The sequence below is a fragment of the Rhinolophus ferrumequinum genome, chromosome 5 (assembly GCF_004115265.2).
Source record: "Rhinolophus ferrumequinum isolate MPI-CBG mRhiFer1 chromosome 5, mRhiFer1_v1.p, whole genome shotgun sequence".
NCBI lineage: Eukaryota > Metazoa > Chordata > Mammalia > Chiroptera > Rhinolophidae > Rhinolophus > Rhinolophus ferrumequinum.
In genome coordinates this window covers 28,431,534-28,704,313 of record NC_046288.1, presented here as the reverse complement: position 1 = coordinate 28,704,313, position 272,780 = coordinate 28,431,534, and the positions used below count along the sequence as shown (strand labels likewise).

Sequence of the window (272,780 nt, the reverse complement as noted above, 5' to 3'; positions counted from 1 at the left end):
GGCAAGTTAGGCTGTCATCAGCAGCTGGGAAAACAGCTGTGGTGATATACTCAAGGTATGTGGAACATTATTAAATAGATTATAAAGCCTTGCCTTGAACCCTTTAACTATGAAATGCAGGTTCCTCCGTAAGGGGGACTGAATCGTTTCTAGATTCTACAATGGTTTGGTCACCATAGTGCCTAGTGGTTTAAAATAGATTTGGGCCCCATAAATGCTTAATCAGCGTTGCCACTGATGACCAGCCTACCACAGCATTATGAATGTGGGTAGCCATTTATTTTACATAAGACATGTTCATCTTTCTACTCATTACACCCATCAAATCCACAAGCTTTTCAAAGAATCTGAACAAAACTTAAATTATGTGTAGCTATTAACCCACCTTGGGCTAATAGACTTAAAGGAGATGCCAATATGAAATGTGTTCTATTGGGTTTATTCACTATCATTTTGACATTTTGGTAAATCACCATTTTTAAAAACAAGAAAATATTAAAATCTTGAAACGATCATAGGAACAACAGAGGTCACTAGAATAATTTGAGAAGTCTTAAAGGCTCAAAAGATGCTGGAAAGGAGGCAAAAGGGGGACTTAATATAATGAAAGTAATGGGTTTATGACATAACAGCCCTGTGTTCCAGATCTTCATATGTTATTGACTTACTATGTAATTCTTTAAGGATCTTCTCTAAAAGAAAAAGTTGAATTACCACCTTAGGAAATTATGTTTGGGAAGAGTAAGTCAATTAACCTGTTACAGCAGCAGTTTCACGCTCTTTACAGTGAGGGCCTTGGATTATTACATGATCTCTAAGATATCTTCCAGTTCTAAAATTTTGTCAAGCCCGGGGCATTCTTGAGTGACAGGCAGACAGTTCCCATCAGCTCCCTGATTTGGAAGGCTGGCGTATGTAGCCTTGCTTTTGTTCTAACCCAATTTAGATGAATCCTATGATACTAAATCAGGATGACTGGCAGAGGAGAGAATCTGCAAAAATACCCGATGAGTTCTTTATCATACCACTAGGAGAGCTGCCTAAAATTAAAGGTTCATAAAAAGTAAATATATTGGTCCTAAAAATGACAGAGGTGTCATGTTAAAAATACAGAATTCCAGAAGTTAGTCATTTAAATCAAACAATCACTGTCACTTAAAATTATTCAGCACTTCAAAAACACTGTGAAATCTAGAATAAGAGTGAGAGTATATTAAAATAGATATTTCTAATTCCAATTTCCCCTTTACCTATTACATTTCATACACCTCCATTCCTAAAACTTCAATTTCAAGAAGTTATTCTCTCCTGATCAAAATCTTATTTTGTTTATAAATCTTTGTTTATGAAGCAAGAGTCTTAAAATTTGTATTCTATCCACTAATTTTTCAAAGTATTAGAATTATAACATGAATAGAATAGAATGTGAGTGGGTATATGCTCTCAAATATCTTTAAGTATTCCTTTGAGTTACTTTTTTCTTGTCATAACAAATAAGTATGTTTATGTAAATATAAACAAACAAGATAATTATAAATTGCGGTAAGATAGGAAATAAACAGGATAATGTGATAGAGAATAATGGTTGTCATTCAGGGACTCACGCGGGGTCTCTGGTCCTGCTCCCCACATAAGAATGCAGTATATGGTGAGGCCAAAAAGGAACACCCATGGAGCCATAGGGGAGTCATACCACTATATTCTTGCGGGTGGCTGGGTTAGAGACACAGGAGGTAGGAGCCACACTATCCACAACCCGCCATCCACTTGTCTCTGCTAAACAATCTCACTTGGTAGCAATCCGCTTTTCTGCAATCCACAATCCACACTCCACCGCTTGCTAGCTCAGCCACCATCTTTTTGCTAGCCCCCATTTTCTGCTAGCGTAGCTATGGCAGTTATATTAGTGGCCAATGGCTCACTGGTTACAGCTGACGGCCAACTAGCCATAGCTGATGGCCATCCAATCACAGTTGATGACCATTTACTACCCGAGCCAGCACCTTTCCACGTGAGGCTGAGAGCCTGGAAATTGCACTCCTGGCTCTGTCCCCACACCTCTCTAAGGTGGTGATATTTTTGCGGAGACCTGAAGGAAGACAAGGAGCCAGCCTTGCAGAGTGCTAAGAGATGAGCATTTTCTGGTAGAGAGAATAGCAAGTATGAATGTTCTAAGATAAGAAAGAGCTTAAAGTGCTTTTAGAACTGACAGGTGATGACCTGGGCAGGGTGAGCAAGAAGAGTGGTATCAGATGAGGTTGGACATATAGACAGGGCAGGCTGGGGTCACAGGCCTAGGCAAGACATTTGGATTTTATTCTAAAAATATTGAAAAGTCAGCAGAGAAGTAAAATAATAAAAGCATGAAATAAAATAATCTGAGTAACATTTTTATTTTTTTAATTTGGAAAATTTCAAACATGCACAAAGGGGAAGAAATTAGTATAATGAATCCATCACACAGCTTCAACAATTATCAGCTCATAATCCCAGATAAACATTTTAGAAAGATCACTCTCCCTTCTTGTGGAGAATGGACCAGAGGGGCCGACATGTGAGAAGGTAAGCCAGAAGACTACTGTAATAGTCCAGTTCTTTCTCAACAGTTGTGATTTGGTGTAGGGTAGTGTCATTAATGATAGAAAAAAATCTCAAGGTAAAACCAACAGCACTTTGTGATTAATTGATTGTGGGGGTTGGGGACAGAAAGGAGTCAAAGATTACTCCTGTTTTTCTTATTTCTTTTTTTTACTTTAGCAACTGGTGGATGGATGGTGCTGCCATTTAATGAAATAGGGAAGATATGAGTCACAATTTTGGAGTAAAACTAAAAGTTCCATTTTAGATATGTTAGCTTTGAGATGTTTTTTAGACATCAAAGTAGTGATGTCAGGTAGAATTTTGACTACTGTGCAAAGCCTGGGGAGAGATCTGAACAACATGTATGAGCGCAAGAGTCCTCAGTAAGTAAATAGTATTTGAAGCCATAAAATAGGCTTCCAAATAGGAATTTTCATGCCAGATAAGAAGACTTAACAATGTGTTACCTTTAAGCATCTGTGTTTCTTCTTTCTTTACCTCTCTTCCAGATATCTCAGGTTTCTGATCACCATTTACCTCCTTTCCCTCAGGTGTATTTATATTCTCCTTTTCCCTCAAGGTGAGGGTTTCTACAATCTCAAAGAAAATGATTCATCTTACCTTTTTATCAAACAAATTAATCACTTCCAATGTTTTAATTAATATGTTCCCCTACCAGATAAAATAACACTCGTTAAAGCCAAGTTTCAAAATAGTAAATAAGGGAAATTTTCTCCTTATAGAAGGATTCTGGTTTTAAAAAATGAATCAGGAGTATTGAATTATTATTAGAATATCACCATTTTTGCAAACCCTAATAGATTAATGGGTCTGGGCATTGATTACCAGTGGCTGCTAATATCACAACAGAGACAATCACACTTAATGTGTGCTCTGATGGAAGAACATATCATCACCTGTGAAGAAGTCTTGCCAACAAAATAGAACCTGAATCTGATCAAGCCTCTAGATCAAATTTACCAAATTATGGGAAATACAGGGAATAGAAGAATACGGTAAAGAACATGTTAAATGACACCACAGGGATGCAATCAGCAAAATCCAAACTGGGGGGAAATTATGCAGGACCCAATTTCTTCAACAAATGAATTTCAAGGGAAAAATAGAACTGAAGGAAAAACCAGAGGTTGAAAGAAACATAAGAGACATTGTGGGGACAGAACCAGGAGTGCAGTTTCCAGGCTCTCGCCCTCACGTGGGTGTTCACTCAGGTAGTAAATGGCCATCAACTGTGATTGGATGGCCATCAGCTGTGGCTATTTGGCCGTCAGCTGTAACCAGTGAGCCATTGGACACTAATATAACTGCCGTGGCTACGCTAGCAGGAAATGGGGGGCAAGAAGATGGTGGCTGAGCTGGCAAGCGCAGATTGCAGTTAGCACGGTGGAGTGTGGGTCGTGGATTGCAGAGAAGTGGATGGCAGGTTGTGGATCATGTGGCTCCTGCCTTCTGTGTCTCCAACCCAGCCGCCAGTGAGGCTATAGTGGGATGACTCCCCTATCTATGGCTCTGTGGTGTTCTTTTTGGTCTGACTGTGTCCTGCGTTCTTAGGTGGAGAGCAGGAGCAGAGACCCCGCAGGCCGCCCCGCAGACACATGGCGCAGCGAACAGGGTCTCCCGCATGACAGACATTATTAACCAATTGTAAAGTGTGGACACATCTGCATCCTGACTCAAACAAGCTATCTGAGAAAGAATAATAAATGTTCATGTCATTTACAGACAACTGAAAAATCTGAACACTGGATATGTGATGATACTACAGACTGATTATTAATTGTGGTGATGATATTGCGGATATGTTTTTTTTAAGCCCTTTTACTTATAAATATGAAATAAATATTTAGAAATATTTACAGATAAAATAATATGCCAGGGATTTACTTCAAATTAATGTAGAAGGGGAGTGTTGGAGTACAGATAAAATGAGATTGGCCATGAGCTGATAACTGTTGAAGCCAGGTGATAAATACATGAGGATCATTATACTGTGTTATCTACTTTTGTTTAGTTTTGAAATTTTCCATAATAATAAGGAAAACAAACAAATAGCAGGTCTCCTTTTGAAAAGGCCTAGAAGTGTCATTAAGGATGGGGATTTAAAATGAGCTGATACAGACCCTTCCCCTCATATTCGCCAGCTTTTCCTACCTATATGTAAAGATGTTCTTGTACCTATAAAACTGAAAGCAAATGCTATTAATGCCAGAGAGAAGAAAGGCCGAATTTAAACCCCATGACTAAATCTGGGCTTTAGTATTTCTTGAGTAGCTGTTCTCTTCTGATTCTGAAATATGATCTGACTCTGAAAGGATAGATACCTGAACAATAATAAATACTAGAAAAAGGTAGACCTGGGCAACAAATCCTTAGTAACCTGACAAAATGCAGGGTGTTTTAGTTAAATATAATGTTGATTAATAAATCTAATAAATATTAGATTATATTGATCTAATATTTAGAGCAATGTAATTATTCCATTAAATTAGTTTATTATATAAAATTGTTTTTATAGCTACCATTTATTGAATGTTTTTTTTTTTTAAGATTTTATTGGGGAAGGGGAACAGGACTTTTATTGGGGAACAGTGTGTACTTCCAGGACTTTTTCCAAGTCAAGTTGTTGTCCTTTCAATCTTAGTTGTGGAGGGCGCACCTCAGTGCCAGGTCCAGTTGCTGTAGCTAGTTGCAGGGGGCGCAGCCCACCATCCCTTGCGGGAGTCGAACCGGCAACCTTGTGGTTGAGAGCCCACTGGCCCATGTGGGAATCGAACCGGCAGCCTTCGGAGTTAGGAGCATGGAGCTCTAACCGCCTGAGCCACCGGGCCGGCCCCTATTGAATGTTTCTGATGGGCCAGTCACTCTGCTAAGCTTTTCATATATTTTATCTCTATTTCATTTGTCCCTTACGCTGCCCCATGAGGTTGATATTAGGTGTTATTTTTCCCCTTTTATAGGTAAGGAAACGAATGCTGGAAGGTTATGTATGTAATTTGCTCAAGGTCACATAGCTAGTCAATACAATCTGAATTCAGTAAAGTCCATGTCCCTTCCCCCTTTCCCAGGATGACCTAAATTAGAATGAATATATTCTAAATAAATTGTGGCATGCAACACAATCCCACTGAATATCGCTAGCAATTCAGCCTGACCCACATCAATGCTATTTAGATTTTAATTCTGTATCTTGCTTCATTAAAGACAAACCAATGTATGGTTATAAATGCTTCTTAAGGCCACATTATTTTGACATAATAGAGAAGAATGGAAGTATAAAAGTTTCGTTCATGAAGCTTGATGTCTCCCAATGCATTTATCACTAAGCATATAAAATGCATTTATCACAAAGCCATAAAGCATCAAAACACAAAGCTTCTTATTTAATGTGTTACAAGGGAAGAAGGACTCTCACGCTGATCCCAAACTAATCCGATACCCTTCCCTTAAAGCCGTCCTTTCTTTTGAAGGTGAGGTTTGTGCAAAGAATGATTTAAGGGAATGATGCGGTGCAAATCACTCATTGACCCATTCAATGAGTATTATCTACTGTGAGACTCTGTGAGCAAAAAACAATATAATCGCTGCTATCATGAATCCTGTAGGTCACTGGTAAATATAGGCAATCAAACAAATAAAAGCAAAATTAGAAATTGTATCGGTGTCAGGAAGGAAAGGCCATGTTGTGTGTCAGTGTATAGTACAGGGACCTCACCTATTTTCGTGGTCCTAGAATTGGATCCTGTGTATTCAGACATGAAGAGTATTTACTCCTGGCATTTAAATTCCTGTTATATTCATAAACAGCATAATTTGACAAAACTTCTACTCCTCTACTCATCACTGCTAACCCACTTTTGGTATTTTGAAGCATCATGATATATAGATACTGATTTTTGTTGTTGAGAAACCAGTTTTTTAGAACTTTTCAGAAGATGCTACTTGCAGTATAATTTTGAGGCTCTCAGTCTGTAAGAGAAAAATCATAAAATATTTCTTGCATGAACCCTGCACTTGCTCAGTAAGAGTTGAATTTCTTGATCTATTGAGTTTACCACTATCTGTAATGAACTATTTTTCCCACTAAACTTAAACCATGTAGGCACTTTTCCAGTCAGCTGCATAGGAAAAAGGATGAGGCAGGGTCCTTTTTGAGTCTATTCAAAGCTGCTTTTCTCAAATTGATAGGACATTGCCAAGGTCAGGAAGCCTAAAATTAACTCCACCAGCTGTGTTTTGGTTTGCTTCATATAGCACATGGGCTCAAGGGGTTTAATCTGCTAGGCTTGCTTGCTGCTTCAATCTGCTGTGCTCTTAAAAGTTTGTTTGCCTGGAGTGTATGTTGTGCACAAGATGTGGTAACTAAGCAGCATGAAAGCATATGGGGACTACACAAATACGTCTCTCCATTAATCTCAAAAAAGCCTAGCAACAATGTAGAGGGTGGGGGTGAGGGAGGACATACTCACTACTGAGTATGTCAGATGAGCGGCTTAACTTTTAACCTTGCTGAAGTTTCCCAGAGAACAGGCTGTTGATGTGCTGTCAAAGACCAAGAAATGAGAATATAGTTTTAAGGAGTCTATGTTTTTCAGCCCACCCATCTCCACGAGGTCTTTTAGCATGAAGGACCATATATAGACAGCCAGTATCCCAACTGGCTACAACTTAAAAATAGCCCAAGAATCGGCAGCTGTTATTTTCACCCACACAAACTCACAGTTGGCTTAATTAAATAGCGCTTGTTTTCAAGAGCTGCAGACCTTGGGTTGTGCCCTAGGTACTTATGCTGCTTCTCTCATCTCTCTTCCCTTCCTCGGAGTAACTTAAAGCAGAATGGATGAATGAAAGGGACCAGGTATGAGCACTTCAGAGTATGCATCAATGTAAACAATGAAATGCGGAAGTCAGATCTTCCAATATGGTCTTGAATCCCTGCCTATATGACCGTGGGACGCCAGGGACCCGAGACAGTCCCTAGTCTTGGCCGTTTATTCTCTCTTGCTCGTGCCCATTACCACACCCTCTTCTTGGCATCTCTCTCTTATTTTCCATAGTTGCCATAGTCACAACCATAGCAACCTGAGCAGGCCACAACCCTCTTATAGCTGGAGACATGAGATACGGCTTTACATGATATAATTCCTCGGTCCTTCACCAACAGGAATCTGGTCCCAGATAGTCAAACCATTTGTTTTTCCTCAAGAGAAATATTCCAACCCTCCAAAAAATATCACTGTCCTTCAGGCCTATATGGCATCAAGGCAACCGGCCAACATCTACAGAAAATACCAAGGTAATCGATCCTACCTTGAAATTTGACCAAGTACTTCCAAATCCCTTATTTATAGGCTGTACTCTGTTTCCACTCCAATCATTCCATTTGAGTACAAGATAAAGGGATTTAGTGAAATAAAACCATAGTGGGCAGGAAGATTTCCTATCCAAAATAGAGCTTTTAAAGGGAGTGATCTTGTAATGCAATCCTCAGAAGGGACTATCTGAGAACCTTCTGGAGCCCTGCAGGATAAAGGACCACTTGCAAGATTCAGTCAGTTATCAGTAACATTTATTAAAGATCCACCATAAACCAGTTACCATGCTAAGAGTGAGGTATCAAAGGAAATATACAACATCACAACCGTCAAGGAGCTCATTTCTAGTGACAGAGACTGACATATAAACAGACACAGCACAAAATGATTCCTCTTATAATAGGATCATATGCAAAGGGCTATAGGAGCTCAGCTGGTGGAAAGAGTGTCACTTAATTTGAGGACAAAGATAAGGGTCAAAGAGTTTTCCAAAAAAAAAAAGTGAGTCTAAAGGGGTTTTAGACTTCCTCCAAATGAGGAAGTGATGATAGAGGAACAAAAGGCGGAGAGAAGGCATTGCAGAAAGATGATGAAACGTGTAAAGCCCAGAGGCATGAAAAAAATACATGTATAGACAACCATTTATACCTTAATATGAGCTCTCATTCATTCATTCATTCATTCAACAAATATGTGTTAATCACTCACGATATGCTAGTTACTTATAAGCGCTGGGAATATAATAAGGTTCAAAACAAAGCCCCTGACCTCAAGAAGTTTTACATTCTAGTAGAGAAGATTAAGTCAATGTATTAATTCTCTAGTTGTATTTTAATTATCCCTAATTATGGCAGGAAGTCTCAAGCCTTATTAAAGAAGTATTTTAAAAGAATAAAAATATCAGGAATCAAGTAGGGAAGAAATTGGGGAATCACAGCATAAAGATAAATGGTCTTCTGACCACCAGGCAGACAATAGTTCCAATGCTCATTGGAACTCTGCTTCAGTTGATATCACAGAATCACAAATCCAATCCTATAGGAGGTTCTGTGACTAAAGTATAGCCTTTATCCATAAACTCAATGACTTCATGGCCCAACAGCAGGTCTAAAACTGGAGCAGGTATATGTGTGTGTAAAGAAATTAAGATGGACCCACAACTCTGTTCCTGGGAACAAAGCCTCCCCTTTCTTTCCTGCTTTTTCCCTCCCTCTGGCAACCTCCAGGGACCTGCTTCATCTATCAGTGTCACCATCACAGGGCTGTTAAGCTTGCAATTTCCATAAATCTTCCCTGGATCATCAACAGAGCTCATGGGGGAATGAGGATGGGGGAAGTGGCAGAGCAGCACTGCTCAGAAGGCCAGCTCCTCCCAGGAGGCCTCAGTGCTTACTCTGGACTGGACTGAAAGCAGCTCTTTGTTCCCTGTGATACTCTGGAGCCAACTGTGGCTGCCTGTCCTGCCATGGTTCTTAGAGTGCTTGTATAATAATGAAAGCATAAGAGAATCTAAGCCAGTGCTGGAAAGAGACCACAGAATCTTCAGGACATGAGGGGAACTAATATTTATTTTCTGCTGTGTAATTTTCTGCCAGTAATCTTGCAAGACTCTTTATATCTCATATAATTCTCACCACAACCCCATGAGGCAGATGCTATCCCAGTTCTATGGATGAGGATATTAAATCACGTGTAATATGACACCAGTAGTAAGCAGTGGATCCAGAATTTGAACCCAGGTCTATCTAATTCATGTACAATCAAAACATCTCCGGGCTGTGTATTATGGAAGAGTTGGGATTCTATGTGCTACACAAACAGAGCATCATATAATATTGAATCACATAGTAGGAAAGTGATTCCCTTTTAAATTCACTTTCATTACTTCTGATTATATCAAGGAGAAAGTCTTGATTTGATTCTAGTATGTCTTTAACACCTCTAACGTTTAGTGTCCCTTTTTAAGAGAGAATACAGGCTTTAGACTCAAGAGACTTCAGCAGGCAACAATATTGAGCTTGAACTTAATAACAATAACCTTTTGCTCTTATTGATTTTATTTATATGTTCTTTTACTACGTAAGGCATGTGATACTGGTTTGCATTTATAATAGTGATATAAAGTAGAGCCTATTGGTTAAGCTCAGGATCCCTAGCATCGTACTATCGAGGTTCAGCAACTTACTAGCGGTATGACCTTGGGTGAATTAACATGCAGTTCCCTCACTTGTAAAATAGGTTTAATGGTAGCATCTACCACACAAGAATGACGTGTGGATTCAGTAAGCTATTGCCTGTCAAACACTTAAAACAATATTTAAAATATACTGCTGCTCAATAAATGTTAGTTATTTGAAATTTAAAAGAAAATGAGTTGATTTAACTCATGGTTTCTCATTTTTGGCACTGCTGACATTGTGGGCCAGATAATACTTTGTTGTGGGAGGTTGTGCTATGTATGTAAGATGTTTACCAGTATCCCTGCCCTCTATCCACTAGATGCCAGTAGCACCCAGTTATGACAAACAAAAATGTCTCCAGACATTGTCAAATGTCCTTCCAGGGGAAAACCACCCCAGTTGAGAGTCACTGATTTAAAGGCAAACATTAGGTAGAAAACATACTTAGATATGACAAACATCTAAGCATGTTCTGGGGAAAAACTGAAGTTTGGGAAACACTGCTCTAAGAACAGTGCTATTTCAAATGCTCTAAAATAGTGCTCCTTGAAATTTAATTCTAAAAGTCAGAAATTACTATTTTTATTTGCAGGTTTACGACTGTGCTCTAAGTTTTCTATCAAAGCTACAAGTATTCAAACAACTTAGAAGGGGCTGAGTTAGTAAGTACATGAAATTCATCTTTTTCTTTGACCTTTTTTTCTCCTCCTGCCTTCTCTTCCAATCAGCTCGCTATTTGACACCCTCCTCTGCACATACACCCATAAAATGACTGGGCAACATTCTTTGTCCAGACTTCTCAGATCCCTCCCTCCCCAATCAGGGGTGCTCCTCTCGCCACCTAAGGCCCTATTCCGTGCCTTTTGAATGCATGTAAAAATGTAATTGATGCTATTATCAGTTAGTATGTTTTCAGTTACAGACTGCAGAAAACCACACTCTTCACTGGTTGAAACAATGAGAAAATTGAATGGTTCACAGAAAGGAAGTTCAGAGATTGGGAAGGTCTCAGGTTGGTGTTAATTCAGTGTCTCCAGCTCTACTTCTTTACAGTTCCCTAGACTCTGCCTGTCTGTGTGCCAGCTTCATCCTCCGCTTGGTGAATTGGCTACAGCAGTTTGGGATCATCACATTCACACCCAACCATGTTCAGAGGACACTGAAAGAAATTTGTCTCTGTAAGCTATCTAGTGCATTTAACAAAAGTTCAGCCACAGATTATTCAACCTTGTAAGTTATTTGCTTTAATGATTAGATGTCTGAAAAACTATCTCTGAAGTTCATTAGTTTACTGGGTTGTTGATAGATTAAATAAGGTAATACTAGTGACAGCACTTTGTAAACTGATATGTAATTGTAAGATTTCTTGGGAGGCTCTTTTTTTTATAGAGTAATATATCTACTCAACTAGATCATTCATAGTAGAGATTATTATACAAACACTCATAGAACAACAATGAGGAATGAATGTCAAAGAAACCCCAAAGCTGGTGCCTTAATAGGGCCAAATAGGTCTCATGGAGACCTGGTGAGTGATTCTATACTCAGGACAGCTCTGGAATACCCAGCAGCAGAATTTATGGAGCTTAGTATGCTCTGCATTGATATGGCCTGATAATATTAATAAATATTTCTCCTTTCTTCTGTCCTGCCCCCAACTGGCAGATAATTTCTGCATTTGTAATTCAAATTGCCAGCATGGCGAGGCTGGATGACTTAGCCAATAACTCATCAATTTTTGGACTAAACTTTTTACCCATGCCACACCAGAGGCCATTGGCCAGCTTGTGGAAAGAATGCTCTTAGTCTCCATGATTAATAATATCTTTCAAAACCTAAATGAATGCCATTTCACACTACAAATGTGTTCTTGCACAAATCAAGAAACTGATATGAAAACATCAGTGCTCCGTAATTAAACCATAAATTCAATAAATTCTCTACCCAATATAAATATCCATAACATGGAAATTTCAAAAAAAGATAGGCTTTTCAGAAAAGTTGAAATGTACAACTTTAGCCAGGAAAATTCTAAAAAATAAGGGTAATGAGGAGGAATAGCCTATCAGATATTAAAACATTATAGTTACAATGTTTAAAAGCTTGAAAAGAAAGCTCGATCAGTGGAAGAGAATGGAAAAAAACAGATATAGACAAAAACATAAAGAAAGTTAATGCAAGAAAAATAGATTATTCAGCAAATGGTGATGGGACAATTGTATAGCTATCTGAAAAATATTGAATCTTTAGCTTAATTTCTTATAGCAAATTAAATGACAAATGGATCAAAGATCTAAACATGAAAATTGAATTTAAAAAAACATTGAAAAATTGTTTATAAAATCATCAGGGAGAAAGCCTTTTCAAACTTGACATAACTCCAGAATCCAAACCACACAAATATTCACAGCAGATACTGATAAATTTGATAAATGAAAATACTGCCAATAATGAAAAATATGACTAACAAAATATAATAATTAACAAATTAAAGGAAATATTTAGAACATATTACAGATAGAGTTTTTATTTCTTTGCTTTGTAAACAGTTCTTGTAATTCAGAAAGACCACAGCACATATTTTTAAAATAGGGAAAAATGTACATAAACAGAATATTCTGCAGCTGTTAAATAAATGAGGCAGGTCTGTATGAAATTATTTTAAATAATCTTTTGATTATTAGAGGAAAAAAGCAAAGATACCAAAAAATAATATAGGGTATCATTTGTTAAAAAAAATAAGTGGAGGGGAAGGGGATGACTAAGTTATTAATTTTCTATTATTGCTATAACAAATTACCACAAATTTAGTAAGTTAAAAACACACAAATTTATTATCTTACAGTTATGGAGGTCAGAAGTCCTCCATAATGGGTGTCATTTAATTGGGCTGCATTTCTTTTTGAATCTGTAGGGGAATGCATTTCCTGGCCTTTTCCAGCTTGTACAGGTTGCTCAAAATCCTTGGCTCATGGCCCTGTATCACTCCAACCTTTGCTTCTATTATTCTATCTCATTCTCTGCCTCTTCAACCTCTCTATTCTACCTTTTAAGGACCCTTGTGATTACACTGGCCCGCCCAGATTATCCAGCATAATCTCTTTATTTCAAAATCCTTTATTTAATAATAGCTGCAAAATCCTTTTCGCCATATAAAGTGACAACATTGTGTCAAAGAAAAATCAGAGCTGTGTTAAAAGTATAATCAGATTTTACTCATGACTATTGCAATAGAGGGGGAAAAAAGACCTCAGTATAAAACTGGGCTCAATTCAGAATACAAATGGACAAGTGGGGTTTTATAGCCAAGGAGCAGGGTGGGGAACAGCAGATGGAAAATTACTAAAAAGAAAGAAACATTAAGTGTAAAAGGGTATTTCTGGCTAAACTGACTTGACAAGATTCTTGCTAAAGGCAGGCCAGGCTGATCAGATATCACCTGGACAATAGTGGGTGACAAGGAATTTGATCAGGTATCAAGAGTGATTACGTATCAAGGGTGGGGTTTCTGGCTATACCAACTTGGCAGGATTCTTGCTAACCTGGGCAATGCAAAGACAAACATGGAAGCCCAATAGTTGAGACCTAGTTGAGAAGATGGCTCAGAGGAGCCTGATTAAAATTTGGTCAAGGAGAGAGTCCAGGGATTCCAGGGATTAGATGTGGATATGTGTAGGGAGCCATTATTCTGCCTCCCACTACAGGCAGATTGATCAGCCAAAGAGAAATCAACTAAAAACTATTATAAGCAATAAAAGAATTTGTTACAGTGGTTAAGTATAAAACTAATATATAAAAGGCAATATCCCATCCATCTAGTAACCCAAGTGATAAAATACATAGAGACATGTATGTTCCTGATTATGTAGGAAAATAGCAAAAATGTCATTGGGGAGAGAAAATAGCAACCTGGGGATCAGAAGTAAGAAGGAGTATTATTTTTCAATGTGTCCCCTTTTGCATCATTGAAATCATTTTATAACCATCTTTTGTTGAACATGTGAATCTGATCTTGTCACTGCCTATTTAAAATCCTGTATTGTTTTTTTTTGGTTGTGTTGTTGTTGCTGCTTACAAAAACTGTTTTTTGTTGTTGTTGGTTTTTTTTTCCTGTTAACCACCTCCCTTTTCCTGTTTTGGGAGGATCTGCTATTGTGTATGGATTTGGTAGGACTCCGTGCCCCATCTTTTACCATGGAAACTGAAGGGACAAGAAATTAGATCCTCCTGCCTAGGGCACTGACTCCAGGTGGTTACACTGAAGCCAGGGATGCTTGATCTATTCATGGGGAACCTACAGAAGCATCCCACAGGGGTTGAGATGGCCTCCCAGCTAGTCTGTTCTAATTAAAAAACAGCTATTGTACTTTGTGTGTTTTTTGACCTGAAGGAGCTCCTTGGTTTTTTCTGTTTTCCAAATCTTGTCTTCAGCCTCCTGCTGATTTGGTGAGTCCCACAAACTTTGTAATAATTTTTGTTTCTTGCAACAGAAAATCCTGACTCCAAATATCAAACACCTTAGAAAGTCATACAAGGCCCCACCTTTTTTTTTGTAGGCTTCTCTCTCATTCACTTTGTCCCTAGTACATACTTGGATTTTTCAGTTTCCCAAACATTCCATGCCTTTTTGCCGGTCCATACCCATCTAGAATGCTTTTTTTTCCCATATAGAGAGGCAATACCTTCTGAGCTTTTAATTCCCACTTAATTCAACTATAGTTTTTTTGATTCATTCCTCACAGTACTTTCTTTCCTACTTTCACAGTCTACTATAGTATTTATGTTTGAAGTATTTGAACTCTACTGTATCAGACTGAGAAGTCTTAGGGAGGATCAGACCAACGGGGCCTGGTCTAGCAGACAGCATATCAAGGCTCCTTAATAAGTATTAGTTGATTAAATGAATGAAATTAGTTAAATGCATTTTTGCAGATGTAAGATTATTATGACCACCACCCTTTTTTGTCCATTTCACTATAGCTCTCTGGGGTTACAAAAGGGAATAGTTTGATTTGTTCCTTAAAAAATATATTTAATGGGCCAGCCCAGTGGCTCAGGTGGTTAGAGCTCCATGCTCCTAACTCCAAAGGCTGCCGGTTCGATTCCCACATGGGCCAGTGGGCTCTCAACCACAAGGTTGCCAGTTCAACTCCTTGAGTCCCTCAAGGGATGGTGGGCAGCGCCCCCTGAAACTAAGGTTGAACACGGCACCTTGAGCTGAGCTGCCTCCCAGATCACTCAGTTGGTTGGAGCACGGGCTCTCAACCACAAGGTTGCCAGTTCAATTCCTCGAGTCCCTCAAGGGATGGTGGGCTCCGCCCCCTGCAACTAAGATTGAACAAGGCACCTTGAGCTGAGCTGCTGCTGAGCTCCCTGATGGCTCAGTTGGTTGGAATGTGTCCTCTCAACCACAAGGTTGCCGGTTCGACTCCTCCAAGGGATGGTGGGCTGTGCCCCCTGCAACTAGAAAACGGCAACTGGACCTGGAGCTGAGCTGCGCCCAACACAACTAAGACTGAAAGGACAACAACTTGATTTGGAAAAAAGGCCTGGAAGTACACATTGTTCCCCAATAAAGTCCTGTTCCCCTTCCCCAATAAAACCTTTAAAAAAAATTTATATATATATATATATATGTATATATATATATATATATATATATATATATATATACTTATTTATTTATTTAATATTTGGCAGCTTAAAAGTAGCTTCCACATATGTTTCCTTAGTTGATTTTTGTTACGATTAAGCTAGGGTAATGAGTTTCAGAGAAATTGAGTAACTTTCCTAAGATTACATGATTTATAAATGGTAACAATAAAAGAAAAACTAACATTTATTTAACATTTACTATGTCTAAGCACTGTTTTTTATTCGTTTGTTTTACTTTCTGTATCTAATTTGATCCTTTCCACTATTATTTCCATTGTCAGTGGGGAAACTGAGATCACCAGTTAGTAAGTGGTAAAGCTGATATTTGGACTAGATTTATTGAAATAGAATCACTGTCCCAATGAAAGAATAAATCCTTCAAAACAGCAATTATCATGTTACATTGGTAATATTATTATAACTGCCTGCTGGCTCCTAATATCCACGCTTTATGGCTTCTTGCAGCTTTTTTTGGTGCTATTTTCTTGTTAGTGTGCAGTGCCATCTTGCTGCTAACTCACTAGTCTTATCTATGTTGGATACCGGGTAAGTAGCTTTTTGGTATTATGACTGAAATAAGGAGGAAATAAATGCATATCCAATAGATTCTGTAACATCTTTTATGAGAAAATCTTTTTCCCCGTTTACTTCTTGATTCTCCGTCATATTCTGTTTAATAAGAGTCCCAGAAAAGTGCTTCTTCTCAAATCTTTACATGAGTTAACTCATGCAATTGACCTGAAAACAAGGTTCTCTGAGTAGTCAATGAGGCATTGGAGTGGGAATAACCTGGAAGCTATAATCTGTTTTTCAGCACTGGAGCTCATCCACCTGAAGGAGAGAGACGCTGGCCCCCTCAGAGAACCTACCACAGCATGTCTATACTATAAACTGCTTCAGTAGCGTTAAATGGCTGAAATGATGAATGGCTATACCTTGCTAAAGGAGCGGAGCTCACAGCTTCTGGAACACTTGTGTATAATTGCCCTTTAGAAGGGTTTCTTCTTTCATTAATGTGTATTTCTTTTTTTCAGTACAACTTTTATTTTTATCATTTATTCCTGAACATGTATCATAAAAAGGGCCAGAGAGCTTGAATTTGCCTACATCTTTGGCAGTACAGAAAAGCCCAATTTATCATGTGCACTAATCAAAAGAGCATAGTAATTACCCGTGTGTGGGTATTCATGTAGTTTCTTTCAGAAGAGTGTTTAAGAATCTGATTTCCCTTGTTCAGTTCATTCCAAGCACACTTACTGAGCATTTAACCATGTGCCCGATACTCTCTGTAGGTACTAGATATACAGTAGTGAACAAAATGAATATGGTTCCTATCCCCACTGACATCATGTCACTTGGTGTGCAGCCTCTTTATATAATCAGCTTTAATTTTTTAAATTTATAATCCAAGATCAACATAAAATATGGCCTGTAGAATTTGTATAGCAATGTGAGACTTCCCAAATATACTCCCACAAAAAAATATGAGGCCAAATATAATCACTGGATTTTGGTGCTGAAATAAATTTTAAAATAGGCATATATTTTATTCTGCTGTTCCTTAAATTTCATAAAGTCTTAAATTAGTTTGCTTTTACAAAATCACATATTGTATTGATGGATTACATCAACATCACTGCAACTCAAACTCTACTTTTTATTCAGGGCTAAGCAAATGAAACTAAATTTTAAAATAGAAAATTTCACATTTCTAAAAATACTCATAGCAGTCAGATGACAAAGAAGAACCAGAAGAATGCAAGGTCACGCATTGGCATTGAGTAGACATACATATTTTTCTATTATTTGGTCAGATGATAGTGACTTTTGTTTTTATTGCCAAAGACTGCTTATAGAGCAGTGGTAAAGGAATAGCCTCAGAGCTAGAGCAGGCATTTTCTCCTGGTTCAGTTCTGTTTTTGCCACATGGTCTTAGGGAAGCCAGTGCTGACTTCTCTGGCTACTACAGTTTCTATTTTGAAAGAAATGATAGAAGCACGGGGTTAGTCCACGTTATAAGACTTAACAGGATGTTGTTGGTAGATAAATTTGAGGGAGGCCTGAAGTTCCTTGGACATATTTATTAAGCTACTTATATATCTCTAGGGATACAAACATGATAAGGCACAATCTCTGTCCTTGAGGATCTTAGCTATTATGGGTTGTCTTATATTAAAAAAAGGTGCTTATATTTAAAAAAAGCAAAATTCCTAATCATTTGGTTTCAGTCTGAACATATTATAGATATATTAGTTAATTATGGGATACTCTAAGCTTGTTATAACAAAGAGAGCTAAAATACAATGGCTAAAGAAAAGAGTTATTTATATCTCTTTCACCTAATAATACAGAGGTAGGTAGTTCTGAGTTGGTCAAGAGGCTCTAACATCTTTAACATGTGGCTTTTGTCTCTGGGTCTAAGCTGGCTGCTCTTGTTCCTGTCATCACTTTTGTATCCTAACCAGAAAGACAAGTTGAAAGAATGCTGATTTCTTTAAGGACCATCTGTAAAGATCTGGTAATGGCAGAAAACCACTTCAGCTCACATTCCATTGGCCAGAACTAGCTATAATTGTCTAGCTGGTGGCCTAGTGAAAATTCCAGTGTTGTTATTAAAGAACCGTTACCAGTTTCTGCTCTGAAAATTTAGGTGTGGTCAAAAGAGTTGATCAGAGTTATCTTGTAGTAGCTCTAGGAAAGACATTCCTCAGGAACTAAGCCTCCAGACTTTGAGAAAACACAGTTCAGAAAAGGATGAAAATCACCTTGAAGCTGAAATCTTGGGTGACGCCATCTCATAAAATGTGATGTTTGATAAGTGATACGCATTTGGATATTGCTAATTTTTTTAATTTTGGAAAGATACTCTTACGACTAATAAAATTATCTAGAAATTTGCTTTAAAATGATCTGGGCATGTGTGGTGAGGGAAGAAGTCGACATGTAAAAAATGAAATAAGATTGATTATGAGATGTTAATTGTTGAATTTTTTGCATATGTTTTAACTTTTCCACATTATAAAGTTTTAAAAGTCAATAAATAATCATTGCTAATATCTATATAGGGAGTTGCAGATTTTCATACCCTTTTCACAGGTATCATTCCCTTAGAATTAAGTTTCACAACAATTGTTGTGATCATTATTCTCAATTGACCTTGAAAAATGGAAAATATGGATGAGCTAAATACTACAGAAGTATTTATGAATTCAAAATGTTTGTTAAAACAGAAAGTTTAAAAGTGCTTGGAAAACATTTTAAGTTTTACTATTTTCTTTACCCTCCTTCTTAAATCCTTTTTAAGAATAAAATGATGTCATACAATACCAGAGCCATTTATGTTCTGAGACGAGAATAAAGAACATAACCCTGTGTGTTAGGATGCAGTGTAGTGTGAAGCTTTGGAGTTAGAAATCTGGCTTAAGTCCTTGCTCTACTCTGCCAGCTGTTGGACTTGGGCCATGTCACTGAATTTCACTGCATCTCGGTTTTCCAATTTAACAAATGGGATTAATATTTAACTGGTAGGATTGTTACAATAAACAGTAACTACCTTTATAATTATAAATAGATAGAAGTGCTTGCTTTTTCTTTACAGCTGAGGTTCCTAACATAGTGCTTTAAAGAAAAATACTCTCCCATTTTCCTATTTTCCTTCCCGTTTTGATAGAATACTGAAAGTGTCCGAGTCTAAAAAGATGCCTATACTAATATTAAGAAGAAAAAACAATTCCATCTGTAAAGCATTATCTCTTGGCCAGTAAACTAAGGATTATTGAGAGCAACCTAACTTCACTTCCAAGGCAAGCTATTTAAGTCTTAGAAAAACAGTGTCTTATTACTGAATCCAAGAGAGAGTGCTCATAGTTATATTTTCATGTCTTTGTATAAATAAAAGACATATAATAGTGTTTACTTGGGGAAAAGAATAATGAAGTGAAAAATGCATTCTAATAAGAAAAAAATGCCCATTTTCATGCTCTATAAGCTCCAGGAAGACTGCTGAGGTCCTTGTTCCTTTGAACCCTGAACTGGTTATCATTTTTCATTCCGATAAAAATATAAATGCAGCAACTAAGCACTAATCAGACATGATTTGGGCAGTAATGAACCTTTACCTCCGCCCACTGGCATACATTAGTTTCCCCAAAGGAAACAAAAGACCTCTTCATTTTATATGATCTAAATTCATTTTCTGCTGAACCATTTGTAAAGGATACAATAATTTGACATTAGTAAAATTATAATCTTGCCAACTAGCAGTAGATTTATATAACCAATGAAAGGTGAGAAGATGAGTGTGGTGTATTTACCATAGTTCCAGTCTCAAAGATTTGTTTACAGTTTTGATCGTAATAGTGTCCTAGAGAAGGAAGTGTGGTCCTATGGAAAACTAAATGAATATTACTTAATTAACTTACCTCCCTACTGATTTATTATGTAGCCTTGGATGTCACTTAAGTTATCTAGGCTGTAGATAATATTACATGTATACAGATATATACATATATAGATACATATATGTGCATATATATACATATATATGCAAATAATAAACCCTTCTTGGTTTTTAAAAAATATTAAATTTGTGATTTGTAATACATGACTGAAAAGCTGGAAAATTATAAAAATTAGCATTAATTTATATTTATTTTTCATCAGTTATTGGGCCTCCTATTTTTTAAATTAAAATTTGACCCTGATTAATATCACTAGCTTAGTCTCACAAAGCCATAGAGAAAGAAACATCTTGTAATTTTTTTACTCTTACTTCACTTTTTTTCAAGTCAGAAGTATTTGAAAGTGAATTAAACTATAACATTCTACTTCTAAGTACTTCAGTATATATCTCTAAAAAATATTTCCTGTATAATATGATCACATCTAAAAATTAATAATTCCTAAAATCCAGCCTATTTACAAATTTTTCCAATTACCTCCCAAAGTGTTTTTAAAGCTGTTATGTCTAAATCAGGGCCACACACTGCATCTGGTTATGTCCCTTATGCGTCTTTGCCTTAGTAAGAAAGCAGAGCCTGAAGCAAAATGCTACTCCTTTATAAGAGAGTGCCATCCTAGGGCAGCAGAAGTGAGGGAAAAGGGAAATGAGGCAGGGAAACTGCAAGGACGAATTTGAGAGTTCCTTACCAAACTGAACTCCACTTTTATCAAGGATGACTGCTTGCTTATTCCTCCGGGACCATCTCCTCGGAGGTTGGATGAACAATTGTATTTCAGGAAAGTCTGTGGAGGAACAAGGAGGATTTATCTGCCAGTTCTTGTCTCCTATTGACCAAAGATTTGCCCCAGGGAGTAATACCTCCCTTTATTTCTGGGTTACAAATGCATGGGCACCCAGCAGGCCGAAGCATGTCATACCTCATCATCAGAGAAACACTGGGCAGGAGGCAAGGGTTGAGAAGCACCAGCAAAGGCCAAGTGGTGGGACCCATGCGAGGTGGTTCTGATGTAGGTGCTCACACAGAGCTCTCTATAGCTCTCTACACGTTGTTTTGGGCCAAAGGCCACTTTTAAAGAGCTCAGAAGTGGTGTTTGACACACACTTTAAATCTGCAACTGTCCCCCGCCGCCTTTTTTCCCATTACACTGACTTGCTCAAGTGATCAACTGTCCTATAGAATGCTCCACATTCTGAATTTGTCTGGCGGCTTTCTCATAAAGTTATTTAACTCTACCCTTGTATTTCCTGTATACTGGAAGTTCAATTTAAAGGCTTACATAGATTCCAGTTAAACGTTTTTCACTGGAATATAAGTGATGTATTTTTCATCTTGTATCACATTAGCAAACACATTATTTCGCATTGTCCCACTAATAGTGATGCTAAAATTGACCACTATTTTAAGAATTAACCATCTTAATAGTGAACATACAATTGTTTTAATAAATATGAAAATACACATTTTAAGTAAAATGCAGAGAGGAATTGCAGCTATAGAAATGTATAGTTTACATGGAAAAGCTAGACTCACTAACCTTATAGAATTTGAGTGATGCTATAGAATCATTGTCTAGTTTGGACCTGGTGGATATGACATGACAATAATGTCATTCATGGTAATTTTCTGGGATTCACTATTATGGTAGAAAAGGCCAACTGGAAGCCACTAGAACTACCTTTACCTATGAATATAGTAAATTAAAATGCACACTGCATTTCTGGAGAGAGAGCAGCAATTAGCGCCATCATCAAGGACATGAAAGATGCAAAAATGGTGATTCCTACCACATCCCCATTCAAATTGCACAATTTGGACTGTAGAAGACGGATTTGGAGAATAACAGTGGATTGTTATTAACTTAATCGAATAGTGATTCCAATTTTAGCCATTGTTCCAGGTATGATTTTGTTGCTAGGGCAAACAAAAACTGAACCCCCTATATAGAACCACTCCCTGAGGGGCATCTGTCTCCTACCTGGGGGTCAGGTTTATTATGTTGAACCACTTACTTCAATGGTGGGGGGGAGCAGTACTTTGTTCTCACTGAAATAGACACTCTCTGCCTGTATTTTCTTTCTCTGCACATAACGTTTACGTCAAAACCACCATCCATGGATTTACAGAATGGCTTATCCACTGTGACAGTAATCCACATAGCATCACTGCTGCTGAAGGAAGTCTTTGAATAGACATGAATAAGGCAGTGGGACTATGTTCACAGAATGGACCAGTCTGACCATCTTCATCCTAAAGCCACTGGCTTGAAAGAATGTTGGACTGGCCATTTGAAGAATCATTTATGGCACCAGCTAAGTGGGATATGGCATACCTTATATAGCTGAAGCAGTGTCCTCCAGGATATGGTATATACTCTGAATCAGAAAATAGTCTAGATGGTGCTCTTCCTCCCATAGCCAGGATTCATGGGTCTGGGAAGTAAAAGGGTGAAATGGGAGTGGCTCCTTTCATTATTATCCCTAGTGATCCACTAGCAAACTTTCACTACATGTGTCCAGGAGTAATTAGTCTTTGTAAAAATTATTAAAATTTCTGAATTAATATATTGAGTTTACTAGAATTATTTAGAAAACAAAACAATATAAGACATTCTGCTTCATAGCTGGATTTTTTTCAAAAATTAGAATACTCTTATAAACATTGGGAAAGTTTTTTCAAACTTTAAGCCTTGTCTTCATCTAAAAAATTGGTATCCCAGCACCTATCCTACCTATATTACAGAATTGTTAGAAATATAAAGTATGCAAATGAGTTTTGTAAACTGCAAATTGCTCAAGAGTGCTACAACTATAATGTGAGAACATTTTTGTCACTGCACCATTATAACAATGCATTTTTACCCCCTTATCCATTTTGTTAAGAAAATTCAGAGCCAAAACTTGCCACTTACTTTAGAAACCTATTAATATTATGAGGCCCAATGACCTAATGTTTGTTACAAATTCATAAAACTCTCATCCTGAGAGACATAAATATTGCAACTGCCAAAAGAAGTTTTAAAGCAAAGTGTTATGTATCGTCCTGTACTCATCAGGCTCATTGAAAGCCTACTGTTGTTGAAGTAGTCTTAGACACTAAAAAAGTCAGTGGCACATTTCACCAGGCACCTAATATGCCATTAACTCCCCCATAACCTTCACCTTAGAGAATTTAGAACAAGAGCGGTGTATGAACAAAGCAAGATGGCCCTAGGCAGAATAAGGACATTGACTGTGTGTGTTCTTGTGAGATGGGGGTCATGGGTTGTTTTCCTGATGTGGCTTCACCGCTAACAGTTCCTAAAGTTAGCGGCATTATCACAATTGCCCAGGAATCTAACCCAGATCTATTGAGGCAAAAATTATACAAGGAGGAGTTCTAGAAACAGCTTTTTGAACAAATTCCAGGTACTTTTTATGCAATAAACCTTTCTGTTTGTGAACCACTGAAAACCTCTGGCTCATCTTTCTTTAGTGTTGCTTTTTCTCTTCACTTTTAGTGCGCTTTCCTTTGCTACTGGTTCTGTACTTCCCAGGGACCCCAATGTCAGGAGGAAATATATCTGGTATGTCATTAACACCCTAGTGTGACTTAATGTGTCATTTCTTTAGAAATGCTAATGGTAGTATTTGAGACTCTATGATAGCTTGGGGTGAGGGTGGTTGGGGGAGGAGAAGCTTTGCTTCTTGACCCCCTAATGACATTACTCAGGGAATAGCTTTCTTTTATTACCTTGCCATAAAGTCAGACCTACATGTAAATTATGCATCACTATACAGAGATGAATTTCAGGAAGACAGTGTGAGTGAAGTCAATGGAAAATCTAGATAGCACCTGGAATCTTGACTTGCAAGTCCCCACAAAGCTTCCTGGTTTTTGTTTTGTTTTGTTTTTTTTTTAAATTAGAGGAAACGTTTTAGATCATTCTTAGGGAATAGTGGATTGTTCTCACTGGAGTTATTTAACGTGGACTAAATCCTCACTTCGCAGGTATGTTGTAAAGGGAATTCAAACATTGGATTAGAATCTCTCAATAACCTTAAAAGTTTTTTCTATCCCAAAGACTTTATGATCCTTTGACACAGCAAAACAAAATATTTTTTTGGTTTGATATTTCCACAAATGGTGACAAGTAAGATCAAAACCTTTACTTTTGATACATGTCTGTTAGCTCCTTCAGTTTGACATTTACCTGGCAGACCCTGCCCAGGGCAGTCATAAGGCTTACAGAGGAAAATTTCAGTATCCTAAGAAATCCATAGGCAGTCCAAATAGTTCTTGAAATTGCTCTCATGGTCTAGGCACTCCCCTTTTCTCCTATGAATTATTGCATTAGCCTCCTAACTACCTCTGGATAACAGGTCTCTTATCCTCCTACAATTCCTCCTCCAAACTATTGCCAGAGTCAAATTTCTAAATGTAAATCTGCTTAACATCCCTTTGCTACTTCAATGGGCACCCAATTATCTTCCAGATAAAGTTCAAGTTCCCTACGATGCATGTATAAAGCTTTCTAATGATCTGACATCTATTAATGTTCTCAAAATTCCCATTGTTAGTATTCCTGCCACAAACCATCTGTAATTTCTTCAATTCTCTAAGTCCTCTTATACCTCTGGAGTTTTCTAAAAACTGTTCCCTTTGCTTAGGACAGCATTTCCTTCTTCATTTTACTAATCTTTACTGATTCCTTCAAGATCCAACTTTGATGTCAACTCTCTTGAAACCGTCTTTGATCCATAAGAGTGTGAGAGTGTCCCTCTTTGGAAGTCCAGTGGTATCCTGATATGCGTCCTTACAGCAGTGTGTTGTGTTGCAATTGGTGATTTTCTTATCTGTTTTCATTACTAGACTCTGAGAACCTTGAAAGTGGGGACTACTTTTTATTATATATTCCTCAGTATCTAATTCAAAGAATGCATTTATACATATTTCTGAAAGTAGTGACTCTCTGAATAGCTACTCCTAACTCTGTGATCTTGCTAAAAGCATTAGGTCAGATTCACGGTCAGCCTTCAAGAAAATTGTTACCATCAAAAAATGTAATGAGGAAAGAAACAAAACTGTGGGGAAATATCTCAAAGGGCCAGCCCATATTTGGAGAGGGGACACTATGAAGATACAGTCCAGCAAACACATTCTGAATGGAGAAGAGACCTAGAAGCTCCATGATGTTGTATCCATGTTGTAAGAGGTGGCATGGAATGAGAGTGGAGTTGAGGGTGGGGGTGGAAATGCAATTACTTTCTTGAGTTTTTCTAGGGAAAGTTCTAGTGATAGCTTAGATGCCAACTATGCTGTGTTCTTACTTGAAGAAAAAAAACTTAGAAAGCAGACCCCCCCAGATTACTGTTAACCTTTTATCCCTTGAAATCTTGAGGATTAATTTGTGATTACAGTAGTAAGTGGAATCATTTTGTGTAAATGAAGAACAAGTATATAATCATAATGGAATTATATACTAGTTGAATCATTTCCGATGCCACCCTACAAACTATATTGTATTTGCTTTAAGGGACCTCAGTATAAATTAGGTTTCATATGTGTACTTTTAGCAGCCACTAGTGTTATAAGTGGAGCCTACAAATTAAGTCAAATTAAAAATACATATGAAGATTACAAAATACAGGTTTCTATATTTACTAGAAAAATGTCCTATCTAATGTCCAATTTACCATTGGTTTTTTCATTTTTGTTACTTCTAGGCCAAATAGAAGTGTTATTTATAAAACCAGCATTATATCCCTAAACCCACATACATACATATAAAAATAGTCTACTGATTTTAATTCAATAAACATTAAACACTGATTATGAGCAAAAAACAGTGTAGGTCTATATATCTACGTGTGAGATATACGTATACTCATATATACACACACTCATATATATGTATCATATAAAGATTTTATTATGATATAGAGCCTTGTTTTAAAATGTAGTGGCGGAAACAGGCTAAATATAGTACATCATAGGTACTTCCAAGATCTTTTTACAGTGATGATCCTCATTCCTCTGCTGTCCTTCAGACTGGTGGGGTATATATATATATCTGCCCCATACCCTAGGATATGCTTGAACAGTCTTCTTAGAACTTAACTTTCAGTGTGGTATCTTCTAATTCCATAGAATTTGTTTCCAAGGAAAATTTATTTTCCTTAAATTATTAACAAATAAATATTGATGTTGTTATATGTCCATTATATTTCAATTAAAAAATACTGAGGTGTAATCAGAGGGAAGAATTAAAATACAACAATAACCATTTCCTTTAAACATATCTAAGAAAATAATAAGTTAGCACTGACTAGGTTCTTTCTGTGCTCGATACCTCACAAATCTATGTGATAGTTAATATCACTTCTATTTTTGTAATTTAGGAAAACATAGCTCAAAGAGATTAAGTCAAGTCACACAGACAGTGACGTAGCCAGGATTTTATCAGTATCTGACTCTGAAGTCTTATGTTTTTTCTAATTATATTGTTAACTAGGGAAAAAAATTATTCTTCCAAGTATCACAGCAGACTTACCTTTTCCTTTCATGCCTTTTTCACTCCAGTATCCTTTGTTTCTTGTGACACAGGATCTCATTTATCTATTATGCTTCATTTTCCTTTTGCTCTCAATTTAGGAACACACTGGCTTCAGAACATCCTTTCATAGCAGGTGGAAAACTTGTCAAAATCCAAAGTACAGCGGAATTACCAAATTTAAAAATGAAGCACGGCAGAGACTATCTCTGGAAGGATACACAAGAAACTGGTAAAGGGATCTTTCTTTGAGAACTGGATGACTTGAGGACTGTGGTTAAAGGCAAAGGTTACTCTGTGTGTCGTGTATGTGGGTGTACATGTGTGTATATAATCTCGGATGGCTTGGCTTTTTTTAAAAAACACTATATTCATGTATCTTAAAGAGATGATTATGAATAATGATGCTTATTAAAGACTTCTTGGTTATTTTGTATCTTGTGTGTGTCAGTTGATACTCAGAGCCTTGGTCTCTCTGGTTACTCTCTTTCCCAGACACCTATTTTAATTTTAATAAGCTAATTTTAACAAGTGAAGAAGCTGTACTATTTAGACATGTGTTGGTCTCACGTGTCGATCATAAATAGGTTCATTTTATTCCTTCACAGAAGGGTTTTCCAAATGCAATCTATGGGAGAGATATAAAAAAAAATTGGTTAGCATGAACTTGTTAACATGAACGGCCAACTGACAAAGCTAACCTAAGAAACACATCACTGCAGCAAACAAATCTTTGAGCTTGTGGCTCCAGTGGATGAGTTTTTCTTGTCAGATAAGTGAAGTAGTGATGATAGTGGTGATAAAATGCACCTCTTTGTCTTCCTTTGGGAGTAACTAACTGGTAGCTCCAATTGTTGAAGTTCTTTTGTACCTACTCAATGTAATAAACTTCTTCCTTTAATCTTGGATGATGAATAGCACCTCAATCACAGGTTACACAAATGGGCACCATTTCTTTATGGTACTTGACTTCAATTCCTTTTCCTTTTGCCACTCTAGGCTTATTGACATCCATGGTTCATGATTTTTTGTTTCTTTCAAATGCAAAGAAGGCTTGGGGTAGGACTCTTTGAGATGAACTCAACCTCATTGCATATCAGAAGTATGTTCACCTCTAAGTATTGAGAGGCACAGACAATAAAATGAGTTCCTTAATTTATTTATTAGTAATCAGATCATTCCCGTCCAGCTCCTCACCTCGCTCATAATAATGTGCTCTTTGGAGCTAAGAGGGCTTCTTTTGAACATTCTTTCCTAGTGAAAGGGAGGTGATCATTTTCCTCCTTCCTTTTTTTAAACCTCCCCCCAAATTGGGAGTTTTTTTTCTACCAATTTTTGACTTGCTCTACCACAGAAATTCTTCTTAGAGTAGCGCTGACACCCTGGCAGTGCTACTCTGTATATAGTACTGTAATAAATGCTAAATAAAAAGGAACATGCCTGAAGAACAATATGCTTTATGATTAAGTTATTACAGAAAAGGTGGAGGAGCTCTTTCCTATTTACAGCTAATCTCTGTACCGGAGCTTTGATGCCTATCCTTTCACCATTCTAGGAACCACACTTCAATTCTGCCCATTTTCTCCTGGTTACTCAATTAAATCCTTATGAACTGAATCTTTTCCTAGTGTCATTTCAACATGTTCTAATATCATCCAATTTAATCCAAACGAAGCAAGACAAAACCCATTTTTTGACTTACACTTCCTTTACTGCCTTATCCCTTTTACATCTATAAAATCAAACGTATTTTGCACTTGCACATCAATTTCCTCACCTCTGCTTTATCTAGCCTCTGTAAGTACTACTACCCCAAACAAGTGTGGGTAAGGTTACCGAAGCCTTCCCACATCACTAAATCCAATACATTTTTTCCTGTTCTCATCTCACTTGATGAGTTAAGTACTGATCCTAATCGGGACTTGACACTGTTAAATACTTCCTTCCAGAAACACTGTTGCCATTCCTCAATTTGTTCTTAACTGTCTTGCTGCTCCTTCTTTCTGTCCTAGCAAGTTCATTTTCCTCTGTAGGTCATTCAATGTTGTCAACTTCAAATCTTGTTTCTACATGTTTTTTTCTTCTCACTCTAAACTTGGTCCAGTCTCATCCTAACTAGCAGCTTCATTTATACTGACAACACCAAAATGAGTATTTCTCTGGCTTAACACAAAATGGGGTTTATTTGCTTCATATATTTGTATATATATAAACTTCCCCAGGTTTTAAGAGTCATCCCCATCGCCCCCTCCAAACCCCAAGTAACAATAACAGAAAACACTATCCCTCTCTCAAACCTAGCTTCAAATCCTGTTGATTCTACTGTCTAAAAAAAAAAAAAAAAAAATTCTCAAATCTTCCCTTTTCTTCATCTCCATTGTCACAACCCTAGTCAAAAAGTCTCTTAAATTTTTTTGTCCAACAGAGGCTTTTTACTTCCATAATACAAGTTTATCATGAAAAAGTGCTAGTTAGCTAGCTGGCTTTAAAATAATCTTAACACAAATTTTAAAACCTGGTGTTCCATAAGTTATTAGTTTTAATTTACAAAAGTTGTTATTCTCTCTACATATAATCTAGACACATATAAATCTAAATATCACTTTGATATTTAGTCTGTAAGCCTATTATTATATATCCTTGAATGCACAGGGCATACATAGCACAGTGCCTGGAACACAAAAAGCACTTGATATGTATGTTAGATGAATGAATAGTTGTTCAATTAGTTTTTTTTCTCCCTTATATCCTCCCAATTTCCTCTAAGTAAAAATGAAAGCTTTCCATTTTCAAACTTTGTATGGTGACAGATAGTTACTAAACTTTATCATGGTGATAACATCATAGGTATATAAATGTTGAATCACTGTAGTACACCTGAAACTAATATAAAATTGTCAACTATAATTTTAAAACTTTCCATTTTAATACTTAGGTGTTACTCCTGATAATCTGCAAGGTTTCACTCTATGTATTTAGGTTTCTAACTCATTCAAAAATTACACATTATGAATGGTGACTTCAGCTATTAACAAAATAAAGGCAAGAGTAAATATGGGCAGAATCCCTAACAGGTCCACAAATTGTCATTTATAGTGATAATCTGTTAGGAATGGCTAACGCATTTTCCTTCTTGAAAGAGAGAATTAAGGAAAAAAAGAACCAAACCGCTACAATTCCTAAATCTTGCAGATGAGGATGTCCCCTTCTCTTTGATACTCTATGTCCACAGAGCCAAGCCAATTAGATTTTTTCCTGTTTTTTTTCCTTCGATGGGGTAAGGGTTTTTGTTTTTGGAAATATTGAGCTTTCCTTTCCCTAAAAGTAGGCCAGAGTAGGCAAACAACTCAAACTTTAAACGCAATTATCTTGAATACTTCAAAACAGTTAATCTGAAGGTCATTTGAAGTCCTTACCAGTTTAAACTGAGTATTGAAACGGTGATTGACATGATCTTTAGGGTTTGCTTTAAAATATTCCAGGTTTGCTTTGTAATAGTCCAGCAAAGAAAAGAATGTTTGGGCTGTGGTGGTGGTGGGGTCGATGAAACAAGATTTTTAAAAATGCTGATATTTTCTGAAATTCTGTAACTTCATTTTACTTTTTTTGAGACTTTCCACAATAAATTTTTTTTAAATGTAGTTTTTTTCTATTTTTTATTCTCAGAACTCCGTTTTGCCTATGAACGAGACGGGTCCTGCCACAGAAGGAGGAAAACTGCACAACCTGTTCTTTTGCAAATCTCTGCCTGTCCACTTGTTAATACACTGATTCATTAAGGGAGGCTTTATGTATGTTATATACATGTATAAGCAGCATATAAGTATCCGTTTTATTTTAAAAGAAATTGGCCTTCCGTTCATATCTCAAATTTGGGGGTTACTAAACCTCCTTTGATATTACCCCAACCTCTTTTTATAAGCAGAGTACCAGGATTCCTTCCAGTAACAGCCCTTTTGCAACTCAGGTCACGGGTATCGGAAGGGCGTCGGAGGACCCGCCTTCCAGGCCTGGGCTGTTTCCGAAGCAGGAAGGCCCTCGCCTCGTACCCTCTAAGACTCAGTTTCCACCGAGTGAAAGAGCCCGGCGGTAGCGCCAGGGCCCCACGGCCCTTCCCCTGGGCCTCGGGCAGCCCCGCCTCGAGGGCGGAGACCGGGCGGAGCAGCGCGCTCTCCGCCTCCTCGGGACTCGCCGCTGCCCCGGGTGCCGGCGCGCATGTGCCTGGCGCCCCCACCCCGGCCCTGGATTCCACTTCCCCTCCGCTCGCGCTGCAGCCGCAGCCACCTACGGGCCCCACGCCGCCTCCGGAGTCCATGGCCGGGACGCGCTGGGTGCTCGGGGCGCTGCTCCGAGGCTGCGGCTGTAACTGTAGCAGCTGCCGGCGCACCGGCGCTGCCTGCCTGCCCTTCTACTCGGCTGCCGGCTCCTTCCCTTCAGGCGTCTCGGGCCGTCGCCGCCTGCTGCTGCTGCTCGGGGCCGCAGCGGCCGCCGCTTCTCAGACGCGGGGCCTCCACACCGGGCCTGTGCCCGCCGGGAGGCTGGCGGGGCCTCTCCCCGCGGCCGCCTCCGCCGCCGCCGCGGCCGCTGCCTCTTACCCGGCCCTGCGCGCCCCGCTGCTGCCGCAGTCGCTGGCGGCGGCCGCGGGCCCGACGCGGGGATACAGCCAGGTACGTGGGCGCCGTAAGAGACCGCGCGCGGGACCCTTCCCCGGCCGCGCGCACGTGTCTCCGCGCCCCTCCGTGTGCGCCTCGCGTGCGCGCCGGAGGAGCCGCGGCACGCGCCGCACCCCGCAGCACATCCGCCCCCACCCCCGCCCGCCTAGTCCTCCTATTGGGCCCCGGAACAAGGGACGGTCTTCCAGGCCTCGGGTTTTCTCCTTGTTTTGTTCTCCTTGAGTCTCTGGTCGGTTGGGCAGTGTAAGTGTGGCTGGGGATGAGTGTTGAGGCCTTGTTTCCTGCCGGCCCATGGTAGGTTTTGTGAGGCTTGTTGACGCCCCCCGCTCCGCGTCCCTGTCGTTCTCCGTCCGCTGATTGTGAAGTTGGGAGGCCACACTCCGGGGAGGGTTGGGAGTTTCCGTGCAGCCACCGCACTAGGCCTGGGAGGCCCTCGGCGCGCCTTGCGGCCCGCTGGTGACAAGGTTCACGCGCACAGTTGCGTGATCTGGGTTCGTGGGGAAGGCGGCTCGTCCCCAGCGCTCCCTGCTCTTCGTGTCCCTGGGGAAAGGCTAGCTGCTCCAGTTTACTGAAGGTCACCTCTGCACCTCCACTTTCTCTGACAGAAGGTCTTTTAGGACCATGGGTCACCGCCGACGGGGAGGACAGTTTGGAGACTGATATTTGGGGAAGGGGTGGCAGGGAGGGGACGTCTAGCGTTGAGGCCACGATTTGAGGATCCAGGAGTGAGTCTAGTGTTTTTTGTTTGTTTGTTTGTTTTGGGGTTTTTTTTTGGTTTGTTTTTACGTACAGCGTCTGCTTTAAGAACTCAGATTGCAAATATTTTATGCCTTGTAGGAAGCTCTTTTTCCGCTTGTTACGTGGCATCTGGGGAATGTCACCGCACTTTTTGACTACCCAGCTCCTGATGTCTTGGGTCATATTTATCTTAATTTGTGCTTCTCCTTGAACTTAGGGAAACTGGGAGGCTAATCAGCATGGCTGCTGTCTGCCGCAAATCAAATCAATTGATTTGAATTCCTGCCCAATACTTTTCCTGCCCTTTTCTGTAAAAGCTTGTGATGCTTATGGAATTCTGGGATATTGGGGAATGTTGCCGTTATTAAAAAACATAAACTATCTCTCATAAGTCTTTGTGAACTGGCTACTCTCTTTACTTGATTATTTTTTTCTGTGAAATTGACTATAATATCTGTTGAGCCTCTACTGGTGTTTCACACTGTGCTTCCATTTATCGTTGACTTCTTAAAATTATATGTAAGTCTTCATGAAAATGTTGGGAACATACGAAGGAGCGAAGAATCTCTCTCTTTAGCTCAGTAGAGTGCAAGCTTGAGTTGTCTTCCCATGTTAATTGTAGTGATTATTGCATTCTTATTAAATATGTATTAGACGTCTGCTAGAGGTTTACATTTGTCAGAGTCCATACATGTAGACATAAGTCTTCATGTAAACCATGGATGGTACAAAGGAATCGTTTTCCTTAGCCCAGTAGCATGCAAGTCTTAAAACCTGAGTTGTCTTCCCTGTTACGCTTCTGGTGCTTGTTGGAATCTTATTAAAAATATCAGTTTTTGCTTAGTTTTGTAAAATAGACTTCTTCAGGTGTGTCTCAGGCTTCTGTTACCCCACACTACGGCTATTGCCTTTTATGGTCTTTCCCTTACTCAGTTGGTCTGACATATCAGTTGACAGATTAATTTTTCCAAGCATCCTGCTGTTTGTCACTCCTAAATGTCTGAATGTCTTTCATTAGTGCCCCTTTGCCTACTAGGTTAAGGAGTCACATTGAGCTTAACACTCAGGTCCCTTTCCTATATAGTTCCAAATTCCTTTTGTCAGCTCATCTTCCGTGGCTCCTCATTGTACCCTACAGTTTAGCCAAATGGGATTATTGCTGTTTTGCAAATGGGCATTTGTTTATACTGCTTCCTCCCATTTCCTCACAAACTGGAATTCCCTTTCCTTTATACTTGTTTCCCGGAAAATCAGACCTATCCCGACCACCAGCTCTAATGCATCTTTTGGAGCAAAAATTAATATAAGACCCAGTCTTATTTTACTATAAGTATTTACTAATACTGTATGTTAGCTGTAGTTTAATAAAAATCTAAATAAATACATTTTTAAAATGGCATTGGGGGCGAATCTAACTCATCTGTTTTGGCTTACATTATACATCCTAAAGCAATAAGTGGGTATATCCTAATGGTTTGGCAGGACATAAATTTTACTCAGGACTTGTTTTGAAATTCATCAGTTCCAAATTACACCTAATGATAGTGGTTTGGTTAAGCAGAACAAGAGAGTTCCCTTCAATTTGACAAACACACGACTGCCTCCTACTCACTGTGCCCCATATTAGGCCCTCATCGCAAAAAGTTTACCATCTAGACTAAGATAAGCATACAAGACAAGATGCTTTAAGTGTTAAGATTTAAGATTATTATAAGAATTCAAAACAGAGCACTAACAGAAGAAAAATCAAGACCTGATATGAGAATGGGCTTGAAAGGAGGATAGACTTCTGACAGCGATGTCCCGTGTTTCCCTGAAAATAAGACTTAGCCAGACCATCAGCTCTAAAGCGTCTTTTGGAGCAAAAATTAATATAAGACCTGGTATTATATATTATATTATGTTGTATTATATTGTATTATATTATATTATATTATACCTGGTGTTATATAAGACCCAGTCTTATAGTAAAATAAAACCGGGTCTTATATTAATTTTTGCTCCAAAAGCCGCATTAGAGCTGATTGTCCGGCTAGGTCTTATTTTTGAGGAAACATGGTAATTATTGCGATATTGTTGTTTGTATTCCTTATGCTATACCCTACATCCATCCCCATGACTACTTTGTAATTACCAATTTGTACTTCTTAATCCCTTCCCCTTTTTCACTCACCACCAACCCTCTTCCTATCTGGCAACCATCAAAGTGTTCTCTGTATCTATGAGTTTGTTTCTCTTTGTTAGTTTGTTTATTTTGTTCTTTGGATTCCACATATAAGTGAAATCACATTGCATCTGTCTTTCTCTGCCTGACATACTTTACTCATCACAATACCCTTCAGGTCCATCCATGCCACCACAGATGGCAAGAACCCATTCCCTTCCATGGTTGAGCAATGTTCCATTGTATGTATGTACCACCTACTCATTATCCAGTCTTCCATTGTCGGACACTCGGGGTACCTCCACATCTTGGCCATTGTAAACAGTGCTGCAGTGAACATATGGATGCACATGTCCCCTCAAAGTAGCGTTTTGGGTTTCTTGGATAAATACCCAAAAGTACAATTACTGGGTCCTTCTTAGTCTTTTGTTTTAAAGTCTATTTTGTCTGGGATAAGTATTGCTAACCCAGATTTTTTCTTTTCATTTCCATTTTCATGAAATATATTTTTCCCCATCCCTTTACTTTCCGTCTGTGTGTGCCTTTCAATTTGAAGGGAGTCTCTTATAGGTAGCATATATAAGGGTCTTGTTTTCTTACCTATTCTGCTCCATTAAAAAATGTGGTGGCTGAATGGATAGGATGAGTTAGATTTGTGAAGCTTACTTCTTGTGTCTGAAATAGTAATTGTCCCTTAAGAATAATATCCAGAGCATTCATTTGTAGAAATAAACATTTTCTAAGTACATTGGCAAAGAAATATTTTTACATTTCTTCATTTCTCTCTGAAGGAGTCCAAAACTACCTACCTGGAAGACCTTCCACCTCTCCCTGAATATGAATTGGCTCCATCCAAGTTAGGAGAGGAAGTGGATGATGTTTATCTCATTCGAGCTCAAGGATTACCATGGTCGTGCACTGTAGAAGATGTGCTTAGCTTTTTCTCAGGTATATTTTATGTATGTTTTAAATATGTAATTTTGTGTGAGGGAAAGATAGTCCCACAGAATCCAAGTTAAGCTATGCTATAGACATCTTATTTGATGGTTGGGAATTCTCTCATTCTGGCTGGTTACAGATGACACCATGTGTACCATTTGTAATACATACCAGGTTTAAAGACTGAATGGAACAAAAAATTTAATGTTAAAACTCATGGTATGAAATCAGTTTTCTCTGAAGGTTTAATAAGTACATATCAAAAAAATCAAACCTACTAGTAGAAATACATTAGTGGTAATTTATATAAGAGTAGTTCTTTATGTAATACATTTACAATACAAGATTGCTTAGTATCAAGTGACATAATTCCATTTGTAACATTTGGAACATTTACATATTTGTGGTTAGTTTTTTAGTTTCTGTATCTGACTGATTTTTAATTTTGCTTTTAAGAGCAAACTTTTTAAAAGGCTTTTAGAGCATGGCATCTTAAATGTAACAATGATGTAACAACATATTAAGTACCTTAATATGCGTAGCACTTGTGTGGGTCAAGCATTTTATAAAACCATTTACATCTTCCATTTGCTCACATTATAAGAAGTATGCAGTTTGGGGATGTCTTTCCTTGGTAATGAAAAGGGGGGAAAGTTAAATTATGGTAGCAAAATCGCAGGAGACATTTTTAGAGATTTTTTTTTTTGTTTTGTTACTGAAACAAAAGAAGACACTCTGTATAAACATAACTATATTTTAATTCCTTAAGTGATTTGAAACTGATTGTAGAAGCATTGCGAAGGACATAATACATTTTTCGTTGAGCATATCCTGAATAGCCATTTAATGATCAGGGGATCATAAACTTTTTTTTTTAATTTTAATTTTTTTTATTTTTTTATTTTTCATTGGGGAACAGTGTGTACTTCCAGGTCTTTTTTCCAAGTCAAGTTGTTGTCTTTTCAGTCTTAGTTGTGGAGGGCGCAGCTCAGCTTCAGGTCCAGTTGCCGTTGCTAGAAACTTTTGTGTTAAGGTTTACTTATCCTGTTCCCCGAATATAAGACCTAGCCGGAGAATCAGCTCTAATGTGTCTTTTGGAGCAATAATTAATATAAGACCCAGTCCTATATTACATTACATTACATTATATAAGACCCAGTCTTATATTACAGTAAAATAATACCGAGTCTTTATATTAATTTTTGCTTCAAAAGACGCATTAGAGCTGATTGTCCAGCTAGGTCTTACTTTTGGGGAAACACAGTACCTTTTTCATGTGGAACATTTTAGAAACTACCACCTCATGGTATTTGGATGGCTTCAATGATGGGGGTTTGTGTGAGGAACCTGACAGGTATTTTGGTTCCTGCTTTGTTGTGGGAAAATTGCGTTCTAGTAACTTGCATAGTTGAGCTAAGAGTTTGATTTCTGGTTTTAATTGATTTTATTCACATGCTTTTAGACTGCAGAATCCGCAATGGTGAGAATGGAATACACTTCCTCTTAAATAGAGATGGGAAACGAAGAGGTGATGCCTTAATTGAAATGGAATCAGAGCAGGATGTGCAGAAAGCCTTAGAAAAGCACCGCATGTACATGGGGCAGCGGTATGTGGAAGGTACGTGAAGTCACGTTGTGGCTCTTCAGGATTGTTACACTAAACTTTATTCTTTCCAAGGCAGTTTCATTTGATCCTTAACAGTAATGAAGGAGTTAGATATTATGAATACACCCTTTTTACAGGGTGCAAAAATGGAGCACAGAGATAATCTCAGTTTTTTACCTACAAAGTGAGGATGTTGACCAAGTTTACCTCACAAGTTGTAATGTTTAAATGAGTGACACCTGGCACATAATAAATATTCAGTAAATGTCATTTGTTATTTTCTCCAGGGAAGTACATAAAGATTAAAAAATACTGGTTTTTAAACTCTTGGATAACCCACAAAGTGTGATTTCTTAAAAAAAAAAAAAAAAAGGCTTCTTCCTTAGTTATGTAAATTTTGCATATCTTTTTGTGCTTTTTCTTTGTAGTATATGAGATAAACAATGAAGATGTGGATGCCTTAATGAAAAGCTTGCAGGTCAAATCTTCACCTGCGGTAAATGATGGTGTGGTCCGTTTGAGAGGACTTCCTTACAGTTGCAACGAGAAAGACATTATAGACTTCTTTGCAGGTGCTTTTTGGTTTTATGTTTGAGGCCTCAAATCTTTTTTATCCCCATACTTTCCTTCTATATCTTATGTAAACCTTTCTTAGGTAACTATACGCAGTTATTTTAGGTTCTTTAGGGGAGAACTCTTTATTTCCAATATTTATAGATTATATAAGTATTTTGACCTATTACACTGATCTTTGGGGGATGTCAGATTTCAAGTGAGTTTATTTTACTATTAAGGAAAATATCTTATAAGAGTGGCCATATCTAAGACAATAGCAATTTCTATGATGTAAAAACATTATCATCTAATTCTTAGTTATCAAATATGCACCATTAGTAGTGATGTTTGTCTAAATCTCTGTTTCCCCTACTATATAACTAATGGCGAAAAAAAAAAAGACAGAGAATGGTACTTTAGTTGGACTGTTTATACCGTAAACATTCTGGAAATACAGATGTGTAGGTGTTGTTTGCTTTTGGCTATATAATAATTTTCCTCCCATTAGGCATGTATCTAGCTTTGGGATTGACAAAACATCCCAAATTTTACTAATAAAGTAAAAAAATTAGTACATGAATGAATGTGTTAATTTTAAGGATATAGAAGCTCATGCTGGCAGCACTAATTTGTAATAATTTTTTGTGTCCCAGGACTGAATATAGTAGACATTACTTTTGTAATGGACTACAGAGGGAGACGGAAAACAGGGGAAGCTTATGTGCAGTTTGAAGAACCAGAAATGGCCAACCAAGCCCTATTGAAACACAGGGAAGAAATTGGTAACCGGTGAGTAAAGTAGATACTAATGATGTAGGAGTATCATACTTTGGGTCATATTGATGAATGCTACTGAACTAAACATAGAAAAATAGAATGGTATGATGAGCTGTCAAATGCCTAGCGCTTAGATTAACGAATTATTCACATGTGTTACATTTGCTGGATGTGTTATTTCAGTATGCATTTTTTAAGAAAACATTTTCTTATATGATTCCAGTATTATCACATTGATCAAAATTAGCAGTAATTTATTATCTAATGCCATAATTTTCATAATCACATTTTCTTAATTATACCAAAAATGTCTTTTTACAGTTGAGGTTTTTTTGCCCCATAATCTGGACATTGTCCCCACATTGCATTTTATTGTTATGTTTGCTGTTCTTTTAAAGTAGAACAAATCCCCTTCTTTATTTTTTTATTTCCTCCCCCTTTTTAAATGCATTTAACTTTTGAAGAAATTGGGTCAGTTGTCCTGTACAATGTCTCACGTTCTATATTTATCTTATTGCTTCCTCAGAGTGTCATTTAACTAGTTCCTTTGTATCCTCTATTATTTCCTGAAAACTGGAAGTGAGAGCTAATGTCTTGAATTGGTTCAGGTTAACGTTTTGATATGGATGGTCTATAGCAGGGGTGTCCAAACTGCGGCCCGCGGGCCAACTGCGGCTCGCAATCCATTGTTAATTGGCCCGCAGCAAATTCCAAAAATATATTTAGTTTACTTAAATAAACCAGGTGAGGCAATACGTACTTCACCTCGAGTGAGTGGCCCGGCTGTTTGTGTATTTTACTGCATAGGGCCCTTGGTGAAAAACGTTGAAAAAATTTTGGACACCCCTGCTCTATAGGAACGGTGTATATTGCATATTGCATCACGCTAGGATGTATGCAGTGTAATAGGTGGCTTCTTTTGTCTTTTAACTTAATTTTGGAGGAGTATTCAAAAGTGTCAAAGCTTTGCTGCTTTCTGGCCTTTTTACTTCTTTGAAGCTTAAAAAACCAAAAAGCCATTTAAAGCCATTGTTTCAAGATCTACTTATAGAGTTGGTTCAAAGGTCTTTATTAAATTTCTTTTTAAATGAAAAATGTATATGCAGAGCTCCCCTGCCCATTTTTTTCAGCACTCTTCATATTTTTTTGTATCTTCAAATGCATCAAAGTTATGATTTTATGTGGAAATGTTAAGTGTACAAAACTCTTCAATAAATTAAGAAGTGGTGCCCATCTAATCTTTATAGGTTTTTAAATACAAATGGTTTTTTCTTTTTTTTTAATTGGGGGATATTGGGGAACAGCGTGTTTTTCCAGGACCCATCAGTCACTATCCTTCAATCTAGTTGGAGGGTGCAGCTCAGCTCCAAGTCTAGTCGCTGTTTTCAATCTTAGTTGCCGGGGGCACAGCCCACCATCCCATGTGGGAATTGAACCAGCAACCTTGTTGTTAAGAGCTTGCGCTCTAACCAACTGAGCTATTCGGCCGCTCAGTGGCAGCTTGTTGTCTTCAATCTAGTTGTGGAGGGCGCAGCTCACTGGCCCTTGTGGGAATTGAACCGGGCGACCTTGTTAAGAGCTCGCTCTCTAACCAGCTGAGCTCTGGCTGCCCCTACATACAAATGATTTTTATAATTCAGTCTTAACCTGATTTGGAAAAGTAGTGTTGAGAAAAAGAAAACCGGATCCAGAAGCTTGGATTTAATGGTCTCACTGCCAAGCAGATTGCAAGTCAGAATTGACATTTAGTTCATGATTTCACATTAAACTATTTAGTGGAATTGTGGAGGAAGCTAGCTCCTCATATACTGTGACTTCTAGTATCTTACACAGATATGATTGATGTTCACAGAATTGAATTATGAGGCTTCAAGAGATTATTAACCCACTGTGAAAAACAAAACCCTTCTTACCAGATTAATTCTTTCCATCCACACAATTAACCTTAGTATAGTTGTCCTCGTAAAGCAAAACAGGGTAGAAAATATTGTTAAAATGCATACGGCAAACGTTATCTTGGCTGGGGAAGATTAAATCAGTGATCTGTTGAGAGTTCTTTTTCATGAGCTAATATCTATATCCATTCTATTCCCCCTCTCACCCCACCTGTCATCCTTGGACACTTGTGTTTCATAAGCTGTTGGAAATATTATATGTGCATGTTTTGTTTTAAATGAGTTCAAAGTAAAGTAACTTTACGCCATTTGTGCCTGTTCACTTTTGCTTTGACATAGATATATAGAGATATTTCCCAGCAGAAGGAATGAAGTTCGAACACATGTTGGTTCTCATAAGGGAAAGAAAATGGCATCTTCTCCTACTGCTAAGTATATAACTGAGCCGGAAATGGTCTTTGAAGAACACGAAGTAAATGAGGATATTCGACCAATGACCTCTTTTGAAAGTGAGAAGGAAATAGGTAAGGACCTACCTCTTGTTGAGACTAATTGGGTCTATCTTATGTGTTTTGGTATTTGTTAAAATATTTTTTAATGACCATGTTGTATGATTATAGGACAAGGGAAGTGAGTTAAAGATTTAATACGAGTACGTATTTGAGTATAGTATGTGCTTTGAATATATGCAGAAGGGTGTAATTATTTCATGAGGTTTTTAAATTTAATTATTTTTGTAGATTCTGTATCAGAAAAGCTGGGTGGCACAAATAACAAAAGGAAGTAAACTGTCAACGTTTAAACTAAGGTGGGAAAAGATGTGGGGGGAGAGCAGAAATGTTGACTAAAGTAAGGAGTTTTGTTTGCTTCTGTAATTACTGCTTTGATACCTAACCCCAAAGCAACGTTTGGAATCTTTGAAGTTTGATAAATCCTTTTTAAACTGGTGCCCTGGGATTATCCTCTCTTTCTTTCTTTCCCTCTTTCTCTCTTTCTCTCTCTCTCTCTCTCTCTCGCTCTCTCGCTCTCTCGCTCTCTCGCTCTCGCTCTCTCGCTCTCTCGCTTTCTCTCCCTTCCTTCCTTGCTTTCTTCCTTCCTTCCTCCCTTCACTCCTCCCTTCCTTCCTTCCTTCCTTCCTTCCTGCCTTCCTTTCCCTATAATCCTGAAAGTTACTTTTGCCTTTATTTTTTCATTAGCAATTATTTTTCCTTCTCTCTGTTGTTACAGAAAGATGTTCCTTTGTAATCTGGTAATGGGTTGAGGCCCTAAATTCTTATGGGTGTTCAGGTGATATTTGTAAAGTAACAGAAATTTCACATCATTTTGGCTTTTCAAATGAAAGTCCTGCTTCCTAACTGGTTCAAAAGGAATTGAAGATTTTGCAATAGGGTCAAAATTACCTAATTGTAATCTGTTAATATCTCTTGAAGCTTTTATGTTCTTGACTGTACTTTTTGTTCCATTTCTCAGAATTGCCTAAGGAGATGGCAGAAAAACTTCCAGAGGCTGTTGATTATGGAACTACATCTTCAGTACATTTTGTTCACATGAGAGGATTACCTTTCCAAGCCAATGCCCAAGACATCATAAACGTGAGTGGCAGGAAGATACCCAGTCTCAGTAGGTTTTAGCAAAAGTTCTAAGATTGAACTTCTGTTAATTTCTGCAGTATCTTTGGACAATAAGAAGGTATCTCCATAGTTGTGGAGGCTTGTTTTATTTTCTTTACCTGAGAAATAGGGGATTTATTACATTTTAAGCTCAAATGTAAAGTGGATAAGAGGATTTTATATATGCGGAATATGATGTAGGTTTAGTATTCAAAGTAAGAAATTTTGGGTTTTTTTGGAGATTTGTTGGTTCAACCCATTCAGTGTTGTTTAGGAACAGACCCAGAGGAATTTTTCATACGTTAGTTATGTGCTAGAGAAGATCTAGTACTCTTAAATGTCTGGAGCTTTCATCAGACCAATTCTTGCATCCGAATTCCTTTATTTTTGAGAAAAGGAATTTTTAAACTATTTTTATTTTATAATAGATACTGTATGAAATGAAGAGATAACAAAGCCCTTACTGACTTCATGAACTTCGGGGCATAGACTTAAAGTGGATCCAAACCTAGAGTCTTCACTTAGTAGTGGGGCCTCAGAGTTGTTTTCATTATTTCAAAAAGCCTAATAGGTATGCGATCTTTATGTAAGTGAAGGTTGCACAGTCACATTAAAGCCTTCCATTCCATTACTTTGGTTTGGAATGATAACCCTCAGTGTGGTTCCTCTATTTATGTGGTGCTGATAAGAAACCGATTGTCAGGCTACACGTCTGATTAAAAAATGGTAAAAATGAATTATTAAGAAATGATGTATATTTGATGGTCAGTCCTTAGAAACAGGGAAGGATGTGTATGGGAGGAATAATCAAAGTGGTCTTTGTTGGTATAAAAAAAGTTCAGAACTATTTGTATAGTATTAAGTTGTCTGTGAACAGATATTTGAAATGAACCTGGAGTTCTAAGAGGATCAGAAAAGTCAGAAGAGATGGTAGGTATGTAATTACTTTGTTACTTAAAAGAGGTTTCCTAAAAACACATTTTTCCAGTGTATGAATCAAAACCTGTAAAAAACATGCAGAGCCACGAGCCTTGTTGAATTTGGGCCTAGTGCCATTATGTCCCTTTTTTGCTTTCTTGGTGCATTGTATAGTTTTTTGCTCCACTGAAGCCTGTTAGAATCACTATGGAGTACAGCTCCAGCGGGAAGGCCACGGGGGAAGCTGACGTGCACTTCGATACCCACGAGGATGCTGTGGCGGCCATGCTCAAGGATCGCTCCCACGTTCGTAAGTGTCGCCGGGGGTGCTCATTGCGTTTCTGGTGGCCGTCTGTGCTTACAGATGCCTTTTTCTGCTTTGGATTTGCCTAGAAACTAGGAGAAAAATGTCTGCAATGTTAATCTCTATGTCTTTTCAACGTTTTTAAATGAGTCTTTTTCTGTTTGTTTGATTTTTTCAGAACATAGGTATATTGAATTGTTCCTGAATTCATGTCCAAAGGGAAAATAAGACTTCCAGGGACTCCAGATAATAAGGTAAACTTAAGAGATGAAATTATTTTCAATTGGTAAATTAATCATCGGTTTATTAATTTGTAATATGGTGGAGATCGTACTCTTTTTAATAAAGATGAAACTATTTTGGAGTGAGTGAATCAACTGAATATATTTTTATTACATCAAGTCCTCGTATGAGAAGAAATAGTTAATTTCCAGTTGTGTTTGTTTTTATCCTGTAATTAAAGCATCAATATAAGGAGTGAAATTCACCTTGGAAATAGAATTCATAATAGTATAGTGGCTTTGAGTATTTTTCCTATATGTAGTCTTTTTGCATCTTTCCCAACACTTGTCATTCTATGTGCCGAAAAATAATTTTTTACCATTTGTAGCTATAAATCATAATACACTGGAAATGTGCCTCGCATTAGCTTTTCTTCCTATAAAGTTTAAATACATCTCCTGAGCTCTAAGCTATTTTTAAGATGTCTAAAATGATAAATTTGAAACCAGGGCATATCATGGTTGGTACACTTAACATACCACTGTTTCTTTTCCTAAAATGGTATTATGAAAGTGGTTGTCCTCAGAAATACATGATTTCATAGTGTTAAACTTATCTGCAACAAATCTATCTACTATGTCTTGATGTTCTTTCCCTTAACTCAGTGTTATGTGGTGTCTTTATTTTTCCCCATAAAATCTTTCAATGTATTTTATTATAATCATTTTTCTCCATATAATGGTGCATTCCTTTGAGACACTTCACTGTAATGATTTTTTGAAAACACCTGGGGCATTTCTTTACAATAGTTGTCATGGGCTATTTTTAGATATAAGTCCCACAATCTCGTGATGTTAAATAGGTATTTATATTAGATAAAATCTATGTAAATTATATTCTGTGCTCAACTTTGATAATCTATTTTCATGCCAGGTTGCAAATACTAATGCCTAATTAATTTTCTTCACCTGAACTTAATTTGTCAAGTAAGTTGCATGGAATCAGAAAGATTTATTGAATTTGTAATTTTAAATGGTATGGGAACATGTGCAACACTTTTTCATTATTAGTAAATGTGCAACATTTTTTTTATTTTCAGGATGAAGCAAGAAGCATTTCATTTGCACATCTTTCTTGGACATGGGATATAAAGTTCCAGTTTTTAGCAGCAACTGCTAGAGAAAGAATTTTGGGATTTGGGGTTAATTGCTTGTAAGAAAAATTCCGTAGTGGACTGTTTAGAAAAAAAAAAGGAAAGATTCAGTTGGGGATTAAATAAACCACAAAATTAAAATTATTGTTTAAACTATCCCAGATCTAACTTAAAAATCTGGTCTTTATTTTATATGATTAAACATTTTTTTTTTCATAGAGGACATGTTACCCAGTGTAAAGACTGCATATTTTTATTCAGCACTGTCCTTTAAAGTCTTTTTCTCATTTTAAAAATGATGTTTGAGAGCTCTGATATAAAACTTTCTATAGAATAAAATATTGATTTATTTTAACCAAATACTCACCAAAGGAAAGGTTTCTGACCTTTGAACCATTATGGTTTTACAGAGTAGTTGTAATTTTAGGTGTATTTGATGACTTAGGGGTAGGAATTAAAAAAAAAGATTCAAAACAAAAAATAACCACAAGTTAGTGAGTGTAAATAACTACTTGGCAGTTTCATATTTTTAGAAATGTTTTGCCTTTCTAGGCCTTGTACTGAAGGCATTTAACATGAATGCCTGTATACTTAAGGAGGGAATTCTAGCCTCAACTTAAAAGTTGTCTTAACACCTCCCACCCCCTTGTTTTGGTTTTGGGTAAACTAAGGGTTTTAGTCTCAATCTTCTGAAGTGACATGTCAAAAAAGTCCCGACTGGTAAGGACATTAATGGCTTCACTTGAATTTAAACCAGCTCTAGATAGGAAAAAAAACTCAGTCTCATTTGCTTTTTCAGTGGGGTAGCACATCCCATATTTTAGTACAAGTAGGGGTGCCTTGCTTAAATAAAAATAGCATATAATGTATAATTGTGTGAAGGATTTATGGATAAAGCTGTATTTCTGTCACATTATGGCAGTATCTTCTGCTTTAATAGTAAACAACTTGTTATTTAAATATTGGATCAAGATGGCTGGCTTCAAAATGTAGTCATTAATAAACTAATTTTATGTGCACCTTGTAGGAGAATCAACGTCCTGTATACTTTCTTTGCCTTGTTCCTGTTCTCAGGGTGACGACTGCTATGTAGATAGTTACCAGGAGATGCAATCCTATTTCTTAAAATTGAATTAGCCCAGATTTCTGAGAGGTGATACCTGGAAGAGAGATTATGTCTTCTCTCACTCAGTACATAACCATCTTTGATTACCAGCTAAGATACAAAATCACTGTACTGTATATAGTCAATAAATGAAGGCTTGTTTCAGGCTGAAGATTACCTAAGAGTATTTATTTGAGTGTGTGAATCAATTGAATATATTTTTATTACATCAAGTTCTTGTATATTATAAGAAGAAATAATTAATTTTCAGTTGTGTTTGTTTTTATCCTTTAAGAACATGACTTCCATCAATCACCTTAACAGCTTCAGTATTACTACTTAGGTGGAAATGTGTTTTCATTTACGTGTACTCGTGAGCTATGAGAACTGGTGTCTGTAGCTGTGTGATCTATTGATTGGAATGTGAACTTTTCTCTCCCTTTAGCAGTAGGTATCTAATTTGCTGTGGAAAAAATCTGTAGGGTCGATTGGGATTGGTGAGGAATTCATTTGCAGTTACTTTATTTTAAAGCTAATGAGTTTAATTTGCACATCTCTGGGAAAGGAATGTGAGCAAAAGCATTAAAATTTATGTGGTAGGTAAGCTTGAAGGGGTTTATCATCTCCACACTGGTGGCTGAGTTCTTAGTAACAAAAGGTGGCCATTTTAGGGAAGTCATTTTATGAATTCATATACTTTCCTATACTCCCTTTAGTAATTTAGGCTAGTAAATGAATGATTGCTGACAAAGCAAATATAAAAAGCACATAATAGAATAAAAGTAATCTTTTATTTCTATCCAATCAAAAACACTTCTCACAGAATTTGACAAAACTGGGTTGTATATCATTATCTGCTATTCAAAAAAGTAACGACTGAATTTCCCTTCTATTTGTGTCTTTATAATCTTTGTGTAAAGCTATCAAAAATAGTGAGATTAGATATGGCCAGGTTACCCATATCCTGCTTTAGCTAGCTACTTCTGAAGGAATTGCAAAGGAGAACTCTGATACGTAATATGTAGATACCAAGGAGGAAATTGCTTAAGACTGTGATCTTATCTGATATACTCACTGATATCAGAGAATGACGCAGGACCAGAATATTTGTGCCTCTATTCCTGGGTGATGAGCTCTTCCAGGTGGGCAGGGAGACAGAGTCTGCTGTGGAGTGGAAGGCTCTAAATCCTTCTCACTACGTCCGCCGTATAGGGAGGAAGAGGCAGGAGAAAGCCACTTCCATCTCCATAATGTTCGGAGGCAATGGCCCTGCTTCTTATTAGTGCACAGGCCCTAAACAGTCCCTTAGCAGATTGTCATTTGGAGGTTTTTTTCTGGGTTACAGTCTATTCATTTTATAATTTAAAACATTCCATTGTTTTGAGAGTTTTCCCTAAATTATGTGAAAGGGTTCACATTCAATTGGTAGGACCTGTATTGTAGAGAATGGTATTACCTTAGCAGTAGAGTAGAAGCAGGCCTAAATTCCAGGGGCTTTGAAAACAAATTGTCTTTAATATACTAAGAATAGCTTTACCCCCTGAATTCAGCACATTAGAAAATAACCTGAAATTTATAGAAAGGGAATAAAGCTGCCATGAATATTCACGTATAGGTTTTTGTGTGTACATATATTTCAACTCCTGTGGGTAAATACCAAGGCATGCAATTCCTGAATCATCTGATAAGAGAAAGTTTTGTTAGAAACTGCCAAACTATCTCCAAGGTGGCTGTACCATTTTGCATCCCCACCAGCAATGAGTGAGGCTTCCTCCTGTAACAAGTCATGCTTGTCACCGTTGGGTAGTGTGTTTTGAATTTTCGCTCTCCTACTAAGTGTATAGTGGTGTTCCGTTGTTTTAATTTATAATTCCATAGTGGCATATGATGTGGGGTATCTTTTTATATCTTTATTTGAATCTATTGTTTCTGGTGAGGTGTCTGTTAGATCTTTTGCCTAGTTTTTTAGTTTGGTGGTTTTCGTACTGAATTTTAAGAAGGGGATATAAGAAGGTTTAGTTTGGTTCTTAAGCCTTGAATGTAAAATAGAGGGGTAATTTTAAAATTGTTCCTATTTCACTTTTTGAAGGAAATAAAATTCTAGAGATACAAAGGGGTATACAGTGAACAGCCTTCCTCCCATCCTGTACGTCAGCTACTTAGCTTCGCTTCTCAGGTAACCCGGTCACCAGTTTCTGATGTAAATGTTCAGCGACGTTAACTATAGATAAGCAAATATAATAAACATTTATTTTTAAAATATAAATTACAGCATACTATACATACTATTCTGTACCTTTTTTTCCATTCTTACATCTTAAAGATCATTTGATCTCATTTTTTAAATGATTGTACAGCCCAGATGTATGCAGTTGAACCTGGCCCTCATTAATGAACGTGTAAATTGTTGCCAATCTTTTGCAATTATAGTGCTGAAATGAATTACTGTGTGTAGATTTATGTCACTTTGTACATACATAAATTTCTCTGTAAGATAAATGGTCAGAGTATGTGCACTTGTAATTTATATCTAAAATTAAATTTATATCTATATATTTTTTCTTAGTTTGCACCAGCAATGCAAGTGCCCATTTCCTCATACCCTCACTAACCACTGTATTAGCAATCTATTGTTTGCCAGTCTGACAGGTTAAAAAACACATGCAATGGTATTCTCTTATGAGGTAGCATTTCTTCACGTTCAGAGCTTTTGGATTTTCTTTACTGTGAATTCTTCATATCCTCTCCCATTTTTCTTTTCTCTTATAATCCCCATCTACTTATTAATTTTAAAGCAAATTTAAGACAGCATCATTTATCTGTATGTATTTTAGTATATATCTTTTTAAAAAGGATTTTTAAAAATGCCATCATTCCTAAAAATACTAATTTCTTACAACCAAATATCTGAAATGTCATTTTTTTAAAAAGTGTGTTTGAATCAGGATCTACACAGGCGTCCACACATTGCAATTGGTGACTGTTTCTTTTTTTCCTGCAATACTTTTAATATAAAATTTCAAGCATACAGAAAAGCTCAATTATAAACATGCTTATACCTGCCACCTCGATTCTACAAGTAACATTTTGCCATATTTTCTTTATCATTATCTGTGTGTCCACCAGTCTGTCTTTTTTTTTTTAATGCGTCTGTACTTAACTCAAGCTTTCTGGCATACGTGATTAACGAGTTTTTCCTTATAAAATTGACAGTGAACAGTCGTTAGCAAGTTATGAAATGTTTCCATCACTTTAGAAAGTTTGTTTTACCCAGTCGTTTCCTGTACTTCTTCCTGTTAGGATTTTGTTTGCACCATAGATTAGTTTGGCCTATTCTAGAACTTCATATAAATGGAATCACACATTATGTATTCTTATAAATTTCTTTCACTCAGCATGTTTTGACATTCATCCATGTATTTCAGATCTTTGTTCCTTTTTATTGCTGAGTAGTATTCCATTGTATGAATATGCCACCGTTTTTTAACCTTTCACTTGTTAGGTGAAAAACTGATGACAATGGGCTGTTTCCAGTTTTTGGCTATTATAAATAAAGTTGCTATGAACCTCTTGTGCAAGCCTTGTTGTGGACCTATGTTTTAATTTCTTTTGGGTAAGTACTTAGCAGAATATCCTGAGTTATAAGATTGATATATTTTAAATTGTGCTACAGATTGATGTACCTTTTTCCAAAGTGGCCATCCTGTTTCACACATCCACAAACGATACAAGAGTTCCAGTAGGTGTGTGTCCTCACCATTTGGTGGTGTCATCCTGTAATTCTAGCCATTATGTGTGTAGTGGTATCCCACTGGTTTTAATTTGCTTTCCAAGACAATCAATGATGCTGAGCATTTTTTCATAAGCTTTGTAGCCATTTAAATAGCTTCTCTAATGAAGTTGAAATGTCTATTTCCTGTTTTAATCTATATGTTCCTCTTCCATTTCTTTTTCCTTTGTTGAAATAAGATTAACCTGCAGAGGTTTCCATAATCTGAATTTTTCTGATTGCCTTTCTGTGATGTTTATTGACTACTTTTCTCTTGTGTTTGGTCTTTTCCTTAACTAATTAGCAGGAGCCCTTTATTCTTGGAATGAGCTAGCTTTAAATACCTTCCTTCCCCAATTTGTCTCTGCTTATGGCAGAAATTATGTGGTGGAATTCTTAAATCTCCCCTTTTATGGCTTCTAGGTTTTGTGTAAGCATTAGAACATTCCAGTGAAATGATTTTGAAAGCACCTGGTGATAAGGTATGGAGGTGTATAACCACGGTAGGCTAGAATATAGATGGACTCAGTGGAACTCACAGCGATCACCAAGGCACAAGAATAAGCTTTTCAAATGATCCCGACTAAATTTGAAGTTCACAGGTGAAACATCACAGGTATATTCAAGGAGTCCCAAAACATACCTCGTTCTAACTGAAAAAGGCTCTCAACCTTCCTGCCACTTTGACAATGCCATTTGGGAATAAAGACCAAGAACAAAAAAGAAACTTGAGTTACTCAAAATTTCTGATAGAGTGACTATAATTCCATCCATTGCTTGTCCTCTCAAAGCAAATGGAATACAAGTGTTAATACGAGGCTAAATTTTAACCTCTTAATTTACAAGAATAAATTATTTGTGATAAACCTTGTGAGTATGAGTGATACAATTGTGCCAGAAAGCAGCACCCCAAAATGGTAAGGCACTACTGCTGCCTGGAGACTCATAGCTTTTCTACCTTCCTGCCCACTAGAGGCCAGAGTTCTCTACCTTTGCCAAGCTTAGTTATTAACTGCTAGGATGTGACATCCTCAGCAATGCGTACAACCAGTCACTGGTTCTGTTCTTAACTAATTGTACATTTTAAGATAATACACTTTGAATAAAATTTGTCTAACTCTAGGTATAGAAATTGTGCTTGTGAGATACTTGATTTCTGATTTGGTAGGCTGACATGCTTACAAAAATCTCTTATACCAAAGTAATCAAATTGTTAATAAAACCAACTGTTCTCAAGAATGTAGGGAACAAAACAGAAGACTTCAGTAACTACAATCCCCAACCCAACAAATGTCTAAGAATCACTAAGATATGACTTGGGAGAACATGTAGGAGGATGTATTAGGTTGTTATTGGAAAGACGTTTTACTATAAATCAAAACGTGGCCACTTCTGAAATACAATTCTGTAAAAAGGAGTGACATTTTCTGTTGAGCAAAACTGAAAAGAGGCTATAATGCAGTGGTCCTGAGAGCTACCTCAAAATCACTAGGCCATACCTGGAGTCATTTCACAGAATAGTTCAATTCCCTTTAAGAATTTCATCATATGTTTTTATAACGACTATAAATAATGTACCAAGGACCTTATGCTGAGCTATAAATCTGATTTAAAATTCACATGCGAAGGAAAATCATCAAATTTTATTTGGAAATAAACTACATTTAGGGAGTTCAGTCAAGTTCTGTTAGGTTAGAGCTATAGTTTTTTTTTTTTTTTAGAGCTATAGTTTTGAATATGAAAACAAATTTGTTTTCAAATAAATTTTAAACTTTGTTTCAGAATTGGTTTAGATATACAAAAATGTTGCAAGAATAAGAATTCCTGTATACACACCTCTCCTAGTTTCCCTGTTGTTGACATATTGTTACAGTATATTTGTCACAACTAACATTGGTACATTACCAGTAACTAAATTCAACACTTCTTTCATATTTTATTAGCGTTTCCCTAATTTCCTTTTTGTTCCAGGATCCCACTTGACATTTGGTCATCATACCTCCTTAACCTTAGGCTTTTGATGACCTTGACAAATGTTAAGGATCAGGTGTTTTGTAAAATGTCCTTCAACTTGGGTTTTCTGAGGTTTTTCTCATGATTAGACTGGGTTTGTCTAATGACATGCAAAGGTGTCATTCTCACTACATCTTATCAAGGATTCATATTATCAACATGACTTAATCACTGATTATGTGAATTTTGATCACCTGGCCAAGACAACGTTTGCTAGGTTACTATACAGTCCTTTTTTCTCTTCCCGTATTCTTTTTCTTGAGGCAAGCTACTAAGCACAGCCCACATTCAAGATGTGGGGAGTTAAGCTCCATCTCCTTGGGGGAATAGCAGTTACATAAATTATTTGGAATTTTTCTGCACTTCCCCATTTATTTAATCCTCTGTATCAATATGGACTCGTGGATATTTATTTAATACTTTGGATTAAAATCCTATACATTATTTTGTTGCTCACATTGTTTCAGCTTTGGTCCTTGGGGGCTTTCAGTTGGTTCCTATGCCCTTTTGCTATTCAGCCTCGTCCTTTGGCTTTTATAGCACTTTCTTTCTGGCATTACAAGATGCCCCAGACCTAGTCAGCCATTTCTCCAACAAGCGCTGGTTCCTTTTATTGGAGAATGTTACTAGAAACCAAGCTTTGGTTTCTGATGAAAACTTGGTCATTGGGTGTGCCCATTGCTACTGGGGCGTCGGCTTCTGAATCCCCTTAGCACACAAAGCATTATATCTATGTACCAACCCACATATGCATATGTACCTAGTTATTTTCTGTATCCTCCAAAGCATGATTTAAAATATTGTGGTAAAATATACACGGCAAACTTTACCGTTTTTAAGTGTACATTTCTGTGTATAAGTACACTGATACTATGCAAACATTACCACCATCCATCAGCAGAACTTTTCCATTTTCCCACTCCCCAGCAACCACCATTCTACTTTGTCTCTGAATTTGATTGCCTTAGGAACCTCATACAAGTGGAATCATATATTTATTCTTCTGATTGGCTATTTCACTTATAAAAGTTTCATCGGTGTTGTAGTTTGTGTCAGAATTGCCTTCTAAGGCCAAATACTTCATTGTATTAATATTGATCTACCATAGTTGGCTTATCCATTCATTGGTTGATGGACACGGGTTGCTTCACCTCTAATTATTGTGAATAACATGGATGTATAAAATATCTTTGGAGTTCCTGCTTTTATTTCTTTTGGGTGTACACCCAGAAGTGGAATTGCTGTATTATATGGTAATTTGATGTTGAATTTCTTTAGGAACTACCATACTGTTTTCCACAGTGGGTGTGCTATTTTACATTAACACCAGCAGTGCACAGGGGTTCCAATTTTTCCACAAGTTTTTTTTTTTTTTTAAAGATTGAAAACCAAGGAATAAAACTTTTAAGTTATTCACACAAAAGAATTGTCCATGTATACACAAGTTTTTAATTTTGATGAAGTCCAGCTGATCTTTCTTGTTGCCTTTTGCATTTGGTGTCTTATCCAAGAAACCACTGCCAAATTCAATGCCATAAACCTTTGTTTTCTTCTAAGAGTTTTATAGTTCTTACGTTCAGATCTTTGATCCATTTGGAGTTAATTTTTGTATATGGTATAAAGGTCCAATTTTTTTTTTTTTTAGATGTGGATATCCAATATTCCCTGCCTTACTTGTTGAAAAGACTGTCCTTTCCCTATTGAGTGGTCTTAGCACCCTTGCCAAAAATCATTTGACCATATATGTGAGGGTTTATTTCTGGGCTCTCTGTTCTATTCCATTGGTCTCTATGTCTGTCTTTATGCCAGTACCATACAGTTTTGATAACTGTAGCTTTGTAGAAAGTTTTCAAATCAGGAAATGGGAGAACTCCAACTTTGCTCTTCTTTTTCAAAATTGTTTTGGCTATTTGGGTGCCCCTTCAGATTCCACATGAATATTAGGAAGGATGCTTCTATTTCTGCAAAAAATATTGGGACTTTTGCTAGAGATTACATTGAATCTATATAGCTTTGCGTAGTACCGACAGCTTGATACCAAGTATTCCAATTCGTGAACATGAGGTGTCTTTCCATTTATTGGTATCTTTAATATTTTTCAGTGTTTTGTAGTTTCCAGTGTACAAGTGTTCTGTCTTTTTGGTTAAGTTTATTCCTAAATACGATATTCTTGTTGATGCTATTGTAAATGGTGGAAAGCACAATTTTTAAGGAAGATAGGCCTAATATTAAGTCAACGTAGTCATAACTTGGTCACCTTGTTTTCCTGGACAGCTCTACTAACAAAAGATTTTTGGAGCTTTGTTTTAAAAAGAAAAGGCTAAATACGAGGTTGGACTAAGTTCGCGAACTCATCCTAGAAAAAGAGGTATATACTTCATTGCTGAATATCACTACAGTCACTTTCGAAGTACTCCCCTTGGGAAGCTATGCACTGATGCCAGCGCCTAGTCTACCCTTCAAAGCAATTTTGGAACTCTTTTTCTGGGATGGCCATCAGAGCTGTCATTGTATTACCCTTGATGTCCCGAATGTCATCAAAATATCTTCCTTTCAATATTTCCTTTATCTTTGGGTAAAGAAAGAAGTCATTGGGGCCAGATCAGGTGGGTAGGAAGGGTGTCCCAATACAGTTGTTTGTTTACTGGCTAAAAACTCCCTCACAGACAGTGCCGTGTAGCTGGTGCATTGTCGTGACACAAGAGCTATGAATTGTTGGCGAAAAGTTCAGGTTGTCTAACTTTTTCATGCAGCCTTTTCAGCATTTCCAAATAGTAAACTTGGTTAACTGTCCAGTTGGTACAAATTCATAATGAACAATCCCTCTGATATCAAAAGGCTAGCAACATTGTTGCAACAAATTCGTGAACTTAATTGTCAAACTTTGTAGCTTATGTGCAATTCAAACTAAAATCTCAAATGGCTAATTACTTATTCCACCTTATAATCCATGAACAGCACTGCCTCTTTTCTACTTAATTCAAAACTAATTATGAAATAATTTTTGCTCATTTAGGATAATTCCTAAATTCCCCAGATTATCTGTAGCACGTAAAACGCTGCTAGCACACGTAAGTAGCTAAAAATAAGAAAAATGAAAAATCACAGAAAATAAACATTTAAAGGGAAAAAAATGACAACAAACTAAGCTAGAATTATTATATTTTATTTTTCATTAGTACTCTCAAAACTTTACCAAGTAACAGGCCAGACTTCTGAAATAACTTTTTCCTGGGCTGTAATCCTTTTCAGGACACAGAAATTATTAAATACCAAGGTTCCAGGATGTTTCCAGCCCAGAATTCTAAACCACTCACAGAATCATATCTTCTTAGGTCTTAACTGGAATCAAACAATCTAGGCACACGTAACATCCTAACAGCATATACCATTTCTTTCCTTTCCATGCTGAATGCACTTGCCTCTTTTCCACCAAAGGGTTGTTACTAAAAGATATTTGAGTATCATAATTCCCAAGAAACTGTCTACCAGTTCTAATTCTTGGCTCAGAATAAGGGATCCCTTATGCAAGAAAGAATTTAATAAATATTCTGAGCTAACTGTTCCCAGACATGGACAAATTAAATTTTACTTTACATTGGACTTAGCTTTGCTTTCAATACTTCCTATTCTCAAAAGTCAAACCCCATCTTTAAATCTCCTAACAATTTCCATTATGACTTGGAGAGGAGGGAGGGACTGGGGAAGAGTTTCCTTGTTTCGTAGTAGGAGACTCTGAAAAGGGCAGATATTTACTTTTGAAGTCATTAAGTGGAAAAACAGGAAATGTTCTTCCTCCTTGTTCTGATGATGAACACACTTGTAAGTCAGGACCAGAATTTTCTGGTCCTGAAACTATAATATATTATAATATTGTTTTAAGTACATTCAGAATTTATATTACTCTTTAATTTCTTTTCCCTGAGTTTGGGTTCACAGTTCGGTAGAGATACTTTAAAGAAGAGGTAGTTTAGTGGGATGAAGAGGAAACAATGTTTATGTCTAGCAGCACCGGGAAAATATGTAACATCCGTCATTTTGATCTCAGTTAATATTTATCATTCCCCCTTGAATCTGCAAATTTAATAGAGGAAGATGATCATTTTCCTTTTTATTCTTATCTATGGATCCTCTCTCCTATTATATCTACCCCAGTATTATCATCACTATTCATAAAAATGAGTAGCCCTTCCAAAGACATGCTATAAAGAAACCCTTCAAAATGGGGTTGTTTAGATTTAGAAGAGAGAGGCTCAACCGAGTAATTTTTATTCAGAGTTCATTAGGGAAAACGAGCAAATTTCCAGCATCCCCAACCTGCCTTTTCTCCCTGGACTTGGTTTATTTAAATCATTCCTATCAACTCTTGAGTTGAGGCTAAGGTCTGGGCTCCAGAGGAGCCTGGCACCTAACACAGGGAGAGACATTCTGGTCCATTCTGGCCTCCAGTCTTACGATGGGCTGCTGGAATACTGTTTCATCAGATGCTTGTGACAGGGATTGCAAACTCGCACAGGCTTGATACTCGAAGGAAGAGGCAGTTCGTTTGTTGAACAGGCGCTACAGAAGGTTCCTTTGCAGTTCTTACACACATTCTACAAGGAGAAAAGGAGGTTAGGTGGGGAATTGAAGAGCAAGGCATATGCGTGCATGTGATGTAAAAGGCCAAACACGGGAAACGCTCAAAACTAATCGAGTATCCACTGAATGGTTGTTATGTGCCAGAAAGTACCTGACCAAACACGATCTTTGTCTACTAAGCAGCTTACAGTCTACTTCTAAATGAAGAGAAGCAGTGCCACAGAGTAAGAACAGATAATACACAAATGCTTAGAAAACATACTTTCATTCACTATATTCACTTAGGTGGGCTAATTCTAAAATGAGTTTACAAGTACGTAAGCAATGACCCAGCAATGACTGGGCAGCCAGCTGAAGATTTAAACATTTGTTGAGCATGAACAGAAGTATAATCCCTGATACACCGATGATGCTCTACAAGCACGTCCTTTGGGACACCAGTGCAGCAGCAGCATAGCTTCCTGCATCCTCTGTGCAGGGAAATTAGTGTTTTAATTAAGCATTTTGAGTCTCCAGAGGCCAAGCAGTAGGACGGCACGTGGGTCATTACGGCAGCGTCACTGTAAGGCTGTGGTAGGGTGGTGCACACACAGCTGCAAGAGTCCCCACATTAAGGCTGTGAAGCACGTCCCCTATGAATAATGCCACTTTCTCCCAAACTATTCATCTTTCTGAGGGTGCAGTGGAGCTACAGGGTCACTTATATTTGAAAGGCAGGGAAGAATTTTCCTGACATACTAAGGCACTTTGCATGAACCCACCTCACCAAACCTATCTTATCTGTTCTAAGCAGCAGGGAGTACCGGAAGGAGGGTAGACTTTGGAGCCAAAGTCAAGTTGCATCTGGGCTTTGCCACTTATGACCTGAGTAATTCTAGGAAGTGTACTTCACATCTCTGAGCCCAGGGCTCTCATCTGACGGCACAGAGGACACAAGCTTCACAAGAACAGGGATTTGGTCTTCACTTTCATTCACTTTTTCTCCAGCTAATGGAATAGCACATTCCATAAAGTAGACACTCAATAAATATTTATTTATAAACTTACATTTGTTTTAAATTATGTTAGCTGTTTGTATTTATTTCCACAGGGATTTACCGACATGACTTACAAAAAACAAAACAAAACAGGTATACAATAAATGCTTGCTCCTTTTGCTTTTCTCCCCACTCTGCATTCTACACAGCAAAGTCCCTATTATTGGAAGGGGTTTGTTTCTCATCATCGTTACCTGTGTTAGGCTGCCATCTTCCTGGCATAGCTGACACATCTGTGGCTTTTCAGAAAGCAGCTGCTGATCCTAAACCACATAGCGAGCCGGTTAGTTTCCCTTAGCCCCAGAAATATTAATACTTTCAGAATATGCATTTTTTTAGTTACAAAAATTATATAACCACACTACATATTATCTGGAAACTAAAGAAACAAATTATACATAGTCACACCATCTCAATACAACTCAGATAATACTATCATTAGCCTCGGAGCTCTTTTAATTTTCATAATAAAGTAACACATGATTTTATTTATAAAAAGAAAACTCAAGTATAAATGTATAAAGTAATTTTTTTTTTTTAAAGCCCCATCCCTCTTGTCTTACTCTACCAGGGAGAAGGGAAAGCAGTAGGCTTAACTGTATATCCTAATAGATAAATGACAGGGTCTCACATAGTAGCATTAATCATCTTTTTCATGGGGTTGTCATGTACTATTTATCTGCAAAGTATTTTATAACCATTGACGTTTGCCTATTTCTAAGTGACCAAGAAATATTTTTTTCTTTCCATTTTATAGGTCTCACAGTATGTGAAAGAGAATCTCAAATAAGTGAGAACTGTTGTTTACTTAGTAAATTTTTCAAAGCTGTGCTACTCTCTGTGGGAGTTTTAGGCAAATTAATGTTTGTTCAGGACACTGTTAAAAGAACAGGCCAGAGGCTTGTGTGCATTCACCTCCCTCCCATGCTGTCTTGTTTATAGCCAGGCATGGTACAGCCAACTTCATAATCTATACAAGATGCTTTAGAACAGGACATTCAATTACCTGTTCATCCATAAGGTGAGACTGCAGCCTAGAATGGAAAATTAAAAACAGCAACTTACTATATTTCCATTTTTATCATTTCAAAACCACACAAAAAAAGGAATACCATGGTTCCCTTGTTTTGGGGACCAACATAACCACTAATCTTGACCTCCAAGGTGAGGAAAGTTGGTTGTTAAATCTATTACTAGAATCTGATCCTTGATCTACATTAGGGTTCCTGTTTAAAAATTGATTTGGGGTTATATTTTATATTTCCTTTTTACTACCAAGAAAACAGCATTTATTTCTCCCACCCTTTCTCCAATGGCCAATGCCATATGCCATGTTTTAATAGCTTTCTTCCCCTGTCTGATATTATATAGAAATCTATTCATTATGTCATGTATTAAGTCCCCTCCCCCAAATAGTTAAAAACATGAAATTTAGCAAATTAGTCAGGGAAAGGGTAATGAATAAGATTGTCAGATGAGTACCATTCAGGTTGAAATATTTCTTCATGAGACCCAGCTGAGCTAAACCCTGATTTTCCCAATTTGAAATAGAACTTAAGAGGAAAGCAAAGTCCGCTTTCAGCTCTAGGGAAAATGTACCAGAGATGTACAGTGGTTCCAATTCTCTTTTGAGTGGCAGAGTGACCACCAGCGGGACCAGGTTTACAGCTGTTCCTTGGACCACAATCTCAGGAAGCCTGGGTATGTCTTAGGACTGCAGTTCTGGCAACCACAAGCCCTGGAAGCATATATCTATGTAGTGCAGAGACAAGGGACTTAAAAAGAGAAGACAGGATAAGTAGAGGCAACAGGGTGTGCCAGCTAGCCTCTCTGTGCTCTCAAGTTCCCTCATCTGTAAAGTAGGAAGAGATGATTACATTTTTGTAAAGAAAATTAAATTAGTAAGGAGACAATAAATTTTCAAGCTGCAGAGCACAATACAGATATAAAGTAAGTACTATCATATATTCCCAGGGCCTAAATCACAACCTGGCATGTAAGACGCTCCTGATGGTAAATGACTTGATTAGTTTGGAACAAGGCTGACTCTGAAAGGCACTTTTCAGTCCTGGTTCATTCCATGGCCTTTCTAGGCAGTTCCCTCCCGTGGCCCATGTTGATCTGATGTGTTCGATGGACTGTAGTTTAAGGTTGGTCCTGGATCAGGCCATGCTCTTTGGGAGTAAATTGAAAGGCTTTGGAATCATCCTGGCCTTGGAGGTGAGGAAGGCCTGTGTAGGCTACGTATCTGCATCACCAGCCTGCTGCTGCACTGTGGGATTTATATTTTCCAGCAGCTCCTTTGCTCCAGATGACACACAACCTCATTCTTAAGGCGCCAAAGCCTGGACATGGACAGATGCCAGAAATACACACTGCATCGTTCTCTCAAACCCTCTCTGTGGTATCTTGCCTTGTTACTAACCTTTTCTTTTTTTGGTTGTTATAATAGACTTCTATTTTTAGAGCAGTTTTAGTTTCACAGCAAAACTGAGCAGGAAATACAGGGATTTCCCATATATTCCATCCCCTGTCCCCTAGTATCAACATTTGGCACCAGAATGGTGCATGTGCTACAGGAGATTAACCTACACTGACACATCGTAATTACCCGAAGCCCATACAGTTCACCTTGGAGTTCACTCTTGGTTGGTACGTTCTACGGGTTTGGACAAATGTGTAATGACATGTATCTATTACTATATTACCATACAGAGGATTTTCACTGTGCTAAAAAATCCTCTGTGCTCCACCTATTCATTCATCCATACCCCACCCCGACAACCACTGTCACCATGGTTTTGACTTTTCCAGAATATCGAATAGTTGGACCTCCTTCATTTTTTTAGTGGCACTATGTAATATTTTGTTATATTTCTACCTGCTAACATAATCGATGAAAGTCAATTTGCTGGAAACAATCCTCTGCCCTTCACAGTGAGCAAATCAGATGAAGAATTAAGAAAAAGGAATCAAGTCAAACTGTTTGAGACCCTTAAGAGAAAGGACGTAAGGGAAATTAGAAGATTTATTTGCAACATAGCTGCCTTTCACTTAGCATGCAGGTAGAAACAAGTCATACTCAAGTACATTTAAGAATGTAAGAAATGCTATGACTTGTGCTTTCTTTTCTTGTGATACCAATACAGCCAAGAACAGAAATAATCTTTTAAGTGATAATTTGAGTTTGGGCATTAACCAGGGAAGAGTCAGAGAACAGCTTGATCACCGTTTTTTGTTTTTTTCTTTCTGAATTGGACTATATGGGTTTGGTTTAATGTTACAATATTTACTTGGTTTATTTTTTACACTTTTCTCCTTCAAAATGTCTTTCTGGAATATTAATATCACAAGTCAGTGTCCAGTCTTGTGTCATTGCCAATGTGTATCAAAAGCTCCCTGTTTCCCATCACCCCAAAATAACTTCATATTTTAGTTAATAATTTACTAACAAACACCTGTTGCTTTCTTCCAGGGACTTTTTTAGTTTAACATTTTCCTCTTGAGTTTTGTGCTTCCCATCCTGCAAAAAGAAAGAAAATGGCCCAATTTATTAATTATTCAGAATGGTAAACAATGATGATGTTGCAGACATATTTTCCCCCTATATTGTGTTAACTTGGGTATAAACCTAAGCAGTTTTTTTATTAGGGAAGGAATCTCACTCTCAAGATAGTTTTCCTTATTCTCTGCTCCAAGTAGTTTCTTAACAAATTATTCTGATAGAGTTTGCAACAAATGGTTTTCACAGTAGATATTTTCATTAATTCTTGAGATTCAAATGAAATTCAGAATGTATCCTATTTACTTGCAAAGTGGGCTCAAGGTATCAGTTACTTCTTAGAAGAAAAATAAACACACACACACACACACACACACACACACACACACACACGTATTATACCACCAGCCCCCCGCCTGCTGAGCTCTGGAAAACTGGTCAAATCAAGGATGGCCATATCCAGCAGACTTTGTAATCCCCTGGAAACTCAATCAAGTAAATGCCTCAATGCCATGACAACTTCTACAGCCTGTACAACTCGAGGAGTTTTCTACTCTTAATGACCAATGTAAAGGCCCAAACTGCATTTTTACCAATGCCCTTCAGCCCTGTCTGGGCAGCTTCTAGGGACAAATTCTTTCTGTGGCACACACACACTGCTGCCTGCTTTGAACTGCTGGCTATCAGCCTCCTAAAGGAGAATGCATGTTCTTAGACTACTCAAATATCAAGGGAGGGAGGTCAATGCAATATTGACCCTGCTGGAAACCCTATTGCAGAGCAATTCAAGATGGAGAAATGTAAGGCCTCAATGGAAAAACAAGATAAGGTAGGCCAAAATTTCAGTAAATCTCTATAAGCCCTTATAAGTACATTCTATGTTTGCTAAACTAAAATAATAAAGATAGCATGCTACACAGAGTGTTACTTTGCCCACTACATCAGTAGTAATGAGTACTATATAATAAATTTCCATTTACCATTCTTTTCTATTCTCCGGTAAATTAGCAGCTCATTCTCTAGAAATTTTAAGTAACAAGCTTAAATTTAACCTGCTTTGTTTTATATATACATACAAAGAAGGTAATTTTTTCCTTGTGATTGTCTTTGACAGAAAAGTATTTCATGCTTTTCTGATTTTATTATTGGAAGAGACTGGGGCTTCTGTTTTCTAGGTCCCAGATAGGATCTTATCCAATTTTAGTTCCCTCACTATCAGTCTACATTACTTTCCCTTCCCCAAGCCTAGTTCCTTCTTTTACTAATTTTTTCAAGAGAGGTACCTTGAGTATGCTCAAACGAAATCCTCATGATTTTGAAAAAAGTGTACAGAAGCAAATCCACATTTACGACAATTCTGTTAAAGGAGAGTTCAGGGTTGAGGTGGGATTACTACACCATATCATTAAAAATGTTAGCCAGCAGAAGTCCAAGAGACACATATTTTTGTTAAGAAACCAAAATAATCTTACTGAGCACATTAAAAGCGATAAGAGGGCCACTGGAAATTGTGGTTATTATGCCCCCTTTCCAAAGGATATCAAGTTAGACACAGCATCCCAGTGGTACACTAAGAATCAGGCTTTCGTGTGGTCACACCAGCTCTGGCTGCCAGCCACACACTCTAGGCCGTAGCAATGGCATGTGCTCCATGAGAGGAAACTGTTCAGCCCAGTAAGGTAGCCTCTAAATGTTAAGTAAAATGAACAGGGGACTAACAATTACCATTTGGGGTTCCGGCTTCTGGGAACCCTTTCCGAGGATGCTCCTGTTGTTTTGTAATCTTCTTTCTCTTTCCCGTTTTAGTTCTAACTCAATCTGGTTCCTGGGATAGGTGGGAGACGAAAAGGAAACATTTGCATTGTGTACTTATATTCTCTAAGGAGTACCAAGCCCTTTCCTTAAAGTTCAATAATTAAATTTTAATACTTGATTAATAAAAATTTAATCTACACACACACACACACACACATACACACACACACACACAAACACACACAAACCAGGTTTTAAAGTACTAAAATATAATAAAACCAGTGACACTAAAATACATACAACGTGTTTAAAATACATACAACATCTTAATCTTTCTTAGGTTAAGAATGTACTTTAGGATCTTCCAGTCTCTGAGGGTCACCATTCTGAATATCAATATGTAATATTAACTTAATAATATAGTCAATAATATTGTAATAACTATATATGATGTCAGATGGGTACTAGATTTATCAGGGTGATCACTTTGTAAGTTATTTAAATGTCTGTCACTGTGCTGTACACCTGAAACTAACATAATATTGTATGTCAACTGTAATTGAAAAAATGAAAAATTATTAAAAAAAGTAAAAATAAAAAAATATTAACTCAATGAAAAGTTGTGGACAACTGAATGACAAGTAGTGGATTTACTATAACTGAAAGACAGTATTTACAAAATTTTAGCAAGATATAGTATGAAAGCACTGACATTGTGTTCTCATTTCATATTAATCAGCTGGTCTCGCTCTACAGTTATGTATTCAATCCCCAGCTATACCCTCAACCACTCCACTAGTGTCCTTAGTAGCTATGTATGTGCTTTTATATCCAACAACAAAGTTATATTTGTCTGAAGTCAGTGGTTTTAGCACAGAATCGTCTCATTTGAGAGATAAGACAGAAGAGGAATTAAGGGCTTGAAGTCAGTGAGAGGTTTTTAAATTAATGTTTCTGCTACTTATTGGCTTAGTTGTGTGAATTTGGACAAATTTAACCCCTCTCAGTTTAAATTTCATCTGAAAATGGGAGTGATAAGATCACCTGCTAATAGGATTGTTGGGAAGAAGTTAGAAGAGAATGCATGTGAAGTACTTAGTAAAGTATTTGGCACACAGCAAGAATTCAGGCAATACTATTATTAGCGTTCTATTGGCTGTTAATTCTCTCACTCCTTCCTATTCATCTGGGGACTTGGGTTCTAACTTCATAATTCTTTGATTGCAAAGGATGCTGACAAGACTTTGGGAACGCTAATGTATGTGAAAATTTCTGAATTCTAATTCTAGAGAAAGGACACTGACAGATAGGAGATGGCTGGATCATGGGGTCCCGTCTTCTCTCTGTTTAACCTTAGAATTACCCATGACCACCCTGTTAGCTCAAGCCGCCCTCTCTTCACCGCTGCCGGGTGAGCTCCTCCACTTCCAGCTGCAGAGTGTTGATCTTGTCTCCAAAGTCCTGCTTGAAGAGCCGGTTGTCCAACTCAGCAGACTGGCGGCCTCGCTCAGCCTGGCGCAATCTGGATGTGAGCCATATGAACTTGTGATAAAAAACAAAAGCCATGGTGGGGAGGAAGACCAAGTCCACAACACAAAATAAAACAACCCAACGAAGAAGGCATGGAGAGACACAGAGAGGAAAAATAACTTTTCAGGACAAAGGGAAGAAATTATGGGGGAAAAAGATGGAGAAGAAACAAATTCTAAACAAAAGCAAGATGAAGGTGAACCAGGCAGAGGAAAAGTGATTTTCCATTTTTTTTTTTATTCTAGTACTACAGTTTACAGCCATTAGATGATAAACAACAAAACATCACTTTTTAGAAAATCCATATCCAAAGCCAATCTCAAGCACACAGTAATTAAAGTTAAATCCCCTTTTTTTGTTTTTATTTCCTAATTTGTTTGATACTTTATATTTCTGTTTTATACACATAACTGGAACTTGCAAGTGGGCGACTACCTTCTTACATGTGGAATTAGAACATTTTCCTGGTCCTTCCCCTAAACCACAGTTTGTATTAAATCACTGGACATTATACATTAACCCTTACCCAGGTTATTATATAAGGAGAAACCTCTGTCAGAGTTTGGCCATCTTTTTCCTTTCTATTCCTACCAAGTGGTGTCAGACTAAGTGGGCAAACAATTCAGCACCAAGCCTGTATAAGATTCCTGACCATATTTTCTGGAAGATTCTGATGAATGTCTTCTTCCATATATCCTATAACTTTGTACCTATAAAGAAGTATGTTCTAACAGGTGAACTATCTGGGGCTCTATGTAACAGAATTTGGAAACATGCTATGTGTCCTTTTTAAAATGTTTTATTTTGCTGTTTGAGCACTCCTTCTAAATGCTCATAGAAAGGCAACTCCTCACAAAAGGTTGATGAAGATAGCACAGGTGCAAAATGATAAGGACTAAAATAAGTTGCGAGCACAGGATCTTCCATGAGTTGGTCATGTGCTCTTTGACTTGACTTTGGTTCAAGTCTGCAAAGACCTGTAAAAGCATACATGAAGTCTATCTTACTGTCTTAGTTTTTGTTTTTCCAAGAAGGTAGAGGATTTCAAGAGCTGGAAGCAAAGGGGTTATCTTTGTTCCCATAGAAACAGCTGAAATGCTGTAAATCATACCAGAATGAGAAAGAAAGAGAAAAATTTGCCACAATCTTTCGAAGGAATGAAGGCTTATATAAAACCTATACCTCCAAATTAAAAGTCATTAAAAAACATCCAAGTAGTATACGATTATTTACAATGTAAAGCCTAGAAAGGGTTAGATCTGTGGTTACTTAGAGAAAAAAGCCCTGGTAATTATTGTTTGCGAATATCTACTGGGAATCTTTATTTTTAGACTAAATAATAATAAAGACTATAAGTTTATCATTTATCTATTTCCTACTCTGAAATGGTTTTCTAATAATTAGATTGTTAGTTTCCTAGAAACTTTAGCAAACCCCTATCTGAACAAAAAGTAACAGAAAAACTCTTAAGCAAATGTTTCCAGCAAGGAATGACAGGCGGGAAACAATCACTCATGTCTATACCTGGTCATATTTACTTCAAAAGGAAGAGTGGATAAATTTTTAAAATGTGTAACACATATTTTTTATAGGAGAGGAGTATTTTCATTAAAATTGTTCTCTCTGAACTACCTAAATAGGAAGTGGAATTGCAGGAAAATGGCAGAGGTAGAAGATGACAAATATTAGGAGGGTTTTCCCAAGCTTCCACATTATTATGTTATTATAAGTTACCTAATCACTAACTTTATCTCTATGTACTTTAAAGAAATGTAAGGATGCTGTTTTCCCGCCCCCAAAGTCACTAAGGCAAAAAAGTTGCAAGCAGTCTTGGTTACTGAGAATAGAAGTGTAGTGAAATACTAAGTACTTATTATCCTGTCTTGGGGATTAAACCTATATAACAAAAGTGAAAAAGGGTCATGGACTAAGAAACACAGAACTACTTGAGAAGAGGCCGAGTCCATACGGTAGTCCCCTCTAGTTCATTACATCCCTACGGCAGAACAGGCTCGCTGAGAGAGACAATGCACCGAGAATCCGATCTTGTCAGGAGCTGGGTTGTAAAGGCATCGATATCATGCACAAAGCTTCAATTCCCTAGGCTTTTTTAAATGGAGTATTTATTTATTGGTCAACTCAGAAGTAATTTCGCAAAGTTTATTTGACGTTTAATTAAGAATTTGTACTAAATTTTCTAACTCTGGGGAGAAAATAAAAAAGAAGAAAAAACACAGCCTACATATTAAACTGTTTTTTTAAAAGTCCAATAAATTCAAAGTCATTTTTTGGTGACATTTTATATAAATCAGAGCCTAAATGTAATAACTTTCAGATTTCTAACTTTTACAATTAAATTGTGGTATCAAACTTGCGAGGTGACCAACTGCAAAATGCCTAATGATGTTTTGGGATCAATTTATTTGCTGCACTATTTAAGGTCTTTGCCTGTTTCACCAAATCCTTTTCACTAAATTAATAACAATAAAAATGGAGTGAAAGGGAAATGAGAAAATGGATAAACAGGAGAGAGAAAAATAGCAAGACAATAAGTCAGCTTAATCCTTGAAGAGATGAAGTCATTATTTTAGTTCTGTCTGCATTAAATGCCAAGTCAAAAATCCACTGAAAAATAATTTGATACATTTCAAAAACACAACTTATGAACCCTAAAACTGATTTGTTGAATCATAAACACATATCTGCTTATAAATAAGCACTAGGATAACTTCCTGGATAGATCAATACCTTTATATTTTTAAATCAGCCAAACAAGAAGTTTCAAATTTATTTATTAATTTGCAAATAATTGTTGAGTTAACATTAATACGCAGGAGCCTCCTAAATAAGTCATCCATTCATCCATTCATTTATGCATCTACTAAATGAATGCCTTGCACAGTCACGGCACTGTGAGCTAACCACAAGGAGCTCACACGGTCATCAGAAGGCAAGATACATACCCGTATATGAAGGCCTATAAGGTAAGGCAGAAAGTGAGAAGTGCTCTAAGCAGTATGGATGGGTATAGATATGAGGCCATGGGAATTCCAACAAGGGCAGGCTGGCACATTATTTTTAGCTGGGAAGAAATTTCAGAGGAAGTGTGGGTAGGTTGCATTTGAGCTTGAATGTGAAAAATGTACCTGAAGAACAAGGGAGTGGGAAGAGGAACAGCATTTCTAACTGGTGGAACTATTAGAAAAGAAATAGAAGGGAAAAATAGGAAGCATGCCCAGGGACCACGAAGTATAGTTTTCCTCAAGTGTAAAAAGGGTGCTCAGTGGGTGTTAAACGTGGCAACACAGGCAAGCAACACTAAGTGGGTGCTGGGGCTCATTCGCACTTGAGGCAGCTGAGTCACCAGGAAGAAATGGTGGTTTCAGACCAAAAGAGAATCATAAGAGTAGCCTAGGATATACTTTGTGAATTGTAGATACTGGTGGGAAGTAGCCGGTCAGAGGATGAAAACACAAGACTGGTCTCCAGACAGAGGACAGAGTTGGAGACAGACAAATTTAAGAGTCATGAGCAGGAGGTGACAGTGGAAGCTATAGAACTGTTAAGGAGAAAGTAGAGATTAAAGGAAGATGGGATAGAGAAGAGAAAGGGCTTAGTCATTAGAAGGGCCCTTAACACCCCTACGTCACCTCACACTTCGTGAGGAACAATAAAATAACAGAATCACAAACATATTTAAAAGTTCTTTCATACTGGTTAAGTACCCCTCCCTAACACATGACACTTGAAATGGGATGAAGTGAGAGAGTTAGAGTTGTGCTGCTCAAAATAGTCAAGGAAAGCTGCTGTTTCTTAAAAGCATTTTCATTAACATCTTAGAAGACACAAACTTTTACCAGCTTTCTCCCTACCCACATGCCTGAGGTCAGGATGGGAGAGTTTCATGTACTTTCTGTTTCCCAAATGCACATAGCGCCTGCTCTGCACATCCAGCACTGAAGCACCCAAGTGTTTCACTAAAGAAATGGCACTTTACCTTTGTTCGAGTTGTTTAATGGTAGCAGCCATCTGATTAGTCTTCTCTTCCAAGCGACTGTTTAGTTCACTTTTCTGTTTTATTCCTAAGTCTGAACTCTGTTATGAAAAAGAATTATGGATGATGTATATATAACATAAAATCTTGAAATAAATGACACATGCCTTTTGAATCTAATGGTAAGTGGGAAACAGAGAAATAGAAATGCTCATATATTTGTACATCAGTTAATTCTCAAGTGGAAAAAAAACCAAAAAGGAATGTTTAAAGTTAGTATTGTTATAGGTGGCTTTGTCACAAAGATCAACATCAAAGTTCATCCATGTATCATATTCCAGTATAAAAGCTAATAGGAGCCACAGCTAGTTCAGCTGGCAGGTTAGGCTGGAGAGTAGAAATTAACTTATAGGATAGAAGGGACCGCCTTTTCCCATTACAATCTGAAAAATGGCCACGACTTTCCAGAACAGCAACACAGGACCCTGTGATTCCTAAAGTGGCTTATTGGCGGCAAGCCTCCAAATGAGGTTGACTCTTTCCTCTTGTATTTAAAGTGTGACTCTAGAGAAAAGAGGGGCAGAGGGAAGCCCTGCGGTTTTAGAGCCGCGAGCCTCTTCCTCCTGTTTCCTACCTGCAGCTTAAAGGCAAGTTCATGCTTGAGAGCCCTGAGGTCATCCAGCTGCTGCCGCAGACACACCAGGGCGTCCTGCTTCTCACAGACATCCTTCTCCAGCATCTTCATAGCCATCTCCATCTCCTGTCTCATGCTGATCTGGATCTCCAGTTCTTTTTCAACATCCTGCCCCCAAAGGTAAATAAAATTGCTTACTCGCTTGTTCCTCACCTAAGCACAAACTATAAAATTCCACAGGAAAAGTTAGACCAAAATCTCAGGTCTGAATATTCTGACAAAATATCTATAAGCTATCATTCAATGCAGAAGCATTAACAAGAATAATAATTAAAATAATTATAATAACATTTACTCAATAATTTAAAAATCTGAAAATTTTCGTAGGCCAAAGATAGTGCTATTTAATATGTCTAAAATATGCACACACATAAGGCACTTCATTAGATATTGTGACAGACAGTTGATGTCATGTCCTATTATAGAAATATATATGTAAAGTGTTACAGGAGCCAATACAAAATGAAGCAGTTGAAATTCTCTTCAATTTGAATATTGTTGACATATTTGGGAGCCCAAGTAACCTAAAAGATACTTTGGGTCTCCAGGGTAATGTCTCAATTACTGAGAATGGTCAACATGGCTAACTGAATTTTTATGTTCATTTCACATGAAACCCCTTTTTGTTTCAACTATTATTACTGCAACATTATTTGGATGATGAAAGATACAAAGACCTGAGGTTCTGCTGCATTCAGGCTACGTCCAAGGCACACCTAGGACCTTCCTACTTTCTTGGTTTCTTTCCTTTTTAAATAAACATTTATCTTATTGTGATACAAAGATGTGGAAAATTTTGTGTAAGATTTTTATCACGTGTCACTTAACTGAGGCACTCCTCTGAATATAGTTAGCATGATGGAAAATGAGTCAGACTGCTTCTTAAAACACTAACATGTATTATTTGTAGGACCTTCTTAATGGAAACTATTTTGAGATGCAACTCACAAACACAGGAAGAAAATGATAATTATTTCAAGGATGTTAAAATGATATTGTTTTCTCAGAAAACCTGAAATTCTGTTCTATACACTATTGGTTTGTGATAATTTTTAGTACAAATCAGGTGTACTAATTTTGACGTGTTCCTGCACTATCAGACTGTAAGCAAAGTTTACCAGTCGTAATTGTGTCTCCTCCTTTAAATGCTTTCTTGCTTCATTTAGTGCTTGCCCTTCTGAAGTTCTGTCTTGCTTAGGACCCTTGAAAAGATAAATAAAATAGTACATACTTAAAGACGACAAGAATCTATACAGTTACCTGACACCAGCACTCCTATTTATTAAGGAAAAATGATCATACCTAACCAGGTATAAAAATGAATGAACACAACAAAGAAATTAAAGAGGTTTAGCAAATTAAAAATTCTTAAGCTGAAGTTTTGGAAATTTCCAGCCATTTTGTTTAAGGTCCTAAGATAGCTGACCAAACCAAATGGTAGAAGTCTTAAAAATCAGCTTCTAAAAACAAAATAGCATTCGCTGTCAATTATGATTTGGGCCAAAGACTCAAATGAGATCTACTTCAGAGATCTTACATCTGGTGTCTACAATTATTCACAGAGATCACTGCTAAAAATAAGGTCATCAGAAAATTGTTGGTCACAGTTGTTTTTACAAAGTCCTTGCATTAAAGTCAAACATGTCACTCATACAAAACTACTTTAGTCTTCACTCAGAGCCTTACTTAGTCTTCAGGGACAATTTTTAATAACCAGATATTTGGATTCTTAAGTCACACAGTAGGTTAGAAGCATGAGGATAAAAGGGAATGGGGAAACCTTTCTAGAGATAGCAATACTGACAGCAGTAAGAGTAAAAAATGCCAGTGAAATCATAAAAGGCAAAAACAAAAACAAAAAAACCCCAAAAGGCCCCAAAAAACAAAAAAACACCAAAAAACCCAAAAAAACCCAAACCCACAGCCATCTGGGAGTATTTAAGTATAGATGCTAGAAGCTCTATCAATTTCAATAGCCCCATAAAGTAGCACCATTATAATTTAGTACAGAATTGCCAATGTTGATAATTATGATCTTTAGTCATCATAAAGGGCTAAATGTGTTAAATTATATCCTCTACTTAAGAAGGCTTAGAATTGTGTAATACATAAAAGGTTTGTAAAACATCTGTTTAGAAATATATAAAAAGTTTGGGACTTTAAGGGATTAAGTTATCTAGAAAACTACTTGTAGAGTAACTGTTTCCCAATGGTAGCAGAGAAACACTTCTTATAAAACAGTGACATGATCTAAAATAATGGTATATGTAATATAACAAATATAACACTTAAATACAATACAAATCATTAGTACATAAAAACAAGAAACTGAAGTAGACCTTTTCTTGACATCTCTGAACACATGTAGATGGCACTGAAGCCAAGAAGCACCTGTAGAGGGGGCACCACACTCCCATAACCTTCACTGTGCGCTCAGTTTTGCATGGGTTCTCAGTAAAAACAGTAAGTGACACATGCGAACACTTGCTGCTTCCACATAGTCCTCTAGAGGCTCCCCTCACTGCTACACAATGACATACTCTCTAGGAGTGTTTTATAAATCCCATAAGATTTACCTTCCGATTGGATTCCAACATGTAGGAGCTTTCCTCTTTAACTCGTTCCATTTCTTCTTGCAAGGTAATAATCCTGTTGTTTGCGACTGCAAGCTATTGATAAAATTAGAAAAATAATCTTTGCTCTTGCTTTTACTAACACAGGGTAAGATAATTCATGATCTGCTAGGACATAATTTTCAAGATTAGATATTTTTAAAAGGAAAGAAAGGTATCTATAACCTCCTAAAAATGTCCTTATAGGGAACTTAGAAGAAATATTTTGAAAATAGGTTAAATAAAAATTATCTCCTTTTGCTGCTTTTTATATAAACTTTTTTCAGTACCAAAATGTTAAGATCATTTACCTCAAGGGTGTCGTCGTGGATAACTTTTATAATTATATTTAGTTACAGTACCTATTTCTAAAATGTTTAAGAGGTCACCTCAGGCCTTGGGACCCACCTTACGAACCCTTCATAAGACTTTATATAGGTGATTTTTAAAAGAGTAAAGAAATGAACTCTTCTAAGTTCTCACTCTAACAGGTGCCCACATTAAGCACTGAAGAGTTTCATTTCAGCACCTAAAAAGGTATTAAATATTATTAGCAGAATATTGCTAAGGGAGAATGCCTATATACCCATTCCACAGGAGGGAAAAGTAACGTGGAAACACCTTTTCCTGCTCTGTACCTACTGACCTCTATTCCCCACAAAGCATGTGAAGGTGCCTGAAAGAGTTTGGGAAAGGAACTGAGTGGGTTCCACTCAGCAGGGCTAGAATTCCTTGCTAGTATCTCTACACTATCATTGGGTGTAGGTTCTGTTTGGTTCCTGTTCTAATGTGGAGGTAGGCTCAAGCATGCTTTCTGGAGGCAGTCTGGAAGCCCATTTCTCTCTCTGCTCCATGGGTCTAATAATGTGTAAAGAAGTAACTCTGGGCAAGTGGGTCTGCTCTCGCGATCCAGGTGCATCTGCAGACAGCTTTTTCCGAGATCTCAGCATCAGGGAAAGTGTTAGGAAACAATGACTGCAGATCCAAGTAGGCTTCTAAATCAGCTTTACCAAAAATAAAGTGGATATTTATATATCTTCATCTGCTTAATTCTTCTCTTTTATATTGCTTCAGAAATCAGGAGGAGAAAAGGTCTGTTTTGTTTTTTCTTTTTAAACTGGTCCTCTTAAATCCATAATAGATGGAAATAAGAAAAGGCAGGCCTCAATTAGCCTTAGCTGCTCTGTATAAAGCCTACACACAATGCTTACTTATTTCTAAAAGTTCAATGTTTCAAGAAAATAGGTCTTACTGGTAAAATAAATAAGTCAATGAATGAATAAATAGCATTAGTGAAATAATCTAGGTCAGGAGGACAAGTCTTGTGACGGAGGAAATACATTAACAACTATGTTTATTGAGTGCCTGTGATGTGTTAGGCACTGGTCTAGGCCATTATGTATTGAACATTTAATTTGCACAAAACTCTTATTGTTTTATCATCCCCATTTTACACATAAGTAAACCAAGGAATAGAGGCTTAAATAATTGGCCCAGGATTAGAAAGCTAGCAAGAAAGCCAGAGCTAGGACATGAACTCAAGTAGTCTAGCTCTAGAGAACATGCTTAATTGCTATGTCACACTGCCTCAGTATAATAGCAGCAGAATCACAGAACGTATTCTGTGCAGAATATTTCAAAAGCCTGTGGGATCAAAAAGGGTCATATCCACAAAGTTTTAATATAATTTAAGAATCTACATCCAAAAATGAAGCCCACAGAGCTGAGTAACAAGGAAGGAATTTTAAAGTTATAATAATGAAAATGTTTATTCTGAAGAAGAAATGATTAAATAGTATTGCCTGTCTAGTGCTTTACATGGTTTTATTTAAACCAAGTTTATCCCACCATATGTAACAAAATAGTTACAAAGAAAAGATAAAGTCTTTGCCACCTGGAAAATTTTATTTAAGGTTTTTTATAGAAACATCTAATGCCATTGAAGAAAAAAATATATATGTAACTTAGCCTTTAATAGATTAGGAAAAATATATTAATCAGAAGTGAAACACGAAGTTCTTTTTCTCTTCTTATTTTAGGGACTTTTCTAAGAGTTTTCACATAAATATTCTTATCTAATCTTCAGAGTTAATTGTGAGGCTGAAAGAGGAAGTATAAATACTCATTTGCCAGCAAGGGAACTGGGCCTTTGGAGGTCAAGTGACTTACTTGCTCAGCAGCACATGACACATAAGCTGGCATGTCATGTACACAGCGATTACTGGTCTTCTGACAAATGTGCTTTATCTTATCTACCCACCACCCCAAGGAGAACATAAGGCCCCTGAAGGTGGGGAACTTCCCGATCTGGCACACATAAATCAATTTCTGGCACATACAAATCTTTGTCTAGCTCTAGCATATAAGTAGTACCTAAAATGTTTGTTGAATGAATAAGTGATGAATATCATGCTACATGCTAAACATTAACTCTAGGCTAGCCCAGATAAAACATTCACACAAGAGAAAGCAAGATATTTGATCAGCATGGGTTCTAGGCCTTCATAATCCATCTGGATAAACCATGAGATTAGACAGCTGGCCATTCTTCGTTAGAACAAGGAGTTACACCCTATAGTAAGTATTACCTGAAAAGTCAAGTCCTGTATTTCCAAGCTGACAGCGAAATTATTTTCCACTAATACCCATTACTAAATTCTTTAAGTCAATCAAAGAATTTCCAGAACACTTACTTCCTCAGTCAGTTTAGTGTTGGATTTTTCTAACGCATCCACTTTTGCCTGAAGGTTGTTTACAGTAGCACTATCAAGAGAAGAAAAAACATAATGGTCTCTTTTGAGAAACAGAACAATATCCTGTACTTTCCTTTTAAACACCCATCACACTAACCATTCACTACAATGTCCACAATTTTTGATAGACTTGCAAGCTCTAAGACAGCTTACAAGATGCTGTGTGTCTTAACTGTACATCATTGGCACTGAAGTATGTATTTAATAAGCATTTGTTGAGTGAAATAAAAAAGCAAATATACAGTAAAGTTTAAGATTTATCTATATAATAATAACAGGCTACATGAATTAAGGGCTTGCCATACGCTAAGCACTCTTCTAAATGATTTTACTTGGCATTATTTCATTTACTCCTTTCAACAACCTATGCATTAAGGATCCTTATTTACAGATAAAGAAACTGAGAGGAGCACTTTAGATCTTTTACCCTGACCTATTTCGTCACTTTGGCTCAAACAAACTCTTATAAACATTCTCAAAAAAGAATGACACTGAGGCATTAAAAGAGTAAATAATAGTGTCATGTTTATGTTCCATTGTCAATGGTAACCATATCTTTGCTTGACTAACATCTCCATAGTTCACTGCAGTCATTATTAGTTCTTAGTCCCAAGAGAAAATGTATTTAAATTGTTCTTGAATTTTCTAGTTGGAATTAAGACTACATTTTAAATTGATATTGGTATAATCACCTTATAGGTCTTATTTAAATTAAAATGATTATCTCCCATAAGAGAATTATAAACAAGATAATAATGGATATATTATTTCTTTTGAATTATTTGACAGTCTTTAGAACATCAATGTACTTGAGAATACCAATAAATTTTGGATCGCTCTCCTCAGGAGAGGAGATTGTTTAATATTCTGGACAGTTCTACAAAATACTTGGTAAATTAATAGTAGTGGTAGTGAGGAATGGGTAAATTAGTACTATCAATCCAATGTATAAATGAGAAACGCAAGGGACCAACGAGACATGATTAATCTAAAGGTACTAAGGCTGTAATGCTTTACCCAAGATTAGTCCTGAATATGTGGCTGGATCTACTGAACCAAGAGGGCCACTAATTTCATCTATATACAGCAGATCCTTGAATAACATCGCTTTGTTCAACATCATTTCATTATAATGTTCATGAGATGCCACAGGAACTTAACTCTAACTCTTGTTTACATCAATTCGTGTATGCTAAAATTGGTTCATTATATGTCGTTTCACTTAAAGTCAAAGAACCTATTTAGGTGGTTATGTGAGGACTTACTATATGTCACATATTTAAGAATTCTTAACTGAATGTATTTTTTTAATCACTAGAGGTATAATTACATACTAATCTTATACTGCTTTTCACTAAAGGTCACCAAAACAGTTAAATGCCATTTTAGCATTGCCTAATTTGTTGCCTGGTAAGCAGGAATTCTACATAATTTGTTGAGTATTGTCTGAATTTATCTTCATTGCTCATCAGTTTACCCTTGCCTTCCCCTGCAACAAAATCACCAGTAAAGTAATGTTTATTCATTCTTTACTTCAGATGTCTGTTGAGTTCTTCCACATAGTTCTTCTGGTCCAGAATTGCAGTAATCTGGCCATCTCTGGGGGTGGGGGGTGAGGAGACAAAAAGGAAATAAAATAAGTAACATTATAAATATCAAGATTTCCCACCCACTAATCTTTTCATAACATAGAAAAAAAGTTGTGGCACAGATACAGTGAATCAGAAGACAGACCTGATGCATAACCCCCTTAACATATCAGCAAGAAATACTTGGAAGCTTAAAAATGAAAACAAAAACAAACCAAAAAAACAACTCATATTAAAAAAGCCCTTCTTATAGCTTACACACCTCATTAACTTAGGTTATAGGTATAACATTATAATTTAACAGAGGCATTTAAAGATTAAACATTTTCTTCTCACAATTGATAGATTTTGTAGTTATGCTAGTATTATTTGTAATGACTATTTCCCATTTGTCATAGGTATTAAATTAAGTTTGTTCTGGTGTAATAATAGTTCAAAGGCTATATATTTGCCTTTGCATGTCATTTGGATTTCAGAATGGTCCAAGACATCACAAAGAGAATGGTATAAGACTTCACAAAGATCAAGTGTTTATTGTACTCCAATGCTTAGTGCAGTGCTATTCACAATAGCCAAAATAAGGAAACAACCAAAATAGTATTACTCTGCCATAAAAAAGAATGAATTCTTACCATTTGCGACAACATGAATAGACCTAGAGGATATTATGCTAAGTGAAATAAATCAGACTGAGAAGGACAATGTGATCTCACTTATATGTGGAATCTAAAGAACAGAATAAACGAATAAACAAAACAGAAACAGACTCATCGATACAGAGAACAAACTGATGGTTGCTAGATGGGAGCAGGGTTGGGGGGATGGGTGAGAAAGGGGAACGGATTACGAAGTACAAATTGGTAGTTGCAAAATAGTCACCGGGATGTGAAATACAGCATGGAGAATATAGTCAATAATGTAAAAACTGTATGTGTCAGATGGGAACTATTGAGGGGATCACTTCATACATTATGTAAATGCCTAACCACCTAACCACTGCACTGTACACCTGAAACTACTGTATTTTGCCGTGTATAACGTGCACCCATGTTTTTGGCCCAAACTTTTCAGGGAAATGGAATTAATACTACCCATGTATAGTGCGCATCCTTGTTTTTCCCCTCACAAATTTGGGCAAAAAAGTGCACATTATGCATGGCAAAATACAGTAACATAAAATAATATTGAATGTCAACTATAATTTAAAATATATATATATACCGGACGTGCCAAAAAAAATGTACACATTTTAAGAGATGTTATCTATGTATTACTTTCTGAAGTTGAATTGAATTATGATAGCATTATGTAGTATGATGTTCGCTCAAAAGATGGCATTAATCAAACGAATGCTAGTGTCATTCATTGTATTACAATTTTAATACAGCTTTTTCTTTTCTTAAAATGTGTATACATTTTTTTGGCACCCTCTGTATATATAGTCATGGGATGTAAAGTACAACATAGGGAATATAGTCAATGGTATTGCAATAGCTATGCACAATGTCAGATGGGTACTAGACATGTTGGGGTTATCACTTTGTGAGGGGTACAAATAATCTAATCATTATGTTGTTTTTACACCTGACACTTAAAAAAAATCAAGTGTGTATTATTTCATGAGAAAAAGTGTGGAAAAGGGAAGTTCAGTTCTAGAACCATCTACGAAGACAAAAGTTAAACAGACTTTTCAATTAAAGACAAATCAAGACCACAACACAGCTACTTAAAGAACAAGCAATATAATCTTAGCTCAAAGTCCAAGATTAAAAACTTCAGAATAATTATGCTTTCAGCTGCTAAATTTATAAAGGGTATAAGGTGTGTTTTTGATGTCTAATTTCTAAGTACTATATAAATACTTTAAAAACTTTTGATTTTGAAATAATTTTAAATTTAAGAGTTCTAAAAGTAGTAGTGCAGAGTTCCATATACTTCCCTTAATATCAACATTTTACATAACGCCATGATGCAAATTCCCTCAAACCAAGAATGAAATTGTTCTCGTCAAGAAGACCATGTTTTCAAACACTACCTAAAGAGATGGAGCATTGGGTCCCTGTTATAAAAATTTTAATTTTGTTTGCCCCCGAACCACATGAGCAGGAAATCACTTTAACTAAAACCCCGTTTAGGCTTTAGCTGACACAACAGTCAGACAGTTTTGGTAAGGCTCTATTACAGCTGTATTATCAAAAATTCTTTCAGCAAGTCTGTTAAAAAGCAGTACTGTTGTAAACTTTAAACACTATCAAGAAAAATTAAAGGAAAACTAATTTTCTTTGTACATACCCTTCACTACCTTTACTGCTGTTCCCATCCTTCAGATACATTGAAAAGTCTATAACTCCAACCTACAGAGAGAATTTTCAGAATTTATTGTAAAATTAGATACTTTTTCCAAGGCATAACGTAATGTCTCTTGCTAGGCATTCAAAATAGTTAATATAGTCATGACAATCACTAGAAATTTTTGATGAAATTTAAATGTTTTAATTTATTATAACCAAGAATTGACAAGGGTTGTGAGTAAATAATCAAGATTAAGTCAATAGGACTAGAAGACTAGATAAGATTAAGAAAATCAACAGAATACTTAGTATAAATTTAAGGTTTAAAGTTTCTCTTGTGATTATATTAAGTATTCTGCTACTAAACCCCTATTCACTTTTGGAAATAACTCCTTAAAAATTATAATTACAAAAACAATGTACATGCCCTTATAGAAGTTTCAGAAACTACAGGTAAACAGAAGGAATTAGTACAGAACACCTAGCATCGCAACCACTCGAAGATGACCACTTAACACTTTGCTATCTATTCTTCTAAACTTTTTTTGATGCATGTCAAAATTTTTCAAGATTGCTGTTTTATCACTCAGCTTATTTCTTTTTTATAAAATCTATATCCAAATATCATATTCTCTTTTCTATGTTCTCAGACTAAAACGTAACAGAAATTCATCATAGTATTTCATACAGAATGGGTGAGAAATAGTTACACTAAAAGCAGCAGCTTGACTAAGCAACAACAAAAAAAAATGTGCCAGGTCCTGTTCTAAGCACATTATATGTACTAACTCCTTTATTCCTCACAATAACCCTGTGAAATAGATACAGACAGTCTTTCTTATTCTCCTATTACAGATAAGGAAGCTGAAGCATCAAGAAACTAAGTAACTACAAAATACATTCAGCTAGAAAGTAAAGAAGCCAGAATGACCTAAACAGTTGTGTTTTAGAGCCCTCACTCTTAACTACCATAATACACTGGCTTTTAGTATTCAGCCTGTGTATTTATTTTAGCCTGTGTAAAATATTTTTAACAGGGATCACAGTCAAGATAAGAATTTGAAAAACACTTATAATGCTTAAATGAGTCATAAAACAACTAATTTTTTAATATTCACATCAAAATTAAAGAAAATTCTATTTATCATTCACAGAATTTCCCCTAATTTGGTTGGTATAATGTATCAATCCAACTTCTGAGATAATAGAACTCAGAGTGATACACTTGGGAACTGAGTATCTTTCTCATACCTGAGAGTCCAAATCTTCGCCTTTCATACAGAAATTGGCATCAATGACATTCAGACCCACCAAAAGACCAGAGATTATGGCTCCTTCTTCTTCCATCATGAGGGCATTTGGTTCATAGAATTCGCTGTAAGAGAAATCCATGGAATGAGCTATTATAATAAACCCCAAGAATCAATGATGTAATCATGACAAGGAGAAAAACACTTGCCTCATGGTTGAATAGTCATCTACGATAATAGAGAAAAAGTTAAAAAAAAAAAAAAAGAATGGCTTGGATACTTTATTTAGATGATAGGCACACATGAAAAAACTCTAGATAATAAACAGTCTAGCTGAAAGAAAAATGATCAGAATGGTATTTTCACTGAAATGAGTATTCATGCTTTTCCTACATATTTGTATTTGTGAACAGTTCTTCATTTTAATGTAGATCAGTTTATCCATTTTTTTTCCTTTATAGGCAGAACTTTTTGTATCCTGTTTAAGAAATTTTTGTCTAAATTATGTTTTCTTCTAAGTTTATTGTTTTCCCTTTCCCATTTGTACATATATGATCCATCTGGAAAAAAATTTTGTGTGTTATATTTGAATTTAATGTTACATGTCAACTTCCTGTTTTAATGAATCTGGTTACATGCTAAGGTGTCAAAAGCCTTTCCTGTTTTCTGGAGGAGCTAAGTTTTGAACTACCCTGTAAAGGACTAGATAGATATGTGCCACAGTGATAGACTAGACACATGTAATATAAAAACACCTGTTCTTGAGTGTGTGTGTGTGTGTGTGAGTTGTGGGAGAAGGTTTCAGTTGCACTATGTGACATTATTATGAATAAACTGTTTCTGATCTACAAAAATGGTTAATTTATATGATTTGACCTCATATGATGTAGAACAGAGCAAGTAAAGAACAAAGTTCAACAAGAAGATGTTCGTACCTGAGAAGTTCCTTCTTATTGATCAAAGCTTTCATATATTCGGAAAGTTTCTTTTGCATTAATGCCAATCGAAGCCAGGCTCTTCCTCTGCCAACTGGTGTCCTACAAAAAACACAAGAAACCAAACAACTAATAGTAGCAGAGGGACAGATGCGCTTCCTCTTGCTGATGATCCCCCAGCAGAATCTGCACACTGAGGTGCTCCTCCTAACCTCTCCAACCACACACCCATGTGAGGAATTTTGTGTGGGTCAGAGGGACTCGGAGGATGTGTTTGGGACAAATGCTCTGGCCAAAAATTAATTATGAAATGAGACTACAATATGAATGCAAGACTTCTGGGAGGCTCAACTGAAAATGTTCCACCAATTAGTATCAGTAAATCCTCATCAATTTAGTGTGGATCATGTAAGTACCCAAATAATGACAATGTGGACATAGGCCAGTGGGACCTTTATCTGATTAAAATTAAACCAATCTAATTTGGGAAGGTGATTACTACTCTTTTTCAAGTTCTAAGGCAGGTGTGGGTGTCAGTTCCTGAGGTTCACTTGACAACTGTTCTTGGTTCTCAAACTCCATCGAACTCATTCTTTTTCTTAAATCAAGTCCAGCATGCCATTTCCCTTGATCTAACTTCTTGAAATTTACTGATTTCCATAAGTGATTTAAAAAAAATAAGGAAATGCTTGAAATTTCAACATAAAGACAACCTCTCTGAGATTAATAACTATACTTCATGAGCATATTTCTCTTAATACTATGTGTGCATCACCAGTCCTCTCAGAACAGTGCTTATCCGTAACAGTATGCGTTTTGCATTGCTATGAAATCAATTATTACGGTCATCATTGTCTTAGTCTCCTTTCTTCAGGGAGGTAGTTAATAAGAATGTTTTTCCTGACAAACAGAATTCAACTTTAAACTTACTTAAGTCCTGGAAGATCTTTAACACTTGCTGTTATCTCTGCAGCTTCTGGAACAAGTTTTTCCACCAGTTCTAGAGGCCCCCAGAAGGATTTATTTTGTCCAAGAAAAGTTTTCTTAGCTAAGGAGATAAACACAAAGCAGTATTTTCATATCTGTACAACATGAACATACCCCCCCACCCCGCCCCTAGAAAAAACAAACAAATAAAAAAACCCACCCCCATCTATTCAATGCTCTTTTCAGGGAACTAATCCAAGATTAGTAGACATTTCTAAAACTATTCACGCTTTCACAATACATAACATTTTATGAAAATTAAAAATCCCCTACTTCTCAAGACTCAGTCCTTCCTCCTTCATGAAGAATCTATGGACTAGCCCAGTAAGATAACAAAACATTCTAACAATATAGTACTTAAAGCTGTGTAGTATTAGTGAAGGAAACAGTCCAATGGAAGAGAATATGTAATCCAGAAACTGGATATCAAATACTAGAAGAGGGACAAGGAAAAGAAGCAAAGGAGAACAAGACCAGGTCCGGCTCTCAAAAGTTATGGTTAAGTGGGAAGAGCACGGAAGCAGGAGTCAGGAGATCTGAGTTCTAGCACTAACTCTGCCCCAACTCACTGTGTGATCATGGGCAAGTCACGCCCCATTCCAGGCTTATTTCCAACCTGTCAAACAGAACTGCCATATTGGACTAGATACTTGTAATGGCCCGTCCAGCTCTAGCACTTAATGATCTGTGTTTAAGCCCTATAAGTCCTTTAAGTCAACCACAACCTGCACCCATACAGATTACATTCCGATGGACTAATATTCATTCTAGCCTCTTATTCTTTGGCTTTGCCAAGAATGTTTCTCTTCTTGAGCATATATTGTTAGGAAACAGCTGAACACACATTTGCAGTGAGGCAATGGCCTACCTTTCAAGCCATGTTTCAGGCAGTGCTCCATCACCACGAAGAACTGCTGGAGAGGTGCGTAGTCAGAGTCCAGAGTTCTCCCCAGGTTCAGAGCGGATTCAATTAAGCCCTTGATACTCAGCTTGGCCATGTTCATCAGGTTCATGCGTTCGTTAGCCATGAGATAGTTAGGATCTGCAGCCAAAGGGGAAGAGGATGATGCCTGGTTACTGGAAATAGTGCATTTTAAAACTCAATATAATTTCGCTGTGTTGACATTTGTATCGATGGTGCAAAAGCAACGGTGGGTAAGACTGCTGGTGTGTTGGCAAGAATCAAGGCAGTGGCACCAAACTACACCAGTACTTGTAATCTTCTCCGCCATGTACTTGTTGTCAGGAAAAAAAGATGTCAGTTTCTCTTAGGAATATCGTTGATGAAACAGGAAAAATTATGTATTTTATTAAATTTTAAGCTTTGAGTACAGTCTTTTAATATTTTTACCACCGCCTGTGCCACCGCTCTAACCTGGACGCCCATAATAGCTCGCTATTGTACAACCTCCACACCAGTCTGCTCCCACCCTGGCCCTGTCCCCCTCATCCTCTTACACAGTTTGTGAAGTGCTCTAAAAAATAAATCCAATGTTGAAAAACAGGATAAAGTACTTAAACTTTGTTCCAAATATACTATTTGCATTATTAGTATTAGCATTAATAGTAATTAACATTATTATTTAAACTAAGCACTATGAATGAAAAATAATTAACATTACTAGTATAATGCAGTATTAGAACTTAATCAAGTCTCCAATTTTTTTTTCAACTCCCCACTTTTTTAAGGCTTAGCATAGACTGTGTGGCTGTCATCAACCAGACAGAGAAACTATTTGAGGAAAGGGACTAAGTACCATATTTTATCTGGCAGAATTCAGAACAATCTAGACACCCACTGCCTTCATTTACTGGTAGTACCTGTGTCAGGTATTGTGGGCTGCTTCTTACAATTATAATCTCAATCTTACAACAGATTATGAGACAGTTACCAATACGTACTGTCAATTTGCAAGGAAGGAAAATGAGACTGAGAGGGTAAAGTAGCTGGCCCCTGGGCCTAGCCAGTGATAGATGACAGAGCCAGAATCTAGGTCCTGTATCTCCAACTCCAAACCCTGTGGTCCTGAGCACTATAATCCACTTACAGATGAATCAACGATTCCAAATAATGTTTATCCTTCCCTCCTGCTGACCATTCTTTTACACGATTATCTTGTTTAATTCTTGTGACTCTATCATTTAAGTATTGTCCCTTCTTTTTGGGCAGTAAAACAGGCCCATAACAGTAAGTGGCCCAAGGCCAAACAGTTCATAAGTGGCAGAATTTGGACCCAGATCTGACATGAAAGTTAATGTCTTTCCACTATATGAACATCTTCCCAAACATCAAATAGGTCAAATTTCTATAAAAACTGAAAAAGGCCTGGAGACCTATGAAATATTTCACCTCCTCTTAGGAAGACTGAAAAGTACTAATAAAACTACGTTCCGTAATACAAACAAGCCGTAACACAAACCAGGTATTATTTTATTCAAATTGCCCAAGTGATTTTCTTCATACAATGTTTTCATTTATATCTGCTTTCGCATTTAAATGAGAATTAAATACTCAAATTCTAAGCTAATCTTCTCCATTAAGTTTAAGGACTTGTAAATTTACAGTTTCCAGTATACAAATCTTTGTTTATGTAGTATTCACTGAGGTAATATTTTCAGAGAATACTTTACTCTGAAAGTCAATATTGGTCTATATCACCATTAATTTTTTCTTGCATACCAGCCAATGTTTTAGACCCATGCCTCAAATGTGGCTCTCTTTCTTCAGGTAGGTCAACCTGTTAAGACTAGAATAAGCTCACAGGGGACAGAGAACTACAAAAAAACACAACTAAACGAAAAACCACCAAAACCCAAAAACTACCCCTGAAAACCGCTGTGAAGAACAACTTCATCAGATACCCATTTCCAACTTTGTTACTAGCATTTATGGTAGTTTCTGACCTCCCATAATCACTGGGAGAAAGGAGCAGGGCAGTGGTGTGTGGGTATGCATGAATATTTGTGGACAGCTATTGGATTCTCCATTTAATGCCTCCCAACAGATGGCAAGAAAATGTGGTTGAAGTTGGATAACTGGCTGCCCTAAGGAACCATTCCCTCTGCCTCAAGCCTGATTAATTCAGGGAGCTACAATAATAACAAAATTCAACAATGCTGCTAGTCAAACCATGTAACCTGATTCCAACCTAGTGAGAACCAGTAGTGTCGGGAGAGCTGGATTTGGAGTATGTACGAAATACCACCACACTTTAAGACATTTTTCCAAAAGTGGTAATGGATTTTTATCAGCTCTTCTATATCGCCTCTCATCTTGTTCTTCTTATAATCAGTAGTAGAAACACTCAAGACTTCTGGTTGGGGTCTGGGGTGCATCAACTATAGAAAGATGGAATTGGTGCCTAGGGAAATTGAATTCCTAATACCTTGGACTCCATTAGTATTGTGCTATAACCTATTTGAACTAACCTGTATCAAACACATTTTTTAGAAACTATTCCTCTGAACCTTGGCACTACTGACATTTCAGGCCATATCATTTTTTGTGGGGAGCTGTTTTGTGACTTAGGTTTAGCAGGAACCCAGGCCTTTACCCACTAGATGTCAGGAGCGCCCTCCAATAATGACAACGAAAAATGTTTCCAGATCTCACCAAATGTCCCCTGGAAGACAAAATCAGCCTCCCTCCCCATTGAGAACTACTACTCTAAACGATTTTTAAAAAAATTAGTTTCTGGTGTACAAGACAATGTAATAGTCAGACATTTATACCCCTCACAAAGTGATAACCCCTCTCCCCCAATCTACTACCCCTCAGACATGGTATATAGCTGTTAAAATTCCACTGACTCTATTCCCTATGCTGTACTCCACATCCTGTATAAACGAATTTTTAAAAATCAAACAAAAATCAGGGTAATTTGACAATTAGACAAAAAAGCTCAAAAGAATTTACTGTTCATTATCAACTGCTTAATTAAGCATAAGTTAAAAATGATTATTTAATGCATATTATCAACATTTTTGTGTTGAATGATATACAAGAGCATCACAAATAATTTTACTTACATTTTCTGGTTAGTACTAAATCAAACTACTGAAAATAACTAGTATTGCAAATGATTAGTACTAAACAATTAATTATATCTTTTTTCTATTTTGTAATACTGGCTACTAGTTATGAATACTAAAATCATTAACTTAATTTGTCACAGAATAAGAAATTCTGTATTCAATCAATTTGTATTCAACCTGTATTCAATTATAAAATGACTTTGTGGAACTAATACATGCTGTTAAAAAGGGCTGCAATGACCACATGAGAGCACAGAGGGACCTGAGGGACTGGTAAAGCTCTGTGTTTGGATGAGGTTATTAGTTACGTAAAATTGTTTAGTGTGTGAAAATTCATTGAGCTTAAAACTTATGTGATCTTTTCTGTGTATTTTATACTTTTAACTATAAAAGCTAAATAAAATTTTGTTATATAGTATAGGCCAGAAAATGATTTTTAAAACTGCAGGGGTTTAACAATGTTGTTAGTCATATTTCATCTATGAGAAAAATCATTACAATTAAAATTTGTCACAATGCTAATATTAACTATTATTCCCACACTGAACTTTTGTTCATTCGTTCTTGTTTTTTTTTTTTTTTTTTTCAATTAATACTAAACATCTACTAGGTGTTAAATACTGTATTTAATGTTGGGAATCCAGACACAAAAGACCTAGTCCCTAACATTAAAGTGCTTACAATTTATCAAACTTGGGTTATATAGAAGTCTGGAAAACAAAACAGGTCAGCTTTCAGAGAACACTCGGAATTTCAGGATATTTATCATCTTTGACAAAGATCAGTTTTATTCCAGGACAAATAAATTGAAATGTTTTTGTATTAAATCAAATTTAATATCAATCCTATGGAATTGAATGTAAATTCAATATATGTTTTTAAGGCTAAGACAGTAGACATGATACTAATGTAGGATATCAGGCAGGTTGTTCGTTCAATAAAATCTCCTCTGCCATTGATGTACTTCTTTGGAAAAGTTTGAGAAGCCCTGAAAATATATAGCAACAAGAACGCTAACAAAAGTATAAACAGGAGACTACTTACGGGAATATGCATAGAAGAAAGCTACCCGACCTTGCCCCCAATTATTTCCTTTAAATTTAAGGGGCAGGTATGTGTATATAAGAGCTCTCAAGAGGATAAGGTTTTTTTTTTTTTAACTTATAAAACATGTTATTCACTAGTAGCGTTTTAAGGAAATTAAGAAATATCCATTAACATGGCTATTACTTAACATTGTACTGAGGGTGGCAGACCAATACAATTAGAGAAGATAAAGAAATTGGAGATATATAAACTGTAAAGAGTAGATCAACTATTACTGTTCTCACACAGGCTGATTTTACACCTAGAAAGTCAGATAAAATAAACTGAAATCTATATAAAAATATAATAATTCATAGAGGTAGCAGAGTACAAAATTAATACGAGTATACAGAAATCACTATATTTCGGTAACAGAGGATGAGACTTTTGAGTTTAATTTTAAAGGACAAAAAAAAAATTAGTCAGGCAAAGAAGGAATAGGAGTAGAGCTGTGCAGGGAGTAGGATGGAAGTCAGAGCTAGAGTAAAAGGCACAGAAGTATGAAATAACACGGCATACTAAGAAAATAAAAACAAAAAATGCCAGAAGTTTATGATACATGTGAGTAAAGGTGGGAGATGAGATAAGGGAAACAGATAAGGGAGAGATTGCTAAGGACCTAGTTTAAGGATTTTGCCTTAACATCAGTCAAGACTTAATGTGAGGTGTGATATCACAGACTTGAATTTTAGAGAAGTATTCTAATAGCCTTATGGAAGATGGATTGGAAGGGTGCAAGATCAAAGCCTAGGAGCAAGCAATGGTGTACCACAATAATTGAGGAGAGAAATAATAAGGGATGGAACCAGAGTATCAGGTGCTCTGTGGAGACGAGGCAGTTAGCTTTGAGGGAGGACCCAGGGTTAGAATGTCAGGATTTCAGGACTTCACCACCACGTGGATGTGAGGGAAGGAGAAAGAATGGAGAATAACTTCTGCATTTCTAGATGAATGGTGGTGCAAATCACCTTGGTGGGTAAGATAGCAGGGGCAGTGGACTAAAGAAACAATTTTCGGGGAAACAGGGTAGAGTGAAAAACAAGTGAAAAACGACTAGACATGGGGGCTGAGCTGCGCCCTCCACAACTAGATTGAAAACAATGACTTGACTTGGAGCTGATTGGTCCTGGAAAAGCACACTGTTCCCCAATATTCCCCAATAAAAATAAAAAAAAAAAGAGTTCAGAGAGCTTCTGGGTTGGTGAACACATGGAGGTGCTGGGAGGGTGACGCTCCCTGAGGGCATAGTGCCCCTTCCCACATACTTTGCCATCTGGCTGTAACTGAGTTGTACTCTTTTGTAATACACCGATAATCTAGTAAGTAAACTCTCTTCCTGAGTTCTGTGACCTACCTATACTAGCAAATTATCAAACCTGAGGAGGGGGTCATAGAAACCTCTGATTTATATACCTGGTGGGTCAGAAGCACAGGTGAAAACCTGGACTTGCAAAGGGCATCTGAAGTGAGGGATGAACTGTAGGATTGAGCCCTTACCCTGCGGAGTGTGCATTAACCCAGCTAGACAGTGTCAGAATTGAATAGGTGTTGAAGAATTGGTTGGTGAGGGAAAACAGCCACACATTTAGTGTCAGAAGTATTGTGAGTAGTAGAGGAAAAAACAGTGTTTTTCTTTTAGGAATCCACTTCTATACTCTTTAAAAGATGTCCATTTATAATCCAAGTTTGTCCAAGAGTTCCCTATGAAATCACACTGATTTCCTCTTCATTGGGCTCCCATATCATAATATCAATTTTAGTTTTGGAAAGTTTCCCAAACTTCTTCAGGTATCTTCACCTGAAGAATTCCACACCACAGAAGAATACCTGTAAGATGTCTGGGAACATTTAGAACTTCTTTGTTTTGATGCAACATAAGACATTTAGATGGTAAGTACAAATGCAAGAGTTCCTTGGTTTGCTCAATTTACTCTATGGAATAATTTAAATGTGAGGGGGCAACACTGTGACCTAGAACTCTGATCTAGAATAGTTAGATCTTTCTGTCTCTCTCACATTCCCTGAGTGATACTGGGGAAATTTTTAATTTCTTTATATATCTTACCTGTAAAATGTTGAGAGAGACAACAGTCCTTGGACCTCCTGCACTATTATATGTGTTCACTGGATTGCATCAACACTGCAAGATCCTTACTATTTTACCCAGGCCATTTCTCAAGGCTGTTTATGCAGCTGATAATCATGAGAGATGAGACTTTCCTACTGCTTCCTATAAAAGCATGGATTCCCCAAACTCAGTGTTTCTCAGATGTAGTACAAACTACCCACCAGATAGTTTGAGGAGAATCTTGCTGAGCCATACAATGCCTCCCTGATGGGACTCCGGAGAAGAGGAATTACAACAAACGTGTGGATGCTCAGGCTGCCTGCAGAGTCATGAGTAATAAAGTCCTCTGTCTGTGACCTAGGAGTCCTGTGTCTTTTGCCAGTATCCAAGAAACAGTAACAGGCTAATGTTTTAGCTTGCAAAAGCATAATAAATTTCAGCATACTGAAGAAGTTGAGGCAGACTCCAAATGTGAAATTACAGAAAACATGGAAGAAAGTATTCCAAAAGACGGAAATGGGTGTGTACAGTGCGGTGAAGGACATAGGAATGGAATGGGGAGTTCTTCCTAGGGAGAACTGGAAAACACAGGGGGGGTTAGAGGCAGATGACAGAGGTCTCTAAAACTAGACTGTGTATTCATGAAATAGGCAAGGGGAACTAGGTTTTGAGCAGGGAATTCATAGTATGATGAAAACTTTGTATGGGTATGATTAGTTTGAGAGGATTATGGAAATTTGGGGAACGAGGGTCAAAATGTCCTGCCTTGAAAAATTGTACCTTAAGGAAACAGAGGAGTCGAGAACAACCCAGGAAAACGTGGCAGCGGGCCGGGCGGCCCGAGGGGCGGGGCGGGCCTCTGTGTCGTGGGGCGCGCGGGTCCCGTCGGCGGCGGTGGTGCGGAGCGGCGGACAGTGGTGCGGGCGGGCGGCACCATGTCCCCGGGCAGCGGGATGAAGAGCGAGTACATGAAGCGCTACCGGGAGCCGCGCTGGGACGAGTACGCGCCGTGCTACCGCGAGCTGCTGCTCTACCGCCGGGGCCGCCGGCTGCTGGAGCAGGCGCACGCGGCCTGGCTCTGGGACGACCGCGGCGCGGCCGGAGCGCCGGTGGGGCCGGCACGGCGGGCGCGCGGGGCCCCGGAGGAGCCGGCCGGGGACGCGGAGGCCGGCAACGCGGGGGCCACGGCTCTGCCAGCAATGCCAGTGAAAGACATAAAAGAACCACCTGAACAACAGGTTAGAACAAATGAGACCGACCTATTGCCCAGCTGCGCACCCCGATGGCAGCAAGGTGCCTTGTTTGCGAGAGGAGCTGGGAAAGCGGTCAGAAATCCTCCAAGACCTTCAAGTCAAACAAAAGAGAAGCATCCCTTTGCCCTGTATGGCGGGGGAGAAAAGCACACAGACACTGGAAGCCAAAGGACTCACAACGTCCGTGCGTCAGCCCCAGCGTGTGCGATTCATGAGTCAGCACTACGAGCCAAGACCAGGAGACAGACGGAAAAGAGGACAGTGGCTGCTCAGCGGCAGCGGACTCACTCGGTAGAGGTGAGAAAAGGCAGAAGGACCAAGCCTTCGTCCTCGGAGAGCCCGTGGGTGTCGGAGTACAGGAGACGCTACTCGGCTCGGGCTTAGAGGAAGAAGTAGTTGCGTGGACAGGCTCCTTTAAGAAGCGTAAACGCAAGAGCAAACAAACAAAAATGCAAAGAAACTTGGACACAGGTCTAAGAAACCAACTGACTATGCAAGGTTTTTCTTACGGAATTTGCAAAAGATTGTTCTATTTGAATGAATCCTGTTCACCTTCCTCAGCAGTAAGGTGACTGACAGTTGAAGCCATAGACACTTGGTTATTTATGAAGATAATTCCCTAAATCTTTGATATTCTTACAAGGGTTTTGTTTTAAAGCACCTTAATTAATCCTTTAAGATATCAACACCAAATGCCTTTAAATGGCTATAGATGCTTCACGCTCAGTATTGTTTTCATAAGTTCAGGCAGATCCTATTTGACCCATAACTTTTCAGATACCTTAGCTGGTCAGATCGTTCCACAACTTGAGGCACGGACTCATTTCCTTCCGTAGAGTTTTGTGAAAGAATCTCAAGTCCCAGTGAGTTTCTGTATTGACACTGAGTCCATGTACCGTGAAAGCAGAGCTTGGGTAGTTTCCGAAAAATTCAACTTATTTGTATTTCAGTTCAGCACGACTTCATGTATACTTCACATTTGAGAATCAGCTGGGCTGGGTGAGGGTCATCTTTTCTCTTTAACTTATTAGCTAGTAAACTGTTACTATTTAACAGTTTAATAGTTCAGATGCTCCTATAGGAGTGCCCGACCCAGTGTGTCTGCAGGGGTCCTGAAACTTCTTTGGAGTCAGACTCACTTTTTTCTTGTGAGTTTTATAACCCATAATAAGGAATCAGTCTCTTGCTGCAGGCTCACATCCACTGTGGACTTTTGCCTTTTCTAGTAAGCTGGCAGTGACATTTAGAACTTATCTGAAATTTCACTTAATAAAACTGAGATTCTCTTGCTCATGGGGGATGAGGGGCAAAACTTAGAATGCCCATTAGAGATGCCGCGTTCACTTTTCCTCTACAGGACTCACGGGTAACAAAGCCTTGGTGATGCAGTTAGACATTTGGATGAAATACCTTAGTCCTAGACTCCCAGCTGGTAGATCTCACTTAGAAGGTAATGTGTACACATGTCAGTATGTAAATGACATGCTCCTTTTCTTTGGTACATTTGCTTTGGGGACAGGACAATGTGTTCTGAGAAACACTGGTTCCATCCAGTGGAGACAGGAGTCGACAAGAAGCAGGAGTGCTGAATTCTTCACAGGAGAGAAGAGGGGTGCTTGGCCGACTTAGCACCTCAGATGTGGGAATGAAAATGCCGTGTTTGGTGGCGGGTCGAGCATGCCTTGGCATTTTTACTCTGGGTTTTTGAAGTATAATGGTCACTTTTTATAACACAAATGTTTTATTCCACATAGTGTCCTCTTACAACTGTATTAAGCTTTCAAAACTCATATTGAAGAATCGTAACTTTTTAAAAAAGCCATTTTAAGTATTTTGCATCATTTTGAGGTGAGCTGTTTTTCAAAAAGAGCTCTCCTCCTCACTGAGGTGTATATTTAACAAGTTCTATTTGCTGTCTAAAACAACTGTGGTAGTGACTGATGACTCTTGCTGTTATTATTAAAGTCCTTAAGCATTGCAAGTAACTTTCATGTTGAAAAGTTTGAAACTGGTTGAGAATCCAGTGATACTTAAAATATAGAATAAAATAATTGCTACACAAGACTCTTTAAAATTTTGGATTTAAGCTCTTAATTAAAACAATTTGCCATGAAAAAAAAAATAACCCAGGGTTTTTGCCCTAGGAGACTGGAAATAGAAATGAAAATACTGAGTAAACTATTATGGAGCTAAGGAGTAAAATCAGCTTGGTTTTGGATACAGTAAAGGATATTTACATGGAAACATTGTCAGCATAATTTTCATCGCATAGTTGTAAATAAAATTAGTTTGGTGTTGGATAATCACTAGTATAAGAATAGTAACAGTACGTATTAGAAAAGATGCTTTCACCAGAGGAGATGGTTTAAAGGGAAATAGGGGGATGCAGGGTTACTGACCCAGCCTTTAAAGGGTGCCAACAATTATAGGCTGGAAACAGAACTCAAAAGAGTCATTTCAGGAAGCATTCTTTTGCTAATATCTTAGTAGCTTATGTCTTTGAAATGGATACAAAGCAGAGAGGCAGTCCAGGATACTGGAGTGTCCTGAACTAAATAAAGGTCATACCCCTTAGTGCAGTATAAAATTGATTTAGTATGTTCCACAAAGTAAGGTCATGTATTGTTTCCTGACACTTTTGTTCTAGATATACAAATATAAATGATGTGTGTGCTGAGTTTTGATGAAAATATGTTTTTACAGTGGATCCTGAATCAAAATTGTTTGAAAAAGCATAAGCTCTGTAGCAAGCCTGCTGGAGTTTAAACTCAACTAAAACCCTTCCCAAGCTGTGTGACTCGGAATATTTCTCTCTCTCCTTCTCTCTCTCTCTCTCTCTCTCTCTCTCTCTCTCTCATTACAGTTTTACATGCAGCTATAAGAAATAATACAGAGATACTGTGTACCCATAACCTATTTCCCCCAAAGGTAACACCTTGCAATACTAGAAAACATTATCAAAACCAGGATACAGACGTTGAATTACAGTCAGGACAGAATGTTTCTATCAACACAAGGATAGCTCATATCACCCTTTTGTAGCCAAATCTACTTCCCTCCTGCTCCCTACCCTCTCCTAACCCTTGGCAACTGCTAATTTAGCCTTCATTTCTATAGTTTTTGTCATTTCAAGAATGTTATATAAATGGAATCATACAGTATGCAACTTTTTAATTGGCTTTTTTTCACTCAGCATAATTCTTTAGAGATTCTTTTAGGTTGTTGTGTGCATCAGAAGTTTGTTCCATTTTATAGCTAAGTAGTATTCTATTGGGAAAGTTTCTCACTCTGTAGGCCTCACTTTCCTCATCTATAAAATGATAATAGGGTTTTGAAGATTAAACAAGTTCATATATGTTAAATATTTAGAAATGCTTGGGCATACTCAGCACAAAAAAATTGTTAGCTATTAAAAGTATTATGGTCTTTCATAAATATAAGTACTACAATTTTATTTAATTTAAAATAAACCTCTATTGAATCACTATATGACAGAGTACTAGATGCTACGAAAATCTATTAAATATGTTCCTTCCAGTTTTCAAGATGGTGGACATCAAATCTTAACCCAAAAGAAAACAGTTCAAGGAACCAGTAAGCAATCTTAATCAGGTAATATTTCACACATCTGTATTATTTCTCTAATTCAAGTAATGTCCCAAACATTTCAATACTCACAGAGATAAGTAGTCATCTGGGCAACTGCAAATTCACAGACTCTGTTTAAAAGGCTTGTAATGAGCACAGAAAGGAGTTCAATATTTATTGAGAAACGAAAGACAGTAAACTATGTCCATTTTACTATTTCATTTAATTTTCATAATTTTCTACTGAGTTTCAAAGTTGTAGACACAAATTAATAGCATATAATAAGATGCAAGATAATTAATCAATATTGTAAGCATGATACTATTCCACCCCAAGAAGACACTTCACATTATACTAGACAGGAGTTGCAAACACACTGAATGTAAAACCAACCATCACTATAAAAAATCAGTTCACCAGAAAAACCTTCAATCTTGCCAAAATTAAAACAAAAACAAAACCCAAAAAGCTATCAGATCAAATCTGAAACCTAGAGTTTGTTATTGTAAAATTCCAGCAAAAACAAAATGAAAAAGGAGGCTGACTCTCACAGTAGACTTGATTCTTTAGTACTTTGTATTAAAAAAAATGGAATTTTGCCAGGGTTGAGTCAAAGAAGACCTTAAGAAGGGCATAGATTTTTTGGCTTTTATGTAGCATTTTTAAAGCACCTAATCTATTAAAGGAAGCTTAAACCTGTATTGTGCCTGGTAAATCATAATAGCAGCTAACATAATAGGAAACACTATTCATTGACTGAATCAACATCATCCTCTTTTTTTTTCTATGAACTGCCAATCAACCGGATAATACTGATTTGTTTTTTCATTGAATGATACATAACTAACTGTATTAAAAGCAGAATCAAAGATGTAATAAAAAATAGTTTCTATAGGACATGAGATGAAATGCAGGATAATTTACTGATTCAAAGCAAAGTGCAGAAGAAGAAACTATTTGGCATTGCTGGAGAGGGAAAACTGCCTTAGTTTTGTCTGTGTGACCATCCCCGGCCTGATTTGGATACCAAGAAGTTTCAGACAATCTCTGCTCTCCAGGATTTAACACTGTAACGAGGATGATAAACGCACAAGAATTAGAGAACAAGAGTTTTAAGCTCCAAGTTCTTCAGGACTTGAGTGAATGGAGAAATAAATATGGGCCAAAGCTGTCGAGGTGCATGCACCTCCTGGAGCTCTCAGCCACACCGAAGGGTGAGGCGGGTGGCCCACGGGCAGGGAGAAGGAGAGTAAATGCACTGAGCGGGATGTCACAGGTACAAGGCAGGAGAGGCTGCAGCAGTGTAAAGGCCAGTGTGTGCAGAGCAGTGTGTGCGTGTGCGCGCGAGGAGAGTGTGTGCTAAAGCTGGGGGACCTTTAGTTGCCCAGGCAAAGAGAGAATAATGTAAGATGATATAGCAAAGTAGAGCCAAACTTGAATTTTTTTCTATTTTTATTATAAAGCATGTAAACCTTGAGCTCCCTAAAGTTAGGTGCCAACTACTGAACAATTGGGAACCTTCATACATTAAAACATATGTGCTACTTTTCAAAGTAATTCCACCAGAAAGGAATGCGGACCAAGCTCAAAGTGCTTCATGTCACGGAAAGCTACAAGTCAGAGGAGCATTCCAGACCAAATACTTCGATTACTGGGATATGTTTCTTTTGACTACTGTGGGATTCACACACACCCCCCCCCCACACACACAAATATATATATATATATACACACACACACATATATAAAATGTATATAGTATACATAGTATATATATAATTAAATATGTATATACTTTCATGAATGATTAAAAAAAATTTACATCTTCCCCACATACAAATGAAGAAACAGCCATAGAAAAACGTGATAGAATCCTGAAATAAAGTCCCTTTTGAACATGTCGTTTAACAAATATCCTAAAGGAACAGTATAAACATATATTAATGCCATTTTACTTGAAACCACAAGGATAAAGATTTTAAATGCAAGACTGTGAAAACCCTAATCCTGTATGGAAAATCTGGCAAATAATCTTACTGCTCCAGTTATTGCCATGGGAAATAAAACCTAAAGCTGACATTCCCTATTATGGAAAACAATCAAAAGGTGGTTAGAAAATTTTTTGAAAAAAAGAAAGAAAGAAAAAAGCTGAAAGATGTTGGTGTGGCACGCACCTTCTGTATCATCGCGCATTTGCTCCACCAAATCTGTCAAATCCTCCCAAGAGTCTTTGCAAACGGCAAAAAGAAAGGAAAAGAAAGATAAAGTGTCATGCAAGCCAAGAAAGAAAAGTGCTATTAAAAACAAGGTTTCAAAAGGGATAATTGGAAGGGAGATTTCTAGAACTCTTTCCACTTAACTCAGAGATTAACAGTGAAAAGGGCTGGGAACACACTCGGGAGGAATATGACACTAACTAAGCAGAGGTATCAACTATATTAAATATATTTCAAAGCTAAGATTAAAATTCAAAGTTTCTAATAAAAGGAAACAAAGATTCATATCCCATAAAAAAAGTAACGCAGATTTTTTTTTCCCCACTGAAAATCAAGATTAGGTTCTTTGTATTCTAAGTGTACACAATGTTGACCTCATTCAACATTAAATCACTTCAGTGAAGCTAAAAAACATGTTGAACATTTTTTAGAACCAGGGTTAAATTCCTAATTTCCATCACCATCCCAAGGAAGTCATTTTATAAACAGAGGTAGGAGACCGTAGCAGTTGAGAGAACAGACTCAAGAGCTAGAGGCCTGGGCCCACATCCCAGTTCCATCCCTTACTGGCTGTATGACTTTGGTCCAGGTACGGTACTTCATCCCTTTTTCCTCAGCCAGTTTCCACATCTATAAAACGGAGAACAGTATCTATCTCACAGTACTGTTGTGAGGAGTAAAAGAGTAAAACATAGGTCCTAAATCCTTTATCTGAATATTTTCTGACTAAATGTATTTTGAAATTCAGAATATGTATTTGATTTTACCAAAGTAAAATGGTACATCGCGAGGCCTACAAACATGCAGAACTAGCAGGGTCTGGGGACAGCACTTCACAATCAAACACATTAATACTTTTGCATGAAATAAATATTCAAATTAAATAGGATGAATAAAGATTACATAGAGCCTCAAGTAAATTCAGGTCATGTTTTAGCACCAAATGAGTCCAGGCAAATTTAAGAAAAATGCTTTTGGTTTTCAGAGTTTTGGATTTTGCAATTGTGGATCTGTATGTGTAAAGCACTTAGAAAGTGTCTCTTAAAGAGAAAGCACAATATAAATGTTAGCTACTATTATTTTATAGTAAATTAGTGTCAAAATATATTATATAGATATATTTGCAAAAATAATTTCAGGCATATCCCTATGACAATGTTATAGATTCATATTTCTATGTAGGATTATAAATTCACAAGAATGTACTCTTTTAACTGTTACATCAGTTTGCCCTACAGACTTGCTATGTGACCTTGTGAACATCAGTAAGGTAAATATTCTTATTTTATTCTTTACTTTCTTGAACTACAAACCATACTTGTCACCTAATAAAACAAAAGTCTACCTTATTACAGCAAAATAAAAAGATCCTCCAAGATTAGTGCAAAGAGCTGTAGAAAGTGAACTTCTAGGTAGAAATGGGTGGTCAGTACAAGGATCTATCTCTCCAACTCTTCCCTCAGCATGACCCATCTAGAGCACTTTTCTGTTCCAACCAGATATTCTGTTTTGGCTTTTTAAACACAATTTAAAGTTATGAGAGTCAGAGCAATGGAATCAATTTAAAAGAGCCCTCCTCCCCTGAAAGGTCAAAGATGTGTTTTGTCCTTTTGAAGTTGTTCTCCACTTTACCTTGGCATGGTCAGGATTTTATTGTTTTCAGGAATGGATACAATGCTGTTCTCTACAACCCCGAAGAAGGATTTATAAAATATTTTTTAAAAAGTGTACCCTCTGGAATATCTTCAAATTATTAAAACAACAACAGAAGCATCTAATACATGAATCAAAGAGGTGGATGGTAGCATGGACAACTTTGTTTCTTTCCCAGAACATTTAATTTCTCAAGAGATAATATTTCATTGCCTTGAGCATGTTTTGTCTTGTCTAAAAAACTATATTAACTTTAATTTGTATCATTAAAACACATATTCACAAATTGCACAGAGGAGTAATCTAAAGGCTGGCTAATTGATACTGAAGATAGGTCTGGATTAAAATGTTGCTACAGATAATGCATAATCTACAGTTGTACTGATCAGAATTGTGCCAGATGTGTACTGTAAATGTTAAAGCAAAAAGTAAGGGGGAGCTTCCAGTTACTGTGGCTAAACAGCCTCAGTTCCCACTCACCACACTGAGTCACAAGGAAAGGAACGCATGGTTCAGAAATGCCAAGGGGACTATCACTGTGAGTGGTGTCATGAGCCTGGTAACAAAACATCAGGACCACCACTCCACTCCAAACGCCTCGATTAAATGGTTAAAAATGCTGCGCCTAACAGACTCTACAATCTTATTTTTAAGATGCATATGAACAAAAGCATTTTTTAAAGTCAAGAGATAATAGACAAGGCTGGAACTGTATAAGGGCCCTGAATTAGATGCATAGTTTATTTGAGGTTTACTCTACTGTTTTCTTGGCTATTATTCTGTTTCAGGTCTAAGAATGAATAAATCAATAGACTAATTTATGTAGCTCTGGAAATATTCAATTAAGTTGTCCTGCAAAATATTCGACCATACAGTAAGCCCATAGTGACTCAATGACGGCAGCAGTGTGGTCTGGTAGAAGGGGCGCTGGCTCTGACACTGAGACAGACCTGGGGTGGAGCCGCTGCTCTAGTTACTTCTTCTTAATTTGGATGAGGGAACTGGCTGAAACTCCTTCCCTCCTTAGAAGCAGCACTTGAATAGGCTCAAAGTGCCTCTCCATTGCTCCATTGTTTATGTAAACATGTTTGTGAGATCTCGCTTCTTCTTGATATATTCTTTCTGCAGGAGTATTATTACTATAGACAACAGAGTTACAGTCAAGTTTACAGACAAATGTAACCAAGTTACATATCTCCTTGAGGCTGTCTTTTATTTAGAGTGCTACTTTTTAAAAGTTTATTTGTTCTTGGGGAAAATCCTTCCTGAAGCCCCAATTACTGATCACAAATAACTTTTAAAGGATTGTTGTAAAAATAAAAGCTAACAAATTTAAAGTACTTAGCATATCACAGATCTTCAATGTCTACTTTACCTTTACAAGAAACCAAGGTGTGCCCCTGTATTCTGATTTGGCTACAAACTGGATTCCTCTATTTGCCATAATTATTCAAAGAAAACAGAGGGGATAGTATTAAAAAACTAAATATTGAACACGGGAAAAAAGTCAAATATAAGTAGACCAAATGACATATTTAACAGCTGAGGTGCTGTTAAACTAACAATAATATAATTAGCTTGGTAACATAATGATAAAAATTAACAAAGGAACTGTCAAGCCAATTTCAAAAAATGATTAAGAGGTCCTGTTCCAATAAACCAGTAATTTAGTCCAAGGTCTATCTTCTCCCCACAGTACAGTAACAACAAAAAACATCAGCACAGAAACTAAAATGGTCCTGGAAAAAGTAACATTATTGTGATTTATAATAAAAAATACATATTTGGTCTTCATCCCCAGTCCCTAACAAAGGGCTCCTGAAATCCTTATAAATTCTTAACTTTCAATTGGCATTTGAAGAGTGTGTGTGGGGGGTGGGGGGGGTAGGGTAGGGTGGGGGGTGGGGGTGCAAGAGCACTCTCATGGGACTGAGGCCTTAACCTGTGGGATCAGATGCTATCTCCAGATATACAGAGTCATAAATTTAATATTTACTGAGCATGTATGTTGAGCAAAGGAATTTAGTAAGGCAGTTTGTACAGTAGTTTGTACAGACGTTCCAAAGATGAAATATCCATAGACATTGCCCTTAAGGAGAACTAAGCAGCTATAGCACAAGGTCAAAAGGGATTGGTATTAGAAAGATGAGAGAAGATAAAACAGATTCCTAAGTCAGGTGAGCAGATAAAGTAGATTCCTAAGTCAGGTGAGCAGCTAGGTGACACTGGAAGGCTAGGGAGGCCAGGGCCTGATGGTGAGGGGATGAGGAAAAGGGCCCCCATTGGTAGGCCCTTTGCCCTCTTGCCTGAATGGCTGCAATGGCAGAGAACGTCTCTGATACACCTCAACCGGGAAGCTGCTGCCCACAAGACTAGACTTTGTGGGATTCTCAGATGAAACATAGTACTTCTCATACACACTCTATTTTACCTCTTTAGGAGAAAGAAAAAAGAAATCCCAGTAGCCTTTTCATTCCAGAAAGCAAACTCTAGTGCTCTTAGAAAAGCATGAAATTTCTCATTGCACATTAACAGTAAAACTCACCCTCTTCTGCTTACGACATTGCCATTAGCTTAAAGAAAAAACCAAACAAACAAAACCCAGTATCATGCATTTTACGGTTGCTGAATCAACTTTTCTAAAAAACCGTAACTGTCTCCTTTGGAATGTTCATATTTTAATAGTGTGAGAAACCACAACCAAGTACAGCAGCAATAGACAAAAATGAGTTGCAAAGAAGTAGCCAATATTGAAGTTCATGATGCCATGCTATTACATATATATATTTTTAAACGTTCACAGCAGCTGGGAAATGTGCATTAAAAAATTAAAATATATTACTGCTTCACCCAGAAATTCCACTTCTGAAAATGAAAACTGGTAAAGTGTTCAAGTTAAAAATAATAATGTACCAAAACTATCTGTGGTACATCTGTAGGAAGTCAAAAAAATTATGGCAAATTTAAGCAACTGAAGACATTAAGTGAGGTAATACAGATTTCTATTTACTGATGTGGAAAGATACTGCAGAGAAAAAAAGGTAGTTCACACAACACAGATATGGTATGATTTTACATGTATAAAATTGTGTGACCTTGTAGGTGAACTCTGTGTGTATATATTAAAAAAAGAAAATCTGGTGAGTAATCTCATCAGTGGTTATTGATAGGTTTTATAATTTTAGATGAATTATACTATTTCTTATTTTCTACTTTTCTGTTCTGTAACACTAAAGTTTCCACACACACACACACACATACACACACACATACAACTATATTCACCACACTGACATGTACATTTTATCATTTTATTATGGGAATATTTAATTACGATGAAAAATCAATAATTATTTAGGGGCCATTTCACTGTTCCTCCATACTTATGCTTCCGAGCTCATCAAATCCTTCTGTGTGTTCTTCATAAAAGTTCAAATACCAAAAACTGCAAGGGAACACATTTTAGTATTTATACCCCTGTACTCAAAAGTAGTTCACAGCAGTCAGTCAACTGGTGAGGGGTTGGAGGAACCACTATGGAAAATTGTGCCCCATTACACTCTCTACCACCACCTCCCAAAAAGGGACACCACCAAAAAGAAAAAAAATGAAACAAAACAATACAGAACTACAACTGAAGAGCAGAGAATGTGTGGGTTCTCTCAAATGACAGCACTTGCTCTCTTTCCAGCCAGGTCTCAGAGGCACCTGGTTTTGGAATCAACAACTTGAATTCCAATCTGAGTTCTATCACTGAGTACTAGTTATCTAATTCTGACAAGCGTTTACCTCAGGAAAATGATAAATATGTCAGGGATTAGTTTAGGACAAATGACCTTTTGGTGTTGGAAGCTGATAATCCAAAGAGTAAACATGAACTCTATTAGGAAAGGCACAAATAAAAGATTACAATAAAAGCTCTGTTCTAAGAAAGATCCCGAAAGGGCTCACTAATAGAGAGGAAAGACAACAAGGCACGTGATTCATGACAGTGCACTAAAGTGGACAGCAGTGCAAGAGTATTAAGGGATTGGGAATAAAGTGAAAGCAGACCTGAAATGGGAAGGAGAAAGCTGATTTTAGGGAAAGCATGATATAGTCAGCCCAGAGGCATCATGTAGCTCTCAGGAGGCTTGAATACAGACTGAGGTGCAAATGACACTCTGCTGATATCCCTTCCCAGTTTAGGATTTTACAAAAATCCCAGACTGGGTAAAACTTGCCTTGAAAGGGTGTCTAGTTGGGCTATTCCCAGAGCAGAGCAACAAGTTGGGATGAACCATGTCCAAAGAACTTTGCCCTGTAGGTGTCTGAGACGGTATAAAAAGCTACCACCTTCTCGCTTTGAGAAGTTCAAAGACCGCCTCGTGCACGTAATGTAATCACCCAGAGAACCTGATAATGTATAAATATGAGGTTAACCGGGCGGAACAACAAATGTTCCAGTAATCTCACCAAGGGCAGATGACAAAAGGAGGCGTACCATACAGAAGCAAAGAACAATAACATGATTCTGTGTGGGGGGGGAAGATTCCCAACGACTCAGGTGTTATTTTCTGAACACTTAGGGAGGGAATAAGTCAAACGCTGTACAGAACGCACTAAGGTCAGGCACTGTGGGTCGCAGCATTTAGAAAGCTCTGAAAACAAAGCATGGCAGTAAGAAAACACAGGCCTGTGACCTGGAAAAATCTAAAATGTCTACTACGAATAGACAAAAATGATACTGGAAACTGAATCCAAAGCAGTGGCTCCACTTCTAAGCGACTGCTCTTGTTCATCGCTGTGTGAAACTCTGTCACAGACGGTACTTAATAAATGTGACTCAGATGGACGGATGATTGCATACCTGTAGTCTACATAAAGCTTTTTTCTTTAAAAAGATAGCATTTTTCCTGATTACACATTAATATGCTCTTGTAGGATATTTGAAAAACATAAAGAACTTTGAAGAATATTATAAAAATCACCTGTAGTTCCACTGTCCAGAAATAATCACTTTTTACATTTTTGGTACATTCCCTTTTATTTATGTGTATGTGTACCTACATTTATAACAAGTTGTGATCAGTGTGTGTACTACTTTTTATATTCTAAACAATTTGTGATTCTAAACAAATTGTGATCATAGTGTACATAACTATTATTTTCTAAATAATACCCTATGCTATTAAATATTCTTCTACAACACCATTTTTAGTGTTCATTGTCTAGATGTTCTAGAATTTATTGAACAATTTTCCTGTTAGGTTATTAAAGGTGCTTTTAAGGTTTTTCTACAATAAATCGCAATACCATGATAAATATACATATGCAAACTTTTTGTCTATCTCTCTGATTATTTTCTTAGGATCGATGTCTGGTATAATCACTGGGAATTAATTTTTAAGGTTCTCGATACACACTAATAAAGTGATTTTCAAAAAGGCTGTACCAATGTAATACTCTGCTAGCAGAGCCCCTTCCTGAGTCTTCTCATACTTTTCATCAGCACTAAATATTACTCACCGATATTTTAAACAACAATAAATTATTTTGTAACTTATGTAAACTTCTATTTTCTAAATAAGATACAGTGAGTCTGGAATATGAGATAAATGATTTAAAAGGAAAGAAAAATTTAAAAACCTAGAAACTATAAATTGTGTGCAATGGAGGGAAGATATTCCAATAATCTTTTCTTTTAAAATGCATTATTTTCTAGGGTTGTGGGGCATTAATGAGTTCACTTAAAGTGTGCTGGATATCTATCATGAACAGTACACAGTACTGTGAGGCATTCTGAAGGACGCAAAAGAGGAATCACATGGATTAAAATACGTAAATAAGTCACTGGAGAGTGATTCCAAGTGCATTCAATCAAGTGACGCAGACAGTACCCAATGATTCAGAAGATGAGGGTGTTGGATTGTTAGAGAAGGCCTTGGGGATGAAGGGAGTCACGGGTCCTTTCCCTTTCCTAATTTAATGTCAGCATGAATAATCTCAAGAGGGAGTAGTGTAACAAGAATAATTAGGGTTTTGGCGAAGTACAGAATCAACAGCCTAGCTGGAATAGGTAAGTACTGAAAAGGAGTTTGAAAAAACATTGGATAAGTAAGATCACTCAAAGAAGGGCACAGGAATGCTTGGCTAAAGAGTAAGGAGACAATGTAGTTACTACTGCAAACAATCCATAATTACGAACACTACTGCTATGACAATAGCTTTTCACATCATTTTGTACATCTGCTTGAGAAATACTTTAAATTTAATACATAAAGGTGCTGCCTGCCAGCCAGGTCAGTTTCAGCCATGTGCCATGTTTGCTGTTTGGCAGTATCTGCAAAACTATGTAAATATTTGTCCCAAATGGCTTGCTTTTGGCCTCATTTGGATGCTCACTGGACTTAAGCTGGCCAATGCTGTGTTCAATTGTGTACAGAACTGCTGGAAATATGTCACCAGAAACTGGGAAGAAGACATCCCTTATTACATAAAGGTCTGTTGTTGGACTTATGCTCACTGAATTCTGGTACAGGAGTGCTGTATCACAGTTAATTGTGGCTGCCCGTGTTTGTATCCTGGCTCTACTACTTATTATACTCGTATCCTCGAATGTCAATTTGAGCATTCATTACATGCTTATAGCTTTCTTAGTAGAAGAAATACATGTTCGTCATCAAAAAGATAAGGGAAGGTTCACACATAAATAAGTGAAAATAGGAAGCCTAGTCACAAATTTGTATGTTACTGATATTCAATATTAAGTAATCGTTTTATTTTTCTATTAATTGGGAGAAATGATTCTGGTTAAGTCTTATTATATGATTTACTACACCCTTATTTTATTAAAGTATAGAAATAAATGCACACACATAATGAATTTATTCACTGTTAAAATACTTCAGATTTTAATGTTAAAAAATTAACACTGTGTACAACCAGAAAAGAAAAACAATGTATTTTATCACTATCCCTACCATTTTGTCCAGAGTAGGGCATGTGGCTTTATTAATATTTCTGATCAAAGAGGTGAAACAGATTGCATTTCTGATCAAATTTAATGGAAAGGAAATTTGGAAAGGGGATGAAAATATATACTGGAAATCTTCCTGTTCTGGCTTTTGGGTCTCTGAAAGCGCTGTCTCCCCACCTCACCTCACTGCATCCCACTGCCTCCAGTTAATGCCCAGATAAGTCCTGCACACCTTTTAGTTCTGACCCCAAACATTACTTCAACTGGAAATCTTCCCTGGAACTCCCTAAGATTAGATTTTTGGCTCTATACCATTGTATGGCAACAATTGCCATTGTACTTGTTTGAAGTCCCTTACCCCCCTCCCTACTGCTAATGCGGCCGGAAAGCACGGAGGACTGGGTTTGCTCACTGTGCTGAACCTTGGGACCTAGTGCAGTGTGGGGCATCAATTGTAAGTGGGACACTTAAATGTATGTTGAATGAAGGGCCAAGGGTCTGATCTTACGATAAAAACTGCATATTTCTTAAGAATTACTTTTTTTTTTTCCTTTGGGGGTTCTAATGAACACTAAGGATTCTCCCCCAGAAAAAAATCCACAGATATAAGATTTTATATATAATTTTTAGGATCGTGGATCCCAGGATTAGAAGCCCTGTACTAGACTGGAGTGAATTCATGCTATAAAGTTTCTTGGTAAACAGCCATTTGGCTTCTCCTGCCAAAATGCCTATTGGGACGTGCACTTTTTTCATTAAAACATGGAGTCCCCAGGCAGGATGGGGTACACTAGCATGCAGGAATATTAATGAATAGAAGTACCTTAGTAAATGTCATTGGAGTTATCTCAGCACCAGACACTTCCCACAGCTACTGAATAACAAACACTTTCCATTTCATCTTCAGGGGATTTTCCCCTGCTTATATCATATCAGTAGAGTATTCCCTATTGACTGGAAAAACCTGATCCCAAATCTGCACCCATACTGTCTTTTGGGAAATGTGATCACTCTAAATGCTGTGTGGCTTTGAACTCCATGTCCCAGTTACTAAGAAACAGAGTAGTCCTTTGGCAACTAAGTGGTTCACATTTGTTTTACAGCAGCCTCTGACATCTTTGTTTCATCTCCTTATCTTGACAGTGAACTCACTAAAGGCCTGTCTGTTTTAGTCCCTAGAACTGGACTTTGCATCAAGGGATGCCCAATAAATATTTCTGACCGACAGACAGACTTAAAACACATTCCGTGCATGTAGTGCAGTACTATTTCTATACACACAGATGTTTCATATAAGCTATCACTTTATACATTACAGTATGAATGTCAGATATCCTAAATGAAAACTAAAGCAAAATGCTACTGCCAGGGAAAAACTGTAGCTATGCAATAACAGCATGTATGAAGTCTGCCATCACAGAGTTCTGTACAGTAACCCTAAAATCAAAGACTGGAGAAAGGTTCTCTTCTTAATGTGTCTGTCCAATGTATCATTTCTTCAGTCTGTCTCTTATTATCTGTATTTGAGAAGGAAGTTTTCTAAGTTAAAAAAGTAATTTCAAAGCTTATAGTTGTCTTTGTAACCAAATGGTATATTTTATTAAACTGAACACCTTGCATCACTTCTCAATATCAGATTCCCCATCTTTAAAAGAAAGTTAATAGGAAAACAAGTATTTCTTGATACCTGAGTTTTATTTAATGCTAAAACATGAATTTAAGCAACTCATATTCACTTTTAGTGTATCTGGTAAACAATGAGTTTAGACTATTTCAGAAGGTTAGATATAAAAACAGAAATATATATTAAAATGGTAATATGTTTAAGAATGTGGCTTAAACTGTTATAGTTTGAATAACTACTACACAAATAACTAATGTTTATAAAGTGCTTTACATTAATTATCTCATTTAATCCCCCTAACTTACAATCAGGTAGGTAGCCCTCCTAAATACTTGCTATGCCTGAGCTCGGCCAGCTCACTATGCCCTGTTTGAAATGCCCTCCCTGCCACATCTGCTTGGCGATCACTTAGTTACTGCACAGGGTCCAGCCCATCTCACTTACTGGATAAAGCCTTTCCTGAACCTTCTCCTTTTCTGTGGAGTCAATTCTAGGCTTCTGTCTTTGGGGAAAATCTATTTACAGTCAAAGATTTGTAGATTAGCTTTTGTTTTTTTTAAAAAGTATATTTAATTAAAAAAAAAAAGAAAGAGAGATCACCAACTTGACCACCCATGGGCATAAAAATAATGAAGCGAAAGTTTTTATTTATTCCCATGTGTTTAAAGGTTAAGTTAGGCAGAAACTTTAGGTCCAGGCCTATACTGTGGGCTGCACAGTGAGGCAGGAACTCTTGTCATCAGAAAACAAAAACTGGAAACCATAAAACTTCTCTTGCTGAGGCTACACCGTCTATATTATCGTCTTAAGAGGGTCCATTACGCTTTTTGCCCACTTTCTGTTGTGGGAGTCAGGGGGCCCCAGTGGAGGATTTGTGTGGTCAGACGGCTTTCCCTCTACTGCTCAGCCAGGAGTGTTCTGTGAATACTCCTGCGGGTCCAGGCACCAGGGCTCCATTTTGTCAACAAGGTGAGATGTGCATTATCAACTGTCCTGGCTCGCCACCACTTAAATGCTGATAGCGAAATTAAACCTAATAGTTGTCACTGGTATTAATATGAAAGCAAACATTTCTTGCGTCCAAATGACTGTGTATACATCCAGAGTTAGCCAGTGGAGCAAGGAGATAAGAAGCCCGTAAAGCGCCACCTAGTTTCCTAGATCACTATCCTACCGATGCCTGTCCTGGGCCTACGCTTTCTTCTATCATTTCCATTTCTAACCATGTGAAATTCTTGCTTCTCTTGCAAAGTTTAAGGCAAAATTCCAAAATTCACTGTCAGCATTTCTCTGTTTTTCCTCCACATCCTCTATAGTTACTTATAAGGTGTTGGGAACTTCCTATTTGTCTATTTTCCTTAATCAGAGGGTATGTCACTTATACTTTAGGTTGCAGCCCTCATACATTTTTCTGTCACAATTTCTCCATGAACTCAAACAGCACTGCTACAAATGCTTACATGAATCAAACAGCTCACTTTTGCTCACTCATAGGAATCTTGATCAAAAAACAAATCTATATACAAAGTACTAAAATTATTCGAAACTCTTTTTGAGGCACTGATACACTGGCTTTTTTTACACTGGATTTTATAATTAAGGGAATATTTCATATTGCATGACTTTCAAAATGGATGGGAATAATTTTTTAAATAAAATATGTACACTGAGGCATTTGCTAAAAGACTTCTAGGTAGCCTTCTACAAATGTATTTTTCATCCCTAGCGGCTGTTTTAAACAGTACAGTCATTGTATGGAACTCCAGCTGATGTCTTCCAAACCTTGTGCACATTCTGAAACTCACAGCCAAAGGAAGTGTCCAACTGAAAAAGCAATTGTTCAAAGATACAGAGGGTCTTAAAAACTACTTAAACATTGCCCCTAAAGGCACACCCCAAATGACTACTTTGTGTTCTGTGATGCTAACCCTCTCCAACAATTTCTCAAGGCTAAGTCTAACTGGGAAAATCCTTATCAGACACAGTGGGTGAAATCTGAGTCATGGTAAGATTGCAGGGCAAGGTTAAGGGCAAGGAATCACTTTTCCTAACACAATCTGCTATGTGCAATTCACCTTCTGCCCTCTGTCCTGTAGATATGCCTAAACATCAGAAAGATGTTTATGAAGAATTTCTCTTCATATGTGAGCATTTGTCTTCATTTTAACAGTACAAAATAAACACTAGCTAAGAGGCTACTACCATATAAAAAAACAAAACAGTTTGAGGCTATAACTAAAATTCATTCTCTTTCTTATGGTAGTAAGTTAAAAGAATTAAGGGGGAGAGGCTTCAGACCTTTCACAATTGAGAAAAGGTTCTGGAAGAAAGTCACAAGCAAAGAGACTACAAAGACCTCAGAGCTACTGACTAGAAATTTCACATGGGTCATCATAGTTACCACAAATAACTTACAAAAAGCAATAGCCAATAGATTCCATGAGTAGAGATTACCTTATTGATCATGTTTAACTTTTTCACACATTATGCTTTTTTAAAGAGTCTATATTCATTAAATAAGCACTGAATGTAAAAACTGCTTTCTCACCTAACCTAATAATCCATATTATTAAAAAACAATAATGTTTGGCCAAATATTTTTCTAGATAGCATACACAGCCTGGTTAACATTACATACAGATGATACGATACTCCTCCAACATTTTAACTGTATCATGTATAATCCTACAATAATAGTCACGCTGTCTTAACTCACTCTATTAAGAATCAGTGTGATTTCTGTAATAGTTTAGTATATAATTAAAATTAATAGCCTTTTCATTATCGATTAGGGTCAGATGTGATAAGTGACCTCAAATGTTCTCTTTAGAGGCTTAAAGACAAAGAACTCTAAACAAGACCAGCACCTTTTGAAAGGATACCTCAGGGGAGAGGGAAAAATATTTTTTCCCAGTAGAGAAGAGGAGCTGGGCGGTAGACAGATGAAAGGTTTTCAGGGTTGTTAACAGTTTAGAGTTTAGAGTATGGGTTCTTCCTACCCCTCCCTGACCCTCCCAGCCCATTGTAACAATGAGGATGCTGGTGAGATACTAGTGGACGAGGTCTGACCATACCTTCCTGGGTAGGCTCTGGGTCAGGCGTGAGTGAGATGTCATCCAGCTCTCGCAGGCAGAGCCATTCTCCATCCATAGACACCCGGAATTTGCAAAGGTAGATGGTCTCCATGGCAGCCTGTGTGATCTTGTCAGTGGTGGGGGTTGGCATATCGGTTGGAGGCGTCAGGGCAGACATGATGACTCAGCTGGGACCACAACACACACACACACACACACACACACACACACACACAAATAAATAAAAAACCTCCTCACCAAAAAAACCCCAAATCCAAAGCTCTGGAACAAAGCTCTCAAGAAAAGGGGTGGGGGAGGTTAAAAAAAGCACACACAAGGAAAAATACCTTATGGTTTAAGAACCAACTGTTCAAGATAAACAGTATTATGCTATCTTTTCTCATAGACAGTTCCTACCACATAGCAAAATAAGATGATGCTTGTCTTCTCCCAGCTTCTGTCCTATCTTCCCTGCCCTACCCCGTTCTTTTTCAGTTGAGCTATACGGCTTTAAATCCTGCACAGTCGATGCCACCTTAGCGGGCTTTAAAAACTGGCCTCCGCATGAATAAGTAAAAAAATCTTCCTTCTTGGTGGAGAAAAAAAAACCCAAAAGAAAAAAAATGAATGAAAAATAAACCGGTATTTTCAATTTAGCTTTAAAAAAAATCCTGAACTGCAGAAATCACTTCCAGGATCTGCTCAGATGAGCCGGGATGCTGAGTTCTAATAGGATTGGTTGTGCGCAGTAAGCAGGGTGTTGACCAAAATGGCTGACTAATGAACTGAACTGAAAATTCAGGCTCATGTGACCAGCTGCTCCGAACGTAGGGCAGCAATTCCCAGGATGCTTTATAGATGCTGCTGATGCAGGGGAAGCAATTAGGCTGCTCGCTCTCATCCTGCACAACCCACTTCCAGACTGTGCTAGTCAAACTGTGATCAGACATAACACAACGCACAGATCCTCATCAATTCCCCTCACTTTGGGTAAAAGGGCTGGATAACGGGAGGACAATTAACACTGGGTAATACTCCATAGCAAAGATGGTAAAAGAGGCAGTTAGATTAATTCAACAAGCACATAATTCACCTCTATCTTTTATCCTTACATGCCAATTAATATTCTTTACTAAAAGTGGTGATTTAAGAAAAGCTAAAGCAGATTTTTCAATTTAAATGTCATATTCTCAGACATGTATAATTTCCTTCTCAAAGGTACAAAGACCTAAATTTTTTAGACTGGACAGAAATGCAAGGAAAAAAAACTTGAAGTTAAAAAAGTAAAAACAGACACACAGAGCAATGGAACAGAATTGAGAGCCCAGAAATAAACCCACATTTGTTTGGGCAAATAATTTTCAACAAAGGAGCCATAAACATACAATGGAGAAAAGAAAGCCTGTTCAATAAATGGTGCTGGGAAAACTGGAAAGCCACATGCAAAAGTATGAAATGAGACTGCTATTTATCACCATACACAAAAATTAACTCAAAATGGATCAAGCACCTAAATGTAAGACCTAAAACAATAAACTATATAGAAGAAAACATAGGTACCAAACTTACGAACTTTGTCTTAGAGAGGATTTTATGACTTTGACCTCAAAGGCAAGGAAAGTAAAAGCAAAAATAAATGAATGGCATTGTATCAATCCAGAAAGCTTCTGCACAGCAAAAGAAACCATCAACAAAAAAAAAAGGCAACCACTCGAATGGGAGAATATATTTGCAAACACCACCTTCAATAGGGGCTAATATCCAAAATATACAAAGAACTCATACAGGTCAACAACAAAGAAACAAACAATTCAATTAAAAAATGGGCAGAGGACCTGAACAGATACTTCTCCCAAGAAGACACACAAATGGCCAACAGATATATGAAAAATTGCTCAACATCACTAGCTAATAAGGAAATGCAAATCAAAACCACAACGAGATACCACCTCACACCTGTTAGAGTGGCTATTATCAACAAGACAAGTAATAATATGTATTGGAGAGGTTGTGGAGAAAAAGGAACTCTCATTACACTGCTGGTGGAAGTGTAAATTGGTACAGCCACTATGGGAAACAATATGGAGCTTCCTTGAAAAATTAAGACTAGAGTTACCATATGACCCAGCAATTTTCCTTCTGGGTGTCTACCTGCAAAACTTGAAAACATTTATTCATAAAGGTATATGTACCCCTATGTTCATTGCAGCATTATTCATGATAGCCAAGACATGGAAACAACCAAAGTGTACTTCAATCGATGATTGGATAAAGAAGATGTGGCACATATATATATGTGGTATACATATACTCAGCCATAAGAAAAGATGAAATACTGCCATTTGTGACAGCATGGATGGATCTTGAGAATATCATGCTAAGCGAAGTAAGTCAGACAGAAAAAGTCGAGAACTATATGACTTTACTCGTGTGTGGAATATAAAACTGAAAGCAACAAACAAACAAAACTCACAGACACAGACAACAGTTTAGTGTTTACCAGAAGAGAAGGGGTAAGGGAGGAAGATCGGAGAGAGTAAAGGGGGTCAAAAATATGGTGATGTAAGGAGATCTGACTTCGAGTGGTGAACACACAATGCAATATACAGATGATGTATTTACAAGTACATACTTGAAACAAATATAATTTTATCAACCAATGTTACCCCAATAAATTTAATATTTTTTAAAAAAGTAAATTCCTTTCTAATTAATAGCAACTCCACTCTTTTCGATGTTGCTGTATTTACCAAGTTTTTGCATTCAATATGTATTATGTTTCTAATCAGAAGATAAAACTGTTATATTTTAAAAACTCTCCCATGCTGGAACATCCTGAAGGGCACATTATCATATTCTCTTCAACCAACCCTCCAACTCACCCACCCATCCACCTACATCTACATTATCCAGTGAGGCATTTATACCTTGGTAGCAGAAAGTTAGGTACTTGCTTTCTGAGCTACATAAATAACAAGGAGATAGGGATAATAAAGATTTCTTTGAAAATGTTTTGGACTATTGAAAACAAGTGTTCTATTTAAGCGTTTGGTTTTAAGGAGGAACATAAACTTCAAGAAATACATCCCAAGATGATTTATTTTGTTTTAGGGGTTTCTTATCAGAGGGATACCTAGATTTACTAATTACTGAAAACTAAAAAAAATTATCCCTGAGTTTATTAAAATTTCATAAATGCTTAATCCTAATTTGAGACTGAGCTCAAAGAACCAGATTCTGTAGGTAAATAAGGCATTTTTCATATTGTTAGAGGAAGGCAAACTAGCACAATGTAACAATGCATATAAGTATGTGCATATTTAAAATTAGGAAAAAGATCAGGAAGTTACTAAGGAAAATAAAACAGTCCAGGTTTCTTCAGTTCTATTTAACTATGTTCCAACATTATCTTACATCTGGACCCAGAGTTATTTGTTAGTCATTCATTCATTCATTCATTCATCCATTCAGTAAATGTTCAGAGAGTACTCCACGTGCCAGGCAGCAATCCACGCACTGGGCATGCAGCAGTTAGACAGGATCACTTTTTCCAGGAAGCGGGGTTGGCATATCCAAATACTGAATACAAGCCTTCATTAAACACTTTCACGTTTAACTACAGCTTGATTCCTTTCTAGCTAGACATATTTCCGTCTTATACATTAAAGTTTAAAGGGGATAGCTTACAGTTTCATTTTAAGCCAGGAAATACTTCAAAACATAGTAAGTAGTCATTAAAACTTTTAAGTTAAACTTACATCGAATAGCTCCTGGAACTACAAAGCCACACAGTCCTGGCTCTCTGTACATCTGTGTCTAGGTCACTGACACATTCTTAAAAAATAGAATAGCGAATATATGAACAAACCTGAATGCTCTGGGATTACCTGGGGTCCACCAATACGCCAATTCAGCCTGTCACACAAACCATGACAAACAATGTTTCCACCAACCAACCAATAAGCATTTACTAACCCTGAACAGGAGGTTCGGGTTGATTACAACATACCAGCACAAGAATGTCTAGGTTAATAAGCAGAGAAACTCGGTTAACCTTCCTTCCAGAGGTCCTCTCTCCAGTTAGAGGACACAGGGAGGGCAGCCCAAAGCAACTAAAACTTTTGCCAAGAAGAGAAAAACCTTCCTGCACTGGTTACCCTTGAGTTTCCCAGGTATACCAGTTTGAGGAGGTATTAGCATCCATTTCAGAAATAAGATCTGTGGGTAGGCAGGAAAACCTGTACTTCCATTACCTAGTTATACCTGTTTACAAGTAAACACCCTTGACTCTTCAGCACGAACAGTTACTCATTGCTCACAATCAATAAATTTACTATGAAAACAAGCAATACTTGCAGAAGACTAATAAAATAATTCTAAATATTGCTTAGTGCTGTTTTTACATGTGGGTTTTTACTAAGTAAACATATTAGCTTAGAATATAAAGGTAATATTATACTAAGTCATCAGTAAGACATACAAACCTTGAACTTTTTTGCTCAAATTCTCATTTTTTCTCATAAACATATAAAATGTACTGAACTATTTTTTCATTTGAACCCACTTGTGAATAAAGGTATATATTTGTAAGATAGTGGTGAGAAGGGCTGGGGTACACTCTGTGACCCTAAAACAGAATTAGTAGGCTTATGTGAAGTTCAAATCCAAGATGATGATCTAACTAATACTGTGTTCTAGCTGCTTACACCTCCGAATTTTCCACATTATGATTGATTCAAAGCAAATGAGATTTACGTTTCAAAGTTAGAAGTTACACTCCTTGTAAAGAATATGTACTCAGTTACTATTATAAGACAGACTGATTTGTTATGCCCAATGTTCCTATTACACAATGAGGAAAAATTATTACTTAAGGTAGCTATTATTTATTGAATTTCTATTTTCTGTTATATGCTTTATAAATACCATAGCAAATCCTCACAAGAATCCTGCATAGTAGATACTTAATATCCCCTCTTCACATACACGCAAACCAAAGGTAAACCAAGTGACTGGCTGAAGACCACCTAATTAGCAAGTGGCAGATCGCGATTCCAAGCTGTTTATGTCTAGATGTCCCAAAGTCCATGTTTTCTTCTATGCATTGCAACATCAATACTCCATACCAATGATTACGTTTTCCTCAGGGAAAATAAAAAGAAACAAACAAAAAAACACAGGAAAGGTCCTCATGAAATTTCCTAAATATGAATTTCAAAAAATTTAGGATTTGAAGAAAGCTTTCACACTTTATACCTTAATGCTTCACAAACCATGTATTCCACTTAGTCACCCTTACACATTTAGATAAGGTTTTTAAAAAGTAAGTGGGCATCTTCTGAGAAACAGAACCCAGCATGGATCTTTCCTGCTGTGCAACCACTTCTGAATTTGGTATAAATTGTTACCTTAATTTAAAAATATTACAAATATACAGATGACTAAACAATAGATTTAGCTTTAATTTTTTTTTTAACTTTATAGAAAGGGTTTCATGCTGTTTATAACCTTCTAAACTTTCCACTCAATATTGTGTTTTCTAAGATTCATCCACATTGTAGTGTGTAGCTATATTGGCTGCTATTATTATAAGGTAATATTCCATTGCATGTATAAACAATATTCTGATCCATTTTCATGGTGGTGAGCATTTGGGTTATTTCTAATTTTTTCATTTTAAATGATATTATTTAGATACTTTTCAGAAGTAATTTCTTGCAGGGATGCCTAACAAGTTTGAGGGTATTTCTTTTATAGTTAGATGTCTCCTATTTTGCACATAATGATGCTTCTTAAAGTCTGTCAACTTGTGCAACTAAATCAGTTTGTAAGTTTCACAAGTTCTGTTTCCCAAGGCTTCCTGGATCATGGTTTTAAAATTTAAAAAGAAAAAAAAAACACCTCATCTTCGCCCCCCCCACTTCCACCTCTGCTTCAGTAGTTGCTGTTACCACAAAAGGGTCTCCTTGATAAATTATTGTCATGATAACATTGGTGGACAGCCCAGATGTTTTGCTAAATTAGAAGATTATTCAATGGAACGATTATGATTTTTTTCACATATTCCAGTCTTCCCTCCCTTTCACTTCCCTACTTACCGGATCTATTATGCTTACCCCTGATGCTGATATTTCTTTAATTTTAGGTTTATATATTCGGCAGACTCAGTACTACTTTGTATAGCAGTCGAGGTCTGACAATTAAATTTGCAATCTTATTGCAGCGATGTTGCTAAGCTTTTTTGATATCAGAGGGATTATTCATTACGAATTTGTACCAGCTGGACAAATAGTTAACCAAGTTTACTATTTAAAAGTGCTGAAAAGGCTGCATGAAAAAGTTAGATGAAAACGACCTGAACTTTTCCCCAACAATTCATGGCTCTTGCATTATGACAATGCACCAGCTCACATGGCACTGTCTGTGAGGGAGTTTTTAGCCAGTAAACAAATAACTGGTGCATTGGAACACTCTCCCTACTCACCTGATCTGGGACCCAATGACTGCTTTCTTTACCCAAAGAGAAAGGAAATATTGAAATGAAGACATTTTGATGACATTCAGGACATCAAGGGTACTATGATGACAGCTCTGATGACCATTCCAGAACGAGTTCCAAAATTGCTTTGAAGGGTGGACTAGGTGGTGGCATCAGTGCATAGCTTCCCAAGGGGAGTACTTCAAAGGTGACTGTACTGATATTCAGTAATGACGTATGTAGCACTTTTTCTAGATGAAGTCGTGTACTTAATGTCAGACCTCGTACTATAAAATGATTATACCTAAGGACCTGAGTTGTTATTTTGTTAGAAACAAACATCACCAAGAGTATTACATAATGCATAATCTTTTTTACTTGTTAAAATTAACCAGAATAAGACTAGAAATAACTCCTACCTTAATAACTAAAACTGATTTCATGGCTAAATGGCAGTAGGCGATGATTTACAGATGTTAAGCTACCAAAGACTTATTAATGACCTTGGGAAATTTATCCCCTCGTCCAGTTTACTCACTATAAAATGAAACTAAATAAATTGCTTCACAAAGGTCATAAGCTCCATGAGAAGAACTTGGCCTGCTTTGCACACGATTATATATCTGCTTAACACAATATCTACCAAATACTAGACTCTCAATAGATACTTGTTGGTATACTCTTAGATGTTACTCTAAAGTACTCCATATTTTTGCATTGGTATATTTCTGCCTTCCTGTTTCACTTTAACCACAAAACCCCCAAGTTCTATAAAACTAAGTTACATTTTTATGCCCCAACAAACAGGCTTTATTCATTTGTGCTTAACAGAATCATTTATCTAACAGGTAGAGGATATCTACTATGTGCTAGATACTAGGGGTTTGAAGAAAGAACAAGGCAATAGACTAGAAAAAGACAATTACAGATGTTTTAGAAATTCCTAAGTCCTTGTCACACAGATGGCTATTCAGTGTCATTTACATATGTATTTTCTCTATCAAATTGGTGACTTGTGAATCATTCATTCATAACAAATGTGGCTTTACTGAGAGGACAAGGAACTAGAAGGGCTTGCTGCTGCCTGTGAAGGATTAATTTATAGTTAAGGACATGATTCCAGTTATGGGAGACAGTGAAGAAGGCTGAGAGAGCATGTGGACTCTGCAGTCAGACGCCCACAGTGAATCCTAGACCACCACAAGAAGCTCAGTAACCTTGGCAAATTGCTTGTTTCCATGCCTGTTTCTTCACTGACAAAATGGGGATAACACTATTAGCTACTTCCGAGTTAAATGAAGCAATGCAAGTAAAATGCTTAGCACGGTGCTTGGCACAAAGTAAGTAGTCAGTAAATGTGAGCATTGTCATATTTATAAGTGCTTCTGCCTTTGAGAGTTCTGTAAAGAAAAACCGAAAAGCAAAACCTTTATCATCACATGAAACAAAAGTCAGTAACGATGAATGCCATGGGACTGCGGCAGAGGAAAGTAAAAAGGAGATCCAAGCAAAGGGTATGTATGCTGGCGTATCTCTCGGCCTTGAGGAAAGAAGAGTTGAGGTCAGAATTTTACCAGCAATCACATCAGGAGACCAGAGTTCCTAAGTTCATAAAAAGGCAAGGGAAGTAGACAGATGTCTGTGGAGAGTCCCTAAACAGATGCTAAAGTTAGATGAACCACATTCTAAAAGCCAACATGCTGAAACAACTTCTGCTTTCTACGCTTCCTGCTATCACAGCCTGCCATTTCTCCTCTCCCATGATTATGAGCTTTCATTCAAACTTTTCCTCCTCCGCCCACCCCTCCACGCCACTCTCTCTGACATGCTGAGTGTCATGTCCATTTGGTATGGAGTAACTATAGAACCAGACAATCACTAAGATGGGCTCTGTGAAAAGGAATATCATGTTGGCCAGCAGCTCTCAACTCTTGATATGTTTCAGGAAGACTGTGAACTTTTCATAATTATTCAAATATAGCTACAGTACAGGCCATGGCCATATTGATAGCTACCCTCAAATACCACTGCTTTGTAACTAAAAGCAGTTCCTTTCACATAATTTCAAGCCGATTCTTTAATGCATATGCTGCACTACTAACTTCCCAAAATAAAGCTTTAAATTTCAAAGTTCACATTTGAACCACTTTGCACCATAGTAAGAAGTTTTGATGTTAATAACGTTTAGGTAGAAATATAAGCATTGTGACGTCCTGCAAAATTCATTAAAATGAGATTCTAGTTTTATTTATGATGGCTACAGATTACCTATAGTGCAATGATAAAGAGGAAGCCTATTTTTTAGGCAACTCTTTTAATTATTTAAGGAATTTTCAAAAACACTGGCCAACAAGGAAATAGCATTATTTCATTCAGTTAATTCTGCCACACTCTCATCATCCACCTAGACTTTTTACTACCTATAACCTACACTAGAAAAATATGTTCTCTTAGCTTCTTCATAAAATTCTACCTCTTTAACACACAGATTTCTGTTAAAAGTCAAACAAAAAGGGAAAAGATGCAAGACAGAATAGTCAGGTGAGTATGTTTTGAGGTAAATACCAGTCTTTCAGTCTGAAAAGCTGTTTTTGCCATCTTTCTTGTGCTCTCTCTCCCACACAGCAACTTTACTGCCCTCTTGACCCAAACTGGTTTCTTTAAGGCCTTTGTTTAGGAAGCACATACTTAGAACATGAGCTTTGGAGTCAGACTATTCAGGAATATGAATTCATTATCTGTCCTTCAGTTTTAAAAAATTGCAATATACACAAATATTGAATCATAATATTTACGTTGTACACCTGAAATTAATATAATGTTATATGTCAATTATACTGCAATAAAAACAACAAACAAAACAAAAAGAGACACCTCTGGGGATAGGGCCAGACATCGGTTAACAAGACCTTCAGGCGATTTTGATGTATGCTCAATTTGAGATAAGACCTTTCCTAAAACCATAGGACCTGTATGTCCAGAATATAATCTTCCAAATCCAAGGTTATCCTATCAGATTGTTTTGAATTATATAATAATTTAGATAAGTCACTCTAGAGACACTAAATAGTCTTATGAAAAACATATGTTGCATCCATCTACTTAGATGAAGTCTATATGGGCTCTTCCTCCTCCCCATTTTTTATTTTCAGCTTTCATTATTAAGTGAGTACTTTTATGTATTGGCTCTTCAATCTATTGGAAATTTTAAGAAATACCTCTTATAAATATCACAAAAAAATTTGTAAGTAATGATATATGTGAAATTTTTAGCTCTCTGCCTGGCACATAAAAATATCTTATAATGGTAGTCACTAAATACTATTATTATCTTACTAGTCACATTCTTTATTCATAACTGTTTGGGTTATATAACTACAGCAAAACTTTTATTACCTAAAGAAGAGCTTTATAGGATCCTCTAGCATACAGAATGAAGCGAAGATCAGAAATAAGAAAACTCATGTCTATAAAAAATGAGATTATGGGGGTGGCTGGTTAGCTCAGTTGGTTAGAACGTGGTACTCTTAACAACAAGGTTGGTGGTTCGATCCCACAAGGGCCACTGTGAGCTGTACCCTCCACAACTAGACTGAAACAACTACTTGACTTGAAGATGATGGGTCCTGGTAGAACATACTTAAAATAAATAAAAGTTAAAAGAAAAAAAAGATGAGATTATGGTTATCAAGACGGGAGCAGCCAAACCTAAGTCAAAGACAAAGATCACATCTAACATTCTGAAATTGTTGCTTTGTCACTCAGAAGTGTATCTGACTTTCTGATAAAGACCAGGCTAGACGGGTAGGTAAATACAAAAGAAAGGAGGCAGAAGAGAAAGGAGAAATTGGCTGGAAAGACAAACTGTGATAGTTTAGGCAGAGTGGTGATAAAAGCCAAATCATCTGGCAAGCAGCAAACAGGCTGATAAGTCATAAGGCAGAAAATGGGGGTATGACCCAGCTCCCTGTACCTCAGAAGCTCAGGATGTCCCAGGTCATTTCAGATGAGTGTGGAAAGAACCCACCTGCATTTTGATACTCTTAAGGGCTACACTCCTATACTCTGGTAGTCACTAATCTACAATTACACACTGTCTGAAGATGCTAAGTTTCTGAGGAGTTTTTCTGTTTTTATGGACCCTTTTATCTGCCATTTGACAAAACAGCATTTAATGGATCAGAAAGTAGCTCTTTGCATTCTCAACACAGTTGGAAAAGAGCTGGAAGGCTAACAGATTTGTGAATCACAATATTGTAAATGCGGCACTTCTCTACATGAATTATATTAAAAAGTTGTCTTTTTCCCAAAGGGAAAAAGGCCCTATTAAATAACCATCAACATGTCTGTGAACGTATGCAAAAGTTCTGAAGGAAAACTCACTGAACTCAAAGGTGGTGTTTTTTGCTAATAAATGGTGGTGGTGATGGGGGAGTTGGGGGCCCACAGAGAGGAAAATTCACTTTGTACTCAATGTACTTGTGTATTATAAAATATCTAAAAATGAGAATAGATCCATGTGTTACTTGCAATTTTTATAAATCAATGAACAAAATAGCATGGTAGAAACGTTTATAAGATTTAAAAGTTAGAAGCACAAAACTTTATGAGGTTACCAGCCCTCAAAAGCTTCAGAAAGGAACATTACCCAGTAGGGCACATCAGAAACCTTTCTTTTATATTGCATTGAAGCACGTTATATGGACATTATATCCTGCAGGACTTTACACTGACACAGCACACATTACAAACCCTGAAAAAGTTTAGGCTACCTTTTCAGCACACATTTTGCTCTCTTCATCAGTGTCATTTAAACCAAAGCTTCTGAACTCAAATGTAAAGATTAACTAAAAATCTGAGTACAGAGTCTGAAATAAAAAAGATAATACTGCCTTAATATACCATCTCTCAAAGTTATCATATATTATGCACTTTTGGCAAATACATTAGTGAGAGTTAAAAATGAGGTATTGATGAAGTAAATATTCATCAGGTGGAGAGGCTGAGTACATTTACTGTCCTGTAATTGAAATGAGAGGTCTTTTAGAAACTGTTTAGTCTCAAATAGACAGTCAGGACACCCAGGGTTCTGATATCCAGGTACGTCACATTACACTGACTCTGCAGGGCAGCAACAAGAAAGCATTTTTATTAATAAACAGAGCATTCCTTTTTCCAAGCATGCACGGGTTATAAAGTACATATTTAAAAAGCAGGTAAAAATAAAAACTCACAGTCTAAAACAAGAACTATTTTAAGTCCACTTTATATCTGAAGAAAATATGTACCAGTGATCTTTTACTAATATGAAATGTTCTCAGTAACTGGTCTTAAAAACAGTGGAGTGGGACACATGCATTTTCTCAGTAATATTTCTGAGCTCTTACACACCAATAAACTATTTCAGAAATTAACCCATCAGGAACTATTAGAACTCTGCGCTAACAAATTATGTTATATACATTTGCTACTGTTGTAGAGACTAAGATTTCACACTTATGAAATTTTAGCTTTAAGTCTTCCATTCCTGATCTCGATCATGCCTAGGCTCTAGTTTTCTAACGTTACTTTAAAAAAGTGTCACCCCTTACTAAAAGGAAGTAATCAAATATAATTAACTGAAATTCAGATTAATCCCCACAACAGATACTGGCCAACAGCTGAACATTTTTCCTACATCAAACCTTGTACCACAACCGTTACAGTTATGAAGAATTGATAGAACTGTCTTCATTCTATGGTGATGTGGTTAATAAACAGATTACACAGAAATAAAAAAGATGCTGTGCTTAAAGTAGAAAGCAGATTCCTTAGAAAATAAAAAAAACAGTATTGAGAATATTTTTATCTTTACTTACTCTGCTTATAAAAGGACTAATTTCTGTCCTGATTTGATACTCCCACCTGGAGATTCGGGCTGACCACTGCAACACCCAAATTACAGTTTTACTTAGACTCTTAGTCAATGGTCAGTGTTGGCCCTCCTTCTAGATAAGTAATTATTACAAGTAATAAACAGTAAGAAATAAAGTAATAAAGGTGACACTGGACTACACGTCCCTGAATGCAATGGACCCTAATCTAGCAGGAACCATCCACCACAGTTTTGGATGTCTGGGGTTTGCTTAAAAAGCATGAGATTGGTAGCCAAGGAATCTGGGTCAACTTCATTTCTTCTCTTACTCTGTTACTTTGGACAAATCACTTAATCATACTGATCTTCAGCTCCTCATCTGAAAAAGTAGCATTGTATTTATGGCTCACAGAGACGGGAGGATTAACTATGATAATCACAGTAGATGCACATAGGAAATATTCAACTAAACATTAATCTTTTCCTGGCGGATGGATCACAGAGCAGAAAAGGCAAAGTCAGAGTTTCTTGGCAGTGCAGAGCTGTTAAAATCTTTGGGGGTGAAAAGAGAGAGGGAGGGAGAGAAAGGAAGAGAGAGAGGTTCCCTCATCACCCTAGGCAAGTTTCTCTCCATTTACAGAACTCATACAGCAAAGTGTTTGGCATTTATATCATGCCTTGTATCTTCAGTCACATTTTCATAGTGTAAGATCTTTTTAAACCAGATTTAACATCCCTCTAACAGTCTTTTATACACAGTGTCTACTCTATCGGGCCCGGCTCATTACATGGATCAATAAACATTTGGTGACTGATAGAGCACACAGTGGGGTCAGCTACATTCACAGGGCTCCAGTGACACTGGTTTCAAAAGGTGAAGGCCTCTTCCTGCCAAACGATATAATCCTGGGTGGTGCCCTTCAAAGCCACCCATTCCCTTCTTGTCATCTCGCGCACCGTTCCTGATTTCTCTTCCCATTCCGGGGGACGGATTTGTAATATTTATGGGTATGGAGTGAACGCTCCTAAAAAATTCAGTGGTACAACTGAGGCCGCCCTGGCGGCGGCGGCGCAGCAGCCACACCTACTTGGCTGCCGCGGCGCCCGGAGCCGGGAGAAGGCGGGCCAGCGGGTCTGCCGGGTCTCTGGGAGCCGCCCCCTCCTCGACTACTCCGGGAAAGGCTTCCCCCAGCCGGGGACCGGGTCTGGGACCCGGCGAGCACGTGAGCGCCCGGCCCAGAGAGGAGAAGAGGCCAGGCCGGGCGGAAGCCCGCGGCCTGGGGAGACTCGGAGGTAAATAATCCGGCGCCCGAACCGTCGCCGCCCCCTGCGCCCCGCGGGCCCGGGCCGGCCCTTCCCCCCGGGGTTCCCCCTTCCCTGCCGCCACTCACGGTGCTTGCCGCCGCCGCCGCTCGGGTAGCTCAGCAGCAGGAAGGGCAGCGGGGAGCCCGGCGACGGCGGGGTCCTCCAGGCGCGCTGTTGCTGCTGCGGCGGCGGGCGCGCTGCGAAACCCACGCCTCCATCACCCGGGTAGAGCAGGAAGAAGGGGGCGGCCACCGGCGAGTCTGGCTCCGACTGCCCGCCGGGAGAGGCCAGAGGCAGCTCGGCCTCACTCTCTCGGTCCGCGACCCCGGCCGGAGCGCGGCGCGGCTCATCCAGCCGATGCTCTCCGCCACTCGCCGGCTCCTCGTGGCAACTTTCGGTGACGGAGGTGGGCGGCGGCGAAGTCTCAGCCATGCTGGCTTCTTTATATACCGCCGCCTCCGACTGGCACCCAGGTCCGGGCGGGGGAGCAGAGGGTCACTGCGGGGAGCCGCTGCCCCGTCCGATCCGCGCCGCCGCCGCCACCTTTCTCCTTGGCCACGGGCGGGCGTCTGGGCTCCGCCGCTCAGTCTACAGCCCGCCCCGCCGGCGTCCGAGCCAGCTGGGGGCCGGCCCCGCCCGACGGCTCGGCCTCCTTACCGGCAGCCTCCTCCCGTCTGCCCCTCCCGCCCCGGCCTCCAGCTAGCGGCGCGGCTCCCCCAGGGGGCGGTGTCCTCCTCTTCCCGTCGTTCGTTTCCCTCCCGAGGCGCCGGTCTCCCTGCGGACCCCGGGAGGAGACGGCGCCCTGTGCCTGGTCCTTACCCGCCCCGGACCTGACCCTCTTCAGCGGTCAGGTGTGTTCGCCCCCCTGATACTTGAAAGGTGGGAGACCTGGCGAAATATCTAGCGGCGTTTTGTGTGTAACCGCCTAACTTTATCGATAGCACGGAGGCACAAAGATCTGCGTTGAATAAGAGGCAAAAGCTATTTTAAAAAGGACCCCGCTCCCCCCCTCCCCTCCGGTATTAACTGTACCATTTGCCTTTCACACACTAGAACTTTAACCGTTGATTCACGGTTTTGATTCAGGAGCTTTTTTACGTGAAATACTAGAGGTGGGTCACTTCCTCCCTCCACCTCTTTTGTTCCCTGTCATGTGCACTGTATAGAAATCTGGTGTTCCGGGTTCGAATGAATGCATTTTAAACCAAATAGTTTAGAATTCATGTGACAAGCGTCTATTACGGGTCGACAGTTTTCACTTTCATACTGCCTGTGTCTCGCTAGTAATTGGCCGCTGCTGCTCTATTTTGAATATTTGAATCAATGATTACTGATCCAGTAATTCCCGTAAGCAAACATTTCTTTCTCTATTAAAAACAGTTTCTTGTTGCTATCTTTATTCTTTATGCTGCTTCCATGAACGTGCCACCGTATTTCCTGATTAGCTTTGTGTTCCGGTTGCAAAATGCTGGCATAGAATCCATGTTAACTCATAATTTAAAATCACTGTTGTGTAACACTTTGCCCACCTGCTTTTTCCTCCTTCTCTGGTCTGTTGGTTTCCCTCTGTAGAGGAAGTTATACTTCTCTGAAAGGAAAAGTAAACCTTTTTATTATTGATATTATTCTCCGAAAATCACTCTTGAAATTACCACAAGAAATTGCCATGAGACTTCTAATATTCCACCAAATCTTTTAAACAAGAAGCATTTAAAAGGGAGATGTTTACAAGAAGCTAACTTCAAGCAATCAAAACATTTCTTAATAGCTTTTCACTTTCTGGCATTTCCCTAACCTGTAGATCCTAGGCTACTGCCTACTTCAGTAAGTTATTTGTCCTCTGAACCTGGATTCCTATTCTGTAAAAGTGATTTTATTAGTTATTCATAGAGATGTTGTGAGGGTTAAATAAAAAATATAAATAAAGCCTTTAAAACAGGGTCTGGCATAGGGTAAAATAATTATTAGCTATATTTTACCATTTTGACAGAACAGCATATAACTTATGATAATAAAAACAAAATTGGGGGGAGCCTTTTCATCATATCTTTAGAATTTTGGAAGTCTGATGGGCCTTTTCATTTCAGTTTTGGTGAGAGTGAGTATAAGAAAACATATTTGCCTTTTAGTATTTGCAAACTGTATAATACCTTGAAAAGAAAAAACTATAAGATTCCAGATGACATATATATATATTCTGTAGAGAACTGTTGACATTTTATTTTAGCCCCCAGATAAGTTACGTACAGGTAAAGACAGATTTCAGTTATTGGAACCTGACACAAAATCCACAGTTTGTTCTAAAAGCTTGTTATCTGCATCAGTTTTCTCACTTTAAATTTTTTTTCACTTTTCAGTTACAGTTGAGATTCAATATATTAGTTTTAGGTGTACAACATAGTCGTTAGACATTTATATAACTTAGGAGGTGATCCCCTTTAAGTCTAGTACCCACCTGACACCATGAATACTAATTACAATATTAGATTATATTCCCTATGCTGTACTTTACATTCCCGTGACTTTTGTAACTGCCCATTTGTACTTAATCCCTTTACCTTTTCCCCCAGCACACTCCCAACCCTGTATTATATGGTTTTAACACACATCCTTAACTGGATCTTTTGCCTAGTTTTTCTTGGCGGAAGTTTCAAAGTATCATTATATTTTTGTCAGGTTCCTACACGGAGATATTTTGCAATGTTCCAGTAAAGAATTTGACAAGCATATACACTTACGGCATTGTAGGGTAGAAGGAAAAAAAGCAGAGTCCTCACAAATCACTCTTTAGAAAGGCTAATAAGCAGCCAAGGGAGTCACCAAGTTAACGCATGAAACACTATCTACTCTGTAAATTGCTAGTGTTCTCCTTTCTAGTTAGCCAGGATATCTATAGGTATTAGGAATACTGACATGCTTGGAATCTTACAGTGTATTGGTTTTTTATGTCTTTGTACTTTTGAAAAACAGTTCTATTTGTGCTTTGTCATTAATTAAGTGGCAGTGTAATGAATGTAGAAAATCAGCTGAAATATGAGTCCTTTAAATTGTACAGGCAAGGCTATTATGAGCAGTTTCTTTAAAAGTGGATGGTACTCCAAGTTCCTAGTTTCTTATGCTTTTGGCTGTTGGATCAATATAATCACAGCTCTGCATAAGCTCTAGTGACATAAAGGGCTGATTCAGCTGCTGCACACATCTAGGGAAGCCAAGATTATGAAAACAAGCCTAAACATGTTGCTCCTTGAAAATGCACAGGGTATCATCTTACACTCTTTTAAAGTGACAAAATCCAAGCACTGTAAGAATCAAGCTCTATTAATTTTCTTGTAAAATAAAGCAAGAGGTACTTTTCAACTTTACCTGCATTTACTTATCCATGTTTGGTTTTTAGAAACTGATCTTAAGGATGGACACTTAAAATATATTACAAAACTTTTTAAAGATCAAAGTCAGGATATACTTTTAACATAAGCTTCTTAGAGCTGTGATCAGAGAAAAGATACCGCTTTGGGAGGGTTGATACTTTTTTCAGTATAGTATATGGGTTTTATGATTCTGTAATAATGGATTTATTAAGCATTTGTTTTTCATAGTGCAGTATTTGGGAAAAGTCTTACTTGAAAACCAGGCAATTAATTCATGTTAAACTTCTGATTTTAATAAATGCAGGAATTTACTTATACTAATTAGTTAACATAAAGCCTCCATGTGAAAGCTCTCCTATAAGTCCGCTGTTCTTTACTTTTGAATTACTACATTTTGATGTCTGTTATTGACTTAGATTTTCAAAATTACAAAAATACTTATACAATATATACCTCCTTTCCGTGTTTATTGTATGTATAATACGCTAAGAAAAAATAGCACTATTTTTAACGTAATGCTCTTCAGAGTACAATGCACCTTTAAGAAAGGTATTTATTTTAAGCAATGTATTCAGTCCAGGTCAAACAATGGCAGTTTTCTTTGGGTGGTGGAAATATGGATGTATTTTTCCATTTTTCCACTTTTGTGTATTTGCAAGTAATTTATAGTGAATATGTTAACTTTATAGTAGAAAACAAATCATTTTGAGAGACTATTTTGATATTCTTTTTAATGAAGATCTGCTAACAGCAAATTTGTTTTCACTTTGTATAACGGTGGAGAAGTAGAATTCCTATCCTAGAAGAGCTTATTAAAAGTCTTTTAGACTTTTAATATTTGTGTTGCTGAAATTATTTGGTGGTTTGCTTTTGCCGACCTTCTATGATAACAGTTTGTTCTAAATCCCAGGCATTTTTTCAGATGCTCTTCTAAATGTCTCACAAATTCATCCCTTAATTTGTTCTGCTTTAACTGAAATCTTCATCTTTTCTTGCCTGTATTACTGCAAAGGACTCCTAGCTGGGTTTCCTGCCTGTTTTTCATCTATTCCAACTTCATTGCTCTACAGAAGCTAAAGTAATTTGCTTTTCTAAAAGATGCTCTTATTATGTCACACTGATTCTTAAACACTTTGATTACCTTCTCCATATCTGGGATATAATCTAAGCTCCTTAAGGTCTTTAATGATCTAACCCCTCCCCACAATTCCTTTCCAGTATCATCTTCTACCTTCCTCACACTCTTGTCCCCTTTGGGTAACTTGAAGGTTTGGCCTTATTCATATTGCCACACCTATTCTTCTCCCAAGATTCCACTCAAACAGATCTCTGCCCTCCTTCTGTGGAGAGGTACATGCCTCTTTTGAGATCCTATTGCATCCTAACTAAACAGTAATGGCGCTTACTGTAATGTGTCTATTTCTTCTACCAAAGTGTCTACTCCCCGAGTTGACATCTTTGAGTTTTTACAATGCATAACTGCTTTATTCTAGTAGTTCTCAACCATCCCATTTTTATTAAAAACTCCTTTTTTCTTTCTAAAATCCTATCAAAAGTCCTTATTTCTGTGGCCATCAGGGACCCTGGATAGATTCAGTGATTCAGAAAAATTGGATTATGAAATTTAAGAAATAAACTTATTTACTTGGCTTAATTTTCCTTTTTTTGTATGTTCAAACATGATATAGTTAGAAATGCATGTCTAAAAGAGCTCACTTAATATTAAAAAATTCTAGGTGCTAATAAAATTCTCTTCAGTCACCTACTTACTTTTGAGTAATCAATCCCCTCTCCCACCCACGGTAAGATCATCATTACCTAGTATACATATTAACAAAGCAATGCTTAAGTTGGGTAAAAGGAACAGTCAGTCCCCTAGAGTAAGGTTTCCTGAAGTCCAAGGACTCTTCTTGGTTTCAGAGTCTAGGAACCCACTGATGTGGTATGTAAAATGGAGCGATTAGGCCTGTTCTTTTTTTGGCGGAGGTGGGAAGGTCCATTGCTTTCAACTATTCTGATGGGGCTACCCTCAAGGTTTTGTAGTTCCATGGTGATACCACATCATATTTCATTCTTGTAATTAATTTCATTCATATGTCTTTTATTAGCTAAGAGAAACCTAAAATTCAATGTGCCCAGAGCAGTGTTTCCAAAGTATGTTCTATAGACCATCTAATGGTATCATCTGAGGCACCTGTTAAAAATACACATCCCTGGGTCAAAATCAGGCCAGTTAAATCAGAAACTGTAGAGGGCACAAGTAACTGATCCTTAGATGTTCTGGTTTAAGAACCATTATGAAAAAGCCAAGGAGAAAATGAACTCTTTCAAATGTTTAGTTTTTTTAAAAAATGGATTAGTAGTAACTAATACTAAGCACTACCTGCCAGGTGCTGTTCTAAATGTGTATTATATGGCTTAACTATTTAAATGGCTATAACAGTCATGCGTTATTCAATGTGAGGAAATTGAACATAGAAAAAAGTTAAGTAGACACAACATAAGTGGTGAAGTGGATTTAAACTCAGTCTGGCTCCAGAGTTTAAGTTCCTAATTACTATCCTATATTGTTTCTTTTAAGGCAGAACAATTTTACTAGTTTATTCTAGGTTTTTTTTTGCAGTTTAAAAAATGTTGATTCTTAATATTTACTGTAATTTAAAGGTTCACTTTGCAGCAAATGTGAAAAAAAATCGTTTTCAAAAACGAATAGCTGAATCAAGAAAACATCTGAAATACATGGCTTAAGTCAAGTATATTAAAATACAAACTTTGATATGAGAAAATACACTAAGCAAAAACACGTTAACATTTGTTGATTTGGGTGGTGTTAAATTTTCTGTACTGTTTCAACTTTCAATAGCAAATTAAAAGAATCAGTATCTAAAACAATTTTTAAAATCTGATTTATTACCTGAAGCAATACGCATTTTGAATGATTTGGAACTCTTCTTGAATCGTACATGATTTTTTTTTTTTTTTTGGTATCACCTACTATTCAGACAGTGGTACATGTTCATCATTGTGATCCCTGAGATCTAAATTATACTGATTTTCACCTTTCATGAATTATTTTGGTAATGTGAACTTTAAAGTAATATAAAGTCATATTACTTTATTAAAATGCTTTTACTTCATACAACCAGCAAGGAAAAATAAGCAACTCCAGCCATTCCTCAGATAAATCAAATATTTTTTGTCAGGTATGTGAAGTTATTGAAGTTACCTAAGCTAATTTTTATCTTTTAAAATCACAAAAATTATTTTCCAGTTTGCCAGAAGCTTTGACCATTAAGGTAGTTGTAGAAGTTGATAAGCAATTAAATTTCTACACAAAAATTAAATGAATGTTTATTTTATTTAACTCCTTCATAGATAAGAATATAGGTAAGAAACTGTGGCTTAGAGAAATTGACTAGCCCAAAGTCAGTCAGCTGGTTAGTGACAGAGTAAGTCACTGGTTCACTAGTTTGCTATTTTTTATGTTTTCAATAGCTGCCTGTAGCTTAACATGCTAACAAAACTAACAGGTTGTTGCTTTGTATTGATCCCTGATAGCCAGTATAATCTATTGGAACTCTGGTCCATGAGACTCTCTGGAGTTCAAAAAGTGAGTCTCTATGAAAAATGATCACCTTGAGTAGTTAACAATTTATTATTCATGTGCTAGGATAGTATTCAGCACATCTCGGTGCTCTTTAAATGTTTAAGAAATATAAAATTTGGATTACAATGTAAATATTAAATCCAACGATTTGTTACTTCTTTTGCTACTAATTTACACCAGATAATGCCACTTTTTACATTTATAAAATAGGATAGCGCCATATATATCCTGGCTATTCCAGAAGGAATTAATATTTAGTGTTGTGAGTTCTCTGAAGGAATGTTTGATATATCCATAGGAATATATAAGACTTCATTTTTTTCCACTTTCCTAAAAGGTTTTTCTTCCTTTAAAACATTTTTTTCCTCACCACTTTATATACAGATGTCAGGGATTTGACATAGAACACAAATACTTTCAACTTCTATTCATTTCCTTGCTTTTTGTCCTGTCCCAGATTTTCTATCTCTTCATGGTCTTACCCAATGCTCTCCTCCTTCCAAACTTAGGATATTAATTTCTCATGCATTTTTACATATATGACTACACTTTATTTTCTATGTTTCTGTAATGAATAGGAATCCCTATACCATTAGCTACAATTTATTGAGCATCTATATGCCAAATGTCAATTCTCAAAACCTTGTAGAAAGTCAATACTTTTTAGGTGATTACTGTATAACAGGCATTGTTCTAAGTGCTTTACATATATTAATTGACTTAATTCTCATAATTCTATGAAGTAGGTACTACTACTATCTCTAGTTTTGATGAAAAGACTAAGGAACAGAGAGATAAAGTAACTTGCCCAAAGTTAGGTAATAAGTGATGGAGCTGGGTTAGGAACCTGGTTAGTCTCCAGTCTGCCCTTGAATTAGAAAACCTGTTTTCCACCTGTGTTTCTCCTTTACACTTACACTACTACTACAACTCACAATACTTTCTGATACCAGATGTGTTTGGGGTTTCCCCCACCAAACAATTCTGTGACATCATCTGGGTGTCCTACAATTCAACTCAATTATCTATCTGGAGATAGTCCAAGTTGTCACCTGTGCTTCTCTGACTGATCAGCTTTAAAATCCTAGGTCCCCATGACCCCCTCCTCGGGTGCGATTATTTTGCTTACAGAACTTATGCAATCACTTGCTTATGTTTAGCAGTTTGCTAAAGGATATAGATGAACAGTCAGAAAGAAATACGGTGTTTTCCCGAAAATAAGACCTAGCCAGACAATCAGCTCTAAGACCTGGTCTTATATAACATAAAACCGGGTCTTATATTAATTTTTGCTCCAAAAGCTGCATTAGAGCTGATTGTCCAGCTAGGTCTTATTTTCGGGGAAACATGGTACATAGCACTTTGTCTGGGAGGGTCCTGAGTGCAGGAGCTTCTCCGGGTGGAGTTGGGATGCATTACTCTCCTGGTATGTTTTCAACCTGGAAACTTCTAAACCCCATACTATTGGAATTTTATGAAGACTTCCTTAGACAGGCATAATCAATCATTAACTCAGTTTCTAGCCCCTGGCCCCTTTCTGGAGATTGGGAGTGGGGCTATAAATTCCAAGCTTCTATGCGTGGTTTGGTCTTTCTGATGACCAGTTCCCATCCAGAAGCCATTCAGACCCCATGCAGAGTGACCTCATTATAACAAAAGATGCTCCTAGTGCTCTTATTACTTAGGAATTTACAAGGGTTTTAAAGGAGCTCTGTGCCAGGAATCATCAGTATATATACTTCCTGTGATCTCACAGCTCTTAACCATTGTATCTCTTTTTCAAGATAGGTGTAATTATACCATACAGATGAAGAAAATGAGTCTGCAGTAATTAACTGAAAATGATACTAGTAAGTTAACTCCAAAACCTGTATTTTATATACAATATCATAAAAGGAAGTATAGGACTCTAAAGCCAGAAAGGCCAAGTAATAGCTATGACCTTGAGAGTTATTTCTCTTTGTCAGTTTCCATATCTTTAAAATATGGATAATAGAATTTACCACATGAGCTATTGTGAGGAAAAAGGAAGTACAAAGTGCTTACAGAAGTACCTTAGCACTCTGTAGGTGTTTTTATTTCTAACCTCCCTCTTTATTTAGAACAGTACCACCTCACAAAGTTTTTGTAAAGATTAAATGAGGTGATACATATCTAGTACATGGCAAATATTTAATAAATAACCATTAATCATCTCTGCATCTATAGCAGTCAGCACAATGTTTAATGAATAAACAGTGACATGTTAAAGATATATTTTTTGCTTTCCGTCACTAGTCCTCTCATTTCCTTCCCTGGCATCATCCTAAATATTTTGAAGTTTACCATCTCAATATGTCTCCTACTGTAAAGACCAGAGCAACTTAAGAAAAATGTAACTTTGTTATCACCTGAAGTTGTCACTTACCTACTAGAATCACACCAAATTTTCAGCAAATGGAGTGTACAAACAGCAACCACTGCAAGTTAGCAGTACAGAACGGGAAATGGAATTTTTACCTATTTACCACATTAGCGACTATTAGAAAATATTCACAATGTAATAAAGGCATATGTATACTTTTAACCAAAGTTCCTCTTCATTCCTAAGCTTTTACTACATACAGTGTACAAAATCCTAAAGTTAACATTAAACCTATTTATTAATAAGTATCCTGCTCAAGAATTATACTTAGGTAAATGAAATAATGCCAGACTATTTTATAGGCTATCTTGCAAATAAGATGACCGCCAAAGGTGCATTCTCTTCACTTTACGTGAAAAATTATAAAACTGTTCTAAGTTTGACAGTTGCTCCACAACTATCTGAAAGTTTCTAGGCTACTACTTGACAGAATATTAGAGAACTTTTTTCAACACCATCTTTGTCCCATGCACCTGCAAAAATTGAAGGATAAATTGGACAACAAGACAAACAAATTTTCCTGTTGACAAGAATTTTTAAAATTTAAGATTAGGTGTTATACATTAACACAATCACTTCACCAGTTAAAAATTAAAATTTATTGATCTACAATCATTACCAAAAAAAAAAAAAAAAAAGGAAAAACTTTACTTAAGCTTAATGCTCTTTTTAACTCCTGCACGAATGCCAGATAGTTCACCACTATAACGTTGCTCTTCTCTACGAACTTCACGAACCTGGCCTCTCCTGCGAATTTTGGCTCTTCTGAACTTCTCCCGGTGTTTTACTCTGGGATTGCGATCAATCTTCTTTCTCCTGGGTGTAAGTCCCCTGTTTTTAGCAATCTGATAGGTAATGGCTCTCTTTGCATTTTGATCTTCAAGAGCCTGTTCTTCAGTACTACTTTCTTCTTTCTTTCTCTTTAACTTATGCCTGTCTTCGATTTCTTTATAATATTGCAGTGCAGCTTCTTCATCAAAATCGGAATCAGAAAGATCTGTAACAGCCGAGGCAGCAGCAGCAACAATCCCTGAAACAGATTTTGGCTTGGCCTTGGTGAATTTTGCTTTTGGATTCAATTCTTTCTTTCCAGCATCATCTTTAAATGTGAGTAGATGACGAATCTCAGAGGACAACTTCTGATCCACAACTGACAGCTTGTTGATCAAAGTTCGGTAGGTAACAAGCCTTTCTATGACAGGATGTCCATGTGCAGGGACTCTCCTAGCTTTCAGGATCAAATAAAAACTGATGTTGGAGCAGTAATTCAAATAGAGGTTGTACTTGGTCCTCAGGTATTGGCTTCCTTTTCCAGGTGGAATGACCCCTTGCTCCACCAACTGTAACAATGGCTCCAGCTCATCCTTCACCTCTGTCAATTTAACTTTCAGGTCTTCAATCAGCTCCAAGAGCTCTGGGGATTCTTTCCTCAGCATCTTCAACTTCTCTTTCACCGAAACTTTCGCCAAATCCTTCACGACCCGTGTCTCAGCCTCATCTACCTGAGGTACTGGTTTTGCAAAGGCCTCCACCCAGGTGACCCCAAAATCATCTTCTTGCAGGGCTTGGGCTAGGCGCCGCTGAATGAGTTGTGCCTCCTCCTCTTCCTCTTTTTCCTCCTCCTCTACTTCGTGACTCTTCCGGCCTCGGGACTTGGAACCATAGTCCGTGTCATAGTAAAGTTTTTTCCTCTGACCCCACGACAAACTGGGATCCACAGAGGCCTCAACTTCACTCTGCACGGAGCTGCCACCATCGTCATCGTCATCCTCCTCATCCCCCGCACTCTCTCCATCTTCGTCGTCCTCATCAGCAACATCTAGGGCTAGCACCTCCTCCTCCTCCTCCTCGCCATCCTCCTCCTCGTCCCCACTCTCTAGTTCGCTCCAGCCCTTAGCCAAGGCGGCTCGAGATCGGGCCTCATGGAAATCATCTACCTTATCTTGGTAGTAGCTGGAGTCCCCTGGTGAGGGTGGCAATTCTAAATCGTCTTCCTTTTCGTCCGCTGGGCCGCCACCTGCCTTAGCTCGCACGGCTGCCCACTTGGCCGCTCCGCGCCGCCGGGATCTCCCCACCATTGCTCGTGGTCTCAGGTTCGGGCTTTCTGCCACCTCGGCCCTCTGCGCACGAGCCACGCGTTCCAGCAACAGGCCTCTGGAAACAGCCACGCGACCTCCTAACACGCGAATATGCCGGCGCTCCGGTCGCCGGCAGGAATTTCTACCTCCTTCCGGCCCCCAGGATGCTCTTCGTGTGGCGTACGAGCCACGACTTCCGCTCGGTCACGCAGGGCTAGTCACGTTAACAGCTACTGCTTTTTCCGCTTTGCCCTTCAACGTCAATCTATTCCAGTGAATTAAAATCTTTCCGTGTAGGAACCACAGGTATAGGAAGCTCAGTTCCGTAGAGCCCTTTGGGGAAACTTCCGTTCTTACTTTCGCGAGCCTGGGCGTGGCGGGGGTGGGGGCAGCATCGTTAGGGAACCGCGGGGCGAGGTCTCCGGGACCAGTAGAGGGCGCTCTGCCTCTACTCCTAGGAGAGGCCCCGGGGCTGTGCAGTGAGCTGTACTGCGCACGAACCGGGCGTCTCCGACTTGGAGTGCAATGCAGGTGTGTAAGATTTCCCTGTTTACTGGAATTGTTTTATAGTCTCCGCTTATCAGTGTGGAAGTTAATCAGGTTGTTTTTTTCTCTCCCCAATGTCCGAATACTTTTTCTGGGCACCGTAGCCTGAGGCGCTGCGGTGCCGCTGGACTGGAGAATCCTGGCGAGAGCGCAGACCGGGCCTCAGGGCGGGTGTGTTAACCCTTGTCCAGATGCCTGCACTCTGGGCTCGGTGACTCCACGGGGATTTGCCTCTTTCCGAGGAACTCAAAAGTTGGCTGCAGAAGGCCCCAGGATTTTTCTTCCTGTTAGTGGAAAAGATTCATTCTTAAAGATACTTTGGCAGTGACACATTGAACTGTCAAGGCTGTACCCTTCATTCATTTATTCTTCAACATTTATGCACGAGGCAGCGTGTTAGGCTTTGGGAGTACAATGGGCAAAAACAGTCCTGTACTCGTGGAACTAGTGGTCTAGCAGGGGACCAACCAGGTAATCATTGAAAACATGCCAAATTATAACTGGAGTAAGTGCTGTGGGCCTTTTGTCTAGTGTTAACCCAGCCTTCATCTGCTGAGAACACTTAACATGGCTTTTACATCACTCTCTTTATAGGTGCCATCCTTCTTACTTAGATAGGGTGTAGTACTACCTCCTGACCTTGGAAAACTTCTGTGTTGAAGAGACAACTTAAGCATCACCTCTTTGGTCTCTTCTTTAACTCCTTTAGTTGTGTTTTTCTCAGTTCTTCTCTTATCACCTAGTAGATCTCTACAAACACTGAATTGCAAGCATCCAGTACAGTGTCTGGCACAGAGTTTGTGTTGAATCAAGATTTGTTTAATGAATAAGTATTGAAATTACAGTATATGATTATATGTCTGTCGAGCAGGGTGGCCTGTGGAGTCTCTGGTCCCGCTCCCCACATAAGAACGCAGGACATGGTGAGGCCAAAAAGGAACATCCCCAGAGCCATAGATAGGGGAGTGATACCACTATATTCTCGCTGGAGGCTGGGTTGGAGACACAGGAAGCAGGAGCCTCACTCTGCAACCCGCTGTCCTAACTGCAGTCCGCGCTTGCCAGCCACCATCTTCTTGCTAGTCCCCATTTTCTGCTAGCCTAGCCACGGCAGTTATATTAGTGGCCAATGGCTCACTGGTTACAGCTGACGGCCAACTAGCCACAGCTGATGGCCATCCAATCACAGTTGATGGCCATTTACCAGCTGAGCCAGCACCTTTCCACGTGAGGCCGAGAGCCTGGAAACTGCTCTCTGGGGCTCTGTCCCCACACTCCACCCCTGCAGCGTCTCGCCTCACAATCTACGCGACAAGTGTCTTCTGCGAGGGTCCCTGTGCGAGGAGCCTGGAGGTGGATGCAGTATCCTGGACACAGCCAGGGCTCTCAGGGTACTGCCACTCTCTCTGGGCACAGCAAGACTTCTTGGACTCAGCAGCGAGCAGGGTCTCCCGCATGAGAATGTCTGTCTCAGGTGCTACATAAAATAGAGTGAATGATGTGTAAGACTGCAAACATCTCTAAGGGAGATAACCTGAGTTGGAATGGATTTTAGGACTCATTAATTCCACCTACATACTTTTATTTTACACACGTGGAAACAGGCTCAGGGAGATTACACTAGTAAATCTGGCACAGAAATCGGACAGTGCTCCCACAGCAGGCTTTCACAGTCAGCTGTTATCAGTCCTTTGCCTTTACAATGTGAATGCGTTTCAGACCTGTTACAGAGAGTGTGTTTTGCTGGGTGAATGAAAGAAACCAAAAGCACAGATTAAAGTATTAATATTTGAGGAAGAGAGTGGTAATAAGGGAAGAATTAGTCAAATTTGTCTTTAGAAGTATTACTAGAGCTAGAAGTATGAAAAGACTGTCTTATAACCTTAGAATAATTCAAGATTTAAGTTTTCAGACGTTACATATGGTAGGTTCAGAGTTAGTATTATGATACCTTCAAATATAGGTTGTTGGGAGCTGACCTTTTGATATGTTGCTAAAATTAATGGTGACATACAATTTCTTTGCAGAAAGTACGTGTCATTAGGTTAAGAAAAATACAAATTTTTAGTAAAGTGGCATTTCTAACTAAACATTGTCAAAGTGCTAAAAGTTACCTTACACATTTGAAAACCTTTACAATATTTCAGAAAATACAATTTTATGAATAAAAAAGATGTGGATAAAAATGTTATGTTCTGCTTCGCCCTCACAGAATTCATTTTTGAATGTGAATTTTAATATATTTTGTCATTCAACAAGTGTTAACTGCTTACTAACTGTAGCAGAATGCTGCATACTGTAGTAGATCCAAAGGTGAATTAGCCACAGTCTTTTCCCTCAAGGAGCTTATAGTCAGGTAGAAAAGAAAAGATGCATGCAGAATATTAAAATACAAGGTAGTATGTGATGTAAGCCTAGTGCTGTGAGAGATTGGAGGGGTGAGATTGCCTCTGGATTGTTATTCTAGAAATATTGTTTAAATAATGTAAGCTGGAACTGTAATTATATCCTTGTTTTAAACGTACTATTGAATTTTCATAATGTCTAAATACTAAGTTTTATTTAGGCATATTTAGTTTTATTTATTTTTATTGAACATTATTTGAGAATTTATAGTCATACTTCAGGACCAAAATGCATAATTATTATAGAGAAGTTAGAAAAATATGTTGGATATTTTTAATAGGAGTGATCACATTGCTCTAATACTATTTAGTTTATACTACACATTACATTAACTATTTAGAATAGAGTTGCAACATCCAATGCATATTCAGAGAGTGTTGTATTCTAACAGTCTCAGATTTTTGATAAAGAACAGTTAAAGCCAATTATTCAATTTCAGTAGCTCCCATGGACTAATCTTCCATAGTCTAATCTTATAATTATATCCCATTTAGGTGAGGAATTATTTTCTTATAACTTTGTATTGCTGTAAAGACAGATTAATAGCTTTATTATATGATAACCCTATGCCAATTAAAAAAGAAAAGCACTGAGTCCCCAGAGAAAATGAATAAATATTAAATACCATTTGATATTTAACTATTACATTTTGTGGCAACTATAATTTATCATCAACTGGGATTTTTATCACATTATTGTTATACCTGGCTCAGGAGTTAGCAAGTTACACATAATGAGGGCCAAGTTTTTTTTCAAAGCATACTCTTTTGCCTTATTCTAAGCCCTTTAGGAGGTTTTCTGACTATGGCAGGTAGGGGTTTGTGAATGACGCACTGATATTAGGATACTCTGGGTGTTAAAGGTATACTACCACCAGGTTAGCTTAAATTGATCTCATTTTACCCCTAGGCTATTGTAGCAATAATAATAATAGCTAACATTGAGAGCAGTTATGTGCAGGTACTGTTATAAGCTCTTGACATTCAACCCTGTGAGGGAGATATTATGATAATCTCTAATTTAGGAAACTGAGGCACATGGACACTAAATGAGGTCACAGGCTAGTAAATGGTAGAATAGATTTGAACCCAGTTTGGCTTCAGAATCCACACTGTACTGTAGCTAACACAGGCTTTCAAATATTCCCTTAGTAGGTCTTCTCGTTCCCAGTCTTTGCTGGGAACATTTGATTCAGTATTATCACATATATCGTCCTAGAATACTGTTTCCATCATCCCACACCCTTGTTTGAAAACTTTCAATGACTCTCAGTTACTATTAAGTTCACAGCACACACAGTCCTCCCACAGTCTTGCCTCAAAGCAACCTTTCCCGCCGTACCTTTCATTAACCCCCTACTGAAACTTTGCATTCTGATTTAAGTGCTCTATCACTCTTTATTCCCCAAGCATTGCTTTGCAATTTCCTCCTCTGTCCTTTTGCTCATATTTTCAGTGTTCTCATAATTACCTATGCCGGAGATTTACAAATCATTACAGACATCTTTTTCGTTAACAAAGAAATTCTCACACAGGTCCTATGTGATGGTACCTGTATGAGGCTGTTTGAAAAGCCATTATTGACAGCAGGGAGTTGGAGACAACCTGGGTGCCCATCCATGGAAGAGCAGGTCAGTAAACTGTCATGGGTAAACAGCATGGAATTTAGGAGTATAGAGTGACCATACATATTGGTTTGCCTCCTACAGCCCTTATTAACCTGTTATTCCAGTATAGTTACACTCATGATTTAGATGATAAATTATATGGTCATCTTAACTACACAGTAATTGGAAACAGTAGATTATATATATCCACATAGCAATATGAATGGTTCTCAAAAGCAATGTGCTTAGGGTAGAAAGTAAAAAATGAGATATGTAATATAATACCACTCACATAAATACAATAACATGTTTTGTAAGAACATATACTAATAAAATAATGTCCGTTAAATACAAACTAAACCGTTCTTATGGAGAGGCAAAGAAGAATGGGATGAGGCTTGGAGATTAGAAGGAATAGGAAAGGAACCTGACATGGACCAATAATGAGAATGTGCCAGGAACTGAGAATAATTAACTGTTTGCATCTGAGGTTCAATTACAAAACAAGTAGACAAAAAATGACGATCTAGGTCCCTAACTTAAAGTCCTTTAAAAGCTTCCAACGTCTATAGGATTAGTTCTCATTTCTTATGACCTGACTTCTGCATACATGTTTAACTTCACATCTTACCACACTCTCGCTGCCACCATGTGTGGCATAGTCGTGTGTGGTTTGTGTGTGTGTGTGTGTGTGTGTGTGTGTTTATATTAGATTGATGCAAAAGTAATTGCGATTTAAATGGGTAAAAATAACTGCAAAAACCAGAATTACTTTTGCACCAACCTAATGTATATAATAGGCTAAGAGCTAAAGCCTTTATTCTATAGAAAATGAGAGCTGACTAAAGAAAATAATTTATATGAACTATGTTTCAAGAGACCTTCACTATCAAAGCTATAATTATTAAATCAATAATAACGGTGTCAAAAAATGTATACACATGACTTGTATTCACCTTTTGTTATCAGTATATATTATTACAATTTTAATAGTTTTTTTCCTTTCTTAAAATGTGTATACATCATTTTGGCACCCTCTGTATATAAATAATTATATCTGCAAGTTTCCTCATGAACCTTGTGCAGGCTGTACGCTTTCTTGCCTCCTTTCCTTTGCACATGTTTCTACTTTCTAGAGAATTTTTATTCATCCTTTAAAACTAATTTTAAATATCACCTTAAAAGCCTGTCCTGACCTCAGCAGGGTGAAGAACTTCCTCTGTTGCATTCCCACATTTTATGCATATCTCTATTGATACTTACTGCTTTCCTTCCACCAAGTCTACCAGCCTCAGTAAGTCTGGATCCAAGTAGTCATTTTTTAAATCCTAGAAATTAGGTGAGTGTCAGCATATCAAAATAGTAGCCTTTAACAATGAATTGCAGTGTCTTTTGTGCTTCTCTAGTCATCAGCACATTTTTAAAAAATTTAACAATAACATTTAAAAGATGAAGTATTTAATACATCGCTTTTGTGAACTTAAGCTAATAGTTAAATGTGCATTTACTTTTTATCCCAGCATCACAGACTAGGTTTTGATAACTGACGTTGTCAAAGAAAGGTGTTTTTTTTTTTTTTTTTTTTTGCTCAGAGAAGTAGTAATAGTTAAAATAATTTGATATAAGAGTAATAATGGGAAAATGTATTCTTGGTGTTGATTGCTAAAACTTATTTAGATAATTTAATATAATCACAGAAACTCCTTGAACTATTTTTGGGTGCAAAAAAAGAAAGGATTATTTTTAGGTGTATGTGAGAAAATAGAAGAGATGAAGTATAGTTGCCATCTGCTTTCATTTCTGTTGGAAACCACTTGCTCTGAAAGCAGTAGGTTGTAGATTCCTTTTGCAAATAACGTCTGTATCTATTTAAAGACACAAAAATCCTAGAAGTGCTTTGGAAGTAAAATATAGAACTTCTACTGAAACATGGGCTAAACATATGAACCCTTCTAAGCTTTTAGTTAAAAATGACTTGGTTTGGTTGCTTTAATTACAACATGAAGAATTTAATGAAATTGTGAGACTGCTTTCTCTTCCCAAACTCTTATCCAATGAAATACTGTGTAATTATTTTCTAAACATTATTTTAACCCCTTTTTATTTTTTCTTGTCATGAGGAACCCTTTAGATACAATTATTTTTATATTCACTATTGATCCAATGATAATTATAGTTTTGATGGTGAAGATCTTTTGAAATACAGGTTACGTAAAATTTTTTTCTTTAGTCATTCCTCATTCTCTATAGCATAAAATCCTTAGCTCTTAGCTTACTTTTGGGGGCCTGCCTTTATCTGACCCCAACTTATTTTTCCAGTTGCTTTCCTACTACTTTCCTTGAGAAGTTCTACATTCTAGCCAAACTCCAGTAAGCATTCTGCTTCTCTGTTTGAGATTTCTTTCTCCTGGCCTTTGCTTAGACTGCCCCACGTCTCTATTCTTAATGGCCTTCAAAGCCCAGCTAAAATATCTTCTCCAGGATATATTCTCTGATACACTTCCTTCCATTAGTATCTACTGACCCTTTAACGCTTCCTATGTTAGGATTTTAAAACATTTTCTCTATTGTGTTAAAACTACAGGTATTTATATACTTATCTTTCCTACCAGTTATATCACCATTCATCTCTGTAACCCTTACAGTATCTAATACAGTTACTTAGAGTTAAATTGAGTTTTCTTAAATTTCAAAAAGGTATTAAAGTGAGTAAAAACAACCTAAGAATTTAGTAAGCTACCTGCAAATGTGACATTAATCTATATTTTTGGTATGAAGAGATAACTTAGATTTCATGCTAAGAGGAATGGTGAACCTTTGGAGGGTTTTAAACGGCAAGAGTAGAGAATTGACGGGAAGGTAAGATTATAGGTAGTGTGAGGTTGTTACAGTCATCTGGGTGATGAATTTTAGTGTCTAAACTAGGGCCCTGGGAATAAGGATATAAAAAAGTGGACAGATTAAGAGCTATTTAAGAGATGGTATTATAGGACTTAGTGTCTGATTAAGTATGAGGGGTGAGGAGTTACAGTGACTCCCAGGTTTTCTTGGACAACTGAGTGGATGATGGTACTGTCCACTAAGACAGAAAACCCGGGAGGGAAGAGGTTAGCAGCGTGCAGGAAACGGGAAAATAAGTTTCGACATGCTGCATTTGAATTGTCTGTGAAGAGGTTCAAGTGTCTAATGTTTTCTAGACAGTAGGATGTACGGGTTTGAAGCTTGGGAGTAATATCTGAACTGGAGAAGAGATTTGGGGGTCTTCCACATTCAGTGGAACATGGGATTCTATTAGATACTTAACTAAAACAACAACGACAAAATAAAGTTTGGGGTTGTTTTTACTTAAGTAGCTAGCACACATGAACGAGTAGACCAGAAGGGATATAGTGCCTGCTTGCCACTACGGTTATAGGACTATCTGCCACCTTATCTGCCACCAAGTGTCAGATTTAAAGGGTTTAGATTAATGAATGAGCTATATGTAATTAAATGTCTAAACCTATTCAAATTTAAGACCTCTCAATTTACCTTGTGAAACTAATCCATTAAAAATAACCACCACCACCCAAAAAAATTCATCTGAATAAAGCCTCTATGTGTACTCAACTCACACTTTTTATCATGTCCAAAAGTTTTAATACCTGTCTGGGCTTTCTCCACTTGCTATTGTCAGTGTCATTGAATATTTTGGGAGATACAATTATGCATGAGGGACCATACTCAGTACTTGAAGTACATGACACTGTATCTGTAAGAACGGCACAGGCAAGGCTCAGAAATGTAATTTGCCCAAGATTATGTAGCTGGTGGTTAAACCCAAGTCTTTCTCACTTTGAAGTTGGTTTTCTGAACCATTTTATTATACTGTTTCCTAGTCTATAGTTTATCACTAATGAAAAACTTGTATGGCCCAGAGACATACGCTTCAAGGTGTATTGAAAAAACTTGGCACTTCAGATAGGTAGATTAAGATTGCTCAGAGATATAGTATCAGTGTCAACCAATATAAAGGCAGAAAAATAGGAGTATTAGGAGGCATCAACCATACTGAATCTTTGTAGTTTTGTTTTGGAACCTGGGAAAGCATGAATGTAGTAGATGTGTGTAGGCAAATAAGCATAAAGTATAATTAGAGGATATCATTCAGAGATTAGTCTGTTGTTCCTTCATTGATTAATTTTGGGCAGATTTATTCTGGTTTTTGTTTTGTTTGGTTTTTGCTTCTGTGCTTTTGGTAAAATCATTTATTCACTGTAAATTATTTTCTTTGGCCTTATTTTTGTCTGTACTGATTACCGTATCAGAGCATTCCTTCACACTGTGATTGTGAACTACTACAATTTATGTTCTACACTCTATGTTATACAATATTTAAAATAACAGTGAACACATTACTTAAGAGTTTCCTTTTATATTAATCACTAATCTTTTGATATGTTTGAAAACTTATTTCGTGTTGCTCAGGAACTGAATGAAGATATTTAATAATCAAGTATAATGTTACAGTTGTCTATATAAACTCACTACTCTACAACCATATCGTATAATAATACCAAATTTACATTTATGTAAAATATTTTAATTTTGCACAGTACACAGCACCATACTAGATGTTTAAGAGTAGTCATGTTGAAACATAAAATATATGGTTTCTGGACTCATATTGCCATATAGAGCTTTCATTTCCTCAAATAGTCATGTTTTCTCTCAGCTCTAAACTGTCAGTGTTATAGTTTCTCCTAGACCATATTTATCCCTTTTTGGCCTGACTTCTATCATCTTTTAGTCTCAGCATGGATGTTAATTCCTTTGGGAAGCTTTCCTTTATCCTGCTGCTCTCCCCACTACCTCCGACCCCAACATCTGTGCTTCTAAGGCACATTGTACTTTGTCATCATGTAAATATATGTTATCATTACCCAATAGACTGTAAACGCAACTGACCAAAGGTCATACCTATCTTGTTCACATGTGTCCCTGCCACATAGAGTAGATGTTAATACATTTGTTAAAGAAAGAACAAATGTTTGAATGACCATTTGAATCAGAGCCAGGTAAGCAGCATTAGCCTTATAGAACACAAACACTTTGCTATAATGGCAACTTTCTTTATCTTAAAGAAAAATTCTTTTAAATAAAAATACATGGTTGCCCCAATTACATAAGGAAATTATCCAAAAAGATAACTATTTTAATTTCCTATTGGAGGTATAATAAGTTACCACAAACTTAGTGGTTTAATAACAATACAAATTTATTGTCCTTACAGTTCTGTAGGTAAGAAATCTGACATGGTCTTATTGGGCTAAAATCAAGGTGTCAGCAGGGGTTCCTCCTGGAGGCCCTAGGGGAGATTCTGTTTCCTTGACTTTTCCAGCTTCTAGATGCTGCCTGCATTCTGCCTTATGCCTTTTTCCTTCAACTTCAAAGCCAGCAGTGCAGGATCTTCATACCTCTCTCTCTTTCACTGACTCTCCTGCCTGCCTTTTTCTCTTACAAGGACCCTTGTGATTACATTGGACCCACCTGAATAATCCAGGATAATATCCCCATCTGAAGGTCAGCTGATGAGCAGCAACCTTAATTCCTTCTGCAACCTACAATCCTGCCTTGCCATGTAATGTAACATATTCACAGGTTCTGAGAATTATGACATGTACGTCTTCGATGGGCCACTATTCTGCCGCCTATAATAGTTTAGCTTTTATTTCAGTCTGAAAGAAGATATCTTTTCTCCACATTAAAAAAAATAATAATAGATGCTAAAATAATTGAGTGTTTATATGTTGCAGCCACGTTCTAGGTGCTTTACGTTTATTAATTCTTATAAAACCTATGAAATATGTACTACAGTCATGCTCATTTGATAGATGAAATGAGGGAAAGAGAGGTTAAATAACTTACTAAAATCCTATTTGAATCCAGACAATCCGACTCCAGAGCCTTTGCTCTTTGTTTAGTAGGAAGATGGTAGATGGAGTAGATGTGTCCCTTAAGACCAATCCTTACAATATAAAGTATTATGCTGTTTTAGGTATTTTAAGTTACTTGAATATATGATATATTTATAATATAATGTTGCAAAGTTCATTGGGAAATAATCAATTATTGTACACCTTTTGGGCCAAAGCAACTTATTTCAAACTCTGAAAGATACAAAACAATTACTAAGATTGTCTTGAAAGAATGTGTCAGATATTTTTAAAATAATTGACTGGATATTCTCCACTATAGATTTATGCTTTCTCCTTGTTATTAGGGAAAACAGATGGTATGGCACTTCCATATGATGTAAAAACTGAATAGAAGAGTTAGAATAGAAAAATTTTATTTTCTCACCCATTTTCCTGAGTCTTTTATAGTCCCCCTTTGGTGTTTCCTCATATCCTTTTTTTTGGACTGCCAATTGCTACTGCTCTTTATGAACACCTCTCTGCATCTAGAAAGCATTAATTCACTATAGGATATAAATTATATACATATTAAGAAAAGTGATAAAAATGTAAAGTAATATGTCAATTCATGTAAAATGATATAACATAGAAATATAAGATGGATTTATTAGCAATGAAGAAACAGTAATATGGTGAACAGAATGGGATGACATTAGATGGGAAGACTTACTAGAATTAGTTTTAAAGATTTTAGGATTTTGAAAAGGGTTGGCAGGAAGGGTTGGTGAGGAAAATGACAGACTGAAAAAGATTCTGAAACAGGAATTAGCTAATCATATACAGGAAAAGGAACCAGGTATATTTGACTAGAGCAGAGGCTTCCCCTAAAAATAGATTTGAATGTTCTTGAAGCAGTGAGGGACCACACCACAGGAGTCAGTGAATTGAAGGGAGCATAGTGTCATTTGAGAGATTTCCTGGGAACCTTGTTTACTATTATGTCTCTAGAGAAATTATGAAATCTAAGCTGTTGTTTTTCAAATGAATTTTTGGAAACAGGCTCTTTGTAAACTAGGACCTGCCCAGAAGGTGGTGTGGTGAGGGGAAGAGCTCTGTATAATGGTCAAATGACTGACATGTCCTATCCCAAATAGCAATTCTCTGAAAAGTCCCTGCAGGTGCAAGTTTATTTAAAAACAACCACAACACAGGTGCAATTCTCCTTATAAACATTTAACCACAATACCCTACCCTGAAAGTCTATGTGGAAAGCCTTTGGGAAAAGAATTCAGTTTTTTTCCTCTTAATTTTTTAATTTTTAAAAAGAATTTGGGTTGCAGCTTCTTCCTCATGTTTTGAGTTCTTTGTTAATTTAGCTGTTGCCTCCTGCTATCTAAATATAAATTTTATATACACTGTGATTGGATACAGACACTTATTTGAAGAAATTCTGCATGCAAGAACCAAAATGTTCAGGGTTAAAAAAATACAATTAGAAGAAATTTCTCCATACAGATGTAAAAGAAAGAATCGTGGCTCCTGGTGTTGTGGGAGGTGAAATGGACTGGAAGTTTGGAGGCCTGTGCTCCACCTTTAGCTTTAGAATGACTATGATTGATTCTAAAATTCAAAATAGATTCTAAACTTGTATAATTCAAACGGGGGAAAAAATTGACCCTTATAAAGAAGTGCTTGGTGTCATCTCCTCTGGACCCCCTTCACTCGGCTGCAGCCCCAGGGCCCTTCCTCCTCGTGCTTGTCCTGCCCAGGACAAGCTCTGGCCTATCAAGGCCTTTTTACTTGCTGTTTCCTTTCTTCTTGGAACACAGTTTAACTCTGTGGTAGGCAGAGTAATATCCCTACAAAACTGTGCAGCCCTAATCCCTAGGACCTGTGAATGTGTTACCCATTACATAGCAAAAGAGACGAGAGATGTGATTAAGGGTATGGGCCTTAAAATGGGGAGATTATCCTCGATGATGTGGGTCGGCCCAGTGTAACCACATGAGCCCCCAAAAGCGGAGAACTTTCTTTAGCGGAGGCAGGAGAGATGAAGCAAAAGCAGAGGTCAGAGAGATTTGAAGAATGAGAAGGACTTGGTCTGCTGCTAGCTGGCTTTGAAGATCAACGGGGCCACTATTCAGGGAATGCTGTCAGCATTTAGAAGCTGAAAACAACCTCCAGCCCATAGCAAGTAAGGGAATGGGGACCTTGGCCCTAAAGCGACAAGGGACTGAATTCTGCCAACAATCTGAATGAGCCTGGAAATGGATTCTCTCCTGGAGCCTCAAGATTAGAGCCCGCTAGCAGCAGCTTAGTTTCCACATTGTGAAAGTGGAGAACAGTGATTAGTTTAGTCTACCCAGACTTCTGACTTATAGAACTGTGATATAATACATTTGTGTTGTGTTAAGCCACTCAATTTGTGTTAATTTGTTATGGCAGCACAGAAAACTAGTACAGGCTCCTTCCCATTTGCTCCTGTTTCAGCCTAGATGTTACCTCCTCATAGAGGAGGCCTTTCCTGGGTATGCCTTCTAAAGGAGACTGCCTCAATCCTACCCTAGGTGGTCTCTGTCACACTACTTCATTTCCTTCATTGCATTAATCACAAACTGTGATTATTTTATTTATTTTTATCTGTCTTCCCCACTAGAGTATAATCTCTGGGAAGGCAGGGCCAGGTTGGTCATGGTTATCTATATCTTAGCATCAAGGGTACAACATATCAGGCACATAATAGGTCTGCAACGTACATTTGTTGAAAAATTGTTTTTGATTTAATAGTAAACAGGATAACCCCAAATGGAGTAGTAGAGACTTCATGGCAAACCATGGTGTATCAACATAATGGAATATTACATAACTACTTCAAAGGTTAACATACGTGTCTTCTATATCAATTTTTGGAAATTGGTATATATGTGTGACAAAAAGGAACACAAAATAGTTGGCACAAAAGTACAATTGTATGAAATGCATTTATATATGCTTTTAATGATTAGAATTTAATTTTAATAAATTAAAAATAAAGCTTAATATTCTTAATTTTGAACTTAATACTATTTGCATATAATAATATGCAAAATGTGGGGTCATTATTTAATTTTTTAAAAAGATTATTATTAAAAGTATAGTTATCATGCAATATTATATTAGTTTCAGGTGTACACAATAGTTATTCAACATTATATACCTAAAGAATTGATCACCATAAGTCTAGAAAGCATCTTACTGTACTATGCTGTCACAATATTATTATTAGGTTGGTGTAAAAGTAATTGCAGTTTTTGCAATTATTTTTAACCTTTTAAACCACAATTATGTTTGCACCAACCTAATAACTATATTCCCTCTGCTATACGTTACATCCCAGGACTTACTTGTTTTATACCTGGAAATTTGGACCTCTTATTCCCCCTTCACTTGTCCCCCGTTTTTAATTTTTCAGTTACAGTTGACATTCAATATAATTTTATATTAATTTCAGGTGTACAACATATGGTTAGACATTTATATAATTTAAGAAGTGATTCCCCTGACTAGTCTAGGGCTAGGGAGACTGTGCTAGTGGGCCATTATTTAATTCTTAATTTACAAAGTAGATCCAGGGTTAAGATTCTGAAAGGGGAGAGACAGGCATGCATTGTTTGGACTGATAGTTAGTCTTTTTTTGGATAATGACTCAATTAGTTTGAGTTTCTTATGAATATGCAAGTTGTAAAGGATAATATAACAACACCCATATACTGTTAACTTGGTTTAAGAAATAAAACATTACAAATACAGTTGTTATAGCTTGTGTACTCCTTAACATTATTAAGCATATCTTTAAACTTTTGTTGATAATTATTCTTGATAAGTTACGTCTCCTTTTGTGGAAATGGAGAGAGAATGCTCTCCAGGAGTTTTGGGAAATCCCCAGCTAGCCAGCCAGGATCTTGGGGGAGGAATAGATTGCAAGTCAGATCAAGCTTTAGCTCACTGTTGTCATAGAAAACCTCCCTCTTTATTCTTGTGAGTAACTTTATGTACAACGGATTTGTGGAACTGAGTGATTATAGGATGAGTGATTAAACATTCTAAATGTTTAAATTTAAACGTAACAATTGTGTATTCATTATTCTGTGGATATGTACACATAAAGAATTTTCCACTTTTGAGTATTTTATGTTTCTTCACTTATCTTGGAGATCATTTTTGCTGTTAGCTTCTTTTGGCAGAAGACTTTTCCTCCAATAGAATCTTCCTTCAGTTTATTTTTCTGGGTCGATTCAAAAGTTATTTTTGTATTGTCGAGTGTCTCAAAGGCATAGAAGGTAGAGATACAGTACATACAGAGAAGGTGTAAAGGCTGTGTTCCTGATGACCCTGTAATATTTTAGGAGCTTTGTTTTTGGAGCTGTTTTGGGCAATACTAACCGTTACCAAAACTTTTTCATACAAACTTTAAGGACAAATGGGAACAATAAATTGTCACACTAAATGCAGACTATAATCTATTAAAAGGAAAATCAAGGAAGCTCGGCTACATCTTGGATTTAAAGCCAAAAAAAATATCATCATCTCTTTTAAGGGTTTAAGCAGCAAGATGCCAGAATATCAAGGATCCTTTTATATTATTGAAGACTTTTAAGGGGAGAAATCACATGATATTAAAGATAGAATCTAAGGAGAGATCGATTACTTATGGTAAGTGTTCATGCTATCCTTATGGACGAAAAGGAGAATTACAGTCTGTGTGGTAGTATGGTATTATATGAGTTAACTTGAAATGAACTACTATACCTAAAACGTGCTTAATAATGGATTGGTGTAAGCTTAGAGGTGGCACTTTAGATGTTTGTTGTAGAAGTCTATTTTCACCACTATCCCATTGAACATTTTTTCTTAATGACTTAAATAAGCATTCTGATGGCATGTGGATCAAGTTTGTAGACACTGTGAAGCTGAGAAATAACCACTAGATTTCAGGATCTAGACTCAAAAGGAATCCAATAAGTGGTAATGTTGGTCTGAGTTTAGCAAGATAAAACTTAGGGATCAATGCTAAATCTCATACCCAAATCTCAACTGTTTAAGTATTAAATGTGGAGAAGTTGTTATTTTACAGAAACATTTTTTAAATGGAATTTTAGTTGGCTATACACTTAATAGAAGCCAATAGTGTAATACAGCTGCTAAAAAAGATACACAATTAGAAAAGTGAGATTGACAATATAGAGCCTGTCCAAAAAAGAGACTCATATTGTTAGAGGACTTAAAATTAGAGAGAGTTTTCAACTCCTTGTGCAAATGTTCCCATTCATCTTTTATTCAGTCAGTAATTTTAGGCATTCCCATGCTTGATTCTTGGAAACAAATGGGAGCAACAAGAAAATGCCACTCTCAAGGAGTTTTTTATTCTAACGAGGAGGAGACAGATACTAAATAAACTAATAAGAATTTCAAACAGTGATAAATACTATGAGGATAATTAAACGGGGTAACATGATGGTGACTGGCAGTTGGTTAGGATGATTAGCAACCAGGGAAATTCTCTCTGAGGCAATGACATTTGACTTGAGATTTGAATGATGCAAGAGGCCAGCCATGCAAGGATATGGAAAGTGTTCCTGCAGAGGGACTAGAAGGTACAAAGGCCCTGAGCAGAAGTAGCTGGTGACTGATGACTGAAAGGGAGAGTTGTGGGAAATCAGGCAAGATAATGATTTTGAATTTATTCTAAGTGTGATGAGAAGCCAGTAGAGAGTTTTAAGTCAGATGTAGTCTGATTTTCCTTTTGAAAAGATCCCTGTCTGCTGAGTGCACCGTGAGTTATGGGGTAAGACTGGATGTAGAGAGGAATTTGGAGCAATAACTAGTTTAAGGAGTTTTAAGCATGAAACCATTCCCGCTCTCCCCATCATTGCTTCCAAATTACCATAATTAAATTTTCCTTTCACTTCCCTTAATGTTTTAAGAAGCTTCGATAATTTGGGGTGTTTTCTATTATTAAACGTCTAGCTAATTTGCTGTGAACTTAAAACTGCTCTAAAAAGTAGTCCAAAAAAGTCTAGTTCAGTCTATAAACTTATATCTCAAACTGAAGTTTCTGACATCAATTCAAAACAAGATGGAATAACAGACAAGATTTACCCTTCCACTTGGAACAACTGAAAAAAAACCTGACAAAATTTATGAAACAATGATTTTTAAGGCATTGGACATTAGGCAGCAAAAGAGTGATCTCTGAGAGATGGAAAGCAAATGATGAGACCTCTGCAATTACACCAGCTTCCTCCCTTGAGAGAGTTTCCAGGCCATGGCTTCCCTGGTGAAATCTGCCAAAAATTTAAAGAAAAAAATAATACTAATGATGTAGGTGATGTTGGATCTGCTAGCAGTTTCTGAGTGCGGGCCGGGATCGTGTCTCGTGAAGCCAAAGAATGGAAACACGGACCAGGGAGAGGCAAAAAGTTTTAAAAAAAGGATAGTTTATTAGAGGCAGGAGAAGAGGTTGCAAATCCTGAGTGGGAGGGGTCCCGAATGAGGGGTGCCCCGTGACTGGGGCAAAAGCTCTTACTATACCTTCCCTTGCTTGCTTGGGGATGGGGAGCTGTTTGAAGAAGGGAACTTGTTTGAAGAAGGGAACTGGCGCCTTCTAATGAAATTCGTCTACCAGGTTGGTTCTGCTTGCCCATCCTAAAGGAATTAGCAAAGTAACCCGCTCTTTATCTATCAGATCTGCTCCATTTGTCAGGCCAAAAGGAATTTTATGATTAACCTCAAGGCCTTGTTACATTATGTCCTGGAGCGAAGGAGTGATTTCAAAACCTGAAATTTTAGGATATGACTGTCTTTGTTTATCCCACCAGGGACCTCCCTGTCTACCTAGGGACATGCTAACTCTCCAGTATCACTAATTTTACACAAACTCCTCCAGAAAATTGGAGAGGAACAAATACTTCTAAATGCATTCTATGGGCTAGTGTTATCCTGATAACAACCCATGCAAAGACATTACAAGAAAAGAACATTTCAGACCATGTTGTGAAATGTTTATGAACCTGAAAACAGAAATTCTAAGCAAAATGTTAGTAAATTGAATACATCAATTTATAAAAAGGATATTACATCAAGTGCAGTTTATCCCAGGAATGCAAGGTTAGTTTAACATTTAAAATCAATGTGATTCACCATATTAACCAACTGAAAAAGGAAAATCATATTGTCATCTCAATAGACAGAGAAAAAGCATTTGAAAAAAAAAAGCAACATCCATATCTGATTTAAAAAAAAAAAACCCTCAGCAAACTAGGAACAGAAAGGAAGTTCCTCAACTTGATAAAGGACATTCAAGAAATCCTAACCTCATATTTAAATACTGAATTCTGAAGATGTGAATTTTTAACAGCTTTATGAGATGTAATTGATATACAATGAACTATATATATTTCAGACATACGGTATGAGGAAATTTGACATATGTACATTTGTGAATTTATAACTACCATCTAGATAATGAACGTACCCATCCTCCCCCCAAATTTCCTCATGTACCCTTGTAATCCTTCCCTCCCCTCCTTATCTCCCTGTCCCTACTTTCCCAGGCAATCACTGATCTGCTTCCTGTCACTATAGATTTGCTCGCATTTTCTGGAATTATATTAAATATTATTATATTGAATTATATTAAATATTACTATTATATATAATATTTAATACAATGTGAAATTTAATATAAATACAATATAAATTTTAAAATTTTTATATTTTAGAACCCTAGAACTTATTCATCTTAAAACTAACTGGAAGTTTTAAATCTTTGACCAACATCTCCCCATTTACCCCATTCCTCACCCTCACCTGGCAACCACCATTTCTCTTTCTGTTTCTATGAATTCAGTAGTTTCAGATTCAGTATACGAGTGTAAGTGAGATTATACAGTATTTGTCTTTCTCTGTCCAACTTATTTCACATAATCGTAGCACAATGCCCTCAGGTTTCATCCATGTTGGTCACAAATGGCAGGATTCCCTTATTTTTTTATGGCTGGAAAATATTCCACTGTGTTACACACACACAGACACACACCCACACACACCGGAATATTTTCTTTATCCATTCATCTGTCCATGGACACAGGTTGTTTCCATGTCTTGGCTATTGTGAATAATGCTGCAGTGAACATGGGAGTGCAGGTATCTTTTTGAGATAGTGATTTAATTTCCTTTTGATGTAGACCCAGATGTGGGATTGCTGGATCATATGGTAGTTCTATTTTTGGTATATTCAAGAACCTTCAAACCGTTTTTCCATAGTGGCTGTGCCAGTTTACATTTCCACCAACAGTATGCCAGGGTTCCCTGTTCTCTACATCCTTACCAGTGTTTGTTATCCCTTGTCTTTCTGATAATAGCCATTCTACCAGGTATGAGATAATGTCTCATTTTGGTTTTAATTTGCGTTTCCCTGGTGATTAGTAATGTTGAGCACCTTTTCATGTACTTGTTGACCATTGCATGTCTTCTTTAGAGAAATGTCCATTCAAGTCCTCTGCCCAATTTGAAATCAGATTTTTTTCTATTTAGTTGTATGAATTTCTTATATATTTTATATATTAACATCTTACCAGAAATATGGTTTGCCAGATACTTTGTCCTATTCTATAAATTGCATTTTCATTTTTTAATTGTTTCTTTTGCTGTGCAAAAGCTTTTAGTTTGATATAGTCCCAGTTGTTGATTTTTGCTTTTGTTGCTTATGCTTTTTGTGTCATATCCAAAAAACATTGCCAACACTTATGTCAAGGAGCTTTTTTCCTGTTTTCTTCTAGGAGTTTTACGGTTTCAAGTCTTACATTTAAGTCCTTAATCCATTTCACATTAATTCTTGTGAGTGGTGTAAGACAGGGGTTCAATTTTATTCTTTTGCAGGTGAATATCCAGTTTTCTCAACAACATTTACTGAAGAGACTATTCTTTCCCACTGGAGTCTTCTTCTCTCCCTTGTCAAATATTAGTTGACTATATATGCGTGGATTTATTTCTGGGCTCTCTATTCTGTTCCATTGGTCTATGTGTCTGTTTTTATGCCAGTACTATACTATTTTCACCACTATACCTTTGTTGAATATTTTCATTCATACGTTATTAAGGGTCATATAGCACGAGCACGTATGTCTGCCACACAAAGGGAAATGTGAAGCTCTCCCTCCCAGGAATGCTTTCCTTAAACTTCATTGCAGTTGATATCCCCAGGTTGGGTTTTCATTTTCTGCAACCCAACAAGGAGTGACCAACATGACGATGATGATGGTTATGATGATGTTAATAATCACTAGTACTTATATAGCATTTACCATATATACAAAGATCTGCCCTAACTTTTTTATATGTAGTAATACATATTAAACCTCATAATAACCCTATGAAATATATATTGTTATTTTTCCCATTTTACAGGTAGGGGAATTAAAACAAAGGTTAGTGTGTCCAAGGTTTGCCCAGTGTCACATACCATATTTCCCCGAAAATAAGACTGGGTCGTATATTAATTTTTGCTCCAAAAAATGCATTATGGCATGTTTTCAGCGGATGTCTTATTTTTTTTCGTGTACAACAATCTACATTTATTCAAATACAGTCATGTCATCTTCTGGAACATGTTGTAATGTACTAAATGCATCCGCCTGGCTGACGATCTTAACGGGGGTTTGTTTTCGGGGTAGGTCTTATTTTTGGGGAAATACGATACCTAGTAAGTGGTGGATTGGAAGATAAACTCAAGTAGTCAGACTCAGAATTCTTTTCCTTAACTATTATGCTTCTCCATTTCCCTTTCTTGCATGGTCCTGGATCTCTTTGTTATTTTCTTGAATCTCTCCTCACTTGACTTCGAGGAGACAAGAGCACCTTGTCTTTCCCTCTCCCAAGAGGAAAGGGGAGAAAGTCTCTTACCATAAACACTATTATTTCCACAAGGTCAATAGCTCCTATGACGGCATTCTCTTTCCCTTGCAAAGTTCTCTAAAGACTGGAGGAGGGAACTTGGGAGAGGTGAGGTGGTGGTTGATGACAGTAAGTTGAGTTCTGTTGCCTCTTGTTAAACCTTGGAGGAAGTGTCTGACTCTCTTTAGAATTTGGGGTACACAGCCATTGTTGTTTGTCAGCTGTGAGTCCTAGTTGCCAATGCAAAGGAAAAATCACCTTTTATTACTGAGGCTATTGTAGTAGTCTAAGAAAGAGGATGGAGGCTTGGACTACGGTGACAGTGAAAATGGAGAGATAAATTTGGGATATATTTTGAAAGTAAAACCAATAGGACATAATGGTAAACTGAATGTTGGGGAGAAGAAAACAAGGAATCAAAGAAGAGATTTTTGGCTTGAGCAACCAGGTAGATCGATGGAGGTGCCATTGACTGAGATGAGGAAGACGAGAGACAGAAAAAGACTGGAATGGGAATGTGAGGATGGCTTGGTCACCAAGAGTACTGCTTTGCCTGGTTAAGTTTTAGAGACCCGTTAGACAGCCAAGTGGAGATATCAAATAGAAAGTTGGCTAGAATGGGAGCTCAATGGGCAAGGTAAAGCCTAGAGTTAGACATTTGAAAGTCACAGCATGTCCTATATTCACAGCCACGGGATCAGATAAAAATAATTAGAGAGAGGTTGAGAGAAAAGAGAAGGCTGAGGAGCAAGCCTCAACATTCAGAGGAAAATTCAGCAAGACTGAAAAGGAGTTGCCAACGAGATAGGAGCAAACAAAGGGAGTGTATTCTCTGTTTCTCAAGAGAATAAAGTCTGTCATGATTTGAGTATCCCAAATATAGTAAGTTGTGTTGGAGGAAGTGAAGCACTGACCTATTTTAGATGGTTTTGAAACAAATGCTGAACTCCAACTGGTATAGGAAATGGCCACGAAACTTGAGTGTGAGTAAAGAAGGTGAGGATAAATTACCTTAAGATCTCTTTCATCCAGATGAGTTTGAACTTCTTACTGTAGAATATTATGTATGAATGTGGAAAAATAAACCATTTTTGGTGAAAAATTTAGAACATGTAGCTGAGTTTCCAATTACTTAACTCACCTGCATGGAAAGGGTTCTATTATTCACACTTTACATTTTTTTTTTTTTTTAGAGGGAAGAATATAATAAAAACGAGATGAAATGGTTTAAAAGTTAAGCTAGGAATATAGGTATCTATAGTTTAGAGATATAGACATGTATCTCTATAGATATATATCAATATATAGAGATATATTGATCAGTGCTAAAAAGATTATGAAACAATTTGCCTATAGCACAGAATTGTCAAAATAAATAGAAGCCTTAGCTAAGTTGTTTTCAATGTAAGTCTATTTGTTAAAAAAAATTACCTTTAGTGTCTTCTTGCTTTTCCATAAATAATTAATACTGCTGGTCTACCAATTTTCAAATTTTAGTGTACATGAGAATCAACTGGAATTCTTTTTAATAATGCATATTCCAAGGTCACATCTCCAGAAATCCTGATTGTTTGTAACTAGGAAATCCATATTTTGCGTAGTACTCTAGGTGAAGCTGACCCCTGGACCACACTTGGCAGAACACTGGTCCTGATACTATACTGCAAATATAGGTAAGTCTTCTGGTGGCAAAAGTGCCACTTAGATATCCATACCTTATTTTTATTAAGATATTTTTTAATAGTATATTTTTTAATAGTTTGGCAGAAAAAGACACACAGACCAATGAAATAGAATTGAGAACCCAGAAATAAACCCACATAAATATGGACAGATAAGTTTTGACAAAGAAGCCAAAAACATACAATGGAGAAAAGACAGCCTCTTCAATAAATGGTGCTGGGAGAATTGGAAAGCCGCGTGCAAAAGAATGCAACTGGACTGTTATCTGTCACCATGTACCAAAATTAACTCAAAATGGATCAAAGACCTAAACATAAGACCTGAAACAATAAACTGACTGCATAGAAGAAAGCATAGGTACTAAACTTATGGACCTTGGTTCAAAGAGCAATTTATGAATTTGACTCCAAAGGCAAGGGAAGTAAAAGCTAAAATAAATGAATGGGACTATATCAAAATTCTGCACAGCAAAAGAAACCATCGACAGAGACAAACAACTGAATGGGAGAAGATTTTTGCAAATAACACCTCTGATAAGGGGCTAATATCCAAAATATATAAGGAATTCATACAACTCAACAACAACAAAAAACAAACAATCCAATTAAAAAATGGGCAGAGGACCTGAAGAGACATTTCTCCAAAGAGGACATACAAATGGTCAATAGACAAATGAAAAAATGTTCAACATCACTAATCATCAGAGATATGCAAATAAAAACCACAATGAAATATCACCTCACCCCAGTTAGAATGGCTATCATCAACAAGACAAATAGTAACAAGTGTTGGAGAGGCTCTGGAGAAAAGGAACCCTCATACACTGTTGGTGGGAATGCAAATTGGTGCAGCTGCTATGGAAGGCAGTGTGGAGGTTCCTCAAAAAACTAAGAATATAATTACCATCTGACTCAGCAATCCCTGTCCTGAGTATCTACCCAAAAAATCTGAAAACATTTATTTATAAATACATATGTGCTCCAATGTTCATTGCAGCTTTATTTACGGTGGGCAAGACATGGAAACAACCAAAGTGTCCTTCAATAGATGAATGGATAAAGAAGTTGTGGTATATATACACAATGGAATACTATTTGGCCACAAGAAAAGATGAAATAGTACCATTTGTGACAACACGGATGGATCTTGAGATTATAATGCTAAGCAAAATAAATCAGACAGAAAAAGTTGAGTACCATATGATTTCACTGATGTATGGTATACAAAACTGAGAACAACAAAAGAACAAGACAAACAAATGAAGAAACAAAAACTCATAGACATAGACCATAGTTTAGTAGTTATCAGAGAGTAAGGGCAAAGGGGGGTTCTTGAAGAGAATAAACGGGGTCAAATATTGGTGATGGAAGGAGAACTGACTCTGGGTGGTGAACACATAATGTGAGATATAGATGAGGTATTAAAGAATTGTACACCTGAAGTCTATGTAACTTTACTAACAATTGTCACCCCAATGAACTTTAATTAAAGAAAAAAGATATTTTTAGATGCATAATTTACATAATAGAAATACAAAACTATAAGACTGAAAGAATAGAAACACCAAATAGAGAGCTTTTTTTAGCTTAGTATTTATGAATCAGATGATCTTTACTTTTATAAAAAATAAGCTTTGGGGGAAGCTTTAGTTTGTCCCCAGGAGAAACTTGCTTTGGGGAGACAGTCTAGCCTTGAGTTTATTTTCAAGGCAGTTTAGCTTTGAGTTTATTTTCAGGGAAATAATGACTTTAAAAAAAGTGTCCGGCTAACTTCTAGTTACTCTTTTTTTGGAGTGATCAGTTATTTAGAAACTACCGTTAGAAATGAGGAGCTCTTGAATGGTTGATAATTTGTTTTGACATCCTGACCACATACTAAAATAATGTGCTTTCAGATCTGTGTATTTTTCTACTATACATAATTGTTCAGGTGAATCCAGTATATTTCTCTTAATCCCACATAGTTTCTAAATGCTATAATAGTAGAAATGAAAAGAAAGTAAAGTTTGACAGTATAGTAATATTGTGTTTTAGTGCCTGGCACTCTGTTCTTGCTAGACTTTCAATACATACTGATTGAAGGAGTGCAATTATGTGCCAGCCTTTTAATAGCTTTTATTCTGCCATTTTGTACTGCTAGCTGTGAAATCTGCTTGTCTACTTACGATCCTGAAATATTTCTGTAGTATCTCTCAAAATTCTAGGAGACCCTTAAAAAAATGAGAGAACAAGAACCAAAAGTAACATAGATTTGATGTTAATATAAATGTAGCCAACATGTTCTTGGAACAAGCCCGCCTAAGAGACAGGAAATCGTGGCATGTAGGGGAAGAAGGGTGGGGGTTGCCTGTCCAAAAGCTTATATGTGTACTTTTGCACTAATTAATGAAAAACAATTTACAAGACATACTACAGTGGTTCAGTTTGCTGTTGAGGCATCTCAGATGAAAATCATTTCATGGGTTTACAGTTCTGAAAGGTGTTAGTAGATGAGCAAACACAAGGTCTGCCTTAATGCTATCAGGTTAAAATGTGGTAACTGTTACACCTAGAATCCACCTGTTTCTAATTCCAATTCCGTGTTTGAGTTTATAAAGTAACTGAAAGTTATCAGAATTTTATCAGAATATATTATATATGTGACATATAATGTGTATATTTAAATCTGGTAGCTTGGTTCATAGGACTAGAAGAAAAAGTTGACATATAATTGGGAACTTCATGAGCTTGAATTCATTTGTCTTGTTTCTCTTCCCTTCATTTATTGTTCCAGGCACAACAAATGTCATAGATATTTGAAAACTTTATTCTGTAGGTAATTAAGTTGAGTAGTCCTATTTAAACATTCTTAATGTGGACTCTTACCTTGAAATTATTATTAGTTTCTTGGTTTAAGTATGTAGAGTAAGTGTAAAATAAAAAGTAATTGCATCAAAACATGGCTTTTGGGGAGGCTTTGGAAGAAGACTGGGCCTTAATTTATTTCAAGAGCACCTGAGACATAGCAGGCACTCAATAAATATTTGTTAAATTTAATTCAGATCAAACAAATAAGAAAATAGACTTAGCACATACAAGGTACAAACATAATGAGTTTACTAAAATGTGATTCTCTCACACAGGCAGAATAGGATAGTAGTGTGAGCTATAGAGTCAGATGGCCTGGGTTCTACCTACCACATGCTGGCTGTGTGACATTAGGTAAGTTATTTTGCCTCTCTAAATCTCAATGGGCTCAACTATCTGTCAGAAATTAAAATAGTACCTATCCTCAAACGGTTGTGAGAATTAAATATTAGGTTGGTACAAACACACACACACATACATACACACACACACATGTATTTTACATATATGTTTTTAGGTATATAAACATATATTTACACAAAAGATATAATATACGTTTTACTATTACTACCAGTATCTTTATATTGTAAATATTATTAGAAATTCATTATTCTTAATGCTAAATTAGTACAAAAATACATGTTAAATGACTATTCTTAATTATATCATACTCAGTCTTGAAATAAGATTAAGTCCAGTAAGTGTTAGAAACAATCCAGCCAAATTATATCACTTCTAATTCATGTGCACTTCTAGATGAAAATGATTAAATACTGTACTTCTATGTTCAGAATGTATTCCATTTCTAGAATAGTTTGAAGAGTTAATAAACAAAATAACTGAAGTTCAGCCATCAAGTTATAGGCACCCTGTAGAACATTAAACATTGTTAAAGGGTCATAATAAATCTGTATTATTCAGATCCAAGTTGGTTCAGATCCAAGTTGTTAGAACTAATACCAGTCTCTCTGGGAAAATAAAATCCCAATGCATTCTATTTCGTATTTACAGTAATTATTATTTCATTTCTCCAGAATATTAATTTAAGACACTTGAGGAGAGGACTACTAATTTCCAAGGTTCAATATGGATATTCTCATAAGTATAGCTATTAGTACTTATATAGAAATACATATTTTTATTAAGCAAAATAAGTAGGCAAAAAAAGTAAGATAAAAGAAAAAGAATACAAAGAATTACAGTAATGCTTGTCTGAGTAAAGATCACTGCCCATATAAAGATTAAGGCATGTTAGAAAAATGTAGACAGCTAGCAAAGCACAAACATATGTTTAAATCTGAAGAACAGATCTCTGTCATATTTTTATGACACAGATTTTTATTTTTAAATCTGAGCCATACATTTCTTTCCAGTGCATTAAAATTTCAGACTTCAACCGCAGTTGTGATTGTTTTCAGTTGGTTAGCTGCCTGGAGCATTATTTTAAGAAAGCAGAAGCACCATCATTTGCACACTTCTTATGCATCACACACCTTAACCCTGACATTTTTAGCTCCAGTTTTCAAAAGAAGTGAAGTCAAGATGAAGAACCATTTGCTTTTCTGGGGAGTCCTTGCCATTTTTGTTAAGGCTGTTCTTGTGACAGGTATGTGGTATTTTGAAAATGAACCCAGATAAAAGGAAAAATATGACAGAGATCTGTTCTTCAGATTTAAACATATGTTTGTGCTTTGGTTGACCAGCTAGCTGGCTACATTTTTCTAACATGCCTTAATCTTTATATGGGCAGTGATCTTTACTCAGACAAGCATTATTGTAATTCTTTGTATTCTTTTTCTTTTATCTTACTTTTTTTGCCTACTTATTTTGCTTAATAAAAATATGTATTTCTATATAAGTACTAATAGCTATACTTATGAGAATATCCATATTGAACCTTGGAAATTAATAGTCCTCTCCTCAAGTGTCTTAAATTAATATACTGGAGAAATGAAGTAATAATTACTGTAAATACGAAATAGAATGCATTGGGATTTTATTTTCCCAGAGAGACTGGTATTAGTTCTAACAACTTGGATCTGAGCCTACAGATTTATTATGACCCTTTAACAACGTTTAATGTTCTACAGGGTGCCTATAACTTGATGGCTGAACTTCAGTTATTTTGTTTATTAGCCCTTGAAACTATTCTAGAAATGGAATGCATTCTGAATATAGAAGTACAGTATTTAATCATTTTCATCTAGAAGTGCACATGAATTAGAAGTGATATAATTTGGCTGGATTGTTTCTAACACTGGACTTAATCTTATTTCAAGACTGAGTATGATATAATTAAGAATAGTCAGTTAACATGTATTTTTGTACTAATTTAGCATTAAGAATAATGAATTTCTAATAATATTTACAATATAAAGATACTGGTAGTAATAGTAAAACGTATATTATATCTTTTGTGTAAATATATGTTTATATACCTAAAAACATATATGTAAAATACATATGTGTGTGTGTGTGTGTATGTGTGTGTGTGTTTGTACCAACCTAATATTTAATTCTCACAACCGTTTGAGGATAGGTACTATTTTAATTTCTGACAGATAGTTGAGCCCATTGAGATTTAGAGAGGCAAAATAACTTACCTAATGTCACATAGCCAGCATGTGGTAGGTAGAACCCAGGCCATCTGACTCTATAGCTCACACTACTATCCTATTCTGCCTGTGTGAGAGAATCACATTTTAGTAAACTCATTATGTTTGTACCTTGTATGTGCTAAGTCTATTTTCTTATTTGTTTGATCTGAATTAAATTTAACAAATATTTATTGAGTGCCTGCTATGTCTCAGGTGCTCTTGAAATAAATTAAGGCCCAGTCTATAACAACAGGTTTCTTAGGGAAAATAATGCGTCAGTGAGACAGCATATTAGAATATTAGAAGTCTTGGTGAATTGAAAGTATTTGTACATTTTCTGGTAGGTATATTAGGCTGCCTAATATTTTTATATAATAACAGTAATGATAGTTCTCCCCTAGGCTTTCTGGTAAGAAATTATATGCCATAAATAAAATATAGACATTTTCTATTTAAGACTTAATTGTCAAGTCACATACTTGATTCAATCTGTAGTTTTGGTCAGGCATTACATGCACATTTGTATTTTGTTGAGAAAAACTAAGAGTCATGAGTACAGGAGTAGGGAAGAGGACACCACTTAAGTCTCTTTTTTCAAAATGTTAAGAGTTATTATCTTGAATTGACTTCATAATGTTTCTTTTCCAATATCTTACAGACTTTTATGAGAAGATTTATTAAGAACTATGAATAATAGCACAATAATGCATTATAAAGTACTTCAAACAATTATAAGCACAATAACAATAGTCTTAAAATGTCTGTAATGACTGTTATCATTAAGATTGAAGTACTGCCATTAGGTCCTCTGTGCTCTGGGATCATCTATGGAATAATTAGACTTCCAGTTACAATGATATTTATCTGAATCATTTAACCTTTATAAATTGAATTCATGTTCTAAATCTTTTTTTTGTTTGTTTTTTTAGTTGAGACTTGATGGGAAGAAATTTTAAAGGTCACTTAGCTTAAAATTATAGAAAAAAAAGATATTTAACATTATTATTATTTAATTACACTATTAAATAAAGCTATTATTAATGCTTTAAATATCAGTTAACTGATCTAAGTCCAGATAATAAGATATTTTAAAAATTTATTCTTTGCAATACTTACCAGACTTCTTTGTCTAATACTCAGATTAAACAATAAATTGTTGACATTCAGAGTTAAGGCTTTAATGGTCATCTGTGTATTCATTCATTTATTAATTTTTTTCTTTACCCAGGCATATTATATTAAATACAGCTTATACTTCTCAACATTTTCTAAATTGATTTTGCAAATTTATAGCACTTTATATATACTATAACTTTTAAGATAATTCTTATAAGAAGTTTTAATATAGCACCTATTATTTTATTTGATTGAATCATTAGACCATGATATCCTGATTGTTATTATGAAAAAGAAGGATATAGTTAAGTTTAGGAAAATTGTAGTGGAGAATATTTAAAAGTCTTACAAAATAAGATTATATTCGGGGAAAACATGCAATCTAAGCAAAAAATATATATGGAAAGATGTAGCACTTCCAACTGAGTTTATAAAGGCTAATGTTATTTTTTTGTTCACTTTTGAATGGATTATTTTGGTCTGAGAGAAATGCAGTCTAGCTTTTTGGTTTTTTTCCTCTTATTTTCGCATTTGGCACTGATGTTTTCCAAGGCTATATCATTCAGAGAGCTGTGCCTCTATGTAAAGCATTAGATTAAAACCAGAATTCTTTCAGTTCAGGTTCCCATAGACTGGTTCAAGAGAAAAAGAAAATTCCTTTTGTGCTCCATTTGGATTTCCTTTGTTATGCTCTGAGATTCCACTTAGCTATTTTAGATTAGGAAGGAGAACAAACTGAGAAAACTGAAACTGATCAACTACAAAACTTAGTTTTTCTTCAGGAGAAAAGATAGATGAACTCAATACGAAGTTTATAAATAGACTTTCATTTCCATGTCTTCTTATGTTTTATCTTTCAAGCCCAAGATGAAGATGAAAGCACTCTCCTTGTTAACAACAAATGTAAGTGTGCCCGCATTACTTCCAGGATCATCCCTTCTCCCGAAGACCCTAGTCAAGACGTTGTGGAGAGAAACATCAGAATTAAGTACGTGGTATTTTGTATTTTCATTTTTTTTTCATGTTGTAAGCAGGGATCCTCTGTGATATTAGCCGTTGTTTGAATGTAATACCTGTATCTTTGCTCCTCTTTTTGATGTGCAGCACCTTACATCAGGTTGAATCTGATTAATGGGTTTGAGCCAATTATGAACAAGTTGAGAAAGGAACAAGGTTTCCACATGATCTAAAACCAGTCAGCTATATCAGATTAGAACTGAAGGCTCAGATCTAATCATCAACATGCCCTGTTTATATGCAGTTATTTCTGTTTGAATCAGAACTTTTAGTTGTCCTTGATCAGTTCAAACTGAAACTTGAGATAACACTCAAAGCCTTATTTTGTGCCATATATGGATTACTTAGTATTTTACACTGAACTCAACTATCTGCATAAAAGTAAGGTAGACTAATCAAATGACTAATTTGATTTAGTCTTCCCTTGTATATTGGACTTCAGATATTCAGATTTCATTTCACACATCGTCTAAGTTATAAGCTATGACCACCTTATTCAATAGCAAAATTGCTAATAATATTTAAGAAATGAGATTCCTATTGGATCCAATCAGTAAATGTCTTCCTTGTGACCCACTCCTACCTTGAATAGTTTACCCCTGATCGAGTACTTCTTATTGAAACAGAACATGGCATTCAATCCCATTTAATCAATGGGAGAAGTATAATGTATTTAAAATTTTGTTTTAAGTTCTGGCTGGGTCACTTAAAGCTGTGTGCTCTTGTATGCAAATTACTTATCCACTCTAAACTTCAACTTTCTCATCTCCAAATAGGGGGGAAATAGTATGTATCTCATGGAGTTATTATACAGATAACTCGAGATCTATTCCTTTTAAAGAATGTATAGTTTCTGGCAAGGAATATTTGGCTGTTATTTATTCACCTAACTTATGTGTCAGTTATTACTATGTTTTTAAAAATCCCTCTGCTGGTTTCCCCAACATTATTAGGATAAATTACAAGTGCCTCAGCTTAACCTACAACACTCAGCATAACTCTCATTCTCTTCCATAGCCATTTTTTTCGCCTTGTTTGAAAATCCAGCAATCTTGTAGTGCCTTTATTTTTCCACACTCATAGTGCTTTCTTCTTCTTCTGTTTTTTGCGTATAGTAGTTACTCTGCTTGAAGAACTGTTCCTCTCATCCCCCTTAGCCTGGTTAGCTCCTCCTCAACCTGTATGTCTCAGCTTAGACATTATTTCCTCTAGCAGACTCTATACCACAGAGGTCCCTATTAGAGACAGAACAATTGGAGAAGCACATAACTTGAAGGATGGCATCCATGACATTGGCATCTAAAGCATGTTTAAGTAGAATATTTTATTTTAAAACTACAGATTTTTAAATGGCACTCCATGATTCTCTGATGCATTCTTTTCTTCTGTGACGTGATTCTTTTTATGATATTCTATGGTTTTCTGAATTCAGATAATTAAGTTACTTCATCCACTTTGCCTGATGTGTATAGATGGTTCTCTGATCTCATTTTTTTTCCCTCAAAGGTTTTATTGGGGAAAGGGAACAGGACTTTATTGGGGAACAGTGTATATTTCCAGGCCTTTTTTCCAAGTCAAGTTGTTGTCCTTTCAATCTTAGTTGTGGAGGGCGCAGCTCATCTCCAGGTCCAGTTGCCATTGTTAGTTGCAGGGAGTGCAGCCCACCATTCCTTGCGGGAGTCGAGGAATCAAACCAGCAACCTTGTGGTTGAGAGCCCACTGGCCCATGTGGGAATCAAACCGGCAGCCTTCAGAGTTAGGAGCATGGAGCTGTAACCGCCTGAGCCACCGGGTCGGCCCTCGGATCTCATTTCTGAAAGTTCTATTATCGTTGTTATGTCATGGCATTATTCCCAGCTCCATCACTTACTAACAATGTGACGTTGGGCAAGTTACTTAACTACTTTGAGCCTGTTTCCGAAACTGTAAAAAAGGGATGACATAGATATACATATGTATATATATGTTATATATATATATATACACACACACGTACGTATATAACTATACGTATATGTATATATATGTAGATATACACACATACTTTATAGTATTGTGAGGATTAAATATGATAATGTATAAAAGCATCTAGAATAGTGTTTGACCCACTGTAGACACTCACACATGTTTATTCCCTTGTCTTTCTCATTATTTAAAGCCTTTTCTGATACTACTAGAGCCTTTACAGTCTAATAAGGAATAGATCCTTTCATTCATTCAGCAAACATTTATTGAGTGCTACTGAATGCCACAGATGATTGCTTGGGACCACTGAAGAATTTATAGTCGAGTAGGGAAATTTAAACAATTACAATACAGTATTGTAAATGCAGTGACAGGAATTGGCATAGGATGTTACAGGAGCACTAAAGGAGTGGCTCCTAGTCCGGTCCTGGTGGACAGGTGGAGAGTGGCAGTGGGAGGCAAGAAGGGATATTTGGAGTAAGTAATGGAAGTGGATGATGGCTGTTAGCTGTTTAAATAGGAGTTAACTGTGTAAATGGGTGTGGGGAATGACCGGGTTGCTAGGTGAGGCAGATCATTCTAAGAAAAGGAAACAGGGTTGCTGGGAGGGTTATAGGAGATCATCATGTAACATGTTTAGCTTAGTACCAGGCATATGGTAAGCACTTAGTAAATGTTAGAACTGTTATTTTGTTGTTGTTGTTATTGTTAGGACTTGGAGATGAGAACAGCATGGTAAATACGTGGAATTGCAAACTTTTATTACAGCTTGCATCTAGTGTAAAGAGGGTGGCATGGTGAGAGATGAAGCTGGAGAATGAGAGGCATACCACGAAGTAAGTGTCTTCCAGGCCATCTTAAGGAGACCCTGTTATCTGTGGGGAGACACTGTGGATTTTAAGCAGAGAGGGAAATTGGGCTTGTATTTTAGAAAAGCATTTTAGCAATAATGTGGCTGTTGCATTGGAGGATCAAGACTGAAGGAGGGTGTTACTAGGAGAGAAATGGTGGTGTCCTGAACCAAGTGGATGGATTTCACAGATGCAAAGAATTAGAATCAGTTGAACTGTGAAGATGGATTAGATATAGGTCATGACAGAGAGGGAAGACTCAAGGATGGTGTCCATGTTTTTGCTTGGATATTTATGTGGATGGTATTGCTAAGTACTAAGTGAGGAAAAAAAAGTTTTTCTTTGTTTGTATCTTTTGGCAAGGAGGGGTTCATATGAGAAGAAATGATGTTATAGATGAAAAAATGTAAAAGTTAATGGAATCAACTGAACTAGTTGATAAGATTATCTAATTTTTCATGGAACATCACCAAATCAAGAGATGTGGATTCCGGTTATAGTTGTGTGATCTTGGATAGGTTGCTGACCTCTCTGGTTTATAACTTTTGCCTCTCAAAAATATGGATAATAATATCTGTCCATTCATTCCACAACTGTTAAACGGATTCTACATGCCACACATCTAGCGAGGCACTGGGAATACGTACATGTTTTTGCCTCAAGGAACTTAGTGTAGTTTAGGGAAACAATTACTCTATAGACAAGCAACTATGATATGACACTTTGTATAATAAGGATATATGAGCATTATTGAGACTACAGATGAAGGAGTTTATTGAGGGGTGAGGATGGGATCACAGTAATCATTATAGAGAGGGTAAAACGAGCTGATTTTTAAAGCAAAAGCAGGGATTTGCCACGTAAGCAGAGATCATTGACATTGAGGAGTTGCAGTGAGGTTTATTTTCAATGGGAAATGTTTAAAATATAACAAATTACTGTGAAATCTGAGTAGGAGTATTACTTTAGAGTGCTTACAGAGTGCTAAATGTACTAAATAGCTTCATGAAGGAGTAACTACTGTCCTAGCCATATGCCTATTAACCAAAAATAGTAATATCTGCAGTTTCATTATTTTGATTTGTTTTCTTTCTTTTTTTTAGGGTTCCTCTGAATAACAGGGAGAATATCTCTGATCCCACCTCACCATTGAGAACCAAATTTGTGTACCATTTGTCTGATCTGTAAGAGATTTTTCTTCATACTAATATAGATATGGAAGTTAATAACTTTTAAAAATGAACTTGTTAGTAAGAGTGTTTTGGAAAATATGTTGAGGTATAAACATATAATTTATAAACGTATAATTTGAACTTTTGAATACATTAATTTTTGTTAATAATTAGGTATCATAAATTCACAAAACTTTATTGCAAATAAAAGGCAGCTATAAGTTTATTGTGAAGAAATTTTGCCATTAGTACAGGAAGGGTCAGTTTGTCTTAATAACTCAATAATTGGATTTCAGACATATCAACATGCAGGTGATTCTTTGGAAACTGTAGAATCCAATTTCAAACCATTTTTACTTTTTATTTTAAATCCTTCCTTGTTACTATAAGCAACTTGTATAATCCTAATATACGTATAATTGGGAATAAACCTACTAGAGTAGAAGTTGCTGCATGGTAGAGACAAAACAATCATATTATCATATCATATTGCTTACTGTCAACTAATGTTTTATATTTTAAAGGTAGAAAATCCCCATAAACTGTTCTGTATTGTAGAACAGCTGAGTTCTGAAAGGAGTTACCCTTTGTCAGTTGTCAGGTCAGACCTGCAAGAAGTAATTTATTTCACATAGAAATGTTTAGTTACTCAGATTCTGAGACATTTGATGGGTATTGTCTAATGCATATATTTGTTTTCCAGCTGTAAAAAATGTGATCCTACGGAAGTGGAGCTGGATAATCAAGTAATTACTGTCACTCAGAGCAATATCTGTGATGAAGACAATGAGACCTGTTACGCTTATGACAGAAACAAGTGCTACACAAATAGGGTCCCACTTTTATATGGTGGTAAGACCATAATGGTGGAAACAGCATTGACCCCGGATTCCTGCTTTTCTGACTAATTTAAGTCATTGCTGACTGCACAGCTCCTTAGCTTGAAGGGTTCTCCATTTTGATCCAGAAAGTTAACATATTTACTACCAATGAATTTGAAACCACAATTTATTGATAATGTAAAACTAACTCCCCCCCAATAATTTATGGTAGCATTGTTATTTTTATTAGGTAATTACTTATCAAGTATACATTCACACTCTAAGTATTGAATCTCTCACTTATCATCCTTGCCCAAAGGGGTATACGCCCATAAGAAAATGATTTCTAGCATTTAAAAAAATAGACAGGGAGAGACACTAAAACTCAAGGCTGAAAATCAGAAGACATAATTAAATTTTGCCTTTTTTTTTTTTTTTGGCTTTGCCTTGGAGAACCAGAGCTTTTGCACATTCCATGCTATTCTCTTTTAAAAAAGTAAAACTGTGTAGAGAAAATTGATATGTAAACACAGGTCAATTATAGGTTTTCATTAGTAAAATAATGATTGGAAAACATATTTTAGAAATGTCTATAAAATAATTTAATATGGGATCTCTAATATTTATGAAACCAATTAGCTAAAGGTGATATAATTAAATGCATAATTGAAAAAAATATTGTGATATAACATAGATTTGGTAGCATATGATACAGATTTTTTTGATAAAAAATGTTTTTTGATCATCAAGATAGTGTAAGAAATTCCCATTGGAAATCATCTATGTTGTAACTGAATCTAATGAAATATGTATTCCAAAATATTATTCTTTACCACAGTTTGAACAATTAAATAGATTCAATAAGCATATACGTGTGTGGAATAATTTATTGGAAAAGTTTATGTTAACTTTGTTGTATGTGAGTTAAAACAATTTATTACTGATAGTTTGTAAATATGACGTAATTATACAATAATCACCCAATCATACATGTACATATTTGAGGTATTTTTGTCATTTAAACCTAAAATTAAATAATGCAAGCTCCCTTCTGACAAACATAGTGTTTATCATGGCACATAAACTTTCTTTTTAGATTTTTTATTAAAATATAGCTAACAAACAATATTGTATTAGTTTCAGGTGTACATCATAGTTATTCAAAAATACCCACCTGACACTATACATAGTTATTACCATATTATTGATTATATTTCCTCTGCTAAGAAGTGGTCACCATGGTAAGTCCAGCAACCATCTGACACCGTACCACACTATTACAATATTATTGACGATATTTCCTATGCTGTATATTACATCTCCCAAGACTTATGTTTTATACCTGGAACTTTGAACCTCTTATTCCCTTTTGTTTCCTCCCCTTTTTAATTTTTCAATTACAGTTGATATTCAGTATTATTTTATATTAATTTCAGGTGTATAGTATAGTAGCTAGACATTTATATAAATTATGAAGTGATCCCCATGATTAGTAACCACTGGGCACTATATATAGCTATTACCATATTATTGATTATATTCCCTATGCTTTACTTTCCATCCCCATGCTATTTTGTAGCTACCAATTTGTACTTCTTAATCCCTTCACCTTTTTCACCTTGTAACCAACCCCCTCCCATCTGTCACCCTGGTAGATCTAGTACCCATCTGACACCATACATAGTTATTAAAATATTACTGACTATATTCCTTATGCTATACCCTGCATCCCCATGACTACTGTATAACAACAATTTGTACTTCTTAATCCCTTCCCCTTTTTTACCCACCCTCAACCCTCTTCCTATTTGGCAACCATCAAAATGTTTTCTGTATTTATGAGTTTGTTTCTGTTTTATTTGTTTATTTTGCTCTTTATATTCCACTTATAAGTGAAATCATATGACATTTGTCTTTCACTGTATGACTTACTACACTCAGCACAATACTCATATGTTCCATCCATGTAATCGCAGATGGCAATATTTCATTCTTTTTTACAGCTGAGTAATACTCCACTGTATGTATTTGCCATTTCTTTATCTATTCATCCATTCAGGGACACCCAGGTTGTCTTCATATATTCACTATTGTAAGTAATGCTGCAATGGAAATATGGATACAGACCCCTTGAAATAGCATTTTGAGTTTCTTCGGATAAATACGCAGAGGTGGGATTACTAGGTCCGTCTTTGTCTCTTATTATCGTCTTTGTTTTAAAGTCTGTTTTTTTCTGGTGTAAGTATTGAGACCCCAGATTTTCAGTTCGTTTCCATTTTCATGAAATACCTTTTTTTGTCCCTTTCAGGGTGTGTCTTTTGATCTGAAGTGAGACTCTTGTAGGCAGCATATGTAAGGGTCTTGTTTTCTTATCCATTCAACCCCCCTGTCTTTTGACTGGAACATTTATTCCATTTACATTGAAAGTAACTGTTGATAGGTATGTAGTTATTTTTTTGGGGGGGTGTGGGGAAGGGGAACAGGACTTTATTGGGGAACAGTGTGTACTTCCAGGACTTTTTTTTTTTTCCAAATCAAGTTGTTGTCCTTTCAATCTTAGTTGTGGAGAGTGCCGTTCAGCTTCAAGTTGTCCTTTCAGTCTTAGTTGTGGAGGGCACAGTTCAGCTCCAGGTTCAGTTGCTGTTACTAGTTGCAGGGGGCGCAGCCCACCATCCCTTGCGGGACTCGAGGAGTTGAACCGGCAACCTTGTGGTTGAGAGCCCACTAGCCCATGTGGGAATCGAACCGGCAGCCTTCGGAGTTAGGAGCATGGAGCTCTAAACGTCTGAGCCACCGGGCTGGCCCATCATTGACTTTTTATGTATGTATGTATGTATGTATGTATGTATGTATTTATTTTAATTTTTAAGAGGTCCCTCTAAGATTCTTTGTAATACTGGTTTGGTGGTGATGAACTCCTTTAGCTTTTTTTGTCTGGGAAGCTCTTTACTTGTCCTTCGTTCTGAATGATAGCTTTGCTGGGTAGAGTGCTCTTGGTTATAAGTCCTTTATTTTCATCACTTTGAATATTTCCTGGCAATCCCTTCTGGCCTGCAAAGTTTCTGTTGAGAAATCAACCAACAGTCTTCTGGGAGCTCCCTTGTAAGTAACTAACTGCTTTTCTCTTGCTGCTTTTAAGATTCTCTCTTTGTCTTTAACCTTTGGCATTTTAAGTATGATGTGTCTTGGTGTTGGCCTCTTTGGGTTCATCATCTTTGCTACTCTGTGATTCCTGGGCTTGTATATCTATTTCCTTCACCAGGTTAGGGATTTTTCAGTCATTATTTCTTCAAATAGACTTTCAGTTCCTTGCTCTCTTCTCCTTCTGGTACCCCTATAATGCGAATATTGCTATGCTTGATGTTGTCTGAGAGGCCCCTTAAACTTTCCTCCATTTTTTGCATTTTTTTTTCTTTTTGCTGTCCTGATTGGGTGTTTTCTTCTACCTTATCTTCTAAATCACTGATTCAGTCTTCTGCTTCATTTAATCTACTGTTGATTCTCTGTAATGTATTTTTCATTTCCATTATTGTATTCTTTATTTATGGTTCTTTTTTATGTTTTCAATCTCCCTTTTTATGTTTCCTATCTCTTTGTTGCAGTTCTCCCTGAGATCCTTCAGCATCCTTATAACCAGTGTTGGAACACTGCATCTGGTAGATTGCTTGTGTCCATTTTGTTTAGTTCTTTTTCTGTAGTTCTGTTCTTTCATTTGGGACATGTTTCTTTGTCTCCCCATTTTTGCTCCCTCCCTGTGTTTGTTTCTGTGTATTAGGCAGGGCTCCTATATCTTCCGGTCTTAGTAGAGTGGCCTTATGTGTTACAGTAGGTGTGCTGTTGGGTGCAGTGGCACCGTCTTTCTGATCACCTTAGCCATGCACTCCAGGTGTGTCCCTTGTGTGGGTTGTGTGTGCTCTTTTCTTGTAGTTGGGCCTCGGTTGCTGTTTGCATGTCAGTGGGATGGATTGACCCTCTGGCAATTGGTTGTGAGGACTGGCCGTGACTACAGTGGAGGAGTTGTGATGCAGGGGCTGAAACTACAGAGCAGGATCTGCCTCCGCAGGGCTCTGGTGCCTGCCCAATCCGCCACTTTGAGAGACCCTAGGAAAGTCTGCAGCATGATTCAAGGCAGGCGGTTTGTACAAAAAAGCCATTGGAAGTGGTTTGGGTATGCCTGAAAGTTGGATGGGGCAGACTCTCAAATCACCAGAGCATGGAAGATGAAACAGTGGAGACTCAGATATGGAGGCCACTTGTGGCTGCATGCCGGGAAGGGGGAAGGCTCACAAAGGAAACAATGTCCTCCACCAGCTCTGCCATCTGGGAGAAAGCTGCTCCTTAAGCCCCCGTCCTGAAACCAGACAACTCAGCTCCCCCCATATGTCCCTGTCATCTCTCCAGCTGCTGCCCCAGCGCCGGAACTCAGAGCCAGTGATTTCCTCGGTAAGTCTTTGCATAATCCCTTTAAGAGGAGTGCCTGGGAGTACAGCCACCCTCCGTCTCAGTCACAATCTTGCTGGTTTTCAGAGCCAGAAATTATGGGGACTTCTCTCCCCAGCACTGGAAGGAAACTTTGGCTGGGAAGGGGCTGGAACAACTTGGTCCTCCAGCACCACAGCACCTGACCATTTTTAGTGGTCACAGGTGGGTGTGGGGCCAGCTTGTTCCGTGTCTCTGCCACTCCTACCAGTCTCGAAGTGGCTACTTCTGCACATCCTTAGTTGTAGGGCTTTGGTTCAGCAAGATTTCAGGCAATTCTCAACGATGGCTGTTTGGTAGTTTAGTTGTAATTTTGATGTGGTCCTGATAGAAGGTAAGCACTGCGTTTACCTACTACTCCGTCTTGACCAGAACTCTCCATAATATTTATGGCAGAAAGCCACGGCCAATTGACTTACATATCTAAGGGTACTGTGGAATGTAAATGCTGATTATGGATTTAAAATAATGGGATTAGTAAAAGTGAGTTTCTTGAGAAGTTATTATTATTTTTTAATGGTAATAGTAATTTTTAATAACGTCTGCTGTGTGCATGTGGATTATTCAGTGGTTTTTTTTTTTAAGGAATAAGGCAGACACTCTGGTGGTGCTTCAGTAGGAATCATAGTTTTGATGTGCTAAAGATACGTCATTCTTAATTAATCTTCAATCTCGCATTTGGTTTTAGCCAAGTCTATGAATTTTATTTAATCAGTAAACATTTATTGAATATTTACCTCATGCAAGGAACTGTGCTAAATTTTTTTAGTGATTCAGCTGTGAGAAGTGCCCTCAAGATAGTCATCATCGCCATTCACACTCTAGAAGTCTTCCCACTTGTCATCTTTCTAAAGAGGCTTCTCTACTCTCTCCTCATTTTTGCCTTCCTTTTTCTGCATACCCAATATAGAAAGTTTTTGTCACCATGTTGCAGATTCTTGTAGGAAAGGCTCCTATTCCAGCATTATTGCCTCATTAAATACCAGCTGGAAGAGGACAGCAAACTTGGTCTTGTAGGCCTACTTTCTTTAAGAAGTTCCATTAAACTCTAAGACCATCATGTTAATAATTTAGCACTTTCCAGGTGCTAGGCACCAATCTAATGCTTTATTAAACATTAACTTACTCAATATAAATCCAGAGTAGCTGGTGTCTCTTAAATGGCAGTTACTGAAGAAAGATTAAAGCCTTCCTATCAGTTTCCTTCATACGTTTGCTTGTATTATGGAAAACTTAGCAGGGAAACACAAGGAATCAATGTAGATGATGCAGCCGTGAAAGGAGCCTCTCGGTTCTTTGCAGCTAGCATATTTGACCTGTGGCTCTGGTATCCATCCTACTACTGTGTTTGTGTGAGGTTCCTGGGCTGCTTCCAGCTGATGATGGTTGCGTGTGGCAAGGATATTAAGACAGGCCACTTCCCGGGAGACACAGGGCTCTTCTGATGGGTGACTGATTTGAGGACTCCCCATCAGCTTCACTGAAAATACCTTAGCACTGCACCACCATTAGTTTTACCTCCTCAACCTTCTTACCCTCTTTCCTCTGTGTGGGTCATACCTGCATCAGAGTCTGATGGCTTTCCCAACATTCTAGGGCTTCCACCCTATTTTCTCTTACAGGCATTTTTCCTGATAAATCTCTGTACTTTTAATCTCATCTTGGATTCTGCTTCTGTAGGGCCTGAATTAACATACGAGCCAATTATGAGGTATCTGATTTAATGGTGATGAGGATACTGAGCATTCTTTACATGCCACATGATTTACCTGTGTCACCTCATTTTATCCTCAGAATAATTCTTGAGTTTACTTTTATATTGTAAATGAGAAAACTAACTCAGTGGGTAATTAACAGTTTGACTGGTTCACTCATCTAGTAAATGGCAACAAAAACTCTGCATCACTGCCATAGCCTTAACAAATATCAATAGAAGCTCTTTGCTAATTATTTATGCCCACTGTAACATTTTCTTACAGTTCTCATGGCATTTTGAGGTTAATGTGACCAATACATTAACCTGTCAGAAGTCAATTATTTTTATACTTTTTGTCCTCCTTTTTTAATTTGAATTAAATGGATGATGTTTTACGAAGACCATCATAAGTGGGTATTATTGGTGAGAATGTTTTCCTTTTGCATAGTTCTCAGCCATTTGCTTAAGTGAGCACACTTAGCACCAGCCAGAGAAAAATTACATTAATTAACAATAAGAGTAATGTGCCTTTGTGCCAGGCCCTTAGAAACCAGTAGATCCAAGCCAAGCATTCAGTTTTCACTTTAAGACTTTTGTCATTTTTATTCAAAATGAACCATAATTACCCTTCCTTCTGCAATCACAGACACACAGATGTATGCACACTCATAACCAGACATGAACACACTCCCTGACCTGGCAGGAGTAGGATAGGAAAATCACCTTTTGATGGACTTTCCAGGTTTGGCTTTGGGGTGGCAATGTAGTATAGTGGGTAAATCCATGGCCTAGGTTGGAATACAGACTCTATACTTAGTAACTAAATTACAAGTCACTAAGGGCAGTTCATTCAATCTGATTGAAAATGGGAATAAAAATAACTATCTCCTAGCTTTTTGTAAAAATAAGGATACGTGCTGTAATGTATGTATATCACTTAGTATAGCTGTTATAGCATTTAGTAAACTTCTGTAAATTGCAGTTGTTACTGTGTGTTAATTGCCCTTCTCTTTTCCTTGTTGACAAATTATGGAAAAATGTAAACATATTGGATCAGTGATTCTCAAACGTTAGCATGCACGAAACTGACCTGGAGGACTCACTGAGACAGATGGCTGAGCCCCACCCCAGAGGTACTGATTCAGTAGTTCTGGGGTGCAGCAGGATTCCCAGACGACGCTGCTGCTTGGGAATTGCTTGAGAACCACTGGGTTAGAATTATAAGCTTCCATCTCCACCTAGTGGTTGATTTGTGGAATACAACACACCCATTTGTTAAAATTAAATTTATTGGGATGACAATAGCTAGTAAAATTACATAGGTTTCAAGTGTACATTTCTATAATACATCATCTATATATTACATTGTGTACTCACCACTCAGAGTCAGTTCTTCTATCACCATATAGTTGATCCCCTTTACCCTCTCCTACCATCCCCCTATTCACCTTACTCTCTGGTAACCACTAAACTGTTGTCTTTTTCTGACTTTTTGTTTCTTTATTTGTTTGTCCTGTTCCTTTGTTGCTTGTAGTTTTATGTCCCACATGTGAGTGAAATCATATAGTTCTCGACTTTTTCTGTCTGATTTATTTCACTTAACATAGTAATCTCAAGATCCATCATATCCATTTTAACACACGTTTCATTTAATCCTCATAACTGCCCTATGAACTAAGTACTATCTTCATTTTACAAACAAAACTGAGATGCAAAGAGGTGAAGTAATCTTCTTAAGGTTTTACAAATCATATATGGAGAACTGATCATTGGATCCAAGACTGTCAGATTCCAAAACCAAAGCTCTCATTCAGTGTTTTGTCCTGTCTAAAATACATTTTTCAACCATTTCCCCCAGTAATTCCACTTCTGAGGAGATAATAAGGAATATGGACAAAGAGACATAAAGATACTTATCACAACATTATTTATGGTGGTGAAAATTCATAAGAAACTAAATCTATCATTAAAGGGAATGGTGATATAAGTATACTTCAGAATATTTTACAGACAACAAAAATGAAGTTTTGAGTATTTTTAATTTTATGGAAATTGATTATATAATGTGAAAAGGGAAATGTAGGATAATTCATTAAACATTACTTTAAGACCCCTCTAAGATACAAATATAAGAGAAAAGGCAAAAATATTAACATTGGATAGTGAGATTATGTGTTACTTTTATCTGTTTCCTTTTACTTTTCAGTGTGCCAAATATTCTACAGTGAGTGTATATTTTGTAATTAGAAATACATTAATCATTAATTTTTATTTGAATCAATTATTACATTAAAATTTCGGAAATTAGAAATTTCTATTCATTTACAAAATGTATTTAAAGAAAAAGTGATGTTTATTTAGCATCCACTCTGTGCTGAGCACAGTGCCAGTTGCTTTGAGGGATACATAAGAAGAATAAGAATTGGGCCTCACTTTTTAGGAGTTTTCTTCCTCCTTCTATAGGCAGAACTAGCACAAGAAAAAATCAGCACAGGATACAAGACAATATGTGATTAAATATAACATATGACGTGCTGTGAGCCTTAGGGAAGCTGGGGTAATGTTAGAGAAGTTATTAACGGAATTGGGCTTTCATGGATGGAAGTAGAACTTTCTAGAGCTACTTGAGCAAGGAAAAGAGATGGAAGAAGCATAACATAAATGTTAAGACTAGTGACAGGATTGGCCTGCTCCTTTTCTCTTTGGGTTCTTTATCGAATCTTTCACTTACACGTTTCATTTATACACATCCCCTCAAATGGGTGATAGTCATTTCTTTTTCAGTGGTCATGACCTTTCTGTTCTTTCCCTGGCGAGTATGCAGGTGTCCCTTATTTGCAGGAAATAGCCTAGCACCTCACCACTCCCACTTTTGTCCACCAACTCGCTGATTCAACATTACCTGGGAGCATGTTCATAATACAGAATTGCAGACCCTACTCCAGATCAGGGAATCAAAAATTTGCATTTTTACAAGATTCACATGCACACTAAAGCTTCAGAAAAGCTGGTATAATATGCAACACTATCAGAAACAGCCTGAATCCTAAGTTAAGGAGGCAGCTGTCAGTGTGCTTGAATAGCTGAGGGACTGACAAGATCCTCCCCAAACAACATTTTCCACCATTATCCTTCTCTACATATGCCATGGTTAGACTCAGTCTTTAAGGGTATGGGGGATGATTTGGGAGGACTAGGTAATAGCCAACACTTGAGAAGGAATCATTAACCAGGTCAATCACAAATGCCTGTTTTGTAGAGTGCAGAAAGGAATGAGGCATGGTTATGTGGATACGCTCAGAGGAAATTACTGTCCAAGTTCTGATAAAGCACAGAAATCGAGGGTGCTGGGTCCTTAGGCAGATGAAATGGGCACTATGAGTGAAGAGGACCTTGACTGGGGACATGATGGGACACTGAAGGCAGCTTCATCTATTTCACAATTATGTCTGTGTTGAATTATAGCTCAGCTTCTTCCTTTATTTGAAGAATTCCCCTCTACAAGCACGGAATTTTGTTTGTTACCAGCTGAACCCTGTTTCTACATCTTATTGGCTATGAGTTCAAAGTGAGAGATGTTACTCCAATGGTTGATGTTACTGGGTTAGGGGTGAGGTGCAGAGGCGAGGAAGAACAGGTGAGCAAAACCAAAAGCTAGATTCCCTTGTGAAATGGTGATGACCTGTTTTCCATCAAGTGCAGTTTTCTTCTGAGTTTTAATTGGGCAGTTGGTCTGAGTCACCGTGAAACCTTCGAGGTTTTGTGTAGGAGGGTCAGAGCTGTTGATTTGAAATCCAACATTTCTAGTTCCCTTTTTGGTTTTTAGAAATGAAGTTTGGTTTCCTGAGGGTAAGATGAATCTTCTTTAGGGTCCTTCAGGTCATGACAGAAGGAGACATGAGAAGGCGCAAATATGGAAAAACAAGTAATGAAAGTAACTCAAAGGTCATGTCTTGTGAATCTTCTTTGAAGATTTATAAAGTTAAGACTGATATAACAAAGTAAAACACGTTCAGGGAATCCAAACCGCCAGAGGAAGAATCTCCATAACAATGGCTGCTAGGTTGAGTTTTCAGAGGTGGCTGGACCCTACATTTCATCATCCTATTTTGCTTCCCAATTAAAGTGGAAAAGTTCAAGATTTCCCCCAGCCCACAGGATCAATGCCCAACTACCGTCCAGAGAAATCTGTTATAGGCTGTGAGACAGAAAACTTACAAGGCCAATAGGTGTGTGTCAGACTTGCTGGATTATTGCCTGTGTTTGCCATTCGCAAGTGTTATTTTCTTCTTTATTGACTTTATCAACGAAACACATCACCAGGATCTGCCTGGCCTTTTAAAAATTATCAAGTGATGGCTACTACATGTACGAACTCACCACAGAATTGGGACCATGGTGCTGGGCTGGGGGTGCTAGAGACAAGAGGGCATCACCTTTAGAGCCTGCCATCTCTACTGCGTGCACCTTAACTTTATGGCTGACTTTAAAATTTTATCAGTAACTTAACATGGGCGAACACAATGATTTCTTTACTGTAAGGAACTCAGGCCTGGTATCCAGATTTGCAGAAGGATACCTGTGCTGATGAGATAAAAGTCATTTTCTACAGGGACGTTTTCCCTTTTATCTTCACTCTACATTCTTAAATTTAATAGATGTTTTTGTTCCACTGTGCTTTTACATTTTACATTACAGAGGCCTCAGATGATAAATTAAGCTGTGGTGACTCATACATGATGTGTCAACATGTCTGCCAAAATCAATCTATGATCCATACATTTTGATGAAATATTGAAATGAAAGTGTTTTACAATGAAACTATTCATATCTAGATTAAAAAATCTTTTGATGAAAAAAGTAGTGAAACATAAAATGTAGTTTTATTTTGATGAGGATAATTCTTAAGAGACAGTTTTATATAATATAAGTTAATGATTTTTCAATGCATAATTAAAATATAAAACATGGTGGCAGCAGGGGTAGAAGTAAGTAACTAGTGGATTGCTTGGACAACCTACCTCTAAGATCCCTTCGTACACTGAGACTCTACAATGCAAATGTTGCTGAATATATAAAGCTACAGAGTATTGTGGCTCACTTAGCATCCCAGAAGGTTTTTACCTGTAGGAAAAGCACACTGTGGTATTTTCATGGGAGATTTAAAAGCTGTTTTAAAATGCGTAAGTCAATAAATATTTATTGGGCAGCTACTGTGTGCAAGACACTGTTCCAGAAACTTTAGAAGACTCAAAGGACAAGATTCCTTTCCTCTGGAAGTTTCCAACATTGTATTTTCCCAAATTTCTGAGATCTTCTTATGAAATCTGTACCAGGAAATTTTCTTCTAAGAAACTCCTTAGAGTTAGAAGGTAAAATTTCTAGATAATGCTGAGAATTCTTTCTCTCCAAAAAGGATTATACAGATTGCAGGCCAAAATGCTATTATCAAAAACAAAACAAAATACCTAGATGTATTCTAAGTAAAGCAATATAGAAATCTCTACTTTACAAAACAATTTACACTATTTAATGAAGACATGAAGAGTGTATGTGAATAATTCTACCAGGACAAGAAGAATAAGTCTTTATGTTAATAGTAGCATATACCGGTAGAATCACTATTCAAGTGATTTTATGTACTATTAAAGAAAACTAACCATTGAGTACTTCTCATATTTGATTAGGATAATGTTTCCTAAATCCTGCAGCTCATCAGTTGGTGATAGGGTTTGGAAGTCTTACTTTTTTTATCTGGATGCTCAGTCGCAGAGTGGCAGTCCTTCTCTCCCTACTTTCCTAAGCCTGGTCCCCAGGCTGTTAGTTCTTACTAGTCTGTCTAACTTCATACTTCTTGAATGTGTTCCTCTGGCTGAGTTGTTTCTACCTGATAAAGGCCATAAGAAAACTGAAAATGACGTAGGTATTAATGTCTACTATTTATGAAATATATTCTACAATGATGGCTAGGTAAGGCAAAAAAAAATGAAAGTAGAATTTAGAGAGTAGATACAAAAAGGGAGAGAGACAAGTAGTCTTAAGATATGAAAATAACACAGCAGGGAAAAAGATAGATTGAAGGGAAGACAGGAGTCAGAGAAGAAAAGGATTGATTGACAAGTGATGCATCAGGAGACATAACAGAAAGGTGGGCAAAGAGAAAGACATAACGGAGAATGGAGAAAGTAGCGGTAATGACTAGTGATGGTTAAAGATATCTTAGTATGTAAGAAGTAATAGAGAGAAAGATGGGGAAGGGAAAAATAGAAAGCTAAGTATAGAATGGTTGAGAGAGAAAGAAAAAAGTAAGGAAGATAAGAAAGGAAATGATAAAGGTAAAGAAAGAGGTAGTGGAAGAAAAAAATGCCCAAAGAGAACATTAACTAGGAAAAAAAAACCTGACAAAGACTAAAAAAATGTACAATCATCAGAATTATACTGACACATTGATCTCCATACATAAAATGGAAAGTTCATCTGCTTTTCTGTCTTGCAAAACTGGAGAATTTTGCAAGTATGGAACTGAGAGAAAAAAAAGAAGAAGCAAGCTAAGGGAAATTAACCCAGACAAGTGGCCTCCAAGTTTCAAGGTGGTGGTGGTCATAGCCTTCCTGCCTTTTTTTTTTTTTTCCAGGTCTGTGCTAATAGTGACAGTACTGGATTTAGGAAGTCCCAAAGGCCCAGCACCATCTGGGCCATTACTCTTATTGCTGGAAGGGGGAAAAAATTAAGGATCACCAAGAGGGTCAGATAGTTAATCAAGTCTTGGGGGAAAAGTTTGGGAACTACTGTAGAATATTAGTTATAGAATATCAGGTGTTTTCCTTCCCCAAAGGATTCTTGGTTGAGAGAATCCTAGGCCTGAAGTAGTAAGCAGTTTTGTACCTGGTCCTGTGGATTGGTCCCTATTTGAAGGGAATCAAATGGAGTGTGTTCATCTGCATTAAGTGGGTCTACATTTATACTCTGAAACTGGGCCCCAGTAGCTAAGCCAGCCAATGAATTAGGAATTTCAGTAGGCATCATTGGATCTCCATTGAATGGGCCTTGCCTTCCAATGCTAGATGGAGCTCCAGTGCTGGAGGAGAGATACTTTGCTAATTTGGAGCCAAAGCACGGTAACTGTAGGATGCTAGATGGCCTTTCTTGTTGCCTTTCACCCTCATTTCCTTGCACTTCCCTTTGGAGTCCTTCTGGCTTGGGGCCTTCATCAGGTGTACCAATAACAAGCTGCTCAGGAGTAAGGGCAACAGTCCTTTCATTGAGCTGGCTGCCTTCTAATATTTCATCCAAAACATTGTTTCCATCTCCTCCAAGGTCACTTTTAAGACAAGGAGTATTTTTTGATTGAAGGGAACTGGTTTCAGAAAAGGGTATAATTCCCCTTTGATCTAGTTGATTCTTTATAGAACATGGTATGTTCCTTCTCAGAGTGGACACATCATCTCTAAAAGGATTTGGGTTTGGACTTTCTCCAGGCAGCCTATTCTCTGAGCTGTTTCTCTGGCCAGGTAAGGTGCTTGTTGGGGAGATGGTATGTCTTGCATGTTTAGTGTGACTATCTTTTGTATACAGAGGACTGGGGTCTTGGTTCTCCCCTGGGGCAAGACCAAAAGATGGAGTGTGGTCTTGTAGAGCAAGCAGATTGTCCTTTCGCCCTGTGGAGCCACCAGCACAGCAAGGGCTTCTCTGGCTTAGATGAAATAAATGTGCTTCTTTTGGACCTGATGAGTAACTTGGAGGAATTAAGTCCTGGAAAGGCAAATGTTCACCCTCTGGTGAATTTAACCTAGTAATCTGCATGCCATAATTCAAATTCTCACCTTCACGCAATGTTGGATTTTTCTGAAGCCCAGCTGGGGAGTTACTAGAATAGGGCTCGTTCTCTTTCTGGTGTGGTGGACCAGCAGGGGCTTTGTGTACGTGTGTTGGCTGATCCCAGAAATTTCTGTTAAAATATGGCCTTCTTTCCTTCTGCCCTTGGGCTTGTATTCTGGGATCCCAGGAGTTCCAAGAAGGAAACAGAGTGCTTTCTTCTGGTCCAACAGCACTGTTAACATAATAGCCTCTGTTCTCCACAGGTGGTGGTACAGTGGGAACTGGCAAATTCTGATCTGGGTTCCAAGGGTAGAATTCACCATAAGGAAAATCCTCCCTGGGTTTCGATGGATTATCTAAGGAATAGGGAAGGTATTCCTTTGGTTGATATGAGGTATGATGTTCACCTTCATAGTGCCTAACTGTTTGGCCTTCTTTAAAGCTTGACTCCTCCACCCCCCATCTACTTTGTCCTGGGAAAGGTTCATCTCCAGTTGGATCAATTGGGTCCTCTTCATTGTAAGGGACTGTCTCTTTTGGGTCTGGATTGTTTATGGGGTACAGCGGATTTTCGGGTTGCCCCCTAGTGTTGGGAGAATCATCTCTCTCATCCCATGTATTTCTTCTAAGGTATGGTGAGTTCTCCCTGGGATCATAGGGGTTATAGTCTGGGTAGTACAAACCTCCTCTAGAGCCCTGGGAATGATGAGGTAAGAGTTCCTCCTGCCTCCCAGGATCTTCCTTAAAAGGTGGAACAATTTCTTGGTGGTTCCAAGTATTTCTTCCGGCTGGAAAATGTTCCCTTGCAGGGGAAGGGATTTCCTCAGGGTATTCAGGCTGATATGTACTGTGCTTTAATTCTGGCAGATTAGTTTCTGATTCATATGGGGTTCTTCTTGGCTCTAAAATAATCCCTTTGGGCAAATTCTGATTTGGGGTTTGTCCATCAGGATTTGGGGCTCTTCTGGAATCTCCTCTTGGGTAATAAGAGTTTTCACGTTGATCAATAGAATTAAAATTTGGGACTAGCATGTTACCCTCAGAATGAGGCAATTTATAGTTTGATTTATTAACTCCATAATCTTGAGAGTTTCTCCAGGGGCCAGTTGGATCCCTTGTAGGAATGACTATTTTTTCTTTTTGACCTAGTGGCTTCTCTCTTGGATTTTGGACTTTTTCATTGCGGCCAACAGTACCATGTTTGGGACCCAAAGGAGCAACACTGGTTCCCACAGGGTGTTTATTTGGCCCCTGAGGCTTTCTTCTGAAATTTGCTGGATTTCCTGCATGATTGGGAGAATTGCCTCTTGCAGTGGAAGCGTAAGGTTTGCGATAAATTGGATTTCCTGGACGAACTGCTTGTTTGTCTTCCCAAGCGAAGGAATTCCACCGAGGACCCCTTTGGACTTGTTGATTTCGGTAAAAAGGCCCATTCTGTCTGTGCCCCATGACAGTACTAGTGGGACGCCATTGTCTTCCTGCAGGAAAACTATGGATGTTAGGATTTGGGTAGTATTCATAAATATTTGGCTGATTTGGTCCCCATGGGGTTTGACCTCTTTGTGCCCCCTGGCCTGAAACATTAACTGCAGGGGGTGGAATGACCCCATTTTGAGTTGTAGGGTTGCTCGCAGTGTTCGGTCCATGGCCACTGTTTCCTGTTGGGCTGGTGTCATTTCTGCCCTGACTTCCTCCTGTATTTGGTGCATTTGGTTGGGTAGAATTAGTCCCAGGAACTGTTGAATTAGATGAGGGTTCAGTGGCTGGACTCTCTGTTTTAGGAGGGTCTTTTTCTTTGGGTTTTTCAAAATCTTGTTCAAACATTTCTTCTGAATAATAAGGAGGACGACCTCCAAATCCATGATATCCAAAATATCCAAAGTAAGGATTCTGTAGAGAAGAAGATGGACATCAGTAATTAGTCTTTGTTCCCCACTATAGTGTTGTTCAGAATTTTTTAATGTGATAGGGAATTCTTATCACCTGTGTGCGTCTTTTAACACTTTGGCTATGCTTTCGTTCTTGAAATTTAATTTCTTATGGGTTTCCATGACCCTATTCCCTTCTGGTTCTCTTTTCTGGTACTCGAACTTTCTGACCATTATTTATCAGCTTTCTCTTCCTAGGCCAGGATTCTAAATCTGAAGTGTTCTGTTTTGATTTGTTTTGTTTTTAGGGTTCCATCCTCCACCCCCCTTGTTCTTCTCATCTTACACATCTGCCTTAAACAATCTATTGCAGGACAATTCTTTCAATACGGATACATGCCAGTGACTCCCAAAGCCATAACTCTGGCCCACGGCATTCTCTCTCGTGGGTGAGACAGCAAGACTGCTTCCCTGAAGACCTCATGAGTACCTCCAACTGAATATACTCACACTGGACTCATTTCCCCCCCAAATGTCCTTCTACAATATTCTATATCTAAGCAGCATTTACCACTATCTGCCCAGCTTGCCAAGTTTCTGCTCTCTCCTTTATGTCTCCCAGACAATTAATGACCAAATACTATGAAATCTAAACTCTCAACTACTTCTTTTGTCCCCTCCTCCTACATCTCCAATATCTCTGAACTATTGCAATAGTTTTCATACCGGTTACTGTAGATGTAATTTTACTTTCCTCTAATCTTGCCTTTCCATGGCCATCAGAGTAGTGGAGGTTGGGGATGGGTATGTGGGAAAGTTCTGTCACTTTCCTCTTTAAATATTATTTAAAGTTGCCTTTGCCTTACAGGATACATTCTAACCCCTTTGGCTAACATACAAAGCAGTACAGCATGGTGATGAAGAGAGGTGCTCCAGACAGATATGGGTTAAAATCCCAGTTCCACCAGAATTAGTAGTATGACTCTGGGCTAACCTCAGTTTATTCCTTTGAAAAATGGAGATAATAAAATATCTACCTTATAGGTTGTCATGAGGGTCAAATGAGATAACGCGTAAAGAAACTCAGTGCCTGGACTTAGTAAGGGCCTAACAAGTGTTATAAACTGAATAATAATAATAATAGTAAATAATTTTCAATAATCATATAGGCACATCGAGCCTATTTTCTCCCCCTGTACTTTTTTGCGGTTGTAAATCACAACTATTTGCAGCTCTATTCATGATGACTAAGACACGGAAACAACCTAAATGTCCGTTAATAGATGAATGGATAAGGAAAACGTGGTATATACATACAATGGAATATTATTCAGTCTTAAAAATAAATAGAAGGAAATTGCAATATGCACCGATATGGATGAACCTTGAGAACATTATGCTAAGTGAAATAAGCCAGTCACGGAAAGACAAATACTGCATGGTTTCACTTATATGAAGTATCTAAAATAGCTAAATTCACAGAATCAAAAAGTAGAATGGTGATTGCCAGGAGCTCGAGGGATGGGGAAATGGGGAGTTTACTAATCAACAGGCATAAAATTTCAGTTAAGCAAGATGAATAAGCTCTAGAGATTTGTACACCATTGTACCTACAGTCCACAAAACTGTATTGCACACTTCAAAATTTGTTAAGAGGGTGGATCTCATGTTAAGAGTTTTAGTACCATAATAAATAAAATTAAAAAAAATCACAGCTCCTACCAGTTCTCTGAGTACTCTGTTCTCTCTATGTTTCAGTGCCTTTGCACGTGGCTTCTTCATGTTGAACCTTCTCTTCACCTACACATTCATCCCTCATGATAAACTTGACTCATCCTCAGGACTCAGCTTGAATGCTCCCTTCTTTGTCCTGCCTTCCATGGGCAGAATTAGGCTCTACTTCCAGGTCTCCACAACAGCATAGACTTCTGCTATAACAACCTATTTGATGAGCTATAATGAGCTCGGTCAGTACGTTTGTTAGACATTTGTGTGGCATTTAGGTCAATTAGTTTTCCCTTAAAATAAATCCAATTTAGAGAAAAAGTATTTTTACTCCCTGCTTGTGGATGGAGATGATGAGACAGATGGGGTGAGGAGATGTCTCCGACATCAAGCAGGAAATCAGGTAGTGTCCTCAAGAGGAGGAATACGGATTTCTTAATACCTGAGCGAACTGCCTGGGTCATTCTGCTTCACTCTCTCATGTTATATTTGTGAAAATTGGAAGTGCCACTTTTGAGGTTGCATACAATTATCTGACTCATTTTTATTTGGGGTGATTTCACAATGATACTTTTGAATGTACCTTATGCCATTACTAACATAGTAATTTTCAATGTCATTATGTAACTTCCCCCCAGCCCCTGCCCCCCCAAGAGCTATCAGGTTTCTACATTTCATGGTGAACATATCACATATCTAGGGAAAAAAGAGGAAGTAAACTCCAGGGGTGGGGAGCTTTTTCACAATCACTACAATGACTTTTTTGATGATACGGTGCTAGAATATTTTAACAATATATCACTCTGTGACATGCATTTGGCCTTTCTCCTAGCGTGGTGTAGTAAAGTCATTGCACAGGGTGTCAGAAGATGAGTTCTGTGTCCACTTTATCCACTAACTCAGTGAGTGAAATTGAATAGTGAGTTATCTTTTGTGGGTTTCAATATATTTGTACACAGAGGGAATTAGATGATTATTTAGTTCCCTTCAGGGGATAAGACAGATGGTTGAGGAGATGTCTCTGACATCATGCAGGGATCTAAGATGCTTTTACTTCCTTCTCTGTTTAGTAGTTGCTCCATCACTGGCTAGGGTCCGCATCAACCTGGAGCATAGGGTATTAGGTTAGCCTTCTTTGCCGAGGGTTAGGGGAAGAAGGGAGCAAGGGAAATTTTAACACATGTAGAGGAGAAATGATGTATCACTTTTATTTTATTTTAGGTTACTGTCTTGATTTGTTGCACTTTTTTTCTTATATCATGGGTGCTTGAGCTACAGGTTTGTATGTTGGATTGTAACTTTCTTAATAGGTAGGGATCCAAAAAGCAGAGACAAAAGGATTGTAATTCTTAATAGAAGAATGTAGTTTTACTTGCACTTACCCCGCCTTCTTCATTGCTGACTGGTGGACGTCCATAACCCGGTGGTATCCTCTGAAAGGTGAAAAACACAGTGAACACAAGAGAAAACCACTTTCTATACTGCCATTTGTTTGTAAGACTCAAGGTATCTTAATATAGTTCATGTCAATGATTGGCGTCAGCACTGTTAGTTTTTAGCTTCTGAGTCATTAGCTCTCACAATCCAGCTATTAATAATTATGACTATAATTATAATCAATCAGTGAATGCTGGGAAATACAAAGGCTTCAGCTGGATCCTATATCATCTTATTCAAAATATTCAAAATATCATCTAGCAATCACCCCACCCCATCACCTTTCACACACACACACACACACACACACACACACACACACACATACACACACAGAGACAGAGAGAGAGAGAGACAGAGAGAAAGAGAGAGACAGAGAGAGAGAGATTTGAGTGCTATTAGGATGCAAACATCCATATTAGAACATGTAATAATAGAGGTTAAATAATCATGTTAGTTTTAGAATGTCTACTTCACATTTAGGGTTACAAATTGACAATCATTCCTGGATTATTGCTATAATATTTTTAGTTGACCAAGGTTTATTTTCCTAATCAAATTTGGAAGCTGAGTTTTTACTGAGGGTAGTATTTAGCAAAGCAGTTCAGCTCCCACAGACCTTCAAGAAGTTCCGTGTAGATGAGATTAATAGCTACTTCAGCATGAGAATCATACTCATCTGCTTTTTAAATCTTCACCTGGTACTGCCTTAGTTCCCTTAGTACAGTATGGCTGGTAAACAGAACTAACTTTTTTAAGGAAAAAAGAAGTAAGGAACTCTTACTTCTAGAAATGAATTGTTCCTTGTTGATAAGAAGTCTTCTTGGTTATAGAATCATAGACAAGAAAAACCAACGCCACAGCTGAATCAAGGGTCATCAAGTATTTTATGGTGTTGTTTTTGTTATTTTAACAGCAACTGGCTTTTATATTTCTTTAGTTCAAATAGTTTAGTTTGCAATTCATATTTTTAGTGCCTATGATGCAATTTTAATATTAACTTTTATTTTAATGATTTTTAAACTTTAGAAGATTCTTGTAAATATTATTTTGTAAGATTTTTCATAATGAAATATCTGTGGTTAGAAATAGTAAGATATAATAGAAAGATCTATGTCTAATCATAGCTTATCTTAAGATTTTCAAGCTACATTTTGTCCCAATTTCTCCATTACATTAAATGAGAATAATCTTTGTGTTTTCTAATCTTTTAAGGAAGTGGGGATAGTAATGAAGTAGCACAACCCTTTAAAATTAATTTATTACCCAGGTTATAAGTAGCTGGTTGGTGATTTAGGCTGTGTTCATGTCACCAATTTGTCTGAATAAAAAATTCACTTAAATATTCTTTTTTTCTACATGATTACTGATGTGATGATTTTGCTTTATACTCTCTACTGATTGTTATATAGCATTCCATTTAGAATGTATGAACTCATATTAGTTTGAGATAAAACATTTTAATGTTATTTTTCACTTCTAGTGTAAAGAAAAAAAAAACAACTCACATGTGCAACTTGCCATGGTGGCTGTTGATAGGGAAAGAGCCCGTTGCCGAATGGTGGGAATGCCTAGAGAGAAAGAAAGAATCAGAATGATATGAAAGAGAGCAGAATAAATGAAAAATGAAACAAACCTATTAAACACAATTATTTGAAACTTGGGAGTTTATATCTCCCTTTTCATTAAACTGTTTTTTTTTTTTTAATTTTAGGGCAGAGATGATAATAAAAACAACAATTAGTATTAGTATTGTTGAATACATGTCCTAGGTACTGTGCCAACATTTTATATTGGTAAAATCATTTAGTCCTCACATAACCATAGAAGATATTGCTATTATTGTTCCCATTTCACTTAAGATTCTGAGGTTCAGAGAAGTTAGTCACTTGACCCAAATTGTATAACTCGTAAATGATTAAAGCCAGGGTGAAATCCAGGGTTGCCTTTCTAATAAATTTTGTATTATCTACACCTATAATAGTGTCTGATAATAAAATGCTAATTGATTCAAAGATAGTATTTTAGAAGCTCCTCACTAGGTGAGATCTTAAGAAACCAGTTGTACATCTTGCCTTAAGTAAGGACTACACTTATGCCATCCTGAAGTACTAGAAGCAGTATTACCTTTCAGGGCAATATTTTGGATCATCAAAGCATGGGTCTTGGAACGGACTTAGAGATGATTTCGTTTATTCGTGGAGAGCCTGGAGTCCAGACAGATGAAGTGACTTCCTCAAGATCATACAAATAATAAGGGCTGAGGGAAGAACTTGAATCTCTGTTCCCTGACTCTTCCATTAGAACTCATTTTGCCTCTGTATTTTAAAAGGAGCTTCTTTAAGGCCAGAGTGTTTGGGTAATTTTTAATCAAATGAAGACTGGAATTGACTCATCAGGCAGTTTTGAATAGGTGGTGACAGCATCACCTTGGAAGAAAGTGTCAAAACTAAAGATCTTATTTCCTACATAGCAGTACCCATATTGAGGAGAACTGGAAGAAGTATGTATGTGTGGGTAGCATGGCCCTCCAAATCCCAGAGGCCATATGACTCTGGTTTGGAATTTTACTGGGCAAACCTCACCTGAGGTGGCTGGTCTTCCTCTTGGGGTTGAGTTGGGGCAGGTGGTGGTTGCTTTAAAGGCCGCTTTGGTGGTGGCTTTTTTGGTTGAGGCTGGTTGGGTTTCTGGGTCTCTGGGGTTTGATCAGTCTTGCTCTGACGTTTGGGTGCTGAAGGAGATGAAGGTTTTTGTGGGTTTCCCGTGTTGGGTGGTGGCTGAGGCCACATGGGCATCTGGTACTGTGGGAAGAGCTGAGGGATTTGCACACGATTTCCAAACAAGGGGCCCAGATGTGCCATCTGCAGGGGTAGCAAATAACAGTAAAATCACATGGGAGCTGAGATTCTGGCTCTCCCACTCTCTTGTGTCAGTCTCTAAAACTTAGCCACAGATCTTAAAAATCCTATGAAATGTAACTCAACAATGGAAGCTTCAAGGTCTTTAGCTAGCATTCCTTTAAATGTCTTATAAAAATAAACTTCAGTCTTCTAGTAAACCAACCAACCAAACAAAGCAAAAGGCAGAATTGGGTGAGAAAATTCAGTTTAAGAATTTGGCTGATGATTTTCTAAATCTGCAGCCCTGACTCAGGTTAGAATTATACAAGTCACTTTATAGAGGAGTTGATGTCAAATTCAAAACCCCAGTGACTTGTCACAGGCTAGACAAGGAGGAAATAAGCAAAAAGAAGATTAAAGCGAGAGTTAAAAGAAAAGGGGAGTGAGAATGAAATTTCTGCGTGTGTAAACACCCTTAATGGGGCCTGTGCTTCTTGATTGCAGGTGAATCCTCATTAATTCCATTTTCATTATCAGAAGCTCCACAATTATTCGGTTGGCAGGGAAGTAAAAGTAATTATAATTTGAAAATGCTAATTTATGAATTAACCTCTTACATCAGTTCCCATTGGAACACTCCCTCGCTGGTTTAACACCAGTCTCTAGCTCCCATCTTCATTAGTCTGTCTGTTCCTGTCTGTCGGATGATGTACACATAATACAGTACAAATGTCATGTGGATTGATGGAGGGTAAAATTGCAAATCTTGCATTAAGATTCAGTATTTCATGATAATTAAGTTGGTGAAAATTTCAAATCACAGGCAAAATCAGTAAACTGAGAATGAGAGTTTAAAAGAGTTGGGCCAATCAGGAGTTGAAGAAAATTGACAATGATGATAATTTTACCTGAGGGACTTTAAAACAGAATGAATTGAATGAAAAGAATTAAGAGAAAACTGATGAAGTCCTTGATTCTCACCAAATTGTTCTCATGATCATGTCACAAAAGTCAAAAATAACATATAGTGTTATTGTATTATAATACAATTTTGTCAGAAAAATTATGCCAAAAGATCCAGCTGATATATGATTCATTATTAATTATTTTAAACAAATTTTAATAGAAAAGAATAAATTTAATAAAAAGTTAAAAAAAAAAAGAGAAAAAGTCCTAATGAAAGTCTAACTGACCCAGATGCTCTGCTGTGAGCACATTTTGGTCTGATAGATGTTGTCAAAAAGTAAGAAAAGAGATTAATCCTTTTTTATATGTATAATAGAAAAGTTGAACAATAAAAAAAATAATTAGCACATAGTGGTAAGTATAACATAAATTTATTTAAATAAAGTTATTTCATAATTTTAGTGTTATCTTTCAAGATAATCCAAATAAAATTGATGCCCCTGCAAGTACTTGCTATGTTATTTTTTGTTCTCATTATGTGTGAATATATCTTGTGTGATCTTTTCCAAGATCCAATTTCTCTTGGATTTAAAGAACTCTTGTAATTAATAAATGATTTTTATTTACATGAAAGAACAATAATAATGAATAAGAAGAAAATTTGGTGTAAGGGAACAGGTGAAATAAATTTTCCTTCTTGAAACTTATAATGATTGTATTGTAATTAAAACATGTGGATAGTTATTGGTGTCTGTATTAGCTAAGACAAACTTTATAATGTAATTATCTGTATATAAACAAAAAAGTCACCACAAATAACATAAAGTGGAACTTACATGTGGGGAGTTCATAAAGTTGAATTGACTATACCGCATCATCTGTGAACAAAGGAATCCATTAATGTGGCGCAAAATGAAAAATTTTCAATCAATCCAAAAATCATAAGAAATAAGTTGAATTTCTGATTTTACAACAATCATAATGTCTTTTATTAGTTATGCATAAATTTAAAATATATAATTAAAAAGCTTCTATGGCACTTGAATTTTTTACTCAAAATTTTAGAATAATAGAGAATAATATAGAATAATAGAGAATAAAAATCTTGTCTACTTCTAAGTGGTTGAATGTTCTACTCTACTGTTTTGGAGTTCAGAATTTGAGAATGTGATAATTCTATGAAAAAACGATTCTCCTTTTTGATGTGTAGTGAATTTGGCTAATGATCCTGGGTATGAGTCATGTAAAAGATATTTATGTGCTTACGTGTCTCCTTTCTAACAATCTTTGGTACAAATGTCGAACTTTGCTAGCTTAAAAACAGCAAAAAAGCTAACATTAACTATACTTTAACACAAATTCACATTTACCTTGAAAAGGAAGGTTGATATATTATAGATAGGTAGAATGATGCTGGGGATATTACTACTTTGCCTTGATTTTAGAGTTTAAGTCTTTTCAAATCTCCCTCCTTCCACCTATTTCATAAGAGATTTTATATATCCAAAAGTTTTCCAGTATTTTCTTTTTTGATGAACTCTGAGGGCAGGGCTCTGGAAAATTCTCCCCAGAGACTAAACATACCTACCTCCTCACTTTTACTGCTAAATCCAGGCATTCTGGGCATTTGCATCTGGAAGTGAGAGAAAATGGGTGACAAATTCAGAACATCAATTGAACTAAACCCAATAATTGTCTCCAAGCTATGCAACAATAGAATACAAAGGAAAGTGCTAAGATCTTTTTAATACTCACTGGCATAGCAATGGAATTACCAAGCAGACCTAAAAAGATCAGGAGAATCTTCATTTTTCCACTTGGTACCTGGAATAAAAAACTGGATATTATTTTTGGACTGTGAAATAAGTATTCCTGGGGCACTCTGCACTTATCTAGGCATTGGCCCACCTATCTGTCAAGGAGAGACAGAAATAGACCATGATGCGGCCTCTGCTGCCATTTGTATATTATATTAAGAAACTATTAGATAGTTATTACCTGGTACTGTTGTAAGATGCAAAGGGTCAGATTAAAAAGGAAAGATAAAAGTGTGTGTGTGTGTGTATGTGTGTGTGTGTGTGTGTGTGTGTGTGTGTGTGAGAGAGAGAGAGAGAGAGAGAATATACTGCTGCTTGAGAAAATGGAAGATGGTTTATAGCACTGGAATATAGAAATTATGAATTTACTAAAAAAATATGAATATTGAAGGTTTTGAGTTTCTAGTTGCTAGGCTGGTTTAAAAAGGCATAGTATGTCTGACTATATTCATTGTTCAGAATAGTCTGAATTTCAGTGAAGGCACACTCCAAAATGAATATTTTGAGTTACTTTTGAAGATGCTAGAGATAACATTCCATTATATAAAGGCCAATTAAATAAGCTGGAATATTCCAGAATCCCATTCTTTTCTTCTTTCCTCTATTGTTTCTTTGTTATTATTGTTATTATTATTATGTTATCTTTTAAAAAATCACTTCTGCTCAAGGGCTGGTCAGAGAAATAGGAAAACATAGGCAAAACTATGAATTCATCTCTTTGTTAGTACTTTCATTAAACATATAGAAGGAAAGATTGAAACAATAGATTTATATATGAAATTTGGAGATTGTTTTTGTGGATTTCATTTATCCCACTCAGTTAATTATTCTAGGTTTGTATAATTAAGATGTTTATTTACATCTTGAACAAAGTTTATTCTGAAGCATTTCCTTGGGTAATTCCTTAAGAAAACTCTTTTCTCTTTGCATATACAATATGCAAAGGGGAAAATCAAGATTTAATCAGAATGATTTATTTTCATGGCATATCAGATAAAACACAATTCCTAGTATGGTAACCAGTGTATAGATACCAGTAGTTTTTCATTCCTTTTGTTCTTTCTTCCTTTCTGAACATGAAATGCATCTAATAGTGATCTGAGGCAATGCTCACCCTTCTGCTTACTTCCCACAGGAGCAATATAATTAAAGGACATGTCAGCATCTTTCCAAATTGTAGGTGTAATCAATTACCTTTTATATATCAGAGAATTGGGAGAGTGTCATTAAACAAAGGAAACAGTAATATGTAAATGTCTTTCCTCCTAATTAAAGATTTTCAGAATCATAACATTTTAGAGAATTAAAAATAACTGAAATTAGTGCGTGTATTATAGGCTACAACAACACAAAAAAGCTAATAAAGAGAATATTGGTGAATGCTTTTCTTTTCTAAATCTGCATTCTAAGATTATGGCCTAAGATTTTGGAGGAACTTTTGGACACTTAAGTTCTCTTTTACTTAATCATCCATTTAATCTCTATATTAGCTGTCACGAAGGTTCTTGGTAACATTACATACTCATATAGGAAGATGTGGTCTTTTCTTTTGCAAATATAAAATGCCAATTATTTTCTCTTTTGTAAAATTTATATGTTATATTGGATGACTTTTAAGATTCCTTCCATATCTAAAAGTTCATGATTATTTCTTTTAAACTGAAAATAGCACTCATAATGTTTGCTACGGGGTACAGTGACTGTGTAAGTCCTTAGTTCTTCCATTCCAGCTGTGAACTCAGATGCTCTGTTTCTTCTGACATATGTGAATAGTCTTTTATCCCATCAAAGTGTACTTCTGACCACATTTAGTTTGATATGTAATCTGTGTGTATTAGGAAAAATGAATGAAAATACCCACCAAGTTGTCTAGCTTAGGAAAAGAGGCTCCATGTCTGCACTGAAGCAGCAACATTTTTTCACCAAAATTTTCATAAGCCTTTAAGAAAAATATAGATTTGGCATGAGAAGAATCCCAAATAGAGAGAAAAACAAGTAAATGAAATGAATAGTAAAGTTTCAGCTCTACAGCAGCACATTATGTTAATTATTTTATCATACCCTTATTAGAGGGTTTTCAAAATCATTGTTAATTTCTTGCTTTAAGGAGAGGTGAAACCTAAATCAGAGAGAAAATGACTTGGGCAAGTATTTTGAAATACTTCTAGCAAAATGACAAAACTTGACTGCTCTATGGGGAAATGTACAAAAGTACCGTATTAAATGAGATCTAAGTAGGTCGAAAGAAAACTTATAAGAAAAGCAAATACACAAAATAAATCAAGGAATTCAAAGTTTTATAAGATCAGTCTGCAAACAATGATTATATAACCAACATCAAATGCAATAAGGAAATCAATCAATATTTATGAATTCAGTTCATATTTTGGCACTATATTATTTATGTTGATAATCTCTATTACTCACCCAATGCGAGTTAGAAGCTCCGATATATAAAAAATTAACTTTTACTTGAACTCCGTTACCCCGTCCTTGAAATATATTCTTAATGGTCTATAGTGGAAATGACTACAAACTGCTGAAGCCAGGGAGATCTCAAGGAGCAAGACACATTTATTTCTTAATAATAAAACAAAAATTCTTCATGAAGATGTTCTGTACCAAAAAGGCTCAAATAAAAAGGCTCCTCCTTGTCAGAAGAGCTGGGATAGCAAGGTCACATTTAAGCACTGTTGCAGACCTGCATAACCAATCAGCTTTAAGAAAAATGGCTTTGCCATCACAAGAATTTACGGTAAACAAAAAACACATCCAATGTAAAATTTATAATGTGTTATTATAGGAGCTGTCAAATCAAGTCTCTTATTATGTATAATAACAGTCTAGGAAAATGAGCTTTCAGCAGTAAGATTTAGAAGATGCTTTCCTTGGTGGATTTTGGGCTTTTCAAATGTACAAAGATATTTAGAGAACAAAGGTGAATGCTAACTATATGCTATTGCCATAAAATATTGATCATCAAAAGGCAGGCCAATATATGTACTTGATATATTTAGTTAATATATATTTAACATAAAATTAACTGGAACATAGACAACTCATGGCTTGATTTGATTCAAATTACATAAGCCTACCAGAGCACAGTATTCTTTCTGAAGTCAAACATAGTTCGGTCACTGGGGATTCAGAACTTTAGAAAGGCTGGGCAAAATGGCAAATGAACTCTCAGCTATTGAAGACAATCAAACTTCATGAAAATAGGAGTCAAGAAATTCAATGAAGAGGTTATGTTATGATTTTTTTTTTCTTTTTGGAAATCTGACTTTCTATAATAAAGATTTCCCTTCTAAATAAACGGGACAATTATACTTTGCATTGACAAGAACAAGCTTTGCTATTTTTTGCTGAACTTGGATTCTCCTGTTATCTTATGGCTCCACGAGAGAAAACATTTGTAGTGGTGTTGGCATTTAAAAGTTAAAAACGTTTGAATTTGACAACAAAAAGCCGGTTCCAACTTGGTATGACTGCACATCAGTTCATCCAGTGATTTCACAGGCTGCTGTTCTTCCAAGGCCTGAGAGGTGCCATGTCCTTCCTCTTGGGCCAAATAACATTACATTTCTTAGTGTCTCTCCCACCCTGAATGTAGTACCACAAAAAATCAAATCATTCCAGAATATTTGACTTTAAACTCTTACTATCTTTTAAGTCTCTATGTATGCAAGATGTGCAAAGTTATGTCTGCTCCATGTGTCTGGCTGTCTTCCTCTGATTTTGTAGAAGCTGAGTAGGAATTGTAATACTGTGTGTACTGTGTGTACGTTTGAATTTGCAAGGGATAAGAAACCTTGGGGACAGTGTATTCATGGAAGTGAAATCAGAATTTTGATGATGGATGACTCTGGCCTCTGCCTGTGCCCTTCACGTTGAGGTTGGAGGTTTGATTTTGGCCTTAGCCATGAAGGTTATTGGGCATTGCCACTAAACCTCACTTTTGATCACCTTTTCAATTTACCCTGTTCCCTTTGCCACAAGGGTGGTTAGTGGTGATGAAATAATCCATGTTTCAAAAATCCAGGTAAGCTATTGAATGGGTGAACTCTTAGTAAATGGCGGCTCAGATTGAGAAAAAAAACAAATCTCTTTTTTTCTTTAAAAACTCTAAAAAGGAACAATTTTATATAATATTTGAAACTAGTTCTTTGTGATCCCCCCCTTATTTCAATCATATCTATTTATTTTATAAATTCTTTTTCCCTCCAAACAATTATAATTTTTTGTGAACATTTTTATGATTTGGCTTTTTAAAAATTTTCTGTGTCTTTGTTTTTACATTTTTCTCTGTATGTTCTCCCTTTTTGTCCATAAAACAAGGCTTCTTAAACAGGATCTATAAATCCATAAAATTGTCTATAACAATTTGTGTATGCATGTGTAAATGCTCTTCCTCCCCACCCCCCAGTAAAGAACCCATATCTTCCAAGGGTCTGTGACCTCCCCACTTTTCTTTTCCTCCAGTTATCAAGATCCTCTCATTGCCCTAGATTTTAAGCTTCTGGGAGCAGAAAAGTCTTCTGATTATTTATTCTAGATATGGTGGAAAGAGCCAGGCTTGGCATTGCCAGACCGGAGTTTAAACATTCCATGAATTATCCAACTATTCAATTTCCTGTTTAGTAAGTTTCTTTAAGAAGTAAATGAAATAATGTATATAATTTTTATAATGTATGTAAAGTGTCTGGTACCTAGAAAGAACTGAGTGATAATCAGTAACCAACTGACCAACACATGAGGTACTTGTATGGTTCCACAGTACACCTTATAATGATTTACTAAGGACTTAAAAGTAATAAAAGCAATCATAGTTCTCTGAACAAATAGATTTTTCAAGTGCAAGTGTCAAGCTGAAGTTCTGTGGATTATTATTTGTAGAACACTCCAACACTGCAGAGTTACTGAATTTCAGACACTTGAGATAAAGCAGTGTTTTAGAAATCCATTATTGGTGACCAAATATTGTCTAAGAATCCACAATCTTGACTTTTCTCTGGAACCGTTCATATAGCATATCCTCAGACTCTAAATGTGAGAAATTCTTTTATCATAAGAGAAGAGGAGGTGTACTTTAACCTCCCACAGATTAAATGGTTAATAATGTTTTATTCCGCAAATATATCCAGAGTGGCCTCTTCACTCAAAATCCCGGGTTAGGCGTCCACTCATATGCATAAGATATTAGGATAAGAAATTTTCTGCGTCAAAACTCAGAACTGGGTTCTAATTCTGGCTTCTATGACTTACCTGCTTTAAAATCTTGGTCAAGTGAATTAATCTCTTTAAGCCTCAGTTTCTTCACTTATAAACTGAAGGATAATAGTAGTATTTCCTTTATTGGTTTAAGAATTTAATGAGATAATTTAGCACAGAGTACAAATAAATGTTATAAATTAATAGATATGTAACTATTAACTATAATTATAATTAGCATTTGCTAAATAGCTGCTTTAATACTGACCAGTGATATATTTCCTAAAGATTTTTGAGGACTGTTTCACATCACTGTGATTATTCATTAAAAAGCAAAGCAGAGGGCGGCCCGTGGCTCAGGCGGTTGGAGCTCCATGCTCCTAACTCCGAAGGCTGCCTGTTTGATTCCCACATGGGCCAGTGGGCTCTCAACCACAAGGTTGCTGGTTCAACTCCTGGAGTCCCGCAAGGGATGGTGGGCTGCACCCCCTGCAACTAGCAATGGTAACTGGACCTGGAGCTGAGCTGTGCCCTCCACAACTAAGACTGAAAGGACAACAACTTGAAGCTGAACGGCACCCTCCACAACTAAGATTGAAAGGACAACAACTTGACTTGGAAAAAAGTCCTGGAATTACACACTGTTCCCCAATAAAGTCCTGTTCCCCTTCCCCAATAAAATCTTAAAAAAAAAAAAGCAAAACAAACAAAAAAGTAAAACAGAAAACAAAAAAACCTCTCAAGAAGTAAAAAAACATGTACATAATTGGAACAAAGAAAAAGGAAACTGAATCATAAAGTTTATCAGATTTATCCAGTTTAAGTCCAACTTTTGGTCTGCAAATACAAAAGTTACTCTGTGATGTCAGTGAGTTATGCCTGGTGGGTGGTTATTTACTTGGACCACCCTCAGAGGTCGTGTTTACTTCTTGGAGCTCTGAGTAATTACTCTCATACAAATACCCAAGATCAGCTTAAAAATGATTCAGGATCTAAGAAGACTCTCTTGTTCTACATCTTCTCTTCACCCTAAGAAGAAAACGTAACCCAATGATTAAGAACATAGGCCCTGGGATTTGAAATACTGAGAAATGTATAGACTGTGCTTAGATAGTACCTGACTCATAGTAAGTGCTTCATAAAAGTCAGGTGTTTTTCTACCTATCATATTTCATGTAAGTTGGTTATGATATCATCTTATCATGGAAATAATATTTATTGATCAATAATATTTACTGATCATTTCATATATGTATTGGGTGCTGCTCTAAGCACTTTTCATGCATTAACACTCATATATATTCTCACAACTACCCTATGAGATAGGTTCTATTATTGTCCACATTTTAGTATAAGAAAACCAAGACACAGAATGATTAAGTAGCTGGTTCTGGGTTACACAGCCATAAGTGGCGAAAGCCAGGTATTCTGGCTCCAGAGCCCCTCTGTCCTCTACTCCATGCTGCCTTGGCCTCAATGGAAGCAATGAGGACAGCACACAGCTTCCCTAGCTTTTTCTTTCATACAATGGTTGCCATTGTCTCTATTTGACTATCTTGATTTTAACTGGAGAAACATCACAGAGAGTCAGAATACCTAGCTTGTAGTTCTTGATCAATCACTCACCAACCCTGAGACTTTGGGAATGCCATGACACTTCACTGTGTTTCCATTTTCTTAACAAGAACCTGTCTATTTGTCTTCTAAAGCATGCGATATTTGCCCTCAAAAGTAGAATAGTCTGGACTTTCAGTCTAAGATAACCTTAAAATGTGTGCATTTCAGTTCTGATGAAATGCCTGATTGAGAGAAGCCATGGTCCTGGGAACTCCCAGATCTGTTCCTGGATTAAGTCATACCATTGGTAGCCCACATATTTAGATTAGCTTAGCATCTTCAAAGAATCACCTTCACTAAGTTACATTTACTAAAGCTCCCAAATGAGAGACAGACATAGGAAATCTGCTCTTATTGAATGTCCAGTATGTGCCAGGCACAGTGGGAGTGAGTGATGTTATAATCATGAACACCATAGATGGAGCCCATCCCTTCATGGAAACCTTTATCCCGTAGTGGGTCTAGATATTGCAATGTCAGGTGTAATATTGTGTAATAAGGAATAAGACTGGAGAAGTTCAGAGCATGTAGGAGGAATTTTATGGAAAGCATCCCAGAGGAAGTGAGATACAAGCTGTAACCTGATGCCTGAGTTGAAGGTAGTCAGAACAGCACAGAAAAGTGTTCAAGGCAGAACACAGTATTGGTGACGTCTGGAGGATGAATGAGCAAAGTGAGTATGAACAACTCAGAGAAGTCTAGCATGGCTGGAAAAGAACTCCAGGACTAAGAGTGATGAGAGATGAGGCTAGAAGAGATGAGCATGGGTAATCAAATAGAATCTCGAGTCTAGTGAAGGACTTTTCCATACAATAAAGTAAAAAACTGCTCTGCGTTATATAAGGTCTGACAATTCAGTTCGTGAGCTCATCCTAGAAAAAGTGCTACATGCTTCGTTGCTGAATATCACTATGGTCTCCTTCAAAGTACTCCCTTTGGGAAGCCTATGCACTGACGCCAGCGCCTAGTCCACCCTTCAAAGCAATTTTGGAACTCTTTTTCTGGAATGGCCATCAGATCTGTGATCGTATTACCCTTGATGTCCTGAATGTCATCAAAATGTCTTCCTTTCAATATTTCCTTCATCTTCGGGTAAATAAAGAAGTCACTGGGGGCCAGATCAGGTGAATAGGGAGGATGTTCCAATACAGTTATTTGTTTACTGGCTAAAACTCCCAAACAGACAATGCTGTGTGAGCTTGTACATTGTTTAGATGCAAGAACCATGAATTGTTGACGAAAAGTTCAGGTCGTCTAACTTTTTCATACAGCCTTTTCAGCACTTCCAAATAGTAAACTTGGTTAACTGTCCAGCTGGTACAAATTCATAATGAAAAATCCCTCTGATATTAAAAAAACTTAGCAACATCATTGCAGCAAGTTCATGAACTTAATTGTCAGACATCATATAAAACACTACAGGGGAAATTTGTTCTAGAATTTCATTTCAGGAAAAACCTTGCTGTCCTTGACATGTGTTAGTTTATTTTTCTGGAGGCATGTTGCTAGTAGGGGAATCCAGACTAGTGTCTTTCCATTCTACGTCTTGTTTAAGGAACATTGATCACTTTTCTTATAACTATTGTTATGATTTATTTCCTCCTTTGCCATAATAAGAAGCATGTAAAATTCTGTGTTTTCCCGTCATTCTGTTCCTAGGAAACTCAGAGACAAATTTGATGCTTAACAGTGGATTCAGGTTATATGAGGCCTAAGCTGATGCAATTTAAGGGACTTTCTTTAAGAAAAAGAACACTAAAATATAGGCAAGAAAGTAAATATTTGTTTTGATAAGAAAAGATATAGCAACAAATTTCAGATTTTAAAAAGGTGACAAATAGTACAAACGTCACAAAATGTAGAAAAACAATATTTTTACTAACTGCCTGACCCCTGTCATAGCATCTGTACACTTTAGGTCTGTGTCTCCTCTACTGCCCACATGTTTCTATTGCCAGCTGCCAAGGACATATTCGTGTCACAACATGATCTCTGGTCCTGCATTTTTGGGTCACCTGTAGAATGAATAAACATTGCGAGTTAGGCATGGGCAATAGGAATATTCCTGGAAGCCATTCCTACATGGCAATGGTTAGCAATATTTTAACTCTATACAGAAGTTGACTGTGGATCACATAAATACATCGTATTAAATTCAAACTAAATCTCTTCCCATTTCAACTTCTGTAAAATGCCCATGGCTGTTCCAACGTCATTAGAATTTATGAGAAGCAGGATGGAGGTGTGGGCAAATTTTACAAAAACTCATGGCCATGTGGACACATTGCCTGGGCCCCTCGAAGGTTGTGGAAGGGGCCTCTGCTACATTAGTTTCATCGCGACTCTACCTCTGACTCTACATTGAGCCTGTCTCGTGAACTTCCTTTCCGTTGTGCCTACTTTCTAATTTTATTAACTTTGTTACTATTTCTTGCTGTAAACTATCTAAAAATACTGTTTTTGAAAAGAGATAGATATAAAAAATTAATCAAGAAAATAAAATAATGACAATAAACCTTTCAATTATCATTCCCTTATGGTAATAGTACCTTGAAATGTGCAACAGTAGTAACTTCATTTACTATGTGCTGGACACTGTGCTTTAGACGATTTATCTTATTCAGTAGTCACAAAAACCCTATGAGGTAGGTACTATGATTCCGTCCACAAATATTTCAGTGTTGAAAAATGGAATCCTAATAAGTTAAAAAATGAAAAAATGGAATCCTAATAAAGTTAAATAACTCGATCAAGACTAAGAGGTAGAATGGGAATTTGAAACCAGATCTGCCTGTGGTTAACCATTTTACTTTACACAGTGGAGGCATATATAGTATGTATGTTTTTACCAGTGTTGTCAGGACACCAGGACCAAGATTCTATAAAGAACTTTGCTGTAAAAATGAAATTGGTTGTCAACTTAGATGGTTTGTGAAATTTGAATTCCAAATACTAGCATGAATTATGATTTTTTAAGTCCAATTGCATGAAAGTTAAAAAAAAGTCTTGCTTTTCTTGAAAACAAGAGGCTCTCTCTTGGCATTGGGAGTATAGAGCATGCTGGGCAAGATGAATCAATTTTAAATAAACAGTTAGAGCAGACTAGATAATTGCGTAAGTTGAAGCTTGTTGAGTCTATCACATCATTTCTTACCAGACATCATCTAATCAGTTTTCTCAGAAATGCTAGCATCTACACTGACACATCTACATTGAAATGATACATACATTTCAAGCAATTCTTCCTAAACAGGCCCTGTGTTTATGGCTTTTGTATTGTGTGGGTTCCCTTTCACACCCACCACCACCCACATTCACCCATCGGTTCACAGGGAATAGATTTCGTAAGACCACCCTTGGGATGTTAGACTAACGTGTCCTTGGGTTCCAAGGTGCTGCCTGCCACCCATTTGTTCAGCATGTGACCTAGAGACAAAGTTGTGTACTTCAGATATATTGTCTTTTCCTCACAACTCTGAATGGTAGATATTTAACACTGGTGGAAACGGAGGCTCAGGGTGATTAAGGTACAAATATGGGCTGAGGCTCCACAGGTAGAGTCTGGGTTTGCACCAAGGTTGTCTGCCTCCACTTTCACCTTGCCACAATACCTTCCTCACAAGGCTGGGCAAACACCCGCACAAGGGGCGCTGCTTGACCAGAGCCACCAGAGTTAGTAAGTCAGAGTGTCGCCTGTAGGTAGTTTCCCTCTGTTTCTGGGCTTGGGCCCATCGTGCTTTCCTCTGAAAACAAGACCATTCTGGGCATGTCAGCAACTCTGCATTTGCCTTATCTATAAGAAATGTCATTAGATTCCTAATTTAGCATAATTTAGTATTCAAAAGATAAGTAACCGGAAAAGATTGGATTTTTAAACAAATGGACAAATTTCTTTCATTGCTTTTTTAAAAAAAGGTTTTTGTCATAGATTTTCCTTTATTGTAAAGCTTCCTGAAGAGAGAAAAGAATTTTAAAAAGATATATATATATATATATATATATATATATATATATATATATATTTTTTTTTTTTTTTTTTTTTTTCCAGTTTTTTAAGAACTAGTTTATAAATGAGTGGAAGATTCTACCATGAAGAAAGAAAAAGCTTCTCCAAATCTTATAATCTCAGAGTCAGAAGAGAACTTAGGATCATCTAAAAGGATGTGTCTCTGTTCTTCTAAATTCACAGACCTAAAACCTTGAGCATATCTTTGACTCTTCTCTTTTCCCATCCCTTAGCAAATCTTGTCAGTTCTACCTTTGAAATAAGACTGACTTGGCCAATTTTGCACCACCTCTATCCACTGTGGTCCAATCTTACCAACTTAGTGGTTTCTCTGCTTCTTGTTCCTCTTCAGTTTGTTCTCAAATCAGCAGCCAGAGTGATATATTAAACATGAGTCAGATCATGACCCTTGGTCATGGCTCCTCATCTCAGCCTGCATTAGAGACAGTCCTTATCTGGTCTCAAGGACCTGATCCCACCTCTCTGATGCCCATCTCATACTTTTTATCATTCCTCTTCTCCATCCACACTGGCCTTGTTACTTTATCTTGATCATATCAGGTATGCTTCTGCCTCAGGACCTTTGCACCGGCTGTGCACTTTGCTTGGAATACGTTTTCCTAGAGTCTACATAGTTTACTCCCTTTCCTCCTTTAGGGTTTCGTTCAGATGCTACCTTCTCAGTGAGGCTTCACCTAATCAAAATTGTAATCTCTTCATTCCTCCTCAACTCCCTTTCCTGCTTCATTTTTCTCTCTTGTACTTATCATCAATTAACACTTATCTTTCTAACTTAAACTTTTTTTGTGTCTTCTTTTACAATAAAGACGGAGTTTTGTCTGTTTTGTCTCTTACTGAATCCATAGCACCTAGAAAGTTAGAAGGCACTCAGTAAATACCAGTGGAATGAATGGAATTAAATAAAATCTGGTAATTTAACCCCTTTGTCATATAGATAATGGAACTGAGGTCTAGAGAGATTATTTGATATTTCCAGGGTTCCACTGGTAGTTAGGGTCAGCTTTGGAAGCTTTGACTTTCAATTTAGTGTCCATTTCACTACAGGACATTTTATTTTGATCAATTCCTAGCTAACGATACCACATTCTAATTTTTTATGTGAGTTTGACTGCTTGTTCTCTAAGGACTTTTCAATTGTGAAATCATTGCATTAAATGTCACCTCTTCAGGGAGCTCTCCCTGACCACCCATAATTCTTTCTTCCTCTTTCTTCTTTCACTCTGCTTTAGTTTTCTTCACAGGATTTATCATTACCTGCCATTGTATCAGAGATTTCATGTTCTGTAACTGCTGTTTTCTTAATGCCTAGAACAGTGCTTACTGCATGGTGTTCACATGAATCATTGCTGAACAAATGTATTTTCTAGGAGATAACAATGCTCAGAACCAGCATGGAATATTTTGCAAAAATGTGTGCTTTGTGCTAACCTTCCTGAAACTGCAAAAAAAGAGACAAATGCTATGTTTTAAGCATCTGCTGTGTCATGCAGGGTGTCAGGCGGGGTCTCTGGTCTCGCTCCCCACATAAGAATGCAGAATGTGGTGAGGCCAAAAAGGAACACCCACGGAGCCATAAATAGGGGAGTGATACCACTATATTCTCGCTAGCGGCATCCGCCTCTCTGCAATCCGCAATCCACAATCTGCCCTTGCTAGCCCCCATTTTTTTGCTAGCCCCCATTTTCTGCTAGCGTAGCGACGGCAGTTATATTAGTGGCCAATGGCTCACTGGTTACAGCTGATGGCCAACTAGCCACAGCTGATGGCCATCCAATCACAGTTGATGGCCATTTACAACACGAGCCAGCAACTTTCCATGGGAGGCTGAGAACCTGGAAACTGCACTACTGGCTCTGTCCCCACATGCTGTTAAAGTGAAAACTATACATTTCATAAGCTTGGCTTAAAAGTAGCTGACTTGGCATATTTGGGCTTTGGGTGGATATAAAAGAACAGCTTAGAGATCAAAGACAGAGAGTCAGTCTCTATCAAGGTTTCTGTCTTTCTTCCATTTTCTTCAAGGTTGCTTCCTGCAGAAATGCTGTAGCTTCTGTCATCGGGGACTCAGTCCTCCTTGCTTCATGTAGGTAGCATAGCTCTAGACCAGGGGTGTCCAAACTGCGGCCCGTGGGTCAACTGCGGTCCGCAATCCATTGTTAATTGGCCCGCAGCCAATTCCAAAAATATATTTAGTTTACTTAAATAAACCAGGTGAGGCAATACGTACTTCACCTCGAGTGAGTGGCCCGGCTGTTTGTGTATTTTACCGCATATGGCCCTTGGTAAAAAACGCTGAAAAAAGTTTGGACACCCCTGCTCTAGACAGTCATTGTGTGGACAGAGCCAGGAGTGCAGTTTCCAGGCTCTCGGCCTCCGTGGAAAGGTGCTGGCTCAGGTAGTAAATGGCCATCAACTGTGATTGGATGGCCATCAGCTGTGGCTGGTTGGCCGTCAGCTGTAACCAGTGAGCCGTTGGCCACTAATTAACTGCCGTGGCTACGCTAGCAGCAAATGGGGGCTAGCAAGAAGATGGTGGCTGAGCTGGCAAGTGTGGATTGCAGTTAGCACGGCGGAATGCGGGTTGCGGCTTGCAGAGAAGTGGACGGCAGTTTGCGGATAGTGTGGCTCCTGCTTCCTGTGTCTCCAACCCAGCCGCCAGCGAGAATATAGTGGTATGACTCCCCTATCTATGGCTCTGGGGATGTTCCTTTTTGGCCTCACCATGTCCTGCGTTCTTATATGGGGAGCAGGAGCTGAGACCCTGCAGGCCACCCTGTATGACAGTCATGTTGTATGGTGTCCAAGGTGTGCTAGACACATAACTCCAGGGTTGACCTTTTTTATGTCAGTTTTCCCCTAAACACATCTTTAAATAACACCCAGACATTTCTACTTTGTGAATAAATTAGAATGTAAATCCCCATCCACTCCGGAAAACCCACAGTCATTTCCTTCACTGTGCTCACTACAGCTTATTTTAAAGTCATTACCAAAGTGGTTGTTAGGTGGGTCTCTTGGTAGAAAGCTGCTGAACGTTGGGAAAAGATAAAAGTGCAGGGAGAGAGCTGAAAGCATCAGCAAAAGGTATCATGACAAACAGCTTCATAATGATCATTTCTCAAAGCTGGGAATTTTGTTTCTAACGTCTGGCTTCTGTGGAGTGTGGTTGTTGGTACTTCTACTTTCCCCCTAGTCTTTAATGTTGGTGGAAAAAAGGGATTGTCTAAAGATCTCTCTTTGGGAAATGCAGCACAATCTGTCTGTGGATGTTATTTGGCTGGTAGCCACATGTCGTCTACACGACTCAACCCTTTAGTGCTGAGCAGTTTTGGATGGAAGAAGAACTGTAGTAATGGAGTCCCAGCGAGCAGTTTCCAGGCTCTCGGCCTCACGTGGAAAGGTGCTGGCTCAGTTATTAGATGGCCATCAGCTGTAACCGGTTGGCCATCAGCCACTATTGTTTTGTATATAACTGCCGTGGCTACGCTAGCAAGGGCAGGTTGTGGAAGGTGTGGATCGTGTGTATCCTACTTCCTGTGTCTTGCCAGCCGCCAGTGAGCCTTGTGCAGGAAGACCCCTTGTTGGGGTCCTGGAGGATGTTTGCTTCCTGTGTCTCCACCGGCCTCCGTCAAGAATATAGTGGTATGAACCCCCTATCTGTGGTTCCTTTTTGGCCTCACCATATCCTGCGTTCACCTGTGCGGGGAGCAGGAGCGGAGTCCCTGCATGACAGGAACACACTTAGAAACAAAGCTTTTATGTGTTTGGGACATATTTTCCCAAAGAGTACTTTCAAGTTTTAAAAAAATTCAGACTGTAAGTCTAGGTCAGTTTGACTATTTGTTTCAACTTGTACCATACTATGTACTGGTAGGTATTTGAATGATTAGACTTTAGACCATCTGAGTAATCACTGACATTGTAGGTAGAATTTTATGTGTTCTCTCTATTTACTTTTTAAGGAAAGGTAATTCATAGCTTTCATTAACTTCTCACATGAATGGTTGACTGCTGTGGAGAGTTTGTGTGGGAGAGTGCTGAACAGGAAATCTGAAGGCTTGGGTTTTTCACCCTCTAATACCAACCAGAACCTGAAAAAAGACAGTGCTTTTCTGTATTTAGTCTCCTCACCCATAAATGAGAAGATTAAATGAAATCAATGTTTTCCCAAACTTTGTTCACGTACACAGTCATTTATGTACTGCCTTTGTGATGATTGCCAATTCCTACTATAACCTGTAATACTTACTTAATATTTTTTAAACACTTAAAAAATAAAATCTATTTTAAAAGGAACCTCATTTTTGCATCTGCAAATGGAAAACCATCATCACTTGATGCAAGTAAAAGTAAGATTATTCAAGTTCTACCTAAAAATGGTCCTTATACTGATGACAGGCGTGCCACCGGAGACACACAGGTATAATGGATATAGTATGTTTACTGCTCCAGATTCACTCCTCACCCTTCTCCACCCAGAAGGGCCCAGGAAGCGCTTTCTTCACTAAGGCATTATGAAGAGCTTTGTGATTTTATCCTCTGGAGGACAGATGTGATGGTGGGGGATGCTGTTATCGAATCTCAATGGGAGAAATAAAATTCTGAAATAGCAGAGGCCCGATGGTGGTGCTTCTCTCTCAGAGACAAGGAGGATGCAATGACCACAATGAGCCATGGGATGGTAATCTGGGTGCTTTGCCCAATAGGAATCTGCAGTGATGACTACTGTTAGGTTGGTGCGAAAGTAATTGCGGTTTAAAAGGTTAAAAATAATTGCAAAAACTGCAGTTACTTTTGCACCAACTGAATAGATAATGAGTCTCTAGAAAGAAAACAATTGGACATCCAGTTAAGGTACTGCTCGACATAAAAAGACACAAAACACTCTGGGTTCACTGAGCCTAACTCAGGTGGGACTTACAGTATCTTATCTAAGTTTCCAGACTTAGAGCCCCCTCAGCTGAGGGGAGACCATGTCCCTGTGAGGAAAGACTGAATTTGACAACATGTGTAGACCATGAAGTCTCCCTAAGCCTTCTCCAGGGGAACCTGAAATAGTGACTGTGTAGGATGGGGTAGGGGAAGGGAAACACCCAGACTTTCTGGAGGTTCTTAGATAGTGGTTCTGAACCTGCAAAAACTTTATCATTTACCAATTAAAGTTTATAGAAATCAGGTGAGAGATGGAATCTTGGTCCACATCCATCTAACAATGGATGCCATGCATCTGTCTTTCAGTTATTTCCCTAGTCCCAGCATGTATAGTTATACTGGATATACCTAATAATTGGCAGAATCCCACATTGATTCCTATGCCAGTGGAATGACAGCTATTATGGTAGGAAGGGCCAAGAGGAAGGAAGCTCCTGGAACTGTACTCCTTCTACCACCCTCCCCGGCCTCCCAACAAGATGATGTGGAGAGAAATGCAGAGCATAGCGTCACCTTTGAAGGCTTGAGAGATACAGGAAAGGTGACCTACCATATCCCCTTTTAACTCACCTGCTCAGCTGATGCAAAAGCTAGTTGGGTCATGAGGAATCACAGTGGATTACTATAAATTCTATAAGGTGCTGACACCAGTTGTAGCTGTAGTTCTAGATTGGTACATTTTTGGAGCAAATCAGCATAGCCCAAGGCACCAAGTATATAGTTATTTATCTGGCAGATGCTTCTTTTTCTATTCTAATCAGTAAGAAAAACCAGAAGCAGTTTGTTTTTAAAAGGCAGGGCCAATAAGAACGTCAACTATCTTGCCCCAAGACTGCGGCACCTCTCCTGCCATCTGTCATAATATAGTCTTGAGGATCCTCGATCATCTTCATTTCACACAAGAGACAATGTCACTCCATTACACTGAAGACACACAATGCAATAGATTTTGATTAGCATGAAACAGCAAGCCAGAGGGTGGAAGATAAATAGTGCTAAACTTTGTGGGACTGTTAACATTTCTAGAGGTCTGGGGCATGTCAGGATAGTTAAAGGGAAAGGCAGGTTGCTTCAGCTTGTACCATCCTACGAGAAGAGAGAACCACAATGCTTTTTGGTTCTCTACTTTGTGTATTGAAGGCAACACTGCATACTGTATAACTTGAAAGGCTGCCAGTTTTGAGTAGGACTTAGCGCAAGAAAGGGGTTTGTGCTGTAGCACACACGTTCCTATGACCTGGGCATTATGACTCAGGGACCCAACTCTATTGGCAGTTTCTATGGCTGTATGGGATCTCTGGCAAGCCCTGCCAGGAGAATAATAGTACAGCACCTTAGGTTTTCTTTGTAAAAAGTAGTTTTTGCCTTTCTACTGGACCCTGATAGAGATAATATGCCTGATTATGGGATGCCAATACTCCACTATTTGAGTTGCTCATCTGGAACTACGTGATAGATGATCCACTGAGCCATAAAACTGAATACAACAGCCTCCTACTGCAAATGAAAATTATAGATGTGACACCAGGTTTTAGCAGGTCTGGAAGGCTGAAGTAATTGCCCAAACAAGTGGTGCAGACTTTTATGTACCTCCTCTTTATAACTTTGATGCCCTCTTTCAGTCTACATATGACTAGAATAACCAGATGTTCAGGTTTTTCCCTAGATAGCACTGGATTATACTTGTTGTCCAACACTCATTCATCATTCTTGATGCCACTTTTCATTGGCAAAAGTGTCCCAGATTGGAGAATCAATTATATGGCGAGCCTACCTATGATCAATTAATGGAGAGGAAATAGTGTGTGTCTGGTCCATGGATTTCTCTATGGTATTCTGGCGTCAGCTGGAAATAGACAGTCAGTGCATCACAACCCACTCAGTGGGCAGAACTGTCAAAGGCATGCTTGGTTGTCCATTTCGTGTGGAAGGAGAGATGACCTGAGATACAGAGTTACACTGCGTCAGCACTAGATTGGTCAGCTGGTCAGGGACTTTGAAAGGATAAAATTGGAAGGTTAGTAATAAGGAGGTCCAAAAGTAGGCTATTTGCTTAGATCTCTCAGAATGGGATGTGGTATGAGGACATTCGTTTCTCATGTAAATACCCTGTAGAAGGAAGCCCTGGTGGAGGAATTACTCAATAATTAAGATGCCCCGTACCCCGCCCTGTGGGTGATTTTTAGCCTTTTCCCCTGGCCATCTTGGTGTTTGCTCCATGGGCCAGTGTTTGAAGCGTATAGTGACAGGGACAGAAGTTATTCAAGGGCTCAACAGCATGGTATCCCCCTTGTAAAGATTGATCTACTACTAGCACTATTAAGTGCCCAGCCTGCCAAAAGCCAAGGCAAACCAGCATATGTGATCTCACAAATGCATACTCGGAATTACCAAGTGTGTGGAGTGTGAATAGGAAAGCAAAAATTCATCAGATAATGGGAATAATTCCATTCTTCCATTATTACTGCTGCTGTTTTGCTAGGTTCCCTTTATGAAAAGAATCAGTAGGGAAAAAAGCAAACTGCTGTGATTCAGCAATTTTCTCTCTGTACTTTATCTCGGTTCTCACAACAACCTTGTGAGGTGGGTTGGGGTGTAGCTCCATTATAGTAATGAAAACACAGGAGCAGAGACACTGTCTCGATTCTAAAGATTCCTAGATGGTGAGAAGCGATGTCAAGGTTCAAACCCAAATCCGTCTGTATGTCTTTTACCACATTGCTTTAGAGGACACTGGATTGCTCAGATGGGTCTCAGTGGGCAGCTCCTGGCTACAGTGGAGGTCATTGTCCTACCCTCGCACCTTTGCCAAAGCCACTATGGGACACAAACTGAATTTTAGTCTCTTGCCTGTCTCCTTTGGTTCTAGCCACAGAATGGGGGCTTACAGAGAGGCAGACCATAGGTGGTGGCTGCATGCTCCTGCTGAGCTTTCTGAAGTACCCAGGCCCACAGGCACCTCAGGGCTCTTTTCCTGGGCTGCATCCCCAGAATCCACAGGGGATGAAGAAGAGTCTGAGTTCTGTCGAATACAAGACCTTAGACGGGCAACTGGGAAGGATCTAGAAAGAATGTAGCAGGGGGCTACTTTTCAGGGGTGATCACACCTGGCCTTGGAACCTCTTAATTTAGGCAAATAGCCTTGACTGATATATGCCTAACTTTGGTTAAATTTCACAGGGATGAGCTAATTCTCACATGGGACCCACACAACTCTTCTTGTGTTTCTTCCTCCTGGAGGCCTCGTTCTGCAGATGCTTTCTATATTATTCTGAGAAAATTTGTCTCATCCCTCCCAGTCCCTCCCATGCCCCTTAGGCTGGGTTAGGTGCCTCTTCTCTGTGGCTTCAGGGACACACTGTGCTTGGCCTTTTTATAGCACTTTTCACACGTGTGGTCGGTTTAAAAGTATCTATTCTGCCGTGTTGTTGTGAGATAATATATGTAAAGAACTTGAGCTTGGCCTGGAGTGGCTATTTTTGTTATTGTTGTGGTTGTCTGTCTACTTGTCAATCATCCCCATTGTAAGTTCTGAGGGAGAGCCTGGACTGTGTCCTTGTTGCTTAGCACAGTGCCCAGGACACACTCAACAAACTTTCCATGAAAGAATGACTTGCACAAAGTGGGGTCAAGAGTAGCAAAGGTAGGGGATGAGCGCGCTTTTCTTAACCATTTAAATACATGTAAATAATAAGCGTATAATTCCTGATATTTCAGTGAGAAAAATTCTTTATTTAAAATAGGCTAGATGTTTTAATAGATTAAATAAAATACTCTACAAATGAGAATGTTAAATCCAATATACCAAACCCAGTAATATCAGTCAGTAATTGTCCACCGATGCCTGTTTAATAACATTTGAATGGAACAGCATATAATTCTGGGATTATGTGCCTTTGCTTAGAGAAAAATTTCCAAAGCAGTGTCACATTTCCTAGATATAACAGTGTCACACTAGTTAAGAGAAATTTTGTAGTGCCTAAGACAGCTAAGAAACAGTGATTTTCAAATGCAGAGATTAACAGTATTTCTAAATCACAGAGATAGTCGACACATTTTATTTCAATAAGAGAACGAAAGCAAGAAGGGAACCTATACTATTTCTAGCCACTTGTATTTATTAATATATGCTTCACACTTTTAATGCCTTTGCTGCAGAAGAGTAATAGGTGTTTTAGCCAAAAGATATACTATGGGGACAATGCTGGAGAGCTTGTGCATACAGAAAATAGCTGATATCTCAGGCTCTCAGGGCTCTTGGAAATGCCACACATCATGCATAATCTGGGGCTGCTGGGCCTTGTTTCCTGGCATCAATGTTTGCTGAGTGTCTGGGGTCACTGTGGTATCCACAGTCGTTTCTCCCAGGGGTGTCGTTATATCAGCACCATAGGTCTCATAAGCATCAGCTAATCCAGGGGTCATCAGTGGGTCAATGGCTGCTGGGGTGACCCTGGGGGGTCCCCTGCTCTGTCCTGCAGGGCCCCTTGCCAGGCCCAAAACACTGCCCTTAGGGAGAGCAAGAAGCCCTCCGAGGGAAGCAGGCGCTACCTCTGGAAGCAGAGCTGGGTTTTCTGGATTGGCTAGGTTGGCCTCTGGCATGGGGGAGCCTTGCGCACCTCCTTCTCCCTTCTCAGGACCTTTGGTTCCAGCGACTGGGGAGTCAAATTCCAGAGTAAAGTCCCCGCCCATGCCCGGATGGTGGGGCATCCCTCCAAGGCTGGGTCGCATGCCTCCAAATCCTGGGAACATGGCTCCATAGGCCATGGGGCCTCCTCTGCCTCCCTGGAAAAAAACCATTCACCAAAGACACCATTATCATATGCTATTCCTATACCATGCAATTCCACCTGGTGAGATACACCAAGAAACCAGAAAAAAACACAGGGAACAGGGAATTGACTGACAGTTTTGTGTAAGCACATTTCTCACCAAACTTGCTTTGAAATATAAGGGAGAGGATTCTATGCTTTTCTGGGTTGGGGGAGCCCACTGCTATGAAAGGGAGATGGAGATGCTTTGCTATGCCTGGTGGAAAGGGTGGGAAGGAGAGAGGCCAGGCAGCACAGAACTGACTCTACAGGCAAAAGGTAATTTTAATTTAATTTTAAGAAAACAATAAGCAGCTGAAGTGGGCAATACCATCATAAAACAAACAAACAAAAACCGATCTGTTCCTCAGTTTGTTGAGGGAAGTTTTGGAGGATCTTGTCAATAACATTTCTCAGTATCTTCCAAATGAATTAAGGCTTATGTAAGATCTTTTTTCTTTTTCCTCCTCCCTCTCTCCTTCCCTTCCTTCTTCCCTCCTCCCTTCTTTCCTTCCTTCCTTCCTTCCTTCCTTCCTCCCTCCCTCCCTCCCTCCCTCCCTCCCTCCCTCCCTTCCTTCCTTCCTTCCTTTCACATGTATAAGAAAAAGAAGCTTGATTTCTCTGGAGGAACAGAAGTATTTTTTTTCTGTGGATAGTTAGAATTCTTGAACTGGTCATATTTCCTTTTTTTCCTTTACTGCCCTTAATTTTGATCTCAAAATCTTGGGCTATTTACAACAATTCTGCAGGGCTTTGTAACTATCATCTCTGTATTCTCATTTCCTCAGAGTTTTGATTCATTTTATGTTCTATACTCAACTTTTTGGTTACATTTATTGTGTGTTTTTCATAAGCTACAGCAAAAGCTTTTGAAACTAAAGCAGAACATAAATAAATTAATATTATAAGATGATGATCAGCACTTACTTGAATTTTCAACCAGTAGTGGTGGTGTTATATAGATATAATATTCTTCTCTTACTTTCTCTGGGCTCCCTACTCTCAGCTTTTCACATCATCTCTTCCAGGGGTGGCACTTGGAACCCTGGGCTGGGCTAACTGTCCCTCTCCTTTTCCCTATCATAGCTCTGATAGTCTTATTACATGATTTTGACAATATCGGCTCTCATATTGATCTTTTCCATTGATTAAACTCCTTGAAACAGGAAACATTTATTTTGTCTCTATCATATCTTTCTATGTGTCTAGCTCACAGAAGGCATTCAGTATTAAGATGAAATTTTTCTTTCAGTAATAGCATGTGTGTGTATTTATTAAGTTGACAGTATTTGTACTTGATAATGATTTGTTAATTCAGCATGCTCTAACAAATGTAATGTAGAAATTTCTAAGAGAGAAAGTCAAATTGTGCTGCGTCTATCGACCTCACATTTTAAAATTGTAATATGATAACAAAATAAGAATATACTTGAATTAACTTATTAACATACTTTGAATTTTATAATAATAAATTTTACATTTGGTTAATTTTCTCTTTCTTTTTGATCTCTCAATTTTGAGGTCTAAATGATTTTTGATACTGTCGAATTTGTTTTGAGGGGTTAAATGGTCCGAGAAGGAAGAGGACCTTAATATGAACCATATATATCTTTTTTTGGTTTGAAGTGTTTGCCATTCACTGACTTTTCAAGAGAGATTTCTCCTCTCCTCATATTCAAGAATGGGGCAAAATCCCATGCACAAAAATGGTCATCACTCAGAAATGGCTTTATGGGAAATGTGCTGAAATCTTTGCACGCTGCTTCAGAGTCAAGCTTTTGGTTTTGGAGTCCTGTGTTGTATATTTGGAGACATTCAAGACCGATGTCTCTTGCAGCCAGTCATCAGTGACTGTTATCCCTTGGCTACAATTTTAAGAAAAGTTTTAAGATATTACTCACCGCCATTTCTTCTGAGCTCATGATGCCAAGTCTGGCAGGAGCATTCTGTTCAAAAAGAAACACTGCATCATATTATGAACAAGCTGACTCCTGTTGTAGCCAATCAAGAGAAAGTTAAAAGTCATTTGATTTCTCTTTAACCCCTAATACTAATGCTGTCTCCAGAGGTAGAATAAAGTGGAGAGATGAGCCATTATTGAATAAATATAGCTAATTTGTATAATTCAGATAGAAAATTTACTTGTCTTTAATGCCTTTTGTGTGTGTGTGTCCAGAATTATCCAAAAAGGAAGTGTGCCTCTTTGCCATTTTAGTAGCTAGCTTAGGCATTCAGAGAATATGGAATTTAATATGTAAGGCCTAGGTCTTATAATTTTAGCTCTTAAGATAACATTTAATTAAAAAATTATACTTTTTATGAGACAGACTTACCAATTGATTTGCTCCGTAGGACATGTAAAACATTCCTGGATAAAGCTAAATATAAATACAATAATCACCATAAGATGTATTTTCTAAGGGAAAATCTTTTAAGCAAATTACAAAGAGAAAGGTGGTATTTAAAAAAAACTTACTGGAGATGGTTTATTTTGTGGCATTGGTCCCCGAGATATCAAACGGGCTATTGAGAAGATCTTTAAGTGGTAAAAAACAGAATAAGTAATTCTTATTTGCTACAACACAGGTAAATCTCCCATTACAGCCACTTCTAAAAGTTATATGAAACACATTTTCAGATAGATTTGTATGACAAAGAAGTACTGAACATTTAAGTAAACGAAGGAACTCATTATACTTCATATTTATAAAAATGGGCAATTAAAAATTTTTACTCTTCTTTCTTGAAGCATAAAGATATTTTTCCCAAGAAAGTCTCATTGAGATCTGTACTTACTGATGGAACTTGTGGACCAGCAAAATCCATTCCTGGTAGCTGAATCACAGATAAATATTAAAATTACTAAACTATGAAAATGGACAAAGTGAACCAAACACTTATTTACACATATGATAAAACAATCTCAAATGAGTTTCCCGATTTTCACTTTCATTAGTCTTGGGGAATACGAACTAAAAGATTACCGTCGCCTTTTAGTGACACGACTCAAGTGCACGAGCAGGGAGACGGAGCATGTCTATCGTGGATTCACTATGTCTTGTAGAGTAGAAAGTAAGAGTTTTGGAATCAGAGCATTCCAGGTTGGTTTGAATTCTAACCCTGCCACTGAATATTTGTATAATACTGGGAAAGTTTTATAACCTCTCAAAGTCTGTCTTCTCCTTTTTAAAAAGGACAATTAATATCTACTTTTAGAGGAGTGTAAGTTAGGATGACATGAGGGAATGTTAAATGACTGCAGCATACTAGTTACCTGGTACCTTCCTTTTCTATTCTCCGCTCTTTACATTATTACAAGATTCTTTGGCATGGTTGCCTTCTCCACTACCGTGTTTCCCCCAAAATAAGACTGGGTTTTATATTAATTTTTGCTCCAAAAGATGCATTAGGACTTATGTTCAGGGGATGTCATCCTGAAAAATCATGTGAGGGCTTATTTTCTGGTTAGGTCTTATTTTCAGGGAAACACGGTATCAGATAGAGAAATAATAATGCAAAATACTACTTGCAATGCTGAGGAATCAATCACTCTTCTCAGTCCTTCCCGATACTGAAAAGGATCCTGGTGATAGAAATACTGGACTTCTCTGATCTTTCCCTGTTTCCTCTGAAAGCTTTCATCTTTTGCAGCCGAGAAATCAAGTTTTATAGGCACAGGATCTTTGAGAGTACATGCTCCTCCATCTCAGATGGCAAAGGACAGGAATGTATATTTAGGTTCTACTCTTAGATAAAAAAGTATTTGTATTTTTGTGCAGTATGCTTGAAAACTCTGTATTCTGCACATCAGGTTTCTTTCATTAAGTTAGTGGGTGATCCTGGTCTGACTTCAGAAAAAGGAATTACCTCCTCCTTTGGTGGCTTATCTGATGGTGCCACCTGCTGTTGAATCACTGGCCCCTCTGCTTGCTGCAAGGGCGGCTGTCCCTGATAAACCGGAGGCTGAGGTCCTCCTTTCTGGGCTGTGTCCTGGATGGCGGTTACAATGGTGGGCTGGAGGAAATGTTTCTGTCCTGGATGTTGAGGCTGCAGAGATGGCTGCGATGGGAGAGGTGGGGGATGTACAGGCAAAGAATATTCATACTGCAGAGAAATTTGAAAGAAGTGTCAGGTGATGACTCAGTGAACTGTGGCGTCCAGAACTTCTAAAGCAAAAGAGCTTGGAGAGCTTTCTACTTGGGAGACTGTGGTCTGCTCATGAAGGTGGGAAGCTACGTGAACTTTCTGATACCATGAGTCATTTCAACCTCTGGGTTCTTCTAGTTGCCACTCTGTATTTCTATTATACCACTTTCTGTCTGGGTTACAATTATTTGTTATAAATCTTTGTCCCGCCAGTCAACTGAGAGAATACATCTTAGTTACCTTTATAGCCCCAGGACTTAACATAGCTCTTAGGAAGTGCCTGGCACATGATAGCTACTTAATACTTTTTTTTTTTTTTTTTTTTTTTAGTTAATGAAAGGAGAAAGGTAATTAAATAAAATACTAATCAAATTTCTGCACCATGCAGTCCATTTTGAAAACAATCAAATGGATAAACAGTCACCATTAACATAATTTACTGTCCCACTAAATGTGACCTGGTGGGCAATGCTGTCTGTTGGAGAGGGCCATCTGGAATGAAAAGTTCCTGTCAAAGCAACCATGTTTTGTTGCTCTTTGAAATTGTCTGTGGTGAATGGCTCCCTGTTGTTTTTAAATTGATTGCAAGTTCCTCAAAGTGGCCTGGAAACCTCATAACAGTCTGGCTCTGCTTCTCATCTTCAACAATGGCCCATCTCCAAACTCTGACGGCTTTCATCACTTAATCCTTATTCGTTACTAATACTTCACAATTTAGCCCCTTGTGATATGTTGTCTTGTCTTATTTCCCAACCAGATCTGAAATTTCATGAGCCTTGGAGCCATTCTTAAATGTCTTCACTTTCACTCCCAATCTACAGTTTGGTTTATGTATTTACTAGGCACCTAATAATTGATTGCTGTAGGGTTCATGATGTTTGAACCACCGCTTTGGCATCATTTTAAATTTGCCTTTGAATAATTACTCGGGAAATTCTTGATTAAGTGAGAATTGCCCAGGATTTAGCTTATTTCCATTTTAAGGATAGTTTAGCTATTGTTATTGCTGATATCTTAATGTAGGTCTCTTCTTTTGGAGGCTGTATCTTCCGATTTGAAATAAAATTCAAATGGGTTGAAAATTTGGACCATTTTATTTTAAATTTTCCAGAGTATTAAAAACATAGCAGTTTTAAGTTTTGATTACTTTGGTATTTAGATAACTTTTTGTTTATTACTCTTACCTGTCTGTGGTTAGCATATGACAACTTAGAGGAGGTAAATAGGAGAAGATTTTAAAGCTTGACATTCCAAACGCACTGATATAATTAACTTACCTGTTGAGTTTCATGTTCCCTTGGTCTCATCCATGGGAAAGAGGAACGTGGTGGGAGGAGACCATGCATCCACAAAGAATTAAATGATTTTCCAAAGCCAAATCTTGAATACTAAAGAGAGAGAGAGAGAGTGAGAGAGTGAGAGAGTGAGAGAGACTTATATTTCAATATTGGCTTAAACATGTTTGTAATTTTCTTTAAAAATCTACAGAAAATGTAGAGATAGCAAAAGTAAGAGTGATATTGGTTAATTAATATGAATAATCTTCTGTCCTAAGCCAGATTGCAATATTCCCATAAATTTTTCGAGATTTAGCCTTTTAAGTACTCATATTTTGGGATGTATAATCAAACTGATAATGCAAAAAAAGATTGAAAGCATTGTTTTTATTTGCCCTTGCTATCCCATCCTAGTATTTTATTTCGTTTTAGGTTATCCCATATACTAATTTGTTCTTCTAATATTTAATATGTCTGTTCACAAACATATTTTATAAATGACAATGCTACTGCCAATATCACTCCCACCACCACCATTAATATTTGCAGTAAGAAATATTTGAAAATAAGGTTACCTGAGAAAGCATGTTTAATCCCTGCAAGGTGCCCAACTGCCTCATGGTCTGTAAAGAAAAAATAAAAGTGGGTTAGTGTTTAACACATTTTTTTTTTTTTTTAGATGACACAACTGATTTCTCAACATATGACATCATTAGCACAAAGTTTGGGGTGGGTCAATTTGAATAAAATAGAGGTAGACATAAATCTCCACTGAAATGTGGAAATGTTAAATGTGATTCTGCCACTGTTGGTATTATTGCTCTTAAAATAGTGAGCTTGCTTTTTATGATTAATTAAAAGAGGTTATTAATTAACTTAATTAACATAATTTAATTGAGGTCCCATTGAAACATGGGAAAACAGCTCATTCAACTGAAACATAAATATAATCCCAAGGACATTGCTTCATTGGCTCCTTTTTCCTCCTTTACCTTACTTTGCCTTTTAAAATTCAACCGGAAGAGGAATTTGAAAAAGCAGGCTAACAAAACAAAATAAGACAATCTGTACCTCCTTCGCAAACAAAAAAGTCTTCAAAATAAGAAATTTAAGACATTGGGGGAAATTGTATCTGGATAGATTGTCAAAAATACTGCCAATTCAACAGAAAGTCAATCTTAATTTAATGGGAAGAGGTTTAGAGTGCTTTGAATGAAGCTAGAAAGTGAGAAAAAAATAACTCAGTGAAATTAGCTTCCATGTGAAATAAGTGTCTAGCCAATGCAGGTATTGAGTGCCCTCGGATTGTCATGATACAAATAAATTTTGCAAGGTCTTGTGAAAAAAATTGTAATTTCATAAATATTTTTCTATTCGTAAGTGTCAATATTTTCTATTAATATGGTCGAACATTTGTATTTTGCTGGGAGTTTTCTAAACAGAATATATATTAGTTATGAGAAGTGCAATGAGACTAACACAGGTGAAGCAGCAGGTACCATAGTATAATTAATGCTATTTGCAGGAGTTCTTAAACTAAATTTTGTAAGGCTAATTTTCTTCCTGGGATCTTTATCATATAAGATACTATAAGGAGAAGAACTAAATATAAACCAATTACATTTACAAGGACAATGTCCTTTAATTAATATAGTAATTATATTAATACAGTAGTTATGCTAACGTATATATCATTACATATTAAATATTAGTATTGCTTTGATTCACATACAGAAGACATTCTACAGGCTGAGACTAGAACTGCGCAGGAAGACAGCCACTGACTTCTGACTACGCAAGCTGAGAAACAGCCCATCATGTTGCTCCCCTATCAGGAACATACAAATGTAAAAATTAAATGCAAATGCTCTGAAAATACATACCTCCAGGCTCAAACTAGCCATGCCTGGTGTTCCAGGTTGCTGAGGAAACATCTAAATGGAAACAAGAATAATTTTGAGTTTTAGTTGGTGAGAAATTCCTTACTCACTGGATATAAAGTACAGCTAAGAGGTCCCCATTTGATTTATTTTCCAGATGACTTGAACTTTTGGGCAGAATGAAGAATTTGAATTATTTGGGGAATTAGCATACTATTTAATAACTTTGCTCCCATACAAATCATCTACCCTTTGTCTATATCTTAATACTATGTTGCTTTAAAAGTAAATTTTGATTTAGTTTGAAAATTACATTGAAAACAAATGAGAAGTAAAATAAAGCACAAAATAGAAAACGAAGAGTACTTTATGTTTTGAAATATTATCACATAGAAAAGCAAATTTTCTTGTGTGTTTGACAAACCTACATGCTTCTGGTTTATGGAATGTGGCATGGGATCATGGCATTCAGCAAAATCACGTGCAAAACCTAACTTGCCTCTTATTCATAGGCTTCAACAAATCCTCCATCATCTTTAGTGCAAGATTCTTTTATGTATAAACCTGTTGATCTGTGTTGATATTTTTTGGGATCATGTCAAAAGTGTTTTCTTAAAAACCATTCTAGCTCTAAGTACTATTGTACTTTATATGTGTGTTTAAAAGTTAAAATATAGCTATATTTACAGCTAGGTTTCTAAAATGTAAGTTATTTTCCTTTTTAAACCAATCCTTATTAATATACACAAATATCAGTGGAAAAAATAGAGAATGGAAGAGCAGGGATGGAGTAAATTGGATTTAAGGATCTCTAGTTTTTTGAATATTTTGCTATCTAGAGTCGAGGGGTTTTAATGCCTTCCTTCCTTCATTACACCACAAATATTTATGGAGTCTCCACTAAATGTAGTTGGAGTATTTTTCCTTTATGAGTAAGAAGATCACAAATATTTCCCTGAGCATGTGTTATCTACCCTCCACCTCCTACTTTTTTTATATAGGTAAAATCTCATCCTCTGAGTCATGGTGTGAATTTCTCCAAATAATTCAGTTTTGGAAATAGAGGACAAGGAGTTACAAATGTGAATAAATATTCCAAGTAGAGAAAAAGGTTACCTGTGGACAGGAAAAGTGGTGTGTGTGTGTGTGTGTGTGTGTGTATATGTGTATGTGTGGTGGGTGAGAGTGGAGCCTTCTTTCCTCCCATTGGCCAGTATACGAATAAGGTATCTTGAACAGATTCAACTATAGGACAAAGTATACTTTGCTTTCCATCTGCTCCAAGTCATGAATTAAACAATATTACATGAATGTAGAGAAACAGGGGATACATTTACCATACCTAAGTAAAAGAAGAAGAACATCTGACTTGGCAGGCAGTCAGCTGGCCATCCTAAGCAGTTGCCCTGTTCCTCAGAGTAGACCTGACTGGCACAAGTGTAGACCAGCATGGGTTCCAAAACTGTCAAGCTATTCTACTGATGATGGATGACTGAGGCTGACTCCAATGTTAGTATCATACAAAAGTAGGCTAGGGTGGCAGCTTCGGCTTTTCTTTCACTTAAAATTCATGTTGAGTATTGGAACAGAAACGCCTTTTATTTGTAGAATTACGGTTTTCATCCTTGGAATCAGTTTTCATTACTTTTCTCCAAAACATTTAACTTTAAGAATCCTAAGTAGCTAACTTTTTTTCTCAAGGAATTGAAATACTTTAAAGATATTTGAGACCACGGGATTTGAGGTCTCAAGACAAGAGACCATTTGGTAATTACCTTTGGGTCTCCATTGCCCAACACACTGCTGGGTACATGGCAGGTACTCAGTCAATATTTTCCAAATGCATATAGCAGCTGTATAAAGGCCTCATGAAAACAGAATCACACACTATTGGCTGGAGTACTGCAGTGCTCAAAGGACACTGTATTCGTATGGGATCACTTCAATATATGATAGAGTGGACCATGTGTAGGACTGACACATTGCCATGGAAATGTTTTGATGAAAGAAACTTCAACACTCAGTCACATAATATCTTCCCTTTAAGGCAAATTTGTTGCTTAATTACAAGCTTCAAATGGAATTACTTAGCTCAGTTTTATAGCCATAGTAATTTGACTAATATTTTTCTTTTAAAATGAAGAAAGTGTTCTTTACATATTTGGAGAATTTTCTCTTTGCATTTCAATTTCACAGTGGTAGCAAGTAGTTGATAATAAAATCATGCCTTGGCATTGTGGAGACCACATATGTCTCTCATCTTTTAATGAGTGGAATAAGGCATAGAAATTGTCTTTGGCATATTTTAATTATCTTTTGGAATAGAAAAATTATGTTTGACTTACTGCTGTTGGATTCTAAGACTGATGTCTGGGCAACTACGACTTTTGGCTCAGTAGGAAATGTACCACTGGATTAATTCAAACGAGTGCAGACATGGATTCTCAGCCCACGTCTTTTAGTGTTGTGTGGTTCCTGACAATGTCTCTTCTAGGACACTCTAGAAAACTCTGACTTACCGGCACTGCAGAACTCAGTTCCAGGAGGCACAAGATCAGTATCAGGTCTTTCATTTTGAAAACTGGGATCTGAAACAGAGTTAGGTTGGAAAGTTAAGTCCGATTGTTTTTTACTTCAGAATGGTTAAAAGGCAATATTTCAAATAAGTCAAGTGTCTGTTCTTCCCAACCAGGTTCAAAACAAAAAACTAAATGTTGCTGAACAACTGATCTGTATTAGTTTTAGGAAAGAATTAATAGCAATTAAAATATTTCAAGTACTTTTTTTTATGGAACTCCAATCTAAATGAACATGTAGGAACATCCTTCCTGCATATTCTTTAACTGCTGTGCTTCATTTTATAAAATGAATGATGAATTTGAAAAATCCCTTCCGTTATGTGAAATTTTGGTCTATTCAGTATCATTCACAGGAGTTCATGCTTTGCTTCCTTCCAGAGCAAGTTTTGAAATGCATTTGAAATGTAATAAAGACATTTCATAACAAACCTTTATTTGCAGATATATAGGGTATATCATTCCATGTTTTGGTTACCCAGATTACCATGCCCAAACTTACATTTTTAAAATAAGAATAACCTTAATATTTAAATTTCCTACGGTGTTAGTGGAAAATATGTCTCTAAATTGAGTTATCCCTTTTCTAAAATGAATTGTCTCTTTAAAATTATTTTAGAAGTTCAGAAGGCTCTTTAATCTTACATGAATGGAAATCTGTCTAACCAAGAGATTTGCTCATCTTCTAATACTTTATAAATTAGGCACGGTCACTAACAATCACAAACAGTTAAAAAAAAAGTCCGTAGGTAAGTCTTTGTCTGTAATGGAAGGGGATTAGGCATGTCTTCTCTGCAACATGCTAATGGTTTACAATAATCAACTAGTCAGCTTCTGGTGACAAATGATGATAAGTCCTCTTTAAAAAGCTTCATGGAGATAGGAAAAAAGAACTTACAGGAATCAGATGGAAATCATAAAATCACATTTTACCTTCAATGCTGGCCTGCACTGTGCTCTCAGGGCCTGGTGATGCCAACCAAGATAGTTCTAAGAAAAGAAGATTAATTTTTTTTTCTGGATTGTGTGTGCCTGGGACTCGCTGTGTATCTCTCATTCAGGGAAGAACTGAAATCTTTATTTAAAGTGCCAATCCACCAATCAAAGTGAAGCAAATGGGGGGAAAAAAACCCCAAGCTCTGCTCCTGTAATTAGCCCACACCCTTCTACTGCATGTAGGAACGTTGGCACAGTGGAGTGTCATTAGTTTTAATTGTAACTCAACCCTTGTATTTATTTAGAGAACTCGATTGCAGGGAAGACAGTAAAGGAATAATGGATATAAGCTTTGAAGACAATTATTTTGGTGAGCTGGGGGAAATATATATAAAATAGATGCTAAATAAACCATTATGTGTTTTGTGTAGGTTTTTATCTGTAGCTAAATCTAGTAACCTAATGCTAACATTCTAACAATTTCCACCTTCATGTTTGTTGTGGTAAAAGTAACTCCATTCCCTTCTGCCAACACTCACACAGTCTAGAAGGAAACACTAAAATAACTTTCTGAACTTGAAAGAGAGGATGAAAATATTGGATAGATAATGTTATATTTTTTCCCCTCAGAATTTCCTATTTTTGTATCTTAGATATTTCCTAGATATTTTCCTGAAGATATTAGACTAGAGATAACCAAACTTTTGTAAGAAATTTCAATTGGACCCTGGGAAAAAAATCACCTCAGGTGAACCTTTGGTGTATGTTCTTTGCGGGGAGAGGGGCATAAATCAGAACAGTCTCCATGAACCAATCAAGGCAATGAGCACAATTCTCAATTCACTGTTTAGATAGACCCATTTTTAGGCATTTAGTATGAAGCCAGGTTAGTAACTTGTATTTGTATTGCTAGCATCAACATGGATTGAGTTTTTCTCCACCAACAGATAAGAATGTCTTGGATGTGGATTGAACTTTAGCTGCTTTTGTTATTTCTCTGCCCCTCCTTGTCTTTCCAAAGGTATGATTTCAGACCTGGGAGGGATAAGCATTTAAGATTAGTTTCTTAAGAAGGGATGAGTCAGTACACTCTTTAGGGAAGTGGGGATCTTGCTAATTACAGGGAACATGGAGGAAGATGGTATTATGGAAGAAAGATGTCTTCATACCTAAGTGTAGACCTAACAGTTTCGAATAATGTTATCCAAGAAGTTGTCCCTGAAAAACTCTATTTCCCATTGATAACAGAATTATTTTTAGGATGCAGAGAAATGAGGAATATGAATATGTTTTGTAAACAGCAAAATGTTATTGAAATAAAAAGCATTATTTTGGGCTTCTCTCTTTCTCCCTCTCCTTCTCTATCTCTCTGTATTTCAGCTCTGGTGCTTGATTAAGTCCCTTAATCTCTCTAAGCTTCAGTTTCTTATTCTGTAATATAAGGATAAGCATATAGTACACAGGCTTTTTTTTTTTGAAGATTTGGTGAGATGATGAAGATGCAGCAGCTGTTCACAGTGGATGCTCAATAAATGGGGTAATTGTCTTTGTTTGTGGGCGAACTCATATGAAACATGGAACCACAAATATACTGTGTGTGTTTGTGAATGTGTGTGTGTGTGCGTGTGTTATAAGAGGAGGAGTAATGGCAGTTAGATCTATGAGCTCCAACGAGGGCAGAACAGAGACCTGATGGAAAGCACTTCTTTTATGTGGAAATTGATGCTAAATCCATGCGATTAAGCTTCCTAACTGACTGTTAAACAGGGAAATGGTGTGTGTGTGTGTCTTTTATGGTTTAGGAGCATAATAATGACATCCTAATAATGTTGTTTTGGTAGATTCATATGTTCTGTCTTGGTCTTAAGCCAAATATCTATCGCTTCCATCTTTTTAAAATGTCCTTTAGACTCAGTCTTAGATTATCATCTTCCAGCTGTTTACCTGTTCATTTTTCTTTCTCCTCTAATTTCCTGCATTCTCACACCAAATTTACCTTCATAAAATATTGGTTTTAGCATTTCACGGTCCTACTCAAAATTTTTTTTAAAGATCCATAAGGCTCTAATGTAAAATTCACCCTCTGTAACTAAACAGTCAAATTAAGATTTCAATTCATCTTTCCAATCTTATCTCCTGCTTTATGTGAGATGCAGTGCATTGATGTAATAATGATTGTTGTAATCAGTTAAAGTTAGCTTCATTTTGCATCTAGTAAACAGTTTTTATTTTTGGCTTATGTTGGAAAGTTAGTAAATATAATCCTGTTACATCTTATGAAAAGTATTTTAATTATAAAAAATTTGGAAATTAGTATGAGTATACGAATATACTTCTGATAGTGATTATAGGTGTTAAGGAAGTTACTACAGCTTATGGAAACTGTTATGTTGCTTGAAACTGTGCCTGTATAAAGAACAACGAGAGCACCAATTAAAAAAAACGCTACGTCCAGAGTACAGCAGAAAAGAAAAAACTCAGAATAACAGAAGCTCTGAGACACATGTGGGGACATATGTTACAGAAAAAGTTATAAAGAAAAATCTAAAGAATGAAGATCCTGTGGAAGATGTTAGTATAGTAGCTGAGAGCACAGCTGTTGAAATCCCCTCTGTGACATTGATCATGTGACATAGGGTGAGCTGCTCAACTCTAATATATATATATATATATATATATATATATATATATATATATATATAGTATTTTCATATAGTAATTTCATCTGTGAAGTGTCTACCATAAGACAGAATTCATTTAATTTAATTTAAATATAATAATAAATATAAAGTCCTCAGCACACTATCTGGTATGAAGAAAATGTTCGATGGTCATGAGTTATTATTATTATTCTTGTTGAAATAAACATGTATGCTGAAAATCTGCTTCATATTGGATTGTGGGCCTTGGTCGTAGCTATTCCAGCCACCAATAGCAACTAAAGCAACTAACTAAAATGTATAGGAATGATTTTGATTGCTTATGGGTATATCAATCCCACATGATAAACCGTGCATGGACTTTGAGTTTTGTTTTGTTTTGACATATCCTTTTCAACTTTCTACTGCAGCCGGACTTATTTACTCACTCTTCCCACAATGTGTCATGGTTTTTTTCTTCCTGGGGTTTTGGTTGAACTTTTCTCTATGTCTAAACACTTTTCTCACCTCTTTACAACTTTTTTTTCACATTTTACTCAAATTTTACCTTTTCTGTGACCTTTTACCTCATCATTCCATTCCTCTGTGACTTTTCCTTTCTGAAATCCAAATATTTGTCATTCATTTGGCAATCATTCATACACTACATTGTGACAGCTTGTTTGTTATAGATCTTTCACATTTATTTTGCGTGTGATCATCTAGCTTTTTGAATATGATTTTCATGTCTTTCAACCATATAAAACATTCCTGTGGGGCAGAAATCACCCATTCTGCTAAGTTGCATCCTTTGGTATTCTATGCTCATTATAATAGGTAATATCTGGATAGTATGTATAGTGGAAAGGCATTATGTCAGTGTTTTACATATATTCATTTTTTAAATTCTCACAAGAATTTTATAAAGACCTATTTAACACATGATACAACTGAACTATGGAGAGGTGAAGTAAATTGCATGAAGTGACAGTAAGTGGTGGAACCAGAATTTAGACACAGACATCTGGCTCCAGAGTCCTTCCTGTTATGTACTGTGCTCAAATAAATCAATCACCAATCACCCAATGGCTGACGACATGGACAAATTAATCATTGGCAGATACAAAGAAGTACAACGCAATACAACTGTTTGTAGGAAATTTATCAGATATTTCCTCAAAGAAGAGAGATACACAAAAACAGTTAATGGAGCATATAATAAATCAATTAAAATTTAATTAAAAAGCACATTTAGTATCCCACATGGATTAACTGCCAAAATAAGAAAGCTACAGAACAGTGATTCTCAGTCAAGGATTTTTATTTTTAATTACAATATACAATATTTAATTGTATACAATATACAATATTATGTTAGTTTCAGGTATACAACATAGTGATTAGACATTTGTATAACTTATAAAGTGATCACTCTGATAAATCTAGTAGCCATCAGTCAGCGATGATTTTGTCTCCCCACCCCCGGGAACATTTAGAAATGTATGAAGGCATATTTCTAAATGTGCCTTCTGGGAGATAGGGAGATATTTTTGGTTGTCATAGTTTATCCATGGGAGGTGACAGGGAGGAAGTAGAGGCCAGAGGTGCTGTTAAACACCCTATAATACACAGAATAGCGCCCCCCCCAAAGAAAAATGATCTAGCCACAAATGTCAATAGTAGTGAGGTTGGAAAATTCTGCTACAGAAGAATGCTACAAAACTTTTGATGTTGGAGAAATCCTTTGGGGTCAGGTACGAGGAGAATGATCCCTGAAAGAGAATGAGATTTGACAGGATGCTCAATAATAGCTAGTGATTGAGTGAATTGCTAAGTATTAAGTGTTCCAGGGAAAGAATCTGATGGAGTGTTACGCATTAAGCCTTAGGAATAAGGGCAAAGAATATGGTTGTGCCAGAAGAACACCAATTTTTAATAATAAACGGAATAATAAACGTTTCATGCTTCTTACACTAAAATATAATATTAATAGCTTATTTTTATTGACCACTTATCACGTGCCAGATGCTGTGCTTTATATTCCTTATCTTCATCTTCATGAACACGCATTACTTTCTGTGAAACCTGGGCTTTGGAAAGGGTACTGTGCCCTGTAGAGTTAGTAAGGAGCAGAGCTGGAGACAATGTCTAAAGACCATGCGGCCCACATTGACTGTTTTCACCTAGGGTTATGTAAGACCCATTGTCGTGCTGGTTTGGGCTAATGTTTATATCTAATTTTTAAATATCTGATTTTTAATTCTTACAAAAAAATGGATAATACATTTCTGTGAAATCTATTGGTACATTATTATCATATAGTCCTACAACTTAGGAGTCAAATTTGAATTATTTTTGCCTGCTAATAGGATAGTCATTTATTTTGAAAACTGCAGACAATATTTGAAGATCTATTTTCTATTGATTTCTATTAATTTCATAATCAAGAAAAATAACAAAAAAAATCATAACCGTGATGATTATATACATACAGAAGAAGACAAATTAGATAGGATTTTACTACCTCACCAACTGTTTTCATTTTTTTCTCTTGTAGTAGTTATTCATGCTGAATTCATGTTTAACATAGCTACAATGTAGTTTAAGTATAATTAGTATTCAGCTTTATGCTTTATAAATATTAAGATATAGTTCAAGGGATAAATATTTTAAATTGTCTGGGGAGTAGCTTCTCAAATTGATGCTCAAGACGCCTATTTTTTGACTTTTGATTACTTCTAATTTTTACCATAAATATTTTAACTAATAAATATTTTTTAAAATTTTATATTTTGATTTATTTTCTTAGTGTAATTTACCATGTATATGATTCCTACTCTAAAATATGCTTATTTTTGTTACTCTTAATAAGTATTACTGAATTATCCAAATTTGTATGCTATCAACAATTTATGTATACCAGTTTACCAACCATAGCCCTGCCAGAATTTGTTAATCTAATTAATTTCCCCCCCACAATTTAATAGATGTAATGCAGTACTCCATTAATGTTTATATTTCTTCGTTCATTATCAAGGTTAAATATTTTCCTCACATGTTTATTTACTAATTATATTTCCACTTTTGCAAAATTTTCATGTTTTAGCTTATTAGCCACAGAGAAATTGATAATCTTATTAATTTGTGTTTTCTATATATAATTGAGCATATATTATAAAACATTTTATATAATGTGCAAATTAATGTCTTTCCATATTTTATGTAACTTTTTTTGACAGACATTAAAAATATATATAAGTTAAAATGCCTTCCATGTAAAGGCTTTATATTTCACAGCGATTTCTTACACAGTACACTTCATTTATATTTATTGAAGTCAGGTTGAGTTCATTTTTTGTCCTTTGTGCCTTTCTTTGCATGTGGATTCCAAAGACACATACCTGGAAGTTCTGATAGTAAACAAATTTGGCATTGGTCCTTCAGAAACAAGGGAGTTTATGGCAAAAATATCTATAATGGATACAAAGCTTGCCATGTAAAATACCCACTTGCTTTGTATGTTAAAATGCTGATTTATTTGTTTTTCTTCAGGATTATTATCATCTGACAGCTGATACTCATTCTAAGCCCACTTCAGAAGAACTTTTAGAAGAATGAGAGAGTTGACCAGAATACAATACAGAATGACTTCAGCTCTTCACACATTAACCCTACATGCTGATATTAGTTATTTTTACAGTAGAGATGATATTTGGTTTTTGCCTTGCCCAGGAGAAGCCTCTGGTATAAATAATTGGAAAGCAAGTCAGGAAACATGTTTTATGCTAGTCACTTAACTGCTGAGTTTGTTGAAGAGCAATTATTAAAGGTTTGCTATGAACAGACCATCATATTAAATTTAATGATGTAAAGAGAGACACTCAAGCTTCTTTTTCTCAAAAATATTGAGTCTAATTTAGAAACCACAAATGACATTGATATATGAACTGACATGAGCTTTATTATGAAATATCATGTACAAGAAGATAATGTACAAATTGCTTAGTTGCTAAGAATATGGGCTTTGTGGTCAGATTGGTTGAGATAAAAATTCATGATTCTCTAGCTGTTACGTCATCATTCTGTGCCTCAGTTTCCTCATATGTAAAAGATTCTATATAAGATTAAATGAAATAGTGCACTAAGGTTGTTAAAACAGTGTCTAGTACATTGTAAGTATATAATTCATGCAAATTATTAATGATTTAGCATAAATATTAAAGGGATGTCAAATAAGGAGGTTACTAGAATGGGATAGGCTTACTCATAGAAGCATTCTTGTAGAAAATGAGTTTTAAATCCAGTATTGCAGTGAATAAAGAATATAGACAGACACTATAAGGTGAAAGACGCTTCTATACTGAAGGAATGACCTATAAAAAGAAAGAAGCTGATTACATGATGGTGAAAGAAAAGGAAATCGGCTGAGGTTAAATGATACTAGTGAAGAAGGTATTCAATTAATAGGGTGTGATATAATCATAATGCCAAACATAGGGAATTTAGCTAACTTACGTGCAAAAAAAGAAGAGAAACTGATTTGCCTCACTGTTTTCGCAGTTATTACTATTAATATATCCATATTCCAAAAAGTAAAACCAAGTTTCCTAATTTTAGAAACACTTAGAGTCACCAGACATAATAGCTGAGTCCAACAACAACGATAGACAAAACAAAACAAAAACAAAAAAACAGACAGCCTGGGGATACTTGATAAAGAATCTACTTCTCACTGTCTTAAAAGCCCCTGTTAAAATAGGAATTGGTGTTTGTAATGGTCATTTGCCGTTAAAATCAGGTTAGATTATGTTTTTATCTTTAAGTCAAGGAAACAAAGAGGTAAAATTATAGATGTTTTGCCTCTAAAATAATGAAATGTGTTGGAATTCCTTACCCTTATCAATTTCTAGGGCAACCACAAGCAGTATTCTGGTAGATGCACAGAGCTCTAGTCCGGAATTCTGACTTCCCGTCCTTCCTTGGACATCCAGCTTACCAAACCAGAAGAAAGTGTCAAAGCTCTTTCTATTCCCCTTTCTTTTAAAATTGGAACCTAGAACAAGCCCCATCAATGAATTCCCTGCTTGCTTTTTTTCGAGGTTCTTGACACATTCCATTGTCCTACAGAGGCCCCCAAAGCTCACTCTAAGCTCCAAAGACTCCTCAGATCAAATGCCTTCAAAGCTTTCAGTTTTAGGTCAATAACTATAGACTAAAAAAACCACAAAATTTTCTAATCCAAGTACCTCTAGTTTCAAAGCCTACTTCTCCAAACCTCTCCAGCCTGCCACCTGCAGCTCTGCCCCTGCTGTGAAAGACCATACCTCACAATCTTGCGTCTGCACCTAGACAGGATGGGGAGGAGGAGAGGGCTGCGGTGGCTTTTTCTGCCTTCGGTGGGGATGTGGCTCCCAGTCGCCCTTATCTCTAGTCAGGTTGTCCACATTGCTCTCGACTTGTGATGTGGACCTTGATCCTGTCTTCACATTTCTTCATTTTCTTTTCTGCTTTCCAGAACCCCTTTCTAAGTAAGTTGGGGTGAGTGGAGTAGGGAGTGGGCCAACTTTAAACTTCATTTCCATGAAAATTCACTTGTTTGGAACAGCACATTCTCTGATAAGCCCAACGAATAGAGCATTATTGGTTATATAATACACAAGTATATGTAATATAAATTATATTGTACATGATATGTTAATTCTAATATATATGATATAAGGTATAGGAAGATTTGTGTTTCATATGATTCTTTCAACTTTTTTTTATCACTGACAAGTAAATTTCAACTATTTGTAGGCAGACATGAATTACAGTAATGATTGTACAGTAAGAAATTTTATTGTGACTTTGAAACACTACCTTTCACAAGGTGTATGAAATGTTGGGTTAAACATCATTAAAACATTTAAAAATTTTTTCATGACCGTGAGAGTCTCAGGGATGAAGAGTTTGCAGGATTTTACTGAATTTTTGATAGAGCAAGGTAATGTTTGGTTGATGTGGTAAAATGTAGGACGCTAAACTAATTAACCTGCAAATGTAAGAATGGTTTCTCCCAGAAAGCAGCCAGAATATCTTATTCTGTCAAAATGAAGATCTTGTCTTAACATTTCTTGCTGAAACACAGAAGTGCAGAGAGTACAAAACTGTAAGCAAAAATAATAGAGGAAGTACACATGATGAAGCACATGTCTTTGCTCTTAAAGCAGCAGGATGTATTTATCGCTGACTGGCTGCGGTGTGCTTTCCAGGGTATAATAAAGTCTAGCATAGAATAAGGGGGACATGGAAGACTATCTATTGAGTTCCATTTGTACTCTATGCCTGGAACTTTCCCTATATTATTACATGTATTCCTCACAACCCCAGGGGACCAGTGTTATTATGATCCATATTGTTTAGACATGGAAATGAACATCAAGGAGCATTCACAACTTGCTCAAGGTCACACAGGTAAATTGTAGAATCAAATTTCCAATCTAGTCTGGGTCCAAGCCCATAGCTCTCCCACTGTTAGACATGTAGCCTAACACATAAGGCTGAAATAGCAGCAGCTCAGTGGTGTCAGGGGAGAATGCCTGCTTTCCATTCTGTGTCCTCCAAAGTCTTGCCAGAGCAGCTGGATGGGAGAACTCTTACAGTTCTGTTCTTCCCAAAGTCTGTGCTGAGAAACGTATGGAGATTCTCCTCAATAAATAGGTCTTGTGGTTAAATACAAACATGTCCCTAAGCACATTACTGGTTCTAGAAAACTCCAGAGTTTTCTAGAAACTTTGAAAATGTTCCCCCAAATTTGGTTTTCTTTGTATGTTAACCATTGGAACTGATCTGTGGCACATACCTTAGGAAATGCTATTTAAGGTTAAGTCTGTGACAGTCTGGAATGTAAATCCAGTACGTGGTACATGTGTTTGTTCATATATATAAGGCTCAATATTTATTAAATAAATGACTCAGCAAATAAGTGAACTAATATCTATCTACTCCAGACAGAGCTACCTGAGATGAAAGGGCAGAACAGAAGGGCAGTAAGCAGAACTGTGCTTACTCCAGGTGTAACAGGCAAGATCCTTCACCCTCAGTATCATGTCTAAGTTGTCTCTCTTTATGTCTTCTGAGATATATGTGAAACTGGATTGATCCCCACATTGTGCTGGAGGAAAATGGGATGGAAGCATTTATTAAATTTCTGTTAAATGAGATCATGGAGAGGCACTTTTTTATGTTATTTCATGTAATTTTCATGTAAATTTCAGGCTTATAAAGTAAGCCTACTGTCCTATTTTTAGAGATAGTAACACAGGTTCCAAGACGTTAAGGAACTTGCCAAAGATACATGCCTAATAAGCATGTCAGAATGTGAATCTAGGTCAGTCTGACTGTTCACATGCTGTTTACCCTACATTACACTGTCCCTAGGTAGGAAAATGGATTTGAATAGATCATATCAATGCAGCATTATTTACTTTGAGACTTTGATGTGCTTTGAATATATTCTATATGAAGTTGTAATATTAATTCATAGTAGTTGTTAATATGGAAGGAAGCCCAGACAATTGACTCAATTATTATCATTTGATTATAGGCTCGTCTACATTTTTTTTTTTTTAAAACAAAGTCAGTTTCTGTCATCCTAAAGCCTGGACTTGTAACTTACGGTGTGAGTGCTCTGCATGTATATACTTTTTTTTTCCCACCATGCTGCTTTTTTAGACACTGTCTCTGCTAACTTCTTAGCTAAACTTCATCACTTTTACCAATACTTCAAAGGCAAGAAAACTTACTGATTTTTTTCTGGAAGAACTGGTCAGAACTGGCAGTCTCTGATTATAGGCCTAAACCAACTTGGAGAAAAATCACATTATGTTCAATCAACATTTCTGTCTAAGGGGCAATGTCTGAAGGCGTCTATGAGGATAATTACCCAGGGAAAATATAGACTAGAAAAACCAAGAAATGGGTAGACTACCTTTCCCCAGAAAACCAAAGAAATGATCATTAACAGAAAGGAAACCAGTAGTGTCAGCGTACCTTAAATTTTAGGGTTTTCATGATTCAATTAAGAGAAGAGACTAATTAAAACTGAAAAGTATTTTAAAAACTATGTCTTAAAGACATTTGTGAGATAAATAAATATATAGAGTGTGCCAAAAATTGTATACATATTTTAAGAAAAAAAAACTGTATTAAAATTGTAATACTCAATATATTCTGATAACAAAAGATGAATATAAGTCACATTTGACTTCTGCAATTGCAAGAGGTGCTCAAAGTGGTTACCATCATCATCCAGTCACTTCTGATTATGGCGAACTACTGCTTGAGCAACGTTGACCAAAGTGTCCACCTGTGTACATTTTTTTTTGGCACCCCCGGTATTGATTTAGAAAATGTAAATTTGCCAAGTAGTTTCATTTCTCCAGATGATTCCTATAGAGGTGTGACTGCTAATAATTGTAAACGATATGAAATGATAATAAATATTAATGAGCTCTTGCAATGTGCTGGGCATATATTAAATGCATGGCATGCATTATCTCATTTAAAACTTGGACGTTCTGGCAAACAGTGTCTGTCCTTTTGAACGATAACTATGATCGAAGCTGGAGAGAAACTGCTTCTTTTAGTTGGACAAGCATCCTCCTTATTTTTCTCATACCTGGCTGGCTTCACTCACACTTGTATGTGTTACCTGCCTTGCCTGGGTAGGCCTTTTGGGTTTTGAAGCCCACTCTAAATCTTATGTACCTTTCATTACAGCATACAGGATAACTGGCTAAAGTGTCTTTCCATTGTCTTACAGAGCTTACAGTGTAATGTGGCCTACACTGTTATAAGTTGTAAGAACAAAATATACTTCTTAATTAATGAAAGCAAAAGAGGAACAGATGCATTTTCCGACCTCATGGAGGCAGGATGTCATTTAATACACTGTGGTTGCTCTGGTATCTGCCAGCAGCTTCACAGCTTAGACGGCACTATAGCTTTCTTTCTCCTCTAGTGGCAGTCACCCTTGGGGAGACACAGCTATTCCCTGTGCTGCTTTGAATGACCTAGCTGTTACTAACTGCCTCTTTTCTAAATTTCCCAAGACAGAGGATCTGACTGATTCAACAAGTCACCATTCCATAAAGGTCTGCATTGGGCAGAGCTTTGGAATCAGGGCACCTCATAGACTGTTGGCCGGAAAAAGTATCCATCCCTAGTCCAATCAGTTGTGTTGAAGGAGGCAAGGGAAAAGATATGAGCCATAATTAAAGAACCTTTTAGAAGGGGATGTGGCCTGGCAGGAATTTTGAAGCTCTCACAGGGGTTTGAATATCAGAAACTTTTCTTGGCCTCTCCAGTTAAGAGCTTCTTGACACAATGGTAATATTAAGAAAAAAATGTTAAAATAAGACTACTTTATTAATTTATAACAAACAGGAAAACTCTGTCTTTCTGGTCAGGCTATTTATAATCACTTCTAGTATCTCCCCAAAGAAAGATCTACCTCAAAATCTAAATCATAATCACGTAATTATTTGTGAATGCAGATGTTAGGTAGCAAAAGACTAAGTAATTCTGACACATATAGTTCAGGATAGGGATTGATTGCCATAAGGCCTAGAATACATGGAGTTCCTTAGCTACAACTTTCTGCGTTTTTCTCACATTAGAGATGGCCTTACTGATGGTTTGGAATTTTGAAGCTTCCCTGGAAAGATCTCTTCAGTAGGCAATATTTGGCTAGGTACTACTGATATTTGTGACTCAACTTTTTCTAAGAATGGTATTTAATTTTTTATTTTTAGCTAAAAATTATTTTTTTAACATGAAAATATTTTATTTTTTATTGTAAAAATAATACATGGCCTTTCTTGTTACTTCCAATTACAAACCTTTGCCTAGCCAAGACTGTGGTCATTTATGTACCATTGTGGTTGTTGGGCCAGAGTACAGTGGTCCATGTGGAAATTATTGTCCCCCAAGACTGTGATGTGACCAAGCCAAGGCTGGCATTCTAGGGTCTTTTAGGAATGTCATGACTAATGTGGAGCTTCTGGAGTATATGAAGCAGAATCTACCGTTGAAAGAGAGGCCATTAACATTTTCTTACTCATATCCAATCTATAGGTCATGGTCCTCAAAGTGTGGTTTGGGGACATCTGGAGTGCCTTAGATCTTTTTGGGATCCTGAATTCAAATCTATTTTTTATAATAGTACTAAGATATTATTTGCCCTTTCTACTTTCATTCTCTCTTCTCACAAGTGCATGGTGGGGTTTTCTAGAGGTTACATCATGTACGATGTAACAGAGTGAATGCAGAAGTAGGATAATCCACCTATCTTCTATTTAGTTAGACATTAAAAAGTTTACAAATATGTAAAAACAATGTTGTTATATTCTTACTAAAATTTTTGTTTTGGGAAATATAATTATTTTCATAAAAATATTTTATCAAGTTAACAGGTAATTGGTTTGTTATTGTTATTTTAAAATAGTTAATAAATAAAAGTTAAAAAATTTCTTTAAGATAACCCTTTAAGGTAACCTTTGGGATCTTCCATAATTTTTGAGTTAGTGGAGTCAAACACCAAAATGGTTGAGAAACTCTGTTATAGGTCTTTTTTTCTTTGTAAGATTACTGTAATTTAGAAATTGGAAGACACAAACAAATGTGTGTTTACATTATATAATTCAAATTCTGTAAAATTGTACACATATATATGCATAGAGAAAAAGAAATAATGTGATAATCTTTGATAGGATTATGGATGATTTAAATTTTGAATATATCTTTTCAAAATTTTTATGAGTGTAGATTCTTCTATTATTAAAATAAAAAGATACATTCGATATAATTTAAAATATAGAGCATGCTGATTCTGTGAATGAATATGTAGTAAAGTGAATTAGAATAAACTTATTTAGACACTTAAGATTATTTCCAAGCGTGCAAAATTTAGTCCTACAAAAACTCTATAAAATATAACTGTTCTTATTTTCTAAGGAGGATGAAAGCTTTCTAACCATGTGATGAACTCTATCTTTTTTTACCTCTATTCTTTTCCCCAGATCTCTTTCAAAGAATTCTATTGTAGAAAACATTTCTGCTGAAGAGAAGATTGAAAATTAGATCTGAAGTCACAACACAATGATAATCTGAACTTGAGGGTAAAGTTCTGGGACCCTCTATTCCACTATTTCCTCTATTTGCATCGACTTTAATTGCATTATTTCTTATTAAATTGCTTCCACATAATCTACACTTATATTTGACTCCTACTCGTGGATTTAATTAGTTCTTCTATCTCATCATTCATAAACACTCACTGATGATTTCTATGAACTAGTCAGTGTGCTCTGACTCTGAGATTACAAAAATGAATAATCATGGTTCCTTTCTACAAGGAGCTAAAAGTTTGTGAGAGAGTCAGACATAAAGAACTAAATAAAATTTCATCTGACAAGTGTTATAGTAGAGGGATGTGCCAAGAACTGTGCTACCATATAAAGTCTAGATGTTGGATTATTTACTCAACCAGAATATATTCAGTTCTCTCTTTGTGCAATGTATAATACTAAGTGGTATAGGATATGATAAATAATTTTGGCTTCTCAAAGCTTACAGTCTAGCCGGGGAGACAATAATGCCCATGGAACTCCAGAGAAGAGAACTTCACAGATAGGAGCAATTTCAAAACATTGATTTCAAAGCTCCTTGAATGAGCCTTGAAGAGCAAATAGGACCATAGAACACAGAGGAGGGACAAGGTGTCTGAAGGTAGGGATGGCAAATAGTGTACACCTTTTGTTTTCTTCAGACCTAAAGTCCTCTTTATATAGTAAATATTTCCTCTACTGAAATTAAATTCATTCCATAACCTACATGCATACATAATTTAAAAACTAAATTATATTAAATATAATACCCTTATTGTAATTTAAAGGAGAAAGAGAAGTATAATAAGCAGTGTGCATTTCAATACACAATGCTTGAGCACGACTACAGAAGAAGCCAAAATGAAATAGTCAGCTGTTTGTACTGTCTATAATGACTCAGTATTTAGAAGAAGTGAAATTAAAAGCCATGCTGAACAAGAAGTAGAGAAAAATGAAAGAGCAGAGGTATAGTGGACATGGGATAAAAACTAGTGCTAGGATTAGTAATGACAGACTAGACCTGTCTATATATGATAAGACAAAGAGAGAAATAACCTTAACTGCACTAGGGATAATGTGTCAAGACAAATTACAGATTGTTAAAGTGAAAAAATGAGGAAGTATGATAATTCCTGCAATGAGCTGGACACTTATTTTTACATGTGTCAAAATAATTCCTTGTGTGGCACGGGATGGAGATGAGACAAAATATTCCATTAAACAAATTCTATCTGGAAACCACATGTTAAGATACACACTCTGTCTTGAATATCCAAAAGGACCTTTGATAGTCAATAGGAAATTAGAAATCTACTGAAAAAAGAAATAGCAATTCAAGGGACAATGTGGCAAATCTCTGAGGACTGTAAGATTAAAAGGAATGTTAAACTGAAGAACATGAGACAATTTCAAGATATTCCAATTAGTAATTTTTCATAACATGCACAATAAGTACCCATTATGCCACAATAATAAAATTGTTAGTAAAATGTGAAGATCTTTGCATTTCATGTATCTCAAATACATTAATGACATCTTAAATCTACACAGTAAAATATTTGCAAATGTCAGCTACAAATACAGATTATTCAAATATGGGGCACTGGCTCAAATGCTATGAGTGGTACTCGCCTTTAGGGAGGGATATGATTTTCCACAATGGTTAGCAACTCTTGGAAAAGTTTGTACTAGAACAAAATATTCACTTCCCATGATTAAAAGGAAGGTGTAAGTTAAAATAGCCCATGTATCTTAATATTGTGCAAAAAATACATTGTGTTGGATCAAAAAGAGTTGGATCCTAAGCTCAGATATGCAAGTTGCTTTATTTACCTCCATAAAAATCTGGTGGAAAATTTGAAAGTCATGCAGTATGTGAACCAAATCTTCCTTGTTTGGCACTTTCCGATGGACTGCAGGATATTTCACTGTACATCAATAGAAGCTTTAATCGTGACAGCTAAGAAACACACACACACTAAGAAAACACCTGCAAAAGTTGCCAAAATACTCCCCATCGGGTTGTCCCATTTCCCTTCAAAGGTTCTGTTACTATACAACAATGAAAAAAGCTTAAGCTAAATTAAGTTACACTGTAAAACATGTAGTATAGTGGATTTGAAGGAGATGGGGAGGCCTTCTGTTGGTTAGAACCAACTGGTAGAGATTTTTAAATCCAAGATTGTAGATTTTATTTTAAAGATCTCGAGAAATTGTTGACATGTTTTAATGTCTTAACTTTGTCTAAAATTCACACCTCTGTAGTTTTCCATGTTTGTTATTTTTATGCTATCACAGTTCAAAGGATCAAACTCCTTGGATAAAAAACAGTGGGTTTACAAGTTGTATTGACTCACTAGTGGATGTGTAAGCAGAGTTCAAATCCCAACTGTCTGCCATAGGCGTTTATGTCTAAAACATCAATTGTAGAGAATGTTCATTTCAGGGATGTCATTCTTAGAATATCATTTCTGCTAACCACACCAAATGGATATCTGCTGGTCATGTAATGAAGGGGGTGAGAACAGCAAGTCTGCCAGAAATTTTGTTTTGTCAGAATTTACAGTCTTGCAACTATGCAAATCTTTAAATCATGTCTAAGTTAAGAAAGAATAAAGAACATGCTTGATTTTTCTTGGGACAACTGATCTTATTTTTACCCCAGGCTCTTTATGGTTTTGGGTCACTTTTCTCACTTAGTATCTAGGTCTCTTACTGTATGGTGACTGCCATAGTTTAGGGAAATTTGAAGCTTAGATATTTCAGTATCTTCCAGAATGGATTGTTAGGAAGGTGTCCCTGCTTTTCACAGAGACATAAGTTATTTCCATAGCCCAGCATGAATACATATCAATCATCCTTTCTTGACAGAGGGTGGATGCTTTATCTTGAGTCCCAGGCCCAAGTAATCTTTTAGGACTTGGTAATTTCCTGGAGAAAAGTATAAGATGGTTTTAAGGACAGGGATTGTACTTGTTTCTTATGTATTTCTAGCACCTGTCATGGTGTCTAACACATAATAGGCATTCGACAAATTTCTTTTGATTGAATGAATGAGGAAGAAATATGTAGATTGGTTGCTGTGCTTCGTGATTTTTCCAGGATTATTCTCAGTTCAATCTTCTGCTAATGCTGTCTGGCAGCAGAGGGAGGCAAAGATCCACGTCAGGATCAGAGAACAAAATGGGGAAAGGAGGAAATTTCTAGCAGTAGAAAAGCAATTGTCAAAAAAAGAAAAAGGATAAACTTAAAATTGCCAAAAGAGCTTAATTTAAATTTTCAATAAATGATTACTTTTGGAGTTCTGTCTAATCTTGATACCATGTGGATAATATATTAGAAGAAAATATCTATTTTTATTTTATTTTGAAACATGAAACTGCCAGAAAGTTTAAAGGAGAAAATAAAAATTACCTAGAACTATGACATACATTTGGCTGTATCTACTTTTATTTTTAGATACATAATATCTTCATGGAAAGAAATTTTTATATTATCTATTGAATTATTTCAAGCACCTATTATTATAGTGCCTGGCAAATATAGGAACTAAATAAACTGTTGAATTAATTGATCAACGATTAAAATTATACTATAATATAGATTGTGTCATTTTTATTTAGCATTATATTGTCCATCAAAGGATGAATGGAAAAAGATGTCTCTCTCTCTCTCTCTCTCTCTCTCTCTCTCTCTCTCTCTCTCTCTCACACACACACACACACACACACACAGAGGAATGTTATTCAGCCATGAGAATGAAGGAAATCCTTCCATTTGCGACAACATGGATGGACTTTGAAGGCATGATGCTAAGTGAAATAAGCCAGACAGCAGATACAGAAAGAAACATACAGCATGGTATCACTTACATGTGGAATCTAAAACAAAAAATATCACAAAAACAAAAAAACAAGCACCAAACTCATAGAAATGGAGAACAGATTGGTGATTGGCAGAGGCAGATGGTGGGGGAATGGGTAAAATACATGAAGGAGTCAAAAGTACAAAGTTTCAGTTATAAAATATATAACGCATGGAGACATAATGTACAGCATGGCCACTATTTAGTTAGTAGTACTGTATTGCATATTTGAAAGCCACTAAGAGAGTAGATTTTAAAAGTTCTCATCACAAGGAAAAGAAATTCTATAATTATGTATGGTGATGGATGTTAAATAGACTTATTGTGGTGATCATTTCACAGTATATACAAGTATCGAATTATGTTGTACATTTGAAACTAATATAATGTTATATATCAATTATACCTCAATTAAAAAATAAAACCTCAAAAAAGAGTTAAACTCATAGAAACAGAGAGTAGAATTGTGGTTGCCAGGGGCTGTGGGGTGGGGAGGGGGAAGTAGGGAGAGTTTGTTAAAAGGGTACAAATTTCACATAGGTCTGATGATACAATGTAAAACATAATGATTATAATTAATAACATTGTATTATAATTGAAATTTGCTAAGAGAGTAGAACTTGAATGTTAACATCTAAAAAAATGATAAATATGTGAAGCAATGGATGTGTTAATTAACTAGATAGAATCCTTTCACAATGTACGTGTCTACCAAATCACCACAATGTACACTAAATATCTTCCAATTCTAATGTGTCAATTGTACCTTAATAAAGCTGAAAAAAATTAGTATTATAGTATAAGCATTTTCTTATGTTACAGTTTAACACTTAGTATTATATTTCATTAATTATCCACATAATCACAATTTTATCTTTCAAAAAAATATTCATTATTCTTTGATTGAAAAATACTACTGTGCCCCACTCCCAGAGATCTTGATTTAAATAGTCTGGATTGGGATCTGAGCATAGATATTGTGTAAAGTTCTCCAGGAAATTTTAATGTACAGCCAGGACTGGGAATCACTGCTCTAAAGCACACAACCAAACTACTTCCCAAAAAGGTTGTATTGATTTACAAGAGAATCCGTTACATGTAGCACACAGCTATTTTCATCAACTCTCATTACGGTCACAGATCACTTGAGTATTCAGTGTGGTCCCCATGTTCGGCAACATTGGCCTCACTTGGAGACTCTGAGAAATGCAGAATCTCTGTTTTGTGTTTTTTTCTCTCTGCCCTAATGAATTAGGATAGAAGATTCAATAATCCTTTAGTGATTTGAACACACATTAAAGTCTGAGAAGCACTGATGTAAAATATCTTTTCTTAATTTAATAAGGCAAAAACTGTACCTTGTTTTTATTTGAACTTGCAGTTCAACTTCTTAGGTTAAACTTTCCCTTCTATATTTTTATCATCTAGTTCTAGCTCTTCTTTTGAAATTGTCCATTTTCATCCTTTGCCTGTTTTAAGATTAAGGCGATATTCTCAGATGCTTGAAGATATAGAAAAACTGATGAGTTTAAAAGATGACATCAATGAACTATGTAACATAGACCTATTAACATTGAAGTTTAAGTCTATCTAGAAGTACATTACACAAAAAAGAGATAGGGGAGAATGTCCGGAACAAAGGAAGAGTGTTTAATCTTATCCTTATTTGGGGCCTCTTAACATTTATATCTTTCTTTGTAGCATCCATCAAATACTCAGTCATCCATTTATTTAATGCATTTTATGATTATCTCTATATAGTATACTATATTAGTGTTGTGAATCTGTGTGGCCATAAGGAAATCTGTTTGCTCATCTTGGGGCCTTAATCTATTTGGTGTGGTTACATATGTGTAAAGTTAACCGATGATAAAAAGTTTTGTTGATTATGATTAATTGAGTGCTAACTGGGTGGCTCAGACATTGGGGTCTTCTGGATAGTAGACAATGGGTGGTGGAAGGAATGGAACTCAATTCATTCAGTACTTACCATGTATGTGTTCTATCTTATTCAATTCTCATGAGAACACTGTAAAGTAGTCAGGACATTTGGATTGTAAATCATCTAGCGAGTTGAAGAGTGATTGCTATTGGTTGACAAATCAAAGGTTTTCTGAGGAAGAAAATGGACAACTTTTCTTTACATATGCATATGAGATGTGATTAAAAAATACAGTGAATACTGCTGCCAAGTGCCATCCAATGAACGGAAAGGCAGGGATCTTCAATATGGGAAGCAGCACATTGAAACTTAGTAACAGTGTGTGACAAGATTCAACTTGTCCAGTGCAGTCAGTCGGGTGTGAGCTATGGTTGAGAGAAGGTGTGTTTTAAAGTGTGCCATAAATCATCTTCCATCATGACAACACTCCGTGTCACATATGGATTCTGGTATGTGGCAATTTCTGTCAAATAAAAACTTTATGTTGTGTCCTCATCCACCTTATTCACTGGATCTGGCACCGTGAAATTTCTGGCTCTTCTCCAAAGTCAAAATTACCATGAAAGGTGTCTTGAATTGATTCAAGACATCGAGGCAGCCATAACAGTACAACTAAAGACACTCACGAAAGAGCATTTCCAGAACTGCTCCAGAAAGTGGCAAGAGCGATAGGATAAGTGTGTTCTAAGTGAGGGAGAGTACTCTGAGGGGGATTAATGGCAATGTAACTTTTACTCTAATAATTTAAAAAATTTAAACATTCAGTGTATTTTTTGATCACACCTTGTAAGAATTCCAATTAATAAATATAGAAGGAATAAGGAAAATAAAAAAATCACCATTAGAATTTCACAGTAATCATTGCTGGAGGCAAGATCCACAAATGAGTATCAAAATAAGTTGTCAAAATTTTAAGGAGAAACAGGATATTTGTGTAAACTAAATTGTCTCCCCCAAATATTTATTAAGAGAAAAATAGTAAATTTATGGTAGAGAAATCTAGCAGACACTATTTCAACATCACATAAGACGTATTGATACCATTTACCCCCTGAATGATACACTGAGAAGAACACATCACCTCTGATATTGTTCCTCAAAATTACAACCTCAATCTAATCATGAGAAAACATCAGAAAAACCCAAATTGGGATAGTCTACAAAATACCCACTAATACATTTCAGAAGTGTCAAGATCATTAAAGACAAGAAGAGACTGAAGGATTGTCACTGATTGGAAAAGATTAAGGAAACATGGCAACTAAATGAAATGTGGGATCTGAATTGGATCCTGGAACAGAAAAAGGACAAAAGTGGAAAAACGGGTGAAACCCAAAGTCTGTAGTTTACTTAATGATACTGTACTAATGTTATTTTCTTACTTTTGATAATTGTGCCATGGATATTAAAGATGTTAACATTATGGAAAACTGATTGGAGAGTATATGGAAGCTGACTTTATGATGCTTCTATAAATCTAAAATTATTTTCAAAAATGTTAAAACATAAAAATACTGTTTATACTACAAAAGAAAAGGTTGAACTATGCCTCTTTTCTTGACTCATTTCTCAATATATGACTGTAACTGTAACCATCTTTATGAAAAAGAAGAAAAAATGTAATTAGGTTTTCCTTTTGCAAAGAGTGATCATTTCATTGTACAATATAGAAGTGACTGTATATAGTCACTCTTTCACTGTCAGAAGTTCTGGAAACATTGTTCCTGTGAGATGAAAATTATATATTATATACATATCTTTCTTGGCATAGGTATTTCTGAAATTTCTCTTCATAATCATTAGACTTTGATCTTGGACATCATGTAGTTCCGCTTATTTATTTTCACTTCATAGTTATAAAAGGAGGATGGAAATAACAGTATATGTTTGTATATTCATATTTTGCAAAGGAGTTTTAAATTTCTGTCTCATTTTATTCTCACTAGCTCTGTAAGACAGGATAACTATTATTATAATCCCTGTTTTATAGATTTCAAAATTTAGGTTTTGGTATATTCATTAAGTTCTAAGAACATAAAGTTAGTTATTGGTTGGTACTCTTTTCTACCTGGCTAAAATATCCCTATATTCTTTGAAAGTGAAAGTAGAAAAGTCAAATTTTCTTCTTTTACAGGTCAGAAAACAGGTAATACTTTAATAATAATGATAATAATAATAATAATAATAATAATAAATATCCAGCCTTTATTGCATTCTTACACTATGCTGGATAATTTACCAAGTCTTTTCTAAATAGATAACCTCATTTACTCTTCTATATGATTTGACAAGGTGGTTGAAGCAGACATGGAGAGGATTGGCATCTGATTGGATGTGATGGGCAGGAGAGTAGGGAAGGAGGGTCATGATGGCTACAAACTTTGGTGATATAGAATATGGTGGGACAATTAACAAAAATAGAGGGTGCAGAAAGAGGAATATGAGGAAAAATGATTCCTTTTTGAATATGTCATGTGTGTAGTCTTAACAATATTGTATGCCCCCTATTTGACTTCTTTAAAGCACTTAGAATAATTGTTAAGACTAAAAAATTTAAATGTGCATGTTATTGTAATGGATCAGAGACTGCGATTTGATCAGATATGAGAATGTAAGGTCATAACTTTCAGCAGACTCACCTAGTAGCCACTTGCTTGGCATGGTGTAAAAGCTTCCCTAAGCATGTTTCTAAAGATGGCATTTGTGCAACTAGCTTCGATTTGCTTTGTGAGACATTCCTTTGAAAAGCAAGTCAGACTGTAATTACAGTGCATGGGGCAGATGGGATTGGTAATTAACTAGGAGAAATTTGCTGACATAAAGTCTGATTTGAGCAGTGAGGAAGAAATTTTGTTTATAGTTGTTATAGTATATGAGTTTTCCCTCTGTGTAATCCCACAACCACCTCCATCAGAGTGAAAGAGGGTGGGGAGAGACAGTATATTATTAAGTGACCTTACATCAGTTGATCAAGCACACAAACAGTGCCCACAAGAATGAGCAAAACAGCCCTTCAGTTCAGAGTCAAGTCTTTCAACCCACACAACTCCACAGGGGCTATGGGTGCAGTCACCCCCACCAGTTACAGACAAGAGTCCCTCCATCTCTCATGAAAATCACAGTTTACGTTTCTATATTGCCTTATACTTTGTAGGAGAAAAACAAACTTTCCCTTTGGACTTAAATCTTTTCCATGGGCAGGTATGCTTTGAAGATTTGACTTCCAGTTGGTGTGACAGTGGGCATGTGGTAGCTTCTTTTTATTTATTTTCAATTACAGTTGATATTCAATATTATTATTTTTTTTAAGTTTATTGGGGTGACACTTGTTAGTAAAGTTACATAGATTTCAGGTGTACAATTCTGTATTAGATCATCTATAAATCCCATTGTGTGTTCACCACCCAGAGTCAGTTCTCCTTCCATCACCATATATTTGATCCCCCTTACCCTCATCTCCCACCCCTCTCCCCCTTTACCCTCTGGTAACCACTAAACTATTGTCTGTGTCTATGAGTTTTTGTTTCTCATTTATTTGTCTTGTTTTTTTGTTGTTTTTGGTTTATATACCACATATCAGTGAAATCATATGGTTCTCTGCTTTTTCTGTCTGACTTACTTCGCTTAGCATTAAACTCTCAAGATCCATCCATGTTGTCACAAATGTTCCTATATCATCTTTTCTTACCGCCAAATAGTATTCCATTATGTATATATACCACAACTTCTTTATCCATTCATCTATCGAAGGACATTTTGGTTCTTTCCATGTCTTGGCCACCGTAAATAAAGCTGCAATAAACATTGGATCACACGTGTCTTTATGTATAAATGTTTTCAGATTTTTTGGGTAGATACCCAGGAGAGGGATTGCTGGGTCATATGGTAATTCTATTTGTAATTTTTTGAGGAACCTCCACACTGCCTTCCATAACGGCTGCACCAGTCTGCATTCCCACCAACAGTGTATGAGGGTTCCTTTTTCTCCACAGCTTCTCCAACACTTGTTACTATTTGTCTTGTTGATGATAGCCATTCTGACTGGGGTGAGGTGATATCTCATTGTGGTTTTTATTTGCATTTCTCTGATGATTAGTGATGTTGAGCATTTTTTCATATGTCTGTTTGCCATTTGTATGTCCTCTTTGGAGAAATGTCTCTTCAGGTCCTCTGCCCATTTTTCAATTGGGTTGTTTTTTTGTTGTTGAGTTTCATGAGTTCCTTGTATATTTTGGATCTTAGTCCCTTATCGGAGGCACTGTTTGCAAAAATCTTCTCCCATTCAGTTGGTTGCCTATTTATTTTGTCGATGGTTTCTTTTGCTGTGCAGAAGCTTTTAAGTTTCATATAGTCCCATTCGTTTATTTTAGCTCTTACTTCACTTGCCTTTGGAGTCAAATTCATAAAATGCTCTTTGAACCCAAGGTCCATAAGTTTAGTACTTATATTATCTTCTATGCATTTTATTGTGTCAGGTCTTATGCTTAAGTCTTTGATCCATTTTGAATTAATTTTGGTACATGGTGACAGATAGCAGTCCAGTTTCATTCTTTTGCAAGTGGTTATCCAGTTCTCCCAGCACCATTTATTGAAGAGGCTTTTTTCCATTGTATGTTTTTTGCTTCTTTGTCAAAAATTATCTGTCCATATTTATGTGGTTTTATTTCCGGGTTCTCAATTCTATTCCATTGGTCTATGTGTCTGTTTTTCTGCCAATACCATGCTGTTTTGATTATTATAGCCAAGTAGTACAAGCTAAAGTCAGGGAGTGTGATACCTCCAGTATTGCTTTTTTCTTAAGATTGCTTTGGCTATTTGGGGTCTTTTGTGGTTCCAAACAAATCTGATGATTTTTTTGTTCCATTTCTTTAAAAAATGCCATTGGGATTTTGATGGGGATTGCATTAAATCTGTATATTGCTTTGGGTAATATGGCCATTTTAACTATGTTGATTCTTCCAATCCGTGAGCATGGAATGTCTTTCCATTTCTTTGTGTCTTCTTCAATTTCTTTTAAAAATATCTTATAGTTTTAGCATATAGGTCTTTCACATCCTTGGTTAAATTTATTCCTAGGTATTTTATTCTTTTTGCTGCAATTGCAAAAGGAATTGTTTTTTGTATTTCTTTTTCTGAGATTTCATTGTTAGTATATAGGAATGCAATGGACTTTTGTACGTTGATTTTGTAGCCTGCAACTTTACCGTATTCGTTGATTGTTTCTAATAGCTTTTTGGTGGAGTCTTTAGGGTTTTCTATATATAGCATCATGTCATCTGCAAAGAGTGACAATTTAACTTCTTCATTCCAAATTTGGATGCCTTTTATTTCTTTCTCTTGCCTGATTGCTTTGGCAAGGACTTCCAACACTATGTTGAAAAGCAGAGGAGATAGGGGACAGCCCTGTCGTGTTCCTGAATGTAGAGCAAAGGGCTTCAGTTTTTCACCATTAATTATGAGATTAGCTGAGGGTTTGTCATATATGGCCTTTATTATGTTAAGGTGTTTTCCTTCTATACCTATTTTATTAAGTGTTTTAATCATAAATGGATGTTGTATCTTGTCAAATGCTTTTTCTGCATCAATTGATATAATTGGATGATTTTTGTCCTTTATTTTGTTTATGTGATGTATCACATTGATGGATTTGCATATGTTGAACCATCCTTGTGCCCCGGGGATGAACCCCACTTGGTTGTGATGAATTTTGTTTAGGATTTTTGCATCTGTATTCATCAGAGATATTGGTCTGTAGTTTTCTTTTTTTGTGTTGTCCTTACCAGGTTTTGGTATCAGGGGAATGTTGGCCTCATAAAATGAGTTAGGGAGTACTATCTCTTCTTCAAGTTTTTGGAAGAGTTTGAGCAGGATTGGTATTAGATCCTCTTTGAAGTTTTGGTAGAATTCACTAGTGAAGCCACCTGGTCCCAGACTTTTGCTGTGGGGAAGGTTTTGGATGACTGATTCAATTTCCTTACGGTCTGTTTAGATTTTCCAGTTCTTCATGGTTCAGCCTAGGAAGGCTATATGTTTCAAAGAACTTGTCCATTTCTTCTAGGTTATTGAATTTGGTGGCATATATATATAGTCCTTCATAGTAGTCTTGGATGATCCTTTGTATTTCTGTGGGGTCTGTGATAACTTCCCCTTTTTCATTTCTGATTTTGTTAATTAGTGTCTTCTCTCTTTTTATCTTAGTGAGTCTAGCCAAGGGTTTGTCAATTTTGTTAATCTTTTCAAAGAACCAGCTCTTTGTCACATTAATTTTTTCTATCGTCTTTTTGTTCTCTATTTCATTTAGTTCTGCTCTGATTGTTGTTATTTCCTTTCTTCTGCTGACCTTGGGTTTCATTTGTTCTTCTTTTTCTAGTTCTTTAAGGTGTAACATGAGGTTATTTATTTGGGATTTTTCTTGTTTCTTGAGATAGGCCTGTAATGATATAAATTTCCCTTTTAAAACTGCTTTCGCTGCATCCCAAAAATTTTGGTAGGATGTGTTTTCATTGTCTTTTGTTTCTATGTATCTTTTGATCTCTCATCTAATTTCTTCTTTGACCCAGTCGTTCTTTAAAAGTATGTTGTTTAATCTCCATGTATATGTGTTTTTTTCCTGCTTTCTTTTTGCAGTTATATCCAATTTCAAAGCCTTGTGACCAGAGAATATGCTTGGTATGAGTTCAATTTGCTTAAATTTGCTGAGGCTGATTTTATGTCCCAATATATGGTCTATCCTTGAGAATGTTCCATGTACACTGGAAAAAAATGTATAGTCTGATGTTTTAGGATGAAGTGCTCTATATATGTCAATTGTGTCCATTTCATCTAATGTGTCATTTAGGGCTGCTATTTCGCTATTTATTTTCTGTTTGGATGATCTATCCATAGCTGTCAATGATGTATTTAAGTCCCCTAGTATAATTGTGTTTTGGTCAATTTCTCCATAGTAGTCACATATTTCCATATCTTTAAGTTCATTTTCTGGAGACTTTTCACTTTCTTTCTGAGCTGTCTTGTTGCCTTGGTTATTCATGGCAATTATTGATTTATTATTTCTCTTCCTAGACATCTACAGGAGTGGCTTCTGCAACAGGTTGATAGGAAGAGGTCTTTCTTTTGTTTTCTGGTACTTGTTGGTAGAATGTTTTATTTTCTCTCCGACTGCAGCCTTTTTTTCTCTCACACTGTAGTTCTATGTTTTCTCTGCATTATTCCAGCTTCTCACACAATGGGGGGATTCCCTGGGAGATGGGCTTCTCCTCTGTTAACAGTTCGCCTGGGTCATAGGGCACAGTGTCCGTGTGGTATGTGGAGAGCTTTTGAAGTTCCAAAGCTCTTCCTGCACCAGATTCAGAGACCGTGTGTTTCAGCAGTTCTGTTTACTCCTGCAGGTATCACCCCAGATAGGTGGAGGGTCTCACAACCCAGGGGTGTTGTGAGAGGTGGCCCAGAGCAATGGCGGTGCCCACCACCACAGCCAGTCCTTCTTCCACAGCTCCCTCCCCTTTGCTGGAACTAGTTGGGCTGCGAATCTGTGTCTGAAGACCACAGTTCTCAGAACAGCAAATATTCTGTTTTTTTGATCTGAAACCGCTACTGTTCCGCTTCTAGCATTAGGCAGGTGGGGGCAGGGCAAGATCTGGGAGGGTAGGGAGGAGGTAGCTAGTCTCAGTGCCTAAGGCTTCCGTTCTCTGTAGCAGTGAGGGCTTAAACCACCGTTTTCAGCCTTCTTCCCTCAAGCTTTGCTCCGAGGTCTCTGCCGTGAGTGTTGGGTTCAGCCGTGTTATATGCTATCCCCTCAGCCCTGTGGGCCATAAACGAAGCCCTAGCAGTCTGAGATCTTCCCTCTCCCGCAGCTGCAGTAGTTCCGGGATGCAGCGAGCTCAGAGCACTGAACTAGGTCTGCGTCCTGCGCCCCTGCGGCTCCGTCTCCGCACTTCTCCCTTCCCTCCTCCCCCACTGGTGAGATTCGCCCACTTTTAGGTGAATTCAGTAGTGGGTCTATTTGTCTTGCCTGTCTGCTGTGCAGGGAGTCCTTTGTGGAGTTATACTTTTTCAATTTGTTGTAAATTCCAGGGGAGATTTACAGAGGCTCACCTCATGCTGCCATTTTGATGACGTCCCCCCAATATTATTTTATATTAGTTTCAGGTGTACAGTACAGTGTTTAGACATTTACATAAGAAGTAATTCCCCCAATTAGTCTAGTATCCACCTGACACTAAACACAGTTGTTACTGTTATTGACTATATGCTGTACTTTACATCCCTGTGACTATTTTGTACTTCTTAATCTCGTCACTTTTTTCATCCAGCCCCCCAACAACCCTCCCACCTAGCAACCAATAATTTGTTCTCTGTATCTATGAGTTTATTTCTGTTTTATTTCTTTGTTTATTTTGTTCTTTAGATTCCACATATAAGTGAGATCATATGGTATTTGTCTTTCTCAGTCTGACTTAAGAAAGATTTTTCTTACTATACAAAATCCCTTTAACATTGTTAAGGAATTGGTTATATGAATTATAGTTAATTGATAGAATGCAATTTAGATATTGAAATTATGTTTTAGCAAAATAATGACAGGAGAAAATAGTTATATATATACATATATATGGAAAAATATATATGGAAAATATATATATATATATGGAATTATATATATGTATGTATGGAAAAAGCATGTTACATAATAGTGTACACTGCTGCAGTCTAAACTCAACTGTGTGAAAAAATACACCTGCACAGAAACAAGTGACTAGAAAATGTTCACCAAAGTGTTAATGGTAGAAACATATGAATGGTGGGACTTGGGTGACTAATTTTCTTATAATTTTCTGCATTACAAATTTTTCTATTTACTTCTGCTTTAAAAAGACCGTCATAAATTTCAGTTGATGACTGGCTGAAAGTCTCATTATTTGATAAACTTCACCAGCTCTAAAAGCTAGTGGATATTTATACATTCCTGGTATAATAACTTGTTTTACTTTTAAAATGAAAGTGTATACATATTCAAAGTAAGCAAAATAACTAGTGTAATATTTTGGAGTCCAGTACACACATATACAAACACACTCACACATCCTCCTTATCAAAGTCTTTTTTATGGTTCCTATGTCCTTTTTTATGCTTGCTATCTCTTTGTTGAAGTTCTCACTAAGTTCCTTGAACACCCTTATAACCATTGGTTTGAATTCTCTCTCTGGTAGGTTACTTGCCTCCATTTTGTTCTTTTTTCTGGAGTTTTCTCCTATTCATTCATTTGGGATGCATTTTTTTGTTTTCTCATTTTGGCTGCCTCTCTGTGTTTGTTTCTGTGAGGTAGATCTGCTATGTCTCCCAGTCTTGGCCATATAGTAGGTGTCCTGTGGGGCTTTGGCACAGTCTCCCTGGTCACCTGCTCTGGATTCTCCAGGAGTGTCCCTTGTGTGTTGTGTGTGCCCTCCTGTTATATAGTTGAGCCTTGATTGCTATTGGCATGTCAGTGGATGGCATTTACCCTCAGGCTGATTGGCTATGGGGTTTGGCCTTGTCTACAGCTTATGGGCTGCTGTGTGTGGGGCTTACTCCACTGAGTGGGATTCACTCCAGTGGGCTCTGGTGCCTGTTGAGCCTGCCCTTTGTGTATGCCGCTTATGGGGCTAATTGGGTAGTGCTGTGCTGTGGTCTGAAGCCAACCTCCAAGTGTGTTGGTTTGCGGTCTCTTGGAAGGGGCTCCAGTGCAGGCCCAAGTTACCCACTGCTTGTTACCACCCTGCAGCTACCTGGTAGGAGCTACAAATCTCAGTTGTTCATTACCAGCGCTGAACCTGGAGGCCCGTGGGAGATGTCTACCACCAGTACTGGGCCTGGGGTAGCCCCACAGAACCAGGACACCCTAAGGTCTGCTGCCACCTGCTGGCTCCCTTAACGTTCAGCAGCTGATAGAGCCTTGTATGGTTCGCAAGTTGAGTGAGGCAGGGTTTCAGGGAATCACTAGAGTAGGAAGAGTTATGGTCACCTGGTTAAGGTAGACTCTGGTTTGGTGCCCGTGCTGAGCCTGGAGCTACTCAGCAAAAGTCTCAGAGCACACCGAGGCCAGTCACTGCCCACCTGGTGTCTGCCAGACTCCGATTGTTTTCCAAGAAAGTGCGCAATGTGGATGGTGCTGCCTGCTCACAGAGAAAGTGCCTCCAGCACTGGGGAAGTTGGGTGGGGTGGGGTCCCAGCTCAGTAGCCAGGTGGAGCAGTAGAGCTCATCAGGCCAATAAGATTCAGATTTGGCCTGTGGGAGGTGGGCTTAAAACAGGCAAAATGGCGTCCGCTTGCCAGCTGCATAGTAAGAGGAGCCCTCACGGGAAAATGCCGACTGTCCTCTAGTCCTCCACCTGCAGCCACACACCTCAGTGTGTCTCCCCATATGTCTCTGAGGCACCCCTCCCCTTTCGAGTGACTGTCCCACTGCCAGAGCCCAAGGTGAGTGCCTGCGAGCCAGAGAGTCTGTGCGTGGGCCATTTAAGAAAATATCTGTGTTTCCCACAGCCTTCTTTCCCACCTGGATGGTCGGAATCCTCACTGTTTTTCACAGTTAGATGTTGTGGGGGCTCCTCTTCCTGGCACCAGTACTCAGGGCTGGGGAGCCTGGTGTGGGGGGTTGGAGTCCCCAGCTCTTCTGAGAGGAACCTCTACAGCCAAGATATCACTCCTGATTCTACAAACCTCCACTACACAGAGGTTTGGGGCCTGTTCTGCATCTCTGCTCCTCCTACCAGTCTTGACGTGGCTTCTTCTTTATATACCTGTGTTTAATTATAGTACTTCTGTTCTGCTAGACTTCAGATGGTTCTCCAGGTTGATTGTTCTATAATTTAGTTTTAATTTTAATGTGTTCATGGAAGGACGTAGGTACAGTGTTCATCTACTCTGCCATGTAATGTCTCCTTACAGCTATAAAATTAAAGGAAGTTTAATTCAAGCTAGTTCTTTTTAATTTTAATCCAAAGTGAATAATTGTGGCAATTATTTGTCCTCTGTGTTGGTCTAAAATCTATCATATACCCATTTCATACTGGGTATATAGTTACCTGTTTTAGTTTTATACATTTAAAGTTTTAAGTATATTAATAATTAAAAGTTCAATTGTTTTTGCTTCGTCCCATTGAGTTTCTGAATGTAGCTTCTTACATCTTAGATTAGGTGTCTACTGGTCATGTTTGCCAGTATTTCACTGGGAAAATGAGCCTGCATTTTTATGGCCCTTTTAGTGTGACTTCTTTTCCTGGCCTGCAGAGGTATTCCTATCCAAAGGATACTTAAACAGTTGGAGGAGTTATAGAATTTGCTTTCCTTCTTTGTGAGTCACTCCCATGGTATTATAAGGCATTGATCACTTACATACTTAGCTCAGACACTCTCTGATTTTGCTAAAATGTCTTTTATAACTCTTCCTCCTGACTACTTTAGTCCTTATTTGGATTTATGATGGCTATCTCATTTGAGACTTAATTAATTTCTATCACTGTCTTTTCCATGGCTCCAGCGGGTTTATTACACTTTTAGTTTTTCTGTCTCATGACAATGAGGGGGCAATATTTTCTATCTCTTAGCCTTATCATTTCTAGCAAACCATATCAATTTGTGGGCTGATATTTTAAAATACTAATGAGTATTTTTTTGTATTTTTTAAAAAATTAACAAACTTTAAAAAATTAGTTTTAGGCTTACAGAAAAATTGAGCAGAAAATACAGAGAGTTCCCCTTTACTCCTTTTCCCTTTCCCCCACAGTTAATGCTAATTGCTAGCATCTTGCATTAAAGTGGTACATTTGCTATAATTGATGATCCAATACTGATATATTTTTATTAACTAAATTTCATAGTTTACATTAAAGTTCACTTTTTGTGTTTTATGTTCTATGGATTTTGACAAATGTATGATGACTTATATCTACCATCTCAGTATCATGTAGGATAGTTTCATTGCCCTAAAAATCCCCTGTGCTCCACTTATTCATTCGTCTGTCCCCCTGAACCTCTGGCAACCATTTATCATTTTACTGTCTCCATAGTTTTGCCATTTCTAAAATGTCATCTAGGTGGAATCATACAGTATATATCCTTTTTAGATTAGCTTATTTTAATTAGCAATATAACTTTTTATAACTTGATAGCTGAATAATTTTTCATTGTATAGATGTACACAGTTTGTTTATCCATTCAACTATCGAAGGACATCTTGGTTGCTTCCAAGTTTGGCAATTATGAGTAAAGCAGCTATAAATAGGTTCTTGCATACAGATTCTTATGTGAACATAAGTTTTCAACTCATTTCGGTAAATACCAAGGAGTGCAATTGCTGGATCATGTAATATAGTTAAGAGTATGTTAAGTTTTGTAAGAAACTGCCAAACTCTCTTTCAAAGTGGCTCTATTATTTTGCATTCCTATCAGCAATGAATGAGAGTTCCTGATGCTTCACATCCTCCCCAACATTTGGTATCATCGTGTTGTAGGTTTTAGTTTTGCAATAGGTGTTTAGTGGTATCACATTGTTTTTTTTGAATTTGCAGTATCTTGCTGACATGATGTTGAATTGTTTTTTTCATAGCTTATTTGCCATCTGTGTATCTTTTTTGGTGAAATGTCTGCAGATACTTTGCCCATTTAAAAAAATCGGGTTGTTTGTTTTTTTATTGTTGAGTTTTATGAATTCTTTGTGTATTTTGAATACCAGTTCTTTACCAGGTATATATTTTGCTAAGATTTTCTCCCAGTCTATTGTTTGTCTTTCATTCTTTTAACACTTTTTTGCAGAGCAGAATTTTTACATTTTAATGAAAGTCTAACTTACCAATGTTTTCTTTCCTGGAGAGTCGTTTTATTATTGTATCTAAAAAGTCATCACGAAATCCAAGACCACCTAGATTTTCTCCTATTATATTTTAGGAATTTTATCATTTTGCATTTTACTTTTATGTCTGTGAGCAATTTTGAGTTAATTTTTTTTAATTAAGCATTCTCACCAAAATTTTAAAAAGCATATATTTAATTTAAAAAGTATGCATTTGTATTTACATGTAATTTATGTAATATTAATATTTTTAATGAATTGATAACTAAATAATTTGAATGTATTAGTTTTAATTTCTACCATCAAAATTGTTTTCAGATATCAATCATTTGATAATTCCAGTAGGTCCTCATTCAATTTTTGTTGAAAGCTAAGAACAAGAAACTACCTGAGTTGCAAAAAAGCCATTCTCATTCTTAATATCAGCACTGATATTTAAAAATCTGTATCTTGTGACCTGGAGTTTTTCTATGACAGAGCAGTTTTCCACAGTGAGATCAGTGACATAGGGGACATAGGTCTTTCTTTTGTAATGTGGGAAAAGAGTGACTATGAAAGGAGAGGAAGAAAAGAACATGTTTTCAGGCAGATCTGTTTTATGAAAGTACTTATGTGGGAGTTGAGAATGGAAATTGGGCACTTAAAACCAATTGACCACTGTCTTCTTGTAGTGTAGCCTTCGGGAAGCCTTCAGGTTCCCCCAAGTAGAATACACCAGGTAGTCATCTGGTCTATATAGTCTTGTTGATAATCATACACTTAAATTAATAATTAAAGCGCAGTAAGGAAGTACAGGGAGAAGGGGCGGAGCAGATAGATAATTTCAGTTGGTCTGAGGAATGTTGAAAGTAAACGAAATGAAATTCTATAGTGGTTTGGAGTTTGCAAAACACTTTCATGAATTATCTACTTTGATCATCATGTTAAGCTAGTAGGATATCTGTGGCAAGGTTTTGCCCCATTTTAAAGGTAAGAAAAATAAGGCTCAGAGAATTTTTTTTGGTAGAGGGTTACTTAGAAAATCTTCTAATAGCACTTTTAATTAGTTTCACATGACACTAACTGCAAACTATTTTCAGAAAATTGAATCCAAATTTACTCTCATTTGACTGTGAAAACCTTGAGAATTCATAAATGTTATTCAGATTCTGCAAATCTGAAACACTGTGCCTCATAAATCTTTAACCACTAGGACATTTTTAACCACCTGAAAAACTTAACATGGAATATATTTTATAGGTGTATATTTATTTGGGTTTGTTCTGTATGATGGGGCTGACTCTGATACAGTGAGAAATGTTATTAAAGCTATCTGTATCTTTGGTTTGTGGAGGCTGTAGCATAGTTTCTATTAATTCCTCCCACTTAGGTACTCTGAATAAATTGCATTGGTCTGGGTTATAAATTTAAGTCAGATTAAATTCTACCTTTTAGTATGAGGAGCAAGAGTGTCTTATCACCTTTAGTGAGAACTTTCATCAGTCTTTTCTCACTCTTAAACATACCAAAATTAAACATTAAATGCCCTAATCACTAGCTCTGTATATAAGTAGATTGAGGATTAGCAACATGAGTTATAATTCTTTGTTTCTACAGTATATTTTAGGTGAGCAAAATAATTTGCTTACTGAAATTAAATTTGCGGCTCTTCTGGGACAGAATCGGTCATGAGGTAGTTGTGAGGAAATCGGAAATTGTCCTTCCAGTGCTGAATGCCCACTCCCATGTTTGTAGCACTGCCTACTTCCAAAGAAAGTCCTAGACGTGCATGTCATCTAAGGGGTCTAAGGTAATAGGTCCTGAAAGGGTTCAACTCTCTTCCATCCCCAAAGAAGAAAACATCAGTTTTCAAAATATGTTTTAATACGTATATCTTTCAGGTCCAAGATGATATAATGTTACATTTCAAAGACAAGTTTATCCACTTAATTATTCTTTTCCTGAAGGAAGAATGTTTTCAGAAATTTCAAGTAAGATTTTAACTAAGAATTAATTTCTTCAGATACTCTCCAGTGTCTCAATCTATTCAATAATATGATCAATGAAAAAGATTTGCACGTATCACCACATTTGAGGTGGTTTAGTTGAAAAAATTTCCAACAGCTTACTGAATTCCTGAAAGAAAATAAAATACTTTTTAAATGTAGGTAAAAGCATAGTGAATTTACACATTTTTACTTGACATCAAAATTTCTTTTCTAAGAACAAGAGTATCAATATCAAATCATTATTTTGCTATCTCCAAGTACATTTGGTTCTAGACATCCCCACTTGTTACATGATTATCTTTGCTTGTTAGTGCTAGAAGAGCTTATTTTTACAACATTTATTAAGTCCCATCGGAGGAGATGGCATACGGGCTCATATACTGTGCTAACTCCAGTCTATTAATAGTGGCTGCTTGCAACATTAAGTTAGGAAGGTTCTGAGGCTCACCCATAAATATCGTGATTGATTAGCTAGCTGTATCTGCTATGAGCCTGTGTGTGTTTGGTGGGGGTACAAAGAAAGATGGGAAGAGGAGAGCACAGGCCGTTTCCAAATATTTCCAGCTCTGACTTAAGATGGAAAGTATGTTAGGCCAACAGTTAACTGTCTGCTTTCTGGGTCAGTTCTGTAGGGTTGGTGGCCCAGTAAAAATATTCCTTCACATTGCTGCAGTCAACTGTGAATGAGTAAAAGGGCTCCCTGATTTTATTAGTATATGCATTTGTTAAGGCAAGACAAAGAACTCTTCTTTCCCACTCTGCAGATTACTTTTGTGGCCCAGGGGCATTTTCCCAGCTGGGAGAACTTACAATTTGGGGACCCTGTGGTGGTTTCCTCAGTAGTGAGCATGCCCCTCTGGATGCCTGCAGGGGTGGTCACTCCAAAGTCATCGTCTGTGCCACTGGGAGTTGGGAAGGGGTTCTCTGCGGTTCCTTGAATGGCAGGATTTACTCCTGCTTGTCCTGCAGGAAGGATTGCATTTTGTATATCTGGATTCACCTGACTGGTGGGCAGGATGGCTCCCGGAAATAAGGGCTGGAAGAGGAGGCCTGTGAAGATTTGTGGGGCCACTGGCTACAATGAGGGAAGGAAACAGAAAACAAAGGAACACATTTTAGGGCGGGTTAACCAGCCTTTTCTCTTTTGAAGGCAGCAAGTTTGGATAAGAATGGCAGGACAAAGAAGGTAGAGTCAGAGAAAATAATAAATATGGGGTCATTCCTCAGAGGAAACGCCTCCCTCCCTGAGCCAAACTGGATGCTGGTTTCATTATTAGTATTGCTTGCTGTCTCCAATTCCCTCAGAAAGGGAAAGCCACAATCAAGGCAGTCACCAGGAAAGGAATAAATGCATCATTTGCTAATATGAGGTGTATCCGCAGGTAGAACTAAGGCAGAAAATCCATATAATTATGACAGGCTATACCTTTGTTATTGACCTAAGCCATAGTCTGTCTTTTGCCCACAAAAAGTTATTTAGGAGAATAAAAATTAATGGAAAAAAATAATTCAAGTGGATTAATCAATCTTCATGTCATAGTTTACATCCCCTCAAGTTTCTTTTGATGCATTTTTCAAAGACATTGGAATATTCAGTCAGATTTATTTCCCTTAGCAGTTCAGCCAATTGTGTATTCCTTGGGGTTACCCAGTTTATTGGACTGTCAATGATTTGCACACTGGTAATGAATGCTGTTGCTGCCACACTTGTGCTTTTTTTTTTTCCCCCTCTGGGAAACAAATTACTGTGAGAAGTTCTTCCTAAGAAGAAATAATTTGATATTGGCTAGTTTTGGAGAGAGTTCAGGCAGGAACCTGTTCTCTGGGACCTCCTAGTTCTGATGGCATTCTCATAGAACAAAAGGGTCCAGAGCTCATAGTGAAGATTCAGGACAGTTTCCCCAGCATGCTTCTCAATTGTTGGTTTGCATAAAAACCATTTGAGGAGCTTGTGAAAAAGACAGTTTCCTAGACTCCATTGTCAGAGAGATTCAGATTGAATAAGTAGAGGCCAGGAACCAGGAATCTGTATTTTTAATCAGCATTCCAAGTTGGTGATTTGGTGGTCCAGGAGTGAAGTTTGGGTAACACTGCCTTAGATTTACAAGGTATTGAAATCAGAATTACACGTATGCTGGCTGAGAGATAGGAGTAGAGTACAGAAGTTTTCAAGTTGGGTCATGACATCTATAGATTAAAATAAAGAAGGTGGGTCATACCCATCATTAAAAAGGAAGACAAAAAAATAGACTATAAATTACCTAGTGCATTCCATATTGTTTCATGAAACGTGTGTGTGTGTGTGTGTGTGTGTGTGTGTGTGTGTGTTAGCTGCATGAAAAATTTAGCTGTTATTGTGGGTTTTACTAAAAAAAGTTTGAAAACCACTGGCCTAGTGGATAGAAAAATGGCTTTTGATCTGGATTTACTCTTTTCTGACTTTGGGGCCTAAATTGCTTATGCTCTCTGAGCCTCAGTTTCTTTATCTACAAAGTTAGGTTCAAAATCTCTACTTTGTAATTTGGTGAGAATTAAAGGCAATGTAAAAGATTTCCTAAGGTGCCTGCTATATAGAATTGGCTCAAAAACTCATAGATGGGGGTGTTCATATATCAATGTTGGCAAAATAGCACATGGCTTCATTTTATTTATGGACAATTTAGCAAATCTCGACCTTTTCCACAATAGAAAGATTAAAAACCCCTGTGTTCCCTGATATTGCCTCAACTTTTTAGTTTAGTGTCATGTTTAGATACCACATTAATTTAAGTCATTTTTCTCTAAAAATGACTTATGGGGGAAATGCATAGAAGTACCTAGTAATGATAACATGAGTTGTATTTAGGTTAAGCACTCTAGTTATACATGTATATAGGGAAGAGTTCATTCATCACTATAAAATGCTAGAAAAAAGACTATATTTTCACACAAAAATTTAAAATTTAAGTCAAGAAAATTAACCTTTCCTGAAATAAATATGAATATGTGTATTATTCTACATCTGTATGCATTTCAATAATACATAATCCTAGATTTTAATCAATATAAAGTTAAAAATATGCATTGACTTTCTGGATAGGACTGAATCTGACATCAATATATAGAAAATAAAAACTAAATCAAATTAATGGAAAAGTAGCTGGAGAAAGATTATAAAATCCCGAGTGAGACAAAGGATAACCTAATGCAAAGACCTATAAAAAAGTTCAGTTTATTTTAGTATACATCAAGTTTAGGGTTTGTGGTCAAAAAAGACCATGAGTATGAAGACAGAAAACAGCATTGTGGTAGTAGTGAAAATAATTTGAAATGTTAGTAATTAAAAAAATTTTTTTACCAATTCCTCTGAGCTTAGGATAGTCCCCTAAAAAATAATAACATAAGTTATTAGACAAATTTTAATATGTTCATGGCAAGATATGTATACTATAACTTCAAAACTTGAAATAGTTTTTAAGATTATAAAGAAAGATTTTTCTTTATTTTTAACAATATTTTAAACTGTCTTTGTGACTTGTATCACAAAATTCAAGTCAGCACATGATATTGCACTGCTAGTATTTATTATCTGAGTGATGTGAGGTCTTCCAGACTTAAAAAAATCATATATTTTTCTATTATTAAATAATAGATGCATATTGGAGGAAACTTGGAAAATGCTTAAAGCAATAAGGAAAAAAAATATAATCATGCAGTTTGATGTATTTTCTCCCAGATGTTTTTCACACATTTCTTTTTTTACATAATAGAAGACATGGAATTTATACAATTGAGTCTTAGATTTTCTTTTCATACTATACAACAATTATTTCACCGTATTACTGATAAAATTTATAATTTAGGCTTTTAAGCACTCACAAAATATTTTCTTTTATGTTGCACAGTTTATTTAATGATTTTTCTTTTGTTTACATTTAAGTTGCACCCAATATTCTTCCATACTGTAAATACTATTTTGATGAATATATTTGTAAATAAACCTTTGATGTATTTCAGATTATTTCCTTGGGATGTGTTCCCAGATATGGAATTAAGAGTTGATGTGAGTTTTATATTTGATTCTGCTTTTAGAAGTAAAAGCTGCCACCTGATGCTCATATGTGGTCTTGACCCTTGGCAATTTTACCAGTGATTTCAAGAATTACCTTTCACAAAAGAAAATAGGGAGAAAGAAGAGTGTTTATATCATTTTTAGAGAAAAAATATATAGTTAACAAATAAATTTGAAATTAAATATTAAATCCCCCAAATTATTAATCATTAGATCAGTCCCATTAATTAATTTTTTTATTAACAGTGTGGTTTAAAAGATTGACTGGCTGCTTCATGTGTAATATTTACTGACTGTATGATTATAACTGAGTAAATGTAAATATCTCCAGTCACTCATCTTCAAACTGGTGATATAAATATTGTCTATAAAATGTGTTGAAAATTAAATGAGATAGTACCTAATAAAAAAGTACTTAGAAAAGTGCCTGGCACATAGTAAACACTCAATAAGTATTAGTTCTTGTTATTATCAGTATCCATACAATGCAAAATAAATAGGAAACTTGAAAACTCTCTGATCAATTGAGGCAGGATTAAATATTTCACACTAAGGTGATTTAAAACAAAAATCATATTACAAAATAATCTTACCTGGGCTCCAAGTTGTGCTACAATAACTGGTAACATCTGATAAAAATAGTGAAAAATTCAGTAAAAATATATATTTAAAGGTAAGTTCTGGCAGATGATATAAATAGTGAGACTTTCTTTAAAATACAATATTTATTATTAATGAATCATCTGTAATCATAGATTTGACTCATAGAGCTGGATGGGAATCAGGACTCATCTAATTTGTGAAAAGAAAAAGATAAGACCTAGGGAGATTTAGAAACCAGTCCAAGGTAACACATTTAGAAAATAGAAGTTAATAAATTGAATGAAAAAAAAATTTTTTTGGTCTTAAGCTACTTCCAAACTAAAAATTATTATAAGAACAAATGATATAAAATGTTATAAAAATGCATGTGTTTATTTTGTATGGCATTTGAGAAGACACATTAAAACACATAGTGGATATTTTAGATACAAAGATTTCTTGAAGAATATATAGTTAGTCTCATAATGGCTGCCTGGATATTTTGCTGTTAAAATAGAGCACTGGTAGCAATTATGGATGATATTGTTCAAAAACTCCTGGCACAGGCAGAGCTCTTAGAACTAAGTGAGAAATACTGATAACTATGTAAATGTTATGAATTTATGGTTGAAAAGATTTGAGTAATGTGCGACGTATTGATGTGCTTTAGTAGTTTTAAGAACTAGCCAAGAATTTGTGAAAGAAAACTAAGGTTTTAAGATATGTTTTTATTTCTATAGAAATTCACACAGTGCCAGGAAGTCATCAAAATGGGACTTTTAATACTAACCAACCCAAAAGATGTGAAAATCTTATGAAATAGACTATTATTTCCCAAGACAGTTGGTATAGTAATACCCATAATACCAAAAGGTAAAAATTACATACATTTAAGGAAAAACCTTACTGTCAATCAAATTCTTGGCTACTGACAAAAAAACAGCTAATCTTCAGAGCGGCAGTGGGACAGTGAGTTGGGGGAGGAGGGAGGGACACTTGGGATTTGGGAGAAAACAAAACTGAAATTTCTTTTTTAAAAGTGAGTGGGAAGGAACAAAAAATACAAATAGGAAACCACAGATGTCAAGGTAAAAACTGTAATGAAAGAATTTAGTTGTTCACCAATGTAAAAATAAGGAGAAAACTTTTTAATTAGTTTTGGAAGAGAAATTATTTGACATAACGATATCTAACACTGAGTATTCGCTATTTGGTGGGCACTGTTCTAAATGTTTTATATATATTTACTCATTGAACCCTTATAACAGCTCTAGAGGTAGGTTCTGCTTTAATCCCCATTTTAAGTTATGAGGAAAGTAAGCCACAGAGTGGTTAAGTAACTTGGCCAACATCACACAGATAGTAAGTCATGAACTGGGATTTTACCAGAAGCCGTATGTGGTGCTAGAGTAAACTCAAACACATTGGCTTTGATTTAATTAATGGGAGCTGTGGACAGGTGCTCAAGTTTCTGGCAGAGGACAGATGCCACTTTACATAGGGAAAGGCAGCGTCAGAGAGACGGACAGGGGTTGCACAGGAGAAGGTCAAGTATGGGGATCCTTGGTGGTGGCATAGCATAGAAACAATGAAGAATCCCCACTGAAAATGGGAGTTTATTTATATTATTGCATTTTGGAGAGTGTGTAATGTCAAACCCTCTCTACTGAACTTTCAGTAATATCTACAGTGCCCACTAATGTCTTTGACTGGAGTGGATATTCTTTGCTGAATATCAAGATGTACAAAGTCTGTCTTTAAGGTTAGTGCAGGGCAACAATTGAAACTGAAGTTGGGAAGTCAGCATAAGGATTATGCCAGGATCACATGTTAAAGAGATTCTCATTTTATTTGCCTATCTCCGTAGTCTTTTTTAGAGGATCACTTTTTTTACTGAGATATAAATGAGCAGCAAATATGTTGAGTGAAGGCTCTAATATATCTGTAAATAATACTGACTTATTCATACAGAAAAAGTCTGTATGAATAATACTGACTTATTCATACAGAAAAAGTCGAGAACCATATGACTTCACTATATGTGGGATATAAAACTGAAAGCAACAAAGGAGCAAGACAAACAAATAAAAAAGCAAAAAACAAACTCATACACACAGACAACAGTTTAGTGGTTACCAGAGAGATGGTAGAAGGGGATAAAAGGGTCAAATATATGGTGATGGGAGGAGAAGGACTCTGGGTGGTGAATACACAATGGGATTTATAGATGATGTATTACAGAATTGTACACTTGAAACCTATATAATTTTACTAACCATTGTCACGCCAATAAATTTTAATTAAAAATATAACTACTGACTAATAGACAAGGACACATCTCAACATTAAAAAAGAAATGTGAAAGTAGTTATGTTACAGAATTTCACAAGTACGAATTAATATAGTATAGAGTATCTTGTGTTGTTACTTTGGACAAGTGAAGGTACAGAAAAAAGCATTAGTTGCATATGATGTAGAATTTAAATCGAGCAATTTAAAATTATTTTGTTAAACTCATCTTTGATTATAATTACTAATTAACACAACTTTGCTCTCATTAAAACCTGGCGGTGTCCATAGTGGTAAGAAGATGGTTAGGATATATTTGTCCATTGTGGTATTCATGCTTCATAATTTGAGAAAGTGTATTAAAAGTCCTACATGTTTGTACGTCTTTGGAACTATGAGTTCTTTTCCTAAGAACTGGTCCTAAGGAAATAATCATTGATATAGTCAAAGACTTAGTCACAAGGATGTTTACTGTAGCATCACTTATTTAAGCAAAATTTTGGAAGAAGAACCAATTTTTTGCAATATAGTAGAGTACTAAGCAATCGTTAAAAACAATGTTATAAGTGAATATTTCAAAATACAAAACTATTCAAAATTTATTAAGTGGAAAAATCAGATTATAGAAAATTAGCTATGGTAAGAACATATTTTCTTTAAAAAAGAAAAAAGACAGGAATGACATATCCTAGAATATTGATAGTGTTTAATTTTAGCTGAGTGGATTTTATGGGCTTTTGTTTTGTTTGCTTATCTGTATTTTCTAAGTTCTTTAATTAACATATATATGTAATAAATAATAAAGGTACTATAAAAAATTAGACCAATATGTGGGAATGATAGGGGCTGAGATTACCTATCATTGGAGAATAATACCTATGGAGAATAAGTTCTCCATAAAGACTTAGTCATAAATGGGTCATTACATTTTTCTCCAGACCCTAATTATTTATTTAGACAAGTTTCAAAAAGGTAAAAATTTGGGCTTTCTCAGTAGTTAAAATTTAAACACTTCTAAAAGGAGTGATGCCCTGAGTATGTCATTTATGTCTTAGTGTGAGAGGGTTTTCTAGGGTTTTTCCTGAAAGCGAATTATGGTGGGTGGTGAGAAAGTACTGGAACGTTCTTGGGGGACTTTTGAGGGAGCATGGAAAGGGGTGCAAAAAAGGGAAGATTAGATTGCTAAATTTAAATTTTATCCACCTCTTAGTTTTAATTCAGATGATTCTGGTCGCCCAGAAAGTCTTCAATAGAACACACAACATGCTAGAGAAGAATCCAGATACCTCTCAATTTCCCTCCTTACAATTTTTACTTTTCAGTCTTCACCAACTCCTCAGGTTTCCTGATACTCATCACAAATGTATTTTAGAGAGATTATGGGGCGCTTGCTCAGTTTTCCTGGGGTGTGTCTTCATGGATTTTCAGCAAGAACCAAATTGCCAAAGATGGTTCTGCAGAATATCACTCTCCAAATTATCTGGGTAAAATGTTCGAGAACCTTGAAAAAATTCTTTCCTCCCCTTTAGGCTTCCACCTAAGAGAACATAAATGCTCCCCATTGTTAAACCAAAGGGGAACTTACTTGTGGCTGCAGCTGCTGTTGTACGTTTAACCCTCCTAGGGTCAGTGGGAGGGTCTGGGCAGCAGGTGCCATCCCAGCAGCAGGATTTAGCTGTAGGGCAAAGAAGATTTTCATTGTGTTGGTTCAGTTTGAATATTCAGGAAACTAAAATGTATTTACTAAATGTAAAATGTGTTTAATGGAGAATTTGCTATGTAAATGTGTAGTAGTCTATATTGCGTTTGGAATTAGATGTAGAAATGAAGTTCAAAGACTTGTTTAGTCTACTAGTACAACCATATGGTCTGCCGAACTTTTTCCATATTAAATGTTTCTTTGGCATTTAACCTGTTCTCTTTGAGACTTGCTTAGATGATTTCATCCTGGCGTTTCCTTTTTGGCTGTAACAGCAATGATTCCTGGAATTTTCTGATGGCTTTCTTACAAAGAAATAAATTCCTTCATAGGTATCCCCATGAAAACTGTGAGGGTCAGAATAAAATATCTAGTCTGTATGTGGTCTAATACGATATATATATATATCTAATATAAAATATCTAGTCTGTATGTGGTCTAATACGATATATATATATATATGATATATACAAATATATATATATATTTATATAATATATATATATATATATATATATATATATATATATTATATATATATATATATATATATATATATTATATAAATCTGACCACTGGAAAAAAGTCCACTTTAATCAGGAAAGGAACTTAAACTATATGTAGTTTAAGGAACTATATAGACATGCTATGAGAAATATGAAACTCTGTCTTTTCTCATTTGCTCTCATTATTGGGGTGAAGATAGCAGTCATAGTATTTGTGTGGGTGTGTGGATATAGTAGGGGCAGTGAGGAGGGTGTGGCGAAGGAATGGGGAGAGGAGCTTAGAGAAGACGTGAGAAAAACTAAAGAAGTAAAGACTTCAGAATTATGTGAATTCCTTTAGAAACCCTCTTGCTAAGAAAAATGTTTTATGATGTGTTGAATAGTATCCAGCTTTCTGGCTTTTCTCTGTCTTCTCTCTTTCAGCTTATCTATAGTGGATATATGTGTATGTGCACATTTGTGGGTACACACACATATATGCACACTCAACACTAAGTGTGATATTTATTTAACAATGGATATTAAAATGATATAAGAGGGTACTTACCAGTTGCAGATCTGAGCCCAGTGTGAGCATCTGTGTCAGTGGTATCAGACCTAAAGAAGAGAAGACCTGTACGGCATTGAAATTGATGTGTGAGATGGGAGGTTGTCTGTTTTCACTACACTATCAATGGTGGATATCCTTAAGTAACTTATACTCCCAAACAGGTGAATTTGCCATGAAGGTACATGAAGGTGAAGCTTCAGGGCCTCTCACTAGCATTGTCCCCTTCCATGGCCCTGGCAGGCACCCTAGCAGTATGTCCAGTTTATGGTATTTCTCAGCTTAAAAAAATGTGTACTTCTTATTTCTTATTATAAACTATTCACTTTAGTACTTGATTTTACATACCTAATTTTGTATTCTTTTTCTTAAAGAGTGTCCCCAAATTTTATAAGCTTCAGTTTCCCTAAGGAGAGAGATTGGCTCCTGACTTGAGTTCCCTAATGTCCATCCACAGATTAAAAAAGAGATCTTTAGACTCTGGTGTTATTTGATTGTAGTATTTCAAAAAGTCTAGATGAAGGTAAGGTGGGGTCCTTTAGAGCAGAGGAATGGTTGAAATGGGAAGAAAGGTAGTAGCTCAGAGACAATACAGTTTTCAAAAATATTTAAATATGCTTTGAAGAAACAAATTTTACAGTGACACATTAATTTATTAACAATGGAACTTAAGAAAAACATGTGGAAATGTGCGGTTATTTTTATAGATTACCTCTCAATCCCTGCTAGCTCTGGCAAATACTACATATGACATGCCACAGTATTTCAAGGGCATAGATAATCAAGGTTTATCAACAGGTATAGGTATTGCTTTTCAAAGTTTACTAGATAGGTTGCTAAACCTTATTATTATTCAGACAAAATGGAAAAGAATGAAGATTTGTATTCCTAAATCAAAATTATTGTATTGGTTCCTGTTTTACTTTACTCCCAAAAGGAAAGTCTCTCCCTCCCTCCCTCCCTTCCTCCCTCCTTCTCTCTCTCTCTCTCTCTCTCTCTCTCTCTCTCTCAGTCATGAGACTGTGTAAATCTTGATTTGAAACCCACTGATCTTAACATGTTTCCTTTGCTGGTCTGTAAATGTTTCCCGTTGGAGGACTCTTACCTGATTTAGCTGCTGTTGGTTTACCAGGGTTGCCTGATCTGGAACCAGCTTTGCTGGAGGAAGTCCCAAAGCAGGGTTGAGCTGCATCTGTAATAACAAATATTTGGTGAGGCAAGGAAGTGTTTGAAGTTTTGTATCCATTTATTTCCAGGAGGTAACAAGTTGTCCCAAATGCAAAAATGTCTGTCTTTGGGCTCTGTGTGTTTTGGAGCAGTTTTAATTTCCCAGAACATTTTGTGCCTGACAGGAAATTGAATTGTAGAGTGGAAAAATGCCAGCCCAGGAAGTGTGCAGTGGAGAGAGAGCTAGGGTGGGGCAGGGCACATGAATATCTGGTGGTAGTTCCTAGGCTCCCATTTCTTTTCTGTAACTGCTTTTTTCCTTTTTCAGGGCATGAAATATAGTCTGCCTCTTAGCTCTGTACACATTTGTTTTTTTCCTAATGCCTGAAGGTATGCTACCAAAATTCCTACTGCATTTTCACGAAACTTCCTGCTTTTGCCTCGTGCCTGACCAGTCACTTTCTGTAATGGAAGTTCAGTCTTTTTCCTGGCCAGAGTATTTTCCTAGTGTATTAAGAATCACTGAATTTCAAGGGTGAAAATGTGCTTACAGTCCACATGACCTATTTGTATGGTTTTGTTTAGAGATGAGGAAAGTGAGGCCCAGACAAGCAAAGCGACCTGCCCGAGGTGACATGGTGAGTGGCAGAGCCAGGACTAGGATCTTGCAAGTACTCTTGGTCCTTGAAGAAATGAATCCTTCCCTCAGCTCCTCTCAGCATTCCCTTTGTATTCAGGTGGAAGCTCGCTGGCCATGTTGACCGCAGCTGGCCTTTGCTCTTGGCTACATCACAGGTGGCAGTATGGTGTGGCCCTCCACTAACGCATGGGCCCTTGGGTCGCTTGGATATACCCTGGAGCTGCCACTGACTCTTGGTGTCACTTTGGACATTTCCCCTTAGTTGTAAGAGGTAAGATTGGTATTACCTGTATTTAGAGATCCCTTTAAGCTGTAAGATTATGTAAGTATAAGTTCTGCAAATTTCTTTTCATCTCTTACAACCTCTTGTCAGAATGGCAGTCAGAGTGACCTTTGAAAACAACAGTCTGGACATTTCACTCTTCTGCTCAAGCTGTTCATTTTAACTCAGAGGCCCTACAAGGCCCTCATACCCTGGGCTGCGCTGCCTCTCTGACCTTCCATCCCATCTCATTTCCTCTCACTCACGCTCCTACTGCCTTCCAGGCTACTGGCTGTCTCCGCAACAGTTAAGGCTCACTCCTGCCTCAGAGACTTATCTCTTTCCCCAGACACTGGCTCACTCTCTCACCTGCTTCAAGTCTTTGCTTGTATTCACCTTCTGATTGAGGCCCACTCTGACCACTCTCTTGAACATGTAACCTGCCCCATCTCCAATGTGCACCCTATTCCCAAACTTTTGACCTACTGAAAACAATTGCTAGGCTGTTTTAAGTGTCCATATTTGCAAATTGACTCATTTTTATGCCTTTATGATAATTGAATAAATTCATTTACTACTAATGAAAAATACCTGTCCATGTGTCCTGATTTTTCATTTGGTAAATATCAGTACTGTACTTAATAGACATTATAATGTCATCTCTTTCATCTCCTGCACCACCAACTCTAGCTGCTTTCACGTTATTGGCTGTTAGCAATCTGCATTAACTTGGATACTACTCCTTTATTTACTTTGAATGATATTGTGCTCCTGGAAAGTATTATTGATCATGAGTTTTTACAAGTTGGATAGTAATGTAAATACACTAGAGGCACTCTATTTAGGAGGGCCTTTTGGTAAATTTATTTGGTGAAGTGGAAAATACATGTTTTACAAAAAAAATTAACTTCCTAATTTACCTTGTTTAGAAATTCAATTTTTGCAGATGTCTTTCAAGAAGGATGTATGTATATTTGAAATGAAATGAGAAGGAGGTTATTTATTTATATCTGTTCTGTCCCCTTTCCCACAAGATCACTCTGTGCATCTTCTTCATAGAACTAATCACAGTTATAATTCAGTTGTAATTTATTATTTCTTTTGAAAAATTATTTATTAGTATCTATAGTCCTAGGGAACACCATGAAGGTGAAGAATCATGCCTTTTTTTCCCCCTCATCATTATATAATATCTTTAGCAACTAGCACAGTATCTGTTTAATAGAGAGTGTTCAGCAAATATTTACTGATCGTATGGATGACTAAGAAGTGTCAAGTGGGCTTGAAGCTGACCTAAAAATGGTTTCTTTGTGTTCTGCTATTTCACAGCAAATATATTCTAATTATTTTCTCAATGACCACACTCAAACATCTCAAAAAAGTGAAAGGGAAGTCCACTTAGAGGCCCAAACAACTCATCTCATGTCTATAAAATATTGGAGTATGTGTTTGAATACAAGTCCCCCCTTTAAAAAAAAAACAAAACTATTATGTGTGAACACATTTTGTGATAAAGTGTTCTAAATAAAAAATTACAGAAAACTGTAATATTCCCTCGGTATTGCACAATATGGTAGGCTTTTTAGCATTTATACAATCTAGATGTTTGTGCTTCCAATGAGAAAAATCAGAAAATGCAGTTTACCTCTTTAGTAATGAGAAAATAATTAGTTGCCAAGCAATCTTAAATTATTTTTGGAAAGTAAAATAAATATCCATTTTGTGTAGATATAATCTAAGGCATTTCTTTTTCTCCTAATTTCTATCTTATTGCTCTGACAAAATAACAGAAATCCTACCACAAATGTAAGTACATTGAAATATGCACTAATACTTTATTAGTTTATAATCTTTCACCTTGGAAAATAAAAACAGGAAACTAAAGGAAAGGGTCAGAGAATAGAGCCGTTTTGACTGAGGGCAGGAAGTGAGATAGGTCTGCAATTAAAGATGCTGCTAAGGCTGGTTGGTACGTAAAATAAACAAATTGCACTTACTGGTAATGACTGAGTTGATCCTAGAAGACAAAATAGAAGAATCGTAGTCTTCATCTTTCAAATTGGTACCTATAACAACAGAATAGTATTACTCTTTCACTCCATTTTTTTCCTTTTGAGAGAAAATAATACTTTAAAAAAAAAAAAAAGAATGTTCTATTTGAAACCTGGTCAGTTGCTGTTACCTTTCTCTCCACTAGGCAAAATGTACAGGTGAAACAATTCTCAAAGTCCAGGTGATTTCTCCAGTTTCTCTGGGGAAAAATTTTTTGATGAATTGTGAGTTTGTAGAAGGAATTTAAACTCAACTCCAGGAGGTTGGCAACTGAGAGACCAATCAGGACTTAGCTGTCTGTGAAATCATTTGGTTTCTTTCATTTCCCAACACTTCATTAGGTGAGTTATTAGCTGCAGACATCACATTACCCAATGTCTACCATTCAAACAGAAGGTATTTCAGGAAGACATGCCTTGAGTAATTAAGAAAAAATAAAGACAATTAGAAAAATTAAAATCCTTCTTTAGCTCCATCTCCTTCCCAAACGACTTTCTGGGTGTACCTGTTTAATCATGTATATATGAACATATAAATCAAATATCAAAATATATATAACTCTATGTCAAACAAACAAGGCCTATTATGTATATTGCTCTGCAAGTTACTTTGTTTACTTAATAATAATGAACAACTCTATGTGTCAGTACATGTAGATTAATTTCATTTATTTAATGGTTATATTGTATTACATGACATTTTTTGATGGATATTTAATCCATTTCCTTTTTATTTATAATTATAAAAGTGATACGATGAATATCCTTATAAAATTTTTTT

At 37.0% G+C, this 272,780-nt stretch overlaps 8 protein-coding genes across 18 annotated transcripts; 3 read left to right on the top strand and 5 right to left on the bottom strand.

Moving 5' to 3' along the window:
• Positions 1-30,932: 30,932 nt before the first annotated feature.
• On the top strand, positions 30,933-48,972 carry GRSF1 (G-rich RNA sequence binding factor 1). Of its 4 annotated transcripts, none has more exons than XM_033106209.1 (11): positions 30,936-31,196; positions 31,350-31,407; positions 35,107-35,263; positions 36,717-36,872; positions 37,289-37,432; positions 38,069-38,204; positions 40,427-40,611; positions 41,558-41,679; positions 42,790-42,925; positions 43,098-43,173; positions 44,241-48,972. In XM_033106209.1, exons 1-10 carry the CDS (start codon positions 31,054-31,056, stop codon positions 43,145-43,147), a joined length of 1,287 nt encoding a protein of 428 aa, XP_032962100.1. In that variant the 5' UTR covers positions 30,936-31,053; the 3' UTR covers positions 43,148-43,173; positions 44,241-48,972. The 4 variants fall into 4 exon arrangements, with proteins under 4 accessions (XP_032962099.1, XP_032962100.1, XP_032962101.1 ...); XM_033106210.1 differs by having other exon boundaries at positions 30,936-31,214; positions 31,377-31,407; XM_033106208.1 differs by having other exon boundaries at positions 30,933-31,407.
• Positions 48,973-54,339: 5,367 nt separating this feature from the next.
• On the bottom strand, positions 54,340-122,461 carry RUFY3 (RUN and FYVE domain containing 3). Of its 6 annotated transcripts, XM_033106712.1 has the most exons (19): positions 108,247-109,071; positions 94,896-94,949; positions 81,560-81,733; positions 80,635-80,752; positions 79,705-79,806; positions 78,771-78,894; positions 77,521-77,582; positions 75,173-75,238; positions 73,580-73,649; positions 70,851-70,943; positions 69,393-69,476; positions 68,215-68,382; positions 67,584-67,681; positions 63,459-63,578; positions 62,027-62,126; positions 60,258-60,322; positions 57,806-57,833; positions 56,994-57,062; positions 54,340-55,776 (listed from the first exon to the last, which is right to left on the bottom strand). In XM_033106712.1, exons 1-19 carry the CDS (start codon positions 108,422-108,424, stop codon positions 55,633-55,635), a joined length of 1,917 nt encoding a protein of 638 aa, XP_032962603.1. In that variant the 5' UTR covers positions 108,425-109,071; the 3' UTR covers positions 54,340-55,632. The 6 variants fall into 6 exon arrangements, with proteins under 6 accessions (XP_032962603.1, XP_032962602.1, XP_032962604.1 ...); XM_033106711.1 differs by lacking the exons at positions 94,896-94,949; positions 108,247-109,071 and adding an exon at positions 121,970-122,461; XM_033106713.1 differs by lacking the exon at positions 94,896-94,949 and having other exon boundaries at positions 108,247-109,070.
• Positions 88,816-89,517, top strand: LOC117022591 (centriole, cilia and spindle-associated protein-like). The gene has a single exon (XM_033106719.1). The coding sequence runs from the start codon at positions 88,816-88,818 to the stop codon at positions 89,515-89,517; it is 702 nt and encodes a 233-aa protein (XP_032962610.1).
• A 9,383-nt stretch (positions 122,462-131,844) lies between the features above and the next one.
• Positions 131,845-133,630, bottom strand: UTP3 (UTP3 small subunit processome component). The gene has a single exon (XM_033106718.1). The coding sequence runs from the start codon at positions 133,338-133,340 to the stop codon at positions 131,910-131,912; it is 1,431 nt and encodes a 476-aa protein (XP_032962609.1). The 5' UTR covers positions 133,341-133,630; the 3' UTR covers positions 131,845-131,909.
• Positions 133,631-159,708: 26,078 nt separating this feature from the next.
• JCHAIN (joining chain of multimeric IgA and IgM) lies at positions 159,709-168,665 on the top strand. Its single transcript, XM_033106720.1, has 4 exons — positions 159,709-159,863; positions 162,832-162,958; positions 166,907-166,987; positions 167,679-168,665. Exons 1-4 carry the CDS (start codon positions 159,800-159,802, stop codon positions 167,881-167,883), a joined length of 477 nt encoding a protein of 158 aa, XP_032962611.1. The 5' UTR covers positions 159,709-159,799; the 3' UTR covers positions 167,884-168,665.
• An 11,937-nt stretch (positions 168,666-180,602) lies between these two features.
• Positions 180,603-185,020, bottom strand: ENAM (enamelin). The gene has a single exon (XM_033105394.1). It carries the CDS (start codon positions 183,611-183,613, stop codon positions 180,827-180,829), a length of 2,787 nt encoding a protein of 928 aa, XP_032961285.1. The 5' UTR covers positions 183,614-185,020; the 3' UTR covers positions 180,603-180,826.
• Positions 185,021-212,417: 27,397 nt separating this feature from the next.
• Positions 212,418-235,634, bottom strand: AMBN (ameloblastin). The gene is made up of 11 exons (XM_033105752.1): positions 235,557-235,634; positions 222,803-222,871; positions 220,287-220,337; positions 218,979-219,026; positions 218,404-218,514; positions 216,848-217,084; positions 215,777-215,815; positions 215,457-215,516; positions 215,314-215,358; positions 214,882-214,926; positions 212,418-212,954 (listed from the first exon to the last, which is right to left on the bottom strand). The coding sequence occupies exons 1-11, from the start codon at positions 235,632-235,634 to the stop codon at positions 212,418-212,420; spliced, it is 1,320 nt and encodes a 439-aa protein (XP_032961643.1).
• Positions 235,635-258,106: 22,472 nt separating this feature from the next.
• Positions 258,107-272,200, bottom strand: AMTN (amelotin). Of its 3 annotated transcripts, XM_033106408.1 has the most exons (9): positions 272,131-272,200; positions 271,946-272,014; positions 268,985-269,071; positions 267,880-267,945; positions 266,713-266,802; positions 262,850-262,885; positions 261,543-261,569; positions 259,016-259,280; positions 258,107-258,332 (listed from the first exon to the last, which is right to left on the bottom strand). In XM_033106408.1, coding segments are annotated over exons 2-9 (627 nt in total). In that variant the 5' UTR covers positions 272,000-272,014; positions 272,131-272,200; the 3' UTR covers positions 258,107-258,330. The 3 variants fall into 3 exon arrangements, with proteins under 3 accessions (XP_032962299.1, XP_032962300.1, XP_032962301.1); XM_033106409.1 differs by lacking the exons at positions 262,850-262,885; positions 271,946-272,014; positions 272,131-272,200 and having other exon boundaries at positions 268,985-269,172; XM_033106410.1 differs by lacking the exons at positions 261,543-261,569; positions 262,850-262,885; positions 271,946-272,014; positions 272,131-272,200 and having other exon boundaries at positions 268,985-269,172.
• Between the last annotated feature and the right edge of the window lie 580 nt (positions 272,201-272,780).

What these genes read in the sequence shown, in the direction of transcription:
- GRSF1 (XM_033106208.1), top strand. Translation starts at nt 31,054, where the DNA reads ATGGCCGGGACGCGCTGGGTGCTCGGGGCGCTGCTCCGAGGCTGCGGC. An exon ending in TGTGCTTAGCTTTTTCTCAG is followed by an intron (nt 35,264 to 36,716) that starts GTATATTTTATG and finishes ACATGCTTTTAG; the next exon opens with ACTGCAGAATCCGCAATGGT. An exon ending in GGGGCAGCGGTATGTGGAAG is followed by an intron (nt 36,873 to 37,288) that starts GTACGTGAAGTC and finishes TTTTCTTTGTAG; the next exon opens with TATATGAGATAAACAATGAA.
- LOC117022591 (XM_033106719.1), top strand. Translation starts at nt 88,816, where the DNA reads ATGTCCCCGGGCAGCGGGATGAAGAGCGAGTACATGAAGCGCTACCGG.
- RUFY3 (XM_033106711.1), bottom strand. Translation starts at nt 122,315, where the DNA reads ATGGCTGAGACTTCGCCGCCGCCCACCTCCGTCACCGAAAGTTGCCAC. An exon ending in AGGAGACACAATTACGACTG is followed by an intron (nt 68,383 to 69,392) that starts GTAAACTTTGCT and finishes CTTTGGGGGCAG; the next exon opens with GATGTTGAAAAAGAACTGGA. An exon ending in CTCACCTTATGGATGAACAG is followed by an intron (nt 57,063 to 57,805) that starts GTAATTGAATGT and finishes TATGTGGTTTAG; the next exon opens with GATCAGCAGCTGCTTTCTGA.
- UTP3 (XM_033106718.1), bottom strand. Translation starts at nt 133,340, where the DNA reads ATGGTGGGGAGATCCCGGCGGCGCGGAGCGGCCAAGTGGGCAGCCGTG.
- JCHAIN (XM_033106720.1), top strand. Translation starts at nt 159,800, where the DNA reads ATGAAGAACCATTTGCTTTTCTGGGGAGTCCTTGCCATTTTTGTTAAG. An exon ending in TAAGGCTGTTCTTGTGACAG is followed by an intron (nt 159,864 to 162,831) that starts GTATGTGGTATT and finishes TTATCTTTCAAG; the next exon opens with CCCAAGATGAAGATGAAAGC. An exon ending in GTGTACCATTTGTCTGATCT is followed by an intron (nt 166,988 to 167,678) that starts GTAAGAGATTTT and finishes TTTGTTTTCCAG; the next exon opens with CTGTAAAAAATGTGATCCTA.
- ENAM (XM_033105394.1), bottom strand. Translation starts at nt 183,613, where the DNA reads ATGTTTGAACAAGATTTTGAAAAACCCAAAGAAAAAGACCCTCCTAAA.
- AMBN (XM_033105752.1), bottom strand. Translation starts at nt 235,634, where the DNA reads ATGGATACTTTTTCCGGCCAACAGTCTATGAGGTGCCCTGATTCCAAA. An exon ending in CACAAAATAAACCATCTCCA is followed by an intron (nt 215,359 to 215,456) that starts GTAAGTTTTTTT and finishes ATTTATATTTAG; the next exon opens with CTTTATCCAGGAATGTTTTA. An exon ending in TGAGCTCAGAAGAAATGGCG is followed by an intron (nt 212,955 to 214,881) that starts GTGAGTAATATC and finishes GTTTTTTTCCAG; the next exon opens with GGAGGCAGAGGAGGCCCCAT.
- AMTN (XM_033106408.1), bottom strand. Translation starts at nt 271,999, where the DNA reads ATGAAGACTACGATTCTTCTATTTTGTCTTCTAGGATCAACTCAGTCA. An exon ending in ACCAACAGCAGCTAAATCAG is followed by an intron (nt 267,946 to 268,984) that starts GTAAGAGTCCTC and finishes AATGCCGTACAG; the next exon opens with GTCTTCTCTTCTTTAGGTCT. An exon ending in TCCTAAGCTCAGAGGAATTG is followed by an intron (nt 259,281 to 261,542) that starts GTAAAAAAATTT and finishes CCCTCATTGTAG; the next exon opens with CCAGTGGCCCCACAAATCTT.